Source organism: Pseudonaja textilis, chromosome 1 (genome assembly GCF_049901715.1).
Source record: "Pseudonaja textilis isolate UNSWEBS1 chromosome 1, rPseTex1.2, whole genome shotgun sequence".
In the NCBI taxonomy this organism is placed as follows: Eukaryota; Metazoa; Chordata; class Lepidosauria; order Squamata; family Elapidae; genus Pseudonaja; species Pseudonaja textilis.
Window position 1 is genome coordinate 327,832,255 of NC_141990.1, and position 288,358 is coordinate 328,120,612.

Here is a 288,358-nt window from a genome sequence, read left to right on the forward strand (position 1 = left end):
CTCCTCCCTCTGCTGTCTCTTCAGGTACAAACTTGGTGTATCATGATATTTAATTTAGTATTATGTTTCAACAAGCTTTTGAGGAAATGCCTCAAAATAATGTCCTCAATAACTTACCTTAGTTTGAGTACAGGTAGTCCTCAACTTACAACCTCAATTGGGACCATAATTTCTGTTGCTAAGCAAGGCAGTTGTTAAGTGAGTCATGCCTAATTTTAGGACTTTTTTGTCACTGTTGTTAAGCAAATCATTGCAGTTGTTAAGTGAATCATGTACTCATTAAGCGAACCCAGCTTTCCCTATTGGCTTTGCTTGTCGGAAGCCAGCTGGGAAGGTTGCAATTGCACTCTGGGACACTGCAATTGTCATAAGTACTTCCCTGTTGCCAAGTGCCCGAATTTTGGGCCAAGGGGACCCTGCAGTGGTCTCATGTGTGAAGGTAGGTCATGAGTCATTTTTTGCAGAGCTGTTTTATGAACAGTCACCAAATTAAAGGCTATAAGTCAAGGACTATCTATAGAGGTGTTTGATGTGTGACAATAGATGATATTTGCCGATTTATTCACCTAGCAAAATATTTGGTGGCCTCGTATTTATCTCCAATTCTTGCTCCATGAGGTTCTTTTCCACAACTTTTGCTTTAGTTTATGGATACAGGTAGTCTTCAACATACAACCACAATTGAGCCCAAAATTTCTGTTGCTAAGTGAGATAGCTGTTAAGTTAATTTTGGCCCTTTTTACGACCTTTCATGCAACAATCGTTAAGTGAATCTGACTTCCCTGTTGACTTTACTTGTCAGAAGGTTGCAAAAGAAGGTTGCATGACCCCGGGGACACTGCAATGTCATAAATATGAACCAGTTGCCAAGTATCCGAATTTTGATCATGTGACCGTGGGGAGGCTATAATACATAAGTGTGAAAAACAGTCATTTTTTTCACTGTCAGTGTAAATTCGAACAGTCATTAAATGAACTGTTGTAAGTGTATATTTTCAAAGGGGGGAGAGGAAGTAACATTGTAATGACACCATCTTGCAAATGTCAGAAATAACATAATTTTTGACATTTGTACAGTGGTCTCTTCTGGAACGGTCTATCATTTAGTCTCCTCATATGGAAACAAAACATACTATAAACAGATAACTCATGGGAAAAATGATAAAGAAGAAACAATTATTGAAGAGAAATTAGGATTTTATTAGGATGAGTAATGAATCATCCCGAGATGCTGAGGTGAACAAAAGCGAACGTCTTTTTTAGGGATGGGTGAATCTGTCAGTTTTAGTTTCTCTCAGTTTCTCATTTTTGAGACTATGTCAAATTCAGTTTATCCAACTTCAGAGGCTTTTGTGAAACCTGCACTATATTTTGTGTGCATTTTAATGCACATTTTTCCAAATATAGATATTTGTTTTCCTCTCAAACGCAGATGATCTTTTTTGCAAATACATTTCATGAAACTTTATAACTTATTTTTCAAGAAAGTGTGCATTTTAGGAAAGTCATTTCTGTAGAATTTTTTTTATTGCTGGCAAACTATGTTGCATATTTCCCGCCCATTTCTTAGAAACAGAAGTAAAAGGGACAAGAATTTCAAATTTGTGCATTTACACATGGAATACATCTAGATATCAGATGTTAACCCATCTACTCTACACCATCACATCCACCACATAAAACACCTACAGTTTATCCCTTTTATTTTAGCTACCAGCTATCCACTCCCCCATTCAATCACATGAAAATTCAACTAAGTGAAACAATTTATGAAAAAATAAAAAAGGTCTTTTGAGCTTCATCGGCCTTTTAAAGACAAAATATGTTACCCCAACTGCTGAAAAAGCATTTGAATGGGTTTCGTTCAACTACTACGGGGGCTATTATAGTTGTTGTTGTTTTTTAATCACATCTTTAAGCTGAATAAGAAGCATCTGGCTTTCAGATGAGTAGAAAATGGATCATGGATGAAGAGAGAATTGGAAGGTGAAGCAGAAATGTTGGCACAGGATGCTGCAGTGACTTTGATATAATAATTGCAGAGTGGGGCCTAGACTGCACTATGCAAGCACATCCTTGATTTTTCACCTACAAAATATCAGTGGTTGTTTAATAGCTTTGAACGTACCAGAAAAAAAGAAATAATCTGATAGAGCTGCTGCTTCAATGGGGAACCCCTCCCCCCTTTTTTCCCCTACATTCCTATCAATAAATATGTGCCTCGACCTGATGCTCCACTTTGATTTATCTCGGCACCAATCACATCCTTTTCCCGTTTGCTGAAGATCAGACGCTTGCACACACACCCCAACTCCCATGGCGTTTTATTTATTCATTTATTTGCATACCATCTTATAAAATCAAACTATACCCAAAGCAGCTTATAGAGGATTCTGAATTATTAAAAAGGCACGGCGATAGGAACAGAACAAGCTCTTCCCTTGATGCAATGTTTTAACAGGCTTGAACTGCAGAGCCAGGAGGATGGGTGGCAAGGAGCTTAGACGTCCTCAGAAGATTACGGACCCGTGCTTTATTCCCCCCTCCCCCGAACATTGCAAGCGGCTCAGGAGCGCTGGCCCGGATCTCCACCCTCACTCTGAGCCTGTAGTGCGGGAACCGGGAATGGTGGCGGGGACGGTGAAGGAAGCTCCTGTCAAAATTCATTAGGACCTCCTCGCCTGGCACAAAAGCATGGTGCCCCTTCTGCTTTGCTGAGCTGGTTGGAGGGAGGCGGAGGAGCACCCTTCCCCAGCCAGGACCGGTCAAAAGCAATCAGTTGATGGGAGGGAAAATCCAAAACCAAGCAAGGGCTGCCACCCACAGATCAGGGTGGAGAGCCATGAGTGGGCTTTTCCGCTTGGTCCTGGGTGGGGCCCAACAGGGGGAAAAAAGCAAGAAAGTAGAGAAAAGAAGATTGCTACCAAACCCCCTTTTTGGCAGAGCAAAAGGGAAATTTAGAGCAGAGAAATAAATCTCTGTGGGCAAAGGGGCGGTTGCTCAGCCACTATCCTGCCTGGCCCCACGTCCCTTGGTAAGTTCCCGGCAGCCATTTTCCATCAAAATCAGCAAAGGGAAGAAAGTAAGAAAAAAAAGGCCAGCTGAAAAATGGGGGAATCTGTCTGAAGGGATTTGTCTCCTGTGAACAGTCAGACATGAACAGCAGGGATGATGCAGAAGTTCAGATTAGGCCAGGATCTTTCGTCTAAACATGGTTAGCAGAGGGATCTCTGAAGATTCACTAGCCATCACCGTAGTTGTCTTCCCCCGCTGGTCATTGAAGGTTTACTGCTCCTAAAGATGCAGGCTCCATCCTACTGTCACATCTCGGATCTTTCCTTAAGAAGAAGACCTATTTATCCATGAAGCATATTTGGACTTTTAGCCTTAAAGATGTCACTGACAGGACAAAAAGAGGGCAAGATCCAGTTTGTTCCTGATGTCTGTGCCTTCAGAGAGGTAGACTGCCACTGAAGAGGGAGCTTCCCACAGGGAGAAAAACAAAACAACAACACAGGCATGTGTTGATTTATTCATTTGGCCTGACACACTTTCTACATGAAAGACATAAAACTTGCTCTACAAATTTAAAAAAGCACAACCACAGCATCTAATCCTTGGACCAATAAATGATGCTCTTTTTGTTCTGCACCCCAACACTGGTGCGACATTAAGAACCTGTTTTTCTTCTTCTCTGCAATCCACCCTCCTTCCCTGAAGTGGGAAGCGGGCCGCGGGGCCCTCATTCAGACCTCTATTATTTGGTTGCAAACTGCTTAATTTCCTGGACAACAACGACAAAATTATATTTTTGTTGCTGTTTCTGTTGTTGCTGATAGCCTCCCCCCCCATTTTTCTGTTGTGGTACAATCTGTGGTGGGGTGTGCCTGATTCTATTCATACATTGCCACGGCAACCAGACTCCATCAATGGCCATCAGTAACTGTGGACAATTAGAGAGTTGCTGTGGAAAAAGGAAGTGGGAGGTAGGAGATGAGCAGCCCCCTCACTCTGTGCCATCTTCAACAAATGACTTCAATTATCCACATTATTTCTTCTCTTCCCTCTCCTCCGATTGCATTCACTGGCACCCCAGCTGCTTTGCTACTCAATTTTGTTACATAAATGCCCAGCGGGAACAAACGCTGGTAGGCCAGGGCTTAACGGGACAATTGGGAGTGATCTTCAGCCCTAAGTGACTTCACAACCTTTCCTGCCCAGCTCAATTCCTCCAAAGCAGGTTACTGGAGCACCAGCAGGAATAGCCATGAAGAGAAGGAACAAGAGATGTTAGCTAGCTGCCATTGAGACCCCAATTTTCTCCCTCCCCATAGCCCTGTTTCCTGTTCGGCTGAATAAAAGCTTAAACATGCCCTTGGTTTGATCATCGCTCTTACTAGAATTCTCTGAGCAGCAGTATGGAATTGATTTATTAAACTGCTTTCCCGCCTTTATTTGATACAAATCAATGCCACCTGTATACAGGTAGTTCTCGAGTGACAACCACAATTGAGCCTGAAGCTTCCACTGTTAAGCAAGACAGTTGTTAAGTGAATTTTGCTCCATTTTAGAACTTTTCTTGCCACAGTTGTTAAGTGAATCACTGCAGTTGTTAAAATAGTAATGTGGTTGTTAAGTGAATCTGATTTCCCCATTGACTTTGCTTGTCAGAAGCTCACAAAAGGGACCACATGATCTGGGACAATGCAACTGTCATGAAAACATGAGGCCAAAGTGTGATCATGTAATCACAGAGAAGCGGCAATGGTTCTAAGTGTGACAAATGGTCATAAATCACTTTTTTAAAGTGCTGTCATAATTTTGGATGCTCAATACATAAATTGTTACAAGTCGAGAACTACCTGTAATATTCTCTTCTGTTTTTCCTGCAACAACCCTGCAAATTGTATTTTCTCTGCAACCTTTCAAGATGGGCTGAGCTGAGTGGGAGTAACCAGCTCAAAATCACTCAGCTTTATTCCTGATCCAGCACTTTAAACATTACATCACCACTGATTTGCCATTGCCATCTTCTGTGTCTTTTTAAAATTTCCTTGAATTAAAGGACATTTCTCAGGGCTTTAATGTCAGCCTTGACATTTCCTTGTGGTCTCTCATCCAATTATTAGGCATCATTTTTAAGGTCATCATTAGTCACCTATATGCTATCATCTTGTGCCAGGGTAGTTGTCTCTCTCAAAACTACGTCCTCCAAACTGGCAGCAAAGGCAAATACAGACTCTTTCAATAAGCAATATTTTGTGCCATAAGGAAAGAATAGAGAAATATTTTCTCTACTTCATCTATCACTACAACAAACTTTGATGTATATATGACAGTGAACTTATTTTGTGAATGTTTAATGCTGATAAAAGGGGAACCAAAAGTGGGAGAGGCAAAGTTGCAGGAAAGTAGACCAGGAAATGTATCCTTTCTTGTGATGATTACTTTTAGTAGATCATTTGCATTAATATGGTCAGTTTATTGTCCTTTACAAAGCCATTCTGTTCTGATTCTTTTTTTCTGTTTTTACATTGCAATTTTCTTTGCCTGAGAGTTCATGTAAGCACAAATAGTCCTGATCTTTCATATCTTGAATTGGCCAAGATCCATGCTTAATATGGGGTTTAGATTTTCCTTCTCTTGTCAGAGGGCTTTATTAAAAGTCCCATTTGTTGTTGATTATCGCCACCTGCTGGCCAAAAATAAATCCACTTTATCCTTATTTCCTAGGATTAAGAATGTGTATGTACAGTACTGTAACCCCATTTTTCTTAATTCCCCAATTTTCCATCCATATTATTTTCCTTGTGGCAATATTTAGATTGCCGTTTGCTTGTGTCAATGAATTTAAGATCTGTAGAAAACTTACAGCCCCAAGCATATTTAAATAGCATGAAAGAATTTCTTGGACCTCCAGTAATCATACTGTTAATCTGAATACATACATCACAAGATACACCATGAGACAAGAATAGAATAACAGAGTTGGAAGGGACCTTGGAGGTCTTCTAGTCCAGCTCCCTGCTTAGGCAGGAAGCCCTACACCACTTCAGACAAATGGTTATCCAATCTCTTCTTAAAAACTTCCAGTGTTGGAGCATTCACAGCTTCTGGAGACAAGCTGTTCCACTGATTAATTGTTCTTGCTGACAGGAAATTTCTTCTTAGTTCTAGGTTGCTTCTCTCCTTGATTAGTTTCCACCCATTGCTTCTTGTCCTACCCTCAGGTGCTTTGGAGAATAGCTTGACTCCCTGTTCTTTGTGGTAACCCCTGAGATATTGGAACACTGCTATTATGTCACCCCTAATCCTTCTTTTCATAAAAGACTAGATATATCCAGTTCCAGCAACTGTTCTTTATATGTTTAGCCTCCAGTCCCCTAATCATCTTTGTTGCATTCTCTGCACTCTTTCTAGAGTCTCAACATTTTTTTTATATCATGGTGACCAAAACTGAATGCAGTATTCCAAGTGTGGCCTTACCAAGGCATTATAAAGTGGTATTAACACTTCATGTGATCTTGATTCTATGCCTCTGTTAATGCAGCCTAGAACTGTTTTGGCTTTTTTGGCAGCTGCATCCCACTGCTGGCTCATATTTATGTGATTGTCCACTAGGACTCCAAGATCCTTCTCACAGTTACTACTATTGAGTCAGGTACCGTCTATACTATGCCTGTGTATTTTGTTTTTGTTGCCTAAATGTAGAACCTTACTTTTTTCACCATTGAATTTCATTTTGTTAGATAGCACCCAATGTTCAAAGTCTATCAAGATCCTTCTGTATCTTCTTAAGCTTATCTTCTGGAATGTTGGCTATTCCTGTTAGCTTGGTGTCATCTGCAAATTTGATGAGTTCCCCATCTATCCCCTTGTCAAATCATTGATAAAGATGTTGAAAAGTACTGGGCCTAAAACAGAGCCCTGAGGTAATCCACTGCAAGATAGAAAGACCTGCACATGTATTAGAGAACAAATGAAAGTATCTAATATCAGAGAGAGTAAAAGAATAAAAATAGAAATGGGCTGGTCACAAAGCAAGAAGAACTGATGGTAGGTGGACCATGGCAGTCATAGAATGGATCCCACATGATAAAAAGCATCCATGAAAGAGATCTAAAACAAAATGGATCGACGACAGCAGCAAGTATTGTGGGCTGAATTGACAAAAGAAAGCTCAGGACCGCATTGGTTGAAAATATGTGGAAGAGTGAAGGCCTGAAGTGGATAGACAATGGCTAAAATGCTGCTGGTGGTGCTACTGAATACATTTTTATTATTATTCCTGAAATAGTGTTTCAAACAGTTGATGCACTTAAGGCTAGCTGAATTTCCTTAGCTTCCAATTGATTCTCCAATCTAGTCCTTGTGTTGTTTTTGGCTTTGATTCTCCAGCATCTTCCAAAATTCCATCTGTATTAAGGTGGTGGGGGTATTCGCTGAGTACATAAAGTTGTAGTTTGCTTTTGTCACAATTTGAAAAAACAAAACAAAACAAAACTCTTTAATTATTTATGTGACTTTAAAAATTGTACTAAATTGCTTTATAAGCAGCTAAACAACTTCATTTGATTTAACTTGAGCTTAAAGTGGCAGACATTTTATTTTTCATTAAATGGACACTTCAGACCAGGGGTGTCAAACTCACGTTGTCATGGCAACATCACGTGACATAGAAGGGGACGACAGAGAATGAGATGGCTGGATGGAATCACTGAAGCAGTTGGCTTGAGCTTAATGGACTCTGGAGGATGGTAGAGGACAGGAAGGCCTGGAGGAACATTGTCCATGGAGTCGCGATGGGTCGGACACGACTTCGCAACTAAGAACAACAAATGATCATATGCCCACAATTTGTTTTTGTTAAAAAACAGCACTTACTACCAGTTTTCAGCCAAAACTCCCCTAGAGAACAATGGGTTTGCTTAACGACTGCAGCAAAAAAAAAAAAAAAAGGGATATAAAATTAGGTCAGTCACAGGGTGACTTGCTTTTGCCCATCATGCTATGTGATCGTAATGGGCCAGCTATGGTACACAAATTTTGTACAAACACCCACTTATGATATTATCACCTGCCATTTTATGTATGGTACGTCTTAACTATTGCACAAAGTCATTTTTTGGTTTGAGTGCCCTTGCGTCAGCTTTCATTCCTGTCAAGGCCTGCAGTTTTCTTGGCAAGGAGTTTTGGAAGTGGCTTGGGGTTAACTTCTTCCTAAAATGGAGAGTGATTGGCCCAAAGTCACTTAGCTGGTTTCATGCCTAAGACAAGACTAGAACGCACGGCCTCCAGTTACTAGCTTCATAACTTAACCACTATACCAAACTGACTACGGTGCCACATCATGGCTTCCTTTTATATCTACACTACATTTTAATTTGGTTTTATTCTGAGTTAGCTTTATTATCTCCTCAATGTTTTCTCTAAGCTCGTTTGTATTTTAGTTTGATAGAAAAGCAAAAAGATCTTCGAAAAAGCAAAACTAAGCACTAAATTAATCAATAATTTTATTTTTAGCTCTGTCAAGTGGGAGTGACATAGCAGGTTTCCTGAGTGAAAGTGGATTGGACAAAGGCTCTTCCTGATGTATGGTTCAAAAGCTCTGCATTTCTACCACATTCTTACATACAAGTAATTGAATCCTAGTCTACTAACCGTCTTTATAATATAATACACACATTTTAAACCATCCATTCCAGTTACAGCTACACAGTATAGGACTATGGTTGGTTCAACTAACCCCAGTTTATCCCAGCATATTGTGTGAACCTTCTTTAAGAGAGCCAACTAATTTGTGCATATAGCACACAATTTAGTACAGGTAGTCCTTGACTTAAAACCTTTCATTTAATGACCATTCAAAGTTACCACAACGCTGAAAAAAATGATTTATATGACCATTTTTCGCACGACCATTGCAGCATTCCCATGGTCACTTGATCAAAATTGGTGACTGGCATGTATTTATGACGGTTGCAATGTCCCGGGGGTGTGTGTGTCGGGGGTCACATGTTCACCTTTTGCAACCTTCTGACAAGCAAAGACAAAGGGGAAGCCAGATTCACTTAACAACTGTGTTACTAACTTAGCAGTGAGTCACTTAACAAGAAAGGTAATAAATGGGGCAAAACTCACTTAACTGTCTCACTTAGCAACAGAAAATGTTGGGCTTGGTTATGATCGTAAGTCAAGGACTACCTATAATTGAATTAACCCACTTTTAGCTTTACGTTATATAGAGAGATAGAGTTTCTGGTTCAAAGACATGAGCTTGTGCAGTTCATCTGTGGACAGAGAGAGGACTGTGCAGTCCCAGCACAGAGTCTAGCACAATGGGAGCACTGGAAATCCATTGTGGTAATAACTGTGAATGTTATTCTGTGACACCACTGACATGTTTCTCTCAGGTTTTGTCTTTGGATCCTGTAGAAGCTTTGTAGCATAGCTCTGTTGGCTAGATGTCAGAATGGTGTAGGATTTCCTTTACAGCACCTTGGTAGTGCTTGTGTGGATTACCTCAAGGGTCTCTTCCCCAGTCTCTGATATACCATAGAGCAGAGGTAGGACAACATGGCTGACTCAGGAATTCTGGGAGTTGAAGTCCACAAGTCATAAAAGGACCATCATGTCCCCACCCCTGCCATAGAGCAACTGGCAAGTCATCCATTCTGATGACATGTCCCACCCACCACATGATCAGGGACTCAATGCTGGTGAATTTCACGCAATCCAGGACCTCCAGATTGTGGGCATAGTCTTGCCAGTATATGTCAAGGATGGCGCTCCATCGTATAATGACATAATATACTAACCATAATAATAAAATCACATAATAATTTTTTAAAAAAAACATAACATATATCGTATTGTTCACTTAACACTTAGCATGTTGAGTTTGGAGAAGACAATGTTGGTTGTAGACTTCTGAACTCCCTTTCATATTTGGGAGAGGGATAGGATGGTGGTAGGAAGAATTATCCAGAGTTTCTCCAGGCTAATGTATGAAAAATGGTGAGTTTACCTTAGCAACCCAGCAGATTTCAAGTGGTCATCAAGAATAAATTCCTAATAGAAAAAACAAACCACCAGCTGTCCTGCTCTTGGCAGGTAACACCTACCAACAGCTGCCTGACAATAGAACAGCCTAACACTACAGATGGTAGATTTTCCAAATCTGAGGACAGGCTGGATGGCCATCTGTCAGAGATGCTGCCATAGGGACAGCGAGTTGGGACAAATGATAACTGAGGTCTCTTTCAAATCTTGTGTCCAAAATGTTGGAGTTTAGCTGTATGCTGTATCAGGGGTCTCCAACCTTGGCAACTTTAAGCCTGGTGGATTTCAATTCCCAGAATTCCTGAGCTAACATGACTGGAGGAGGAATTCTGGGAGCTGAAGTCCACAAGTCTTAATGCTGTTAAGTTTGAAGATCCCTGGTGTAAGTCAAGGACTACCGAATGTACATATGCATTAACAATTAGGTATCTTATAAGCTTGTCAGTTATGGCTTATTTGAGCAAACCATGGTTTATGACACGATATACTTAACCAGATCAGAAGTAAAGTTACTGACTGAATTTGCATAGCTAAGCTTAATATAGCTGTTCCCGGCCTGTTAGTTAGGATATTCTTTGAAAATTGTATAAATGAATGGTTTATATTTTATATTTGCATAGCACTAGTTGTGCAAATGCAGAGACTACAGAACACATTAATACCCAATTCTTTGAATTTTTGCTGTTAGTGCAAAACACAGCAGTCCAGTTTGGTGGGTGCTACCTACCAAGAGCATATAACACCTGTGCTTTGGTCTCCAAGTGGTTACCAGTTAGTTTCCAGGAATAATTCAGAAGTCTGGTTATTATTTATAAAACACTAATGATCTGGCACCCTGCCAATTGCAGGTCCACCTTACCTAACCTGGCTCATCCAGTATATATGGAACCACTCATTCCCCACCATTTGTGGAGATTAATTTCTCAGAAACAATTTTTCATTTGTCTTGTAGCCTTGTAGAATATTCTACCATGACAAATAAGATTTGCTGAACCCCTTTTAATGTTCAGGAAGCTACTTGCAATGGGACTTTTCCAACCAATGTTGGTTGAATTGATGGCAACCTCACTCCTTGATTTATTGCACTTTGCGTATCTTATTATAAATTTAATTGGTATTATTTAGTTTAGTTTTTTAAGATTGTTTCATTACCCTTTTATTGTTATAACCTTGATTCATTTTTTATTATGTCTGCTGTGGTTAATAGATTTTTTTTTTCCAGTGCTTTGTAAACAATTCTTTGCTTGGATCCAGTGGTATCCAAACTGAATGAACAAACTGATTGCCTTGTTCTCCAAAGGCAGAGAAGAATTGGACCCCAAAGTGGATATGAACATTCGTCTGATGTTGATACTCACCTTTTGTTCTCTCTGGCATATTTTTCTCAAGGAGGAAGCTGCAGAAGTATACCGATCAGCTCCCTTGCAATAGAACTGTATTACTTTAGGCCAAGAACTACATGTGGTCCTTGACACATCACCGATCTCTGGCTTATAGAAAATTTGTAGCAAATAGCAAGACAGCTTGCAGAAGCATTAGAGAAAGCATAAAATTAGGGTTGCAGGGTTGTATATCACTGCTGACAACACACAAAATAACAGTAGCATGATCCCTAATTAAGAGCTTGAGGACCTACTGAATATTGTTAAACAGCGCAAATCAAGTTTCTGGTCCCTGAGGTTGAAAGGATGTGTTTGAAAAAAAATGTTCAGTTACAAACTGGGTTAAGATGTTCAGGGGCCTCAGAAATGTGTCTAGTTCCTTGCTCCATGAATAAGAGAAAAGGTGATGGATCTCATCAGGGATCATAGACAATTAAGTGGAAATTTTCCTCCCTCCCTTCTAAATGGCAGAGAAACCCTAATGAAAGGATGAGCAAAAAGCTTTAGAACAGAGGTTTCAAAACTTGGCAAGTTTAAGACTTGTGGACTTCATAGCTGGCTGGAGAATTGTGGGAATTGAAGTCCACAAGTCTTAAAAGTTGCCAAGTTTGGGGACCCCTGCTTTAGAAGATGAGACAGGAAGAGGCCAGAGAATGTTCCAGGCTCCCTACCCAGGCCAATGTTCCCATCATCCCCTGCTGAAGTTAAATGAAATGGAACAGCCTGCTTCCTGAAGCTGTGGATGCTCCATCAATGGGATTCTTCAAATAAAGATTGGGAAGCCATTTGTCTGAGATGGTGTAAGTTTTTTTTTCACTGAGCAAGGAGTTGGATTAGAAGACCTCCACCGTTCCTAACAGCCTTAGGATTCTGGTATTTATACAAAGGAAAGAAGCCAGAATTTGCCAGTCAGGTGCAGTAAAAGCCAGCATTTGTTAAGTAAATCCCTTGTTTGCTATGGGCTGTTTTTTTGTGAAATCTGAAAGTAAACACAGCAAAAAATGGCATAAGCTGCAATCATGGGAGCATGGGGATGCTGCAAGCAGCTGTTAATGCAGACTGGTTGTCAAGGATCCAAAATGCAGTCACATGATGTGTGTGTGAGGAAGAATAGCCACTGGAACTTTGGGGAAGCCAGGTGGTCAGTTTTGATGGTCCCGTCTTAAATTTGAACGGTTGCTGAGCAACCAATTGTAAATTGAGGACTATCTGTCATGTGCTTATGGGAAGAAATCTTTAATGGGGGTCTCCAACCTTGGCAACTTTAAATCTGGAGGACTTCAACTCCCAGAATTCCCCAGCTGAGGAATTCTGGGAGTTGAAGTCCTCCAGGCTTAAAGTTGCCAAGGTTGGAGACCCCTATTCTGTAAATCAATATACTATTGAAACCGCCAGAAACCAGTGTGGTATAGTGGTTTCAGTGCTCGACTGAATCTGGGAAGACCCAGGTTCAGTTTCCTCCTCAGCCACAGGGACTCTCTGGACTGGAAGACATAAGGCCACACCCTCCCTCTCAACCTAACATCCAGGATAAATTCAATGATTAAGGTGATGGACTAAAGCAGGGATAGCCAGTCCCGCCTTCTCAGCCCATGAGCCAATGAGGTATGGTGAGGAAGGTGCTGGAGTAGGAGTGGGGAAACCAGGTTTAAGACCCTTTTCAGCCTCAGAAGCTTATTGGCTGACTTTGGGCTAGCCCCTCCCTCTTGTCGCAACCTACCTTGCCAAATTCTAGACAAGCTGTAAAGACAAATAAAACATGTGGATTATAATTCCCAAAAGTGACTTTACTAGATTACCAGGACAGATTTGTCAGATAGTAAAAAGTCTTTTATTATTATTATTATCATCATCATCAGCATTATCATTATTAAGAAGGCTTTGAAGTTTAAAAAAAAAATAAAACTCTGGATACAATTTTCATAACTGTCAAGTCAGATCAATATATATATATATATATATATATATATATATATATATATATATATATATATATATATATATATATATATATATATATATAAAATATATATTTATATGTATATATTTCAGAACTTTAGCCGTTGGATGGTTAAAGGTCTGGTCCTTGCCCCCACCCAATGCCAAGCCCCTTTTCTTAAAAAATAAAATATATTTTAGTTCTTAAAATTTATTCAATAAAGTAACTATTTTCCTAGAAATTCCCTACATATACACAGAGGTAAAAAATAAACTTTAAAAAGTCCAACATAAAAAAGAGACTTTTTTGCGTGTGCGTATTATGCTGATATTTATTTTTCCTTCTTTGCCCTCCCTAAGGGAGCCTGCCCGACTTCTCCCCTCCAGCTTATTGGTCCCCCTTGAGAGTTAATATCAATTTATATAATTTGGGGGACCAGCCAAATGCAGATAACACTTGTCTTGCCAACAACGAAAAATTATGTTCACGCTTTCTTTCTCTTCAGGACTGCATACAAAAAAAGTAAAGGAATAAAAGGAATAAAAGGAAGGAAGGAAGGAAGGAAGGAAGGAAGGAAGGAAGGAAGGAAGGAAGGAAGGAAGGAAGGAAGGAAGGAAGGAAGGAAGGAAGGAAGGAAAGGAAGGAAAAAAAGAAAAAGAAAGAAAAAAGAAAGAAAGAAAAAGAAATCTTAAAAGTGCACAATATGGACTTTTGCTTGATTTATCTTTGCAAAAAGAAATACTGTTTGGGGCAAAAGGGCATGAGGAACAGCAAACATTTAACCCAACCCAGCCTGTGCTTATGGGGTTGAGAGTTAAAGCTATTCTGTAAACAATATTTGAACAGATATATTTTTTTTTGCCCAGCTTTGAAAGCTGGCTCTTGCCAAGCACAAAATACAATTCAGCCCCCAGGCGCGTCTATTCAAATCCCGGAATTCTCAGCCATGGCCGTGACAGGGAATTCTGGGAGTTGACATTGACACCTCTGACAGCTGCCCTAAATGGTGAAGACTCCCGTCATCTTCCCCTCCCACCACCAATATTATTTTCCCTCGCTCTACCTCGACATATCTCCTTTCACCAGGCAAGATCCAAAAGGACATACTCCATTTCCCTTACCACCCCTCCAGGTTCTTTCGCATGTTCTGATTTCCCAAAAAAGGTTGATATAAACAATTAGATGCTTGAAAAAAGCCATGTTCTTTGTTGTTCTTGTGGGTTTGTTTTGGAGGGAAAGGAAGTGTGTGGTGGGGGGGCCAGGGGGGGCAGTAAATGCATGGTGAGTCCCACCCACTCAGTAGCTATGAGAAAATATGGATGGCTTGCGTGGCTGGTGCGTGGCAGGCAGGGCACTGGGGCTCAACCCGGCCACAGATGCGCATGGCACACTCCATGCAGAAGAGGTTATGGCCACAGGGCACGAGGGCAGCAATCACTTCGCTCTCAAAGCACACCATGCACTCGCGGGAATTCTTGTGAGCCCGTTCTGAACTGTTAGAATCAGTAGGCGAGCCAGAAGTGGCGGAGATGCTGCTTGGTAACGGGGAAGAGGATGAGTAGCCGGTGCTGTTGGAGAAGGATGACATGGAGCCCTGGGCCGGCAGCCAGGACAGGGCACTGACTGGATCGCTCTGGATGCGCCGGGCCAAAGGATGCTCCAGAGCCACGCCAGGGTCTGGAAGGGTGGGTGAATGCCGAGGTGTGGCGGAGGTGCTGAGCGTGCTGTTGCGTCTCTGAGCATTGCCGTTCACTGAGGAGGTGGAAGAACTGCTGAAGGCCTGGAGGGAATTGCTGGGAGCCTCGAAGGGGGACCAGATGGTGGTTGGCGTGGTGAGATCCAAGGCCAAGAAGTCAAACCCAAAATCACCGTCATCAGAGCCCAGTCCGGGAGCTGGAGGTTCGCTGAATGAGTAACTGCTGTTGTTGGAAACAAAGGAGCCTGTGGGGGGGCTTTCAACCACATGGCCCCCAAAGTAAGGCTCGGTGGCCGAGGTAGCACTACCCGAGGAACCGAGGTTATCGTTACGTAAACTGGGCACAGTCCGCCGGGTAGGGTGAGGTGCTTTTGACCACAGGCTGGACGGATTGCCACCCATCAGGTCGAGGCAAACGTCAGTGCCGTTGGAATGAAAGTCGTTGTTGATGTTGATGTCGATGAAGGAGCCCGTCCTCATGGTGATGTGAGCCTCGATCTCCTCACGCGCCCGGTCCACATTCTCTGGCATACCCGTCACTTCAAACACCGGCTCCTTGTCCCGACTTGGGGTCACAATGTAGGTGTGTGTCTGTTGCTGGATGCGCTTGATGGTCGCTCCCTTTGGGCCCACCACTAGCCCGACCACACGGTAAGGAACCCGTACTTGGATGGTAGTCTGGCCGGGGAGGTTCGGAGGCGCCAGGACTGAGCCAGCCATGCCGTTAACTTTGTTGCGAGTGGCCCGGATCACGGAGAAGTGCTCGGCAGCTGAAAGGATTTCTCGCTTGGCCATCTCCACATCTTCTTTCCGCCCCGTTACAATAAAAATGGGCTCCTCTCCTCTCACTGGTGTTTTGATATAAGTGTTAGTTTTCGCTCTCAGGGCTTTGATCTTGCATCCTGAAAGACAGAGACATCGAAGACGAGAAGAACAAAAGGGACATGTCAGCTAATGGAGAACTCTATTTATAAATTTTAGTCTTGGTTAGAAATGTATCGCTGCATAAGAAATTGCGCTGTCAAAAAACAGCTTTCCATAACAACAAATAGAATTTTTATGTCTATCCCAACCTGGGCCTTTCAGATGCAATGCACCCCACCTCCCAGAATTGCCTCCAAATCCTGGAGGCCACATTTTCCCCTGCCCCAAAGCACTCCATCTATAGTTCTCAACTTACAACCGTTTTTTTCACACTTAACGATTGTTGAAGCATTCCCGTGGTCACTTGATCAAAATCTGAATGCTTGGCAACTGGCATGTATTTATGAGGATTGCTCTGTGCCAGGGTCATGTAAATCACCTTTTGTACCTTCTGACAAGCAAAGTCAGTCGGGAAGTCACTTAGCAATTGTGTTATTAACAACTGCAGTGACTCATTTAAGAACTGTGGCAAGAAAGGTTATGAAGTGGGACAAAACTCACAACTATCTCGCTAAATAACATAAATTCTGGGCTTAATTGTGCTCATAAGTCAACGACTACCTGTACTGTAATCCTCTGGAAGAGGTGGAACTACCTTTTCTCCTCTTACTATTTTAAATAACTGGACAATTTAAGGGCAAAATGCAGATTTTAAAGCACCTCTTAAGAACCCCAAATTTCATCCCCTCCCTTTCTCCCCCCAACCCTTTCCATAGAGAGGGGAGAATCAAGAGGCAAAATGCTCCATTTCCTCTTATGGTAGTGCTTCCAATGTTGGCAAATTTGAGGCTTGTGGACCCCCAACTTCCAGAATTCCCCAGCCAACATGGGGATTTGTGACTTTGCTTGTCACAAGCCGGCTGGGAAAGTTGCAAATGGCAATTACAAGACCCTGGGATGCTACAACGATCGTAAATACATGCCTGTTGCCCAAACCCTACAGTTTGGTCATATGACTATAGGTATACTACAGTGGTCATAAGTGCGATCACTAGTTGTAAGTCACTTCTTTCAGCGCTGTCGTAACTTCAAATGGTCACTCAAGGAATGACTGTAAGTTGTGGACTACCTTTACTGGTATGGACTAGAAACTTGTTCTATTTTAATAGAAGAGGAGATCCTTAGGGAAGGGAAGCAAGGCTTACACACGATAGTTCAGCAGCGTGTAGAGATGTACGTGTTCCATCCCTAAAGAAAGTAGATTTTCGTTTGCTTTAAAGGTCATTTTTTTTTTAAAAAAAAACCTAGATGGTTCAAGAACGCATCTCAACTCCCTCTCTCCCTAGAATAAAGACATGGACTATTTTTATAGAATTTATCTTTTTTTGTTGTCGTCCTCCTCATATCTTTTCGGAGTTTTTTTAATCTTTAAATTCTTTTTGAGCATTTGGCATCCAAAAGGAACGGAGCTGGATTTTACAGCTGTACAACCCAGGCAAGTTGGAGGAGCTATTTCAAGAAAAACCCAGGGCTACTTCCCAGAGATCAGAACAAGTAGTTTGATGCCTCAGAAATTTTTGGAAGAGGTTAGAATAGAAAATAAGCCCTTCGCCCTGTTTTGCTGCTGGTCTTTGGGATCTGGTATAGAACAATCCATTTAGTGACGGATTGACATTGCAACAGCACTGAAAAAAGTGACTTACAGCCAGCTCTTGTACTTTATAACTGTTGCAGCATCCACAGAGTCGTATGATCAAAAATTGGGTGCCTGGCAACTGACCAGCATTTATAACAGTTGTAGCATCCTGAGTTCAGGTGATCATCCTTTGTGATTTTCCAAAGCTGGCTTCTGTCAGACAAAGTCAGTGGGGGATCCTGGATTCGCTTAACAACTGTTTGATTCACGTAACAACTGTGGCCAAAGTCTGTAAAATCGAGAGTGGCTCCCTTAACAGGCCATCTAGCTTAGCAACAGAAATTCTGTTTCCAAATGCGGTCGCAATTTGAGGACTACCTGTATTGCTCCTGTACACAGAAGCTCCATGTTAACCGTTAATATGATGAATATTTATTGCTCATAAATAACACGAAGGCCTCCACATAAAATGCTGAGCCTCCCAATGTTAATTTATTCTAAAAAGCACTGCTGACACAAAAGAGGATGCACAGAGGGCACTTTTCGGCCATTCAGATTGGGAAAAACACTTTTGCAATCACTAATGTGACCAAAAGCCTCTTTTATCCTCATGCTCTGCTTTCACAAAGCAAACTGGAACATTTCCCCATCCTGAGGGGTTAAGATTCTCCTGTGGAAAACAAAGATCATCAGATAGCACATGGACTAGCCACGGTTACTCAGAGAATTGGTCTGGCCTCCTCTTGATATTATCCAGGTTGGCAACCGCTGTGCCCTGTTGGGTCAAAGGAGTGCCAAACGTTATTGAAGAGAATTTATACACATAGTCCTCGACATTTTAGGCACAATGGAGCCTAAAACGTCCATCACTATGCAGTTGTTAAAATTTTATGGTCATTTTATGACATTTTTTGCCTCAGTTAAGTGAATCCTTGCCATTGTTAGGTGAATCATGAGGTCGTTAAGTGAATTTGGCTCCCCCCCCATTGACTTGGCTTATCGGAAACCAGCTGGGAAGGTTGCAAAAGTGACCCAGGACAGTGAAACTGTCGTAAACACAGGCCAGTTGTCAGGCGCCTGAAAGCGTGTGGCCATGGGGATGCTGTAATGGTCATAAGTGTAAAAAACGGTCTCAAGTCACTTTTTTCAGTACCGATGTAACTTTGAACGGTCACTAAATAAATGGTTGTAAATCGAGGACTACTGAGATGCTACCAAATTCACTTGCAGTGACTCCTGGCAGCTTACAAGGATTTACTCGCACTCTGCAAACTCCTCCATTTTATCTGCCCCTAATCCATTATTCCATTATTATAAGGTGCTTGATATATTTACTAATCTTATACCTAGTTTCTATTTATTTTCTTCTCTTCAGAATCAATGACCTAATATTTTATAGGGGTGAATCCACTGTGATCTTTGCTGTCTACATCCCAAAAAACTACACACACACAAAAAGGTATGCCTGAAAAAAAATGTGCGCAATACTAAATTTTTCGGGAGTCTGAGAAAATCGGACAGAGGAAGATTATGACTGAATATGTATAACGCTGATCAGGACAGGAAATTGCTGCCCTTCCTATCACTATTTTTAATAGATGATCCTGAGGACAATCTTATGAGAAAGGAAATTTGTTCTTACAAATGTTGCAGGAGGGAAAAGAAAAAAAAAACCTGGTTTTTTTTTAAAAAAGAACACAATTTATGGAAAGCATTGCTGCAAAACCTTTTCGCACATGGTGTCTTGAATTGCCATGTGCGAATAGGTGGCAATATAAATTTCCAAATAAACAAATAAATAGAACTTAATTGTCCAGTTTCCTTTCTTTTTTTTCAGTCTGAGGTACTCAAGCTCAAGTTCTGAGGAGGATTTCACAGGTACTTAACAGATAATCAGAGTTGGAAGGGACCTTGTAGGTCATCTAGTCCAGCTCCCTGCCCAGGTGGGAGACCCTACACCATTTCTGACAAATGGCAGTCCAATCTCTTCTTGAAGGTCTCAAGTGATGGCGCTCGCACAACTTCCAAAGGCAACTTCTGTTCCATTGGTTGATTGTTCCCACTGTCAGAAAGTTTCTCCTTATTTCCAGGTTGAATCTCTCCTTGTTCAGTTTCCATCCATTATTCCTTGTCTGGCCTTCGGGTGCTTTAGAAAATAGCTTCACCCCTTCCTCCTCTCTGTGGCAGCCCATCAAATATTGGAAGACTGCTATCATGTTTCCCCTGGTCCTTCTCTTCACTAGACCAGCCAGGCCCAGTTCCTGTAACCGTTGTTCATACATTTTAGTCTCCAGTCCCCTAATCATCCTGGTTGCTCTTCTCTGTACTTTTTCTAGAGTCTCAACATCTTTTTTATAATGTGACCAAAACTGGATGCAGGACTCCAGGTGTGGTCTTACTAAGGCTTTATAGAGTGGTATTAGTACCTCAATTGATCTTGATTGTACCCCTCTGTTAATACAATTTCCTATACCAGGCGTGTCAAACTACCTACCTACCGGGGCTCGGATCTGGCCCATGGGGTACTTAGATGGGGCCCATGGGACCGCCCTAGACACAGCAAAAGACTGGCCCATGGGGCCTCTGCCAGCAGAAATGGAGTTTGGGAGGGTGAGCTCTGTTTTTTGCTGCAACAGCCTCCTGTTACCCTCTACCAGAGAACATGGAGCTAGGGGAGGCCTCAGAGCACCCACAGCTCCGTTTTCACTGGCAAAGGGCAGCAGGAGGCCGTCACAGCTGAAAATGGAGCTCTGGAGCCCATTTTTGCTGGCAGAGCACTTGGGCCATCACAGATGCCCCCGACACAAGTGATGTCAAGGTGGCCACGCCCACCCCGGCCCCCTGAGGCCAAACAGAACTCTGATGTGGCCCTCAATGAAATCAAGTCTCACACCCCTATCCTATACCGGGGACATGGGTGGAAGGATTCTCTGTGCAGTGCCTTGACAGGCATGGAGATAGTCCTCAACTTACATACAGTGGCCATTCAAAGGTGAAACCAGGCTCAATAGCAGTAACTGTGAGAGGGATCTTGGAGTCTTAGTGGACAACCAGCTAAATATGAGCCAGCAGTGTGCAGCAGCAGCCCCAAAAGCTAATGCAATCCTAAGTTGTATTAACAGAGGGATACAATCAAGACCAAGGGAGGTACTAATGCCACTCTATAAAGCCTTAGTAAGACCACACCTAGAGTTCTGCATCCAGTTTTGGTCACCACATTATAAAAAAGATGTTGAGGCTCTAGAAAAAGTACAGAGAAGAGCAACCAGGATGATTAGGGGACTGGAGACTAAAACATATGAAGGACGGTTACAGGAACTGGGCCTGGCTAGTTTAGTGAAGACAAGGACCAGGGGAGACATGATAGCAGTCTTCCAATATTTGAGGGGCTGCCACAGAGAGGAAGGGGTCAATTTATTTTCCAAAGCACCTGAAGGCCAGACAAGGAATAATGGATGGAAACTGAACAAGGAGAGATTCAACCTGGAAATAAGGAAAAACTTTCTGACAGTGAGAACCATCAACCAATGGAACAGAAGTTGCCTTCAGAAGTTGTGGGAGCGCCGTCACTTGAGACTTTCAAGAAGAGATTGGACTCCCAACTGTCAAAAATGGTGTAGGGTCTCCTGCTTGGGCAGAGGGTTGGACTAGATGACTCATAAGGTTCCTTCCAATTCTGATTATTTGTTAGATTTGTAAAGCTACAACAGTGCTGAAAAAAGTGACTTATGATTTGTCCCTTCACTTATGACTGTCACAACATATGCAGTTACATGATCAAAATTCAGGGGCGTGGCAACTAGCACATATTTATGATAGCTGCAGCATCTGGGTGTGTGTGTGTGTCACATGATTGCCATTTGCGACTTTCCGGGCTGGCTTCTGACAAGGCAAGACAATGGGAGAAACCAGATTTACTTAACGACCGTGTGATTCAACTTAACAGCTTCAGTATTTCACTTAACCATGGCAAAAGAGCCATCAAAGTGGGTGTGACTCATTAACAACTGCCTTGTTTAGCATCAGAAATTCTGATCCCAATTGTGATCGTAAGTCAAGGACCACTTGTATGCTTCTAGAGCAGCTTGCATATGTGTGATTAAGAGCAAAGTATTCTTGGCTGGAATTTCCCTTCCCTTCTGTTCACAAACCACAGGATTAAGCTCTGAAGCAGATTGCTTAGACTCTGACTAGGCGGACTATTCCTGACCCTAGAATTACAATTCCTAGAAATGTGACTTGATTGGGTGGGTATAACCAACAAGTGGGCGAGAGACACAGCCTGGGAACTCATAGTTGAATAGCAAAGCCGTTGGGGGTTGGGTTGTAAAGGTCCTGGGTTCAATTTTTGGAATCTTTCAATAGGACCCCAAAGCGCCAAGATATACCACATTGTCCTGCAAAAACACTTTGGCCATTCTATCTTGCAAAGATCCAGGAATACCAAAAAAAGTCCAGGAAGACCTTGGAATGTGACATTTTAAAGCAGTGGTGGGGAACTATGGCCCTTCGTGGACTTTAGTTCCCAGAATTCCTGAGCCAGCCCTCTGTACAACAAAGGCTAAATCTTTTATTGACCCATTGACCATTTTGGTGTAATGGTGAAAATACTGGTCTAGAAATCAGGAGACTATGAAATTCTAGTTCTCTCTTAGGCATGAAAGCTGGCTGTGGGCCAATCCCCAGGAGACTGTGAGTTCTAGTCTCACCTTGAGGATGAAAGTTGGCTGGATAACTTTGGGCCAATCCCCAGGAGACTGAGTTCAACTCCTGCCTTAGGCATGAAAGTTAGTGGGGTGACATGGGCCAGTCCTGCTCTCTCAGTCCAACCCACCTCCCAGGATGGTTGTTGTGAGGAAAACAGGAGGAAAATAGGACTACTAGATATGTTTTCTGCCTTGAATTATTTATAACACTAATAAAGGCGGGATAAAAATCTAATACCCATCCGTTTCAATTCAGCCAATGGCTTTATGCAACCTTATGCAGTCCAGCAATGAATCTAAGCAAGGCTATTGACAGCTCAACTGGACTTAGGCCGCAAAGAGTTACAAGGATGAGGGCCACAACCTGTTGGCTGCACCTGGGCTGAAGGGCACGTTCAGATCTTTGACAGTGTTGTAGGCATTCTCACAGAATGATTTCCATAGTGGGAGAAGCAGTGGTGGGATTCAAATTTTTTTACTACCAGTTCTGTGGGCATGGCTTGGTGGGTGTGGTGTGGCTTGGTGAGCGTGTCATGGGAAAGATACCGCAAAATCTCCATTCCCACCCCACTCCTGCGGGGAGGTTACTGCAAAATCCCATTCCCTCCCCACCCCACTAACCTGCTTTCCAGCTCCGTTCTCCTGTGCAGGGCAACCAAAGAAGACCCGGCCAATCAGCTGGGACTCAGTGGGAGGCAGAGAATAGATGGGGGCGGGGCCAGTCAGAGGTAGTATTGGCTGGTTCTCCGAACTACTCAAAATTTCCGCTACCTGTTCTCCAGAACTGGTCAGAACCTGCTGAATACTACCTCTGGTGGGAGGGCATGGTTGATCCCAAAGCCCCACTTGGAATGGAGAGATTATTATTCATTATTCTTCCTGGCTTTGGGTAGAAGATACTTTCTACCATTTCTGCCTTATTTTTAGTCCGATGGACAAAAGAGCCCAATAAAGCTGGGGCTGCAACCACCCATCCTGTTTTATTTTCTAAGAATGCTTCTGTCCTTCATGGGGCCCAGTGATGGCTAAAGATCATGTCTGGTGTTTTGGTGTTTTGCTTTGCAGCCTTCCATTGTTAAGGTCTGAGGAAAAGACAAAATATCTAGGGAGGTGTCCCCATAACTGTGCTGCTTACAAGTGCTCTGTTACCTATGTGCAGAACACAGTAATGGCCATGGTATTGTCTAGTATTCCTCAGGTATCACTAGAAGTAGTCTTCCATTTACAATCATTCATTTATTTTATTTTTATTTATTTTATTTGGTTTGTCAACTGCTTACAAGATAATAGGTATAAGTAAAAACATAGTTATGAGTGTGTGTGTGTGTGTGTGTGTGTGTGTGTGTGTGTGTATGTATGTATGGCATTCGGCTTTGTTTGGGCATTTTCCCACGTCATTGTAGTTGTGCTTTTAAAGTTGTAGTAACGTTTCGGCAGAATCTCATCTGCCATCATCAGGCTTCTGTATCTATACTGCTGAAACGTTGCTACAACTTTAAAAGCACAACTACAATGATGTGGGAAAATACCCGAACAAAGCTGAATGCCATACATGTGAAGTACCGTGAAAACTATATATATATATATATATATATATATATATGTATATGTATATGTATATGTATATGTATATATATATATATATGAACAATAAAAGAAACAATAGGACAGGGGCGGTAGAGACTGTTCAAAATTACAGCAGCACTGGAAAAAAAAGACTTACGACTTTTTTCACAGTTATGACCGTTGCAGCATCCCCATGGTCATGTAATCGAAATTTGAACGCTTGGCAATGGGCATGTATTTATGACAGCCTGAGTATCCTAGTGTCACGTAATCACTTTTTGTGACCTGGACAATTAAACCCCGATAAACACTTCAAAGGCAAAGCAAAGCGCGTTTGTGGTTATTCTCAGTTTATTGACGCGGAACCTGACATAAAGTCAAAGGGGAAGCCAGGATTCACTTAATAACTATGTTACTACCTTAATAACTGCAGTGATTCACTTAATCACTGTGGGATGAAAGGCTGTAAAATGGGGCAAAACTCACTTAACACTTGTCTCATTTAGCAACAGAAATTTTGGGCTTAATTGTGATTATATGTCAAAGACTACTTGTATTTGGCCCTCAAAGGGGCTAAGGAAACAACTTCGCAAGGCAACATTCATTCTCCAAGACTCAGTTCCACCTGTCAAGAAGGACATCACAATCCACTGAAGTAAAAATCATCAAGGGATTCAGAAAGAAAAGCAGGATTTCGTACAAGATCCCAAGGGAGGAGCAAGGGAGACTGATCAAAAAGTCAATAAGAGTTGAAATACGAAAAAGGGCAAGAGATGACTTATTTTTATTTTTATTTATTGGAATTTGTCAAACAAAAATGAGAACAAGAATAAGAGAATAAATATACAATGACAGGGATGATAGGCATGTTAGTGCACATAATTATGCACGCCCCTTCTACTGACCACGTAAGTATGAAGTAAGGTCCACGGAAGACAATTTGTGACTGAAACTGTGAAAATTTGTAGCTGAGACAACCAAATCAGGTAGGGCATTCCAGACTTTGACCACTATATTGCAGAAATCATGTTGGTAGATAGATACAGAATACGTTTTAATATGGGATTTGTTTTAGTAAAGACTAAAAAATAGAGCTAGACATTAAAAATTGGAAAATGTTACTATGCATACTGTTATATGATAGAAGCTATTATAATTAATATGTATAAGCAAAATCAAGAAGTCAAGATTACTATTACGAAGGCTTAAAAAGTAAAAAATAAGATGATGAATAGATACATAATATCTCTTAATATGGGAATTGTTTTATTAGAGGCTAGTAATAACACATAGAAAGTAGAAATTGGAAAAACACTATTTTATATTCTTCCACAAAATAGAATTCATTATAATTACAATGTAAGCTGAAAGAATATTATGTATATTTAATATCATCATTGTTATCAAGATTTTGTATAAAGTAAATTGACCCAGACAATGTACTACGGATTTTGAAAGAAAATAAAATAAAATTAAAAATAATTTTAAAAAAAGGAATGGATCTATTTTTCCATGACACTCTTGAAGGAGATAATCTTTCAAAGTGAGAAAAATCACATTGCATGTCTATTATGTGCCTGATTTCACTGGGTTCAGATTTAATTTTGGAAGGTCTTTTCAACAACCTTGGACGAAAGTAATTAAAAATAAAAGTTCATTACATAGAAGATGCTACATTCTTTCGAACAGTGGTCTTTTCTGGACTGACATGAGATGTTTTTAGGCCCTTCAGAATAAAAAATAATGCAAGATGCCATCTTTAAAAATAAAAAGCAAACAGAGGAAAATGACCCTAAAATTGTTTTTGGCCCAATATCTATCCTGCAGGTGAAACTTTAGAAGGCATCAGCCTTTTTTTCCCCCTTCCTAATTACGGTACTTCATCTTTTAACAGCAAAGCATGATGGCTGAACAAACTTGGAGAATCTGGGTTCATACCTGAAGTGAAATTTGAATTTCAGGTCATAAAGGAAAAGGGATGGAAACTCTGTTTCTTGATGAGAGCTAAAAACTTGAAGCTGAATAGGGGATCTATGTGTGCGTTTTCAAGACTGAAGATTGTGCTAATCTACATAAAATTCAGATACCTAAGAAATCTTTTACCTAACAAAAATATACAAGGAAATGCAAAATCTATATTGTTTAAATTGTATATTTTGCACTACACAACTAAACTTTACTTACCAGATTAATTTCTTCTGTTAAATTTGTTGTTGGATGTATGCTAGCAATAACTTTTTTAAAAAAGAATTCCTCATGCATATTTTTCATGGAGTTACATAAAAACATCTAGTTTTTTTTAATCTTTTAAGGAGCAATACAACTGCAATCAAAATCTATTTGGTCAACATCACTATTTACAAGCAGGACCAGATTTTCTAAAAAAGGATACCTCTGAGCAAACACTGTGTTTTATCTGCCACTAACCAATCACACTTTATGTGCTAGAGATAGTGAGAAGATTTACCTGATTGGACAGTAAAAACCTCAGGCTGCCTTCTTGAGGAATTAAATCCTGACTTCTGCTAAGACAGGAAAAGCAGAAAAAAGTTGGAAGGCGAGCTGCATGGCCTAATATAAATTGGGCGTGGCCAAATAGGGGCGGGAGGGGAAGGGGGGGGTACTTCCAGAATTATCCAATAGGATACAAGGAGCGTGATGTCACCGCGCTCAACACAGCATGGTCTCAGCTAACAAAGCGAACAATAGGGCAGATATGTGCCCCATTGACAAGGGGAAAAGACTGATACAGACCCCAAAATTACGAACTTTAAAAATACAAAAATGTTACACAACTTAGGCTGGCTATAAACAAAGAGGTGGAGTAATTCTTATTTAGATACTTGGAGAATGTCTTAAAATGTTCCAGCTTTGGAAAAAAAAGGAAAGGTACATTTTTCTACAATATATTTTGGCATTTATTATGGTAGCTTTCAAATGCAAAACCAGCAAAGGAAGATAGAGGAGCATCAGTTCAAGATTTGGCCCACCATACGCTCATCTTTGCCCATTGAAACTTGCTCATTTTCTTTATACCTTTGCTGCTTAAGGAAAAAATTTATGGGTTTTATAAATCAAAATGTTAAAATGTATGGAAAGAAGGCAAGAATGTGAATAATCGGAATTATGCTGAGTGAGCAATTTGCAAAAGGAACAACATGGGTCCCAAAAGAAGCGGGACCTGAAAAATGGGGCACAGATGACACCAATTCCGCATGGATTCCAGAAGGTGGGTCGAGTTTGCCAACTTCTTATAGCCTCCTCGTCCAGAAAGAACAACAAGCATCCAAACCTCTGCTCAAATGTATCTCCTCAATGTGTGTAGCACCTTGTCTTTTTAAAACAAGGATTACCTACTTTAAATACAATTCGTAAAGATGCTCACTTGGTTCTCTCAAAACAAATGGAAAATAAGTGGAAATGGAATATTGTTATTTCTGGAATAATTTTTCCAACTGTAAATGTCGAAAGTTTTTTAGTTTCCTTCTTTCCTTCCTTCCTTCCTCTCCACATTTCTGTCACACGAAAGAACAAAGAAGCTTTTAAAGTCTCCCCAAAGCCAAATGGAACAGGCCCAGAAATTAGGCGTTCCTTGGTTTTCTAGATTTCAGTGAAGTTTGAATTAAGGAAGAGAAATACAAAGCCAAATATGGCTGGATTTAGCCACACAAAAGCTGGAAAAGTTGGTATTTGGGGCATAGAGAGAAAACTGAAGTCTGTCAGTTTTCACATTTAGAAAGCTACAATCTGGGGGGGGGTGGGGGGAATGCAGCATTTCTAAATGCTTACATAAAACAACCTTAAAGATTGGGGTGTGCACATACATCAGTTGCCTCAAGCAGGCTCACCTCCCCTTCCAAAGTTTTCCTTAAAAAAAAAAAACAGAAAACAAAATGACCAGCAGTTTGTTTTATTTCCTACAAAGATGGGATGGGTGCTATGGATGTTGCTTTAAAAATAAAATGAAATTTAAAAAAATGAAAGCTCTTTTCATCCCCAAATAAATCCGAGAGAAAGGGACAAACCCACCTAAAACGAAACCCTCCCAAGACTTTTGAAAAACTATGTAGGAGATTGCTGAGTAATTGGGGAGGGGGTGAGAGGAACTAGGGGCAGATGGGGGAGGCAGAAACTAAGGATGGGGGACCCGCCCTTTCCTACCGATGGGCTTAACTTTATGATGGGCACAACCAACCAACTCTTCTTGCATTCTTGGACGGTTTTTTGTTTTTTACCTTGACGGCCCACGATTTCTGCCACATGTTCCGAGCTGGGCACCGAGACGCATTCCGTCATGTTGACACTCTTCTTGCGGCTGCCGATGATGCCCAGCTGCCCGGCCAGCAGGGGGTGCTGTGGCGGAGGGGGGTGTCCCAGATGGGGCGGGAAGGCCCCCAGGATCTCCACGGGGGAGACGGAGTTGGAGGCTGGGGGGCTGCCCTCGGCCTCCAGCAGGACCAGGCCCCCACCTGCGGGCGGCGCTGCTGCCAGGGGAGGCAGCCCATGGTAGCCGAAGGGATCCAGCCCTCCTGGATCACCTGCCTCCATCAGGTCGTCCTCGGGTCGTGGTCCTCCTCCTCCTCTTCTTCTTCTTCTTCCATCCTCCTTGGCCGCCGCCTCCTCCTCCTCCGCTTCTTCTCTCCCGCCTTCTCCTTCCTCCTCTTCCTCCTCCTCTGCCGCCAGCCCTAAGATGGAAAGCTGCTCCAAGGCCAAGGAAAGCTCCGCCACGGAGTCTCGGAGGGGCGCCTCGGCTTCTTGCAGGAGAGGTGGGGAAGGCGGCTCCAGGCTGGGCTGCTCGGGGCCGGCAGGCAGGGCGAAGCTGCTGCCGGAACAAGCCGGCTGCTGCGCGATCTGGGGGGTCAGCAGCCCGCCCAAGCCAGACGGGGGGCAGCAGCGGGAGGCTTCTCCATCCAGCTGGTAGATGGCGCTGGGCATGGCTGCCTGCAGCTCCCCCTCCTCCGCCTCTTCCTCCTCCTCCTCCTCCTGCTGCTGCCCCCCCAGCCTGGGACGGGCTCCCTGCCTCCGGCTTCGGGGCGCTCTCTCGGGCTGCTGCCGCCGCCGCCGCACCGCCCCCAGATCGGCTCCGCTCGCCTAGGATCCCGCCCCCCTGCCTCCTCCTCCTCCTCCGCCGCCGCCGCCTTTGTTTGCTGGCCCTGCCGCCGCCTTCATCCAGCAGCCCGGCCCGGAGAAGGGGGGGAGGGAAGGAAGAAGGGAGGGAGGGAGGGAGGGAGGTTGGACGGGGCGGGGAGCCCGAGCGGAGGCTGCCGGCAGCGCACCCGCCCCTCCACCCGATGGCGCCTCGCCGCGCCTCTATCCCACCCAGAAAGAGGACGTCATCTCCAGCCCAACAATGAAAGACCGGGAGGGGGCAGAGAAAAAGGGAGAAAGCGCATGCGCGGGGAAAGCCTTTTTCCCACCCTTCAACCCCCAGGTAGCCCCGCCCCCTCCCACGCGCTGTAAAGGTTCGGGGTTAAAAGCGCGGCCACACCTTCCAACTTCTGGCGGGGGGGGAGAGGGAGAATAGGGCTGATTTGGGCCGGGAGGATGCTTTCCCCCCCCCAAAAGCCGACTTCCTGAGCTGTCTTTGTAATAAAAATATATATGTATATGAAGTCGCGTGGTGAAAAGGGGGGGGGGTGAGGAATGTTACTTTTTTAAAAAAAGGTGCGCTAAAAAAAAGGAACCCCCTTCCAAGCCAAGTTCTTGGGAGTATTTTGAGTGCAAAAGCCGTTTTCTTGCCCGCTTTTGGAGATTGATTTTCGTCTAGTTTGCAGCCTTGGAGTTTCCTCGTGGTCTACCGTCCCAGCCCAGTCCTCCTTAGCTGTCAGCTCCTGTAGACGTGGCATGTTTATTTCGGTCAGTAGGGAACATAATTGGTGACTTTTGCAGAAAACGCCATGCTTTGGCTAATGTTACCTTTCCCCGCCCTGCCCCTTTTGGTTTAATTATTGTCTGATATCAAAAAATGAGGTGATAAAGGAACTATATTGTGTGAGTGCAGTTCCTAAATATTATAACCTAGTGTTGCTTTGGGAGCCAGTGAGAACAGTCACATAACACTAACCTCATTCTATGGAGATTCTCAGTCATCCAGGCCATGGTTGTCCCCAAGGTGCTTTTTTCAAGAGGCAACTGCACTTTCTGGTTTTTCTTTGAAGACCTTTCCCTTCTTCAGCTCTGATGGTAGAGCTAAAGAAGCTTCTTGGATGGGAAGTGAAACATCTTCAAAGAAAACCCAGAAAGTCCAGTTGCCTTCTGAAAAAGCACCTTTCGGACTAACCTCATTCCAACATAGTTCCAAGTCCTGATCATCTTCTACCTTCTCTGCAGAATGAATCTCTTCTCGGTTCAGAGATAAACCTGCAGGCCTCTTTGAATTTCATGCTTCTCTGTCCCACTATTCCCACATTTTCCATACCCAGGAAGGTAGAATTATCAGTCTTAGCTTTGGTTGTCATTGATTCATGGCCATCAAGTTGACGTTAACTCTTGACCTGTCCCCAAGTTGCTCCTTCAATGGAGTCTTTTCTCCTTCCACTTTCTCCAGCTTTATGGACTTCTCCAGGAGCTGGATCTTTGCATTCAAAATTGAGCTTGGTCATTTGTGCATCAAAGTGGGAACTCTGGATTGATTTAATGATTCATTTTATATGTTCTTGGTTGTTCATATTTCTTCAACACCAAAGTGCAAAAGCATCTATACTCTTTTTCCAAGTCCAATTTTTATTTCCACAGAAAACCACTGTATGGCTAATTCTGATCTTTTGAGGCAAAATAGTTGAATGAATGAATGAAGCCATGTGCTTCTTCCTCAGTTGGGACCATTCATATCTCCAATGTAAATAACCCCAAAGGTTTTACTGCTTTTCATTCCTCTACCTACCTTTAAATCATTTGGATGTCACTTGATTGGTTAATGGTTAATTAAAGAAAAGGATTTAAAAAATATCTGTGACCAGTTGATAATACAAATGCAGACATTAAGACTTCAGAGGAAAAAAAACCAATATACTGAACAAATTGAAGTGCATTGTTCTGGTGTTTCATTTATAAAACTAGTAACTACAATAAAAAAATAAGCCTTTAGTAATATAATGAAGGGTGCACAAATGTAAAGAATGGAGTATGAATATCTGTCTTTATTTCCTTAACTCCCTTCTCCCTGTACATAGTAAAATGATTATTGTACTGTCTTGGGCCTTACAGTTACTAGTTAAAATGAATGCACCAAAACTTGTATTCTGTCTATGAAGCTACTGGTTTCTTTTCCCGATGGGGTATTTTCTTCTTGTGATTATTAGTGACCCAAACTAATAATTAAAGGAGATGCAAGAATTGACTTTTTAGCTGAGAACACCTCCCTTGGGAACTACTTTTGAATAGACATGGGTAGTGTTGAATTGTAAATATTGTATTGCTGTTGTTTATGAAATTTATACACTACCCAACTCAACAACTCTAAATTACAGCAAGCACAATGAAGTGAAGGTTCTCACTCTTCCTCAACACAGTCCTGAGTGAAGAATGGATCTTCTAAAAAAGCAGCGGGGGGTGGGATGGAGGAGGATATGCATCCAGACTTTGGGCAAAGCCTCATTCCAGAGGGCAGGTGCTGCCACAGATGTGTGCTTCTGAAGTCCCAATAAGATGTCAACCCTTTGACATCGAACTGGCTGGGCAGATACTACGAGAAATAGATGATGCCTCGAGTAACCAGGCCCAATGCTCTGTAGGTTTTTAGAAGTACTGAGACATGCCCATCATTGCTCACACCACTGCATCCTGGATCAGTTGAACCTTCTGGGTTGTCTTCAAGGGTAACCCCCACATAGATTTGCAGGAGCCAAGCCAACCATGAGATACACTTGCATGCCCTGTAGGTATACGTCATATTGGTAACAATTTACAAACCAAGTTGTAATACTATTTTGATATTCAGAGGAAAGATTTGACGGTATCATTTGAACATTTGGAAGAACATTTCCCCAATCAAAGGTAAGTCCATGACATTTTTTTCTCCCTTTTAGAATTAGTAAAGTGCTTAACTTTGGCTGGATCACGTGCATCTAGTAAGTATTTATTCCTTCTATTTTCAGTTGCACAAGAATGCAACAAGAATTTTTCTGGATTTGCCCTAAGATGTGTAATTGTGCAGAGAATTATTAAGTTTGTAAATGTTTCAGGACCAGGTAAGAATATATTTAATGTGAATTGAAATTGTGCAAGGGAGAATTCTCAACTCCAGACCCACTATAGCACACAGAAATGACTTTTTACAGAATTAAATACATCCCTTTTTTAAGTGTTTTTTTCCTTTTTCCTTTGGTAAGTTTACTTTTACTATAGGTAGTCCTCAATTTACAACCATTCATTTAGCAACTGTTTGAAGTTACAACGGCACTGAAAAGATGACATAGCTGGTCCTTGCACTTATGATCCCCATGGTCACATGATCAAAATTTGGCTCCTTGGCAACTGGCATGTATTTAACAAGAGGCAGTCAATGGGGGAGCCAGATTCCTTTGGCGACCACATCCACAATTTGCTCGCCAACTGCAGTGATTTGCTTTACAGCCATGGCAAAAAGGGTCATAAAATTTGGAGGTAACTTACTTAACCACCTTGCTTAGCAACAGAAATTCTGGTCCCACTTATGTTCATAAGTTGATGACTACCTGTATATTATTTTACACAATGGGTGTAATTTGTTCAATATTTTTGTCATCTTGATGCTTTGGAAGATGTTTACGAGATGAGTGATGTTCATATATTCTTTCAGTCCCGATAGCCAGACAGTAACTTGACACAAGTTAATTTACCTGTGGCAAGTTGCACCTTTTTACAATACTGACTGTACCCCCCCCATCCCAGTTCCTCTCCACCCACAGTATAGAACAAAACATGTACAGACTAAGTACAAACATCCCCTTATCACATCAGCCTGCTTTAAGTCCTATTTATAAGGAAGGCAGTTCAATCACTAAGTCATGTCTGACTCCTTGTGACCTCATGGACCATAGCCCGAGGCCCCCTGTCCTCCGTTGTCTTAAAATTCATGTTCCTTGTGTTGATGACACGATCTAACCATCCTCTGCAGTCCCCTTTTCCTTTTGCCTCCCATCTTATCCAGCATCAGGATCTTTCTAAGGAGTCTTTCCTTCTCGCTAGGTCGCCAAAGTATTTGAGCTTCAGCTTCAGTATCTGTCCTTCCAAATAGTCAGGGTTGGTTTCCTTTAGGATTAGGGTTATTGATCTCCCTGCAGTCCAAGGGACTCTCAAGTCTTCTCAGGCACCACAGTTTGAAAGCATAAATTCTTCGATGCTCTGCCTTTCTTATTGTCCAACTCTCACAACCATGCATCGCTGTAGCTTTGACTATACACTTGTCAACAAGATGATGTATTTGCCTTTTAATATACTGTCTAGCTTTCCCATAGCTTTCCTCCCAAGGAGCAAGTATCTTTTATTTTCTTAACCCCAGTTATCTTGGAGTCCAAGAAAATAAAATCTGTCATTCCTTCCATTTCTTGCAGCCTTCCTACTGCCCTCCTTTGTTGAAAGACAGAAACTGAAAGGCAGAACCACGGTCTGCAAATAAAAGGGTTAGTATCTTCTCTGCCTAAGATGTTGGAATAACTTTTTCTCGATGTCAGGTGGGGGCTTGTATTTTTAAAAGGGTGAAATGGATGCTATAAGCATTTGCCAGTCTTCAGACACTCATTTGCAAGGCCCATTTTCTCTGAAGAGGGCCTCAGTTATAACCCAACATTAATGGTTTAATACAAGCCAACCAAATATTGTCAGTGCTTGAAAGACTTTAACACAAGGTGTGGATTCTAACCTAAAGTAGACTTCTCCAACCTGGTGCTTCCTACAGGCTGATCTCCATATTTTCCAGTCAACAAAGGTCATTGTTTCTCAACTTTGGCAGCTTTAAGATATGTGGATTGCAATTCCCAAGTATGCTGGCTGGGGGAATTCTGAGAATGGGAAGTCCACATATCTCAAAGCTGCCAAGGTTGAGAAACATTGACATCTGGGAATTGAAATGCAGGATATCTCCAACACCAAGGTGAAGGAAGCAAATATGGTTTGCCAATTGCACAGTGGCAGATAGGAAAGCACCCCAGAGGGTTAATGTCATTGCCCAGAAGATCATTGGTTGCCCTCTCCCCTCTTTGGAAGAGCTTTACAGCTCCTGCTGCCTTAAGAAAGCTCAAAACATTCTCAAAGATCCATCTCATCCTGGAAACCCTTTTTTTAAACTATTACCATCTGGCAGAGGGTAAAGAATAATAAAAACAAGGACAAATAGGCTGAAAAACAGCTTCTATCCCAGGGCAGTAGCTTTTTTGAATTCTGCTGTATAGTGCAGTGTTGGTGTGGTGTTGGGGTTTTTTGGTTCAATGTGTAAAGAGTGAAGGATGTGCATTTGTGTTTGTATTCATGGTCATGGTCATGGTCATGATGTGCACTGAAGATGGTGTTTGATTTCGTTGTATGAGGTACAATGACAATAAAGTAAACTAAACCAAATCAATTATTTAACTGTTCAAAATCCTTTGGGACATGTACACATCTGCTCTGGGTTATACCGTGAGTGAATTTACACATCCCTAAAATATGGAACAATTTTGTGCATGGCAAGTATTGGCTGGTTAATATGAATGCTATTTCCTTACTTACTACATACTTTACTACTGGCAGCTTTTAAGAGATAAAATGTATCATCTAGAATCCACTTGAGCAAATGGGAAGTATGGCTGCTCAGCATTCAGGTGCTTTGAGATTGTGTCTAGGAATTATATAGGAAAGCAGGGTCTGGCACATGCATTTAGGTTAAGCAAACAGGAAGGTTTAGCGTGTCTGACTTTTGTGTATAGCTCAGTGGTGTGTGAACCCAACCAATGCAATTTTTTCAATGGGATTATGATCCAGATACTAATGCCATGCATGAACTAGGCCACGTATAGAGTTTTGGGATGAGAGATGTAACTCTTGCTTCCTGTCATATCCAATTTGATCAGTGGGGTTACCTAATCTAACTCTTGTCCACTGCTGCTTGACCAAGCCTGGAGTTGTCTACACTGTGTGTGTACAGTGATTATTTACGGAGATCTTAGATGGGCTACAGGGCTATGAGCTTGTCATTATGACTGATCTCCCTTGTTTAAACATTTCAGATACTAAAAAAAAAAAAAAAACAATTTTCCATTTTGTGATAATAGCTCTAAAAAAGTTGGCAAACAGATGGCACTACTAGTTATCAGGAAATGTTGATTCAAATCCAAGCCTGAATGTTACCAAAACTTGCTTGGTTAGGCCCTGTTAACAGGCAGAATGTATCAGCAATGAAGATTAGCCTCCTCCTCCTCCGTAAGTGAAGGAAGTTCTTTGAACCTGAGAATGCTTGTTACGAATAAGCATCGTCCTTTTTATTAATATTTTCGTGTGATTTCATATGGATATTTATAATCAGCATTCAAGCAGGAAAACCCATGTCACATATTAAATTTGCAGGATAGGAAAGCATCCCTTTAAGAAGTTACATCTTTTATCCCTGCTCTCCAACTTTTTCACTGGGCAAGAGACACAACTTCAATCCTGTGGCTTACAGCAGTTCTCATAAATGGGTTTTTTTTCTTGCACCTCAGCAATGCTGATCAGACTAGCAACCTATTAATTTCTAGTTACTTGACTATGAGAAACCCTTAAACAAAATATGGTAAAATGGCTTCGCCCAACTCAGGCTGCCCTGCAAATAATAGTAAATTTGTTGAGCCTGGAAATATATTTCTGTCACAACTGGTCTCCATCCTGTCTGAACAGAAGCTTATTGGCAAGCATTCATTTTATACATTAGCTATGCTTTTTTTGAATGATGATCCCTGGTAACTTGACAGGTCCCTACTATTTTCTTTGCCAGTTTTTGAAAGTAGTTTGCCAAGTTTTTAAAAGTCTTTTTCTAAAGGCTGAGAAAGGGACTGGCCCAGGGTCACCCAACTGGCTTTGTGACCATGGCAGGACTCTAGAACTCATGTTTTTCTGGTTTCTCGCCTTAACCACAGAATCAAAACTGGCTCTCTATTCTGTTTTTATTTTACTTTTCTTAAGCTAACCATAATTGTAATGTTGCTCTATAGGGAAGAATTTGCGGTTCTAAAATATTCCCAAGTAGGGAATGAAAACCAAACTTTCATTCTCCTGTTGTTTCCATGCAACTATTTAATGGACTTCCTTTACTCATGAAGACACAATATACTAGACCTCAACAGGTCATCTGATGTAATGGCTATCATTACCTAACCCAGGAATCCTTAAAACCCCTATAGCACTCTCTTGCCTGCTTTAACCTCTTTCATATGACTGCTACGTACATTTTTTTAACCTCACCCCTTTTCCAGGTCTATGATTGGGAGTAACATTTGAGAAGTTATGCTATTCATATTTCACTATATTTTCTTAACAAACATTAAATGCATGAAAAGTTAAATGTATGAAAAACATTTTATTACAAAACTAGTATTCCCCAACAAGACTGTACATTAAGATACTGTTACAATTAAAGTACATATCAGTGGTAAGGTGGCGACAGTTGTGATGAGTGTGTATTTGAAAGACAAAGGATTGAAGAATTTTCTAAATTCTTGTTAATGAACACCACACTATCAAATCATTGGTTAAAAAGAAAATAAATGCATAATCTGGCTAGGATATTGTGAAGACAGCCAGACTGCGTTTCCTTTCCAACAGGGCTTTACACATTTGCACACTAGTTGCAGCTTCATCCTAGCACGACTTAAGCACGCAACATGATTTTGCAGCATAAACAGCTTAAAGCAATAATTTATGACATTTCCTAGGAATTATATGCTGAGAGGTTGCTCCAAATAAGCAAAGAAAAGAAATCAAACAGGGACTAACTCTTATGTGCATGCAAGAGCAGAAGAGAAATATACATGATAGATTTCAACCAATACTCAAAAATCTGAAAACAATTAAATAGAGACTACTGGACCAAAATCCTGAATTTCTTTTGTAAGTCCAAAATGAAAAGAGCTATATTAGGCCCAAGATCACATTTCTAACTTTGGGGATTCAAAAATTAAGGTAACACCCCACATTTCCAAAATATCTAACCAGGATTCATGAAGATGGTTTCCATTAGCCCTGACTTTTCTTTTTAAAGAGATGTAGTACTGTCATCTAATCCTGAAATTTAAAATCCAGCACTGAAAATTCAGTATTGTGTTGATGACAGAGACAGTATGCATTCGGAAGCAAGCAAGAGCAAAGATGATATTATTTATGTTTCTAGTAACCAAATCCCAGCTGAAGTGGAATTCATTAAGGCAAATTCTGTGTAATTTACAACTGGCCTGCTTTATTTGCTTCTCCTCAACTATGTTAGCAATCTAATATTACTACTTCTGAAAAGCATTTAATTATATGAGACAAAGGCACCCCCCCCCCCAGCAACCACTTCAATTATAAAACAAGAGGAGTTCGATAGCGCTAAGTAATCCTTTCTTTCAAATAGTTGCAAAAAATTCACACAGCACCTTTTGGTTACTTTCTCTGATTGGGTAATTATGGTCATTATTTAATATTCTTCCCATAAAGGTTTGTGCTCATAAAGCCCTGCATGAATTATAGGTATATTCATGCAGAGGAAGGGGATTTTTTGATCAAAACGTGGATCTGTATAGCTTCAGGCGATCAGTTTCCCAGCCCACATGGAAAGGCACGTTCTATTGATGGGAGGTTTTTAAAAAGCAAATAAAACGAACCCAAATTAAATAATCAGGTCAGAAAATGAAGACCCCATGGCAAGATTTTACAAGTGGAATAGCTTACCTATATCACCAAAAATATGTTGTTATATGTGACTTCAATTATGTAGAGAAAACTTAGACAGAATTTCTTCCTGGCATCTCTGGGCTAAGCCAATTCGTTTAGGGCATGTTCAGACACTATTAGAAGAAACTTGGGAAACCTGTTTCAATTGCTAGTCTGGAAATGAGACAAAGGGATTATGTTCATAATTCGTGAATAACTTTTTTGATTCCTCTATTGCCCCATGATACTTTTTAAGAGAAAAATGAGGGGGCAGAGGAAAGAAAAAAAAAACTGAGCTCAGCAAATTCTTCTTCAAACTACTCAGTCTGACTGGTCCCTTCAGCTTCTTGTGAACTGAAGCCAAACACATTCACACACGCAGATATAGTTAGTGCACGGCATTTTGAAGATGCACTTGCCTCTGCATTGACCAAGTGCAGGCTAGTTCTTGGAAAAAACACCCTGAAGGAAAAGAGACACTTGATCAGCTACAAAGCATGGAAGATACGGCTCCAAAAGGTACCCGGGGATGGGGTGGAAGAGTGAATAATAAGATTCCTAGCTTGGGCAGGGGGTTGGGCTAGAAGACCTTCAAGGCCCCTTCCAACCCTATGATTCTATGATCAAAATGGTGAAGACTTTTCTACATGCCACGCAAGCATGTACCAAGATCAAGACCACTGCCTGTGACTATGGGGATGGGTGGGTTGCCAAATAACTTCTGTGTTCAAGAAATGTTTTCCTATTCTGAAGGTCCATGTGCTCTTGTTATTCAACATTCAGGAGAGATCAAGAGTATAGCCACTCCATTAAAAAAATAGGCCAAGCCAACTTGGCTTCAGGACCAAGGAACATATCAAGAATACCATGTAATCCCCACTTCAAGTCCTTTCTAGTTAAAATGGAAATGGAAGAAATGGTTGGAAAAGTATTTTCTTAAAATCTTGAAAAATGCTATCATTCATTGCAAATATTGAGCTTGGTAATAAATATAAATATAGGATAAAATCACTTTGAAACTCTTCAGGGGTTGGGAGGAACAGCACTGCAAACCTATGGGTGATGGGGAAAAAGTATTAATATGGAACTGTGCTACCTGGACTATACATTCTCCATTTCCTGTACACGATCACCATCTTCCTCCTCCTCCTCTTCTTCTTCTTCGTTACCCTTTACTGCAGGTGTCTCACCATCCCTGGCTATCTCTTCCACATGAGCAAGCATGTCAGCCATCAAGGCTTCCTCTAGTCTCTTCCTCACTTGCTGAACCAGCTCTTCTTGCTTCCTGGAGAGAAAAATAATTAAATAAATACCCCCAAGCGCACGTATCTATTCCTTTGTAGCATACAGCGGATATAACTGGAGAAACCCTGCTATTAGGGAAGAGGTAAATCGTCAAAGAATAACAGGACCACTTTTATATCCTATGTTTCATTTCAGTAATTTAAAGTTGAATAGGCAGTGCTTCCTTTTTTAATTTCTCCACAACCACCATCTTATATGAGATTGGAATGAGAGCGAACAGGCAAAAAAAAAAAAGAAGTAAGCCTACCGAATCTGTGCAGGTAATCAATCATCTAGCCCTGAAGACTTGTGAGATTCATTGAAAGTGGGCTGCTGATCTAAATAACTTCTGTAAGTTGTCAATAGTGCAGACTTTCTTCTCACCTCTGATGGGGGCTCTCTTTTCTATAAGGATGATACCCAGGTGTTGTGTTTGGGGATTCTCTTCCTTACCAGTCAAAATATCAGATCTGTCCATTCTGTTTCCTATTTGACTGGTGGGGGTAAAATCAGCAAGTCATCCAGTTATTACATATGATTCCCGGAGAACAACAATGTAGCTACAATGTAGGCTATTGCACTGTGGCTAGAAGCAGCTTTGTGGCTGCCATAGCACTCATCAGATTTCTTTCTGAGTTGTGCAGTACGTGGTCAGAGCATTGCTAAATGCTGGCATGCTTACTTGCCCTTGGCGCTTAAGAGAGTTCCTTCACTGTGTTCCAAATGCTGCTAGTGAGCTTGCTGGTCATGAATTCCCTACCAAAATTATGGGAGGGAAAAGATCACTAAGTACTTAGTTCGATATTTGACAGCTTCAAAATTCATCGAATTTAGTATTCAATGCATTTTGATACGAAAATGTTGTCCCAGTACTTGTTTGTTTGGTACTTGAGGAAATAGCTACAGAGAACGGACAAAAAGTCAGCCTGGCTGGGAAGGCTGCTGCGAAAGAAAAAGGGGGACGGTCATTGATGAGGGACAGACAGAAATCCTCCCTGGCCAAAACCGATGTATTTAGTCACATCCTTTGTTTGGCACTCCTCCTCCTCCTGGAACCAATTCACGATGAGTACTGAAGTACCCCTGTAGGAGAGATCTCAATTGACTGAACTGTGGTCAGGCTGAAGTTGCGGTAGTCTTGTGCGCTTTCTAGAACAGGGGGAGGACAGGAACTGGGCACAGGGATTATCTGCTCTTGCTGGAAATAACATCCAGTATTTGAAGCCTTGCCTATGAATTAGACTGAGGCAGATAGCATGCGTATTTTACAACAACTTATATTTTTTTGAGGACAACAGAATCATAGGTACTTTTAAAAGCATCCAACAAATTCTAGCACTATGTAAAACCCCAGGGGGAGAAATTCACCTCCTGCCCTGGGAGTCAGGTTTTACTACCTGATGTCTTCATCAGTCACCATGAAGGCTTTGCAGAGAGGCTGAGAAGTGTTCAGCCAGACCCCGGGGTTTTTCTCAACAGCAGCAGAAAGCTGTCCGGTGATGGGCATTGTGCTGGTATGCAAGGCACTGGCAATGGCTGAAAGGAGAGTCTCGTCAGTACATCCAGGTCCCACACCTAAAGAGGTACAGCATGATAACAGTTAATAAATGATGGTCTTTTTTTGCTAATACTATTACAAAATTCCTGCTGATCAGCATGATCGCGTTTAAGGCACAAATATATTCTATGATAGTCTGACAGCAGTATCAGGCACTAGGTAGAGTAGTGAGCTTAAATTCAAATTTAAATCTGTACTCCACAGCTAAAGCTTTCTCAAGACTCTTTTTGGGGGGGTAAACAATTCAACTTTTTAACCTCTTGGCCTAGAAATGCAACTAAGGGAGAAAGCCTTTCTTCTTTTACAGAAGGCAGAGCTAACAATAAGAGGGCAGTTTAAGCCCTGCGCCTTCTAGGAGGAGGGATAGAATTGAGCTCTTTCCCGTGGTCTCTCTTTTCATCAGCAGTCTGAAAATCAGCAAGCTTCCCGTCCCTTGCTTGGTTTTGTTTTCCCGAGGATAAGGGGGCACAAAATGAGAGTGTATTTCGTTTTATACACATCCCACCCAAATAGTGAGATTTTTTTTTAAAAAAAAATTAAGACGTATTTTGTATTTTTAACAAACAGTTCAAGCAGCTGGTTATGATGAGACATCTTAAGTGCAGAAAGAAAGGAAACTGGAATCTGAAAGGATTGGATCACTTTTCTGAAATGGAGCTTAGGAAACGGCAATTTATACAAAAGGAGGGGCAAAAGAGATTCTAGCCAGAAACTCTTCATGAGGTCTTCCTGGTGCTCTCTGAGCTTGGCTGTTTGTTTGCAGACATTTGGGTAATGAAAAGTCCTAAACAAAACAACCAAGCTCAGAAAGCAACAAGGACCCTCATTTAAATCCTGAGCTACAAATATTCTCCTTTATTAAAAACTCTTCAACACAATTCAAGGATTGTAAAGGAGTGAGCTTTAAAGTTTTGATTACTGAAATGCATATATGGACAGACATAAACATTAACTTCTATGTGACAGAATAATAGCTTAGGAAAAGATTTACTCTTGCAACTAGCATGTAAAGATATATTATGGCATTGTGCTAAGAAAGCTCTATTCATCTGATCTATCTGGATATTTGTTTTTATGATTGGATCATTTATTTGAAAAATCATTACTTTTAACATAACGGTCAGATGCTCTGAAGAATATTTGATAGTGAAGAAGTGGAATGTAAAATATTCCCAATGAAATAATCAGCTTCGTGATCCGAGGAACTTGGTCACTGCCATCAGCAGTTCAGCTCTTTACCAACAGCTGTTGAAAGTACCTTGCAAACCCTTTGGAAGGTCCATTGTTTTCACCAGCTCCTCTGCAATGTCAAAGGCATTTAAGCCACTTAGTTTCTTTTCCCAGAAGAGCTAAAAAGAGAAAAACAATGTATTTTTGTAAAAAAAGAAAAAAACCTGACACTGACTTTCCAGAAGATGATAGACCTATCTTCCCATCCAAAATATTTTTAAACCTCTAGATAGGTGCATGCAAAAATTGTCTGTTTGTGAATTCAGCATTCCAGACATTCAAGAATGCTGTGTTTCCCTCCAGACCATAATACTTCTGGGGGTGGGATGGGAGATTTCAGCAGTTTACAGAAGTAGCTTCTGAACTGGAAGCATCTAGGGATTTCTGACCGAATACCTATTTTGTCCAGAGCACCTTGAATCATTCACAATTTGGAGACAAGTGGGATTTTTCTTAGTTAACCAGAATGGCCCATCCCAAATTGATGAATTTTGCAACTCTCTATTGGGCAAGTATGTCAAGCATTTAATCTTCTGTGTGCAATGTATTTCCCCAAATATTTTAAACAAGATTGTATATTTTTATTGAAGACTGGGTGAAGCTAAAATCACATATATAACTTCACCCAATCATTCACTCACTCTCTCACACACACACACACACATACACACACACAGAGTTTTATTATTTTTACAAAGATCTCAAGGCAGTGACCATATCTAATACACCTTCCCTCTCCTATTTTCCTAACAGCAACAACCCTGTGACGTGAGTTGGGCTGTGACTGGCCCAAGGTCACCCAACTGACTTTCATGGTTAAGGCAGGACTTGAACTCACTGTCTCTTGTTTTCTAGCCTGGTGTCTTAACCACTAGACCAAGCTTGATAGAGGATATCAATGATTTCCCCCCTTTTAAACTCTACTCAAAATACCAAACTATGCAAAATGGCCCCATCCACCTGGGAGAAGATGCGATGTAAGTATGAACGAAAAGCTAGCAACTCGCATGCAGCTCCAAGGTCTACAAGTTTCAGATCTTACTTCAGATTAATCTGAAAAGGGAGAAAGAATCAGTCTGAGCAATCTTTTCCTGCCTCAGCTGGGTTCTTTCATGCAACCCATGATTATGGGATATACTTGGAAATAGCCTAAAGCTCATGAAGTGCTAGTAAGATGGAACTTCTCGGTATTCAGAAATGTTAATTTCAAGTTCAGACCTAGTCTAAAACTGCTAGATTGGGGGAGTAGGCTGGCAATTTATATTCCTTGCAAACATTCTTGCAACATCTGGCTAACCACTCCTGAAATAAGATGCTGATTAGGTGGATTTAACAGGAGTCTTTTTACACTATTACAATAACTTAGTGTGGTATAATGGAGAGCAGACTGACTTCAAAGCAGAGATCAAGGTTCATACTGCTGCTCAGCCTTGATTAGGCCTCTGCTTCTCAGTAGTGTTCTATGAGATCAATTGGAAAATACTTCAAAGTAAACCTCCCACCTCTCAATCACACCTCTTACCTGTCGGGGTTGGTCAACTGCTTTTTGGGGGTCAGTCTTCACTTTATTGCTGGGATGATTTGTGATCTTAGTGACTGGTTGCTTAAAAATTGAAGCTGTCTGCCTCACAGGAAGTGTGGTGTTTAGATCAGGTTTACCCTAAAGATTTGACAAGATAGGAAGTGAGCAATAAAAAAACCATTCTGAAATTAAACTAAGATCTCAGTATACAATATTATGGAGTTCAAGGTGATGCAAAAATGTTTTGAATAAAATTGTTTCTAATCTGAAATACCCTGTTTCAAATGAGAATCAGCTGGGAATAGGCTGTACATTTTTAGCCAGAAACAGCTATGTTCTAACTACAAAGATTTGATTTTGAATTGAAAGTTTCAAAATGGTCCAAAATGACAATTTTGCAAGTGGTTTGCTTCTTAACATTTTCAAGACTCCTAAAACTTAAGTCTACTGGAAATTAAATGTCTTTGTAAATTTCAGATTTTTTAAAAGATACATGACAAGGAAAATAACCCTTTCCTTATGTTGTGTTTCTGGAGAAATCACTCAACAAAAGAAACTTTTTTTTTTGGCTACAATGAATTTTCTCCATTGGCAGCAATACAGAATTTTCTCGTCAGGAATGTAACAGAAGAGTCGCTTTTCTTTCATATCTATCTTGATCATGACTATCAGTTTTTCTTCCCAAAACCATACAGCTTTTTAAGAGTATACAGAATGCTCTTTATCCCTAATTTAGTTCAAGTCTTAGATCAACAGCTTGTCTTCAAATAAGGCAACTTTAGGAATCCAAGTATGTATGTATAGTAACTCATATCAACATTCTTGAAAAAAAATTATTGGAAAATACAGTTTTCAAGGACTATAAATTCAGGGGACTTAGAGGTATAATCTTGGGACTGATTAAATCTATTGACAACTGGTTTCATTGCTATTTATAGAAAGTTGAGATACTGAAAATGTGGTTGAACACTGAGTGACAAATTGGGAAAATAGTACATCGATTGATACATAAAGTATATTATATAATTATAATGAGCACATTAAGGCTATAAGTTGGAAGATAAAAATTCTGTATAGGTAAATGTATTATTACTGTGAGCACTTATGTGAAAAATGTCAACCCAGTCATTACACTGTCCACAAAAAATGTTGGATGTTGAAGAAAAACTATAAATAAAACATATATAAAAAACAATTTTGATGTACTTTAGTGATAAAAAGCTACAAATTAGTACAGGTAGTTCCTCAACTGAAAACCATTTGTTTAGTAACTATTCAAAGTTTATAACAGTACTGAAAAAAGTGACTTATGTCCATCTTTTTCACTTTACAGCTGTTGCAGCAAATTCAGGTGCCTGGCAACCAAGACGTATTTAAGACGGTTACAGTGTCCTTGGGTCATGTGATCACTTTTTGCAGTCTTCTGATGAGCAAAGTCAATGAGAGAGCTAGTCATCAAACAACTGTGTTACTTTAGTGATTCACTTAACAACCGTGGCAAGAATTCTAAAATAAAGCCAAACTCTCTTAACAACTACCACGCTTAGCAACAGAAATATTGCTCTTAATTGTGACCGTAAATCAAAGACTACCTATATAGGTCTTTGAGTGTAAGGCTGGTGCGCTAATAGATCCTACACTGAGTAGAAGGTTGGAACAGATGACTTCTAAGATTCAATTCTGATTTTATAATTGGAGATCCAGTCAGCTGTAATCAGGAAGGCCTTAAAATAATTTTATTTCAGCAAGTTTTTGAGCTCTAGGGAGATTATAAGCAGTTATCTGTTTTTGTTACTGCCATTATGATGATGATATTCCCCTGCAATTTTAAAAATAATTTTAAGTGATCAGATGTTCTATATCACAGTTTGCTTCTATGCACCACGCAGAGGTGGGAGATCTATAGAAAGTGCTAAATAAACTTTAAAATAAATAATAGGAGCCTTAATTCATAATATCTGAAGTCAATAAAGTTTAGTGCCATTAAGTCTCCAAGTGGCACATTCACGTCTATGAAAAGCAACACAGTGTACGGACAATAGAGTTTGATTGATGATTAAGGGCAAAGTCTGCCCTCTTAGACAAGGAGGGAAAGGCCCTACCTTAGATGTGGCATTTCCTTACATATAGAGCAGTGATGGCGAACATTTTTGTTGTGGTGTGCTGAAACTGCACGCATGTGCCGGCACCCACAATGCAATGTGCCTCCCCCCGCGCACGTGTGAGTAACCTGCACTGGGCATGCACGCACCTCCCAGCTGATTTTCGGTCTGTTTGAGGCCATTTTCGCCTTCTCGGAGGCTCAAGGGAAGCCTCTGCAGCCTCAGGAGGCTGAAAAATACCAGAAGTGCCCATTTTCAGTCTCTGGAGGGCCTCTGGAGTCAGGGGGAGGCCGTTTTCGCCCTCCCAGAGGCTTGAGAGAAGCCTCTGGAGCCTCAGGAGGCTGAAAACGGACCCTTTTCGGCACTTCTGGTATTTCCGGAAGGCTTGTTTTTCAGCCTCCCGACCCTGCAGAGGCTTTCCCTCGAGCCTCCGGGAGGGCAAAGACGGCCTCTCCCAGGCTCCAGAGGTCCCCTGGAGGCTGAAAACGGGCACTTCCGGTATTTCTGGAAGGCCTGTTTTTTGGCCTCCCAAGGCTGCAGAGGCTTCCCTTGAGCCTCTGGGAAGGCGAAAACGGCCTCAAGCGGGCAGAAAATCAGTTGGGACGTGCGCGTATGTGCAGTGCAGGTAAGCTTGACTGGGGCTCGTGTGCCCGCAGAAATGGCTCTGCGTGCCACCTGTGGCACACATGCCATAGGTTCGCCATCACGCGTATAGAGGATTCTAGGTTCAATTTCCAATTTAACAGCTAATGTTCACTTTTATTCTGGGAATATACATTTCCCCTTTATGCTTTGTCATAAAATAGTAACTTGGCTAGGAATAGTAAACTACAGCAAAGATCTAAAAATGGAATTCCCCAATCCATCCCCTTTTTGTCCGTAGTTTGTTACGTTTTTAAGATCATTTAGTTCACTTCCAATGAGGATTCATGGCAAACTAGATGTCTTTGAACGAGCAGATAGCGAAATCAGCAGCCAGACATTTCTGACCAGCCAAGTCTCTCTGGATAAAGAAGCGTGCAAAATATTCCCATGTGTGATTCTGGACAGCCACTAATGGCTTGCAAGTTGAACAGTTGAGAATCAAGGGATTCCATCAAGCTCAGACCACAATGTAGTCGTATGGACACAAAGTTCTGCTGAGTCTCATTTCCTAATCATTTTTGGAAATACTATTATAGATAATCTTTCAAAGATGTTTTGGAAGAGGAATAAGTTTTATGAGACTGAGATGGATCTTAGATTTAAAAATGGCAGAGTATAAGAATATGGAAAAAATGTTGCACTAGGTATACAAATGAAACTGCTACCTTAACAATTAAAAGGGATATAGAAATGGCAAACCAAAAGAATGACCTTATGTTGGATTTACAAAAGAGACCTGTTCTTAAGAATTCAGTGAGAAGAGAAAAAGAAAAATGAAAAGTAAGCTCCAGGACACTATTTGAAGGGATTAAAGACCAAGATTGTTAAAAGTAAAAAGAGTATACAGTAGGTCTATTAGATCAAGGTTAAAAATAGATATGTGGTCATTTCGTTTTTCTGGTAACCCTTAATGGACTTTTGATGACTAGGACTGAATGATGAAGTTTTAAGGATTTTTTTTTATAGATAAAGAGTACTTTAATAGAAAGTGGTTGTTAAAATTGTTTATAATTGTTGTGACAAAGAGCAAACCATTTCTTTATAATCATTTTCTTTTTCTTTGCTTTATTCTTTCTGTTTATCTAATCTACCTACCTACGTTCTTAACTGCCCCCCTCCTTCATAGAGGGGCTCTGGGTGATATACAATTTAATCAGTATAATAAAACATTAGAAACTAAATAATTAAAAATAATTAAAAAGAGTTCCAAGATGGGGAAAGAAGTTGCTAATACAGGCGGGGCAGGGGTGGGTCCTCAAGTGGCCAACCAGCCCTATGGCTATGTGGGCTCCTAGGTCCACCCATGCAAGGCTACACAGCCAGGTTTTGACCTCTTTGCAGAAGGCCAAGAGATCGGGGGCTTTCTTCACCTCTGAGGCCACAGTAGAAAATACCTTCTTCCTTGACCCCGCCATTTTTTTCTCTCTGGTTTTTTTTTTTGCAATTTAATTTTTTTCTAGTTTGTATTAATTTTATGTATTTAACTGTAATGCTTAATAAAATGCACACATATATAAAATAAAATCATTTGGTTCAACCAGACATTTCATTTGGAATCAAGAATCTTGGATATGTTTTTGTCTCCCATTTGTTGAGGTGTTACTTTAGAATTTTTATGTGAAATCTATTTTAAGTGCTATCTGCTTCAAGTACAAGTTATTAAAGAAAGAGCATTAATGACAAAAGTAAATAGACTTAATAAGCCATATCACCATGAGCCTTTAGAGTTCAATTGTAATTCTCCCCCTGTAGCCAATAGGGTATTCAATTTTTTTTAAAAAAAGAGAGGAAAAAAAGACCGCCCTCACCTTGGTTTGGCTTGAGCAGTCATAGCGCATCCTTTGCCGGTTTTTGTTCACCTTGCTCATTAGCATCTTCCCTGTTCGGAAGTCAAACGAGCTCAGGTCCATGGAGTTACCCAAGTAACGGGCCAGCTGAGGTTTGCTGCGGAATTTCTTCCCACTTGGACTGAGAAACGGACAGAATTTGAACGGGGAGGGATGGAAAGAAGAACAAATTTAGCTTTTGAACTCTGGGCAGCATGTGTTAGAACTATAGCCGAAATGTAGCAATTAGTTTGGGGCTGTTTGCACTTATCCCTGCAAAACCATAATGGCTTTGTTCTGGCAGTTAACAGACCACCCCCCCTTGCAATTCAGTAACTACAGATACAACAAAGCTGGTTAGCAGCAAGTCACTTTCATCATTGCTGAGGACACTGTGGGCAATATAATGCACACAGAAGATCAATGGTGAAGTTAGACTTTATAAAGGGGAGGGATTAAGAGCTATAACTTAAAATTAAGGAAATACTGTACATGCTTTTCTACATATGAAACTTGTGCAACTGCTCAATACAAACAGAAACAATTCCAAAACTACCATTTTAGCAGCACGATACAAACACGCAAAGAAGTCCTCCTGATTTAAGGCCTGCAAGCCATTTGTGAGGAAAGTGTCCCATGTGGATTATTATGCTTTTTTACTAAAAAAAAAAAAGTGAATGTAGAAAGCATTTCTGATCCCCCATTGTTCAACCAAAGATAAAAAAGCAGCTGCAAAGCAATGGAACCAATTCTCCACGCTTGCCTGTCTTAAAGGTATGCTGGCATTGTGAAGTTTTCCATGGTATCCTTCAGACTGTTTACAAAAAAAAAGCTGTCTGCTTTTCTTTCACTCCTTTATTTAGAGTGTTACTTGAAATTCACAGACTTACGAGAACATACATGGGGCTTCAGGGGGGAAGAAAAGGGGAGAACTTAAAATGAATACATTGCAACCTATTCAAACTGGATTGAACAGCCTCCAGATGTCTACTCTGCACAGACAACCTGGACTCTTTGTTCTTTTACATTCTGATTTGCAAGGGAAAATGTATCTTTGTCCCAGTTACATGCAAATTCATTTCCATCACCAATTATCTAGCTTCAGGAAAGCACACACAGACATTTTACAGAACAGAGAGAAAAAAACAAGGGGTTTAATTAAAACAAAAGCAAAAGTGTAACAACAAGCAGTAATTTTTGAGCAAGTGAGTAAAATATAGCAGTTTTCAAACTGTCTCCTTTCAGGGATCACCCTTTCTCACTAAGTCTAGGTATCCAGAATACTTTCACAAGGTGATTTATGTCTATCAAGCCTTATTATTTGCAAACACACTCAGTTCTTGTGGTCACTAAAATCTTTACATAGCTGATTCCTACATCAGAACAATAGTGAGGATATTCTACTTCCCCCCACCCCCACAAATAAAGCTCATCATTCCTTATTTTTTCAAGGACAAATGTTGTATTAGAGAAAGATCAGAGAATACAAGCTGAAAGTCACAAGTATCAACAGTGCATCAATTTAATTATGATCATTTGTACAACACACTAAGTGAATGTGTGAGATTACCTAGACAGATCACTGATTTATTGGCTTAGTATTGTCCACTTCACCTGGCCATAAATGCCCAGCTCTCAGGCAGGCAGAAACAAGTCTTCATCACTCATACAATTCTTTTAACATCAGATCCCAGCATGCAAAGCTGAATCATCACTTGTACTGGTAAGTGTCTTGCCTGAGTCATATCATTAATATATTCTTTGCTCCAATTTCCTCTATTTCCAGAAGTCTTAAATGCAGATTTTGCTCATCTCTTGCTTTACCAAGATCCATTTACATAAATACAGCATCAAAATCTTACACTAAAACTATCGGGTACTTAAAGAATGCAAGCAGTGTGATGCAGAAAACCATCGTAACAACTGTTATTTAAGCATAATTACAAGAGCTTTACTGAACCAATCCAACTTCTATTCAAAACAGCTTGAACTAAACATCTGTAGGCTCCATTAGGAAGGTAGAATATTTAGACAGGACCCTCACAAAAAGCTTTATTTTTTTAATTAGCTAGTTGATCCATACATATATCTGTAGGTGGTATCTGTAGAGGGAAGTACTATACCTTAGCTCAGATTTAGAGCTTAATAGCAACATTTCAAATAGAGGCAGGAACTGAATAGGCTTTAAGATTGGATGAATGCACTCTTATTATTTAGCACCAGCAAGCATACAAGCAACCATCCTATAAGGCAAGTGTGTATATTTCATTTGGGGATCTTTAATGCTGAAAAGCAGGTGTTTTTATAAGGAAATAAAGTTAGGGTTAGGATTAGACACATCAATGAAAAAATGCATATAGTCTAGAATAGACAACTGGCAGCCCACCAGCATTTTCAGAAGTTTAATTTACTGATGCCATCCAAAGATACTAGCTACTATGTCACCAGTGCTGTCCTTCTGTTAGCCACCAAACTCATTGATCAGCACACCCGATATTATTTTGTAGTTCAGGATTCTTTTAATTTATTGATGTGGCCTTTTCTTCCTTTACATGTTGTTCATGACTAGTCTAGACCAATTCTCAGTATACAAATCCCAAGACACTCTATTATCATTATCAAAATATGGGTGTTACAAGTGTTTTCCCCACCTAAAACTAGTGTTAAAAATTATCAGGCATCCACTTAATTATATCTAGGGTTTACATGTCCTGCCTTTACTTCCCTCTCTTCTCAATTCATGTGAATTGGTATCTGAAGGGTGCAATTTATAAGCTTATAAACATGCAATCTTTTCCTCTGTACTGCAGTTCTAAATCCCACCTCTACTGCTTCCTGAATAAACAAGCACAAGATGCCATCTCACAGCCTTCTTCCATGAGGCTAGAAGTCAGGCGGAAGACTTTTCATGCATTGGCAGCCTGACATAATTTGATATATTATAATGCTACCAGCAGCATATTGAAAAGATTAGCAGCCACAATGCAATTTGTTTAGTTCTTGCTTAAGTGTGATTTGTAAACCCAGACTTATTTAACAAATCATGATTAGTGAAATATGTGAACATAAGTTACTAGTAAGGTATCTTTATGCAACAGACTATCTTCTCTTATTACTAGAAATACTGTGACTATATCGTAAGAGGTTGGGGGGGAAATTGTTTTGTATCAGACAAACTTACAGCTTCTACCAACTCATCTTCTGCAGTCTTTCTGCTCCACATACACCCACATGGAAGCATTGTGAGAGCACCTCATAGTTGTCTATGTAAGCAAGCTAAAGGAAACCAAAGTGGCAACAACAGTACCACCATACTTCGTTATTTTTTTGCCTACACACATCCTTAAATGGCTCTGTGTCTACCCTGCTCCCTCTATCTTTTCTTGATTAGCTTTCTACAATGTTTCTAGTTTAGTGGTATAGCTAAAAAAGAGCAGCTGGGTCATCTACTATTCTGCAGATTGGGGCTTCCCCTCATTTACAAAGAAACTCAGTTCTCTTATTTCCTCCCTAAAAACTCTCTTGCACTTAGGATAGCACTTCTGACAATTTAGTTATCATACACTGATTCCCATTGAATTTAGACTATCAACTGAATTTAAATGTATTTGAATCAAATTTAGATTATTAGGCCTGAAAGCTTGGCTGGCTGACTTTGGAAAGTTGCTCTCTCTCAGCCCAACTTACCTCACGAGATTGTTGTATGGAAAATAAGAAGAGGAAGGAGTATTAGGTATGTTCACCACTTTGAGTTATTTACAAACATTGGGGGGATGGGGGGGAATCTAAAAACAACTCATGCATTCTCCATGTGACTCCCACAAGGCATTTGATTTTTTTTGTATTTTAAAGCTTCGTGTTCTCTCTGCGCCACTCTTTCAAATTCTCAGCAAATCTGAACCATTTAATAAATATTAGAAAAACACAATGTCTTCATCTCTGAAAGCACTTTTGAACAAGTTATTACTGAATCTGTGTTATATTCTGATATACATACATCTCCATTCTAAGTTTTAAAGGCCCCTTGAGTTAAATGTTATACTAAAAATGAAATCTGAAATTAAGAATTTATTTACTGCTTGAAATGGTGGGTAGACTCCAACTGGTTAATGTGGGGATGTTGTGGCAGGCCAGCTGGCTTGTGCAGTTTGAGAACCACTGCTCTATTCAATATAAAAGTCTGTTTCTCTCCAGAGAATCCCACATTGATGTATCTCAAAACCCAGATGCAAAGTCACTGGAAAGGGGTGTAGTTCCGTAGCCCCAAAGACAACAAAAAGCAGATAGCAACTCAGCTCTTCCATTTTGAAATAACAGCGTAAACTTCCACAGAAGAACATCTTGCAATTGCAACAGGATTGTAATTTCTTAGCACATAGATACTAAGACTAACCTGCCCCAAATTTACTGGGGGAAATCACAATACTTCAACTCTGGTACAACAGTAGTAATCTAAAATCAGCTCTACTTGAGGATATACACCAAGTGACTGGACTTTTAAGATGTGAAATTGTCATTTGTAGTTTACTCCACTGCTGACTGAGAGAAAGCCATTGGCAACACTCCTTTCAAGCGATTCTTTAGCTAAATCCAGAACAAGGAATGTCTGTAGCTTATATCAAACCTTTCAAAAATGCTAAAGATGCCATTCTCAGCCCTGAAATCTCTAGCACAGCACACATGCAAAGGTTGGAAGTAACCATTAATTCCTGCCCCATTTGACATGCAGAAACCAGTTTCGCCCCCTCCCCGCAGAACTGGACTTTCCACAGTAGCTGCAAACAGGGGATAGGAAAGACCAGCTATATCTTCATCATGCAGAAAATGCAGAATGAGCAAACAGGCTCCCCCTTTGTATGCACATGTTTGCAATGAGTCTTACAGCAGCAAGCATGTAAAGATAAAGATAGGTGGCGGCGGCCACAGCAGCCTCATCACCCCCTCCATCTTCCTCCCTTCCCACCGCCAACCCTCCCTACCCAAGGCCCCTCCGCCGTGGCACATTCACCTATAATAATAGACATCACTCTTGCCAGCAGAGAGCCCCGATTTTCTGGTCACTTCTTCCCTTTTCCATCCCTGCGGGAGAGCTGAGCACTCCCACCTCTTCCGATCCATTGCTTCCACGATGCCTGGGTCTGGATCTGGATCGAGCCAGCCTCCTCCTCCTCCTCTGGTTCCTGCCTGCCTGCTTGCTCCAAGATCCCTCCCAGCCAGGACTGCGGTGGTTTGCTTGCTGCTACTTGCTGGCTAGCTACTATTGCAGCTGGTGGCGACTGCAACCTCCACTCTGGCTTCCAGGACCAAGCTCTTCCAGAGTGCCTCCCTCTGCTGGGACTGGAACGTTCACAGTGGCTGTTCCTTTCAGTAGCTGTCAATCGCACCTCCCACTCCTCACTTCACCCGCTGGATGGGGGCGCTGTTCCTTTTACCCGACCGCCGAGCTTCTTTGCTTGCATCATCAGCTCTTCTCAGGAGCTCCCTTCCCTCCCGCCGCTGTCTCCCTCATTCATTCCTTTTGCTTTTTTCCCTTACGACGCACGTGCGCCTCCCCTCCGCGGCTGTTCCATTCATTCATGTTCCTCCCGCCGTACGAAAGAATGAGGTAGAGCGAGCGCAGGCAGCCGCTGGTGAAAAGCCAAAAGAAAAAAAAGTCCACTTCCCATCCCGCCAAATTAAAAAGCTCCCACATGGTATCCCTCCGCTTTGGCAAGAATATAGTCCGCCTCCGAGATTTTTTTTTTTTAGCCACTTATTCGTGAACGGGCGCTAATAATAGGCACCTGCTGCCAAAAGCACTGACAGGGCTCGGGGTTTTCTTCCTAATAAAACAAATCCCGGCTCTACACTCACAATCTCATTTCTTCTCACGATCATGTGCTTCGTTCTGAACCCCGCAGCCAGACAGCTGCGTACGTGTGAACGCTGCCTCTCGTGTTCAACTCCGGACACTTTCCCAACCGCCACCCTTTCTCTAGGCTCCCATGAAGCTTCTCATGGAGCCCCGACTTTAGCCAAATCCCTGCGACCACTTCCCCAGAAGCAGCGCGGGCTCTGCAAACCGCCTGGAGTTCCTGCCCGAAAAGGCGGCATCCAAACCTACACGGGAGTTCATAATTCAAACGACTCCCGGCCGGCCGGCTTTTGCATTCTCCACCGCACATCCTGGCTCTTCGAGGGAAACTTCGCCCACCCCATACGCCAACGGTCTCCACTGCTCCCCATTGCTTGTCCTGGACCCCGCTTGCTTGGACAGGCCCCACGGGCCTCCCCTCCGCCCCCGAGGCTTCTCCCCAGTTCCTCGCTCCCCTTCCTTTCACACACGTGCCTTCAGCGCCTCCGCCCCCCAGATCCTCTCACAGGCTGCCTGCCTGCCTGCCCGGCCGCTCTCTCCTCCCTCCCACCCCGGCCGTTCGTAATTATCGACGGGCGTTTAATGGCATCTAGCGTCCCACCACGCCAAGACCGCCGTCTTCCCCGTCGGGGGAGCTCGCTGACCACCCCATCCCACCCCGGGACTCCCCAGCTCCGCCGCCGCCAGCAAGGCTCTTCCTCCTTCCCTCCCCGCCGGCAAACCGTCCCCTTACTCCACCCCACAGCTCAGCCCTCCCCGTTCTTCAAAACTCCCGCCCCATAGGGCGCGCGCGCGCCTGCCTCACCGGCCCGCTTTTCTTCGGCAGCTCCACGGGCGGCGCTCTGAGGACCTCCTGGGGGGATCCGAAGCCGCCTCCCGGGCCCCTTCCCCACGCTTCCGCTCCGTTGTGTCGCCCGAGGCTGGCGGAGCCCCCCCCCCTCTAAGGGCTCGAAGCGTCCATTTCCCGCATCGCCTCACCTAAGCACCCCTCCCCACCCGGCGTGCCCCCTCCTCAGCCCGCCCCAGGGCACTCCGCGCGCCCAGACTTTTTCACCAGAGCCCCTGCTCCGCGGCCGCTTCTAGCCTGCTGACCGGCTCGGCTCGTGCCCTGAACCTTGTCCGTGGTTTCAGTCCGCCACTCCCTACCACCACCACCACCACCATGTCGCGGGCACACCCCTTCCCCAGGCTCTCCTGTGCGCTCACCCCAAAGGAAGGCAGCGCGGGCTCCCTCTCGGACCCCCGGGTGCCCCCGGCGCCTTGGCCATCTTCCTCTTCCCCGGGCGGTGCAGCGGGCGCCACGTGGTCCCAAAGCCCAGGACCCCCCGCTCCTTTCGACCCCAGAAGCCCCGCCCCGCCGGGCCAGCCCGCAGGGGACGAAGGCGGGGTGTGTGTGTGGGGGGGGGGGTGACGGCCGCGAGCACGTGAAAGGCGCCTCCGCTTCACCCCCCGCGGCCTTTGGCGTCGAATTCCGGCTTCCTCCCTCGGCGCCTGTGGCTCGTGTGTGGGATCCGTTGCGCTCGTTTCCCCTTTTTAAATCAGGATGCGAGCTCAACAGGTGAGGCCTGCAACGCTTCCTCCGCAAACTGCTGCCCACGATCCTACTGTCTTTCTGCATCATCAACGGGGGCCCGGGGGTTCCTTTGAATCGTCTCCAGGACTTCAAGATCTTTGGGGCTTCCCAGTTTGTACATACTTTGAAATTATAAAAATTACGAATTGACGTGTGTGTAGCCTCAACGTTTTCAAGGGGTTTGAAAAACAACATCGTTCCTCGGTGGTTAACAGCCTTATGAACACAAAAGAGAAGAGCAAGTGCGAAAAGAACCAGCACTTTACCTTTACACTTTCTTTTGCTCATAGAAGCAGTCATGTTAGCTTACAATAAATATAATGCAACATGCCATGATTAAAATCACCTAACAATTGAAACCCTAGTGATAGTGACTCATCTTGCCATGTTGCTAAATTCTAGGAGAATGCCCCTCCCCCTAATGCTTCTCCCTGCGGAGAGCTATCCGTGTCTTTAAAAAGTGCACAAGCCACCATCACCAGTAGTTGAGCTGGCTGGGAGAATCTATTCAGAAGAACCTCTCCTAAAGATTTCCTTAATTAGGCAGCTTCATTGTGGGCAACAATACACTGAAACCAGCCTTGAGCTGAAAGCTGCAAATGCTCCAGGTGGGCCTTCATAAAAAAAAAAAAATCTGGTTATGATTTGTTAAACAACCAGTGGATGGACCATAAATTGGAGCAGGGTGACAAACAAATGTGCCAGAGAATGCATACCAAATAGGCTGAAAAACCCCTTCTATCCCAGGGCAGTAGCTCTGTTGAATTCTATTGAATGGTGCAGTGTTGGTGCGGTGTCGGGGTTTTCAATTCAATGTGCAGTGTGAAAGATATGTGTTGGTGTTTATTTTCATGGTCATGATGTGCACTGAAAAGGGTGTTTGATTTAGTTGTACGAGGTGCAATGACAAAGTAAATTAACTAAATGGAGTGACCAGAAGAGATCATCAGAATTTCAGAAAATTCCCAACTCCTTGCTGCCATCTGCAGGTTATTTAAACGATTGTACTCCATAGCCTGGAGTTCTAATACTTGGAAAACCAGTATTCCAAAAAACATTTCAGGTATCTCCTCAGCTGATTCCTCCAGCTGCTGTTTTTTTTTTTTTTGGTAAAAGCAGCCTGTCTGTACAAGCCCAAGCTCCAGAACAGATTTGCCCTCTCAAATTTAGCAGCTGCTAAGGTTAGGAAAGAAAGATCTGCTTGGAAACCTAGTGAGTTCTACTTCAGGTAGAGAAGCATTCCTTCATATATTCAGGCCTACAGTCTTAAGGCTTTAAATTATGCCTGGCAAGTGCAGCTCTTTCAATGTAGACATCATGTGGCCCTTGCACTTTGCACCAGTCAAAGTACAAGGCTGCTGCCTTTTGTGCCAGTTGTAGCTTCTGAATTATGTTTCAAGCATGACCTTCCATTGCAGTAGTCAAGGAAATCTAAGAAAATTCCTTAGCTCATATGGACAGGATGACATAGTACCCTTACCATTGGAAGCTCAGGTGAAAAGATGCAGACATTAGCCATCCTCTGAGATACAAATTTGATCACTATTGTGAATCCAAATTTTGTTTTCCTAATATTTGCATTGGCATGGAGTTCCCATTGCTTTATGATTACGTGCCATCAAGTTGATATCAACGCGTATTCTCCATGATGATTTGCTCAACTGATTCTTTTTAAGTTTTTCAAAGGTGCACTCATTGCTACCCTATATGAGCCCACCCACCTTGCTGCTGGTCATCTTTTTCTTTTTGTCCCCCTATCTCAGCATCAAAGCTGAGCCAGAGAGCTGAGCTTTCACTTAATGTTGTCTGATGTGAGATAATTTGGGACTGGTCAATTGTGCCTTTAGCAAGAACTGTAGGTTGATTTGTTCACTGATCCATTGGTTTGTTTTCTTGGCTGTCCACAGTATTCTCAGGAGTCTTAACACCAAAATTCAAAGTTGTCAATACGCTCCCATCATCTTTTGAAGTGAAATTGCTTTATAAGAATTAAAAAGAAATCTGTGGGAACACATCTGGCAAACAAATTACAAATTAACCATGTCAGTCTCGTATAAAGAAAACTTATATAAAATGGTTCATCGCTGGTACCTACCTCCTGTGAGACTGGCTGAGATGTTTCCTAACCTACCACCCAACTATTGGAAATGTAACTACGCACAAGGAACATATTTTCACATGTGGTGGACTTGCCCATGTGCTTAGAAGTTTTGGAGAAATATTAGAAATTGGATTTTAAATATAACAAAACAAAATTTAAAACTTGAACCTGAAATCTTTCTGCTAAGTATGATAGATTTAAACATGGAGAAAAAATATCAATATTTAATTTTGCACATCATAACTGCGGCCAGAATAACCTACGCACAAAACTGGAAACTCTTTCATTCCTTCAGAGGATATGGTAATTAAAAAAATACATGAATGTGCTGAGATGGATAGCCTAACCGAATTGTTAAAAAATAAACAAGATAAGTGACTATTATGAAATATGTAACATTTGGTATGATTGGTTAAAGAAAAGGTAATATTTGATATTTGGATAAGTTATGGAAATGACAGGTGTGCATTTAATTATAAACTATATAAATTAAAACATAAAAAGAACGAAGGAGTTATTGTAACAAGGCAGATCACGTCAATGATAAAGAAAAAAAAATTAACCATTGCTCAATATACGCTGTAAAATGTGTATATATATATATATATATATATATATATATATATATATATATATATATATATATGTATGTATGTATGTAATATATGTATGTATATATATGTTGATTTGTCTGTTTTAAATGTATGTCAAGTGTTTTTTCTAGTATAAAAAAAAAGAAATCTGATAATAGATTTAGCAGATCAATTGGGGAAGGAAGCAACTTTTAAGTTGCTTAGATGCTAATGAAGAATAGGATACAACCTAAAATATTTATGCCTTTACTATCCGTTGTCTTTTACCCTTATAACACTGTTTTAATGTTTTTGCAAATTTTTGTACATTTCAATGTACATTGCTCAAAAAAATAAAGGGAACACTTAAACAACACAATGTAACTCCAAGTCAATCACACTTCTGTGAAATCAAACTGTCCACTTAGGTAGCAGCACTGATTGACAATCAATTTCACATGCTGTTGTGCAACTGGAATAGACAACAGGTGGAAAACATAAGCAGTTAGCAAGACATCCCCAATAAAGGAGTGGTTCTGCAGGTGGTGACCACAGACCAGTTCTCAGTTCCTATGCTTTCTGGCTGATGGTTTGGTCACTTTTGAATGCTGGTAGTGCTTTCACCCTAGTGGTAGCATGAGACGGGGTCTACAACCCACACAAGTGGTTCAGGTAGTGCAGCTCATCCAGGATGGCACATCAATGCGAGCTGTGGCAAGAAGGTTTGCTGTGTCTGTCAGCGTAGTGTCCAGAGCATGGAGGTGCTACCAGGAGACAGGCCAGTACATCAGGAGACGTGGAGGAGGCCGTAGGAGGCAACAACCCAGCATCAGGACTGCCACCTCTGCCTTTGTGCAAGGAGGGACAGGAGAACTGCCAGAGCCCTGCAAAATGACCTCCAGCGAGCCACAAATGTGCATGTGGCTGCTCAAGCGGTCAGAAACAGACTCCATGAGGGTGGTATGAGAGCCCGATGTCCACAGGTGGGGGTTGTGCTTACAGCCCAACACCGTGCAGGACGTTTGACATTTGCCAGAGAACACCAAGATTGGCAAATTTGCCACTGGTGCCGTGCTCTTCACAGATGAAAGCAGGTTCACACTGAGCACATGTGACAGACGTGACAGGGTCTAGAGACGCCGTGGAGAACGTTCTGCTGCCTGCAACATCCTCCAGCACGACTGGTTTGGCAGTGGGTCAGTAATGGTGTGGGGTGGCATTTCTTTAGGGGGGCGCACAGCCCTCTATGTGCTCACCAGAGGTAGCCTGACTGCCATTAGGTCCTGAGATGAGATCCTCAGACCCCTTGTGAGATATGCTGGTGCGGTTGGCCCTGGGTTTCTCCAAATGCACGACAATGCTAGAACCTCATGTGGCTGGAGTGTGTCAGCAGTTCCTGCAAGACAAAGGCACTGATGCTATGGACTGGCCCGCCCATTCCCCAGACCTGAATCCAATTGAGCACATCTGGGACATCATGGCTCACTCCATCCACCAACGCCACATTGCACCAGAGACTGTCCAGGGGTTGGGGGATGCTTTAGTCCAGGTGTGGGAGATCCCTCAGGAGACCATCCGCCACCTCATCAGGAGCATGCCCAGGCATTGTAGGGAGGTCATACAGGCACGTGGAGGCCACACACACTACTGAGCCTCATTTTGACTTGTTTTAAGGACATTACATCAAAGTTGGATCAGCCTGTCGTGTTTTTTTCCACTTTGAGTGTAGCTCCAAATCCAGACCTCCATGGGTTGCTAAATTTGATTTCCATTGATAATTTTTGTGTGATTTTGTTGTCAGCACATTCAGCTATGTAATGAACAAAGTATTTAATAAGAATATTTCATTCATTCAGATCTAGGATGTCTTATTTTTGTGTTCCCTTTATTTTTTTGAGCAGTGTATTTTGTTAGTGTTTGGCCACTTTCATGCAGGTTTTATTTTTTACAAGCAGTGGTCAAAACAATAATTTGATACAAGTTAGCTGATAGTCATTTTCTTCAGTTATTAAGAATTTAGATAACAAAAAAATTAAACTGATGATTCCCCTTAGAAGTCTGATTTTTGCTGTCTTTTGTCAGTGAATAAAAATGTATTACTAAAGACATTACTTATTTCCCCCCAAATTTGCCTAGTAGCAGTGCTTGTGCCGATATTTATAATCGGTTACATATTGGCTTAGAAGTAAATGTCAGAGTAATTTTTCCTATTTAAAACCCATCTCTAAGAACATTTATAGTTTTGGGTACTGCAAGTTTTTAGAGGAAGTCAGCAGGCTGAACAGAAGCAGGCAACAGAAATTAGTTGCTTTCCAATTTGGATCACGAAACCAACCATTGCATATCATCATTAGACTACCATCACTGTCCCTTTCTTATCTTCCTTTTTACAGAACTCTAACGGTGAATTGTTGTGCCCTTGTATATTACAAGAACAGTTTGTATTGGTAAATTATTTACTTTCCATATAAAGTAAATAATTTAAGGGGGGGAGGGAGGGAGAAGGAGAGAGAACGAACTCATTTTTTTGTGTGTTCACTTGAGATGGCATTTTCCCAAACCTTTTTGAAAACATACAAGTTAAAAGAGTTATGCATGCAGAGATGCTACAGGGAATTGCCTGTAGGTATATTAGGAGCCCTGGAGGTGCTTGATTATGATAGAGGTGTATTGTGACAGGATTCAAGCCCCCCTGGTGGCACATTGGTTAAGTGCAGTATTGCAGGCAAACTCTGCCCACAACCTGGAGTTCGATCCGGATGGGTCTCAAATTGACCGAGCCTTCCATCCTGAGATTGGTAATATGAAGACTCAAATTGTTGGGGTCAATATACAAATAATGCTTCTATATTGTAAACCGCCAAGATAGCACAGGGGGGCAGTATATATGCTTAAATGCTATTGCTATATTTGTTGGGCTTCCAAGGAAGGTTCACGTTAATGTTCTCTTAGTATCTTACAATCTGAGCTTACAATCTGGAAGCTGCCATATCCAAACATTTTGTAGAAATATTTGTCAGAAGATGTTTCAACATCCAGCCCTAAGCAAGGTCTCTACAGTTCTTAAAAGGGAACATGGAAGTTATAGTCTAACATGGGAGGAGGAAGCACTGAGTAGGGACGTAATGTTGACAGGAAAACAAAACTGAAATGCTGTTACATGGGAAGTGCAATAATGTACAACAGTTATTTTTTTTCAACAATTATGCTAGAAGAAAAATCAGGCATGCCTTTTTTGGGGGGATTCAAACTCATAAACCTAATTTTCTACAAAACAACCAAGATAGGTAAAGTGAACATTCACATACACAGGTATCTGTTCAATATTAAAGCAAATTTTAAAATCTATATATATTTGATTGCATTGATTCATACAATAAATACCCAGAGAGGGGAAAAGAAAATACATTGCTGAGTAGACCCCATGAGCTAAGACATTTATTGGTTAGGACAAGACATCATGTGGCAACTGCTTGTTGAGGATAAAATGAAGTTGTTGTGCACTTTCACAGAAGGTGACATCAGAGATTCAGACCAGGGACATCAGAGAAGCAGCTTCCCCAAATCAAGGTAGGCTGGCCTGCAGGAGAAGAAGAAGGGAGGAGGGAGTAGAAGTAGTAGAAAGGTAGTGAGTGCTGGATAAATGCAAACTGATGAAAAAAAAAAAAGAAATATAGAATGCCAATGTTAAACAGCTATGAATGAATGAATGTAAAGAGAATGAGAACTGAATGATAAAACAAATAGGCGAAACTAAATGAGTTGAGAGGAAGGTGGACATTGAGAAAGTCTTTGGAGGGAACGAAAGATCCTCAAAAAAGAGATAATTACCTATAATTTAACAAAAGACAACGTACAAGGCAATATATCTGGCAGTGAGGTATCAATATATAGAAGATAGAAGTAAGGATAGTTAGCCAAGACAGAAAGGTATTGAAGTACAGTGAATAGTACTGATGCAAACTGGATTTGCCTTTCTTTTTCTAAGTTCAGACTTTATTTTGCATACCACAAGTGGTCGTTAATTTATGGTCATAATTGAGTCCCACAATTATAAATCATAATGGTTGTAAAGCAATCATGTGACCAGATGTGATTTACAACTTTTTTTGCAGTGGTCATAAAGTGAATACCAGAGTCACTAAACGAATGCTGCAATCATTAAACAAACCCATTTTCACTATGGAATTGTTTTTGCCAGAAATAAATGCTGGTTTCCAGCCAAAATGTCATAAATTGCAGTCATATGATCATGGGGCACTGCAAATGACCATAAATGCAAGTCAGTTCCAAGTGCCCAAAATGTGGTCATGTGACTGTGGAAGGGGAGGCAGATGGAGGAATTTTGAACCTGGTTTGTAAGTAACTTTTTCAGGGTTTCTCATAATTTCAAATGGCAACTAATTGATGCTTGAAGTTATGGCGGACCCTGAAAAAGCTACTTACGATCCTTCTGCATAAGTCTTTCCTTTTCTGAGTTCTGCATAATCTTGCTTCACCTTTAGGTAATAAGAGTAATGAACCCATGTATTTGTATGTTCTTATAATAAAAGTTAAAAAACGTCTTGCTTTGTTTTATCTTGATACTCCACAGGAAGAAATCTTTTCTGGGATGGGAGTGCCATGTAATGATCCAAGCACTTTCTTTGTTTGCAGAAGATCAATTTCTGGTGGCTGCCAGTTTTAAAAAGAGCAATCTAGCAAGCAATGAATAATATCCAATATTCTTGAAAGACTGGCAGAATTGCTGCAATTCAAAGCAAAAATTATGGATCAAAATGGATGAACTGCTGCCTGAGAAAGGCTTCTTTTTAAAAAATATGTTCATAATATGTCCTTTACCTCATTCCATTCCATTCCTAAGGTAAATTTATTTACGGATATCAATCAACCACCCTCCTCCCAAAACACTGGGTGGTTTACAGGAAAAAAACAAAAATATAAATAAATATACTCTGTGTTTTGATAATCAACACGTACAAAAAAATCCCAGCAGCCTTAGCATATCTCATATAACCAATAATAGGAATCAAACGCCCCTAAACTCTTCACAGCCCTGCACAAGATCAACAAGGTGAGCCACTGGATGCAGCATGGTGGAGGCCATTAAACCAGACTGCCTTTGGACTCATGTCCACTTAATTTTTCATAAGGATGGGATTCTACATTCACCACATAACTCAAATGTTTATCTTGACAGATTGTGGATTCTCAAATATAGAAGTGCTTTGAAAAGGAACTTGGGCAACATCATGTCTAACCTGCTTCATATTACTTATCCAGACTTTAGTCCTGTCAACAGACATCAAAAGCACAACTCCTGCAAGTGGCTTAGACAAAAGCCAGTATCTCAATCAGCATCTTGATCTTTCTCATCACTTGGCTCCTAACTCAGGTGTTCCCCAACCCCTGGGTTGTGTTCCATTTCTGGGCCATGGCCTGTTTGGAACCGGGCCCTGCAAGTGGTTATCTGGCACATGCAAGCTCAACTTGCGTGAGCAGTAGGCTGTCATGCATGCGTGTGCAGAGCTCAACTTGCGTGAGTGGTGGGCTGGTATGCATGCCAGCCCACAACTTGTGTTGGCCGATTTCCTCTCCCCCCCGCCCTCCCCCAAGACCACCAAGCTATAAAGATTGGGGATCTTTGTAACTGTCCTAACTGGCTATGATAAAGATTGAATATGCTTCCGTTCTATAAAAATGGAAAAGCATGGAACACAAATAGCTGGAAGTGGGATTACGATGCAGAAATCTGAGGGATTAAAAGTCTGTTTCAAAAGGAAATTAGTAACAAGGATGAGAAGCATTCAAATAAAGCCTAGAGAAAAGAGAGTGTGAGGTTAATACATTTGTGATATGGGGGAGAAGGAAGCCCACAAGATACATAGAGGAACACAGAGAAGGAAAGAAAGAGCTGAGAGAGCTAAGCCGTTACATATGAAATATTTTGTGTATTAATTCAAGGAAGTTATTAATGTTTCTGGTTGCAGGATTTCATAGCAATATTCATTAAGTTTAGTGATTAAGGATTTAAAAAAAACATCTTGATGGCCTTCCTGCCAAGACAAAAAATTATACTTGCCAAGAGATGTGATTTTTCAACTACTGGATCTTGGAGCTCTTCTTCACGTCACAATTTGAAGCTGGGAGGGGTACAGGTAATCCTTGATTTGCAGCCTTTCATTTAGTGGCCACTCAACTTTACGATGACACTGAAAAAAGTGACACCTTTTGCAAATTTCTGACAAACAAAGTCAGTGGGGAAGCCAGATTCATTTAACAACCATGTTACTAACTTAAAAAGTGCAGTGATTCACTTAACAATCGTGGCAAGAAAGGTCGCAAAATGGGGCAAAATCACTATCTTGCTCAGCAATGAAAATGTTGGGCTCCATTGTGGTTGTAAGTCGAGGATTACCTGCATACAGTAATTTTGGGGGAAGAAAGAAGGAAGCCAAATCAAGGTTGGCACTGCCAGAAGGGCATATTTGGAAGAACGGAAGCCTCACACATTGCAAGTCTTACCTAATAGTACAAGTTTTGCTCACTCATCTTCCTTAAATTTGCCGCTGATCCATGGGACATAACCAAGGATCACCTTCCAGTCTGTGAGCCACACACCTCCTATGACAGCACTGGTGGCCCAGACCACATATGTACTCTTCCTGCAATATGGAGAAAATGAGTAACTTGAACAGCAGTATTTTAAGTTCTAGAATACTACTTGTTATGAAAACTTTCACATTGGATGGGTCCTTTCTGCAGACAGCTTTCAATCACTTGTAATTGCAAAGAACCTTTAAAGATCAGCTAAAGACACACTTCTCGAAACTGCAAACAGGCCATTTTGAAACACTGTTTTCTTCTTCTCACGTTAGATGTGCTTAATTGAAGCATATTTTTAAAAATAAAATTTACACCAGCTGCTTAGGAATGAAGATGGGTGGTTTTTGTCTGGAAGACACGTACCAGCGTTTCATTGTTTTCATATGAAATCCTATATACAGACCAGGAAAACTTGTTAGAAAGGACATACACTTTAGGCTGACAAAGTCATGAGAAAAGGTTGCATACGCTCCCTTTATTTACTAACCTACATGTCGAATACTAATTAAGCCAAGCTGAATTGGAAAAAGTTGAACACGATTTTAAAACCGGAGAAACAAACAGGAAGGTCTATGGAGATTCTCACACATCCAGGTCATGGTTGTCCCAAAGGTGCTTTTTCAAAAGGCATCTGGTTTTTCTTTGAAGACTTCTCCTCAAATAAGCCTCCTCAGCTCAGAAAAACCAGAAAGTCCAGTTGCCTCTTGAATTTGGACATGGAATAAATTATATGAACAGATAGAGAAAAGAGATAGATATTAGAGAAAGTAAGATTATGAAGGTTAAATATTATATATAGTGAAAGTAAAGAGGTAGATAAATATAAATGCAGTAATTGATAAAAGTGTAATTAACTTCAGAAGAAACCTAGATCAATTCTCTTGGTTATACTATTAGTGCTGTTATACCATTACTATTGCTATTATTTTGTATGTTGCGATTTATTACCAACATATGTTGGTCATGTTTTATTTGTAAATAATGATCTGCCAATGCACGGTTATTCAAAAATGTTTATGAATGTTTATGAATGTTATTCAAAAATCTTTTATGAATGAAAATTTATAAAAATAAATTAAAAAAACAAAAAGCACCTTTGGGACAAACAAGGCAGTCCTTTATAATTCTGCAAGCTTACAGCATTATAAACTTGTCCTTTATTATTTTGAAATAAAGGAATGTCAATAAAGAGTGTGCCTTTATTTCAGAAAGCTGTCCTTTATTAGAATATGCGTTTTTCTAAAATTATCCTTGGTTTTTGCTGGCGGTTTTTATAACGAAGGAGATATTGTCATTGTAGTTTTATCAGGCCGTTCTTAATTTTTCAGGGATCTCGGTTTTGTTCTTAGGATTCTCCAAATGAAACGATGTAGGGGTTAAATTGGGAGGATATTGTTTTAGCGTTGTTTTACTTTTGCATTCTTAAAACATTAATTTATGGCTTTGGAGGTGAGCGCTGAAGCCACCCTTCCTCAACTTGTTACCCCACGCCCATGTTCTCATATCCCAGTTCTCATAAACTAGGATAACGTGGCCAAAGTGGCTTGAAATGCTGGGATATGTAGTCCTCGCAAGCCCGCAGGGCAAAACAAGGACAACCGCTTGGAAATAGAGGGGTAGTGGTGGGATTTACCGCAGGGGCAACGAGCGTACTTCCTAAAGGAACCCCATTTCCTAGCACACGGAACTGCAGAGCCGCACCCCAGCCCAACTCACTGCTTGCGTAGATGCTCCAACAGGCTGGGCTTCAGCCCCAAAAGCGACAGGACGCCCGCCATGAAGGTCGCTCACCCGAGCCCAGCACCGGTCCTCTCGACCCGCGGGGCGCATGCGCGGCGCCTTTACCGCTACTCACCGGTCTATAGATCTAGGATAAACTATAGAATGCAGCGCTCCTTTTTCAGCAGTAATGTGGAAAAACATTGTTCTCTAGACTGAGTAACAAAGTAATAAGAGTTGGAAGGTACCTTAGAGGTCTTCTAGTCCAACCCCCTCCTCAAGCAGGAAACCCTATAAAATGGCTGTTTAATCTGTTCTTAAAAACTTCCAGTGTTGGAGCACCCACAGCTTCTGGAGGCAAGTTGTTCCATTCGTTAATTGTCCTCACTGTTAGGAAGTTTCTCCTTAATTCCAGGTTGTTTCTCTCCTTCAATATTTCCATCCATTGCTTCTTGTCCTGCCTTCAGTGCTTGGGAAAAGAGCTTGGCCCCTTCCTCTCTGTGGCAGCCCCTCAAATATTGGAAGACTGCTATCATGTCACCTCACCCCTTCTTTTCATTGAACTAGATTACTAGACTTATCCAATTCCAGCATATGTTTTAGCCTCCAGCCCCCTAATCACCTTCATTTCTCTTCTCTCAGCCATAATTCATAGATTCCAGCCATAAGGCCCAGCCTGACTCACAAATTCTCACACTCCTCCTTTTACAATGCTAGTTTTTTTTTTAAAGGAAAACTCGATGAAATAGCAGAAGATACAGATGAAACATACCAGAAAGCTACAATAGGCAAGTGTGTGCGGGGAGTCCTCCACTTACAACAGTTCATTTAGTGACTGTTCAATGTTACAGTGGCACTGAAAAAAGGGACTTATGATAGTTTTAGAATAGAATAGAATAGAATAGAATAGAATAGAATAGAATAGAATAGAATAGAATAGAATAATTTATTGGCCAAGTGTGATTGGACACACAGGGAATTTGTCTTGGTGCAAATACTCTCAGTATACATAAAAGAAAAGATACATTCATCAAGGGTCAATAATCATAAGGTACAACACTTAATGGTAGTCATAGATAGAGTACAATAAGTAATCAAATCATACTAGGAAACAGTCAATATAAATTGTGAGGATACAAGCAACAAGGTTACAGTCATACAGTCACAGGTGGGAGAGGATGGTGATAAGGAGTCATGAAAAGATTAATAGTAATAGTGCAGACTTTGTAAATAGTTGGACAGTGTTGAGGGAATGATTTGTTTAGCAGAGTGATGGCATTTGGGAAAATACTGTGCTTGTGTCTAGTTCTGGTATGCGGTGCTCTATAGCGTTGTTTTGAGGGAAGGAGTTGAAACAGTTTATGTCCAGGATGTGAGGGGTCTGTAGGTATTTTCACAGCCCTCTTTTTGACTTGTGCAGTATACAGGTCCTCAATGGAAGGCAGGTTGGGAGTAATTGTTTTTTCTGCAGTCCTAATTATCCTCTGAAGTCTGTGTCTGTCCTGTTGGGTTGCTGAACCAAAGCAGACAATTATAGAGGTGCAGATGACAGACTCAACCATTCCTCTGTAGAACTGTATGAGCAACTCCTTGGGCAGTTTGAGCTTTCTGACTTGGCACAGAAAGAACATTCTTTGTTGTGCTTTTTTGATGTTTTCCCACACTTATGACCACTGCAGCCTCTCCATGGTCATGTGATCAAGAGGTAGATGCTTGATAACAAACTCACATTTATGCAGCGTCTCTGGGTCATGTGATTGCCCTTTTGTGACCTTCTGACAAGCAGAATCAATGGGGAAGCCAGATTCAGTGAACCACCACGTTACTGCAGTGTTTCACTTAATAATTGTGGCAAGAAAGGTCATAAATTGGGGCACAAATCACTCAAACAACTGTCTCATTGAGCAACAGAAATTTTGGACTCAATTGTGGTCATAAGTTGAGTGTTACCTGTAGCTTGTTCTTGTTGATTTTTGATTGGTTGTTTCCAAAACTTCCTTCTGTGGTCCGTGAAGTGATCCTGCAAATGAAATAGTGCGGGTGTTAAGATCAGTTGGGATTCCTACAGAACAAAACAATCCCCTTGCTGAAAGTAGCCGCCCTTTAAAGAAGCTCACTTTTCATGCTCTGCTCGGTTGCAAGCAAATACTTAAACTACCTTCTCAACCTTGGCAGCTTGAAGATATCTGCACCCCAGAATTCCCCAGCCAGCTTTACTGGAAATTCTGGAATTTACTGGAATTGAAGTCCACACATCTTCAGGTCCCTGAAGTTGAGAAACATTACTTTCTAATCATCCATTGTTAGAAAAAAATGCGTCTTGTAAATTCTACACATACACAACAAAGCCCACACAGCTCCACAAGTATGAAGCGGTGGAGTCGTAAAGGCATAAACTCTCTGGGCTGGGGGTCTCCAACTTTGGCAACTTTAAGATCTGTGGACTTCAACTCCAAGAATTCTGGGAGGTGAAGTCCAGAAATCTTAAAGTTACCAGGGTTGGAGACCCCTGCTCTGAGCTATTTTACCTTGGCAGACACAATAGCTCGTTTAACTCTGAATAGACTTAGCTGACAGTCTATACAAAAGTCTATGTTCAACGTTATCATGCTTTCCCCGTCTTCTTTGTGACGCAATGCAATGCGCGGCGCTCGCGAAGTACCCTCTCCCGGAAGGACCCTACAAGGTTATCCTGCATTTAGTGGGAAGAGAACATTAGGAGTCTCTCGCAGTGCCTTGTAAACATGTGCTTTCGAAATAAATACTGCAAAGGGTTCCGTTCAGAAATCCAGTCTCTTGCAGCCCAGAGACGTTTTAGTCACAATTGCAAATATGATCACACTTAACAGATAGGGACTGGACTGAACTATTTGTTTAAATGCATTCAAACCTTGCAAAAAAATAGAAAACAAAAATACAAACTCTGCTTAGGGTTCAAATTGGGTCACCATAATGAAAATCTTAGCACGGGCTTTTTTTTTTTTTTTAAAGGGAAGGTGGATGACTACACATCCTTTGGGCAAGCCAACCTTTTCTGTTTTGAAGATGATTGGACAATAATGTATAACTGGATAGAAGCATTCCTGTCAAACAGACAACAAATGGTCAAAATTGGGAGCATCCTATCAAATTCTGTACCTGTCAACAGTGGTGTCCTCCAAGGCAGTGTTCTAGGACCAACCCTCTTCATACTCCACATAAATGACCTCTGTGATCATATTAAGAGCCAACTGCGTTCTCTTCGCTGATGATGTAAAGCTGTTCAATACCATAGACAATACTACTCTTCAAAAAGACCCCGACTATGTATCAGAATGGTCAAACAAATGGCAACTTCAAATCTCAACAAATAAATGCTCTGTCTTTCATATTGGCAAAAAAAAAATCAGAAAATAAAATACAAGCTGAATAGTCAAGACTTCGTTGATGATCCAGACTCTGTCAAGGACCTTGGAATTCTCATCTCTAATGCTAGAGTCCAGTGTAACTACATAGCCAAAAAGGCATTAAGAGTTGTTAACCTAATCCTACGTAGCTTTTTCTCTGGTAATATCACACTACTAACTAGAGCATACAAAACATTTGCTAGACCCATACTCGAATACAGCTCATCAGTCTGGAACCCATATCATGTATCTAATATTAACACATTTGAGAAAGTCCAGAAATATTTCACAAGAAGAGTTCTCCACTCCTTTACTCGTTGCAGAATACCTTATGCCACCAGACTCGAAATTCTAGACCTAGAAAATCTAGAACTACGCCGCCTTCGGTCCAATCTAAGTATAGTATGTAAAATCATACATTGCAATGTTCTACCTGTCAATGAATACTTCAGCTTCAACCATAACAATACAAGAGCACACAATAGATACAAACTCAAGGTTAACCGTACCAAACTTGATTGCAGGAAATACGACTTCAGCAACAGAGTGGTCAATGTCTGGAACACTCTACCTGACTTTGTGGTTTCTTCCCCAAACCCCCAAAACTTTAACCTTATACTGTCTATTATTGACCTCACCCCTTTCCTAAGAGGTCTGTAGGGGGCGTGCATAAGCACACCAAGGTGCCTACCGTCCCTGTCCTATTGGTTCTTTTATTTTTCTTATACGTATCCATTTCATGTATTCATAACTATGTTTATTCTTATACCTATTATCTTGTAAGTGATTGACAAATCAAATCAAATCAATCAATCAATAAATAAAGTCTCATTCTTAACTGAGCATGCTACTAAGCTGGCTGGACAGGTTGCTCTACTGCTTTTGGAGAATATCTTTCTCCTTCTATCCTGGCCACTTTACAGAGGCACAATTGAGAGCATTTTAACAAACTGCATCACTGTTTGGTTTGGTCGCAGCAGCGCATCTGATAGAAAGTCCATTCAGAGAGTGATAAGGACAGCCGAGAAGATTATAGGAAGCTCACTTCCTGTCATTCAAGATACTGCTTATATGTGCTATGTGCTTAGAGCTCAAAGCATTGTTACACAACCACTTCACGATCTATTTCTGTTGCTCCCCTCTGGGAGGAGGTTTCAAAGTATTTCTAGCATGACTACCAAATTATGTAAAAGCTTTGTTCCCTATGCCATCCATCTGGTAAACTCGCAAGATTCGTTTGTCTCGCCACGCACATGTATACATCCGAATTAGACTGTGTTGTTTCTCCATGTCATATAATCTATGTGGGTATGTGCATATTAATTTGATTTAATATTTTATTTTATTTTATTTTTATTTATTTATTTTGTCATGTTTATATATGTATATTATGTATATTAGAGGTGGAGACCTTTGAGAGCTGTATGCAATGAAATTTCATTTTAATGGATGCCGATTAGTGTACATTCAAAGTGACAATAAAGTTATTCTAAGTCTAACTTTGGAGTTACTCAGGAGGCTTGAGCTTGGAATGTACCAATAAAGTAAAAAAAAAAAGTAGCTCAGGGTTGAAATAACAGATAACAGATAATCAGAGTTGGAAGGGACATTGTAGGTTATCTAGTCCAACCCCCTGCCCAAGCAAGACATCATTTCGGACAGATATGGGTCCAATCTCTTCTTGAAAGTCTCAAGTGATGGTGCTCCCATAACTTCCAAGGGCAATGTATGTAACTGGTATGCATGTATGTAACTGATAATAGCAAATGGCATGAGACGAGGATGCATATTGTTTCTCAATCCATTATATTCTCTATATAAGTTAGATATATGTATTTTGAATACAATTGGAGCAGGATGGAACAGACAATGGGATTAAAAATTGGAAGTTGAAAATTTAATACTTTGAAAGAAGCAGGTGATACATCGGTATTATGAAAAAAAAAGAACATAGAAGAGCCCATTACGAAAGAAAAAGTGGAAAGTAAAAACTCTAGATTAATGCTGATTACCAGGAAGAAAAAAGAATAGCAACTTACATGCTTTATGAACTTCCACATGCAATTGACAGTAAAAAAAGATGAAAAATATCTCTCTGTTCTTGGAGTCCAGACAGTAGACAGTGCGTTGAAGTTAATGCTAGGGAATAAGACAGTGACCAACATAGACAAGATAGTGAAGAATAAGATCATTTCTATGACAATCAAGATCATATTGGTCGTTAAAACAACAATCTTTCTAGTGAAAACAAGATCCTGAGAAAGTGCAAGGGAAATGTAATAGATATCTCTGAACTATGTTTCTGGAGAATTATATGGCATACAGCAATGCATTCCCTGTGATACTCTAAGGAAGTAGAAATTGGACTTTGAAACACCAAGAATATTGAAGCTTTAGAAGCGTGGACACATTTCTAAAGTTTGGTGTTAGAGAAAATTCCTGAGAATCTCATGATCAGCCCCAAAAAACAAAGCAATAGATCAGGGTGTCAAACTGGCGGCCCACGGGTGCATTATGTGCAGGCCACGCCAGTGGTGGGATTCTAATTTTTTTTTTTTACTACCGGTTCTGTGGCCGTGACTTGGTGGACATGGCAGGGGAAGGTTACTGTAAAATCTCCAGTCAGATGTGGTATTTGCCAGTTCTCTGAACCAATCAAAATTTCCGCTACTGATTCTCCAGAACTGGTCAGAACCTGCTGAATGCCACCTCTGGGCCATGTCCACCCCAGCTCCATGAAGGGGAAAGAGTCGTGGTATGTATGTGATGGCGGTGCGACTTTTAACACCTGTGCACTACAGATCGTCAAACAAATCAACCCAGAGTTCTCACTTGAGACCCAAACGGACCAGGTTCAAATTATCCTACCTCAGAAACATGATACAAAGACCAACCTCTAATGCTGGGAAAGGTTGCACCTTGAAGAGCTCTGAAAGCTTCCGTTGGTACAAAATGCCCAGTGAAGGCAATTTTGTGTACCCCTAGAATGCACAGATCATAGCACTGCTCCATAAGCTGCATTGCCAGCCTGCTTCTTGGTTCACTTCATGGTGCTAATTATGACCTTTGATGGCCTACGTGGCAAGGGGCTAAGTTATTCATTTAATCCCTCATTAGATCCAACCAAAATGGCATATTATGGATTCCATCAACCAAGGAGTTTGATCTGTCAGGATTCAGGAGACCATTATTTGTGGTGGCACCTGCTGTTTGGAACATCATTCCCTCCTATCAAGGTGAGGTTGGCTGGGACCCTTATGACTTTCCAGAAATAATTTAAAATGTGGCTTTTGCAGCAAGCTTGGGAATCCTATAGGACAGAATTTGTGAAGAAGTTGCATTGTTCGTATGCTTTGGAATACAATCTTCTGTGCTTTTTGTTATAGTTGGAAACTAAAAAAACCCTTGTATTTTAATGTTTTTAAAATATTTTGTTATTTTTGTCTGCGCCACCCAGTCACATATGTGAGATGGTTGGCTCCACAAATTTAATAAATACACAATTTAAAAGTGCCAAGTTTAACAGCAATCTGATTTTTGTCTTGATGCAGAGACGTAATCGGATTTTTGTCTCGATGCAGAAAATCTAGTTTCAGATTTTATTTTTTACAATAACAACATGGATGTCAGTGCAGTCTTGGTCATTTTCCTTCCATGATTAATGTTTTTCTCCTATAAAAATGCACCTTCATTTTGGTCTGGGCTATGACTTGAGAAGCATGGTTTATAGGGAAAAGAAAAAGCAGGAATAATGTTCCAGTTGCAACATCAAAAATCTCAAAATTCAATCTAGCAACTGAAGGAAACAAAAAGACCAGCAGAAGCAGTTTTAGTACAAGGTAAAACCTTTATTACAACTTTTTTTTTCATTGATAGGTATACAACATCTGAAAGACAGATCTGGGGAGAGGGGGAAAGGTAATATTGTTATAAAATGTCACATTTATTGCTACATTACTGTTATATACAGGACAGTTCTCAAAATTCTACTTTTAAAAAAGTTAAGGATTATTTAAAAATTCCAAATAATCCAGCCAGCTGTTTTTTTTCTTGACACTTGTATAAAATTATTATATATATATTTTTAAAAAATGAACACAATCCATATCTTGAGGCACTCAGAAACACAACTTTAACCCCGTGCTCCCCTTCCCAGTAATTCTGAATCAGTCCAAAAAATTATTTTTTTAAACTATCTTGCCCTTTTCCCTCCCCCCGATACTTTTCTTCCTTTTTCTCTTTTTTTTATTGGTGTTAGGCATATATATATATATTTTATTTATTTATACTATATATATATATATATCTTTAAAAACTATAATGTGTATCTGATTTAATAACAAGGATCTCAGCCAGTTAAGTACAGCTGGATTTTTACACACAGGCAGCAAACACCAAGACTCCAACCCACATACAGTTAGATAAAACTTAAGTCCACCGAAAGACTTAAGTTAGTCCATTCATTTCCATAAGACATTGCCATGATTAAACTGTATCTGGCTTGAGGCAGCCCTCCCAAAGCAAAACAAATAATTTTTTTTAATATAAAAAAGCCGTAATAACAAAAAAACAAAAACAAAACCTTAAAACACTCTACAAGGACTGAAAGTTACACAGCCTTCCCCACCCCTTCTAGAAAAATATATCTTAAATGGGAATCAAGTTACATTTTGTTCTCTGCATTGCTTGAACCCCTATTTTTGTTAACAAAAAACATGTTACATTTTCCCATGACAACTTGATTTTTTTTTCCACTTGTCCCTTTTTGTCTCCTAAAACCTACATCCCGCCCCCACCCCACCCCCCCCATTCCCAGAAAAATAAATATCCCAAGAGACTTTGGGACACATCTATATTACAAACCTAAACTGGTTTCAAACCCGTTTCTGGATACAGCAGCTCCCAAACCCAGGAGATCTGCAAAATGTAGTCTTAAGAGGGTCCCATTGGGAATGCGCAGACATTCATGAACCAACAGCTCTTAACATCATTATCAACCTGAAGGATTCCTCAGGGTTTCTCAACCTTGGCAACTTTAAGATGGGTGGACTTCAACTCCCAGAATCCCCCAGCCAGCTGTCTGAGGAATTCTGGGAGTTGAAGTCCACCTGTCTTAAAAAAAAATTCTAAGGTGGAGCAACACTGCTCCAGACAGTTAAAACTGATCTGAAACTAGCTTAGCGCTTGTAGTGTAGACATACCTTGGAAAGGTGCTTCCCTTTCAACAGAAATACTTTTAAGCAATCCAAACGAAACAAAACCATAACTGAAGGAGAAGCTGGTTTCATGCTGGTGGACTAGAAAGAGATTTGGGGAGATCTGGCACTAGAAGGAACCTGGCCACTCTTTCTGCTTTGCAGAATCACATCTCTACGGTGGTGGTAGGAAACGTGGTTTGGATTGCACACATGCCATTCTGCTCCCTCACCCCACGCAAAAGCCGTGCGAACCCAGCGACAACCCGATCCTTTGCTCATGGAACAGAGAGAAGGAAGAGAGGGAAAGCCAGAGCTCTCTGGAGGACCTAGGCCACATTTTTTTTTTCTCCTATGTTCTTGAGAGCTTTCCTCCTATGTCCACTTTTGTGCAGAAGGGCTGCACCCCTGTAATCAGAAAAAACAGGGATCCTGCAATTCAGTCAAAAGCAAGTGACAAAATGGAAGAGACTGTGCCAATTTGACTTGGCTGGCATGTCCTTTGTCATCAAAAGATAGTGTCTGATCTTTTCTCTTCTTTGCAGAGAGGTCAAGGCAGACATTTAGTAGAAAAGCCCATCCCCACAGACCCCTTTACGATAAAACCTCTCTCAACGGCATTAGAGCACTACTCCTCAACCTCAGCAACTCAAAGATAGGTGGACTTCAACTCCCAGAACCCCCCAGCCAGCATTGCTGGGGGATTCTGGGAGTTGAAGTCCACCTATCTTTGAGTTGTTGAGATTGAGTACTACTGCATTTAGAAGGGAAGTGGTTGCGGGGTTACCACAAACTATCCAGCAAATGCTACATAACTTTTCTCCAACCATAAAAAGGGACATGCGGCGAGAACGTCGCAGGTCACATTTTGAGACTGCCACACGCCCTTCAGCTGGCTCCAAATTACCGAGTAACCCAAGACAATGTTTAGTTACAGTTGGCTGTCCTACAGAAGAATGCAAAATCTTCTGCAGCTTTTCAAAGATATTTGGCCAGTTGGCCACGGGCTACTTTTCTTCCTCCCCGGGAGCAAAGCAACCTTAGAAGGGATTTCTCTGGATCAGGGAGACATCAATATTCTCCTTTTCTGTCCATGAAAAAAAAAAGCGGGAGGATCTCCCACGAGAACACACAGGGATCAGGGGAAAAGTTAGGAGCCACCCCCACCAGCATTTTCTGCAGAAATGCAACAGTGATGGCAGCATGTTCTTAGACATGTGGAGCATTGCCAAGCTGGGTAGGAGATGTGTCTTCTTTGGTGTGTGCATTTGTTTCACAACAGCGATTTGGACTCTGCATGTCACCCTCTCTCTTTCTCTCTCTGGCGCTATATGTATATAGATTTCCATTTGTTTATTTTTTTGCTGGGTGAGTCTTTCTTGTTCCTTTTCTCCTAATGAGCTCTTTGTTCTGACTGCAACCTGTTAGGATCTTTCGCTTCCTTTTGTTCCACGTCAATTTGCACCAGTGCTTTTAAAAAAAAAAAGAGGCAAGTGGTTTTCCATCTCCTATGTGCCTTTGAAGAATACTTCTGCAAGCTCCCAGAATGTAGAAGTGCAGGCAGAGCTGGAGGGGGCAGAGTTAAACGCATCATCAGCTTAGAGTCGTTAAGTTCCCATAAACAGTCCAAGTCCAGCCCCCCCATGAATTCTGTTGACCCCTTATCTGGTGCCGGTTCAGATCTGAACTTTAGTCCACGAGATTCTTGTGTATAGGCTCAAGCAAGGAATCCTTCTGAATTGCGACTTAACGTACGGTCCTGATTCTTTGCGCTTGATACAGAGGCTGCCACCCAACTCAAAGCCGTGTTTTCCAACCAATGTTCAGAAATGCCATGTGTCATTCTTTGTCTTTTTTTGTGTGTTAGAAGGGATTGGAAATACTTTTGAGTGGCAGGGAAGATAGGAGAGGGCCAGACCAAACAGAAAGCTTCCAAGAATTGCAACTGGTTGCATCATTTGGGTGAAAGACATAAGACACAAAGACTGGCAGCTGATGGATTCATTCCCACTCCAACCCTCCAATATTTCAAGCAACAAAAAGGAACTGAGGAGATTACCAGTATTTTCTCCCCCCTCTTTCTCTCTTAATTATAAAAGCTACTAGCCTTAGGGAAGATTTTATTAACCCGACTTTCTCAGAGCCAAAATGCAAATCTCTCTTGTACCAATCTCTTCTTTTGTTTTTCTTTTTTTTTCTTTTTAAAAAACATCCAGTCTCTTAATACAAACTTTTAATATTTCTGGTTGATCTTATTTAAAAAATAATATGCAACATTAACTATAGAAACAGCAGCAGAAAAAGGCATGGGGAATCATCAAATCTTTCTCTCTCTTTCTCTCTCTCTTTTTACATTTTTTTTTGTTGTTGCTTACAAAACAGAGATGCAAAAGAAGCTTTAAAAAACAAAAAAGGCATTACTATGTTTGTTCTACACTTAAAAAATTATTGTAACTAATGTTCTTTTTTTAAAAAAAAAGAAAAAAAAAAGAAACAAACGCATAGGCACAATTTCTTTTGCTGGCCTTTTGTGAACACAAGCCACTTAAATGTGTCCCCCCACCTCCCTCCGAAGGATATGCATTAAGAGTTCCAGAATATACAGTTAAGGCAATCTTTGCTGTTGGGTTTTTTTGTGTTTTGTGGGTTTTTTTCTCTTTTTTTTTTTGGATAAAGTTGTTGCTTTTCCTTTCTGGTGGAGGGAAATAAAAGTTCCTTCTAGCACACTGAATTTCCATTGCCATGTCAGTATTTCAACAAGACTGCAGTTTCTGGCGTGGACACCCAGCAGGGGTGTGAAAATGATCCAGTCCTCACTTCTTCCTACAGACATCTGCTTCCAGGTCACCTGTAAAGAAATCAGAGGAAAAAGTATAGAAAACTTGATGTTCTACACAGATCACATTTGTAAGAACCAGCAGAACCAGCTAGGTAATAGCAATAGCAATAGTACTTGGACTTATATAATGCTTTATAGTGCTTTACAGCCCTCTCTAAGTGGTTTTACAGAGTCAGGATGTTTTCTCCCCACAATCTAGGCCCTCATTTGACCCACCTTGGAAGGATGGAAGGCTGAGTCCACCTTGAGCCTGGTGGGATTTAAACTGCCAAATTGCAGGCAGCCAGCAGTCAGCAGAAGTAGCCTGAAGTACTGCACTCTAACCACTGCGCCACCTAGGCTCCTCAAGTTATGACTACAATTGAGCTCAAATTATTTGTTGCTAAGTGAAACATCTGTTAAGTCAATTTTGTCCTATTTTATGACCTTTCTTGCCACAGTTGTTAAGTGAATCACTGTAGCTGTCAAGTTAGTAACATGGTTGTTAAGTGAATCCATTGACTTTGCTTGTAATCAAGTCACGAGAGGATCACATGACCCTGGGACACTGCGAATGTCATAAATATGAGTCAATTGCCAAACATCCAAATTTTGATCATGTGACTGTGGGGATGCTGCAACAGTCCTAAGTGAAAAATGGTCATAAGTCACTTTTTTTCAGCGCCGTTGTAGCTTTGAACATTCACTAAATGAACTGTTGTAAGTCAAGGACTACCTGTAATTTAATTTTTATTTTACTTATTTGTGTCCTGTCTTTTTATTTTTACAAATTACTCAAGGCAGCAAATGCTCATGCCTATTTTCCCCATGACAACAATCTTGTGAGGTCTGTTGGGCTGAGAGAGAATGACTGGCCCCAAATCACCTAGCTGGCTTTCATACCTCAAGTGGGACTAGAACCCACAATCTCCAGGCCCTAAGTCACCCAGATGGCTTTCATGCTTAAGGCGGGACTAGAATTCAGAGACTTGGCCCAAGTCTCCGCGCTGGCTTTTGCACCTAAGATAAGACTTGAACGCACATTCTCCTGCTTTATGATCTTGTGCCTTAACCACTCTAGCAAACTGGCTCTCTTTTTAATTCCTAGAGAAGAAGTTTTAATTTAAACCAGCGTTTCCCAACCGTGGCAACTTTAAGGTGCATGGACATCCCTTTTCAAAAACTTCCTTACAGAAGAGCAGACTGTAAAATTTTCAAAGGTAAGTAAAGCTTTCCAATGCTGTGAGGCAACTATGGCTAGGAGAATGCAGTAAGGTCATCCCGTGGACTTTCTGGTCCTGCTGGGCTTAGATTTCTGTAGTTCCACCCTCCCGGGAGGAAATCCTCCGTTGATTGAAATGAGGTCCAATAGCAGAAATTCCTGGTGGGCTTTAGCCTCGCCTTCCTCCTCCTCCTCCCTCAATTAGGGATCAGGCCATGAGCAACGAGCATGTGAAAGGAAGGCACACATGCATTCCCCCTGTATGGCAGGGATCCAGGTTATCTGAGGAACCCTCTTAGCCAGAGGTGGACTTCCAAAAATGTAGCAACTGGTTCTCTGCCCGGTGGCTGGGTGGGCGTGGCCATGGTGGCCGTGACCTAGCCGGCCTCCACCATGGCAGATGGCGGGCGGGGGAACGTTTTCACCTCCCCGGGCTCTGGAGGCTTTCCTTGTGCCTCTGGGAGGGCAAAAACAGCCTCCTCAGGTTCTGGAAGCCCTCTGGAGGCCGGAAAAGGGCCCCTTTCTGGCCTTTCGGAGCCTCCGGGAGGCCCCTTTCCCCCCTCCCTGGGCTCCAGAGGCTCTCTGGAGGCTGGAAACAGGCCTGTTTCCGGCCTTCCCGTTTTCCACCCTCCCTGAGCCTCCATGTGGGCCCCGCAGTTACCTGGAATCCAAAACGGGCCATGTGGAAACTCCTAGGAGGGGTAGGTGGGCCCAGCCAGTCACTGCAACTACTAGTTCGGTGAACCAGAGGTGAAATTAACATCTGGTTTGCTCGTACCGGTGCAAACTGGTAGCAGTCCACCCCTGGTCTTATCCCAATGGGACTGGCCTGCCCCAACTGTACGGGCAGAGGAGGCAGGCTACGGACCCCATCGGTCAAGGAATTGTAGCTGGCAGGGTCTAGGAGAGGAACCTTCTCTGCCGTGGCTCCTGCCGCCCTCTGTAACATCTTGCCTCCTGGGGCGAGGTCTGCTCCCACCCTCCTGGCTTTCTTTAAAAGCCTGAAGACCTGGCTCTGACAGTTCGCTTGGACCCGTGGGGGAGTATCACACTGGAAGTAGCTGGTGGGCCAATGGAAGATCTCACTCCCCCGCGCATCTTGCCTCCTTCCCCAGGGGTGGGGTTTAAATTTTTTAACAACCGGTTCTGTGGGCGTGGCTTAGTTGGTGGGCGCGGCTTGGTGGTCATGTGACTGGCTGGGTGTGGCCAACTTAACATTGCTCACATCGAAGCACGCATCTCCTCGCCTGGCCTCTCGTGATTGTGGGGATGCTGCAACAGTCGTAAGTGTGAAAAATGGTCATAAGTCACTTTTTTCAGGGCCATTGTAACTTTGATTGGTCACTCCACACAAGCAAAGTACCAGCAAAGGAGGGGAAAAAAAACTCCAGAGAAGTTCCTGAGACAGGCAGTCTAGTCCTGCCAAGAATGTAATAAGGGTTAACGGAGAGGCAGTTTCTGTAAGCAACACCAGAATGTTTCCTTCCTGCCTTCCTTACAGGATTAGGCCAGTAATTTCTTCTAACAACCGGTTATCCGAACTGCTTAGAACATTAACAACCAGTTCTAGCAAATAGGTGCGAACCTGTAAAATCCCATCCCTGCTCTTTCCACCCCATCTTTGATTACAATTTGTTATTTGTACTGTTATTAGTAATATTTCTTTCTCGTCGTTTTATTGTTTTTAATGTTATAGAGTCACCTGTAGCAAGATGGGTGGCAAATAAATATTCATTCATTCACATCATGTGAAAGAGCTATATATTCCATTTTCAGTAAAAGTCCCATCCCAGTCCCAGCAGAAAGTACCTTTACATATGTCCCACGGGGTTGTGCCCATCTCCTAATCCTGCATGAGATGCTGAAAGTGCCATCTGGGGATCACCCACCACGCCAGACACTTTCTCCTCTTCACGACGTTTCAAGCAAGCTGCTTTAGGGTTCAGATTGCGTTCTGGGAGAAAGAGAAAAAAAACAAACACGCGCCATGGGAAGGAGGAGAAAACCTAGATGGGGGTAAAATATCTTGCAATGACCACAGTCTTTCTGCTGTCCTCCCCAAGAAGCATGAGAGTAGAAAAACAGGCTGAATATACATGCTGCTCAAGTGAGAGAAAGTAACCCAGCAAGGGAAACAGCAGGGTTTGTGGGAGCTGCAAGTAAGGCTGCCACTATTAGATTTGGGCTGCTATCAAGGCAAGTGGCCACTAGATGGCAGCAAAGAGAAACCAGACAATTCTCACGCTTTGCTGCCACCTAGTGATCAGCCTGTCTGTAAGCAGGCAACAGTGAGCTCTGGATAGCAAGTTGGACCGGATATGCTTAAGACGCTGCAATACTCCCACCTCTGAAAAGTCACGGGCTGTTTTTAGCCTTCATTTTAGACGCAGAATGATCTTCAATCCTTTGAACATCATTTCCGCAGTGGTCCACATGCAGCCGAAAGAGCAGTAAAGCAAAGCAAAACCTAAGAAGACGTTGTAATCAAAACCGCTCTGCTTAGCGCCCCGAGCAAAGGATGGAAGGGACAGGCATAGAAGAAGACACTCATGCGAAGAAGGGCATGTGGGGGACATCCCGGAAAGAGACAGCCTCCCACCCATGCAAGAGAATGACCTCAGGGTGGTGGGGCACCCCTAGCGCCGTACCTCGTACTTGCTGTTCCAAGCCTAGAATGACTTGTACTGCTTGCTGAAGGATGATGAGTTTGGTCTGTGCTTTGTCTGTTTTTAAGTGCATCTGGCACATGCGTCCCAGCTCTTTAAAGGCCTCGTTAATGTCCCGTACGCGCACCCTCTCCCTTGCATTATTGGCCATCCGCCTCTCCCGGTCCCTCAGATCTTTGTCCTCCAGGGATAGCGCCTCATCCGTACTGCTGGGTTCACACAGCACCACAGGGGTTAGTCAGGGAGCAAAATGTGACTTGGGAATTGGGGTGGGGGAGAGAGTGGGGGACAGTGCCAAGGTGTGGTGGAAAAATGTCCACAGGAGGCCCCTACAAGCCAAGATTTTGGGCCAGGCCAATTGGTCGCAGGGAAACCCTTGAATTGCACCATAGAGATAAGAAGCTGCCAAGGACCCTGGGGCAGGATTAAGGTTCCTGTGCCCTCTATTTCCTAGACGGTCTATTTAAAGAAACAGAAGCATTTGACATGAAACCAATTCCTTCCTTCATCAGACGACACCAGTAATGCTTGATGCTAAAGGGAAGACTCTCCTTTGCAAGTCGAGGGAATCCTGGTTTGCAAACAACAAAGCAATCAATAATGCAAAAGCGGGAACTTCGTTTCCTCCCCCCACCCAAAGATTGGCTGAACAATAGATTCTCCACTGCTATAATAAAGATTTAAGCCTTAAATAGTAGGAATCTGTATTGTCCATGCATTTGTTTTTATTTTCCCTTAGGGAATTAAAAATCAGACTTGCAATGCCTTTCTCTCTGTGTTTTAGAAAGGAACGGAGGGGGAATCCAAGTTAAGCATTAAAAATAATGGGCTGTAACACCTGGAGCCCCCAAACCATTTTATGGCTTCTGGAGCCCCCCTCAGATTGTGCTTTGTACAGCTGCATATTTAAGCACAAAATGAGTATAGGATTTGTAAAAAAAAACCTATCACCAAAAATAAAACAAGTAGTCTGTGATCCCACTTGACCACCAGCCATGAGCCCTCAAAGGCAAAAAAAGAAAAAGAAAAAAGAAAATAAATTCCAAAAAACGGTGCACAAAAGTTGCCTAGCCCGTCCAAAATGTCCTCAGGAAATTGATCCTTACACAGGTAGTCCTTGACTTATGACTGATCAAAGTTAACAACCAACCCGAAAAAAGGGGACTTACGACCTAAATTTGACATTCCAACAGTCAGGCCTCCTCTATGGTCACAGGACCAAATTTGGGGTGCTCGGCACCATGGCCACATATATAGCCATTTGCAGGGTCCTGTGGTCACATGACTACGTTTTATGATGGTTCCTCTCCCCAATGGCTACTTACGACTGGTTTTCAGGGACCAACCATGCCCATAGCCAACCACTGGTTTGCTTAACAATTGAATCAACCACTACAATAAAGTCAAATTCAGGCTGGTCATGTGATCAATCCATTTTATAACCATTTATGCGTCAGATGCCAGGATAAGAGTTCAAAAACACTACAAGTTTATTCCGTTCAACCTCTGTGCAATAATCTGTTCTACTAACGGACAAGGCAAACTGGCACCAAATAAGAGTCAATGGACTTCAAGGAGGGCTGGACATAGGTCTCTTTTGGAGGGGTAGTAACTCCAAATTGATGATGTGCTTGACCACACCCTTGGGCTGAGTGTGGTCATCTCCTAACTCATGACCGTAGCAGGCAAGCTGTTCAACTTTTACTGAGCTGCTCTAACCGGTGGGAAGGCTCAGAGAGAAACATCTGGTCCGTGTTCTTCAAAATGCTCTTCATTAGGTCAAGATTCTCCAGCACTGTTGCCTAATGTGTGCTTGAACGTGGCCCCTCTTCTGAAATATGAACCCTATCATTATAAACTTAAAACTTCATCGATCGAGTGCCTTCAGTGATTCCTGGTTTCTTCAGTTAATGGGGAAAACATTGCGCTGACATGGACGTAAAAGGAGAATGAGAAAGGAAGTGTCAGGCAGGAAAGACCAGGATCACAGGTTACGTTTTAATTTAAAGTGATTTATTGCTCATGGAATCGAACTAACAGTTTGGCACTATTTTGGTGCCAGGTAAGAGTTAACGTAATTCAAGAGCAGTTAGACTTAACCTATTTGTGGCTACTTAGAGACTCTAGGCTGAGTCCACTTTTCATTTTCAATTTCATTGAGGCAGTGGTGGGATTCTAAATTTTTTACTATGGTTCTGTGGGCGTGGCTTGGTGGGCGTGGCTTGGTGGGCGTGACAGGGGAAAGATACAGTAAACCTCCATTGCCACCCCACTCCTGGGGGAAGGTTACCACCAGTTCTCCGAACTACTGAAAATTTCCGCTACCGGTTCTCTAGAACTGGTCAGAACCTGCTGAATACCACCTCTGCGTTGAGGGTTGCATCAGGGTTGCTTTTGACCTTGGGGGGCTGGGGTGGGTATGGCCAAGCTCGACATCACTCGTGTCAGGGGAGCCTGTAGTGGCCTGAGCGGTCTGCCAGCGAAAACAGGTTCCCGATCTCTGTTTTGGCTGCAACGGCCTCCTGCAACCCTCCGCTAGTGAAAACGGAGCTTGGGAGTACCACCTGGGGCCTGTGAAACCTCCATTTTTGGCTGCAATGGCCTTCTGCAATCCTCTGCCAGTGAAAATGGAGGCCGAGAAGGCCGCAACACAGCCCTCCCGAACTCCATGTTCCCTGGCAGAGGCACCGTGGGCCGGTCAATTGCTGTTTGCAGGGCGGCCCCGCGGGCCAGATCTAAGCACCCTGTGGGCTGAATCCGGCTTCCGGGCCTTGAGTTTGACACCCCTGTCTTAAAGGAAGAGGGTCACTTGAGAATAGAAAATAGAAGCTGCAACTTGCAACTGGCTCTGTAAAGCGGCTTCCTAACACTTGCCACGAATAGAGTCTACGCAGCAGAAATAAGCAAAGCCACTCGTTAAATGAGTCACATCCAATTTTATGACCGTTCCAGCTCATTAAATGAATGACCACAGTTGTTCAGCGAACTCAAGTTCCCCTACTGATTTTGCTTGTCAGAATCTCCCTGCAGAGGTTGCAAATGGTGACCACATGACCCTAGGATGCCGTTTGTAAATACGTATGGGTTGCCAAGGGCTCAAATTTAGATCACATGACACACTGATGGTCGTAAGGGGGAGAACTGGTCATAAGTCACTTTTTTCAGCACCGTCATAACTTTGAACAGTTGCTAAAATAATGGTTTTATAATTCGAGGACTACCTGTACCAGATCTGGAAAGATCTCCATCTAAAAAAGAACAGCTTGCTTCCTCTGAAACATTGCCCATCTTCCCCCAAACCACCCAAACAGGCAAAATTCTGTAGTTTCCGGGTATAATCAAACACAGCATCAAAATTGATCCTGCCTAAAATAATGATGAGCATTGGCAGCACCTTAAACTCTTGGCAGATTGAACCTAGGAAATCCGTTTCCTTCCCATCATGCCCCGTCACGTCCTCTATTTTTCTACAGGGACAGCCTTTTTCCCCAGAGCAAAAAAAGAAAAATTCCTGAAAAAAGGTAGATATAATTGCCTTCTTTTGACAAGGGCTAGTGGATGACTCCAATGAATTAAGAACACGAGGCAACCATTTTCCACTGGAAATGATTTCCTACTGAAATAGTGTGCGAAGGCACAATTCTAGGGACTTCCGTAGCTTTGAATTAAGCAACCCTTTTCTTAGCCAACTAACAAGACGAAGTAAGATGTATTTTTGTGTGCTCTTCATTTCCAACCTCCTATACCAGGGTTTCTTAAACTTAGCCACTTTAAGAGGTCAGTACCAACTTCAATTAATGAGTTGAAGTCCAGACCTCTTAAAATGGCCAAGATTGAGAAACACTGTCCTAAATTACAAAGGCAAGCCAGAATAATATCCAATCCCAGTAACTGTTACCTCTTGATTTTTCATCTCCAGAACCACCCAAGACAGACTTCTCAATTACTTTTATCTTTTCAGTGATTCACTTACTACTTGGGAAACTTCATTCTGAAAACGACTCTTTTGTGTAAGCTTCACTGTCAAAGGTCAGTCTGGATTCTCCTACGATCTTGTCTGGGAATTCAGCCTAAATCCAAAATGAATTTTTGATCTCATAGTTTTTAAAATGGTGGCTAAAAATGTTGGGCTCACTTAAGCGCCATCTCTTCCTGGTATGTCTTCAAAATTCAAGCCAGGTATGGATTCACACAGTTTACTTATCTGAGCTACAGAATTAAAGCCATTGTCCCAGAATTAACACCTTACACACTGAAGTACAAGTTATCCAAGCAAAATCTAGCCACAACAAACTAAGCCAACAATAGACGTAACCAAATTTGAAATTAAACAAGTTGACTGTTATTTTTCCAATAATAACCATGGTTAAGTGGAAGCCAAGCTACTTTGCTACACCTGTGTGGGAGTTATAATACTGCTTAGAAGCAAGCCTCACTAAATGTACCAGGACATATTTCCAAGCCAAGTTCACATTTTTAATTCATAATTATTTAAAGAATTGTAATATTCAGTGTAAAACTAAGCCTACATACCCACAACCAACAGGAACTGTAATAGCTAACTATGAATTAAAGAAATGTAAATTGAGTATTACAGCAAACAAAATTGAAGCTGTATCCAAACTCTTGGGGATGCATTTAGCCCATTTAGCTCAGTGGCTCCTGTCACAGAGGAAATCCAGTCCTTTCATGAGGTATAATAATCCTGTGCAAGCTTGCTCTTATCCCAAAACAAATTTAAACTTTAGCAGGGTATTGAAAATAGCTATCAGTTGTAGTGCTGCCCGATTAACACCAGCTAGATGTTCCACAGCATTTTGGCTTTTATAAAATAAAAGTAGCACACTCTCAAAAAGATAGCAACGTTTCTTAAATAAATTCATAATTGGTGGGATTGAAAGGGGAGAAGAGAAAGCCCTATAGAAAATTCATCCAAAATACTGTAAGAAGTAGAAGTTTGCATTTAGCGAGGGTCCCGCTGTTTTAACTTCAATTTTCACTGCATTTTTGCTGGAAAAAATGTTATGGGCTGCCTTTTCTAGGATGACAGATGTCAACTCTCAGAAATATGAAGCTCATCTGATGGCGTATGAATATGAAGCTCATCTCTTCTTAAGCTCTCTGATAAAAAATCTCCAAGGGATCAAAAATATCCATACAAGAGAATATTTGTAGTTCAGGGTTGAACTGCGGGATCTTTGGTGTTCTCTGAGTTCAGTTGTTTTCTTGCTGACATTTGAAAATATTTACAGACCCCTCACATCCCGGACATAAACTGTTTCAACTTCTACCCTCAAAACAACGTTATAGAGCAGGGGTCTTCAACCTTGGCAACTTTAAGACTTGTGGAATTCAACTCCCGGAGTTCCTCAGCCAGCAAAGCTTAAAGTCTTAAAGTTGCCAAGGTTGGAGACCCCTGTTATAGAGCACTAGACACAAGGACAGTTTTTTTCCGAACGCCATCACTCTGCTAAACAAATAAGTCCCTCAACACTGTCCAACTATTTACAAAGTCTGCACTACTATTACTGTTAATCTTGTCATCACTCCTTATCACCCATCGCCTCCTACTTGTGACTGTATGGCTGTAACTTTGTCGCTTGTATCCTTACGATTTATATTGACTGTTCCTTAGTATGATTTAGTGATTATTATTAAGTGTTATACCTTATGATTCTGGACTCTTGACAAATGTATCTTTTCTTTTATGTACACTGAGAGCATTTGTGCGTCCAATCACACTTGGCCAATAAAGAATTCTATTCTATCCTATTTCATTACCCAAGTAGGTAACAACATCAGTGCTAGGGAAGTGCTAGAACTGATGTTATCTAGTTGGTTAATGGAATATCTGCAAGAAAATAAGCCAGTTCAGAAAGAAACAAGGATCTCACAAAGATATCCAATTGGAAAAAGAACAATTTTTTTTCAGGGGGATTAAATGTAGGAATGCCAACTGCTCACCAGTCAAGGCAAAACTTCGCTCATCTTCAACCTCAGGTAAAATGCTATGTATTCTTTTGAAATCGAAAACCAAGAGCCTGAACTCCAGACGAGAGGACCATGCGCCAACTCTTCCACTCACAGATTGTTCTTTTCCTGTTCCCTGTGCCAACCCACCTCCCCATTCCTGGTTTCTCTCTCTCTCTCTCTCTCTCTCTCTGAGCAAGCAGCAAGTACAAGGTAGAGGGTGGGAACCACCGAGAGGTCACGGCTGGGGACTGTCTGTAGGAAAGCAGGTAAAAGGATTGGGGGAGAAGTGGAGAAGAACAAGAAAACATTGGACAAGGAAATCAAAGTTATACATGTTATGACAGGCAAATAAAAGGGAAATGAAAAGTGAGAGAGAGAAAAAGAGAGAGAGAAAAGCATAAATGAATTCCAGCATTGCAACATGACAGCAGAGTACAAAACAGGCTGTGGATCTGGATTGTAAATGCAGCCGCCTCTCTTGAGGAAAAGAGTCAAATCTGCCAAGGTAACCCTACGGGATGGGTTTCCAAAGAAAGGAAGGTGGTTAGATGCTCACATGCACAGCCAAGCACTTGCAGCATTCCCAGAAAAAAAATTAGCACAAGTACATTTGGTTGGGAGTCCATCTTTCCGCTAGGGGAACCGCTGAGACCCATTTAAAATTTCCTTTCCCCTCCCTCCCTCCAGGACATTCTGCATCCTACAATCCTGACAGGGATGGTTTCTGAGGTTTAAATTGGGATCTGGGACCACGGTGGGATTGGAGGACTTGGGTTATAGACAGAAAAATGACCTTTTTTTACAACCTCACACATTTCAATGTAGGTAAAATCCCAGCTCCTCTGAGAATGTTTCACGGCTTCAAGTTGCAGGTCCCAGATCTTAAAACTACCCGATCTTAAAACTAGCCCAAGCTCAGACACAAATGTGTCTCCCAGGTGTATATTCCCTATTCTCCTTGTATACCTCCTTATCAAGGTATCACTCCTGGTCCCAATTCAGTCATTGCTGGTGATGGGCAGAGAGAGAGAGACAGCCTAAAGAGCTACACCACAGACTATACCACATGGTCTTGAGACTACTCTAGGCAGAGGGATTTACGGTAATGTATTTTCCACAGGGAACTTTCCTCACAGGACGAGAAATGCTCCTACCAAGACAAGATCTCGCCTGGGGAAGCAGAGATAGTAACTTTGAACACACGGTAACCATTTCTTTTCAGCGTTGAGGATTTCCCAAACCCTAAATCTACACGTTACTACAGGTACTCTTTGACTTACGACCACAGTTGGGCCCAAAACCTACATTGCTAACATTTGTTAAGTGAACTTTGCCCCGTTTTATGACTTTCCTCAGCACACTTGTTAAGGGGATGACGGCAGTTGTTAAGTGAATCTGACTTCCCCAATGACTTTGCTCGTCCGAAGGTCGCAAAAGGGGATTCCATGACCCCCGGGGCCATCATAAATACATGCCCCTGGCCAATCGGCTGGATTTTGATTGTGTGACCATGGGGATAGGCTGCAACAGTTGTAAATGGGAAACATGGCCATACGGCGCTTTTTTCAGCGCCGTTGTAATGGTCGCTAAACGAATACCTGTAAGTTGAGGACTACCTGCACTTAAAAGGCGTATACAAAAGTGTTCTAGGAGGCTGGGGCTGGAAAGGACTTTCCAATCGATAAGAAGGACAGGGTATATATGGTTTTTGCTGTGAATTCATCCTCGGTATCCATGAGGAACTTGACCTTTGCGGACCCTGCCCTTTTCCCCATATTTAGCAACAAAGCGCTTAGGTTCCCGGTGGGCCGCCCTCTACAGCGCTAAGTAGCAGAGAAGGAAGGAGGGAGAGAGAAGCAGAGTCCCCGTACAGGCACGAGGCTGGCTGGCATGCAGAAAGTGCAGCTTCTTTCTTTATTCCAAATGCAACACAGGAATTACAGGGGATGCAAAACAAAACGAAAACAAAACCAAACCAAAATGGAACAGAGAAGTCAAACACAAAACCAAACTTGAGGCATCATCGTTAAAAATAAATGAATAAAAGGATGCAGGAAAAACGTCAGCAGGGTGGAGAGTGTCGGGCAGGCCTGCCCAGCACGGTGGGCCGGGGCAAGGTTGAAAGGATCAGACAGACAGCCCCATGCCGTTCCGAAACGTCACCACGTCGGAAGCCTCCACTGACCTCTAACTTGTTGTTCCAGATTCAGAATAACCGACACGGCCTGATGTAGGATTAGCAGTTTGGTCTGTGGTTTTTCGCTGTTAAGGTGTAGCTGGCACATGCGCCCAAGCTCTTTAAAGGCCTCGTTGATGTCGCGGACCCTCAGGCGCTCCCGAGCGTTATTGGCCACCCGCCTCTCTTTCTCGCGCTCGGCTTTTTGCTCTGGGGGAAGAAGGTCGTCCTCCTCATCCTCATCTTGACTGATAATTTGAAATAAGAATGAAACAAGGAGAAGGGGGACATTTTTCGTGTGTGCACACCTCGGCACCGGAATATGTTCACAAAAAAAAAAAAAAAAGGAAAACTGTAATACATATAATACACACATGTGCGCACCCCTACATGCACACACGACAGAAACAAACACATCACAATGGTTTTGTTTTTTTAAAAAAAGATAATTGAAAAGGAAAGGTAGACATTAATCTATTTTGCCATCTTTGGTCAATATTTACTACATGCATGTCTGACAGGCCTCCCCCCTCTGTCCCCCAATATTCTGTTGGTAAATAAAATTTGGGTCGACTGTCCTAGAGCACATTTTACATTTGTGTGAGATAAAAGAGAGGGTCAAGGAAGTAAGCCATGCCTTTCTCCTCTACTTAGGACCTTCACAGGAAAATGGCAGCCGGCGGGGGGACGGGGGACAAAGGATCAGGGGAGATAAATAGAACCAAAAGTTACTAAGTCAAATTGTCTCGGTAATTCGGTCCTGCTTCTCCACAATTTCTCAGGGAAAAGTAGCAAAATTTGAAAATATGCCTGCACCGAATAAAAATAAAACTGATCTGAAAAAATAAAAAATAAACAATGCCAATATCTTTTATGTTCTTTCAATTAGCCAGCCAAAGGAATTGCCTGAACTGGAAAATTCCTCCTCTGTGAGGGAGATGGATGACTTCTTAATTTGATAAATAAAACGGGGGGTGGGGGGGGAATAGAGGTTCTTCCTGATCCGTTTCTCCAACAAGACAACCTGCCCCAATTTTGCGAAGACATTGGTCCATTAATAATCATAGTAGGTTCCTAGAGGTTTGAAAACTGTGGGTGGATTCTCCCTAAGACTGAAAGATTTTGAAAGAGGCTGTTTTGCCTTAAGCTTTCTTTACAGGGTCAGGATTTTGTCCTGCCCGGTTAGCCTCCAAAGGGAACAGAGAAAGGTTGAGACCTGTTCAGTGAGCACCTTGTTCTGGTTCGAGATGGCTTCAGTTCCTTTTTCTCCTCTTCCGAATTGTCAGCCACTGATGTGTTTTCGTCATCCTCCTTGTCCTCCCGCTTAATCTCGCTGGTGCCGGATGAGACGCTGGCCCTTCCCAGGCCCCCAGTCAAGCCTGCAATGGGACCAAACCAAGTAGAACGTTGACCCAAAGGGTAAAATGATAAATGTAGGAAAATCACCCTTTCTCCTCACCTGAATCAACCTGAGGAAAGTTGAAATCTTCAGCATAATTGTACTTAAAGCATCAGACTGGAAACCAGAAAGTTGTGAGGTCTACTGGGTGATTTTGGGCCAATCCCCAGGAGACACTGAGTTCTAGTCCTGCCTTAGGCATAAAAGCCGGCTGGGTGACTTTGGGTCAAACCTCAGGAGACTGTGAGTTCTAGTCCTGCCTCAGGCATGAAAGCCGGCTGGGTGACTTTGGACTCTCTCTCAGCCTAAATCTCCTCACACGGTTGTTGTGGGGAAAATAGGAGGAATAAATATTCCACATGTTCACTGCCTTGAGTTATTTACAACAATAATACAGGCAGGATAAAAAAATATATAAAAATAAAACATCTAAAATAAATAATTAATGAGATATTTTTTTGATTCTGAGTTGCAGATTCACATGAAGAGAGAGATCCCAAAAGTTTTTTGTTTTGGTCAAAAGGTAACTGGGCATCCTTAGTTTTTTCTTGAAAAGGCGTTTTGCTTCTCATTCAAGAAAAAAACACCCTTTGGGACAAAACCATGATCTGGATGACTGAGAATCTCCATAGACACGAAGAGGAAGCATTAGTTTCATAGAGAGGAGTCCATGGTTCCTTTCCTTGAATTATAAAAGGAAAATATCGACTGTAATTTTGCCAAGAGGTTAATATGCCACTTGTCCGGCACCCTACCTTGCACCAGCCAAGAGATTGGGGTTCGAATTGTGCAACTCAGCCTTACCGCTAAAGGCATCTGAAGACTGTCCTCTGCTGAGGTCAGGAAGCGAGCTGGTCTGGGCAGGGAGAGCAACATGGTTGTGGAGAAGACCAGGATTGTTAGAGAGGCTGTCTTCGGGGTGACCTCCCCCCACCTGCCAAAAAGAACAACAACAAGGTCCAGAGAGGCCAGTAGGTCAGTGACGCTGAACTGGGGAATTCTGGGAGTTGAAGTCCACACATTTCAAAGACCCCAAGGTTGAGAAATGCTGCCTTAGGCAGTGCTAGTGAGCAAATGTAGAAATTTGAAAAGGGGCGTATCAGACCCTGTTTTAAAGCCTCTGTTTTTATTCGTAAACTACAGCAAAAGCCACAGGAGCAAATGGTTTAATAATATGCCAGGACTGTTTTAAGTACTGGTTGTTAATCAAACAATACAATTCAGGTTTGAACATAATGCTAAGCCATTAGTCCAGTATGGCCTTAGATGGGGAGTCTTTGTGGATTTTATCTGCAGAATATAGAGGGCAGCATTCATCTCCTTTTTAAGTCCAAAGATATTTCCATAGTCATGTGGCCAGCATGATGTCATGTAGCGCTGTTATCTTCCCACTGAAGTGGTACCTATTTATCTACTCACACTTGCATGCTTTCAAACTGCTAGGTTGGCAGGAGCTGGGGCAAGGACGGGGAGCTCACCCCATCGTGTGGTGCTTGTGGCTCGAACAGGGGCTGGTAGCTTTCCAGCTGACAAGCCCAGTGTCTTAACTGTTGAACCATCGTGCTACCCAGTACACCTATATTACGACTTAATCTGATGTGTGAACAAGGTCTATAGTTAGGAATTTTAGACCTAGCAGCCCTCTCATAGAATCCTGAAGTTGCATTCTGACTATCAAATGCTATGTCAAAAGCAAGCGCCTGCAGGGCATGGTTAGGAAAGGGCAGGACGATCGCCACAGCGATGTTACTGGAGCTTTCAACTGGTTTTGGGCGAGTCATGAAGCATGTAAAAACAGGCATGGAAAAATAAAAATAAATCAAGTTCTACAATATTGTGGGGTCCTTGGTGCTCTCTGAGCATGGTGGTTTTCTTGCAGTTTTGGTCTCATTACCAAATTAGTAACAATGTAAGTGCAAAGCTGATGATTTGACTGATGAAATTGGGGTTGGGGGGAACCATTTTACCCAGGCTTTATATTAGACAGTTTCCTACAACCAAGCCCTGAATAACCACCTTCACCTTTTGTAGGATGCAGAAAAAAAATCCCACTCAGCTGTGAAACTCTAAAGCTGTCAGAGAAAAGTGGGATAGAATTATGTTGCTGAACGTAGGGACCATTGAAAACTTCCTTTTGATACCCTGACTTCTGTCCCTCAGCCATGACCTTATATCATAGAATATTCTCTTTTCTGCCTCGACTGGTACAACAAAGTCCCAGCCCACAATGAAAGGGTGTAAGTTTGGTAGGACTTTTGAATATGAAGAATGTTACACAGCCTGCAAGATGCATTTTTAACCTGGACAGCCCAGTGGAAGACACGAGAGATTAACCTCAATCTCCAGTATCTACAAAGAAAAGGTGGTAAGAAAACTTTTGATTGCTAGTTATACTAAGCTAGATTAGTCATGGAGAACTCTCCTGATGCTTTGGACCAACCAAGTCCCACCAACCTGCCACAAAGAAGACGGGGGTCAGGCTATTGTCCAAAGCTCCTGAGGGCAGGATAAGAAGCAATGGGTGGAAACTAATCAAGGAGAGAAGCGACTTGGAACCAAGGGGAAATTTCCTGACAGTTAGAACAATTGATCAGTGGAACAACTTGCCACCAGAAGCCGTGAATGCTCCAATACTGGAAGTTTTTTAAAAATATGTTGGAAACCATTTGTCTGAAGTGGTGTAGGGTTTCCTGCCTAGGCAGGGGGAAGGACTAGAAGACCTCCCAGGTCCCTTCCAACTCTGTTATTCTATTCTATTCTATTCTATTCTATTCTATTCTATTCTATTCTATTCTATTCTATTCTATTCTATTCTATTCTATTCTATTCTTATTCCTATTCCTATTCTCTAGCTGTATGTCTAAAGTCAATGCATTCTAGGAACTGCGGACCAATAGTCAAGTTATGCAAATAGGCTTCTTTACAGAGCTTCTTGAAAGGAGAAGCCATAAAGCTTTAAACGATACAGCATGTCTGAAATACACCCCACTCCCCCCCCAATTCCTATCTTACCAAGTTCGTATGCCGACTAGCAATTGGCAAGACAGAGGCCGGGGAGAAAGACTGGCTAAGGCTGCCCACAGAAGTGCTGTGCGCAGAAGCGGATGCCAATAAGTCGTGAATGTCCCTGTGGTTGGTCTGGCCCACTGCGTGGCTCCTCAGCACATGGATGGCTTCGTCCAAGTGGTCTTCCATTTTGTTTTGCTTGAAGGGTGGAAGAGAGGGAAAGACTGTGAAACAGGAGTTCACCACAGACCCTGCGGGAAGGTGGTGGGGTGCGGGCCAACAGTTGAGATTCAGGCACCAAACCAAGCATGAAGTTAAAAAGCAAACACAGACAACATTTGAAGATTGGGCACAAGGCTTTGTTTACATTCCTCATCAGGTAGGCCAATGATGGCTAACCAGGTTTGGTCTCCCGTGCCAAAAATTGTGCGCACATTAGCGTGCGCGCACTTGCGTGCCAGCACCCAGAATGCAATGCGCCCACCTCCTGTGCATGTGCATGCAATCCCCCCCCCCCCATTTCCTTACCTGCACTGTGCCTTACAGGTGATTTTTCGGCTGGTTTGAGGCCTTTTTTGGCCTCCCAGAGGCTTGGAAAAAATCTCTGCAAGGCTTTTCAGGACGAATAATATGCCCATTTTGTCACTTCCGGTATTACAGGAAGAAACGGGCCTATTTGTCCTGAAAAGCCTTGCAGAGGCTTTTTCCAAGCCTCTGGGAGGCTAAAAAAGGCCTGAAACCAGCAGAAAAATCACCTGTGTGGCACGTGCATGTGCAGTGAGGTAAATTTGCCTGAGGCTCGTGTGCCGGCACAAATGGCTCTGCTTCGCCATCATGGAGGTAGGCCATTGCTAGGCTGATTTTTCAGGCACAAGAACCAAGGCTAAATAGATGGCCGCTTTGGGGATATTATCAAGAATAGGCTGGTGGACTATGCTACTGCTAAGGTTGCTAGGTCCACTGCTATCTGCTAGAAATTTATAGGTGATCCTTAAGTTACGAGCACAATTGGGAATGGAAAATTCTTTGTTAAGCAATGAAGTTATTAAATGGTTAAAGGATCATGACTTGTGACCTTTCTTGACAGCTTCTCCATTGACCTGTCAGCTGGGAAGGCTGCAAATGGCGATCACATGACCCTGGGATGCTCTAATTTTTGTAAAGGTGAGGTGGTTGCCAAGCACCCAAAGTCCGATGTTGTGACCACAGAGAGGCTGCTTTTTCCAGTGCCGTCATAACTTTGAATGACCGGTAAACGAATGGTTGTGAATCAACGACTGCCTGTAATTATTTACTGCAAAAACCAATGGGAAGTATGAGGTTGAGGGATACTTACCAAAGTATGGAGGGTGCCTTCGTAGCTTGGAGATAAGGCACCCTGTCCACTTGCTCGGGGCCACTGCGAAGAACCTGAGTAGAGGACAGACAGTAGGGGACATTTCGGCCATTAGCAAATACATTTGATAGACAGACAGCAAAGACATCCTTTCTTTTCACAACTGCCAGGATGATAGATGTAGCTCAGGGATGAACTGTGTAGTTTTTGGTGCTCTCAGAGCTGGACTGTTTTTGCAGACATTTCATTACCCAGCTAAGCAACATCATCAGTGCTTTGCAAGCAAACAACCAAACAAACTCTGGGAGCATTAATTACTCCACACTTCCAGGATACATCAAAAGCCAGGTGGAACTTCGGGAGTTCCATCAGGATCAATCGCTCTTCACAGCCAGTTTTATTCAAACTCAGGAACTTTGAAATGTGTGGACTTTCAACTCCCAGAATTCCTCAAACCAGCATGTTGGCTGGGTAAGTTTGGAAGCTGAAGTCCACAAATCTTAAAGGTGCTGAGCTTGAGAACCGGCGTTATAGACTTTTCTTTCCATTGGAAATGCGCACGCTTCCCTGTCACAGAAATGTCACAAGGAAGCATCAACCACATCTTGGAAACGCATGTCATGTTTTAACGATGGCTTTTTCCATCTACCTAGAACAGGGCTGTCAAACTCAAGGCCCGGGGGCCAGATGGGCCCGTAAAGTGCTTAGATCTGGACCGTGGGGCCACCCTTGAAACAGCGAAGGATCGGCCTGCAATGCCTCTGCCAGCGAAAACAGGCTCCCGAGCTCCATTTTTTGGCTGGATGGTCTCCTGCAATCCTCGAAAACAGGGTGTTTTTGGAGGCTACCACAACCGAAAATGGAGCTCAGGAGCCCATTTTCGTTTGCATAGTACTCAGGCCACCACAGGCACCTCCGACAAGAGTTGGAGCTGGCCACGCCCACCATGGCCACCCCCCCCCCCAAGGTCAAACACAACCCTTACGCGGCTCTCAAGGAAATCGAGCTTGATAACCCTCTGACTTAGAAGATAGAAGTTGCACTGTAGTCTTCTTTTGATGTATCATTTAAAAAGTCCCGACAAAATGAATCGGGCAGGGAAGAAGATAAAGAAGATGGAGTACAGGTCAGTTTTTACAAGCCACAGTGCTTAGTGAAGATGATTGTTTATGAAAACCGACTTGCCAAGAGTTGCATGCAGTTCTTCCATGTGACAGCAGGTGGCGCCAACAACCCACAAACTTCAGATCTGTTGATTCACACATATACCCTGAAGCTATAACTGTGCAGCTAAGCCTTAATAAATCTCAGACTAAGGCTGTCTCAGTCTCAGGTTAACAGGACATGTTGTGGTCAAAGGGTTACCTTTAGCTAGTAGTCTTAAGGAAAATTCACTTGCGTTTCTTTCTGTTGTAGTTATTACACATCCCCTTAGGTCTTTGGAAGTAGGCAAACCAACAGTATAGTAAACCGTATTTCCACACCACACTTTTCAGTCCAGTACAAAACCAAGATAACAGCGCTCAGTGATGTCATGCTGGCCAGATGACTGTGGAAATGTCTTCAGACAGCGCTGGCTCAATGAGCTTGAAACAGATACGAGGACCACCCCCTAGAGTAAGTAATGACTAGTGGAGTAAAATCCACAGGGACCCCTCTTTACCTTTAACTTTACAAAACCAAGAATTTTAAATCACTTTCAGCAAAACCTCCTATTAGCATTAGTTAAACCTACAAGTACTTATCTGTATTATTCCCCTACCTCATCAGAGTTCTATTCACATGCAAAAAAAAAATTAAAGGACATGTTTTCACCATGTCTTAAGAAGAGGGAAGAAAGAACTCCACAGGCAACCAATTTGAGTGGGTATAGAAGTTTGATTGAGTGAGTCTATACTAGTGTCCTTTAAACTTGGCAGTCTGAAGATATGTGGCCTTCCAATCCCAGAATTCCCCAGCCAGTCATGCTGGCTGGGGGATTCTGGGAGCTGAAGTCCTTACATCTTCAAGATGCGAAGTTTGAAAAACACTGATGTAGACCTTGCTCAATTGCCTGCCAAGGGGTGAGCTTAAAAAAACTGAATACTCTGCTCATTTTGCTGAATCCAGACATCTGATACAGATGGAGGTCCTAAACTGTTTGCACGGATACCCCGAATTTTGCATGTTACCCCAGATTGGTTAATGGGGCTAACACTGGATCAGTTTCAGAATAATCAGGATTTTATCTTGAAACACTCATTGATGAAATGCCAATCCCAGCTTCTCCTCTGAGATTTCCGCGCACTGTTGCTTGTTCTAGAGTTATACTGCTTTTCCATAGGCAAAATTTTACAGCTTACCTGTTATTCCCTGAGGGGAGCCCACCGGAGTGGATGGGTTCGAAGAGAAATTATTGCTAGAGTGATCTGGAGAGTAGATCTGGGGAGGAAGGAAAAAGAAAAGTGTTTGGAAGAAAGAATGGAGGGAAAAATATAATGCTTAAAGGTCTATGGAGATTCTCAGTCATCCAGGTCATGGTTGTCCCAAAGGTGATTTTTTTTCAAGAGGCAGCTGGACTTTCTGATTTTTCTGTGAAGACATTTTGTTTCTCATCCAAGAAGATCAGAGCTGAAGAAGCTTCTTGGTTGAGAAGCGAAACGTCTTCAAAGAAAAACCAGAAAGTCCAGCTGCCTCTTGAAAAAAAAGCACCTTTGGGATAATGCTTACATCCTTCTGAAAAACCAACTCCTCTTTTTTGCTTGAGGCTGGACAAAATTGGGAACCAGAATTTCCATTGCTAAGCAAGGCAGTTCTTAAGGGAGTCATGCCCAATTTTACCACGATTGTTAAGCAAATCACTGCAGTTGTTAAATGAATCACATGGTCATTAAACAAATCCAGCTTCTCCCATGGATTTTGCTTGTAGGAAGCCGGCTCGGAAGGTTGCAAATGGCGATCACATAACTCTTGGATGCCTTTGTAAATACATGCCGGCTGCCAAGTGCCCGAATTCTGATCTTGTGACTAAGGGCGAGGACGGACCATGAGTCAATTTATTTTCAGTGCAGTTGTGACTTTGAATGGTCACTAAAGAAATGGTTGTAAGCTGAGGTCAGTTTGTAATAAACAAACAATTCTTATAGTTGTAGTTCCAACAGTTCTACATTGTGCTAGTTTTGGAAGTCTTCCATATACAATGTACAAAGCGTCTGCAGATAAAAATAAAAAGTTATTAGAATGAGAAATCATAATGAGACTTACTGAAGCTAATGCTTTTCCAAGTGCATCTCCTGAACTGCCAGCGGTGGTTCCTCGATTACCTGAAGGAAGAGAAGATTAAAATCAGGAAGGACCAGGGGTGGGATTCAATTTTTTTTAACAACCGGTTCTGTGGGCGTGGCTTAGTTGGTGGCATGGCTTGGTGGTCATGTTATTGGCTGGGCGTGACCAACTTAATATCACTCACATCGAGGCATGCATCTCCTCGCTTTGGCCTCTTATGACTGTGGGGATGCTGCAACAGTCGTAAGTGTGAAAAATGGTCATAAGTCACTTTTTTCAGTGCCATTGTAACTTTGAATGGTCCCTCCACGCAAGCAAAGTACCAGAAAGGAGGGGGAAAAAACTCCAGAGAAGTTCCAGAGACAGGAAGTCTAGTCCTGCCAAGAATGTAACAAGGGTTAATGGAGAGGCAGTTTCCGTAAGCAACACCAGAATGTTTCCTTTCTGCTTTCCTTACAGGATTAGTCCAGTAATTTCTTCTAACAACCGGTTCTTTGAACTGCTTAGAATGTTAACAACCGGTTCTAGCGAATAGGTGCGAACTGGTAGAACCCCACCCCTGGGAAGGACAAATAAACAAATGGAATATCAAGCCCAGAAATTTTAGTGCTATGAATGAACCAACCACAAGAAATTCTGAGTTTGGACATCCCTGCTGGAAAGTATCTGTAAAAACTTCTTGAATATGTTTGCTTTGTTGGTCCTAGAAACATATTGAGTATTCTGCACGTAGAAACCCCTTGATCACCCATTCTGTATACTGTATATAAAAGCCAAATACCACTCCCGCATCATCACAAAATCTCCAGAACTGTAAAGCCTACAAACTTGAAATTTGGCATGTATGTTCCTCTTGGTTTCTAGGTGCTCACTAAGAAAGAATTTTTCGAAATGACCATTATCAGCACATTAGTATTTCCTATATTATTATTAACACGCTCTGATGCTAAGGAGTTCTACTCCCCCTCCCCACCTGAAAAGAAATCTGTTCCAAATGCAAAACACAAGCAGAGGAGAGTTTTTCAGTTTCAGTTTCAGTCTCAGAGCAGCAAGCAGCTTTAGTACAGAACAGTTGAGCTAAGCCACGCCTAGGCTCCTTGCTGTCTCCTTCTTGCTCACACAGCAAATACTGTTTCAGTTTTCAACTCTCACACACTTACAGGACACTAGCCAGATGAATACCGATGGATGCTGGTAGGCAGAGGCAGAATTTTCTTTTCCTTGTTTTCCACCTCAAAAACTAAGCCCGATCACATAGTTTCGTAGCGAAGCATGGGTACAGAGCTGGTTGGAGATATGCCAACATACATGGTTGTCCATGGTATGTGCTACTTATCATCCAATTTATAGAAAAACCAATTACCAAAAGAATTATTTTTAATTTATCAAGGATAGAACCAATTAGAACCAGGGAGAAATTTCCTGCTAGTGAGAACAACTGATCAGTGGAACAACTTGCCTCCAGAAGTTGCGTGTGCTCCAACACTGGAGGTTTTTAAAAACAGATTGGGCAACATTTTTCTGAAATGGTATAAGGTTTCCTGTTTGAGCAGGGCGTTGGACTAGAAGACCTCCAAGGACCCTTCCAACTCTGTTATGCTGTTATTATTAAAGTAGGATACAAAAAAAAAATGCATTTTGTTGCTCCTTTAGGGAATTTTAACTTTAAAAAATATTACTGTATTCCAATTGTTTTTAGGTTGGGTGTTATGTAGCTTTGACTACCACCTCCCAAACATTATGACTATAGGAAATAAAGCTAAGAGCCAAAGCATGTTCCAAGTTCCCATTTTTATGTAAGAAAAAACACTCAAATGTCTCATGTTATCCAAAACTTGGGACAAAGTGTTAGAACATGGAAACACTTTGTTCAAACCTAGAAAATTCACATTTTATTTATTTCATGCAATATAGTTACAATGCACTCAGGCCAACCAGGCTCAAAGTGACTAATAACAGGAGGGGGAAAAAAATCACATTAAAATAGAATCCATTATAAATCAAACAGAACACAAAGCAATGGTACCCAAAGGAAAAGCTACGACATTAAATCCATAGAATGTCCGTTCCTCCATCTGTCTTTGGGGATGGGATGAATGCAAATGCTTAGGAAAACCTGAGAGAGATGTGTTTTTTTCCTGTTCCTTGGCTAAAATACCTATTTCCTCTACATGGAGATGGGATCTAAGGCTCTAACTGGCCCTTTTACACTCAGATTTTGTGATGAGCGGGCAGGATGTGTCCATGAAGGGGGGCCGATGATGTTTGGTGACTTAACACTCGGGGCCAAATCTCTTTTCTGGGGAAACTAATCAGTCACCTCCCAGTAACTTTCCATCACCAACCACTTTCCCCAAATCTATAGAAGGAGCTAGAGATCCTTTCAAAGGGATTGCAGGTCTTTTATTTAATCTCTTAATTGCTGGGAAATTATTTATTTGTATCCCGCCTTTATTATATTTACAAATAACTCAAGGCAGCGAACATATCCAATAAACCTTCCTCCCCTTATTTTTCAACCCTGGGAAGAAATGGGTTGGACAGAGAGCGAGTGACTGGCCCAAAGCCACCCAGCCAGCCAGCTTTCATGGGTAAGGTGGAACTCGAACTCACGGCCTGCCATTTTTATGAACTGTTAATAAAATAATTGTTTGTTTTATTAAATTAAAAACACTAAGGGAAAAGGTTTGTAACATGAGAATGATATGACTAGAAGGCCGGATTCCGCGTCAGCCAACAGCATTTTCCCAGTGGATCTAAACCACCCCGTCTCTTCTTCCCTGATCCGCATTATCTCCCCTCCTTTCTAATCCTTGTTTATAACAGCCACTCCCGGGGACTGCTGTATTTGTCCCACTTGGGTGCCTCTAGGATTTGTCGGGCCTCTATGACTGAAGTTGATTAAATTAAAAATGGGCACGTCCTTAAGTAAGTAAAGGCAACCTTCACTTCCAACAATTTTGAGGGATCTTGCAGATGAATTGAGGTGACATCTAGTCTCTTTCCTCCCCTCCCCAAGCAGCAGTGTGAGAGGAGGGCAGGAGGATTAAAAACAGGTCTTCAAGTCTCTATGTAATAAACAGTGTGAGGGATGAAGATTCTATGTCTGGCTGTCAAAAAGGGGAGACATTACTAAGTACGTCCCCCAGACAGGGGCTTAAAGCTAAATAGATCTATTTCCGTCTGCTGGGCTCCCCTGGCCCAAAGCCACTCTCGAGGGATTAACCTTCATGTGCCAGGAAGACACGAGAAGGGGAGGAATTTGCATTAGAAGAGTGGCAGTGCACCCAAAGCAGGTTATGTGGGTGTATGATTAGGAAGCAGACACATCCAGAGTTATTTCTGCCCCATTCTTCTCCCTCCCACCATAGTTGGTGCTCCATTGCATGCTTCTAAGTCTAAAATCCACCCAAGCGCTTGAAATTTCTTTGGCAGTCTCAGAGTGGTGCCTAAGGATATTTCAGAATATCTAAGGGACTGTCACAAAGAAGAGGGAGTCAAGCTATTCTCCAAAGCGCCTGAAGGTAGAACAAGAAGCAACAGATGGAAATTAATCGAGGAGAGGACTAACCTAGAATTAAGGAGAAAATTCCAGACAGAACAATTAATCAGTGGAACGACTTGTCTCTCGAAGTTGTGGAGGTTTTTAAGAAGAGATTGGATATCCATTTGTCTGAAATGTTATAGGGTTTCTTGTCTGAGCAGGGGGTTGGACAAGAAGACCTCCAAGGTCCCTTCCAACTCTGTTATTTTATTATTTTAATCTTATTGGAACTACTGCTCTCAGTCATAAGTCTTGCGACCACATGTTCACAACGTCAAGATGTTGGGTTTCCATCGCTTCGTTGTGGCTGCTATTTTGACCCCCCTCTCTCTCTGTGTGACATGAAATTAAACAGAATCAAGGAATGTTTTATTAATCACTCTTGACTTAAATCAGAGAAATGGGGAGGAAGGATTTTTAGGGGGCAAGCTATTTGATCTTGAAAATATCCTAGTCCCTCCAATTTGGATTCTCAAACTTTGTAAGTTCCTATGGCAGCTCAAGCCTTAAAATGAAAAAAGCAAAGAAAAAGAAAAGCAACTAAACGTGTTTCCATGGCTCTGGAAAAAAAAGACCAAATAATTACCCATGACATTTTCTGTCCCACCAATCGGGGGAGTGTGGCTGGACACTCCATACTGAGTGGAGGCTGAAGAAAATCCAGGGACGGATGGGAGCCCACCGTTGACTTCGCCCGAATGCATCTGATAATTCTAGAAGAGAACAAAGAAAGGCATTTAGAAAGGGAAGAAGGGGGGGATACACAGTGGGGATCTTCCATTAATATTTCTCCTTTCAGACTCAATTTTAGAATTTTAGGAGATAAAACTTCAGGATTTACTCTTTCTACTCTCATCGTGGACCTCAGGAAAAGAAGTAGTACAAGTAGTCCTTGGCTTACGACCACAACTGAGCCCAACATTTCTGTTGTTAAACAAGGCAGTTGTTATGAGAGTTTTGCCCAGTGGTGGGATTCATTTTTTTTTTTTTAACTAGCAGTGAGTGTGGTTTGGTGGGCCTGGCAGAGGAAGGAGACTGTAAAATCTCCAGTCAGAGATGATATTTGCCAGTTCTCCGAACTACTCAAAATTTCCACCACTGGTTCTCCAGAACTAGTCAGAATTTGCTGAATACCACCTCTGGTTTTGTGCCATTTTGTGACTTTTTTTTCCCACCCCCACCCCCAAAAGCCCTGAATTCTAAGATGAATGGAGATTTTCAATCATTCCAATCATGATTGTCCCACAAATGCTTTTCACAAAAGGCAACAGACTTTCTTGTTTCATTTTTTTCCTTGAAAACATTTCACTCCTCATCCAGGACCTTTTTTTCAATTCTAACTCAGTTCAGTTAGAACTAAAGAAGCTTCTTGGATGAAAAGCGAAATGTTTGCAAATGAAAGAAACCAAGGCAGTCCAGTTGCCTTTTGGAAAAAGCACCTTGGGGACTAACAAGAGGACGTTCTTGTTTGTAGAGAAATAATTTGCTCCGCTTGACTCCGGATGACATGGCATTCCCCCTGAAGGAGAAGGTTTATACATTGGGAGTAATCTGGAGCTCACAACTATGATGGTAGATTTTAAGATTAATACCCGGCAGATGAAAGGTAAATAAAAAATATGAAAATAGAGGATCAAACAGAACTGATAGAGAAAACTGGTTTAAAAGTTGAGAAATAAAATATTTGGGTGTCATTATGACAAATAAGAATTATGTTACTTCAAAGCAATTATATGAAGGCATGGAATGAAATTTAAAAAGACAAGCTAAGATGGTAGAAATGACACTGTTGGGAAGAATTTCTGTGATAAAGATGAATACCTTGTCTAGAATGATGTATCTGTTTCAGACAATACTTGTCTTGACAATTGACATCTCATTTAAACAACGGCCGAAAGATATATTTAAGTTTGTATGCCAAAGGAAAAAGCCAAGAGTTAAATGTAAGATTTTATCAAGATGTAAAGGAAAGACGAGGACAGGGTTGACCTGATCTGAAATCACAATTTGCAGTTTATTTTTTGCTTTGGATGAAAAAATGGATGTAACTGAGAAATAAAAAGAGTTTTAGAGTTAAAAGAACATTACCTGACATATATGGTGGCATGGATATTTGTGGTACAGTGGAGTCAAAGTTAGCGTAGACTTCAAAAATTGTTATGTGAGACGTGCCACACGAAGACTACCGAACAAATACCTAATCAGGCTCTGCCTGAAAACACTATTCGGGCTCCCAGAACAAAGAAGCATTTTATAAACAAGAAGTAACAGGCAAAGAAAGATGGATAACCTACAGTCAGATGTTAGAATTTTATCAAGGGGAAGAAATATAAAATCAAGAGTACAACTGATGATAAAGTCAATGGTTTTCTTGATTTAAAAAATAATTCAAAGTACAGTAGATAAAAGAATTCATGGTACCGAACAATGCAAGACAGAATTTGACACGGGGCAGCAGAGAGATTACGGAAAGTGGTGCATAAAATGAATGGTTAAGTTGAGGACTACCTGTATAGAATCTACCAATCTCTTACACGTGCTGATAGCACACCAGAGGCCTGGGTTTTATTACCATGCGTTCATGCTGGTGAAGATTGCTGAAGTTGCTAGACTGGGGAAGCGGGGAGGAAGAAGCGCCCAAGATGGCCCCATAATTCGACTGGCTCATGCTGCTGGAGGAACTCCACAGATCTGCCGAATTGTGAAGCCCATCTGCAAAACAGAAAGAGAAGAATCAGGAACAGCTGGGTGGAAGAGCTGGCTACCCATTCCGCTTCACACCCTCCTCACGAGTAGGAGAAGGTTTCGTAAATGTGGAAATGTGCAAGTCTTCATTTGGATAGGCAGGCCCTAGAGACCTCCAAGCCCAAGGTAAGGTTTTCAAACGCCAGGAAGCCAAAAGAATTGCTGAAGAGGGTTCAGCTAAGGATTATGCAGCTGAACCTTCACTCCAACATCCTTTTTCCCACCACGAAGCCCTTAAGATAGACTTCCCCAATCTGAAACAGTCATATGCTGGACTGTAAACTCTAAGAAATTCGCCTGCAGTCATTTTAATTATTTATTTTCAAGTACAGTATCTGTAATACTATGAGATATTGCATATAAGGTAGTCCTAGGCTAATAACCATTCTTTTATCCCGAAGGCGCTTTTTCAGGACTTTTTTGTTTTTTTCTCTGAAGATGTTTCACTTCTCATCCAAGAATCTTCTTCAGCTCTGATAGGAAGACCCTTGGTGGTACAGTGGCTAGAGTGCAGTACTGCAGGCCACTTCTGCTGACTGCCGGCTGACTGCAATTTGGCAGTTCGAATCTCACCAGGCTCCAGGTTGACTCATCCTTCCATCCTTCCGAGGTGGGTCAAATGAGGACCCAGATTGTTGGAGGCAATATGCTGCTTAGAGAGGGCTGTAAAGCACCGTGAAGCAGTATATAAGTCCAAGTGCTATTGCTATGGTGGGGAATGGAAGGCTTTATATTCCTTGCAGACAGCTGGTAATTGTCTGAGAGGAACAATTCAACAAGGAGTATAAATCCTTCCATCCCCCACCACCATTCTGTGAGAGCTGAAGAAGCTTCTTGGATGAGAAGCGAAATGTCTTCAAAGAAAAAACAAGAAAGTCCACTCTTGAAAAAAAAAAAGCACATTTGGGACAACTATGACCTGAATATGACTGAAAATCTCTATAAACAATTCTTTTAGTGACCGGTGGCAAAACAGCACTAAAAAAAAGTGACTTATTACTGTTTTATAAGGTTATGACTCCGTTGCAGCAACCTCTGTAGTCACATGATCAAAATTTGGATGCTTGGCATCTGGCATGTACTTATGACAGTTGCAGTGTCCCAGGGTCATGTGATCACCTTTTGTGACCTTCTGACAAGCAAAGTCAAAGGGGAAGCCAGAATCATGTAACAATCGTGTCAGTAACTTAATAACTGCAGTGATTCACTTAACAACTGTGGCAAGAAAAGTTGTAAAATGGGTGCAAAACTCTTTTAACAACTGTCTAGCTTAGCAATGGAAATTTGGGGCTCAATTGTGGTCATAAGTCAAGGACTACCTGTAATGGCAATAACTGCTGACATATTACAAAAAACTTTCACCCCACCCCACCCCCCTCAAAGTCCAGCTTTCTCCAACCAACACTCCCCAGAGCTACCAATTGCAAGTCCCAGAATTCCTCAGTCAACATGGCCATTGCAGAGAATTCTGGGAGTTGGTCAAACCCTGCACTCCCCTCCCCCAAACATACCTTAAGTTGGGGGTGGTTATTAAAGTTGAGTTCTTTAGGTTACCTACCTGGCATGTAGAAGGCTCCAGGGTAGACAGTGCTGGGAGGCTTGGAAGGTGCGTAGTTGGCTGAGTCCCTGCTGTATTCATCACCTGAGTTGGGTGGATACACCTGGGAGGAAAACAGGTAGAATTTAACTTTTTCCAAGTTATGTTTCCAGTGGCTAGCTGGGGAATTCTGGGAGTTGAGGTCCACATGAAGTCACAAAAGTTGGGAAACCTTGATTTAAAGTGCATTATATTCCATCATTCTTTTTTCATGAAAGTTGAACAATGAGACGGTTATAAATTCAAGAGATCCATTCCCTATGCTGAATAATGAGCATCACATTTTAAAAAGTGTGTTGGGATGTATGCACCATGTTCATTGTTTTCAAATGTTTTTCTTTCTGTTGTTTCATTAATAAAATTTATTAAAGAAATGAAAAGAGATCTTCCTTACATATGAAAGCATATTTTTTTTAAAAAGAAATCGTGTTAGGACTGATTAGCAGATTTATAGCCAACTGCTTGTTGATCCAGCCTGACAGATTAAGCTTCCTGCAGGTATTTTAAAACTCTTGCTTTCCATCATCTCCATCCATCAGCCATGAAGTCTCAACAAACCTAGAAGAATTCCCAGTTGAGAAAGGTGGCTTAAGCTGACAGATCACTTGGTAAACACAGAACTGTATATTTGCTCTCTGCTCCCTGTTATCAACTGATCCACTGAAAAGAAAATACTCTCTCCCAAACATATGGATCATTCATTCGTCAGAAGTCCCTCAGAGTGAAACACTCACTACCTGTGGGTTAAGCAATGAGAACGATGCAGCTTGGTTCTACCTTTACTCAAGGCACAATATAGGTAGCCCTTGACTTACGACCACAGCGGAGCTCCACATTTCCATTGCTGAGCAAGATAGTTGTCAAATGAGTCCCCATTTTACGATCTTTCTTGGCACAGTTGTTAAGAGAAGCACCGCAGTTGAAAAATTAGTAACGTGATGGTTATGCAAATCTGGCTTCCCCAGATTTGTCAGAAGGTGACAGAAAGTGATGCCACAACCCCTGGGACTCTGCAACCATCATAAATGCATGCCAGGTGCCATACGTCCCGATTTTGATCATGTCACCTTGGGGACGTCCGCAATGGGCATGTGGAAAAAAAAATTCATGTCATTTTTTTTTCAGTGCCGTTGTAACTTTGAACGGTCGTTAAATGAATGATCGTAAGTCAAGGACTTCCTGCACATAATGTGTGGTGGTTTTTTTTTTTTTTTGGCTTTACAAGCTACTGGAAACACAGAGAGCTGTGTGAACCCAGCCAGTTGTGAATTATTCAATAAAGTCCAATGGAAGCAATCTATTAGCTTTTATGAGGATGGGCTTTCCGATGAGAACTTAAGTCATCTCCATCATTGCAACCCCATGTTGAGTTGACACTTGGGCAACACTCAAAACATTTCCATAAAACTTCACCAAGGCCTAGTGGGAGATCTTGCTGACTCTTAACGACACAACACAGCGTAGGTTACTCCCAACAAGCTACTGGGGCATAATTTACCAACCCAACAACAGTGGAGAAATACAAGCTTCACCACTTTTATTGCCACAGTAGAGACTCAAGCATGAGTTCATACATGTTTCCTTCTGATTTTCCTCCAACAATGCTTCATGTTTCTTTTTGCTGGTTCATCTCCAGGGGTTCCTCGGGATCGGGAAACAGAACACCTTAAAAGCACTGTGGTCACTTCCATATTCCAGAGCTGGACCAGGTGCTTAGACCTCTCTCCCAAATTGCTAGGAACTCCCCAGCACCTGTGGGGATCTACTCAGATCCATCCACCCAGAGGCAAGCCAACTTTCAATGGATCCTTCTATCCTGCTGGAGTTGGGGATAGCGACTAATCTTAGGTGAACCAGAAAGGGATCCAGCCAACGCAAGACTCCCTGAAATGCCCTCAAAATTCAGATCATACACCAACTGCTCTGAGGAGAAGACAATATCCAAAGTATGACCAAAGATAACTTACCTGCGATAAGTTCATGGCTGTTATGGAGACCATTTCCTACGTTTTCTCAGGATCTCACCTAAAGGCATGGGATTAAGCCCCCTCCCCAACACTTTAAACCAGGAAACTCCAAACCCAGCCTTGAATTAAGGCTCAGGAGTTGAGGAAAGGTGGATGTTATCCTCTACAGCAGGGGTGTCCAACCTTGGCAATTTAAAGAGTGGACTTCAACTCCCAGAACTGGCTGAGGAATTCTGGGAGTTGAAGTCCACCAGTCTTACTTACAGATGCCAAGGTTGGACACCCCTGTTCTATAGGCAGAATCTCTACAGCACAGGGGTGTCAAACTGGCAGCCCGTGGGCCGGATGTGTCATGTGCAAGCCACGCCCACCCCAGAAACATCACATGATGGCAACATGACACAGTGAGTTTGACACCTGTGCCCTAAGCAGGTCTCTCCAGTCCACATTTGGGCAATCACAACCCACCCCCTCCAAAGAAGTCAACAAACTTATTTTGAAGATTATCACCACTCTTCCACCCCACTTTGGGATTATAGCTGATGCAAGACCCAAACGCAAAGTGGCTAAAACTTTGAGAGTGCTGTTGCCCTCATCCAATCAGGTTTGAGTAATGATCTCTCAACTCAACTCTCTTTTTGACCCCATTGGCAGGAGTGAGTCTATCAGCGGTTCCCATCAACGCCGCTCTGAGGATCACTGGAGCTCGAGTCCTCCCACCACGTCAAGGTAATTGCCGTCGGTGCAGCTGGTATCGGTTCTACTAATAGCTTCCCATCCAGCTTTAACTACCAAAATATACAAATGCCTAAAGCAGAGGTCTTCAAACTTGGCAACTTTAAGACTTGTGGACTTCAATTCCCAGAATTCCTCAGCCAGCAAATCTGGCTGAGGAATTCTGGGAGTTGAAGTCCACAAGTCTTAAAGTTGCCAAGTTAGGGGACCCTTGGCCTAATGACAAAGCTGAGGACACCAACATAATTAGTGGGAAATGCTGTTTCCTGTTTCATAGTTCAACTTTCTAGTCCTCAAGGATAGAGAGAGGCTTGCAAGTTCCCAGCTGATGGGAAACTACATTTCTGTATCTTCCTGCCGAAGGGGGAAAAAACTCACAGCACCCTCCTTGGATACTGGATGTCAGGTCAAAACAAACATTATCTCCCTTCCGCATCAAAATTTTGCAAGATGATGTTCTTTGTTTAATCTCTTGGTTCTGGATGGTTTAAGGAGTGGCACACCTCTGTAACAGGGTGTCTCCCCTGTTTTGGGTGCTGCTGGATCTATGGGTTTGGGAGAGATTTTATCAACGTTGAGCTACAATTACAATTTTTAAACTCTGAATGGTAAAAAGCTGAAGACATTTTAAAAGTATGTTTCATTTGCACATGCAGGCAAATATAAGGGGGCAAATGGCAAAGTCTAACTTTTCTTGGTGTAAATGCTGGAATTCCCCTTTTCAGAGGAGAGGGCAGGAGCAGCCCCACGGACAAGGAATAGTACTACACATGGTACAGCTGGCTACGATCTGTGCAAGAGGTGGGTTATGGTGGCTAGAAGCCAATCAACATTTTTTGGGAAGGCAAGGGCTGTGAGTGGGCAGGACCAGTGATGCAAGAGAGGCAGGTCAAAACTTTGTGCTGTTTTTTCCCCGCTGGGTTCTCTCCCTCTGTGTGTGTGTGTGTGTGTGTGTGTGTGTGCACGCGTGTGTGCGCGCATGAGTCTTTGTTTAGCTGGGTTCAATCTATTTTAAGCTTTTGTGCTTTGAACAATTCAAAATGGAAGGAACTCAGGATGTCAATTTTTGGCAGTGCAGGTTGCAGCCGACCTCAGCAAAGGCAGAAAAAGAAACAAGAGGGGTTACAGGTAGTCCTCAACTTAAAGCCTTTCGTTTAGTGACTATTTAAAGGTACAACGGCTCTAAAAAAAAAAACTATTGCAGCATCCCTGTGTGATAAAAATGTGGGCACTTGGCAACCGGCATGTAATAATGATGGACTGCCGTATCTTGCAGCCACGTGATCACCGTTTGTGACTCTCCCAGCCAGCTTCCTTTCAACGGGGAAAGCCGGATTTACTTAATGACCGTGTATTCACATAACTGCAGTGATTCACTTAACAACCACGGCAAAAGGGTCATAAAAATTAGGTGTGACTTACTTAACAGCCACCTTGTTTAGCAATAGAAATTCTGGTTCCAACTGTTGGTCATAAGTCAAAGGTAGGTGTTACACACAAACTTAGCTCTAATTGCCAGGTAAGAGCTGGCAATTGTGGTCTTCACAAAAAGATTGGCAAAGGAGCACTTTTTGTGTGAGGGGTGGGGGGGGGAAAGGAGGAACAAAGATTAGATTAGTTTTAGTTCTGATTCTGGAAACAACAAAGACGGCTTTGTGATGGCTTTTTGTGTGTGTGGAGGTGGTTTTAAAAAAAATTAGACCTCTGAAGATCTCCACCACACCATTATGAGGAACTAGTAACCATCAACACTCAAGCTTAGCAGGAGTACCTACTTGATTCCTTCTTTCCCCGAAGGATTTAAAATGGCAGCTAAAAAAACCAAAAACCTTGAAAATTCAGAAGAGACATTCTTGCCTGGATGAAATGGCCAAGCAGTTAAGCAAGATCCAAATCGCATCGTTTAAAACAAATACTGTAACTTGTCTTCTCAGAACAGAGTAAGTCTGTGCTGAAATGGCAAGTGAAAGGCAAAGGCTTTGGTTGGCTGGGAGGCACAGTCAAAAATACTCAGCATCAAGAGATTTGGGGGGTGGGGGGGTGGAGATGAAGAGACTGAGCAGCAGGCAACGTGACTTGCCAGCAGAAATTGGTGGATTTCTTGCAGAATTGCTTCTAGGTAGAGCAAAACCTGCTCTTTGGGCTGGAATGTTAATTGCAAAAGGCTCATCTGCTTTGTACAGGAGTTTTTTGCATCTGTCTATGCATTTCCAGGGCAGTGGAAAAGATCTCTCTCTGCTTTAAATCCTAGAGTGTCTCCCCACCCTCCAGCTAAGGTTGAATGACACTTCCTGTCCTTCCTGCCCACCAGCCACACATTTCTTTTACTGTCTGTGTATTTCTAGTCCACCAATTAACTGAACATCTCTGGACAGATCTTGATTAGAATAGCAGAATAACAGTAGGAAGGGTCCTTGGAGGTCCATCTAGTCAAGCAGGAAATCTTATATCATCTCAAACAAATGGTTGTCCAATCTCTTCTTAAAAACTTCCAATGTTGGAGCATTCACAACTTCTGGTGGCAAGTTGTTCCACTGATCAATTGTTCTAACTGTCAGGAAATTTCTCCTTAGTTCTAAGTTGCTTCTCTCCTTGATTAGTTTCCACCCATGGCTTCTTGTCCTGCCCTCAGGAGCTTTGGAGAATAGCTTGACTCCTTCTTCTCTGCGGCAGCCCCCGAGTTGTCAGAACACTCCTAAACTGAGGGCAAGCTTACCACCCTCCTCCTGTGGAGACAGTAACACATAAAAAGTCCCCAGCCACCAGGAGTCACTTAGGTGAGATCGGCAGTGTAGAAATGGGATAAATAAACAAAATTCCAGCATATCTGGAGGGCATCTCATTGGAGAAGTTGCTCACATTACAGAGGGATGCTAATCTCTCAATATCTGGTCCTCTTCGGATATGCTGGCTTGTTTTTTTACAACATCCTCAACCAGCATAGTGGAGAAGGATGGTGGGTGCTCCCATCCATCCAATCCCATGACATCAAGTATACAGGTACTCCTCAACTTACGACCATTCATTTAGTTGACCATTTGAGGTTACAACGGCACTGAAAAAGTGACAATGACCATTTAACGACCGTTGCAGCATCCCCATGGTCACAAGTTCAAAATTCGGACACTGGGCAACTGGTTCACATTTAGATGGTTGCAGTGTCCCAAGGTCCTGGGACCCCCCTTTTGCGACCTTCTGGCAAGCAAACCGAATGGGGGACGGGGGCTGATACACTTAATAGCCGTGTTACTAACTTAGTAACTGCAGAGATTCACATTTAATAACTGTGGCAAGAAAGGTCGTAAAATGGGGCAAAACTCACTTAACAAATGTCTCCGTTCGCAATGGAAATTTGGGGCTCCGTTGTGGTTGTAAGTCGAGGACTACCTATAATATCACATTATGCCATTTTAAGACTTAAGGCCAACCCTCAGCTTAAATATGACTAATCAAAGACATGAAAAAAAAAATACCAGTCATGCCCTCTTTTGATACCGATTGAGGGAGTTTCAGAATGAAAAACTGCTTGTAAAATTAGGCCTCTCGAAAGATTCTCAGGCATTAAAAACAATGAGGTGGATTTCTGCTTCATTTGTATATCACGGGGGTGGTGTGTTTGGGCTGCATCCTCCTCCTCTTCCTCATTATTATTATTATTTAAGGATTTTTCTCCCTGCGTGTAACATCTTAATAGCCCCTTGGATTGGCCTCCTTAGAGAAGGCCCAACCTACTATGTGTCAAGGTGGAAGGATCGAATCCAAGAAACCAACTTCCCAGACAATTGCAAATCTTTACCTTCTGCACTCTGTGTGTATGTGTGTGTGTGTGTGTGTGTGTGTGTGTTCAGGGGGGTGGAAAAGAGGGAGAAAGAGACATATACTACTAAAGCAAAGAGGTGGGGGAAGGAAACAAAGCGGGGGGGGGGTGGGGGGAAAGAGAAGGAGAGCACTGAAGAGACTGAGGGAGGCAGTGCGGGGGAATGAAACTCTCTGCAAAGAATAAGAAATCCAGTAAATTGCCTTTTCCTATAATTTGATTAAATAGCAGGAGCTGGGACTGGGACTCGAGCGAAGGAGGAGGAATAATAGCCGTGCGCCATCTGCCAGTGCCTGGCACCTGGCCAGTTCTCCAGGCAGCTGTGTGGTGCTGGGTTGGGAGGAGGGGAGGAAAGAGACAAAAAGGAAAAAAAAAAAAGAGAGAGAAAGAAAGAAAGAAAAAGAAGGGGGGGAGCGGGGAAGGGGGAAATGCAGCTTAAAATTCAAGGCATTTCCAACTTCTTATATTGGAAGACAGGGAGGATGGGTGGAAAATTCCTTACTTTCCCTTTAACAACCATCTTCTGAGGGGGAAGGAAGAGGGGCTGAAACTCAGGGTTAGTCTGAGATTCGTAAAGTTTGCAGGTTAAATTAAACATTCTCCCCACCACCGCTCTCTTCCCTCATAAACATTCAAGCCTTTCCTTTATGGAGGCGGCTATGCTCCCGTCTCTAGCACCAATCCACCCAAACAGAGTAGTTTCCTGCCGCCACCATATTTCCATCAAGGCTTTATTTGCAAAGCAAGGGAGGAGCAGAAGGGGGAATGATTTTAAATAGCAATTAAAAAAAGAGAAAAGGAAAACGGAAAGAGAAAGAAAGAGAACAAACGCATGCATCAAAATGATACTTGGCCAGTGTGCCACACTTATGGTTATTGGGTTTTTTTTTTTTAAAGTTGGGTATGAAAAATAGGAAAAAAAAGCAGACCGCATATGTGTTTTCAGGTAAAGTTATCAAATGCGACAGGAAGAAGTAAGAAATCTTGATTCTCGTCTGTGGGCTCTCTCTATCATACAATTTTTTCTAATTCCTGATAGGATTTTCAAGGGCTGAAAAATATCTGATTTGCGGAGCTGCAGAGAAAGACTACAAACTTCATTAATTAACAATGGTTGAGGCCCTCAGAAGAGCAAAAACGAGAACTTTCTATCTCCCTCAACACTTGAAAGGGTAAAAGAGGAGGAGGAGAAGGAGGAGTAGAGGAGAGGAAAGGAAGAGGAAGAAGCGGAAGGGAACAGGAGGAAGAGGATGAAGAGGAGGGAAGAAGGAAGAAGAGAAGGAGGAAGAGAAGGAGAGGGGGAGAAGATGGGAAGAGCAGAAGGAAAGAAGGAAAAAGGGGCAAGAGGAAGAGGAGGAGGAGAAGGAGGACTGGAATCAGTGTGAAAGATGTTGTATTTCCCCAATACACATTCCTATCTATGAATGAGACCTCCACTGGGTCAGCCTGAGATGAGAAGAAGAGATGGGTACGGCAAATAAAACATGGAATTTGCACAGCTACAAAACTGTGACGAGAAAGACTGACTGCGGAAAAGAGGGAACTCCAGGCGAATTCAGGCCATGATCATCTTCTTCTCTCTGAGGGAAGCCAAGAAATGGGCCCCCCAGAATGAACCCCAGATGTAAAGGCTGGTGCAGAATGCAAATGTTTCTCTAGCCAGATCCACTTCGGAAAAGGGGCAAGGAGAGACTCTTACCAAACAGGAAACGCTAAATCAAAGTTTATCTCCCCTGTGTGTGTGTTATTCAACCCCACCCCTACTATTTCCCCTCATCCCACCCCACAGACCCTCCCCATCTTCTCCAACTCAGGTTTTATGCTGCTATCAGCGAGGAGGAGGAGGAGGAGGAGGAGGGAGGAGGAGGAGGAGGACCTCCAGGTTCTATAAACAAGATTCCTTCCTCCCTTTAAAATTCTCATTTCGAGAGCAGAGAACAATTGTCCCACTTTGCCAACTTCATCCCCATCCAATAATGAAAATAATTTTAAAACACCATTTTGCACCTAAACCAAACAAGAGCCTTGGTGGCGCAGTGGTTAGAGTGCAGTACTTCAGGCTGCTTCTGCTGACTGCCGGCTGCCTGCAATTTGTCAGTTCGAATCTCACAAGGCTAAAGGTTGACTCAGCCTTCCATCCTTCCAAAGATGGTAAAATGAGGACCCAGATTGTTTGGGGGCAATAGGCTGACTCTGTAAACCGCTTTAGAGAGGGGTGTAAAGCACTGTGAAGCGGTATGTAAGTCTCAATGCTACTGCTAAACTTTTGCATCTCTCCTATTTGGCTGCATCTGTCATTGGTGTAAATGCACAACCCTCACTGGGGAAATGTGAAAAGGGATCAAGTAAGAGCAATAGTTCACGTCTAGGGAGGGAATAAGAGCTTGCAGCAAAAGGCAGGATATTTGGAGCCATAGAATAGTGCTGGAAGACAGGTGGAAAAGAACATAGAAAATAGAATAACAGAGTTGGAAGGGACTTTGGAGATGTTCTAGTCCAACCCCCTACTGATACCCATATCATGTATCTGATATTCACACAATTGAAAAAGTCCAGAAATATTTCACAAGAAGAGTTCTCCAATCCTCTACTCATCGCAGAATACCTTATGCCACCAGACTTGAAACTTAGACCTAGAAAACCTAGAACTACGCCGTCTCGGTCCGATCTAAATATAGTATATAAAATCATACATTGCAATGTCCTACCTGTCAATGAATACTTCAGCTTCAACCATAACAATACAAGAGCACACAATAGATACAAACTCAAGGTTAACCGCACCAAACTTGACTGCAGGAAAGAGTGGTGAATGTCTGGAATACTCTACCTGACTGTGGTTTCTTCCCCAAACCCAAAAACCTTTAACCTTAGACTGTCTACTATTGACCTCACCCCCTTCATAAGAGGCCTATAGGGGGCGTGCATAAGTGCACCAATCATGCCTACTGTCCCTGTCCTATTGTTTTTTATTTTTCTTATAAGTATCTATCTCATGTATTCAAAACTATTCAAAACTATATTTATTCTTATACCTGTATCTTGAAAGCGATTGACAAATCAAATAAATACTAAAATACTAAATAATGAAGCAGGAGACTCTATACCAGGGGTCCCCAAACAGCTGGCTGAGGAATTCTGGGAGTTGAAGTCCACAAGTCTTAAAGTTGCCAAGTTTGGGGACCTCTGCCCTATACCATTCCAGACAAATGGTTGCCCAGTCTCTTCTTGAAAACCTCCAGTGATGGAGCACGCACAACTTCTGAAGCAAGTTGTTCCACTGGTTAGTTGTTTTCACTCTCAGGAAATCCCTCCTTAATTCTAGGTTGCTTTTCTCTTTGATAAGTTTCTATCCATTGCTTCAGATGCTTGGCAACTGGTTCATATTTATGACTGTTGCAGTGTCCTGGAGTGATAGGAACACCTTTTGTGACCTTCTCCTGAGAAGCAAACTGGAAGAGGAAGCCAGAGTCACTTAAGAAACGTGCTATTAACTTCACAACTGCAGTGATTCACTTAACAGCTGTGGCAAGAAAGGTCGCAAAATGGGGCAAAATTCACAAGAGCTGTCTGGCTTAGCAACAGAAATGCTGGGCTCAAATGTGGGAGTGAACGAAGGACTATCTGTTGGAGATACCAAAACAGACAGGTTGGAAATGGTTAGTTCACTTTAATAAAAATAATAATAATCCCATGTTCCTTCTTAAAAGTAAATAACCAAAAGAACTTGCGTCAAAAGGATGCGTAACACAACACTGCAACAATAAAAAATGACAAGCCTTTGATTTGCTTAGGAGTGAGAAAGCAGTGGTTCATATCTTAATGGAACACAACTTCTCTTATTCCAGCTTTTTTTTACAAGCATCGGCACATAAATTCACAGGCGGTATTAAAAGGGGTTTTCCAAAGCTCCTTTCTCTAACAGTCTTTTGGATATATTGGTATGCACCCCCATCGTCAGAAAAGTTGAGGTGTTCTACCACTCAGCTTTGTCGCCACTAATTTGTAATTGAAACAAAGGTACAATGCGCAAAGTATCATACATATATGGACTGCCAGAGTGATGCAAAGTATGGTTACACATATAGAAGTACCCCCCCAAAATCTGACCCGGTTAGATCAAAAATACAATTGAAATTATTATAATATCTTTTACAGCAGTGTTTCCTTGACAACTTTTAAAATATGTGGACTTCAACTTCCAGAATTCCCCAGCCAGCCAGTAATTTGTATTCAGGATCTTGGCCTTCACCTCTTTCTAACACTTGGTATAAATGCTCCCTGTTTGTTTAAACAGGGATCAAATAGACACCTAATCAGTATTTTGTAGTATTAGTAGACTTTCTAGCCTGATAAAGGGTTGAGCTAGATGATCTTTAAGATGCCCTCCACTTCTCTGATTCTGTCTACTGTCCTCTACTTCCACTCTCTATCTCATTATTGCTGAGTTTATTTATTCCCCTTCTTACCCTGACTTCTACCCCTTTTTTTCCGACCTGTCCACACCCAATTGTGGTCCCTTCCTCGCCAATACCACAAGCTTCTTCCCACTGACCTAAAATTGTTCATGGGCTTGTCTGAAATCAAGCAGCCTCTCACAATTAAACTGCCCTGGGCTCTGCTTTATTCTAGTTAGAAACCATTTTGGCACTCTGCCAGTGGCCTTCTCTCTCTGTCTCTCTCAACCAGTGGCTCTCTGACATCACAGCAGTTCCACCAATCAGAAAGAAGGAAAGATCAGGAACTGCCTTCAATGCACTAACGCAGAGGTCTCCAAACATGGCAACTTTAAGACTATGCTGGCTGAGGAATTCTGGAGTTGAAGTCCACAAGTCTTAAAGTTGCCAAGTTTAGGGACCCCTGCACTAACAACTGGATTCTTGATAGATAGGTAGAGAAAATCGTAACTTACTGAAGACGGGAGTCCTGGAGGCACCTTTCGGACTTTCTTCGGTTGTCCATCTGAATGTGAAGTAGAAGGAAACAAAGAGAGAAATAAAAACAAAGCCAGTTAGAGTCAAAGCTTTGGAGAAGCACTATAGAATAGGAAGATTTGGATCCAGATTTCAAAATTTTCATTTTACAGATGGGTTACCTTGATTTTCCCAGAGCTTAACAATAACAACTTAAATTTAAATATTTGTAGAGTACCCTGCTCTTCTAAATGGATGTTTGGAGACTGAGATTTTTTTAAAAAAAAAATCCACCTCAAAAGATGCAACTGAAGGTATTTGAAATGACTGCAGGTAAAAACCCTCCAGCTTTAAAACAAAACTCAGCTAAAACAGTGTAATGAAATGGCCTTGCATCAACATAAATTTCAGTTTCGTGTTTATTTTTCACCTTCTTCCATAAAGCTGAGGACAGCAAATATACCCCCCCCCACCCCCAAAAATACACAAAGCCTCCTTGCAACAATCTCCTACAATAAGTTAAAATGAGAAATAGTAGCAGCTCATTCTAGGTCACTCAGCAAAAGGATTAGACATCTTCTCTACTTGACTTCAATACAAAAGATTAACCCCATGCCTGGTCGGAGCCTGGTCTGCACTGATGGACGTCGCAGTCAAAAAGGAAGTAGAAGGTGGAGTCCCCTGTCCATCCCCCCCTCCCGGCCCATGAAATCCAAGAAAATTGGGAACAAAGGAAGAACTTCATCCCAGTCGCTTAGCGACCGTTTGCATTTTTGACAGACCCTGAACACGGGATTTACAACCCAGATTCAAAGGTCCAAGGAATGCCCCATCATGATGTCATGTAATTTCATTCTGGGTGCTCAAGCAATTGGCCGGTATTTACGACAATTTGCAGCACCCCATGCTCACGTGACTACAATTTATGTCATTTGGGCTGGTAACCGAGTGTTCACGTCTGGATTCTGGCTAAAAACACCCCATGTTGGACAATGGGTTCACTGAATGACTTTGGCATTCACTTTACGACCATTGCATTTGCTTAACAACCACCACATAAAAGGTCGTAAAATCACATGGGTCACAACGATAGCCCACTTTATGACCGTAGTGACTTGCAACCAAAATTGTAGACTCAATTACAGTTGTAAGCCACGGTGTACCAGTAATGTTACGCCACAGATAGTGATGGCTCTAAAAAGGGACAAGACAAACTTATCAAGGACAAATGGAGTATCTGTTAGAATTCATCAGCCAGTGGCAGCTAAGTAAGGCCCTGTCCCTAAGGTGCTTTTTCAAGAGGCAACTGGACTTTCTTTGTTTTTCCTGGAAGAGGTTTCACTTCTCATCCAAGAAGCTTCTTCTCAGAACTGAAGAAGCTTCTTGGATGAGAAGCGAAATGTCTTCCAGGAAAAACCCAAAGAAAGTCCAGTTGCCTCTTGAAAAATCACCTTTGGAGCAACCATGAACTGGATGACGCAGAATCTCCACAGACCAGCAAGGCCCATTTTTAAATCTTGGAGGGAAAAACAAAATAACAAGGGTGTGATTGAATCTACTGCTTCATATCCTGCTTAGCTATCCTTTATTAAGGACAGAATAATTGGGCTCTGCTTATGACTGTTAAGCAATGTTTTGAGATAAAGGCAGCGTGTATTTTTGGCATTCACAGTTTCACACCGTTTTGTCTTCCTTTCGTTCTTGTTAATTATATCCCATTATTAGTGAAGCTTGCACTTCCAGTGACATTTGTTAAATTTTCCAAAGCCACCCGACACCATAATGACTCTGAGACATGTACAATATTAAGAACAGCACATTATAGCCAGGAAAAAAGAATCAAAAGACATCCGGGTACAGCATAAAACTGTAACCCTTATCTCCGCACAGTCCCAAGGGTTAGGGAGGGATTGATGTACTCCCTAACCCATGGATTGGGGGAAGAGCCAGATCTTCAAAACTTGCTTAAATAAGGTCAGATTGGGGGTCATCTGAACCACTGGGGAACCTGTGTTGGAGAGCAGATGCTATGACAGAGAAGGTGGGGCCCACTGTAGCTCTGTTCAATCAATGGGACTCAAAGCATGCCAACTCTGCAAGAGACAGATGGCCCCTTAAATATTCATCAAATATGAACTGCCTTCGCACTCATGATACATTCTTCAGGCCCCATCTTCCTCTACCCAGCACACCCCCAAATCTGCTGGACTACACACCTTTGTAACTCTCTAAGGATGACAGCTTTTGTAATTCAAGGTACCCAGAGAGTACTGAGCTGGACAGAACTTCTGAATGATCACGGAGGGTGCTTTCTTCTGGAGAACATTTTTGACATGCAAATGAGGGGAACGAATTGAATCACTGAAGGAAGGAAGCATCTTTTTGGGGGCAGGATTTTCATAAAAGAAGGGGAAAGAAGAATTGGTTCAGGAAAAACTGCTAGGGCTTAACTAACTTTTGTGAAGCTATTCTCCCCTCCCGCGAACTCAAAAAAGAAGGACAAAGGTGAGCATTATGAACTCTTTTTAGGATTAAAACATGGTTTGGGTTTTTTTCTTGGAAGTAAGAAAACGATTGTTTTAAATGAGCTATTTTGCAGAAAGGGGGAAAAGGAGAAAAATAGACAGACAGACATTGTCTAGTTGTTTAACAACTGGTCAAAATTATAATGGACTGAACAAAAGCTATTTACAACCCACTGTCATGGTTGTGACTTGTTGCAACCGTTCAACCACATGATTTACTTAATGAGTCTGGTCATGTGGTGTGTCGTTTGTGCCTATTTTGGACCCTTGGCAACTAGCCCACATTTACAACTGGTTGCAAGGTCCTGCAGTCAGTCACACAACCACAATGTGCACCTTTCTTGCTGGTTTCCACCCAAAAATGCTGTAATTTGATTCAACCACAGGATTTACTTCATGACCACACTGACTTGCTTTATGATTGCTGTAAAACAGACGTAAAATCGAGTCTGGTCATGTGGTGCCTCAACTTACAGCTGCAACAACTTACAACTAAAATTCCGAGCTCCACTGTGGTTGGAAGTCAAGGACTACCTGCAGTAGTAGTGAGTTAATGGCTAATTTAACCACTGCAGTGGTTTCCTTAACAACTGTGGCAAGAGAGGCTGTAAAATGGGGCAAAACTCACTTAAGAACTGTCTTGCTTAGTGATGGAAATTTTGGGCTCAACTGTGGTCATAAATTGAGGACTACCTGCATACTCCCCAAAGGAGGCAAGTGTAAGATTTCAAAGGCTGACTAGCAACCTCCCGAAAGGCCGAGGCTGAAGCGAAATTTGGACTAGATGTATTATTTTTTTAAAATATGCAATGTTCAAACCTAAAGCAGCAAAGGTGGCTAAAATGGCTGCCCTTGTTTATCATGCTCATGCCAGATCTGAAAACATCGCTCCCGCTGTGGGTCAGGTTCCTGCACATGTCTAATTATTAATTGTTATTGTTATGGTGATTAAGAAGGCATGGCGTGTTTTACCCCACCAGTCCATCCTTCTCCTAGTATGGCCTTGCACTCTGCTGCTGCCTACTTCTGTTCCTCCTTTTTCTATCTCTCTTCCCTGGGTCTGTTTTAAATTCTAAGGCCAGGGAAAGGGGGTCAGGACTTGCACACCTGCTCTTTGCAAAACACAACCTACTCAGACAGCATTATATACATTAATAATGATTGCAAATGGCTGGTTTCTCCCCCCCCCCCACCCTTTGGTCCTGGCCGCCGAGTGGCAGAGAAAAAGCGCACGGCTACTTTCACTCAAAGGACTCCATTCCTGAGATTCTTTTCCACCGATGAATGCCAGATGTTCAGGTTCTCCTCAAGGCAAAACCTAGCAACTACCTCCATTCCACCTCATAAAGAGTATGTGTGTGCGTGTTGGGGGGAAGGTTCGCTTGGAAAGATCTGGGAAATTGGCTTTTTAAAGGAAGATCTCCCAGCATCCTCCCTCTGCTCCTCTGAATTGGACAAGGTGCCCATCGAGCAGGTGGGGGAGGATAAAGGGAATATTTACATACAGTTTGGATTTGGCTGGCAAAGTTGCTTGGAAGGAAGGATGTGCTGGAAGCGATCTCAAAACATCCTTATGAGATTCCGATTCATTTTTGAAGCTTCTCTAGCTGTTGATGCTTGCAGCTTTCTGGGGAACTGACTTCAAAGCAATGGGATGCAGGATACCTGGCAGCTGTCTGAACTCCCCAAAGCACAGAGCACCTGAAGATGCTTCGCGCAGGAAGTGGGTCCCACCCAGAGTTCACTGATCTTCTGGCTTTCTGTTTGTTTCACACCCCCACATGACAAGGTGACTGGAGGGGTATAAGGAGATCTGGATTCAAATCCCATCTTTACTGAAATTCTATGGTCTGCCTTTACAATAAATAGATCCATTCAATGTCAGAGGAATCTGCCTTGCATAGTCTATAGATGAATGAAAGTGGAAGGAGAGAGCCAGTTTGGTTTAAGACAGTGGTCGCCAACCAGTGGGCTGGGGACCACTGGTGGTCTGCGAAAAAATTTGGTGGTCCACAGAGAAATATCCCTCCCAAAGCACTCCCCCCAAAGCAACTAATCCAAGCTGTGTGGGAACACAAGCTGTCCACATGGCCCCCACTCTTCGGCCGAGTGCAAACCGTGAGTAGAGCTACGCGGTTGGAACTGGAAGGTAAGACAAATGGCGGGGGGAGGGAAATCCGCCCCCGGGTGGCTTGCTGACGTTGGTGGGAAAGTCGGTCCCATATTCCAGAGCTGCAGTAGTCACAAGATTGGCCCTTTGGTCATCCAGGAGCAGCTCATCCAGTCCATGGCAGGCCGGTGCACCCAGGTGGAGGAGCAGCTGCTCCGGGATGACCAAAGGGCCAGTCCTGTGACTACTGCAGCTCTGGAATATGGGACCAACTTTCCCACCAACGTCAGCAAGCCACCGCCAGTCAAAATTCATATTAGTGAACTGCGGGATTTAAAATTATGAGTTTGGTGGTCCCTGAGGTCCAAAAGGTTGGCGACCCCTGGTTTAAGACACCAGGCTAGAAACTAGGAGACTGTGAATTCTAGTTCTTACTGTAGCCATGAAAGCCAGCCAGGTGACCTGGGCCAATCATTCTCTCTCAGCCCAACTCTCCTCTTGGGGTTGTTGTGGGGAAAATAGGAGGAGCAGGAAGGTGTAGTTTGCCACCTTGAGTTATTTGTAAAATTAATAAGGGCAGGAAATGAATGAATGAATGAATGAATGCAAAAATTCAGGCAAGCTTCAGCTCCTTGAGGGGAGAGATTTGATATAGTAATAATGATATTTTGTCTATTTTCATTGTAGTAAACTTTGTTAAAATGACAACAATATTATTACTAGGGCAAAGGTTTCTTGGACTCATGGATTCCACAGAAGACTTTACAGCATGGATTGCTAAACCTTTTGCCATCACACCTCCCTTTAGTGCAATCTTAATATACACACCTTCCCTAAAAAATCCAAACACCAAAAGAAATACAATTCGACAATGGAAATAATAAATTGAAAGTATGGGAAAGCTGGTTTTAGTCTAATTGTACACTAAAAAGTTCTTCACGCTTCCCTGGGATTCTTCACACTTCCCCTTGATTCTATCTGTACCTCCTCAAAGGAGATACACCTCACAGTTTGGGAAACACTTGGGAAAGTGTCACAAAAAGATGATTTACAACAGAAACCATTCTGTTGTAACAAGTGTACATGGCCCTCTGTAAAATGAATTGCTGTTATTATATTACATTATTGACAAACTATGCATCAGTGGTAGATCAATACCCAGTACCAATAATTGGTAGAATCCTTGGACAGGAAAGGACACTTTGTAAGGTTTCCGACACAGTTTTTACTATATAGTATTGCCAAACTGGTTAAAGCAATGCTTCTCAACCTGGGCATCTTTCAGACATATGACTTCAATTCCCAGAACTCCCCAGCTGGCCATGCCAGCTTGGGAATTCTGGGAGTTGAAGTTCTCACAGCTTAAAGAGTTGCCAAGCTTGCGAAACACTGAATTAGAACTTCTATCTCTAAACTGGTGCATCTCCAGTTACATTGGGATCAAAATTCCCCAAATTATCTTTGTAAGACACCCAGAGTCATTGAGACTGAGGTGGGCCACCATATAAAATTTCTTAAATAAAAAAGTACATTTTAAAAAAAAAATCCAAAACCTTCAGTTTCTTAGAATTGTTGTCATAGCACATCTAGAGCGGCACTAATTTGAGGGCAGCTGATCCACAGTGTTAAGACATTTTTCTCTCTTTGTCTCTAAATATTATATTCTTGGGTCATCCAAAGGCAGGAAAATAATTAATTGAAGACAACAAATTCATACTTAGGTCTATTTCAAGCTACTGGTAATGATGATTCAAAGGAGGCTGATTATCTGGAATTAATCTAGCCCTGAATAAAAGTTGTGAGAAGCACATCTAGCCCTCTCTATAGCAGGAATCTCCAACCTTGTCAACTTGCTCTGGGAGTTGAAGTGCACAAGTCTTAAGGCTGACAAGGTTGGAGACCCCTGCTTTGTAGTATTCAGTTAGGGCCGGGGAAAGACATTGAAACCTTCCCTCCAATTTCTGGCATATGGTTTAAAAATAAGTCAGAGATGATTATTGCCTTCATAATCAATTCTTGAGTTTCTTAGAAGCCCTTGTTTGTCCCCTGTTTCAGCAAGAAGGGTGATTTGGATAAGTGTTTTTCAACCTTGGCAATTAAAATGTGTCCTGTTCAATTCCCAGCATTCCCCTGCCAGCATGCTGCACAAGGAATTCTGGGAATTGAAGTCCACACATCTTAAAATTGCTAAGGTTGAACAACAGTGGTTTAGATCAGTGGTTGCCAACCTGTGGGCTGGGGACCACTGGTGGTCTGTGAAAAAAATTTAGTGGTCTGCAGAGAAATATCCCTCCCAAAACACTCCCCCTAAAGCAATTAATCCAGGCTGTGTGGAAACACAAGGCTGCACTGCCCACATGGCCCGCCCACCTGTGGGCCCCCACCTTTTCTAACCTTGAGTAGAGCCACGCAAGCTGGAACTGGAAGGTAAGACCAATGGCAGGGGAGGGAAATCCGCCCCAGGGTGGCTTGCTGACGTTGGTTGGAAAGTCAGTCCCATATTCCAGAGCTGCAGTAGTCACAGGACTGGCCCTTTGGTCATCCTAGAGCAGCTCCTCCAGTCCATGGCAGGCCGGTGCACCCGGGTGGAGGAGCAGCTGCTCTGGGATGACCAAAGGGCCAGTCCTGTGACTACTGCACCTCTGAAATATGGGACTGACTTTCCCACCAACGTCAACAAGCCACTGTCAGTCAAAATTCATATTAGTGTTCTGTGGCATTTAAAATTATGAATTTGGTGGTCCCTGAGGTCCAAAGGTTGGCAACCCCCTGGTTTAGATGAATCTGAGATACTCCCAAAACAAAAGGAAAGGGACTTTCTGTAATGGAAGGACTGCAGTGAGACCCTGACAGGAAATGTCTTTTGGTCTTCCTCCTTTGCAATCGAGAATTTTTGCTATGCACAACCCTCATCAAGGCAACTGCTCCAGCCAACACCCTCACCAAGGCCACCTACCTATGTTGCTGTCTGCGACTCTCCTGCGAGGGTTGTTGGCGTATGGGTAGTACTGCGAGCTTCCCTTCACTCCCGTTGGGGAGAGCGTGCTGGGACTCGAAATCCCTATTTCGCTAGGCAGAAAGCCAGGCTGCAGAAAACAAGAAAAACAAGAGTGCACCATCACAACCTGAACAAATCCCAAATCTCTTGCCAAACATGGTTTTCCAATGAGCACCAGGTGTGGATGCCTGTGAGTGATAGTGCCAGGTTTATATTCCAGTTTGGCTAGTCTAACTCTTTCACACTTTTGCCAACTTGGCAGAAATCCATAGCAACCCTTCCTCAATGATAACCTCCGGGTAGGATGGACTTCAACCTCTGCAATAGAACAGGGATTGTAGTCCAAGACACACAGTCCTATCCAACATGTCCAACAGGAAAGGAATGCTGGTAGTTGTAGTTTTGCTGGTAATTGTAGTTTAGCAACTTCTGGTAGACCATAGGTCCTTCATCTTTAACCAAATGGTACTCTTCAGTTTAGGGACTAATGTCTACACAACATACAAATAGTCCTCGACTTACAACCATTTGTTTAAGGATTGTTCAAAATTAAGACGCTAAAAAACTAGCTGTCACATTTACAACCATTGTAAGCATCCCCAATGGTCACAAGATCAACATTTGGCCATTAGCACGCATTTATCATGTTTGCAGCATGCTGGGATCACGTGATCACCATTTGCGGGCTTCCAAGCTGGCTTCCAATGAAGACAATGGGGGAAAGCAGGCTTTGCTTAACGCCTCATGATTCACTTAACAACCATGATAAAAAAAGGTTGTAAAATCAGATGCAACTCACTTAACAAACAGCTTACTTAGCAATGGAAATTGTGGTCACAATAATGTTTGTAAGATGAAGATTTTACTTCCTGGAGATGGATGGATGGATGGATGGATGGATGGATGGATGGATGGAAGGAAGGAAGGAAGGAAGGAAGGAAGGAAGGAAGGAAGGATAATTTGAGGAGGAATTAAATATTTGGAGGGTTCCCATCATTTTAGCCTTCCAGATGCAGTGAAGACCTGGCTCAAGCATTGGGCTAGAATAGAAATGAGCCCAGTCAATGTAGATTTAATGAGATGTTGTGGAGTGTCGGTTTTGTGGGTTTGTCTACACCTTTGTTTTTATGAAATGCTGATGTAAGCAACCTAGGATTAAAATATCTAAGATAGGGGTTCGTATAAGTTTTCCAAATACGGTAAATACGTAAGCAAGCAAGCAAGCAAGAGGGATGATTTCCATTTTTAATTCATTTAGTGACTGTTCAAAATTACAACAGCACTGAAAAATGTGACTTATGACTGTTTTTCCCCACTTATGACCATGGCAACATCCCATGGTCACATGAGCAACATTCAGATGCTTGACAAAATGGGTTCGTATTTATGACCTTTGCTGTGTCCAGGATCATGTGATCCCCTTTTGAGACCTTCTGGCAAGCAAAGTCAATGGAGGAAGCCAGATCCACTTAACAACTGTGTCACTAATTTATCAACTGCAATCATTCACTTAACAACTGTGTGAAGAAAAGTCATAAAATGGGGATAAAATTCACTCAACAAACGTCTCACTTAGCAACAGAAATTTTGGGCTCGATTGTGGTCATAAATTGAGGTCTACCTGTATTGGGAAGGCAGGGGAGAAATGAAAACTCCTTGTTCAAAAGCATTCTACCACGGAGGAGTTGTTGCTGGAAATGTTTAGACTGCGTCTCACCAATAATGTTGGATTTGGCAGACCACTTGCCTAAGCAACTTACAGGCTATGCTTTCTTTCCCTTGATTTATGGTCTGCACAGCAAGAGCCTTGCTCTTCCCACTGACTCTTCCATTCATGACGTCACCCCTTTCAATTATGCCTCTCTCCTCCTCCTACCAGAAAGCAAATTAAAACAACAACAACACAAGCAAACTCCAAACCCATACTATTTAAACACATGGCCGGCTGGCAAGTCTCCTGTTCTGTTTTTAAAATTACATCTATTTTGGCACCCATCGCAGTCCTCACACATCTGCTCTGAAATTCAGCAGGAAATCTATACACACACACACACACACACACACGTATGTATGTGTGTGTGTGTGTGTGAATATATGGTATTCGGCTTTGTTCGGGTATTTTCCCACGTCATTATAGTTGTGCTTTTAAAGTTGTAGCAACGTTTCGGCAGAATCTAATCTGCCATCATCAGGCTTCTATATTGTGTTCGTCTGTGAGTCAGACTTTTACAGTTGTTTCAGTTTTAAATTTGGGGCTAGCCTACTGCTGTGCCAGAATGGTTTTTTCTTCATCCTGATTGGTTGGGAGTCTTGGTCTGTGTTTATTGGTCTTGGAATTTGCTGTGTTCTGCTTGATTGGTGTTTCTAATATCTTCTGTTTGTTTTGTGGCTTTTTTGGTGTCTTGATTGGCTGGCAACATTGTGTTCCTGTATTGGAGGCTTTTAGTGCAGCTTGGCTCTGAGTAAATGGACGGCTATCATTTGTTAGGAAGCTAGGATTCATCTGGGTGCCTGGTTGGGGTGTGTTTGAGCTGGAGGTATCAGGGGCGATCTGTCTGTGCCCAGGTGTTTGCCTGGCTAGTGGTGTGGAAATTTTTTTGTTTGTGAGTGCAGGCTTCCAAATAATTGACAGTCTGGTGGAATCATCTCTTCTATTCATGCTTTCAGGTCTTTTTTCAATCTCTAAGGCTTCTCTGATAATTCTGTGGCTGGGGTTTTCTATAGTGGCTAGGGTTTGGGTGCCATTGAAGTTGATGCTATGAGCTGTGGCTTTCATGTGTTGGACTAGTGAGGAAGTGTGTTCCAGCTTTTTTACTGCATTTTTAGCTCTGTTCAAACAGGCACAGGTGGGGATGGGATGGGAGAGAAAATATATATATATATATCTTCCCCAACCTAGCACCCTCCAAATATGTTGGTTGGGAATAACATCTATAATTCCCAGCTGACATATCCATTAGGAATAATGAAAGTTATAATCCAAAATATTTAGAGAACATCAGCCCGACCTTGTAGATCATCTAGTCCAACCCCCTGCCCAAGCAGGAATGACTAGTGTAACTGTCAAACTGAGAGGATTTCTCATTCGTGTGATGATGGATTCCTTCAAAGAATCATCTATACCAGAGGTCTCTAAACTTAGCAATTTTAATAATTGTGGACTTCAACTCCCAGAATTCCTCAGCCAGCCACGCTGTTGAAATCCGCAAGTTTTAAACTTGCCAGGTTTAGAGACCCCTGGTCTAAACCTCATCTCTGTGTCCACAGATGGTTAACACAAAGCATGAAGGATGAATCTCCAAGTCCGTTTAGCCCAGCATTCTGTACAGACTGCAAGAAACTCACAAGGAGAGTCAGGGGTTACTTACAATGTTCAGAGACAGGCAGTTTTTACACTACTGAAAAAAAGACTCTTTTTGTATTGGAGGGGGAGGGAAAGACAAGGAGGTGAAGGTATTTGAACATGGGGATGTAATGCAAACTCCATTTGCAAGGAGAGAATAAACAAGGAGCAGATCTCAAGACAGTCAAAATGACGGTTGTTCCTTTCAAACGTCCTGCACAGCTCTAATTATGATAATAGATGACAGATAATCAGAGTTGGAAGGGAACTTGTAGGTCATCTAGTCCAACCCCCTGCCCAAGCAGGAGACCCTACACCATTTCTGACAGATGGCAGTCCAGTCTCTTCTTGAAAGCCTTCAGTGATGGCACTCCCACAACTTCCAAAGGCAAGCTGTTCCACTGGTTGATTGTTCTCACTGTCAGAAAATTTCTCCTTATTTCCAAGTTAAATCTCTCCTTGTTCAGTTTCCATCCATTATTCCTTGTCTGGCCTAAAGGGCTTTAGAAAATAGCTTGACCCCTTCCTCCCTGTGGCAGCCCCTCAAATATTGGAAGACTGCTATCATGTCTCCCCTGGTCCTTCTCTTCACTAGACTAGCCAGGCCCAGTTCCTGCAACCGTTCATCGTATGTTTTAGTTTCCAGTCCCCTAATCATCCTGGTTGCTCTTCTCTGCACTTTTTCTAGAGTCTCAACATCTTTTTTATAGTGTGATGACCAAAACTGGATGCAGATAGATAGATGCAGATAGATGGTAGATAGCTAGATAGATAATAAATAGCTAGATAGATAGCTAGACAAATAGACAGCTAACTGGATAGCTAGCTAGATGATAGAGGCAAATGATAGTTAGCTAGATAGACTCTACTTGTGAAGCTACCCAGATCCTGATCAGAATTGGAAAAAATGAACGCTAGATTAGCAGAACTTGGTCTAGTCTGGCACATCTCTTTTGGATAAACAGTGTGGATGGGCAGTCTTAAGACTTGAAGCTAGACTTGAAAGCCAGAGAGCTTCAGCAGTGAATTGTGGATTCCCCCTGGGAGGTTAGATGATGGTTCTCTCTTGTGGACTTTTTCAAATGGGGGTTCAATAGTCCCCCTCCCACTGTTAGAGAATGATTTAGTGGTTTCCTGAAATGAGCAGGAGTTTTGGACTAGATCAGGGGTTTCCAACCTTGGCAACTTTAAGTCTGGTGGACTTCAACTCCCAGAATTCCCCAGCCAGCTTTGCTGGATGGGGAATTCTGGGAGTTGAAGTCCATCAGGCTTAAAGTTGCCAAGGTTGGAGACCCCTAGACTAGATGACCTGTAAGATCCCTTCGAATTCATATGTTCTGTAATGCACCCTAGAGGAAAAGTGAAATTTCCTTATTCTGCCTGTGTGAAAGAAAACATACATCTCTTTGTTCTACGACAGGAATCCCCAAACTTGGCAACATCAAGACTTGCGGACTTCAACTCCCAGTATTCCCCAGGCAGCCATGCTGGCTGGGGAATTCTGGGAGTTGTAGTCTACAAATCTTAAAGTTACCGAGTTTGGAGATCCCTGTTCCTAAGAGATCAAGACTTGGCTGAACAAATCTTTTTGATTAAAACACACTTCAAATTAATTAATTAACTAAAATAAAAGAGCAGCGCTGCTTACCTGGTTGATAGCTGGCATGCCTGCATCTCTTCCAAATGGGTAGTTGCTTCTTTCTGTACCTTTTCCTAGAGATCAAGAATCAAAGAGAGAAAAGTCTGTCTGGGGAAATATTAGGATAGTTGAAAGCAGGTCAGCATCCTGGTGGTAGGGATTAATACTCCCGTTCTATTCATCTTCCATTTCTGTTGCATTGTTTTATTGGATGCTCTCAAAACTCAATTCAACCTTCTAAAAGTTAAATCAGGGTTAAAAATAAGACACAGTTCAATGATATCTCAAGGCAGCCTGTTTATGTACACCAGGGTTCCCCAACAGTGCCCCAAGAGCTGATGATAAAGAGAATTTTACATCTAGTCTCACCTCCAATCGGCTGGGAGCAAATCGGAAGTGTTGGAAAACTACCCTAAATGGAGATATGTCAGAATACAGGCAGAAAACAAAGATTTCCCTCATCTATTGGAGCTTTGTTGGAAATCCAACATCTTGAAATGTACAACATTTCGGATCTGAAGCAGAGGTGGTATTCTGCAGGTTCTGACCAGTTCTGGAGAACCGGTAGAGGAAATTTTGAGTAGTTCGGAGAACCGGCAAATCCCACCTCTGACTGGCCCCACCCCCATCTATTCTCTGCCTCCCGAGTCCCAGCTGATTGGCTGGGTCTTCTTTGGTTGCCCTGCACAGGAGAACGGAGCTGGAAAGCAGGTTAGTGGGATGGGGAGGGAATGGGATTCTGCAATAACCTTCCCCTGGAGTGGGGTGGGAATGGAGATTTTAAGTATCCTTCCCCTGCCATGCCAACCAAGCCACAGAACCGGTAGTAAATTTTTTTGAATCCTACCACTGATGAAGCCAGAAAGTTACTTTGCAACAGTGGGCGCATCCTTTAAAAAGTGCATGTTTTCCTGGCCTTGCATTGTTGCTGCAGGATTGCGGGAACAGCTTGATGCATATCTGGATAACTCAAAAGGATATTTTCCTGGCGGCTTCATGAGCTCCCAAAAAAGACACAGCTTCTCAGAGGAAGCGCTGATGGGTGTTGCAGCCGTATTTGTGGCACCTCTTCAATTCTGGATTCGAATCACTGCACTTCCCTACCAACTGCCAATATCCCACATCTTCTCCAACCAATATTATTATTATTTTTAATAGCTGCCCATCTCAATGATTCTCAGCAGCTTACAATTCAGAAACATAATTAAAACACTGAGAGCATTTTAAAACAATAAAAAACATCCAACATAAATATATGTAGCAACTTGAGATACTTGGCCAGTTGGCAATAAAATTAAAATAAAACAAAAACAAAAACGAGTGGGATTTTTTCCGGAATTGAAAGAAGTAACCCTCCACCACTTAATTCCTGCATTGCAAATTGCTAACTGAGAAGACCTCTCCATACTTCAGTTGAAAAGACTCCAATCTTCTCCACAGGCTAGCTGGGAAGACCCCATCCTCTCCATTTTCTGGGTGAGAAGACCCGCACATTCTCCATATTCTAGCTAAGAGGACCTAATCTTCTCCATACTCTAGGTCAGGGATCTGCAACCTTGGCAACTTTAAGACTTGTGGGCTTCAACTCTCAGAATTCCTCAGCCAGCCATTCTGGGAGTCGAAGTCCACAAGTCTTAAAGTTGCCAAGGTTGGAGATCCCTGCTCTAGGCCAGGGTGTCAAACTCGATTTCACTGAGGGTCACATCAGGGTTGTGATTGACCTTGGAGGGGCGGGGGCAGCATGTCATTCATGTTAGGGGGGGCGCATGTGGTGGCCCAAGTGCTCAGCCGGTGAAAGCGGGGCTCCCATTTGTTTCGGCTGGGACAGCCTCCTGCAACCCTCTGCCAGTGTAAATGGAGCTCCATTTTCACTGGCATAAGCACCGTGGACCAGTTCTTTGCTATTTCCAGGGCGGTTTCACGGGCCAGATCTAAACACCCTGCAGACTGGATCTGGCCCCCGGGCCTTGAGTTTGACACCCCTATTCTAGGTGAAAAAAATTCATCTTTCCATATTCTAGCTAAGAAGACCCCATTTCATATGAGACTCTTCTATACTTCTCATATTGCATCAATAAAGCTTTATAATTTCTGTGGCTTTGGGCAAAAAGTCTAGATCTTATCTGAGACATGGATGAAGCATCTTGTAACCATACTTATTCCCTCTACTAAAAAAAAAAACCTTCTATGCCAAATCTTATAAGGAAATGAAATAAAACATTTTTCAGTGGGGCCCCTTTATTCCAGAAACAACGTTTTATACACAGACAGGATGTTTATGGGGCCGTATGGACATAGCATTAGACGTACATTTTACACCCATGGGAAAGAATGCACACCAAAGTCACCCTGTCCCTGATGTATACACTCTCCTACAAACCTCAGATTGCATTTATGGAGATAAGAATAAAACTGTTTAGTGTTAATTATCATTTTTTTAAAGGCCAGAAAGCCAGGATAACGCAGATCACTTTGCTTTCACCAGTTTTCTGAATCTCCCCAGTATCTTTTCTTTTATGTACACTGAGACCATTTGCACCAAGACAAATTCCTTGTGTGTCCAATCACACTTGGCCAATAAAGAATTCTATTCTATTCTATTCTATTCTCTTCTATTCTGTTCTGTTCTGTTCTGTTCTGTTCTGACTTCTTTTTTTCCTTTCTTAGGCTTCCCCTTCCTCTCTCCAAATTAACTTGCAGTCATTGATATTTCTCCCTACTTTTGAGAATTTCATCCTCCAAGCAATGTAATCGGGGTAAAATGGCGTGCCAGTTAAAAAATACCATAAGGATTCAAACCCAGCTTTTTCCTTGTCCAATGATCCTGCCAGGACTGTACATTGCAATCGCCTAACTGTTTGCTGGCTGAACCCCCTTCATTCCATCTAATTCAAAGTTTGTTTTGGGTAGCAGTCAGCTAGTCTTGGTGGAGAGAGGGGGCTCAGAAGCAAGATCAGCCTTCGCTCTTGCCAGAACTTCTAACTCTCCAGCTGCCTTCCTATAGGAGGTTCCTCTGAATTATCCAAATTTCCCGTCCTCTTTTCTGCACCTTCCCCCAGCTCCACGGCATTTGTTTCAAACCCCAAAGTTGTTTCCCGCCTGCAAAAGGCAACTGGGCTTCGTTTTTCCTTGCAGACATTTAACTTCGCATTCAAGAATGAGAGAACTGAAGAAGCTTCTTGGATGAGAAGCAAAACATCTTCAAGGGGAAAAAAAAAGTCCATTTGCTTTTTGATAAGGCACCTTTGGGACAATCATGTCCTGGATGACTAAGTATCTCCACAGACATTTGTTTCAAGACTATTAGAGGCTGTTAGACTTTAGATATACATATGTCTCAGAGCTCAAATTATCTCAAGCTACTGTTGGAGAAGGGATGGCAGAACCTGGAATGGGATGAAAAGAAGGATCAGCCTAGAATCCCTACGTAGCCATAAGAGAACGGAGTCCAGCCCCTTTTAAGTGCCACTGACTCTTATCTAACTCTAAGCAGGTGTCCACTGTTAGTTGAGAAAATTCCTGCGTGTAGGCTTTTACCAATAAAAGATTCCTGCACACAGGCTTTTAGCAAAAAAAAAACCCCAGTGTATTGAAACTTCCTGTGTGAACCTGGTCTTTCACACCTGACAACTGCTTCTCCCATGTTGAAAACTCAAACTGAAATAAATGACGTTCACATGAACGCAAACAGCTGGCTCGGACCCCCTGGTCCCATCTGGTCCAGCTGCCTGTTCTCACCATGGTGTACCACCTGCACCAGAAAGTCCACCAGTCTCCCAGCAGATGTCCTTCAGAGGCAGTGCTTCGGCCATCCAGGCCGATCCTGACTTTTCTCAAATGTGCACCAGTTGGCAAACCCGGTGCTGATAAAACATTTTTTTTGAACAGCAAACAGGCATTATGCCATGCACATTCCCATTCATTTGAGAGGCTTAGCATTAAGTAAACAGGAGGTCAAAAGGTTGTAGGGCGAAATCTTTTAACTGACCTAATTTTTTAAAAGCGGTTTAGGAACTAATTTTGCCACATGACTGCCCTGGTTCAACTCTCCGTCCGCCTCCCACCGCACAAAAATAGCCCTGGTGGGGTTTTTTTTTGCCACAGTGCTGACTCGGGTTAAACCACAAAAAGAGAAGTTCAGGAGCATTCGAAAAGCAAAATGGCAAGATCTTTCCTTCTAGGTTGGAGCTTCTGTAGCTGCGCCCAGGAATTAATCTTGATAAGATCAGGATGAGAGGGGAGGTAAATGAGCGGGAGGGAGAAAATTTTCCTCTTTCTCATATCTCTTGGGGGGTGGGGGGGGGTGGAGAAGCACTTTAGAAATTATTTCCTGGCTTAGAGTGAGTCGGTGTTATTTCCTTTTAACAGATAATAACAGATAATCAGAGTTGGAATGGACCTTATAGGTCATCTAGTCCAACCTCCCCCCCTAAGCAGGAGACCCTACACCATTTCTGACAGATGGGAGTCCAATCTCTTCTTGAAGGTCTCAAGTGATAATGCTCCCACAACTTCTGAGGGCAACTTCTGTTCTATGGGTTGATTGTTCCCACTGTCTGAAAGTTTCTTATTTCCAGGTTAAATCTCTCCTTGATCAGTTTCCATCCATTGTTCCTTGTCTGCCCTACGGGTGCTTTAGAAAATAGCTTGACCCCTTCCTCTCTGTGGCAGCCCCTCAAATATTGGAAGACTGCTATATTTTAATCAGTTGCCATGTATTTGCTAGTAAGTCCAAGTTAATATTATTTTTTGTGGCTAGGCATTTGTATATTAATTTTCAATTTAATGTTAATTATTTCCCCCCTGGGTTCTGAGTGATGCAAGGGACATAAGATCTTGATGATGTCTCTGCAACGAGTGAAACCTTGTTTGGGTGAGACAACACAGACGCACCAAGCGCTTCCAATGCAATAATCCCACCCACCTCCGCCCTTGTATTTTAGCAAAAAGGAATAAAGGAGAGGGTAGACCTCCACTTACAATCACAGCTGAACCCAGAATGTTGGTTGTAAGTCGTTGCGGATGTTAAGCAGGTTAACCATGTGACCAAATTCAATTTTATGACCATTTTTACAATAGTGGTAAAGTGAAGTCATTGCGGTCGGTAAGCAAACCAAGCAAATCGAGTGCATCCAATAGGAGGGTTTTTTTAAACCATTTTCTGCTATAAAATGGCAAAAAATATCGTAAATTGCAGCCATACGACAATGATATGCTGCAACTGGACATAAACGAGAGCCGGTTGTCAAGTGCCTGAAATGGAATAATGTAACTGGGGGTGTGGAGGAGGCAGTTGTAACTTTGAGGATGGGTCGTAAGTAGCTTTTTTGAAATCCATCATAACTTTGAACACTTGTTAAATAACTAGTAAGTCGAGGACCACCGGTATCCTTAACAATAGCAATAGCATTTAGACTTATATACCTCTTCACAGTGCTTTACAGCCCTCTATAAGGGGTTTACAGAACCAACATACTGCTCCCAACAATCTGGATCCTCATTTTACCAACCTCAGAAGAATAAAAGAATAGAATAACAGAGTTGGAAGGGACCTTGGAGGTCTTCTAGTCCAGGGGTCGCCAATCTTTTGGACCTCAGGGACCCACCAAATTCATAATTTTAAATCCCATGGACCAGAGACCCTGGGAAAATCCCCAAAAAAGTCTGCAGGAAAATTTCCCACCCCATTTTCCTACCGATCGATCATTCTTTATTTGGGATCGCAGGATACCGTCTCCAGCTCCGTTCTCAGGGGGAGAGAGAGAGACTTTTGGCTTCGTGCAAGGAAAGCAGCAGAAGTCTTTCTTTCTCTCCCTCAAACTCCTCCAGAAATGACTCTTTGTGAGACTTGTCGCGCCGACGCGGCCTCTTGGAGCAGGATGCCTTGCAGGGTCCCAAAGACTCATTTCTGGCAGAGTTTGAGGGAGAGAAAGAAAGACTTTTGCCGCTTTCCTAATACTGTGCAGTATTAGGAAAAAGTTGACAAAATTCATGCAAATTTTTATGCAGACTTTCTTGAAAATTCATAAACAGGGAAGGAGACCAGGCAAAATAACCTTACGACTGGGGAGATAAACAGCTAAGCTAAATGGAAGTTGTCAGATCCTCTCATTATGACTCTATAACTCTTTTTCAAAGCCTTTGGGAGTAAATTAAAATACAAACTTATTTTTCAAATACGAATGAAATGGAAATAACAAAGGTCTAGCACACCAACCAAATCATGGTTAAATAAGAAATCTGAACCACGTGAAGGCCATTAATGTACAAATTGCAGGTCATGGATGGGTTATCATTGCAAAGAGATGGTCAAGATGGAAATTCCATGAGGCTCTGCCTGCAAGGATTTCTTGATTTTGGCACACAACCATCTTGAATCATTAGTACAATGCGCTTGAGATAATGGCCCTAGCAGCACGCACGCATGCATATATAGGCACACATACACAAAGAACATTCAGAGCAGCAACCAATGAATCAAATTAAAGCAAAGCTGCAGAGTAAGGGAGACACACCAGTGACTTTAAAGTATCTTTCTCCATTTGACAATGGATTTCATCAGGGAAGAACAGGTGTGTTCCACACAGGCAATTTGTTCAGCCTACTGGGAGTTTTTACACACGGATGCCTTCAAATCAGGGCTGCTGCTTAGACATGACGTGAGGCTGGTGGGGAGAAGAGAAGTGCAGCCATCTTTCCTTCCTTGCCCCCTGCAATCACCTCATTTTGTAATATAGGTAGTCCTCGACTTACAACCATTCGTTTAGGAATTGTTTGAAGTTACTATGGCAATGAAAAAAGAGACCTATGGCCATTTTCCCACACTCACGACCGTTGCAGTGTCCCCATGGTCACGTGATCAAAATCCAAAGGCTTGGCATTTTGAATTTTCACCTTCTGAACAGGCAAAATCAACAGGGAAGCCAGATTCACGTACCAACCGTGTTACTAACTGAACAACTGCAGTGATTCCCTTTACACAGGGCTGTCAAACTCCCGGCTTTCGGGGCGGATGCATCACGCGCTGGCCACACCAACACCCAGTTTAGCAAAGGGGGGGGGAATCCCAATATGTCACATGACGCTGCCATGATGACATGAGTTTGACACCCCTGCCTTAACTATGGCAAGAGAGATCGTAAAATAGGGCAAAACTCAAGTAGCTACTTTGCAATTTCCATTGCTTAGTAATGGAAATTTTGGGGGTCAATGATGGTCATAAGTTGAGGACTGCTTGTATATTAAAAGCTGGTATGTTCTCAAGTGCCTGCTATTATAATAGCAATCGTGTATCTTTTATTGCTTGATTTCAAGTAAGATGGTTAATACTATCAAAATGCCCGAAGAGATAATGGCTTCAGTCCAAGGAGCTCCTACCCTATCGGATAACTGGTACAATCCCAGGACCTTTCTCCCTCTCCCTCCCCCTTAACTCTTAGATCTGCCCATTTAATTTTAAAATCATCACTGCTGCTTCAGGAAAGTATGATGAAATCTACACTGCTATAAGGGTGGTCAGTAGAAGCACACATGAAACAGAACGCATGTCTGGTTCTATGCACAGAACTAATATATTCTGCCTTGGAAAGCAGGTTGCCTGAGCAGGAAGGAGGTGATGTTGAATTTTGATTGCATCTCTAAAGGACGCCTGCTTCCGAAAGGGTTAAGAATTGCTAATAAGGAGACAGATTGCCTGGAGGGGGCGGGGAGGAGAGAAGGCAATTAATCCAATTAGTAGGTTGGAGAAATTCAGAATTTCACATTTACTCGTCATATAGGCCTCGTGCAGATATACAGTTGTGAACTTTTTGACGATTGTGAACTTTGGGGCTTAACTCCAGCAGAAGTAGAATCACAATCCAAACAAGCTTAATTTGGCTTAGCAGTAACTATGGTTTTGTTGCCTTCACTTTCAATGTATCATGGAAACGATGGTTAGCTTGCTTTGCCTAGTTTGTCACTCGCTGCTCTGCCTAGTTTGTTGCTCACACGACAGGATGAATATGCAAAGATACAGATTTGTTAGCTCTTAGTCAGAGAGGGAGAGAAGCTACAGTACCTTACCTGTGGGGATTTTTTTTTAAAAAAGTATGTTTAACTATGGTTGGCATTCATTGGCATATCTGCACAAAATGATATTTGGTTGGAAGTTGACTTTCCAAGATCAATGAACCTATCTATTGTTGTTTTTCACATGCTGTGTAAATGAACACTCTCTGGATGTTTCAACACACAATGGTTTTAACAAATCCTGGCTTAGCATTGTCAGGACACAGCCAATGTAATCAGTGATGGGATTCAATATATTTTTTTTACTAAAGGTTCTGTGGGTGTGGCTTGGTGGACGTGGCAGGGGAAGGTTACTGCAAAATCCCCCTTCCCGTCCCACTCTGGGGGAAGCTTATTGCAAAATCCCCATTCCCTCCACACCTCACTAACCTGCTTTCCAGCTCCGTTCTCCTGTGCAGGGCAACCAAAGAGACCCAGCTGATCAGCTGGGACTTGGGAGGCAGAGAATAGATGGAGGCGGGGCCAGTCAGAGGTGGCATTTGCCGGTTCTCCAAATTACTCAAAATTTCTGCTACCGGTTCTCCAGAATTGATCAGAACCTGCTGAATACCACCTCTGAATGTAATCCTAGGCACGAGCAAAACCCAACATTTCAGGAACCTTGGCCAGAACACCCTAACAGCTCCTGGTTCAGAGGATTAAGTTCCACCCCAGGGCAGCGAGATTGGCATTCAGGAGAAAGGTGCCATGTTAATTTGTGTACCCCCCTACCCTCCAAATGGCCAACATGTCTCAGCTGGTGGCCAAACACGAATATGTGGATATTTCAGAGTCTGGTTCAAGGAACACAAAGGGTTTCCCCTCCTCACTATGGCATTTGGAAGAAAAATGGGATTTTCAAAACCAATCATTCTATTAAGTATATAATTCCTAGCAAGGGAACAGAGGAGGAAAGATAACATGTTGAGATTAAAGGCAGTTGGGAGGGCGGAGCGGAAGACTGTGAACCGATTAAAAACCATTGTCCAGGATGCACACCAGTTACAATGCTGGCTAGATTAGCAAGCTTAGCCCTGAAAAGGAGTTAATTGCTAGAAATAATTACCTGAAAGAGATCTACTCAGGCGGTTTGGTTTCCTTCCTAACAGTTAAATAATTCCCATCAACCTTTCTGCTTTTCTCCCTTACTGTTGATTAATTCACAAAATACTCTCAGGAGGTGTGGGGGAGGGGGATCTGTTAAGAGTACCTCAAAAATGTGAGCCATGTGGCCTTACATGTACAAACACCCCTTCCCAAGGAGAATATTTCTAGCCCAGGGTTGAAATGAAGGATCCTTGGTGGTGTATGAACTTGATTATTTTCCTGCAGACGTTTCATTACCTAAACTTGGTACAGGTAATCCTCTACTTGCAACCGTTTGTTTAGTGACTGTTCGAAGTTACAGCAGCACTGAAAAACATGACTTATGACCATTTTTCATGGTTACGACCATTGCAGCATTACAACGGTTGCAGTGTCCTAGGGCAGTGGTGGCTAACCTTTTGGGGCTCCCTGTGCCAAAAATTGTGCACGCGCTTGCATGCTCACACTTGCGTGCCAGCACCCAGAAGGCAATGTGCCCCCCATACCCCCTACACATGTGTGTGTAATCCCCACACATCCTGACACCCCCTTACCTGCACTGCACCTCACAGCTGATTTTCAGCGGGTTTGAGGCCTTTTTCAGCCTCCCAAAGGCTTGAGGAAGGCTTCTGCAGGCTTTGCAGGCGAAAACTAGCCCCATTTCACCACTTCCGGTATTTTTGAAAAACGGGAAGTGACAAAATGCGGCTAGTTTTCGGCCTGCAAAGCCTGCAGAAGCTTTCCTCAAGCCTTTGGGAGGCCGAAAAGGACTCAAACCCGCCGAAAATCAGCTATGAGGCAAGTTTGTCTGCAGCTCGCATGCTGGCACAAATGGCTCTGCATGCCACCTGTGGCACGCGTGCCATAGGTTCACCATCACAGTCCTAGGGTCATGCGATCCCATTTTGCGACCTTCTGAGGAGCAAAGTCAACGGGGAAGCCGGATTCACTTAACAACCACCTTACTAACTAAACACTTGCAATGATTCATTTAATAACTTTGGCAAGAAAATTCGTAAAATGGGGCAAAACTCACAACAAATGTCTCACTTAGCAGCAGAAATGTTGGGCTCAATTGGGATCCCAATTCGAGGACTATCTGTAACATCATCACTGTTGATGATACCTAGTCTGGGTAATGAAGCATTTTCAAGAAAACAACCAGATAGCATCAGGGACCCCTCACCTTCAGAAATGGCCTTGCAAGAAAAGCGATGCTGCTGGTTCCATTGAAACTGGGGGCAGCCAGGAAAATTCACTGTTGTTAAATAGCCCTTCAATAATTCCTATGAGCGTAAGGATTCTGTTGATTCACAGCAAGATCGACTTTTCCCATTTTCCCCCATACACGACGCAAGGGAATCAGGAAATGGTGATGGCCGAGGGACAAGCCAAACAAAGACTAACAACCAAGATGGTCAGGAAAGTCTCATCAGAAGGCTGATGAGATGACCAGGAAAAAAGCAGGGTAAATTCTGCTCTCATCCATCTTTCTAACTAAAATCAAACAGGACCAGTCCCATCAGATACAGCATTCATCTTGCAGGTGGCGAGGGCTCCAGAACGAGCCAAATTTTACAAGGTCAAGACTTGCTCCAAGCAAGGACACTTACCTACTATTCCAGACCCCAGGAATGATGACGAAGATATGCTGTTATGGGATGGCAGGTCCCTGTGTTCACTGTAGTGTGAACCTTCGCCATAACCCTGCTATAAGGAGAAAAAAAAAGTAGTATCCATATGCACAAAGTCATGAAGCACATAGCTACCCACACCTTTCTCAATCAACAAGACTAAGGGCATCCCAAAATCATTTCCAAATCAAAATACACCTTTCAAATTCAATTTAATTGGCTCTTATAAAGGCCAGCTATCTTGGGATGGATTAAACCGACTCAAAATAACTATCGAACTGTTTCTATATGCTCTCATTTTCCAAGCTTTTTTCTTCTTCTGTTCAATCATACCCGATTCTCAAAGACTGCCTGGACAAGTCCCTGAAGTTTTATTGGCAAGGTTTTTCCAGAAGTGTTTTGCCATTGCCTCTTTCCTAGGCTGAGAGAGAATGACTAGCCCAAGGTCAACTGGTTGGCTTCTTGCCCAAGTTGCAGGAGTAGGATTCACGGTCTCCCGGTTTCTATCCTGATGCCTTAAGCACTATACCAGACTGGGTTTTGGCTGAAGTGGTACAGAAGTTAAATAAGTAAACATACTTCCTAAGGAAAGGGAAGTGGGGAAATCACAAACTTCAGCACATACAAAAAGTCTCCATCATAAAAGATGGAATCCACCTTAGAGTTAGATGGGTGGCTTCTAAATTCCACAACTAAATAAATATGGTACTCTCCGGAACAGGGAAGGTTCTGGAGAAACAATTACCTTCACCATCGTGGGAAAGAAAATAAATCAAATGTAGTTTTAAAAAAAGGATGATTAATATTGGAAGGAAGACAGATCAGACTCAAAAACAAGATGACCAAACAATTAACTCAGATAGGTAAACAGAACCTTAATCTCATGGACAATCTCTTGGTGTATATCAGCCATTCCATTAGGCTCCATGGAATAAACCGCAACTTTGTTAAAATACCAATTCCTTCAGGCTCTCAACTACTTTCTATTCCAGCAGATCATTTTATGATCTGAACTTAAGTTGAACTGCGATAGAACTTTAAGAATTGATTCTTAAGCCTGTCATTTCCTCTTCTTTCTTCATCCCTTTTTCTTTCTGAATTAGACTGTAAGCTGAATAAGCAGCACTGATTTTACATTATTGTATGCAAGCAGGTCTGGGAGCTTTAGGAGCTAAAGAGTAAGGTAAAAATTATCTTTCAAACATGATCCGGCTAAGCATATACAAGCAAAAAAAGTTGTTGCTTTCACCTCCTGCTTATGTATTGGTTTTCTATAGGACACGTGACAGGATGCTCTCAGAAAATAATTCCTTAAAATTACAGATCTGTTTCCTCAAAATTAAATAGCTCAGGAAGAATTAAGGTGAGAGGAAAATTACTTTTCAGAAAAAAGGGAATTAGAGTAGTTCACTTTCCCATCTCAAAAGACACATGTGTGGACAAACCCCCAAATATCCATTTGGATCTTGCAGTGATCCTTACCCTGACTTGGTCAAACGTGGAGTTGTTCTGATCTCCTGTTGCCCAAGAACCTGAGGTCGGTCGCTCATCCAAACCTTCCGGGGAAAGAGGGGGAGAAAAAAAAACAAAGATTACTTTGATCTACAGGTTCTTCAAAAGACAGGCTCTCTCAAAGTTAACTCTTCCTTTCACAAACATAAAAATATGTGGATGAAAATACCAAACCAACACTGACTTTTCCTGTTTTGCAAATTTTCCACACAGATTCAGCTTCAAAGGAGCCTCAGTTGATATGTTTGGCAAAATTGTGAGAGGGCAAATTTTATTTAATATGTGTAACACCTCAAGGGAGTTGTAATACACATAACTTACCTTCCCCAAAGCTGCTTTGGCCAGAGGAACATTACAGGAAAGGAGGTGGGAAAATTCAGTATGCTCAAATTATGAAGGGGGGTGAGTGGGAAGGAGACAGTTAATGGAATCAATTTTTTTTCTTTCTTTCTAATTGGTCCACCGTTTATGTTCTAGAACAGGGGTCTCCAAACTTGGCAACTTTAAGACCTGTGGACTTCAACTCCCAGAATTCCCCAGACAACATGGCTGTCTGAGGAATTCTGGAAGTTGAAGTCCACAAGTCCTAAAGCTGCCAAATTTGGAGACCCCATTCTAGAAGAAGCTGTAAGTGGTCCAGAATGCCACCTTGCCACTGCCATGTCACCACAGCTATCTCAGCATGGCCACCTTGGTGCCACCATCTCAGCACGGGACAAATCACCATGGGAAACTCTCCATGAGACAACTTGATGTGGCCTTACATGGCACCCCCCCTTAGTCCACCACAATGTTTTTAACTGGCCACTTCCAGCAGGCTGGCAATTTGTCCTGCAGAGATGGTAGCACCGAGGTAGCCATGCTGAGTGGCCATTGCGACATGGCCGCGGCAAGATGGCTGCACTGAGGTGGCCGTGCTGAGATGTCATAGATTCGTTATCATCAAGAAGCACTTTCCTCTTTTGTTGACATCTCCATCCCATTTCAGGACTGACTGAACTTTACCTGCTCCCAGATATGGAATGAGGACCCCCAAAAAGCAAACTGCCTTTTCCAGAAGTCTGAAGAAATGTTGCAGCAAAATAGACCTCTTTATTTCTCAACTACATAGAAATTTAATTCCTGGTGTTTGTTATGGAAGTAGCAGCACAGCTGCAGATTACAGACTCTGGGAAATGGTTATGGACATCTGCTTGGGAGAAGCTTGCTAGATCTCACTGTAGTATTATATACATTCATGAACACTATGAATTGTCCATTCCAACTGAAAATTCTGGGAATGTTAGCCCCGATGCATCTTGAGGCTGCCAAGTTGGGGAAGGTCCAACTCAAATACTGACAAAATACAAGAAGAATCAAGAATGTACTCCTGGCTTCCCTGCAAAGGAAGATGGCTTAAGATGAGCTAACCTCCTTTTGAAGAAGCTATTCCACTATTATTACTCTCAGACTAGAGCAGCCCCTCCTTTCTCAAGCTGCCAAGTGTTTTTGTATGGGAGCAGGGTGAATTCTGCAGATAAATAAATATATATAAGCAAAGTACCTACAAAATAGGATGGCAGTTCTATGCTGGTCTCCTACCACTGAACAGCTTCAGGCATTTTTAATAGATCACAAGACTATTTTAGTCCTATTGTAGGAGATGACCAGGCTGAGCCCCAGGGAGGGGGGCAAACGTGTTATCAGTCTCAAATCCCTTCATGCTCACAAGAGATCTAAGTCCAGCCCTCCTTGGATTCCACTGACTCTTATCTACCACCAATTTGCTTTAGTAGTTCAGATTCTTGTATAAAGCTTTAGCGCACAATAAACCTGTATATTCATTTGAACTGCCAGGATTTATTGATTTCCTGCACGTCACCTCTGCTTTGATATGATTGCAAATCAAACCATGTCTGGAACAAGACCGTCCCCTTCCACGTCCAAAATATTACGAGCAGGGAATGTTTTGTGGGTACAATGGGTATTTTTTGTTTCCAATAGGATCTTTCCACTCCTTGACTAATGCTGGAGTGAGAGATCTGGAAATCAGCCAAGACCAAGATGGCAAACCAGCTTCATTTGGAGACGGTGACCCTCTTAGAACGATTCCTTTAATTTCATCTTATGCTCAGATAGTAACTACAGCTCCATCATCACAAGGAGGCTTTGAAGTCCAACTCTACTATGTTTGTATACGTGTATTTTTTAAAAGCATATTATTATGGGAAACACACCATCTTTTTCTCTCCTTCCCTCTCCCTACTGTTCATTTAACCAGAAATTTCTTTCAAAATTACATGCTTCCATTCCGAAGCCTTTTGTGTTAATCATTTCCCCGGAGAATTGGTGTTTAATTGCTGTCTAATTTGCATAATTATGCATATTAATCTCCACTCCTAATGAATATTCATAACTCTCATTTAGAGTTTGTTTTCTAATAAAAAATATTCCAATGTGATTACGTTGCAGGATTGAGGCTGGCGGTGGAAGTAAGATGCTTAACGCAACTACGAAAAACACTAAAGTGCTACCTATTCTTTTCAAGGCTGGCAATGCTGCAAATTTTGCTCCACTAATGCTTTACTTCTTCCTTTCCATCCGGCTCTTTCAGAATAATATCAGCTGTGTTTTCTGGAACTGGTGGGGGTGATTAAACTGAAGTATGTTTCAGGCAGATACACACAGAATTAAAAAGGTAGAAAAGGTGATAAGTGTTCAAAGACTGTTTGCAAAATTAACAGAATAAACAAGTTGGAAGAGACCTTGAAGGTCTTCTAGTCCAACCCCGCTATTCAAGAAAAAGACACAATTAATCAATGGAACAACTTGCCTTCAGAAGTTGTGGATGCTCCAATTGGAGGTTTTTAAGAAGAGATTGGACAATAGAATGGCTTGCCTCCAGAAGTTGTGGAGGGTTTTAAGAAGAGATTATCTGAAATGGTATAGGGCTTCCTGGCTGGGCAGGGGGTTGGACTAGAAGACCTCCAAGGTCCCTTCCAACTCTTACCAGAAGAACAATTCTGCCATTCTAACCCTATACCATTCCAGATAATCTCTTCTTAAAACCCTCCACAACTTCTGGAGGCAAGCCATTCTATTGATTAATTGTTCTGTCAAGAAATTTCTCTTTATTTCTAGGTTGGTTTTCTTCTTGATTAGTTTCTATCCGTTGCTTCTGGTTCTGCCTTCAGGTGCTTTGGAGAATAAGCAGACCCCCACTTCTTTGTAGCAGCCCCTCAAATAGCACTTAGACATATACCGCTTCATAATGCTTTTACAGCCTCTCTAAGTGGTTCACAGAGTCAGCATATTGCTGCCAACAATCTGGGTCCTCATTTTACCCACCTCAGAAGGATGGAAGGCTGAGTCAACCTTGAGCCAGTGAGAATCGAACTGCCAAACTGCTGGCAATCAGAAGTCAGTAGAACTAGCTTGCAATAGTGTATTCTAACCACTGCATCACCACATTTCTAAATATTGGAAGACAGTTTTTGTGCTTTCCTTAGTCTTTTTCATTGAACTAGACGTTACCCAATTTCTTATTTTTCCACCTGCCCAGGTCTTCTGTTAGCAAAAGAACCTCATCTCAAGGAGTTGCAAACCTCATAGCACAGAGTAAAATACAGAAATAATTGTAATAAGAAAGGAAGAAGGAGTTGGGATCCATGTCCCTTTCTGGAAGGGACCAATAATCAGCGACCGGGTTCAAATGAAGTACCCAAGTTTAAAAACAATGTAATTTAAAATATGTAAGGAAACATAAGAGGCAATGTTTAAAAAGAATACAAAAACCCACTTTTATATTCATTTAATGCTTTTTTAAAGTGAGAAGTACTTAGAAGCAATCTAGGGTTCAGTAAAGAGAAGGGGCTGATTCTTGTTTTTGAATCAGGGAGATGCTTTATATGAATCCAAGTCAAGGTGATATGATTGACTTTCCCACCTTGGAAATGTGTGTTTGTAAAATATATATGCTTCCCATCTCAATATCCAAATATCAACCTCTGCAAGTTAATTGAAAATAGACCAATGACGAGGTAATATGGGGGCATATCTAGTAAAGGCCAAGGTTTCCACACTCCCACTGAATTTTCCACAATTTTCTTTTTGTTTGACTAATATAAATCAGGGGTGTCACACTGAAGGCCCCTGGGCTGGATCCGGCTTAGATCTGGCCTGCACGACTGCCTTGGAAACAGCAAAGGACCAGCCCACGGTGCCTCTGCCAGCGAAAACAGAGCTCAGGAGGGCCGCCCACGGCCTTCCCAGACTCTGTTTTCAGCCACTGTTCTGACCCAAACCTTGTTCCAAGTAAACAAACACCAAACAGAGATAAAAGCAAAACCTTTTAATGCTTCTCTACAAATTCCATTAATTCACGGTTAAAATGCTATTAAAAACTAATTGTCTCTGATAAGAACGAGCCTTGCCAAGGTTGTGCAAGGCTGCCAAAAGCACTAGATTAAATTGCCAAGAAATATTCCAAGCAAAAAGTCTTCAAACACAAACCAAGATAGTCCGAACTTCCACAAGGCTTGAAGTGCAAGAACTTCTTGGCTTCCTGCAAAGAATACCGGTCTCTCAGGCTGGCTTTTATCTCTTAAGGGAGAGGCCATTATCTTGCAGCCTTACTCCTGAGTCGCCCATGCTGCTGTAGCTGCTCTTTCCTACAAGCAGCCCTGCACTCATCTGCATTGGGCACAGGCTCCTCGGGGGCGTCTTCATCACTGCTGCCAGCCTCCACAATCTCCGAAGGCATCACTCCACTCCCTGTTGGTCCTGGTCCCATCCCTACATCACACACAGGTCCCTCATCTGAGTTCTCACTCTCCCAGACCTCAGCCATCTGCACCTGCTGCCGGCAAACCACAACAGCCGCAACGGCCTCCTGCTGCAGCCCTCTGCCAGTGAAAATGGAGTGTGGGGTGGGATGTGAGCTGGCCACGCCCACCCCAGCCCCCGAAGTCAAACAGAACCCTGATGCGGCCCTCAATGAAATCCAGTTTGACACCCTCTCTATAAATCATTCTTCCTGAAGCCACTTGAAGGTCTTAGGAAGCCACAAATAACATGGATGTACCAAGTTGGCACAGCCAAATCTAAAAGGTCATCTCAAATCAATTCAGAGCTACTTGGCTGTTTCCCCTTATAATAAATACATTATACATTAAATCTTTGACCTATGAATAGAGGATGCCTATCATAGTTGTAAATCATGATGGTCACAAAACAATTTTACAGCCTTTTTGGCAGCAGTCATAAGAGAATCCACAATCATTACATGAACACCAAAATCGTTAAGCAAACCAAAGGTTCACTATGGGCACAAATTAGAAGTGCCGACATGATAGCGTGGTGTGGTGGTCCCATTTTCTGGGTGCATTGTGACTTCAAACGATCACTAAGAAACTGGTCGTAAGTCCAGAACTACCTGAAAGTTTCCTTAAGATAAAATCTTTAGTTTTGCCTTAAATGGTGTCATTTCCATTCCTTAAGATAGCTACCAATCTTGAAAGTGTAAAATATTTAAATATCTGAAATATTCAAATTTCACATTTCATAAGGTGTTTACCAGCTGAAGGAGATGGGTTTGTCCAATGGGGAAATGTTCACAAAGAGCCCTCCAAACTCCAAAATAAGACTAAAAACATATACACTGCTAGCTACGCTCTATGCAGCTACATATATAATATGCACATTGTATCTTCATGCAATTCAATATTTAATGCAATAATGCAACACACACAATGTCTTAATGCATTTTTGCAGTTACAGAAGCTTTCCCCAGCCTCTAGGTTTATTTTACTATATTTTCCATCATCCTTAGCCAACACAGACATGTTTAACATATCTGAAACACATCAAGATGGAGGACAGATTAGAGTACTAGATTAAAAACAAGAGATTTACATTCAAATTCTCATTTAATCACAAAGCTCATAAACAATTGGGGACAACCCTATATGAGGGCTCTCTGGAGGAAAAGGAGAGCATTAACTGGAATAAAAATAAAAGGAACAGGAAAATAAACAGCAGATAATGCTTTCAGCTTGCCAAAACTTCCTAACATTGCATGTTATTTCCCAGACTGGAAGGGATAAGAAAACACTCATTCTCTCTCTCCCTCTCCCTCCCCATGGCTTCACCCCCCCACTTCCATTAATAGAGTTATTAAAATGCGGGGTGGAGATAGAATGTCTATAGATTAATTATGCATTTTAATAACCCCACTCATGAATATTCATGAAGCATTCTGTGCTCATGTTCTAATTAAAATATACTAATAGTATAAGATGTAACTGTCAGAAAGAGAGAACATTCACTCTCCCTGCCCCCCCTTTCACTTTTTTACACTGGAGTAGATGTAGGTAGGTACAGACTGACTTCACCCAGGGACCCACTGCACAGATAAAAATATCTCACTGAAGTTCAACATTAACGACATATTTAGCCAGGGTAAAAGCGGAGCTGTAGGTAGTAGGCAAATACACACAGTCAGACACACACACACATGCAGACTACAGTGGTATTTATTTATTTTTTTGAAAAAAAAGGAATAACAGCTGCATGTGATCTTGCTGAAGGAAAGAGTTAAGAATAGGTTTAAGTGCTTGTCACTATTTGCATGCACAGAGAAAACCTACTTCACGTGATACGGAGTCTGCTAAAATTTGCAACGGAATGAGAATGAATTGTACGAAGTCCGGTTTGATGACTCGGAAGAGAGAACATCAATCAATCAATCAATCAGAATAGAGTTGGAAGGGACCTTGAAGGTCTTCCAGTCCAACCCGCTGCTCAAACAGGAGACCCTATACCATTTCAGAGAGGTGGCTGTCCAATCTTTTCTTAAAAACTTCCAGCGATGAAGCACCCACAACTTCTGATGGCAAGCTATTCTACTGTGGACCGTCTTCACTGTTAGGAAGTTTCTCCTTAATTCCTGTTGCTTCTCTCCTTGGTTAATTTCCATCATTTATTTCTTGTCCTGCCCTCTGGTGCTTTGGAAAATAAGATCTCCGCCCTCAATTTTTCAAAGTTCAGGTCTTGGATTGGTTCAACCAGTCTATTTGCATGGCACTGAAGAAATGGTGCCCAACTGCACAGAGAGGCAGAGATGATGCAGGCTGGCTACTTATCCATGTAAGGAAGTAGCTAGGTACAGTAATCCAGTACAGTCAATCAGTAAATATCACGCCCCACTGCCCGCCATCCCAAATTGTGAGCCATCATAAACTACAGAGTGATCCAGAAAGCTATTGACCTGAAGCCCCACAACTTTAAATGCCCCAAATCTCTCAAGAACCCGTACTGATTGAACACTTGGGGTAAGGCTTTCTTGCCCTGGGCAAAGAAAATGCACATAATTTGCTGAATAATAGGAATAGGAATAGCACTTAGACTTATATACCACTGTACAGTGTTTTACAGCCCTTTCTAAGCGGTTTACAGAGTCAACAATCTGGGTCCTCATTTTACCCACCCTGGAAGGATGGAAGGCTGAGTCGACCTTGAGCCTGGTGAGATTCGAACTGCCAAATTGCAGGCAGCTGGCAGGTAGCAGAAGCAGCTTGCAATACTGCACTCTAACCACTGTGCCACTACGGCTCATAATAACCCACAAAGGAGTATTTTTAATTGATATTTTTAATTAATCCATAACAGAAATTTGAGGGGGGAAAACAAAGGGAGAAGAAGAGGAGGAAAAAGAGAAGCAGGAGGGGGAGGAAGAAGGAAGAACTCCATCTCCTCCTCCTCTTCCTCCTCCTCCTCCGCTCTTCTGGCTATTTGCTCCCATTCCATCCCACCTGAGCAAAACAATCCACAAAACCTTTTACCAGTTGGGGAGAGGAAGGAAGTATAATTTTTCACTAATTTTCCCTACGCATACACACCCAAACTCCAGCATGCAGAACACAATGTTCTTGGATGTCATAAAACTAGAAGCCACAACTTAAAAGGTCATGGAAGGGAGGTGGTGAGACCCAATGTTAGAATCCTTTCGGTGTAAAGATGCACCATCTAGCTCCTTCGTGGAGGAGGGGAGTAAGGGATGCGGTAATTTGATTTGAAAAAGAGGTGACAGACGGCTGCCATGATAAACACTTTCATAATAAGCCGCTTTTGCTGCCTAATCAGCCTGAGAATCAGCCTGGGACAAGCAGACTGCTGAGTGAGATTTGGAAAAATCAATGAAATTAGTTGGCTGATAATTAGCTTTAATACTCATAGCAAAATTGTTTTCCCACTAGCTACCCACAACAGGAATGCTATTCTCCCACAGACAGACATGGATACCCATTCCTCTGGACTATGCTTTGCAAAAGAGGAAAATACATTTGATTGCATGGACCCTGGAGAGTCAATTCCCACGTGCTTTTAAACTTCTTGAAAGATGTATTTTTGTCCAGCTTTTCTGACAACCATCAAGGCAGCGTGCAGAAATTCCAAAGTAGTAAAATCAGAATCGCAGTCTAAGCTGCAAGATTTTTCTTTGCCTGAATGGTGATGTATCAGAACTTACCTTGCTATTGATTCTAATTTAAATTTTATGAAGTTAAAGGCAGTCCTCAACTTACGACCACAATTGGGATATAGAATTTCTGCTGCTAGGCAAGATGGTTAAGTGAGACATGCCCAATTTTATGACCCCTTTTTTTGCCACTGTTAAGTAAATCACTGCAGTTGTTAAGTGAATCATGAGGTCCTTAAGTGAACTAATTGACTTTGTTTGTGGCAAGCTGGCTGGAAAAGTCACAAATTCCGGGACACTGTATCTATTGTTAATACATGCTGGTTACCAAGCACTCAAATTTCGATCACATGACCATCCAATGGTCGTAAGCATGAGGACTGGTTGTAAGTTACGTTTTTCAAAACGGTTGCAACTTTGAACGATCACTAAATGAATGGTTGGTGAGTCAAGGACTATTAGTAATTATAATCTGCCTGGAATTCTTGGGAATCAAGTGGCATATATGATGAAATAATATATAAATACATACTAGACATTTATAGAACACTGGGAAAAAAGAACTTTTCAAATCAAAGTTGCAAGTGAGAGGAAGTAAGACTTGTAGCCAAGAGGTTCAAACTACCCTTGTCCATGCTGTGAATATTCCTGCCTGTTTCCATTGTAGGGAAATTAATTTGGAGACCTGGCAGAGACAGCATCTGTGCATGCTAACACACTACTACAGTATCTGCCACTAATCCACACCTGAAAAGCAAACACAGATGTACATGTCTGTATACATACATACATACAAACCCTTTTCCCATTGGTTCTGTACCCTAAAGCAAAGTTTTTCTTTCAATCTGTTGGGAAGGGCAGGGACACCACAGAGATACCCTCCGCAGAGGAAGAATTTAGAGGTGAGAGGCTACTGCTGGTTTTAATTCCTCTGATCTGGAAATTACGCTTTTAATGGAGCATAAGCTTTATGGCAGCTGCTTCATGCGGTTTGCTCACATTTATTCAGTTTAAATCTGTTTATCTCACTTTTCTATTTAAAAAAAGGATTCCTAGCGGTCAACAAAATAACCATGAACAGAAGTAGAAGGATAGTCTACGTTGAAAGCATTTAAATATGTACATTATATGTATTTATACCCTATAATCAATGAATAGTAGTATTTCTGTATCTGGGCTCATTTGATCACCTTTTCTGATATACAAAGTCAATAGGGAAGCCAGATTCACTTAACAACCATTTTACTAATTTACTAAATGCAGTGATTCACTGAACAGTTGTGGCAAGAGAAGTTGTAAAATGGCGGAAAACTCCACTAATAAATCTTTGGATCAACTGTGGTTGTAAGTTGGAGATTACCTGTATTTTGATGGGGCAGACATTGAGGGTGTTTTAAGAAAGCAAACTAAGATTGCTCTTTAAAATTCCAAAATGTTTTGAAAATCATTGGGAGGGTTTTGTTTTGTTTTTAAGGGTGAAATGTGTCACTTAAGCCTCGATAACACTTCACTCTTTTGCCTTTTCAAAACACTCCCCAAATGTTGGTCTCAACCAATCTGCAGGATGCCCACCTGGGTTAACTCAGAAAGCTCTGACTTATGGCTTATTTATTATGACTTTATTTACTGATGTTTGCCTTCTCCATGGGAGCTCAACGGGTTTCTTATTTTATTTCCGTGAGAGCCTTATGAGACGGTTTGGGCAGAGTACAGAGACATACGTGAGTGTTCGGCATATTTTTTATTTATTTTTTTAAAATCAAGACTGATAAATTTTCCAGGGACTGTGTAGCAGTGTGAAATCTTAAAGCACTGATAGGATATCGGTGAAGAGGTTGGAATACGAATCCCCTTATCAGAGCCAAGAGCCATCCCTTTCCAGCCAAACTTTCCTCTCACGACAGTTGCTGGGGGCGGGGGGCGGGGGGGGACTATTTATGACAATTGGGGCTCCTGAAAAAAGAAGCAGGACTTTAAGTGCATAAATATCATGAGGTTAATTGCATTCTCATCCATGGATCTTGAGCAAATTCATGTGAAAATACTGAAATATCACATTTTTATTTTATTTTTTTCATTTTAAAAGGCTTTTGAGAACTTTTAACCCTTTAAGAACATTTTTATAACCCTTAGAATAATATATAGTATTTCTCAAAAAAAATGTCTGTCTGTCTTTCACCTGCCTATCTGTCTAATGCAGATATGCCTACCAATAAAGGAGAATATTTATAGCTCAGGGTTAAAATGAGGGGTCGTTGGTGCTCTCTGAGCTTGCTTTGTTTTGTTGCAGACGTTTCATTACCCAAACTAGGTAACATCATCAGTGCTGATGATGTTATCTAATTTGGGTAATTAAATATCTGAAAGGAAACAAGCAAGCTCAGACAGCACCAACCTGCAGATATTTCTCCCTAACTCAAACGAGATTCTGAACAGGCTCACAGATCCAAATAAACTGATCAGGACTTCATACAGAGCCAAACAATTTACATTTGTTACTGTCTTGTTTCAGAACATGGAAGGACTCGCATAGGTCTGAGTCTTTCCTCATGGTAAAATTCTTGCATGTAAGAAACAAGCACATTTGTTTTTATACAACGGGGTGTTTAAATATAATAGCAGAGAAGCAATCCATCCATTCCTACCATCTGCAGTAGCACAGCCTCGACAGAGATATAGTGCCTTGCTATGGAATAAGCCAGAATGAGCAGCCTTTAAGGAAACATTTCCTCTGTTTTTTGATTTATCACACTGAGGAATTGCTGAGGCTAAGATATCTGAGGAAACCCCTTGGGAGAAACATAGTCCAGAAGGATTGGTTGACTGTATAGGGTGATGGGCAGGGGGCAGAATATCTACCAGCTGTGGGTGCCTCTTCAAGACATTAAGGGCAGCAAATCTATTTTCTGTCACATCTCCCAAGATATAATTTCTGGAGGGGAAATAAAAAAAGACCCCAAACTAGAGTTCTTTCCTTTGGCTGTGGCTCATCTGTTCTCTGCCAAAGTCTTGCCTAGGATACTTTTATGTGCACCTCACCCAAGTGAGAAAAAAAAAAATTAAAGGGGAAATGTAGTGACAAGAGTAAATATAAAAGAAAAAGAAAAAAGAGAGGAGAAAACCCACAAATCCAGATGGATTGAATTACCAAGCGTTTCACTTGCCTGCTAAATATTGCTGCCTCCAGTCTGGAATTAAATAAACTGTGTATCTGCTGCTAGGTGTGTGCAAGCAGGAGAGTCAAGAAAGGTAATTTTTTGCTGACCCTGCCCTCTGTGTACCAAATTCATCCCTCCGACCGACATTTACAGTCATCTGCTGCAAACTGGATCCCTTCCTATAAGCAATAGCACTTAAGACTTCTACAGTATACCACTTCACAGCCCTCTCTAAGCGGTTTATAGAGTCAGCATATTGCCCCCAAACAATCTGGGTCCTCATTTTACCGACCTCAGAAGGATGAAAGGCTCAGTCAATGAGCCGGTGAGAATCGAACTGCTGAACAGCTGGCAATCAGGAGTCAGAAGAATTAGCCTGAAAAACTGCATTCTAACCACTGCACCACCATGGCTCTTGCCTTTAGCTTCTTATACAAGCCATTTTTGTTGTTTCTTTTCAAATTCAAGTCACCATCCCTGGCTGAACAACATAGAAAACGGATAGAGGTTTTTAAGAAGAGATTCCAGCCATGTGTCTGGAATAGTAGAGAATCTCCTGCCTGGGCATGGGGTTCGACTAGAAGGCCTCGGAGGTCCCTTCCAACTCTGATATTCTGTTAATTCTGTAAACATTCTGAGGGAGTCTAATGTAATCTGCAATATGAGGATGTCACTAAAATGGACATTTTTTTGCAACCAGCCCCCATGGATAGGAAAATCCCAGGTTCAAATTTCATCTGTGTGGCAAATGCCAAAGAAGCCATTTTCTTGTCTAAATTACTGAGGCAACAGGACACATTTTACATGCAGATAGGAAAACTCCATGTAACTTTAACAGGCTACTTATTAACTGAGGCAAAAACACCACCTTTTTTTCTGTAGAACATCCGAAGAGACATTCAGATCTCTCGTGGGAAGAAGACTGTATGCTGTGTGTGTGTGTGTGTGTGTGTGTGTGTGTGTGTGTGTGTGTGTGTGTGTGTGTGTGTGTAGGGGTGGGGGGGCAAACTGACTTTTAAAGTACATCAGATACTTCCATAGGCATGACCAAAGGACACACTTCTTGGAGAAATAAAATGGAAGGTTAAACGTTTCCATGTCATTTACAGAGGCAATAGAGTGATGCTATTTCCCCCTAATTATATCTCAATAAATATTAGGGCACATCAATTTGGCCAAACTTTGCCAAAGACTGACTTCCATAGACCTACTCTCTTCTGTTCTCTATATCTGTGTTTCTCAACCGTGCAACTTGAAGATGTGTGAACTTCAATTCCCAGAATTCCCCAGCCAGCAATGACTGGCTAGGGACTTCTGGGAGTTGAAGTCCACACATCTTCAAGTCGCCAAGGTTGAGAAACACTGCTTGATATTCTCTACCATGATGCCCAAGAAGCAGAAGCTGGACTGTAGAGTATACTTAATGTTATGCATATTGCATGCACGCACTGCCACGTGGCCAACACATCCTGGCTCACAGTTGTGTGAAAATATCATGTGAGGCTGGCACTGGGGATTTGTGAGCAGAGGAAGTAATCTTTCAAGCTTCAGGGGGTAGTTTCCCCCATGTAGGCCCAATACTGTTTGGGAGAGGGGAGAATGAAAGGGGATTTCCCACCAAATGTCAGTGTTCCAACTAACAAACTTGTGGGACCAGTTTATGCAAAGGACAAGTGTAGAGACCCTCTCCCACAGAACCCCCTCCCTTTCTCACCATTTGCTTATTTAGCACTCAACACCAATGTGCTGTTGGGCCCATGCAACACACTCATCGTTTATTCTTTCATTAAATCTCTGGCTGTGCTCATTTTGTTAATATTGTCCAGCAACGATGGCAAATTACAAGGGTTTCATTCCAGTCAGCATCCTCCTTCAATGAAAAGATAGTCCTGGAGGTCCTTGCCTCAAGTAAACAGTATGCTATATAGCAAAAGACCTTATTTATTTATTAGAGGGTTTTTTTTTATCCCGCCTTTATTTCTTTATGATTAATTCAATGTGGCAAGCATATATAACTCTTCTCCCTAATACAATTTTATCCACAACAACAACCCTGTGAGGTGGATTGGGTTGAGAGAGAGAGAGAGACCGGCCCAAAGTCACCCAGCCGGCTCTCATGGCTAAGGCAGGACTAGAACTCACAGCCTCCTAGACCTAGTGATTGGCCCAAAGTCACCTAACCAGCTTTCCTTACCTAAGGCAGGACTAGAACTCTCAGCTTCCTGCTTTACAGACTTAACTGCTACGTCCAGTTGGTCTGAAGTACCAAAGTATATATTTTAGAACAGGACTTTTTGTCAAGGCTAATAGCATTCGTCAGAACAGTGACTGCTATTTCCTGCTAAAAGCAAAGGAATCAGAATTGCACACGGAACCACAGCCATCTTTCTGTCCATCCAGAGAAGATGGCTGCAAGTTACTGCTGAGTTTTCATACTTGTGACAGGCAGCTGTTAAAGCCAACAAACATTGCTGTCCAGCTGCAAACTCCTTTTAGAGCAGGAGTATCCAACTTTGGCAACTTTAAGACCTGTGGACTTCAATTCCCATGGATGGCTGGGGAATTCTGGGAGTTGAAGTCCACAGGTCTTAAACTTGCGAGGGTTGGACACCCTTATGTTTTAGAGCCTTTCCTGGATGGGGTTGGAACAACAGGCATTTTTGGAGCAGTTCCTCCCAGTCTGGTGCCCTTGTCCAGATGTAGTAGAGAATGGATTTCATCACTCTCAAACAATCCGGGCAGCATGGCAGGGAACAACGAGGTCAGTGGGATGACATGCTAGAGAAGGTAGTTTTCAGGGATACCTGCAGGGAGCAGTTTGTGGAGGCGAGCAGTTGATTCAACTAGGGAGTGGGGGGAGGAGAGAAGAGTGGCACCTGGGGAGAATGGAGAAGTAAATCAGTGCCCTAAACACTTCCCGGCAGCTGTAAAAACAATTGTGCAAACAAAGGACTCCAAAAGGAGCAGCACTGAGTGGAAAAAAATATGTGTGTGTGAGGGAGGGGGCGAGTTCAAAGTCTTACAATAAAATCAAATTTAAAACACACACACAGATACATATCAAAACACACCCACCCATACTTGTGGGGAGACAGTTTGGTCTACTGGTTAAGGCAGCAGGCTAGAAAGTGGGAGATTGTGAATTTTAGGCCTGTTTTAGGCATGAAAGTTGCCTGGGTAACTTTGGGCCAATCACCAAGAGACTGAGAGTTCTAGTCCCGCCTTAGGCATGAAAGCCTGCTGGGTGACTTTGGGCCAATCACTCTTTTTCTGCCCAGCCCACCTCATAGAGTTGCTGTGGGGAAATTAGGAAAAGGAAGGTGTGTTGGATATGTTTGCTGCCTTGAGTTATTTGTAAAAATATTAACCCCCCCTCCCAAATGAACAAACAAATGAATGAATAAACCTAAGAAATGTCAGTGGGCAGCAGGTCAACAATTATAGAATTTGTTGTACCATTTTCTGCAACCTGCATGTTGAAGATAATCAGAATGCCCAAACTTCCCAACTCCTGCCTTGTTTTATTAGCCTCTCTTTGGATCCAATGTCTTCACTATTTCAAAAGGAAAGATTTTTGTTACGAGAGATGGAGATGCAGAAATGGATCGTTTATTATTAGATTTATGCAAATTCATGCCAGTATACATGGCTGTTCACTTGCCCTACTGTAATCCAGCTATTAAGACTGTATGGCATTAGCCCATATCTTGAGAGCAGCCAATACTCTGATATTGAATTCACACAACATGCTAAACCAAAAGGGGGATGAATAACGGAGTGTATGAATCAGATTTCCTATTATGCCAGAATGCAGTTTATTTGTTCAGGCACAACAAATTATACAAACATAGGAACTGTATTTGGTTCAACCAGGTTTAACATGCTGTGTTAATCCAGGCCAGGAGAAATTTAAGTGTTCTATTAAGCAATAACTTTTTTATTTGTTTACATCTCTATAGCATTTTCTGGAAATGAGCATTCCATCCCATTTCGCTAATTCATTAGTGTGCCACAGCAGCAAAAAATAATGAAAAATATATTGTTCAGAAAGGAGCTATTAATGTTTAGGAGTGAGATGTCAGATTTTAAGGTATTATGTTTCCATCCTGGGTTCAAATCCTTGCTCAGCAGTGAAAAACTTAAAAGTAACCAATGAATAGTCACTTTCTCTAAACATCTTAAACAAACAGGAAAAGGGTAACTCAGATGTTTTAAGGGGTTGGAGCAGCTTCCTTGGGAAGAGAGATTGTGAGACTTGGGTCTACTTTGTCTGGAGAAAGAGGGACATGACTGAGATGTACAGATAGTCCTCAACTTACAACCATTTATTTAGTGACTATTTTAAGTTACAAAGCCATTGAAAAAGTGACTTACAGTCGTTTCCACACTTAACGACCATTGCAGCATCCCCATGGCCACATAATCAAAATTTGCACACTTGGCAACTGGCTAATATTTATGGAAGTTGCCGTTTTCCAGGGTCATGTGATCACTTTTTACGACCTTCTGACAAACAAAGACAAAAGGGGAGCCAGGTTCATTTAACAACCATGTTACTAACTTAACAACTGCAGTGCTTCACTTAACAACTGTGGGAAGAAAGGTGGTAAAGTGGGGCAAAACTCACTTAACAACTGTCTCATTTAGCAATGGAGTTTTAGGCTCAGTTGTGGTCATAAGTCGAGGACTATCTGTAAAAAATATATGCCCGGCAACGATAAAGAGGAGGAGAAACTCCATTCTATAAATGTGAGAACTAGAAGACACCCAATGAAACTCCATTGTGGAAGCATCAGGACAGAAAGCACTATTTTAACTAATCCATTTTGGATTGGCTACCATGAGATGTGGTGCTAGCTACCAGCTTGGCTAGCTTCAGAAATGTTAATGGAAATTGTGGGCATAAATGGATAATACCTCTGACGGCAGTGAATTTGCCCTTTAAAGGTTATCTGCTGGGAGATTAGCAGGCTTTCTTGGGCAGTTGATGGGCCACAGTGAGAAGAGACTGCAGGATGAGAAGACCTAGGGGTCTAATCCAAGGGTCCCCCAAACTTGGCAACTTTAAGCCTTGTGGACTTCAACTCCCAGAATTCTCCAGCCAGCTGGCTGGAGAATTCTGGGAATTGAAGTCCACAAGGCTTAAAGTTGCCAAGTTTGGAGGCCTCTAATCCAACAAGACAAGGTTTCAAGTTTTATGTTTTTACCTTGCAAGAATAAATTGAATAGTGCTTTCTTGTGCTATCTCAGATTCTTTGAAGGAAAATTAGGATAAATGCCTAGCTAACAACTGCAATAAAAATTTAACTCTTCCTTAAAAAAAAAAATCCCTTTCCACTCCAAACCAAAATAACTTAAAGGGACAGTGATAATAAAGCAGTTAAATAGCAAACAAACGTTGTAGGCAGATACTCTTAGGCAAAGAACCTGGATGCAAGAAAATGTGTAACACGTGGCCAATCCATCTTATTTTTAAGCACTAGAGAGCAAGTAAGGCGCTCAGGAAATATAAGAAGGAGTCATGATCCAAGGGTCGCTTCCGGTAAATAAATTGCTCACAAGCCAGACGGTGACTCACAGCAGCGGAAAGAGATAAGAAGAATTGTTCAGCGCAAGGCAGGACAATTCCTTGTGTTCCAAAAAAACAAGCAACTGTGTTCCCCCCTTCTTCCTTAAAACAAAGTGTTCCTCCGCCATCACCTGCCTCTTTAAAAACTGGCGGAAACTCCTTCTGCTGGCAGCCTTTTGTTAGACGCTGTTGTTTCAACTCCAGTTGCCACAACAAAGGGAACGATTACTTTCTTTTCTTGGGGACAACCCTGGTGTTGTTTTTTTAAAAAACCCCTTATGTGTAAAAGTCTACTCACTGATGCCTGGAAACAAGCCTGTCCATCCCTGGAACTGATGGACGCTGGTTTAACATACAATCATTTCCTTTATCAGCAGGAAAAACTTAATGCTTTGTTTTTATTACAAATATTCCTTATTTATTTCTGAGCTTTAGAGGCGGCCCATCTTAAAAACAATTTTGGGAAGTTTGCATCGGAATAAAGAATACAAGAAAGAAGGAAGCAAGAAAAGAGGCCTAAGTACTTTGCAGGTGTCACTGGGAGAATTCACAACAAGAAAATCAGCAATACCTTAAGAGCTTTCATTCCTGGTTGAAGTGGATCAAATCTCCAAAACAGGATGCTCAACTTTGTTGCAGCATCAGCTTGTATCAAACAATGGCAAAATCTTTCCGAATAGGACAAATCTTTCAAAAAAAATTATAATCTAGAAATATACTCCCAAATATCTTGCTGATGAAAGTAAAACCAGTTTGTGCATTGCACAATGTGGTTTGTTTGAATTTGAATTTTTGTGATCTGCAAACCCAGCAATTGTGTAGGATGTAAAATCGTGGTTCTTAGCTTAGTGAAATGTATGAATTAACAAACCATGGATAAAACTGACCAATATGTAAATTCAGTCAAGAGAGAACCCAGCTTTCATAAATAATAAGCCAAATTAACCCTTCAGCTCCAGAACATTTCTATTTTAGCTCTACTTGAGTAAGCCCTGTTGCATCCTGTGATTCCAGCTGAGTGGTAGCTATGATACCACCACTACTACTTCAAATGGAGATGAAAACTTGGAAAATGAGAGTTCAGCACCCTTTGCATTTTAAAGGTAACAGGCATGAGCCCTAAGTTCATTCTCTTTTCTTTTTAATATATTTTTATTAAAAATTTTAAACAAAAAATAAAACCTAACACAAGCAAATGGCACCAAGAAAGAGAAAAGAAGAAAATCAAAGAAGCAAAAAAAGAGAGGAAAAGTTCCATAAAAAAGTATAAAGCTTCAATATTCTTCACAGTTGTTATAAATATATATATTGACCCCTCTCTCTATAGTTTGCTAGCATAATTAAATTTAGGAACAGTAAAGTGTATAATGGGCCAGAACACACAATTGTAATTGATTGGTTGGAGAGTGCTGGCTCCTGCGTGAGGCAATCTATGCTATGATTGGTTGCTTGGGATTTAAAGGGGGAGTTTTCCCCGCCTTTTTCGTGTGTGTATATGTTCTGTGTGCTCCCTGATAACCTCATGCTGTTAGTGTATACCTGACTATCTTATCTGTTGTAAATATAAATGTTAAATATATTTATATTTATAGATATTATTTTTTATTTAGATAAAACTACTAGTTTGTAAAGAAGTGACTTCTGATATTCTTCACAGCAGTTTTATGTTTTGACCTCTCTCTCTCTCTCTCTCTCTCTCTCTCTCTCTCTCTCCAGTTACATCATCTTATCTTCTTTCAATAATCTGTCCTGTTTAATCATCATAATCATATGCTCTAAATTCATTCCTGATAACTTGAATGCAGTAAGTAAATCTCAGGATAATGCAAGCCTAGTAAACGGGACACAGGAACTCAAAACAGCCGTGGCCCAGACCACAAACGCAACCAAATGCAAAGGTAAGATTCAGAAATGCGTCAACATTCTGCATACCAGCACATATAAACACAGATCTAAATCAGAGGGTGTACAACAATTTAGAAAAGTTTTCATTCTTCTCATTCTTATAAAACAAATCCCAACAAATGACAAATGAAAACAAATGACAGTGTGTTTATTATGCATGTGCAGACACACAAAGCAGGGTGGATAAAAATCAATGATTTTTTTTAAAAAATAAAATTGGATTTAAAAAAAAATTAAATCAGATTTTTTAAATTTAAATTGGGTTTTTTTTTAATCAAATTTATTTTTATAAAATGCTTTTGGAGTAAAAAATCTATCTAAAGATAGTTTTCTATTTAAGATACATTAACAATTTAGTTTATTCAGCATGAAATGGAGCTTAATTATGTAGCATGAGGCTGTATATTCTGCAATATTGGGACTGTCGGTGAGTCAACAGTGGGTCAGAAGAGGAGCTGCTGCAGGACAGAGGTGACAGTTGCTTAAAAAAATTATGTTTTAAATCAATTTGATTTAAATGAAGCCTTTTTACTAGTGATTTAAATCAGGGGTCTCCAACCTTGGCAACTTTAAGACTTGTGGACTTCAACTTCCAGAATTCCTCAGCCAGCTTTGCTGAGGAATTCTGGGAGTTGAAGTCCACAAGTCTTAAAGTTGCCAAGGTTTAAATCATGATTTAAATCGACTTGATTTAAATCAAATCCACCCTGACACAAAGTATAAAATGTAGGTGTTAATGCCATAGGAAACAGCAATGGGAAACTGCATAAAAGAGCTTCTAAGTGGAATTAGATTCCAAATTACGTTGGAAGGTTTAATCTGACGGTCCAGGGGCCATTATAGCTAACAGCTTTCATTTCAGTGGCAGCATATCTCTGAGCAACAAGCTAACAGTAAACCAGGATTTTCCAACCATGGCAACTTTAAGATGGGTGGACTCTAATTCCCAAATTTCTGGGCGCTGAAGTCCGTATGTCTTAGAATTGTCAAGAGTGGAAGGGTGAGGCTTTTCTGCTCCTCTGGCCAGAAACTATCCTGTGATTTCAAATATGGTTTGTTGAACTACAAAAGTGTTAAAAGACTTATTCAAACATGGCCCAATCGGGCAAGATCTCACACTCGCAGCTCATCAATGAGGGTCTAAGTGGGAATATTCCTTCTGTTTAAGCTAAAGGCTCAATTTTACTCTCCTAGGGGAAATATTATGGCTTCACGAAAGTAACCATAATCCAGGAACCAGGATGAAGGGAAAGAGAGCTGAAGGCAGAAGAAATTCCCAAGGCAATTTAAAATAGCCAGTCCAATGGAGTTAAAATTAGTTTTTCAGGCCCAGATCTGGAATTGTCATCAGGGATATAAAAGACCTGGCATGCTAACTATGCAAGCCTTCCACTTTGGCAAAGTTATGCAAGTCTTTCGTTTCACTCTTGGCCTCTCCTGGGGAAGAGAATGTTGTGCAGAGTTAGGGAAGAAAGTGATCTCCAAGGTTAGGAAAGAGATCCTACAAGATCTAGATCCCTTCTTGGAAGAATGAATTATCTTCTCAAGCTTCTTGAAGACTAGAAGTAGTCCTCAACCTACAACAGTTTTAGTGACTGTTCAAAGTTATCACGGTTCTGAAAAAAGTTACTTATGAGCATTTTTCACACTTACAACTGTTGTAGCATCCCCATGGCCACGTGACCAAATTCAGGCGCTTGGCAACTGATTCATATTTATGACGGTTGCAGTTTCCCAGGGTCATGTGATCACCTTTTGTGATCTTCTGACCTGCAAAGTCAGTGGGGAAGCCAGATTCACTTAACAAGTGTTACTAATTGAATAACTATAGTGATTCACTTAATAACTACGGCAAAAGGGGTCATAAAACAAGGCAAAACCCCTTTAATAACTTGTCTTAGCCACAGAAATTTTGGGCTCAATTGTTGAGGATTGCCTATATTCTTAAAATGGAGGACACACCCAGCAGGGACTGCCACAGAGAGGAAGGGGGTCAAGCTGTTTTCCAAAGCACCTGAAGGCCAGACAAGGAATAATGGATGGAAACTGAACAAGGAGAGATTCAACCTGGAAATAAGGAGAAACTTTCTGACAGTGAGAACAATCAACCCATGGAACAGAAGTTGACCTTGAAAGTTGTAGGAGCGCCATCACTTGAGACTTTCCAGAAGAAATTGGACTGCAATCTGTCAGAAATGGTGTAGGGTCTCCTGCTTGGGCGGGGGGTTGGACTAGATGACCTACAAAGTCCCTTCCAACTTTGATTATCTGTTATCAGCAGTGGAGAGGTTTCATTTGCTTTAGGGGTAAAATGACAGGTGTCAAATGCATACGCTTGGTTTTGTCAATCCACAGCTTTCAATGACCTATTAGTCAGCTGGGGAAGACCTACGTGGTCAGCAAATCTAAGCCACACCGAATTAATGGCCAAAGGAGTTGCCAGCTTTAACCCGGGCTGGAGGCACCGTCACCTTCCAGATGTTTTTAGACTCCATTTTATATCTACCCCAACACCCTGGCTGGTGGGATTTGAGTCCAGTTGCATCTGGAGAGCTTCAGATGCTTCACACCCATGTTATAAACAACAACAACAACAACAATAATAATTGGCCTATCTCGGGTCCTTGGGAAGGACTTGATAGGGAGATAAAAATGCCAAATCAAGCCAAAACATCTGGCTGACTATGCGATGAACCATATTTACAAAAGACCACACTGCTTCGAAAAACACATATGCTATGTCGATACATTACGACATCCTAGGTTCTTAGAAAGACCTTGATGTGTATGAAGGCCAACACCAGCTAAAGAACTGGCAGCTGTGATTTCACATTGTTGTGTGTATAATAATAAAGTATCATCCTGTCTTTAACAGGACACCCTATGCCTTATTAGGTTGGGCCCCAAATCACCCACGAATGTCCATGGCGGGGCGGGTTAGAAGCCAAGTCTCCCTGTCCTAGCCCAGCATCTTTCCCTCTGCAGCTTAAAAACAGAATGGCAGAGTTGGGAGGGACCTTAGAGATCTTCTAGTCCAGCCCTCTGCTCAAGCAGGAGACGCTATACCATTTCAGACAAATGATTGTCCAATCTTTTCTTTAAAACCTCCTGTGTTGTAGCACCCACAGCTTCTGGAGGCAAGTCATTCCACTGGTTAATTGTTCTTATTGTCAGGAAATTTCTCTTCAGTTCTAAGTTGGTTGTCTTCTTGATTAATTTCCTTCCACTGCTTCTTGTTCTGCCTTCAGGTGTTTTGGAGAATAGATTGACCCTCCCCGCTTCTCTCTGGCAGCCCCTTAGATATTGGAACACTGCTGTCCTGTCACCCTTAGTCCTTCTTTTCATTAAACTAGGCATACCCAATAACAGAAAGCTCTTTAATTTTTAAAGGCAAATTATCAGGACAATTTGCGCAGAGAATGAGAATGGCTGTATATGTATATGCATCTGCAAATAAATATTCCTTCAACAGGTCCATGTGTGTGGTAAGAGCTTCCTTGCACAAAAACATATGCCAAAAGCCCAATCTTTGCTGATAATTTGCAAAAGATATCATCATCTTCAATTAAAAAAAACCCCTTCACCTCTTAAAAAAAGGAAAACGCACTCCGGAAAAATAAACAGATTTCAATTCCATCAGGAAAGTACACTGAATTTCCTCTCCCTCACCCCCCTTCCAGTCTTCCCCCATAGCAACCCAAACGTGGAGGCTGCTCATATGGCGAAAATCCCAGCTCTGCATCTGAAATGCAGTTGGACTTTCAAATGCAAATACCAACAGAAGCATAACATATGGTGGAGGTTAGCTCTTATTTTTCCTAATTAAATGGTGTACTGCTGTTTCGTATAACAATGTTAATAGGGTATTTGCAAGCTTTTGGAAAGGAGACCACTGTGATTGTTAAGGGAAAAAGAGGAAATTGATTGGGCAAGAGCTGGAGAAAACGGGGAGCTCTAATCCCCCCACGACACCATCTTTTGTCATTAGCATGCTCCCAGTAGTATGGGGGGGTGGGGGGGAGGCAGGAAGAAGACGAAAAAAGAAGAGATCGCTGAAATACAGAGGGAGTCTTTCCACACAGTGCTCTTTGCTCCAGTCCTGGTTGTCCAATTTGTAGTTTTTGGATTTTCCAAAAGCATAGGGGTTAATTTACAGTTGCAATGGCAAATATGTCCTCCTTCAGCACACACACACCCCACTTCCCAGGGGACTTGGTGCAAAAGGAAAGAACCCAGAGGTAAACGAAGGGTTAAGCTTGCCAGGCAAATTCAGAGATGGGTAGCAGCAATTTCATACTTCAGTTGCCAACTGCTTTTCTGTTGCCTGTGTCTTGCACAGACTGGCACAAATATGGTGTTCAATTCGCTCTCTTTCACACGCGCAAACCAACGCTGGCCACAAAATGAATTGCAGGATCCAATCTGGGTCATTCACCGGGACCGGAGGATTAAGTCTTCCAAGCTTTCGGACTCGTGCAGGGAATGTCACACATTCTGGGTAAGAGAGAAGCTCTTGGAGGGTGGGCTGCAGCCCAAGTCCAAATTGCTCGGAAGACTAAACCTCTGGTCCCAGTGAAGTGACCTAAATTGGGCCCTGCAACATTATCCTGGGATGTGTGTGTATCTGCCTTCATTTGTAACAAAATGAATTGCCCACCACTAACATGGGATGCTTACAGAGCACTGCCCCTAATTCACATCTGGTTTTCCAACTATACCAAAACTATAATCAGAAGCTGTGATCTTGACTGTGGCTGCAAACAGACATCATGCTAACCCATGCTTTAATTCTGGTTTTGTGGAATGAACGAAAGTAGCCTGATTCACGTATAATGATACTATATCCTCATATGTGCTTTATAACAGGGGTCTCCAACCTCGGCCACTTTAAGCCTGGAGGACTTCAACTCCCAGAATTCCCCAGCCAGCTTTGCTTATATAGCTTTGCTGGCTGGGGAATTCTGGGAGTTGAAGTCCTCCAGGCTTAAAGTGGCCGAGGTTAGAGACCCCTGCTTTATAAAATTGCAGTGGTAAGTTGCACTAAGTAGAATGTCAAAAATAAACTTTACGAAGGTGTACAGTATATAAATCAGGAATATACAAAGCCTATGTAGACTTTGTACAGACAACATAATAAAAGATGTGACTCATTTATGAGGAATATAGTAGGTTTAAAAATGATAGTGGTATAAATGTATTAGAAATATATACATACTTGTAGGATGAACCTGGGGCCAGAGTTAAAAGAGGGATCTGCCTAGAATTCCTACTAGCCACAAGCTAAGTAAGTCCAACCTCCCTGGAATTCCATTGATTCTTATCTAACTCCAAGTAGATGCTAACCTTTAATTTGAGAAGATTCCTATTTGTAAGCTTTTTAGCAATAAATCAATTTGATTGGACATTCACATGTGTAGACCTGGTCTTTCCAGCCTGACATTATTTGAATAATACATTATTTGCATTAGATAAGTATATATGGAACTGTAATTGTTTACTGTTATGATATATCACATTTTCTTTGTTGTATTTCTTTCGTTTTTGTTGGAATACTTTTATGTGTTCTTTGTCCCACTCCCTTTTCACAATGTATGTATCTTGATCATTATCACTGTGTTTTGTTCTTTTTACTTACTCTTTTTTGTTATTAAAAAACAGTAAAAAATAAAAAACAGGAATATGGGGGGGGGGAAAGGTTATAAAGGGCTTTGAGCCATGTGTTGGGGGTTACACACCACAATGTAATATGTGCAGCAAAATCTAATTGAGTTTAATCTCAATGACATGTTAGTTTCATTAATGTTACATAGTTATAATGCGATTACTCTCTAGTCATGTCATTATAATTTCCCCCTTAGGTCATGTTTAAAATTACAATTTGATAACAGCTTTTGGAAGTCTAGAGCTGCATTCAAAGTTTATAAAGGAGGTGAGCCATGTGGTCTTGTGCGTCTTTAGTGTATAATTTTTAATACCCTGTCTTGCAAACACAGAAAGAAATACGCACCTCTTCTTTTCCTTATTCCTATTTAACAGACTTTAAGGTTCTGGTTTTAGAAAGCAAGCTGGAATTTTCCCACTTTGGGTACAAAGCACAGGGATAAACCTGGAGAAATAGGACCCGTCCATGGTGCAGAATTCAGGGTTTGACCCAAGATTGATCCTTTGATACATACAGGTAGTCCTCAACTTATGACCACAATTGAACCCAACATTTATTGCTAAGCAAGGTGATTATAAAGTGAGTTTTGTCCTATTTTACAATCTTTCTTGTCACAGTTGTTAAGTGAATAACAAGGTTGTTAAGTGAATCTGGCTTCCCCACTGACTTTGCAGGTCAGAAGATCACAAAAGGTGATCACATGACCCTGGGAAACTGCAACCGTCATAAATATGAGTCAGTTGCCAAGCGCCCAAATTTTGATCACATGACCACGGAAACGCTACAACAGCCATACGTGTGAAAAATGATCATAAGTCACTTCTTTTAGTGCCATTGTAACTTCGAACCATAAGTTGAGGACTACTTCTAAGAAGATAGCTATGTGGTCCCAAAACCAGGAGTCTGATAGCACTTTTGAAAAATTAATTTTTGAAAAATTAACATTTTATATCAAAAGCAATAGCAATTAGATTTATATACTGCTTCACAGAGCTTTACAGTCCTCTCTCAGCGGTTTACAGAGTCAGCATATTGCCCCACAAAATCTGGGTCCTCAGTTTACCCACCTCAGAAGGATGGAAGGCTGAGTCAAACTTGAGTCAGTCAGGATCGAACTGCCAAGAGTGTAATTAGCCTGCAATCCTGCATTCTAACCACTGTGCCACCACGGCTATTTTCACTGTTATAAAAGTGAGTTACGCCTTTTAATAAAATTTGTTGATCTGAAAGGTGCTATTGGATTCCTTCTGATTTTCTGACATCCATACAATACGCCGCTGACAATACGCCTCTCAAAAAGTTTTTGTCCCAGCTACTGGATTTAATCTTTACTGGAGACCACATCCAGGCTATAATAATAATAATAAAATAATTTGAGGGAAAAGAAACTCGGGAATCCAAAGAACATTTTGTTTTCCATTGGTCTTTGGATATTACAGTTCAGAATTCTTTGCTATTTCCACTAGAGCAGATGTCAGAATGGGAAATAAATCTAAAAGTCATTGCTGTAAAACTAAAGATCTGGAAAATTGTGTGAAGTGTGATGCCACCATAATGCCTTTAATGCCAAGGCAGGGGCCAAGAACATTTGATTTGGTATTGTTTTAAAATGTGATTCTTTTTGGCCTGTTTGTTTTCTGTTGGACCTATGTGATGTGCACAATATTTCACTACAGCCTAGTTAGAACCACAAGCAAATATTTTTGATGGTACCAACTGCCGCAGCGATAACACCAAGAGCAGGATTCAAAGGCCTGGTCAGAATATCTGAGCAGGTTTGTGAGGTCTGCAACTATTAAGACAGAAATTGGTATTTAAATTTTATGTGTGCACAAGGGATAGAGCAACCTGGAGTATCTCCAGACACCTTGCATAACTCAAGTTTAGAAAAAAAAAAAAAAACCACACACACGACTTGCTTGTTTTCTTCCAGTTAATATTATTGGGCCAAAATGGGCAGGGGAGGGTGTCACACTCTTCGCAACAGTCTCTGAAATCCAAACTGGGTGCCCACTCAAGCCAGGAACAAGGCATTGCAGATCTTGTTACTGAAGGCCATCGCATTGCAAATTGATCAGCCAGTTAGGACCAATTTGGGGGGAACACCTTATTTTGCCTTGCATTATTGAGCTTGGAAAAGGAGAATGAGAAGATTCATAGGCCTCAAAAACGGTTCTTCTGTCTTGAGCCAGGGGTTTGTTAGGCTGGCATCTTGTTTCTGAGACAACTAGTCACCTTGTTTTAGAAAGGCTGCCAGAAGGGTTGGAAAAGATGGATATAATGGTAATTACAGTTTTATTAAAACTTTCTTTTCGAATTTGCGTAGCTCTTTATAAAATCTTGCACAGAGACATGAACTTCCTTAAGCCCCAAATGGATAGCTCTACAAAATGCCATTGCCAATTTTTTTATTATTATTATTATTTTAAGCAGGTGAACAGAAAGGCTGCTCTCATCCACGGCTCTACAATAAAAGGTGGAGAGTTTTCTTCTTCTATCCAGGTTAGCAGTTTAATTCTTTGTTTGGGAGATGAAGAGGGAGAAACGCTTGTTGCAGGGACCGCTGGAGCTCTCAGAAGCCTTGCCAACACATTTCTTTCTCTCTCTTTTGGAAAGAGATCAAAGTGTGCCAGGTTAACAATTAAAAAGAAAATTCAGAGCCGGGGAAAAGAACTCTAAAGCTTTCCCCAATACATTTTTTTTTTTTGCCAAAAAGGTAGCAAGGGGATTACTGGGTCAAGAGATGGGTGATTGGTTGGGTGGGCCTAGGGAGATCTGAGCAGCACAAAAATCACACAGCGCAGGCATGAACAATACGTCAACCCATGGATGGATGTAACTTTATTTTTAAAAAATCTGTATTCTATTTCATCCCTCAAAACTAAGTTTTCCCAGGGCAGCCCACACAGCCTCAAATGCAGTGCCCAAAACTGTTAGAAGCTCAGCCAATTTTGTCAATCTTCTTTCATTCTGCCCTTGCTATTTTGTGTGGCAGGTGTTATGGGACACAGGGAAGGCCCAAGGAGGAACAAGACGCATTGTCAACTCCCCAGCCTTTAGACCGCTTTCTCAGACTTCCCTCAATTTCAGCTCTTCGTTTTTTAAAGATACGGTCTCCCATCTTGAGGACTAGGAATTTAAAAAGGACTGGCGGAAACTGAGCCCTGGATCTCACAGCTCTTTCTCTGACACTGCAGAATTATGTGTGGCTGTGTACCCAAGTTTCATCTTTTTTCTAGGCCAGCAATGTATAGTCTGAAGTTCCAGAAACTGCAAAAGCGGCTTCTCCTGTGTAATTTTCAAGAGAGGTAGCCATGCAGACCACACTCAGTTTATTTTTAATTAAATTGATGTGCACAAGAAAGCCAGTCAGGGTTTGTTTTCCCAGCCCTGCTTACTCTTATTTATGTATTTATTTGTTAAATTTATTTGCTGCCGATCTCACCGTGGTGCTCCACTCTCTGGCAGCAGCTTTCTACATGCTTTTAAGCTTTTTACCAAGACAGGAAAGGTGAGTGCATATTGATTTATATGCCGCCTTCCCTCCAGCAGCTCAAGGCAGTGCATAATATCACTCCTCCAATTTTTCCACATGCCAACCTTTTGAGATAGGCTGAGTTGGATTCTAAGTCTCCTAATTCAGCATCTTTGCAAATTGGACTGTATTGGTTATGGGGCTGAAAGGGAGGGACTGGGCCAGTCAGCCAATGAATTTCCACGGTTGAAAGGGGGACAAGGACCTGGATCTCCCTCCTCCTAGTCCAGCCCTTTTGATGCTCTTGATTGGTCCTGGGGCTCAGAGGGAGGGACCAGCCCAAAGCCAGCCAATGAATTTCCACGGTTGAAAGGGGGACAAGAATCTGGATCTCCCTCCTCCTAGTCCAGCCCTTTTGATGCTCTTGATTGGTCCTGGGGCTCAGAGGGAGGGACCAGCCCAAAGCCAGCCAATGAATTTCCACGGTTGAAAGGGGGACAAGAACTTGGATCTCCCTCCTCCTAGTCCAGCCCTTTTGATGCTCTTGATTGGTCCTGGGGCTCAGAGGGAGGGACCAGCCCAAAACCAGCCAATGAATATTCATGGCCGAAGTGGGGACCAGAACCTGGATCTCCCTTCTCCTAGTCCAAGCCCTTCACTGCTCTTGGGTTGGCTCTGTGGTTGAGAGGGAAGGACTGGCCCCAAACCAACCAATGGTTTTCACAGGTGTGAGACAGGGAAGTGGGGAAGAGCACTAAACCCTAGGTCTCCGCACAGTCCAGTTTCTTAACCCCTATATGTCATTGGCACTGATTGGTTTATTTTTAAGAGAGGAAGGATGCTGGCATTTACCAGGATATCCTCTTAATTTTCTGTTTAACATTAGGCACAAATATAGGAAGCTAATTTACTTTAGGAAGCCATTTATGTATCCATTTCAGTTCTGTACTGTCTGTTCTAACTGCAAGTAGCTGTGCTCAACACAAGACACTTAACCAGTTCATTTAAAGGCCAAGCGGCTACACTGGAGTAATGTGTTCAAGGCTGGCTAAGTGTTCAAACCGGTCACTTTTTCCTGCCCTAGCGTGAACGAATGACTCTGACCCGTTGGGTTGGTCAAAACTGCAATGTATTATGTAAGCCCAGAAAATGAGTTCATTTAGTAGTAAAGATAAATCAATAAAGGTTTTTTTTTCTGATTCTTGTTAATTTTAATAATTATTCTTCTATTGTAAGCCACGCAAAAGTCACTTTGGACAGCGAGATGGGTGGCACATCTCCCAGGATTTTCTCCCAGGATTTGGTTAGAATGTGGGGTGTGGCTCCTTAACAATTGTGATTGTGCAAAGAGAATATGGGGCATCCCCTCTGGATTAATTATTGGCTCTGATGTGAATTGGCATACTTTATACCTCTATGATATCCAGGGTTGTCTGGAGTCAGGTGGTTTTATGACAGACAGGCAGACATATCATTCCTAATAGTCACTAGTCTTATTTAACAGATTACATACACACTTTGACACAGACTTAGGACTTTATTTTTTAATGAAAGGTTGAATTCTGACTCACTTTTCTCATGTTCTTGCGCCCTATCAGCAAATATTCTAACTGCTACAGATGCTCCAGAAGGCTGTAAGAGTTGAGCCTGCTATTGCTGAAGACGCTCCAGATCGGGCTGTGCTCAAATCCAAACAAAGTGGGAGAATGCAAAGACAAGAACCACAGCAAGACACCCCCAGATTGAGGTGTGGTGACCCAGCACGCTGACAACACACCCATGGGAAAAAGAGCCGATTCCCAACTTTCCAAAGAAGCAACAAAAACATGAGGGCATAAAAGCAGCTGGCAGATCGGTTGAAGGTATAAACTTTTTCTGTGCAAACAGCAGGGAAGGTACCGCATTTTCCCCTGTTCCTCCCTAATGATATTAGCACAGCTTTGCTCAACCTGATACTCTGCAGATGTGGTGAGAAAAACATCTGGAGGCTCCAAGATTAGGGACTTCTGCATGAGGGGAGAATGGGGGAGTTACCCCCAAAAATGTTTTTTGAAGAATGGGACAAAAAGGGAAGCACAACTTGACAAATCACTGCCAGATGAGATAAAGACCAGATGGCCTTTCAAAAAAAAAAAAGGATTTATAAGTTCACAAAAGTTCAAGGAACTTAGGAGAACGCTGGTACCAGATGAGTCTCCTTAGACCCCAACCTTGGTCTGGCTCATTGGACTGAGCCATGTTTCTTGGCTGGGTTATGACTTTCGCTAATCATCAACTGTAGCTCACAAACTATGATGGATTCTCACAACTCTCCAAAAAGCCACATTATGGCTTAGCACGTTGGAGGACCAAGCCAGAGCTTTTTTTTTTCTGACTACTAACTCGCCCCAAGCTTTTTCCCAGTGTTTGCCAATATTAAACTCTTAAAGGGAAATGAGAACTATATCTCAGGTAAAAAAAAAAAGGGCAACCGGTATGCTATTGGTTTGGACCAGTTTGGCCCAACAGGTAAGTTAAAAAAAAAAGCCTCCAATGATCAGCTGAGATAATGTGGGGGAGGGGGGGAAGCCTCATCAGCTGAAAGGAGAAAGAAGAGAAAAACCAGGATTGGTCCTCCCAGCTGCCCCTGCACTTTTCTCTTCTTTATCCTCTCAGCTGATTGGCGCTGTCAGCTCATTGTCTCAGCTGTTGTGTGGAAAGTTGCGCGCACGCGTTAGGTGCACACACAATCACCGAACCAGTAGTAGAACAGGTAGGATCCCATTGCTGGGCCATAAGATAAGTTTTAATTTTTAGACAAAACATTGGGGAAAAAATTAATATATACAATGCTTGGCATCATATTTTGGGGGCCAATAGGCTGATATATCCCCCACCCCTCAAAAACCAAAAGCCAAACTTAAATGAGTTAAGCCAGGAGAAATAATACAGTTGTCATTTGATTACATAAATTAAATGCAGGTTAATTTAATTCCCATGCATTCATTCTTTTTGCCCCTTCTCACTTTAAAATATCACAATCTACGGGCAACTTGTGGAAGGTTTAGAGCGGACATGTCAAACATGTAGCCTGCGAGCTGGATCCAGCCCGCAAGAGGCCCAGAGTTGTCCTGCAGGGTCGTCCCAGAATAGCGAGGGACCGGCCCATGCCACCCTGGCCACGCACACCCAGTCGGCCATGACCAGGCCACGCCCACCCTGGCCCCTCAAAGGTGTCCCAGCCAGCATGAGAAAAATTCTTATGGCAAAATGGAGGCTGTGACTGACAGACAGACAGACAGACACACAGCTGATGATATGTGGTGGAACTACATCCTTTCTATCCAGGGAAGAGAACACTGTTTTTCAACCTTGGCAAATTTAAGACTTCAACTCCCATGATTCCCCACAGCCAGCATTGCTTGGTTCACATGTCTTAAAACTACCAAGGTTGAGAAACATTAGAATAGACCATGCACTTTACAGTATGTTATCTACAAGCTGGGATTCTCCAGGTTAAATCACATGCTTTTCTGCTATCCTCTGGGACCTGTGCCAAAATTCTATCCTTGCAGCCCATTTACCCACAAATGTCACACTTCTATCCCCATCTCCTCAAACTAAGGTTAAAAACACAGTAAGAAACTTCTTTGCTGTACTATGAGCAATTTATATTGAAGTTTCCCTCCCTCCCTCCTTCCAGCTTCTCAAAAAGGTCAGGTCTGCTGTATTGATATTGCTACAAGCTGCCTCAAAAACACAGAGGAAATACTTAAAAAAAAAAAGGTTAAGAGCTAGTTTGCAAAATTCCCCCCTACACACACACACACACACACACATGCACAAAGAAACCCCATTCTTTTTTAGATGATTTGGGAGGCTGATTCAGGTCATTCTAGAAGGAAAGCTGTAGGGAAAATTTTTAGCATGAAGATCTTCAATTGTATTTATTTATTAATACACAGCTTTTTATAGAGAGCAGCATACATCGTGTACCTTCTTCCTAGTTTTCCCTACATGAACCCTGCAAGGTTGGGCTTTGAGGCAGATGTTGGTTCGTGTTTTCCCTACACAAACCCTGCAAGGTTGGGCTTTGAGGCAGACGCTGGTTCGTGTTTTCCCTACACGAACCCTGCAAGGTTGGGCTTTGAGGCAGACGCTGGTTCGTGTTTTCCCTACACGAACCCTGCAAGGTTGGGCTTTGAGGCAGACGCTGGTTCGTGTTTTCCCTACACGAACCCTGCAAGGTTGGGCTTTGAGGCAGACGCTGGTTCGAAGTCAACCAATTAGCTTCCATGGCTGAGAGGGAACTAGAATCTGTAGGTCTCATCACTCCTAGTCCAGCCCCTTCCCCACAAGACCTGATAGGCTGAGAGGGAAGGACTGGCCCAAAATCAGCCAATGAGTTTCCATGGCTGAGAGCAGAATAGAAACCAGTTCTCACCACTCCTAGTCCAGTCCCTTCCCCACAAGACCTGATTGGCTCCTGGGCTGAAAAGGGAACTGGCCCAAAGTCAGCCAATGAGCTTCCGTGGCTGAAAGGGAGACTGAACCTGGCTTTCCCCACTCCTAGTCCAGCGCTATTCATATTAGGCCATGCTGCCTTGGAGCCTAAGCCCTCTCTCCAGGTCAGCACACATGCATACAAAAAGGGAGAGGTTCTGATTTTGCAGCGGCATCCATCATTGTGACTTATTGCCTCCCCCTCCAATGATCTCTCTTCTCTATTTATCTATACACAGCTTATATATACATAGCCTAGTCATTGCATGCTCTTAGAAAAGGTTTGTGTGTATATAAACTCTTAAAGCAGCAGTGGCAGCAGCTCAAAACTACCCCATAACACTGGCATGAAATCAAATTAAACTGAGATAATTTATCCATTGCCCCATCAGTGCATTAGAGAAAGGAAAAATCTGGCAGGAAGCTGAGTTTCGCTAACTTATTCTAGGACATCTGGCTTCATAGTGAAATTTGGTAAAAACTACAACTCCATTAACAACAGGTTTCTGAGTGGTTGGATTAAACTCCTAGTAATCCTTACTAGGTTGGGAGGGCATGATGGGAGGATCCAGGAGGGCAGTGCATTGAATCAATAAGTCCTGGGAAAATAGGTATTTTTGCAAATTTATTTTTCTGTACCTAAACAAGGTGTCCATATTATGGGTGGTTAATTGCAGCCACTCTGAAGCCGCATCTAAAGAGCTCAGAAAGAAATACATGAGGCAGATTGTGTGAACACTCAGACACGGTTCCTAGTATATTAATTGTAAGGGTATTGGTTTGGGTTTTTTTGTGATATGTGCATCCAGCAGACCAAAGCTACTCTTGTTCTGCCAACCTATAGGTATGGCTTGTTCAATAAAGTATGGTTAAAAAGACCACAGTTTTGCACAATGTATGAACAAAATGTTAGCCTGGTTGCTTAAGAGAGAAAAACATACTTCCAAGTCTGTAATGTGTTGTTCTCTCCAGAATGGCAGATCCCGTAGTTGCTGTTGGCATTTCTTGCATCCGCAAAGGTGTAGCTGGTGGGTGTGGCAGGAGGAGGATGGAGAAAACACCATAATAATTGGTGAATTAAAACCGCCGAATAATGGGGCAGAGCTGGCCTGGGCCAATTTACAGGCCGTACAACTGATCTGAGTGGCTGATTGACGCTTCTGGTCTCTGGAATTCACACACAGACCTGATAGGAAATCCTGGGAACATTTTTGGATGGGTGGAAGTGTTGGGCGTATCACTCAGAGATAAATCAGAAAGACGGTTGCTCTGAGTTGGAATAGCAAGTCTGGGTGCAGAATTTCCTAAGTTTAAGACTTTGGCACTTCCAGTTCATAAAGGTGAGAAAATAACAGGAAACAAGAAAGGGTCTCTGTTTGAGGAAGTATAGAAGGGTTTTGCTTAACCTCTTCAGCAGCTTTAAGATGCCTGGACTTCAAGAATTCCCCCAGCCAACATGAGGTTGAGAAACACTGGCCTAGAAAGACTGCTCATCACTGTGGCAATATGGGGTTAAGTTGACCCAGGCCCTGCCCTCTTCTTTAAATGTGTTCATGCCATTTTATCTAGCTCGTCTTTTAATTACAAAGCCGGCAGCCTGAGTCAAAAGGAGCTGACACAAAAGTGGTGGATTTTCTTCCAGCCGTAGAGAACAAAAGTCAGGCAGAGCTGGAGTGTAAACCGATGGATCCAAATCCCAAGCATGATTCCTCAAATATGGAACCAAAGAACAATAATACCCCTCAAGCAAATATATCCCAATATATCCCATAAGGGTTGACTGTGGTAAGTATCTTCATTTTGAAACATTTGGGGGGGGGGGGGTGTATGAAAAAGAGCATCAAAGGGGAAAACACAGACACGACAACCTTCAGGCACAGAACATGTGGCGGGGAATTTGGCTTTGTTCTCACCGCCTGTAGCTTCAACATTCAACACTTGCACAAACTTGTATTGCCCGCTGGCAGAAAAAGAGTTTTCTCGAACACACGCCCCAAATCAAAGTGATCCCCAGTGACAATAGAGTTCAGTTCTTTACTTTCATGCTGAAGGACCAGCCCGAGAAGAAAAGGGAGCGCTCTGTAGCTTTATACCATTAATAAATAAAAAGGGTGGGAATTTCCCTTCATTTTCAACTTTGTTTGGCTCTTCATTCACCATAGGGGACCTTCCAGGTGTTTGGGACTATGGCTCTTCCATATCTTGCCCGTGGCTAGGAGGCCAGGGTCGAAAGGTGTGGCACTCTCGTTTCTTGAAGGTACTAACCTGACAGTTAGGTACTAACCTTGCTTTAATTGCTTAAATCAATGTGCCATACACAACACCGAGAGATAGTTGCTTTAATTGCTTAAATCAATGTTTTTCTATCTTGGCAACTTTGTGTGGACTTCAATTCCCAATGTTCTCCTGCAGAATGCTAAAGTTGCTAAGATTGAAAAGCACTTCTTTTAAAAAGAAAAAAAAAACATTAGCTTATAAAATAGGAACACTTCACTAAATAAGTAAATGCCAATAAAGAAGAATAGCTCAGGGTTGAAATGAGGGGTCCGTGATGCTCTCTGAGCTTGGTTGTTTTTCTTGCAGATGTTTCATTGCCCAAACTAGGTAACATCATCAGTGCACAAAGAAGTGCATTTTCAAAAAAGCTCACATTAAAAAAAAACCCATAGCACAATCAAAATAGCGAGATGTCATTTTATTGCTTAGATCCCTGTCCCAGATAATCTTTTCTGTGGACAGCCCTGCAGATAAGATTGAGGCAAAAATAAATAAATAAATAAATAAAATTGTGGTGTTTAACTGGGAAAAGGAAGCCTTAGGTCCCTGGGCAGATTTTTAACCAGAGTCTCAATAATAGAAAACATGTTACATCTATATCAGAGAGATTGGGCCTTTTCTCCCCAAAAGGAAGAGAAAGTTAAGCAATACCTGATCCACCAAACTGCGTGCTACCAAGAGTCGTGGGTCTGTTTTTTCCATTAGTCACTGGCAAGGGAAACATCTAGAAAAAAGAAAGCAAACAATAACAAGATTAAACATCGGAGAACATGGGTGTGGGGAGAAAGGGAAATAATTCAGCAATTAAAAACATTATGAGAGGTAACGCCACAGATTTTAGCTATCTAGCCAAAATCTAAAATGAAACAAAGCTGTCGTATTTCATCAGTGAGCTCTTCAAACTGTTTGCAAAGACTGTTGGCTTTTTTTTTGTTTTGTTTTTTTGCAATTGCTGGATAGACAATAAATATTCTGCAGGGTTAAATTATTGGGCTGCCTATCTTGGGTCTGTTTGCTATTTAAAAACCACTATGCAAACAATAGGAAAACCCACCCAGAGAGCAGTTGCAATGATAAGATAAAAATCAGAAACGGTAATAATCAAGGCAATAAATTAAAGCATAAAAATCAGAATAAAGCAGCAAAGAAGCCCTAACATTCTAGTATTCTGAAATAAATCTTCAAATTCCTAGCAAATGAAAACATCTTCAACTGGATATCAGCAATTTCACAACACAAGGGTATCTCTAGAGATTGCATTTCACAGATGAAGCCTGATCCCGTAAGAATCAAAGAAGTAGATTCTTAAAATGTAGAGGATCAGTTAGAAATGCATTTCTATTTCCTTAAAACTGCATTTCTAAAAGATCTGTTATGTTCACTTAGAAATCCTTCCAAAAAGTACAAGGTAGATTTTGTCCTTCCCCAAAGGACAGGTAGAAGCACAGCTGTTACCAAAGCTTTCCCCAACCTGCTATCAGTGGTGTTATCTAAATGAAGCAATAACCAGTTCCTGAGCAGGTAAGCGGCAGATTAATCTGAGCAGTGGGAGGAAGGAGGAAGGACCAACACACTCTAACTTCCAGCAGAGTGTGTGTGATTTCACCTCGTTTCCCACACAGCCTTGGGAGCTGCTATACTGCCTCACATCGGTCCTTCTGTATGGACATATCTGATGCCTCTTTCCCCTTCTAAGTGTGCTGCCCACAAAGACTGAACAGAGAAGTCCCCATCCTAAAAATAATTGAACAGTCCCCACAAACCAGAGTTGATAGACAAACAATCTTGCCTGATATCCTCCAGATGCGTCAGGATGAGACCCAGAACATCTGGAAGGCTTCAAACTGGGGAAGGCTGATGAACCTGAGAGCCACTCCAAGGTCTTGGCTAAATGAAGAATGCTCCTGATGGACATATGCCCATCTAGTGAGGAGTCAGGCCATTGACTTATCTCGGTTCGGCATTCTGGGTCTTTCCAACTGTAATTTCCATTCCTCTATTTTGAGCCAATCTGCCCAATGATCACAGGTAGTATGAGCTGCAGTCCAGAAACATCTGGAAGGACCACAGACTGGATTCACATAACATATTTAACTAGGCTACAAAGAGGGTGAGTAGTCTCTGGCTGTTCCTCATGTTCAAGCCAGGATATCACTTTTAGCCCATATTTGGCTTTTTATTTCCAACATAATTTGTTATGGAAACATACCCTGTTCCCCCCAAAATACAACCTACCTTGAAAGTAAGTCCTACCTTGATTTTTACATCTGTGCCCAATATAAGCCCTACCCCCCAAAATAAGCCCTCATTAAGATCCCACCTACCTGTGTGCATGGGTAAAGATTAAGCTAGGGTGGGGATGGGGTGGTGGTGGAGCTGCCCTACTATTTACCTTTGGACAGTTGAGGCCAGGCCTCGCACACCCCGACACCTGCCTTGCCAGCCCATTTCTTCTGCAGCCAGCAAGGCTGGCAAGGCTTTCCTGTAGCTGATAACAAACACTGGATCGATCTGGAGCTCTCTTATTGGCTGCAGAGGCCTTCAGTTCATGAAGGCCTCGGACAGCAAAAAATGAGGCCGGGGCGATGCATGCAAGTGAGGTTAGTCAGTGGATGATATCCCCTGAAAATAAGACCTGGTGCCTTTTTTTGGTGGCAAAAAAAATATAAGACAAGGTCTTATTTTGTGGGCAACACAGTAGAAATAGCACATTGTTTTGTTAACATGGGTTAGAGGATAGGATGTTGTGTGAACCCACTCTGTCTTCTCTATAAGACAGCTAAAGGTCAATATCCTGCCAGAGGAAAATGCCTTTGGCAATTCTAACATTTTTACATGGAGATGCCAGGAACATAACATATGTAGGTATATTGTAATTTTGTAATTTATTTTGTCATGTTCATGGCGAGTATATTAGAGGTGGTGACCCTTTGAGAGCTGTATGCAATGAAATTTCATTTTAATGTATGCCAATTAGTGTACATCCAAAATGACAATAAAGTTATTATTCTATTCTATTCTATTCTGAACTAAAGATAATTAGCAGAGTAACAGCGTTGGATGGGACCTTGGAGATCTTCTAGACGAATCCCTTGGTCAAGCAGGAGACCATTTCAGACAAATGGTTGTCCAATCCCTTCTTTAAAAGTTCCAGTGTTGGAGCATCCACAACTTCTGGAGATGCAAGTTGTCCCACTGATCCAATTGTTCTAACTGTCAGGAAATTTCTCCTTAGTTCTAAGTTGCTTCTCTCCTTGATTAGTTTCCATCCATTGCTTCTTGTTCTGCCTTCAGATGCTTTGGAAAATAGCTTGGGACCCTCTTCTTTGTGGCAACCCCTTAGATATTGGAAGACTGCTATCACGACATCTCCAGTCCTTCTTTTCATTAAACTTGACATACCAAATTCTTGCAATTGTTCTTCATATGCTGTAATTATAATTTTGAAGACTGCATGTTTTCTACCACCTGATATTAAACTAGCAACTCTGGGGATTAACTTAGATCCAGTCGACTGCTAAAGACAAAAATAAGACCACTGTTGTTTAAACAACTGATTCCAGTTAAAAATACTTATCGGTATTCATCGACTTACACTTACAATTGAGACTAGAATTTCCAACACTAAGCGGTTGTTGTGAATTGCACCGAATTTTACGAACTTTTTTGCTACTGTTGTTAAGTGACTCACTGCAGTTGTTAAGTAAATCACCTGGTCATTAAGTGAATTTGGCTTCCTGCATTGACTTTGTCAGAAGTCAGGTGGGAAAGTCACAAATAGTAATTGCACGGGCCTGGAACACTGCAACTGTTATAAATACATGCTGGTTGATAAGCACCCAAATTCTGATCACATGACCGTAAGGATGATGTAACGGTTATTAAGTGTGAGGACTGATTCTAAATTTCTTTTATCAGTGCTGTTGAAACTTTCAACGTTGCTAAACAAATGGTTATAAGTTATAAGTTGAGGACTACCTATAATTTATTCAAATTAGGCTGCAAAGCATTTTTCTAATTTTCAACTGGAGTATTACCAGTGAATTGCAAGTTGTCAGGCCCTCTATTAATAGGCATTCCTGCCCTGGTCCAGCAACGCATCACAGAAAATGTGGAGTCCTTTGGTGCTCTGAGAGCTCGGTTGGTTTTTTTGCAGACATTTCATTGCCCAGATAAGTAACATCAGCAGCACTGAAGACATTACCTAGTTGGGTCATGAAATGTCTCTTAAGAAAACAACTAAGCTCAGAGAGCATCAAGGACTCCTCCTCATTTCAACCCTAAGCCACAACTATTCTCCTCTGTTGGTCCCATAGATAACGCCTCCTCTGCTCCTTTCTCCCTTTTCCGCGTCTCAAAAAATGGAAGTCTTCTTTTGTGGAAAGGTATTTCCACTTATTCTAAGGCAGGGTCCCCAAACTTGGTAACTTTAAGACTTGTGGACTTCAACTCACAGAGTCCACAAGTGTTATAGTTGCCAAGTTTGGAGACCTCTGTTCTAAGGAATGGGGAATATGACCAACGGGGGTGTGGGGGGGAGTCCTTGGTGCTCTCTGAGCTGGCTTGGTTTCTTGTAGACATTTCATTACCCAAAGTAGGTAACATCGGCACTGATGATGTTTGGGTAATGAAACGTCTGCAAGAAACCAAGCCAGTTCAGAGAGCACCAAGGACCCCACATGTCAATCCTGAGCTCCAAATATTCTCCTTTATTAACACGAGCAATTTTTTTTTATTTAGAAAAGTTATATTGCTACCTACTCGCACATGGAGACTCAAGGCGGCTTACAAGGATATAAAAACTACCATATAAAAGAAAAACAAATAAAATAATAACGCCCCACCCCCTCATTTTTTTCTTGTGGAACAAGTGAGAATGCTGTTTTTAGAGAGTGAAGTCTGCAATATATACCTTCTGCGTGTATAAAACAAAGGAAATGTTTCTCTCTCTCTTTTTAATAGTCTATCAAGTGAAGTGGTTGACTAAAGCCTTTAACTAAGCTATTATTTAAGAACAGAAGACAAGAGTTCTTCATTCAACAGCCGGGCACAAACTAGAAACAACTGGCGCTAACAAATACTATATTATTCCATTTTAATTCAAAAGTAGTATTTTTTTAAAAATCATCTTGCTTTTAAAAAAAAAAACTTTTTAAAAAATTTCAACATTTTAACACTAAACACGTGTATTATTTTTTTTAAAAAAAAAAACCCAAATATCCACCTCGACCTTATTTGCATAGCTCCACCCCCACCAGATCCTTGGGAATTCTACTTCCTGCTCACCCTCAAAATGTGACAGGCTGCATAAGAGAACAAAGGCCAACTCTTAAGAACAATAGCAAAACAGTAAAACAGGCAGCACTTGCAGTGACCTGCCGAACATGACAAAATTAATCCCATCTGTCTGGGAAATGTTCTCTTTCGGGCCAAGGGAGAAAGGAAGGAAGGAAGGCAGATTAAACCTCAGACCAGTTCAAAAACATTTGCACGATGCAAAAAAATAATAATAATTATAAAAGTGGAAAGATCTCCCACATTTATCACTCCAACAGCTTATTTTACTCTTGCTCAATACACATTCGCAGTATCAGTCCAGCTGGAAGTTTCCTTCCAAATAAAAAAAAATCTTCCTGCTTTTACCCCACAGGAAGGCCTGTGAAAATATCTATCAATCCAGCACTGGGGAGGCTTCAAGTGAGACCTGTTTATAAAATCACAGATACAAAATTGCATCCAACTGATAACATATATTAAAAGCTAATATGTTTTCAAGTGCCAGCTATTATCATAGCAATCATGTATCTGCTACTGCTTGCTTTCAAGTAAGATGGTTAACACTATCAAAATGAACTCCTTAAGATATATCTGTTTATCCAATTACTGGTTTCCCAGTTCTACTGTGTTACATGCTATCAATTTATGACTTTTGATTCAGCTCCAATAAAGTCTGTATTCATCGCTGGGCCTCCATCATTCACACAGACTGCTTTTCAACCTCCTACGTCAGTGATGGTGAACCTTTTTGTCACGGTGTGCCAAAAGTGCGTGTGTGTGCCGGCACCCACGATGCAATGTGCCCCGCCCCCCCTGTGCATGCACACACACCACCCCTTGCCTGCACTGTGCATGCACGCATCTCCCAGCTGATTTTCAGCCCGTTTGAAGCTGTTTTCGCCTTCCTGGAGGCTCGGAGGAAGCCTCTGCAGCCTTTGGAGGCCGAAAAACGGGCCCATTTCAGCACTTCAGGATTTCCACCTCCAAAGGCTGCAAAGGCTTCCCTCGAGCCCCCAGGAGGGTAAAAACGGCCTCCCCCGGGCTTCAGAGGCCCTCCAGAGGCTGAAAATGGGCACTTCTGGTATTTCCAGAAGCCCCGTTTTTCAGCCTCCCGAGGCTGCAGAGGCTTCCCATGAGACTCTGGGAGGGCAAAAATGGCCTCAAATGGGTTGAAAATCAGCTGGGAGGCGTGCGCATGTGCATTGTAGGTAAGTTTGGCTAGGGCTCGTGTGCCCGCACAAATGGCTCTGAGAGCCACTTGTGGCACATGTGCCATAGGTTCGCCATCACAGTCCTATGCGCCCCTCTGTCAGAAAAAATGTCTGCTTTGAAGCTTCTGTCAAAAAATCCTACCCCTTGTAAAGAACGCATCCTATTCTGAGATGTAGCCTCAATCCAGAGAAGGGATTGGCTAAGGCTTTGGAAAAACCTTGTGGGAATCGAGGTTAGTTCCTGCAGACACTAGCCAAAATCTAACTGGAGTGAACCAAATATCTCACAGAGCTGAATGCTCTTTCAGTTGAAAAAATAAAAATCCTAGAAAGATACATCAAGCCAACCAAATTCGTCTGTCAGTAACAGATTCTTCAAGGCAAGATTCTGTTTCCAGCCCTGAAAATAGCAAGAGATGTGACTGTATTCAGAGCAAACCGTGATATGCGATGTTGAGATACTTGCATGCAGAAAATTAACCAAGCCAGGTGGCTTTCTCTGTGGCACATTACTTTTAGAGTAGATCCCCTCTGCTCACTCTAAATTGTCTTCAGTCCAGGATAGCTAGTGTGAGGGGCCAAAGGACGCTAATTAGGCCATTTTGTGTAATACAGGTAGGTCTTGACTTATAGCACTTCATTTAGTGACTATTCAAAGTTATACTGGAAAAAGTGACTTATGATCGTTTTTCACACTTATAACCGTAGCAACCTCTCCAGGGTCACATGATTTACATTCAGATGCTTAGCAACTGGTTCAAATTTATGACAGCTACTAGTGTCCCAGGGTCATGCGATCAACTTTTGTGACCTTTTCACAAAGTCAATGGGGAAGCCAGATTCACTTAACAACCGGGTTACTAATTTGACAACTGCAGTGATTCACTTAACAACTGCCAGCAAGAAAGGTTGTAAAACAGGGCAAAACCCATTTAATAACTGTCTTAACAACAGACATTTGGGGCTCAGTTGTGATCATAAGTCGAGAACTACTATATGTATGTATGTATATGTATATGTACATGTACATACATACACACACACACACACACACACAAGTAGTCCACAGCATATGACAATTGAGCCCCAAATTTCAGTTATTAAGACAGTTATTAAATGGGTTTTGCCCTAACAACAGAAATTTGAGGCTCAATGGTGGTCATACGCTGAGGACTACCTGCATGTATATATAGTAGTTCTTGACTTATGACTGCAACTGAGCCCAAAATTTCTGTTGTTAAGTGAGACATTTGTTAAGTGTCTTTCACCCCATTTTACAACTTTTCTCACATCTGTTAAGTGAATCACTGCAGTTATTTAGTTAATAACACGAATGTTAAGTGAATCTGGCTCCCCTATTGACGTTGCTTGCCAAAAGGTCGTAAAAGGCGATCACATGATCCCAGGACACTGCAAGAGTCTTAAATATGAGTCAGTTTTATCAAGCATCTGAATCTTGATCGCATGACCATGGCAATGCTGCAATGGTCGTAAGTGTGAAAAATGGTCCTAAGTCACATTTTTCAGTGTCATAACTTTGAGCGGTCACTAAATAAACTGTTGTAAGTTGAGGACTACCTGTATCTTCAAATCAGTCTTGACTCCTGGTGACTACATGGACAAGTTCTTGTAGTTTTCTGGCAAGATTTCAGAAGTGGTTTGCCACTGCCTGTTTCCTAGGGCTGAGAGAAACCTGGCTGGCATCAGACCTCTCAGCTATGCCTAAGGCAAGATTAGAACTCACAGTCTCTCAGCTTCTAGTTTTTAACTATAACACCACACTGAATCTCTAAGGTAATGTAGGAAATACATAGTTAATTAAAAAGAGCCTGAAAATATGTACTCCCACTACCACATTAAGGGGCGTGAAATTCATTTGCAAAGTGTAAGAATTTAGTTTGGTCTAGTGGTTAAGGCACGAGGTTAGAAAGCAGGAGACTATGAGTTCAAGTCCCACCTTAGCCATCAAAGCTGGCTGGATGACTTTGGACTTATCACTTAGAGGAGGGACTGCCAACCTTTTGGACCTCAGGGACCACCAAACTCATAATTTTATATCCCGTGGACCAGAAACCCTGGGAAAATCCCCCAAAAGGCTGCAGGAAAATACCCCACCCCATTTTCCTACTAATCGATCATTCTTTATTTGGGATCTCCAACTTCATTCTCAAGGAGTGGGGGGAGAGAGGGAGAGGGACAGAGAGAGAGAGAGAGAGAGAGAGAGAGAGAGAGAGAGAGAGAGTGAGTGAGTTTTGGCTTCATGTAAAGAAAGCAGCAGAAGCCTTTTTTCTCTCCCCCAAACTCCACTCAGAAATGAGTCTTTGTGAGACTTGCAGTGCTGGCGCAGCCTCTTGGAGCAGGATGCCTTGCAGGGTCCTAAAGACTCATTTCTGGCGGAGTTTGGGGGAGAGAAAGAAAGACTTTTGTTGCTTTCCTTGCGTGTAGCCAAAAGCAGGAGAAAGAAGCGAAAAGTAGCAGCCCGGTAGCCAGCCCAGGTTCGTGGGACGAGTAGGACAAGTTCCCCCCCTCCACCCTTTCCCCCTCCCCTCACTACCTTGTGTTCACAATGCAAGCAACACAAGCCTTGTGTTCCTGTGGGCGGCGCAGCCTTGTGTTCCCGCGCAGCCTGGATTAATTGTTTCGGGGGTGACATTTCTCTATGGACCACCAAAATTTTCTCGCGGACCACCAGTGTGTCCCTGGCCCACTGGTTGGCAGCCACTGACCTACAGACTGTGACTTCTGATCCTGCCTTAGACATGAAAATTGGCTGGGTCACTCTCCCTCTCTCAGCCCAATCCACCTCACAGGGTTGTTGTTTTTGTGGGAAAAATAGGAGGAGAAAGGTGTGTTGACTATGTTCATTCCCTTGAGTTATTTATAAAAATAATAAAGGCAGGATATAAATAATAAATAAAACATTAAAAAATAGGGGAAGAGAAACCTGGGGGAAGAGAACGGTCCACAAAGAAGATGGCAGCTCCTTTTAAGCAGAAACCTTTTCCTGCCAATGTGGAACAATCAATCAATCAAAAAAACCAAAACACCACCCTATTCTTTCCATCAACCCTCGATGATCACCGCTTGACGCCCCCAAACATTCATGACCAGGAGAAAATACTAACCAATCATTAACAGAGCAAAGGGAACTAACCAGAACAGAAGAAACACCATCTGCCCACTTCTTCTCCCACGGGTCACAAAATATTGGGGAACAAACCACATAACATGGGCAGAAGGGACCCTGCTGCAGAACCAGGATGCCCCCCATTTAAACAAGCCAGAAACAAGCCACGAAAAGAGCAAAGGATCCACCATGGATCGTCCCTAGTCATCCTTTGCTCTGCAGTTATCTCTTTATCTCCCTCCACAGTGTGGCGAGTCTCTGCCAGCTTCCTTCCAAAGAGCCTCTTATCTTAAAGAAGGCTCTTATCTTAAAAAGGCAAGGTCTCCCTCCCTTTGAAGTACAATTTGAATGACAGTTTTCCAGCTGCATCTACTCCTGTCAGAGAAGGTTCAAAGAAGCACTGAGAAGAAAGGGAAAGAGATGGTGGACATACTGGGAGGCACTGGTGAAACATCCAGTAAAATATTGAGCCAATGGCCAGCCATGAGGATCTAATGCCCTGTTCATTAAACTTCAACTATAAGACGTGTGGACTTCCATCTCGCCAGAATTCTTGCTGGGAAAGATGTGTGGATTTCAACTCCCAGCATAGCTGGCTGGGGAATGCTGGGAGTTGAAGTCCACAGATCTTAAACTTGCCAAGTTTTGAAAAACACGGATCCAGGACAAAGAAAAGTACCTCGATATTTTCTCAGGTCCTTGGCACTTAGTCTGGGACATTTGGGGTTAATACAGCTATAGAAAGATGCAACGGAGAAGCCAACCCAATCAACTAATACCCCTTCTGGAAGAATTTAAAAGCATTGGGGTAGGAGGGGACCCCCGAACAGCACTCATTTCTCAGCTTTGCCTGTTTTGTGACACATCCCTCTAAATTCCTTTTCCAGGCAAGCATACCTACTCAACAAGCCAACGTTGCTTTCCTTGTCCATTTCAGAGATTGTTTGCAAGAAATTCAGCCAGCAGGACTTATTTCCCCAGTATAATAAACACAAATTAAAATTCTGGGCTTGGCCAGAAAACAGACTGAGAGAGAGGGGCGGGCTGAAGACGAAACCAGGATTAATGGTAGCATTTTACACAGTTAGGAGATCCTTGCCCTTTTATCTGTTTGGGGGGGTGGGATTTTAAAGGGTGGAAGAAGACATCCGACTGATTACCTGCTTTGTTTTCTTCCCATCAGGCCAACTACTGTACCTCCTTAAGGCTTCACAACAAGGAGACTATGCAATTACTGGTCCCCCTTGACACTCTTAAGTACAGAGAACAAACAAGTTGAAGCTTGCAGTTTTTGACTCCCAGTTAACCCCCCCACTCCCTTCTGCCAGGGATATCCTCCAACCCCTCCCCTTGCAGCCCAGAGCATGCTGGGTACAAAATGGAGCTGCTGCTCTTTTAGACATCTCCCTCCCCCCTTCACATACAAAAACAACCCCCAATTCAGGGGAATCTACTGAGCCTCCATTGCCCCCAGCGTCTCACTTACCATACTGAAATCTAGGAGATCGCTTAATTCCTTGTCGGTTCCTGCTGCAGCCATTCTTTGTTGCTGGTTCATATTCCCACAGATTGAAATGGTGTCTGTCTTTTTTAGAAAAAGGACAGTGGGGGCGAGGGAGGGAGGGAGGGGGAGATACGAAGGAGAAAGGAAGCAGGATAGGAGTGGAGAAAAGAAAAGATTATCATTTCTTTAATGGAATGGAAGCGCTTCAAAATAAGCTCATGTTGTTCAATACTAGATACAATATGCAACTATTTCTCAGAATTATAAATCCTCCCGGGCAAAAATTCTCTAGCAAGCAACAACTGAGTAATTAAAACTCTTTCTCTCTTGCACACACACACACAAACAGTATCTAAGTGCCAATTTCTTGACTGGGGCCACTTCAAAACCAATAAAAAAATTTTTTTTAAAAAAAATCATAAATAACTACAGGAACAGGGAGACAGCAAAAATCTAAATGTTATGGTCTTTTCTATTCCAGATCACCTGTTGCTCCAGTTAGCGATCTAACACTTGGAAAAGTTGCTGACCTTTGATTTTAAGGTTCCCAAAGTAATTCTGCAGTTAATACTAAGGCTGCATCTATTTACAAATCCCATCAGTCACTATCTCCCCCCTTCTCTTTTTTTTTCTTTGATACGGACTAGAGGAGTTCTTGCAAATAATAAGCAAGGGTTTCATTTCCTGCACCCTTAAAAGACACAATAGGAAATACTTAACATTTGAATTTTGAATACAGTCTCTAAAAACTAAAAACCAATATGTGACCCAACCCCCCACAAGGCAAATACACTGCAATCTTACACTAACCTGGGAATAAGTTCTGTTGATCTGCCTGAACTTTTGAGCAGAAATGCAAAAAAAAAAAGCATGTCTTATGTGCCAAAATTCAGGTCAACAGTGAATACAAAAATTCCATCTTTTGCACATACAGAGAGAGTTTGCTTTATCTGTGGAAGAGCCAGTTGTGTTGATGAGGAACAATTTTCTCTAATCAACTGCTTCATTTGATCACCACCTCACTTTCAATCCTTCCCAGCCTCATCCTCCCCACATTAAAAAAAACAAAACTATATAAAAAAAATAAGACTGAAGTGTCCTTGGGGCAGGGAGCCTTTGTTTAATTTTGCCTGTCCCATGCTGCTGACTGTGTGGTTTTTAACGTCTGTCTTCTTGCAAGCTGCCCAGAATCAATTGGGAGTGGGTGGCATGCAAATATGTAAAATAAACAATAATTACTAACAGCTCCTTGGCTTGAAAGAGACCACAGAGGTCATCAAATCCAGCCCTGCTCAGCACAGGAATTACAAAATAAAGACCCCAATTACTTGCCAGATTGTAAGAGCCTAGCTATATACTCACAGCGTGAGGACACTGATAGTTTATTGTACTTGTGAGTAAACACTACAGAACTCTGTGGAATCTACTGCAGAGTAAACCTTGCCCAGTTTTAAGCAACCCTTTTAAGCGCAGAACAATTTTGTTTTGCATCTGGGGACCTCCAGATGCAACAACAATATCCACAATCCTCAGTCAACAAGGAAAGGCTGCTGTAAAATATGGATGGGGGGTGGGAGTTGTCCTGGTTGTGTGAATCTGATCAATGGGGATGCAGCCTAGGAAAGCAGCCAGATAACAGCTTTAAATTTGCAGTCTTCAGGAAAAAAAAAAATTTTTTTTTTAACTTCACACCGTGATGTGAAATGTCCTCACATTTAATCTTGCTTGTTGGTAAAAGCTGCGGATCACAGAAACTTCAAGGCTCAGGAATTGCAACATATAATTATTATTACCATAAATAATATTTTATTTAACCCCCCACCCATAAGTCTTTAGAGCTTATGGTCACCCATCAACGACAGGAACAAACAAAAGGATGTATATTACTCTCTGCCACAAGATATGGTACAAGCCATTCATTATAAAAAAAAAGAAAGGAGTTCAAACTAGACAAGAAGAGAAATGAAAGATTTTCGTACTTCTTAAGCATGAAAGTGGGATTTAATTTCCACACAGGCCTTTGATCCCAAATGGGACATGTCGGGGCACAAAACAAATACTAGAATCCTTAATTTCTTTGAGGCATATGAACAGAAAGATACTTGTGCACTTACGCTCACAGACTTGGAAAGAAAGATACACCCAATTATTTATTGATATCCTTCCCTTATTATATTTACAAATAACACAAGGCGGCTAACATACCTAATACCCCTTCCTCCTCCTATTTCCCTCACAATAACAACCCTGTGAAATGGGTTGAGCTGAAAGAGAGGGACTAATCCAGAGTCACCCAGCCAGATTTCATGCCTAAGGCAGGACTAGAACTCACAGCCTCCTGCTTTCCAGGCTGGTGCCTTCACCACTAGATCTGCTCAATGCTCCTTCACCACTAGATCTGCTCAATGCTCCTATTTCTGCTAGATGAAAATGGGAGACAACTCCCCCCCAAAAAAAAGAAATGCACAAGTGGGGTTTGCCCCAAATTGCCAGAGCACACCCCTTCTTCAATATATGCCAATCTGGGGTTGACAGCTCAACAAATTTCATTACTCTGTTTTCCTGAGATTCCTTTACTGGTTTATCTTCCTCTTCTGCATGTCCCCAGGCCCCATTGCCCCTTGTAAATCAAAAACTCTATGTACTCTAACTATGCCTTATATATTCATTGTCGATCTTATGTAACAGACACATTGGGAATAGCAATCTTTATCTTTGCTGATAGATAGATAAATGTGTGTTGCTGGAGTAGGTGGGTAGAAACTCCAGGATCCTAGACATTTCTACTTGAGAGTAAGCTTCATGATTGCCAAGGGGCCTTACTCCACACAAAGCACAATTAGGATTGTAATCCAGACTTTTCAGGCTACGCCATGTAATGGGCAGAGAGGCCCACTGAATACTATGAGGTTACACGACAGTGCAGCAAATCCAGTTTACTCTATAATTTAGAAGGGAAAAGAAAGACTCACACCCACTCACTTTCTCTGTGAACTTAGTGAAGGCAATTGAGTAATGGTGCAATAGAGCCTTTAATTTCAGCAAACTATCTGGCAATTACTTTTTATCTGAAAGTTGCTAAGCGTGTTTCCAGAAACTCCTTGTAATAAGGGCTAAATTCGAAGGTGGAAAACAAAACTTTTGATCGTTCGCCCAGAAGGCCAGATTGCACTCCCGAAGACCTGGATTCAACTCGCTGTGGAAAACTCACCAGGCTTGTCTCTCCTTCTCAGTTCAGCCTAACCCATACGAAAATAATCTGGGAAAAAGCAGATTGCTACATGGGAGGAATGGTGGCCATGAAGTAAAAATAACCCCCAAAATGTGGGGTATCCCTCAAATTTATCCTCATTTTGGGGTGAGGAGCAGAGAAGGATGGTAGAAAGCATTGGTACCCACCAATCTACCTCATCAAGGGTTGTGTTGTTTTTTTTACAAAAATAAATCTCCCCCTGCTCCATTCACACACGTGTGTGTATTGGGGGGATGGGGTGGAAAAAGCACCCCCTTAAACTGCATTTTAGCCCTCCTCCGCTGAGGGCATTTGCCAGACTTAAGCCGAGGCACGGCAGAATCCCAGACACGTGCTCTCGGCATGAGCAATCGCCTGGATCCGGCCGATGAACCCGGTCTCACTCCAGACACGGATATTCTAGGAGAGCCCGGGGTTCAACCCTGCAAACTGGCAGGTGCCCTCTCTGCCACAGATCCACACAAGAACACAAGGGCAAACTGAAGGCGGCTGGACTTCGGGCAGGAAACGGCGGTGGCGTCGAATTTACCTCTCCCCAAAATATTTCTTCAAATCTCTCCCTTCCTCGCCCTTGCAGGAGAAAGTGGCTGTCCCCCCAGCTGATGGGCGTCCCCCAACCTGCTCCCCCATTCCAAGCGGTTGTCCTCCCTCCCGGCTACCCTTCAACCTGACTCATTTGGGGTTCCTTTCACTAGAAGCTGAACACTTTTTTTTCCCCCTTCAGGACAAAGACTCCAAACCAGCTCCCCCGGACCCTCCCCCCATCCCCAGGCCCCTCCTCCTCCCCCTCCCCTATTACCATACTTTTAAAGAAATTTTTTTTTAAAAAAACAAAACTCCGGGACAGGTTTATGGATATTTGCTAGAACTCTTCTGCTTTCGAAGTGTTCCATCTTTAGGCAACTTCATGTAGTCACAAACAGATTAAAATACGGAGTTGGGGGGGGGGGATGGTGGAGAGCCAGGGGAAAACAAATCTAACACAAAGCAAAGTGTGTGCGTGTACATGAGGGGGAGGGAGGTCTTGCCTGTGCATTAAAAAGAAAAGTTTGTAATACACTCAAAGGCTCCCGATATCGACTTCCAACACAGCACAGCACAGAGCTTTTTAGAATTTCTTTTTAAATTACTTGGGGGGGGGGGGGGAGAATTCACATTGGGTTTTTTCCCCCCTCTTTCCAGTTTGGTTTAATGCAGCAGACAAGGAATCTCTTATATGCAAGCAGCTGCCATCTGGGGCCTCACCCCCCTCCTCAAATGCAGCAGCAGCACCCATATTACTGGACGATAAATGCTGTATTTGAGGACCGGCCTGGGGTCTCCCTTTTCTCTTTCAGTAATTGAGGCCTAACTTATTTTACAGCCATCAATAACTTGCTCACAATAAAGCAGCCAATTAGCAGATTCATTAATACATTGTGTTACTTCAAGAACACTACACACAGGTATATAGAATGATTTCACACAGATAAACCTATAAATTTTAGACATGTAATATATAGGTACAGGAACAAGTGATTGAAGAAAACATTATCTAGGCACATAAGTAAAAGATCAACTCGGCATAAACAATGACCTGTTTTTTAAGGTCTGGGGAACAGTTTCACTCAGAATTTGAAGCATTATTTCAAATTACACAAGAACTTTGTGGCTATTTGTCATCTTTCTCAAAAACTAAAAAGCAGTGGTTTGTGCCCATTTGATTGGCAAACAGCAATAACAAATATTTCAACCAGAGACAATTGTTTTATACACATGGACATTGAAGTCAGAGAAACAGTTTTGCCCACAGACTAAGTTCTCAGAAAGAATTCTCCCCAGAGTTCCAAAAATTTAGTGGTTGCCCTTAAATTCTGAGATGTTCTAAAAGAAGGCCTAGATTGCTGCCATACAAACTTCCCAAGGAAATTGCCGAAAGGAAAAGAGGGAAGGGGTGGTGAACTCTTTCTTAAATAAAGTCAAAAGGCTGAGATAGATAGATAGATAGATAGATAGATAGACAGACAGACAGACAGACAGACAGACACAATAAATCAGGCATTTAATTCCAGGCTTTGCTTAATATCATCCATGGCCTAAACCTTGTATTTTCCCAATTTCCTTTGTGCAGAAGATCTAATAATTGTGGGGAGGAGTGTGGCATAGGTTGTGTTTGGTACATCAAACCTGCTGTAGAAATATTAGTGTTACAAAAGGAATGGATGTTTGTGGTGGGGCAGGAGGAGAGGGAATTTGTAAATAGAAGCTGGAGAAGAATAATCCAGCTAAGCAGTGACATCAATATGATATGTTCCCATTTTAAATGTTTGTCACTTTCATTAGCATGTGTCCGGTTTTGTTTTTAAGCAGGGGAGGGTCGTATACTAGTAAAATATAGAGTGGGTGTCTGTGGGATGAAATAAAGAACTGGCAAACTGGGATTTAAAAGAGAGACGATACTATAATCATAGACATCAAACTGGTGTGGGCTCTCCTCTCAAGAGTGAGTGTGTGAAGAAAGAACATTAAAAACTTTTTAGAAAGGGCGTCTTTGCAAAAGTGGGACAATCGGGAATACAATTGCCCTTCTCTGCCCTCTTTAATCCATACTGTTTGATAATTGCACACTAAATAATAATAGCCAACACACCACATTTTGGTGCTGGACAAAGTATAATAAAACTTCTCTTAGACAAGAGGGAGATGTATGTTGGGGGGGGGGAACTCTTGTGCATGTGTGTATCTACTATGAGTGAATTCTGGATCCCTTCATTAAAATGAACAAACTACTGGAACTGAAAAGCATCTGTATTCATTGCAGGGAAATTTAAGACATCACTTCCCAGTGTTTCTTTTTTTAAGGACAATAAACTTCACAGGCAAGAAAATGGGGGGAAGTCAGCCCCCTTCTGCTTTAGGTTATTACTCCCCCTCCCCCCCCCCAAAAAGCTGAACTCCCCCGCAGGCCTAAAGGAAAGCTCAACAGGGTAAAAAGCTTGTTGCCTTTCTCCCCGACCCTCAAAAGGAGTTAAGAAGCCCTCCTTCATCGACTCCCACCACCCCGCCCCGCGTTTGCTTCAGCTAGCTTCCCGCCCCATGAAGTTTAATGCCACTTCCGGGGGGGGGGGAGAGAAAGAGAGAAAGAAAGGACAAGTGTGCGTGCGTGTGCGGGAAGAATAGGAAAAAATACACCTAAATAATAAGCATAACAGAGAGAGAGAGAGAGAGAGTAACAGTAATGACTAAGTAAGGGACAGAGCCGAGGAAAGTAGCAAAGTTAAATCTATAGACCCTCAGGAAAGAGAAAGAAAAGACTCCCGACTTAAGTCAACTCTGCCCCCTCCGAAAAATAAAATAGTTCCGTGGAGGGGGAGGAGTCACAAACGAACCCCCCAAATTAAAAGCAGAGGCCCTCCCCTACTTGCTTAACCCACCCGTCCCCCCCCTTCCTCAGGCTTACCTGCTCAGCTTTGTGGTGGGGGGAGGGTTACATCCACAAGTATGGCTGAAGATTCCCGGGGCGCAGCCGGGGTGGGCGCCCCGGTCGCCCCTCCTGCCTTCCTATTGTTCTCCCGGAGGCGACTGGAGACGGTGGAGGCAGCTTTTAACAATGTCCAAGCAAACGGAAATGTAGTCAAAACGAGGGAGGGAGGCTTTTTTTAAAAAGAAAAGAAAAAGGAAAGAAGAAAAAAGAAAAAAAAAGGGAGAAGAGGGGGGAAAAAAAGCGAGAGTGGGAAAATAAATTAAGAGAGGACCGGGGGAGGAGAAAGGCGCTCCCCCGAAGGTTCAGCCTGTCTGCGCCCCTCGGGCTGCGAGTTCGGCCGCGCCGACGTTCGATCGAATGTTTGTCCCAACGTTCGATCGGGTGTTTTTGCCCCCCGCCAGGAGCTTTTGCTGTGGCCTCTTCAACGTTCCATCCGCGCTTGGGAAGATAAAAAGTGCTTCCGATCCTCCGGCCGGGGACCCCGCTTAGCGCTGGCTTCGCTGGCTCATGATCGCCGAGCTTCTTTCTCTTTGCGTTTTTTTTTTTCCAACCCCCTCGCTCGCTGGGGCAGCGGACGGGCGCCCCCTTCTCCTTCGCCGCCTTCTCCTCCTCCTCCTCCTTTGCTTCCACACATCCACACACACACATGCACACACGCACAGACTCTCGCATCAAGACCTTCCCCCTCCTTCTCTGGCGTATCCTTCCGCCGCGGCAGCCACCATCACTACCAACTGCACGAGCCCCCCAAAAAGCGGGGTGAGGGGGAGGAGAAGTGAAGGAGGGAGGGAGGGACACGGCTGATTTTTGCCTAAAGGGTTCTTTTCGGAGCTCCCAAGTAGTTGGGGGGGTGGGGGAAGGGAAAGAATGGGAAACTGAATTCTTCCCAATGGGATTTTCTTTTTATTTTACTTAACAACCGGCCGACAATAAAACTCCGCACGCTCAAATATTTCCGGGGAAAGTGGAAAAGAAGAACGAGGGGTTTGAATGGATATTGCCTAGGTCTGGACTAGTAGTCTTGGCTGCAAAACTCTCAGCAAACTTCAAATAGGAATAGAGAGATTAAAGATACACTCCCCAACCCCCAAACAGCATTCTGCTGCCCTTTTTGGTAGTCTTGGGGTTTTCCTTTTTTTTATTTCTTTTTTTGCAATGAGATCCAATAGCCACGTAGTTTTCATAGATTTGTACAAGTACTCCCCAACTTGCATTCATTATGTTTTGTGACAGGTCGAAGTTACAAGGGTGCTGAAAAAAGAGACTTATAATCGGCCCTTGTACTTTATGGACTGTTGCAGCCTCCCCACAGCTCAGATTCGGATGCTTGGCAACTGGCATGTATTTTACAACAGTTGCAATGTCCCAGGGTCATGGGGTCACATTTTGTGACCTCCCCAGGCAGCTTCCAACAAGCAAAGTCAAGGGGGGAAGCTACCTTTGCTTAATGACCGCATGATTCACTTAACAACTGCAGTGCTTCACTTAAGAACCTTGGCGCGAAAGGTCATAAAACTGGGCACCACACACTTAACAACCACCTTGCTTGGCAACAGAAATTCTGATCCCAACTGTGGTCGTAAGTCAAGGACTGCTTGTAAAGAGTCAAGGAATTACATAGCCACTACTCTCAATTCTCTTGAGTGTGGAAGAGAGAGGAAGGCAGTGGCCAAATGATTGTCCTCATTGGTTTGTAGGGCTCCAATAATGTTAAGACCCATCCCAATGTAATTATGTGTTTGTTCCTCTAAGCCAGGGGTCCTCAAACTTGGCAACTTTAAGACTTGTGGACTTCAACTCCCAGAACTCTCCAGCCAGCTATGTTATTCTCCAGTTATTCTCCACACTGGGAGTTGAAGTTCACAAGTCTTAAAGTTGCCACATTTGGAGACCTGTGCTCTATCTAACCCAGCAGTATCAAACTGGCGGCCCACGGGCCAGATGCATCATGCGCAGGCCATGCCCACCCCAGCTCTGTGAATGGGGAAAACGTCGCGAAACATCACGTGAGGGCCACGTGACGTGGCGAGTTTTGTGCTCTAACCTGAAAGAACGACTGGTTTTCCTCAACATTTTGGGATAAATAGGTAGCTAGTTTCTGAATGAATAGGTTATTAGGAACCCAGCTATTCTTGTAAAGATGTTGTGTGAACGCCAGCATCATGTTATGCCATGATTTGATTTTATTGGGGGACACGCCATATCTTATGAACACATTATTCCACATTTTTCCAGATTTTGTTCTATTGTACTTTATTAATTTATTTGATTCTTTTTGTTAGTTTTTATGGTTTTTTATTTTTATTTTTTGTTTTAAATATGGTTTTACATTGTGTAAGCCGCTTTGAGTCGCCATGGGTGAATAAGTGGTGATATAAATTAATTAATTAATAAAATAAAATAAATAAATAAACACTGCCCAATATCTGGAGCACATCTTTCCATTTCCACCCCAATTCGCTTACCTTTTTTTTTTTTTAATAAGAGACAACCTCTTCGCACAGCTGTCCAATTCAATTAAAATCCCATGCAAAACACATTAGTGATCCAGCAAATATGCAGTCCACAGCATCTGTCCCTTCCCCATCAAAAATATAGAACCATCTTAAGTTTGAGGAATTTGACTGATCTTAAGAAGAGGGCTTTAGCCATCTGATAGGGTCCTTGCCTGAGATCTGATGCTAAGTAGAATTGTACGTTGCTCATTGTTGGAAAGGGAGGCTGCCAGAGCTGAGGGCTCGGCTGTAAAATTGTAAAAACAGTCTGTAGGAAAATGCTGGCAAAGCTCTTCCACGCTGTTACAAAGAAAGCTGCCCAGATGCGTGTCCATAGATCATCAGGAATCAATTTTATTTTTGGTTTACTCCATCTTATTATTTTTTTATAAATAACTCAAGGCGACGAACATAGTTAATCCTCCCTCCTCCTCCAGTTTTCCCCACCCTGTCAGGTGGTTTGGGAGATGTTAGGATATTATTAAAACAACAATAAACAAATATTTTCCCACTCCCCCAAGCAATCCACCTGCCCAATTTTAAGAGATTTGATGATTTTTGAGTGGACCTCCCACTAAAATACTGCCCAGGAAAACACATACTGTTTCTCTGTGCAATTGCTCTTTCTGTTGCAGGATCATACATTCTCATTCAAAAGCTCCCAGAGCAGAGGTGGAGAACTAGGGCCCCTTTATGACTTGTGGACTTCAACTCCCAGAATTCCTGAGCCATGCTGGCTCAGGAATTCTGGGAGCTGTAGTTCACAGGTCATAGGGTCATAGTTCCCCACCCATCCTAGACAATGGCCATTCATATATTGCACCGAAACATAATGGGGTGTATTTGGTATTGGCTTAGCATGTTATGTGAGCCCATCCATGATGGTGTGTGAATCATGGTTTACATCTCTTGATGCATGGTTGAAACTAATTGGAATTGAGACCTTGAATCAGACATCCTCAACCTGCAGATTTCCAGAAATGGTTAACTAAGCTCTAGAACGGGGCTGTCAAGCTCGCGTTGTCATGGCATCTTCATGTGACGTAGCATAACTTTTTCTCACTTTGCTAAACCGGGCATGGGTGTGGCCAGCGCATGATGCATCAAGCTGCGGCCCGTCAGTTTGACATCCCTGCTCTAGAATGACTAGCTAGTGTGCTAGCTGGAGATTGGGAGAATTAGACTAACATCATGGTAGGGCACGACATTTGAGAAGACTGCATTAAAACTATGGGTAGGTAGATAGTGACCTAGCACACAATATGTGGAGCCATTTGTTTTGTGCGATTTCTTAAATGGAGCCTAGAGGTATCTGCAGGGTGGGTGGTTGGAAAGCATCAAAATGGCGTCCGCAATCTACACAATGGAAGCCTGGTCCAAAGCTGCCATCTTAATATTTTTAAATCCCCTACCACCATTCCAATCCTAAACAACAACATAAATATCAAGTATTAATCACAATGACACGTGATGATGTCACAGTGTTTTGCAGAATGACATCAAAAGGGACATCACACCCAGCACTTCCTCACTATAGGCTGCAGTCCTCCAATAGAAGCCTACTGAGATGAAATGAGGATGTAAGGATTGGATTCTGAATGGATTTAAATGGCATTCTACAATGGTTTGAGAATGCCCACAAAAGAGGATAAAGTCCTTTTAGTTGCTCTCAGCAGTTATATTAATCTGCTCTGTAACTAACACCTAAGTTTCAGAGGTTCAACCTTCCCCTATTGCAATATTTCTCAACCTTGCAACTTTAACATTTATGGACTTCAGCTCCCAGAATTCCCCAGCCAACATGGTAGATGTCCTCATGTAGGCCAAATACAATACCAAATACTCTTTGGGAGAGGAGTGAGTGAAAGGGGATTTCAAAGTGGAGAATATAAAGCAAAGTTTCTGAAGCTCAGCAACTTTTAGATGCATAGACGTCAACTCCCAGAATTCCCTAGCCACCCTGGCTGTTGGTAATTCTGAAGTGAGAGCCCACATTTCTTAAAGTTGCTTGAGAAACACAGATCTACTACTTAATCCTTGCACCTAGTTCCTAAATAATAGTCTGTATCTAACAATGGATGTTCTCTTTGGTTAAGAAGGCATAAGAAGATCTAAGATGAGTCAGAGCAAAGGCTCAAATACTGTAATGGAAAAGTCTTTATTTTTAAAAACTGCCAGGCAAGATCCTCCACACTGCATTAAACTTTTCCACCATCCCTTGGTGGCCGGTCCACAGTATTTTACTTTCAAAGCTGAGCGGTCTCTAAACACGAAGGTTTCCTTTGCTTGCTTACAATGAACCCTTTCTTCTCTGTGATTTTGTCTGGTTAAAAAAAAAAAAAAACTCCAATCTTGATTATTTTTACCTTGTAGCAAGGAATTCCATAAGCTGACAACCCTTAATCTTAGAGGCTGCGAAGACTATTGAGATGGTAGGTAAGCTGCATAAATAAATAAAACTAAAAAAAAGGACAAATTCGACCCCTTGATGGGTGTGTATGTCCATGTGACCTCAGTGATGTTGTGGCTCACAAGACAAACGTTTTTTTTTTTTCACTGAAAAAGCTCCAAACCAGTGATGTCAAACTGGTGGGCCAGATACATACAGGTCATGCCCATCTCAGCTCCTCGAAGGGGGAAAATGTTGTGCTACATCACATTATGGCAACATGCCGCGGCGAGTTTGACACTTGTGCTCTAAATTATTGACCTGGTTTACCTTAATTTGAATATGTGTAGTCTCTGCTTATGAGATTTTTATTGTAACATATGTATAAACACTTCACAGAAGTAGGTTTCCCCAAGTGAAGCTTGAAGACTGGCTTTTTTTTTTTCATTTCCCCTTGTTCTATCTTTTGTCCTAGGATTCCTCTGAGGGGTCTTTGGTGTGTGGTCTCTGAGTTTGGTTATTTTCTTGCAGATGAGCACTAGCAAGTTGTCCTAGGATGATGTTATCTAGTTTGGGTAATGAAACGTCTGCAAGAAAATAAAAATGCTCTCACAGAGCAAAGACCACCCCTCATTTCAACCCTGAGCTACAAATGTTCTCCTTCCTTTCTTCTGCCAGATAAAAAAAATTCTGGAGACCTAAAAAAAAACAGGTTTTTTGAAGAAAAGTTCTGAGCTGGTCAAATCAAGAGTGTGCATGGATACAAATTTTGGAATTTTCTGCTTTCCTACAATCAACATTGCTTTGCTATACTTAGCATTATTTTTCCTGCCATAACTTTCTTTGACCAAAGTATAGTTCTTTCAGATGTATACATTTATGCATGTATTTTTTTTATTATTATTCTTACTCGTCTGTGGAAACAATTGCACTTGTCGAAAACAGATCGATGAAAAGGTAGGGTGGGAGGATTTTCCGTGGAATGGGTGGAACTGGGAGGAGCCATGCCGAGAGGTGGAGGAATACGAACTATTTTTCAGAGCGGAGTGACACAAAAAATTGTTGTAGGGAAAAACCGAGAGCAGCAGCAGCAGCAGCAGCAGCAGCAGCACCAGCGTGACGAAATGGGAGCACCGAAGAGATGGAATGATAAGGCCGCGGGGTAGGATCCAATGGAACGGCACGATGTCGTGGAGTAGCAAGAAGGTTGACCAATCAGAGCCAGCCTCCGTTCTCTTTCCTCCCCATCCCTCCATCTGACTGTCTGCCTAACCCTGCGAGCCCTTATTTCGCCCACTGAGCAAGGGGGAGGCCGTGCAGGCAGCTGCCGCGATCTTTTGTTTAACGGGCCTCGGCCGAGTTATATTTGTGAATTGTTTTTGTTTAGCAGTTTTGCTGATTTAAAAAAAGAATTGGGAGGAGAAATTGAAAAGAAATGAATGTAACACAAGTGCTGGACTGAGAGTGATATTTTTTTTAAAAAAACAGTTTAAAACAGATGGTCATTATTTTGCTTTTATTTTATTGTTTGCTTATTAAGACAAGTGATAGAGAAAAACAGTCAATACATACGATTTATCTCTTTAGAACGGGAGTGTTTTACACTTTTTAAAAAGGTTTTTTTTAAAGCTTTACATTCTTCAGAAAGTGCTTAAAACGTGCAAAAGCTGTGAATATGACTATTCAAAATATCTAACTGGGAATATGACCTCAGAAGGAAGGTGCATTGAATTCAGTGAGAATTCTGATAAGGGAGCATATAATTGCCACGGTAGAGTATGTTGAATTCAACCAGATTCTCTGACTAGGCTTCTGTATGCTTATTTACTAATAGCATTTATATAAAGTGCCTTTATAGAGCTATATGATCTATTTTTTATGGCTGGCAATTCCTGGCATGTATTTTGTAATAATAAAAATTCCAACAGCTTGAACCGCTGGTACATTTCTGTAATTGGCTTGGAATTGCATGTGCAAAGTAAGGTACGATAGGCAATTTAAAAAAAGCTGTTTTTGCACTATTAAATCACATCTGATGCCAGGATGGAACACAATTTTAAGAGTCCAGTCCCAAAATGTATTGTGACTTGGTCTAGGGATTACATTCTTAATGTACTTTCCCCAAAGTTATGTACTCTTGTAAATTGGTGGAATAGATATTATATGGAAGCAGCAGACAGAACACTCCCATTTTATGTGTGTTTTCTCAGAAGTAAACCCATCTGAGTGTAATGTTATTTTGGGGGCAAACTAAACATTGAAGAGGCTTAAAAGTTCTGATTCTTACGCTTTTGCCCTACCCCTTCTTTCTTTACAAGGTTCATAGTAGCAAACAAGAAATCAATCTGTCTGGGCTGATTCATAGACCAGTGGTGGAGCTAAAAGAAAGAAAGAATGAAAGAAAAAAAAAGTGGGGGGAGGAGAAATAGGATCACTTTGGAGAAAAATAGGGTGGGGGAGGGGAAGCTCAGTTGATTAAAGTTGTAGTCGCATTTCCCACTCGTCAGTTTTCCCCCAAAATCCCCAAACAGCACTTTGAATATATTCTCGAACTGAGTGTTAATAATAGTTCCACAATATTATTGATGGAGATTGTATGCTGCAAAAAAACACAAAAGTGCTGGCCGTGGTTATACTGTAGAGAAAAATGCACATTAGTCCTTCAAAGCTAAAAGAGATTTTCTCTGTTTTCTCCCAAATATCTAAGTGCTGAGGCACGTTTACAAGTAGGGCTGCTTCACTTCTAGAGAGACACAGACACGGGGACAAACTTAATTTCTAGAATCAATTTGAAAAAGAATTTGTGTGCCCTCCACATTCTTGTTTATAGATAGTCCTCAACAACCATTTGTTTAGTGACTGAAGTTATAATAAGCACAGAAAAAAGTGACTTATGACCATTTTTCACAGGACCCTTTGCAACATCCTCATAGGTACATGATCAAAATTTGGGCATTTGGCAACCAACATGTATTTACAATAGTAGCAGCATCCAAGAGCCATGTGATCACCATTTGTATCCTTCCCAGATGGCTTCCAACAAGCAAAGTCAATGGAGGAAGCCAGATTCATTTAACAACTGCATGATTCACTTAACAATGGCAATGAATTGCTTAACTGGTAAAAAGGTTGTAAAATGAAACATCTCACTTAACTGCCTTGCTTAGCAACAGAAATTTTGGGCTCAACTATGGACATAGGTCAAGGACTACTTGTATTTGTAAACTATAAACGTTTTCCAAATAAAAATTCGAAAAAGAATCAAACAGGGTGACCACAAAAATTCTTTTTAAGGGTTGATAATCCTGGCATATCCTCTGATCTGGAGCACCTGAATTAATGGAGTCACACCTAATGCACGCAAAGGACATCAGACATCTTCGACTCAACCAGAGCCCCAGTAGACAGCCTCCTGTTGGAACTAGAGAAGTTTTCTGATGCTCTAAAATAGCAAATAGAGGGGCCTGAACTGAATTGCCTCTCTGTCCTTATCAGAAACAGGTCAAAATATCCAGCTATCCAGCTAACTTTTCTTATGCTTTCTATTTATTCCTTACATTTGTTTCACACAGAACTTGGAACAATACATTTCCTTCTGGATTACTTCCCCGTAAAAGGGGAAGAGGGGAGAGCTGATTTTTCTTTTTAAGTACTGAAGGCAAAAAGACTTTTCTTGAATTCTGATAAATTAATGGGATAGCTTGTCCCCTTGTCTGTCTTTAGCTTTGTTATAGATTTAACCATATTTTAATTTTAACTTCGTTATAGTTCTATTTCTCTGGCACAGAACAGGGGGAGAGAGAATATCTCCATTTCTGAACGCCAGATGAGCACTGCCTGAGAAATATTTAAAGTGCTTTCACTCACACCCATGACAAACCCTTCTGAAACTGTAGGATATGATTAGAAACATGGTCATTTAGTAAGTATCTTCCTGAGCTAAATGCACAGTTTATGGTATTCCCCTATTCATGTCCTGTTCCCATTAGAGATAACATGTCATCAGCCCTCTAACTGTGGGTCAAAGAAGATTCTCAACTTTTTTTGCCCGATTTTTCCAATGTAGGCCATAAAATATTCCACTTTCTCCATATCCCTAGCTAAACAATGAGCCTAAGGATAAAAATAAATAAATGGATCCATTTCTGGAAATCCCTAGTCTTTACTGATCAGATAGACTGTTCCTGCTCAGAAGGCTCGCAGCAAGCTAGCAAGATTTCTATAGTATACTTCACAATTTTGTCTTTCCTGTTTTTTCCTCCACACTATTAAAAGTGGAGGATGGGGGCAAATGACTGAATGAGATTTTCCCCAAACCTTAATAAGCAGAGAAATTAGATTGATAATTTTGGGGGATTTCAATGTCACATATGACTTTTTACTACCATAGATTTACGAGATTATTTTTCAACACTGCCAGAGCAAGGAGAACTTTTCCAATTATTTCTCAAGAATGGGACTCTCTTTAGCAATAGCAAGATCATCAATGTTCAAAACATTCCAACATATTCAAAATGTTTTGGTTGCCACAATATAAAAAAGATGTTGAGACTCTAGAAAGAGTTCATGGAAGAGCAACAAAGATTATTAGGGGACTGGATGCTAAAACATATGAAGAACAGTTGCGGGAATTGGTTATATTTAGCTTAATGAAAATAAGAATTAGAGGTGAGGATATGATAGCAGTGTTCCAATATTTGAGAGCCTGTCACAAAGAAGGGGTGTGTCAATGTGTCAATCTATTTTCAAAAGCGCCTGAAGATAGGACAAGAAGCAATGGATGGAAACTAACCAAAGAGAGAAGCAACCTAGAGCTGAGGAGAAATTTCTTGACAGTGAGAACAATTAACCAGTGGAACAGCTTGCCTTCAGAAATTGTGGGTGCTTCAACACTGGAGGATTTTAAGAAGAGACTGGACAGTCACTTGTCTGAAATGGTATAGGGGCTCCTGCTTGAGCAGCGGGCTGGACTAGAAGACCTCCAAGGTCCCTTCCAACTGTTATTCTGTTATTCATCCCAAAATAAAAGTTTTCTGCCCCAGGTCATAATCAAAGTGAAAGAAACCATGGAGTCAGCAAGTTGACAGACCCTTCTGCATTGATTTTTATACACACCCCTAATTGGGCTATCTTACAATCAAATAAGTTAACGAATAGCATATTTCCCTCAAACCTTTCTCCAAAATTACCTTTCCCTTTGAAAGTACTGCATTTTGATACTCCTTTTATCAAATGCAGATAGTCTTGTAATTATCCCTCCCTCAGTGACTGTTCAATGTTACGACAGTGCTGAAAAAAGCTATTTACAACCCCTGTCCTCAAATTTGCCGCTGTTGCAGTGTCTCCCTGGTCATGTGATTGCCATTTGCGGCCTACACATCTGGCTTTTGGGAAGCAAAATCAACGGGGAAATCAGTGGAAGGTTGCAAGTTTTGAGCATGTGATGCCTCGCTTAATGACTGTTTGATTCACTTAGTGCCTGCAATCAGAACTACCCTCCTAAGTTGTCATGGTCATGTGATTTTTGGCTTTATGACTCCCTCGCTTAGTGACATAATTGTTGTTTCCAGTTACAATACTTAACTAAGGACTACTTATAGAATGAGAACTGGCAGGGGAGGAGAGGTAGAAATGGAGAATATTTTCTCTTGTGTTTGAGTTTACAATAGTAGTCTTTGACTTACGACCACAATTGAGCCCAAAATTACTATTGCTAAAAGAGACAGTGTTTAAGTGAGTTTAGCCCCATTTTATGACTTTTCTTGCCATTGTTAAATGAATCGCTGCAAGTTATTAAGTTAGTTGTGAAGTGAATCTGGCTTCCTCATTGACTTGCTTGTCAGAAGGCTGCAAAAGGGGATCGATCATATGACTCCGGAACACTACGACCGTTGTAAATATGAACCAGTTGCCAAACATCTGAATTTTGATCACATGACCATGGCATGCGGCAACAGTTGTATTTGTCAAAAACGGTCCTTTTACAGTGCTATTGTAACTTTGAATGGCCACTGAACGAATGGGTGTAAGTTGAGGATTATCTGTACATCAGAATGCAAACCCGCGCCCCCAGCGATGGGATTAAAAAAATTTTTACTACCAGTTCTGTGGGTGTGGCTTGGTGGGTGTGGCAGGGGAAGGATACTGTAAAATATCCATTCCCACCCCACTCTTGGGGGAAGGATATTACAAAGTCCCCATTCCCTCCCCATCCCACTAACCTGCTTTCCACCTCCGTTCTCCTGTGCAGGGCAACCAAAGAAGACCCAACTGATCAGCTGGACTCGGGAGGCAGAGAATAGATGGGTGCGGGGCCATGATCAGAGATGGGATTTGCCAATTCTCCCAACTACTCAAAATGTCCACTCCCAGTTCTCCAGAACTGGTCAGAACCTGCTGAATACCACCTCTGTGGCCTCACCCAAAAAACCATTTTAGGATATTAATTCCTAGCCAGCTGCCCCTACTAAGCCTTTTGAAGAAGTTCCCACCAGGTTGGCCTGCTACTATTTTAAAAAGAGGCTGACTTATTCCGGTCTGTGAAAAGAAGGCCTAGCAAAACTGAAGCATTTGTTTCAATGACAATCCCATGCATGGAGCTTCTGGGACCCCCCGAGCTGCCATTGGTTAACCTGCAGTGATCTCAAGGGCCGTTACCATCCATGGGAGGAGTTGAGATTTCAACTTGATTCCCCTACAAACATCCCCAAGTAATACTGTGCTAAGAGAGAGCTTCAGGCGATGAGCCCTGACTGATATTTCACGAATGCAAACCCCATCTTCCGGCAAGGCATTTTTGTTGCTTGCTGTGGAGAGGGAGCAGTGTAATTCAATCCTGTGATTCACAGCACTGGCAGGCAGCAATAAACCATGATAAAGCTATTGTAAATGAAAGTCCAGTGGGAATGGCAGGAATAAGATGATGACTGAGGACCTAGCCTCATCTCTATATTTGAACAGGCGTTTTATTGCTGAGACTCCCAATTACAGGATTACTTAGAAATCTGAATTGCATATACTAGTGCATGAGGCTAGTTTCCTTTCCCTCCCCAATATTAAGTAAACGGACTTACTTGTTAATAATTTAATTGTATAACTGATACAAATATTTATATAAGACTAATTTCACTCAACAACCCTCAAATCCTGTTTTGCTGCCTTGTTGAGGCTGTGTGTGTGTGTTTGTGTGTGTCTGTGCATGCATTTCTGGGTGAAGAACATTGGGAGTATATAAATACAGGTAGTCCTCACTTAATGACTAACTGCTTAGTGGTCATTCAAAGTTACAATGCACCTTCCCAGAGCTACTTAGGACCTCATTTTGAAGTTCCCATGGCTACACACATGGTCACATGATCATATTTCAGGCTCGCTTTTACGGTGGTTTGCAGTGTCCTGCAGTCACCTGACTACAATTGATAGTGGGTTTTTTTGCTGGTTTCTGGCATTTACTTCTGGTTTCCAGCAAAAATATGCCCATTGGTTAACCTGCAGTGATCCCAATGGGTTGAAAGTCAAGGATTATCTGTACTGTGCAGGAGAGGTCAGTGATAAACCACTCCTGTATTTTTACTAAGAAAAATCAAAAATATAAAATGATTGACAATATAGTTCTGGATGATGATCCCTTCAGATTAGACGGCACTCAACGTGCTAGTGAAGATGGGCTGAGGATGTTCCTGGAGTATAAATGGTGTGTGACATCTAAACCTCTATGGAGATTCTCAGTCATCCAGGTCATGGATGTCCCAAAGATGCTTTTTCAAAAAGCAACTGTTTTTTTGAAAACAGTTTTTCCTTGAAGACATTTCGCTTCTCATCCAGGAAGCTTCTTCAGTTCTGACTGAATGATGAAGGATGGAAGAATTTATATTTCTTGCAGTCATCTGGTCGTTAGCACTCTTTCTGAGAGCTGTTGAGGCCACTTGAAGGTTTATCTATGCCGTCAAGATCACCTGAATAGTGCAAATGGGTGTGTGGGACCTTCTTGGAACCAATGAAAGGACTGTGTTGCAAATAGGAGATGTGGTGTTGTATCCTTCCTCCTCTGTTGAGAGAGGACTGTTCAATCTTAATGTAGATGGCTTCTTTGACCCCTGTTTCAAACCAGCAGTCCTTGAAGTCCACATTCTGGACATCACCTCCAGTTGCCTTTTGAAAAAGCATTTTTGGGGTGGGACATCTAGTTGCTGATGTTGCAGGGGTGTCAAACACAATTTTATTGAGGGCTGCATCAGGGTTGTGTTTGACCTCGGAGGGCATAGGGTGAGCATGGCCAGCTTGATGTCACTCGTGTTGGGGCGCCTGTGGCGGCCCGTGTGTTTGCCAGCGAAAACAGGCTCCCAATCTCCGTTTTTGGCTGGGACAACCTCCTGAATCCCTCTGCTAGTGAAAACGGAACTCAGGAGGGCCTCATGCATTTTTGCTGGCAGAGGGTTGCAGGAGGCTGTCCCAGCCGAAAACGGAGATTGGGAGCCCGTTTTCGCTGACAGAGGCATTCCTTCACTGTTCCCAGGGTGGCCCGTGGGCCAGATCTGAGCACCCCGCATGCTGGATCCAGCCCATAGGCCTTGAGTTTGACATCCCTGCCATAGAGGAAAAGAACTTCCAAAGCTGCACAGTAGGAACTTGGAAAGTAAGAAGCACAAATATAGGAAAGCTTAACACACTGAAAGATCAAGCAAACAACTACAAACCAACATCTCAGGCACCAGCAAATTGAGATCGGGCACTTTCCATCAGAAGATTGCATTGCTTATGACTCAGGACATGAAAAACAAAAAAGAAATGGCATTGCTTTTATAATTAGAAGGAGGATAGCAAGAACCGTACTTGACTACAATGCAATCAGTGACCAAATAATATCGATTAGACTTCGTGGACAACACTTTAATGTGATGATCATTCAGGTTTGTGCTGCAGCCACCAATATAGAAGAAGAAGAGGAAGTTGATAAGTTTGAGGCTTAAGGTCAATTTGTAATCGACAGAACATTCAAGCAAGATGTGCTTTTTTATGATCAAAGAGTGCCAAAGTTGGAAAGATGAAGAAGGAAAATGAAGTTGGATTGTGTGGCTTAGGACATTGGAATGAAGCCCAAGACAGATTTATCAATTTCTGCCACTCCAGTGATTTCTTCATAGCTAACACTGTCTTCAAACAGTAGGGATGGAAAGATTCCCCTTGTTGCAATTGTGGTGTTGATATCCAAACTATTAAATATATTGTGAAAGAATGGCCACAATGTGCATTTCCTGGTTCACTAGAAGACTTGCACAAAGTAACACCAGGGGCGGTCAATTGGACATCCAGTTATGAGGCCACTGTGATACCCCCATAGAGGTTTTGCTTATAATTACACAGACTGTGTATATATCTTTACTTGTCTTCTGTTATGTTCTCATCATATGCTAAATGATAATAATAAACTGTCTTTAAATAACCAAAATGGTGCTTCTACCCTGTTTCCCTGAAAATGCAACCTACCCTGAAAATAAGTCTTAGCTTGATTTGTACACGTGTGCCCAAAATAAACCCTACCCCCAAAATAAGCTCTAATTAAGATTCCGCCCACTCCAGGGTGCACAGGTAAAAATTAAGCTAGGGGAGAGTGGGGTGGGTGTGGGTGGAGCTACCCTACTATTTATCTTTGGACTGTTGTAGCCAGGCCTCGCACACCCCAACACCTGCCTTTCCAGCCCATTTCTACTGCAGCTGGCAAGGCTGGCAAGGCTTTTCCTGAAGGCCTCTGTAGCTGATAACAAAGCTCCGGATCGATCTGGAGCTCTGTTATTGGCTGCAGAGGCCTTCAAGAAAGCTTTGCCGGCCACAGAAGAAGAGGTTCCTGAAGGCTTCTGACAGTGAAAAAGAGGTCAGGGGTGACGCACGAAAGTGAAGTTAGTCAGTGAATGACATCCCTGAAAATAAGACCTGGTGCCTTTTTTGGTGGCAAAAAAAAAATAAGACAAGGTCTTATTTTGGGGGAAACACAGTATGCACAACTGTCACCAGATGGAATACAGGTAGTCCTAGACTTACAAGATCTTATTTAGTGACCAAAGTTACAATGACACTGAAAAAGTGGCTTATGACCGTTTTCCAACACTTACAACTTTTGCAACATTCTTATCGTTATGTGATCAAAATTTGGATGCTTGGCAACTGGCATGTATTCATGAGAGTTGCAGATTTCCCAGGGGTCATGTGCTCACGTTTTGCAACTAAGCGAAGAATCCTGTAACCATACTGGACTTCTGCTGTTAAGTAAATCACTGTGGTTATTAAGCAAGATAGCAACTGACTTGTTTTTTCAATTCCACATTCTCCATTTAGATTGCTTGTTGAAAGCTGTCTATGAAGTTCACAAACAGTGATCACAGGACTGTGGGATACAGCAATGGTCGTAAATGAGTGCCACTGGTGAATTACCTGGTGTTCACATGACGATGGGATGCTACGCCAGCTATAAATGCAAAGATTGGTTGCAAACCCGATATTTTCAACTGTTGTAGCTTTGAATTGTCATTAAAACTGCAGTTAGTAAACAAGAAGTCTTGTGCAACATATAATGACTGCAACAGCTACTACATAGGACAAACAGGCAGAAGACTGGCAGAGCGCATTCATGAACACCAACTAGCAGTCAGAAGATGTGATAAATACTCTTCCATAACATGTGGACAGACTTAACCATAGTTTCAACTGGGAAACTATGACCGTCCTAGACCAAGCCAAGTCCAAAAACACTAGGGAATTTCTAGAAGCCTGGCATTCTGATAAATTAACCATCAATAGACACGTAGACACAAACAAAATCTACATATTTGTGCCAAAGTGACAGTCAACAAGTCAAAAAGGGAACAAAAGAAGACCAAAAGACCTCCCCATCAGCAATCAATACCCAGATCAGAGGTGGTATTCAGCAGGTTCTGACCAGTTCTGGAGAACCAGTAGTGGAAATTTTGAGTAATTTGGAGAACCGGCAAATACCACCTCTGACTGGCCCCGCCCCCATCTATTTTCTGCCTCCCATTGAGTCCCAGCTGATTGGCTGGGTCTTCTTTTGTTGCCCTGTACAGGAGAATGGAGCCGGAAAGCAGGTTAGTGGGGTGGGGAGGGAATGGGATTTTTGCAGTAACCTTCCCCTGCCACGACCACCAAGCCACGCCACTGCCCACAGAACCAGTAGTAAAAAATTTTTGAATCCCACCACTGACCCAGATGAGCATAGTTTAACTTCAAGAATAACATCAGATCAACAATCAAAATGTAAACAATACCCCAATCAAGGAACTGCCAAACAAGCTAACAATAAACAGCCCAATCAACAAACCTCCAAGACTATTCCCACCAACACTTGACAGAGCAAGCCATTAGAATAGGAACTGGGAGCAAACCTCACTCCTTACTAACACTGATCATGTTATCTAGTTTGGGTAATGAAATGTCTGCAGGAAAACAACTGAGCTCAGAGAGCACCAAGGGCCCCTCAAGGAATTCCTGTATTATTCCTAAAAGGAGATGGAAAAGCTCATTTATAGCATTTACACTTACAGCCCGCCTTCAGAAGTTGTGGGAGCTTCATCACTTGAGACTTTCAAGAAGAGATTGGACTGCCATTTGTCAGAAATGGTACAGGGCCATGATGGTGCATCTATGGCATGCGTGCCACAGGAGGCACGCAAAGACCTCTCTGTGGGCACACGAGCCATCGCCCCAGCCTGGCTCTGCTGCGCATGCATGCATGCCTCCTGCTGGACAACTGGTCTTCAGGTCTCTGTTGCATATGCGCAAGGGGTGCATGTGTGCGGAGTGGCGCATGCACAGGGCGCATGTGCGGGAGGTTGCGTGCATACATGGGAGATGCACGCGTATGTGCAGGGGTGAGGCGCATGCATAGGAGTGAGGTGCATGAGCAGGGGATGCATGCGCATTGCATTTTGGGGATGTGCACATGCGCTTTGGGCACTTGGTGCCAAAAAGGTTAGCCATCACTGGTGTAGGGTCTCCTGCTTGGGCGGGGATGGTGGACTAGATGACCTACAAGGTCCCCTCCAATTCTGTTAATCTGTATCTGCATGACAGACATGGCTAGGTGTTGACTGTAGAACAGTTCATCAACTGCTCATGTGCAAGCTCCGAGTTAAGCTAAGAGGGTGTGGCTTGGTGGGCGTGGCATGGCGTGGTTTGGTGGGCATGGCAGGGGAAGTTTACTGTAAAATCCCCATTCCCTCCCCACTCCTGGGGGAAGGATACTGCAAAATCCCCATTCCCTCCCCGTCCCACTAACCTGCTTTCCAGCTCCATTCTCCTGCGCAGGGCAACAAAAGAAGACCCAGCCGATCAGCTGGGACTTGGGAGGCAGAGAATAGATGGGGGCAGGGCCAGTCAGAGGTGGGATTTGCCAGTTCTCCCAACTACTCACAATGTCCGCTACCGGTTCTCCAGAACTGGTTAGAACCTGATGAATACCACCTCTGGTTTCCATGATATGGAGAAGACACATTAGCCGTGAGAATAGCCAAGAAATCAGATCAGTGGATCATCGAACAAATGAACTCGCAGTTCTCTCTTGAGGCACAAATGATCAGTCTCAGATGATCCTGCCTCACCCAGCTCTCTGGAGAAGGAAAGGAAGAAGGAAAGGAAGAAGGAAAAGAAGAGGATGAAGAGTGGTAAGATAAAGGGACTTATTTATAGAAGGAATGGGTGCCCCATTGGGAAACTTGAAAAACTGTTTAGGCAGAGATAATCACGGGGAAAAAATCTATGTGGTTACTAAGAGATAACAATGATTTGATGTCGTGTAATCAATCAGTTTTATTATGTTCGTATCTGACATTTGGGGGGGGGTTTCCTCCCTCCCTCCCTCTCTTCCTTCCTTCCTAACTACCTAACTTCCATTTTAACTGAAAACTGAAAAGAACCATCACAACTACAAGAGAAATTCACTATTGAAAAACTGAGCAACAATCCAAATGGGTTTCACATTCCTACATCAGCATGGAATCATTCTTCTAATACTCAGAAGCTCCAGCAAGCAGCCATGACGTTTTCCAAAAATAGAGCAAAATTAGTTCAACAGATTTTCCACCAGGAAGGGGTGAAAGAGGTGGAAATGTCTGTCTGCCCACCTCCTTATCTGGCTGTTAGTTACCCATTTAGTACACGTAGCAGCTGATCTCTGATAAAAAAAATATTTGCAAGAATATTTGAATGCCCAAATCATAGCATTTGATGTTTATTTTGTTTGAAAGAAACAGGAGTCTATAGCTGAGACTTAGTGTTTCTGCCAGTGCCTAAATCTGCTGGCTGATTTAATGTGATGCCTTAGCATAATGCAGTTGGGGGGGCACTCTGGGAAAGTCATGAATATTAGGAATGACACCTTATTTATGCTACAGGTACAGATCAGAGGTGGTATTCAGCGGGTTCTGGAGAACTGGTAGCAGAAATTTTGAGTAGTTTGGAGAACCACCAAATGCCACCTCTGACTGACCCTGCCTCCATCTATTCTCTGCCTCCCGAGTCCCAGCTGATCGACTGGGTCTTCTTTGGTTGCCCTGCACAGGAGAACGGAGCTGGAAAGCAGGTTAGTGGGGTGGGGAGGGAATGGGGATTTTGCAGTACCCTTCCCCTGCCACGCCCACCAAGCCACATCTACCAAGCCATGCCATGCTCACCAAGCCACACCCACAGAACCGGTAGTAAAAAATTTTGAATCCCACCACTGGTACAGATGGTTGGAATTACAGGGGAGTCCTTGACTTATGACCACAACAGAGCCACACATTTCTGTGGCTAAGAAGACACCTGTTAAGTATGTTTTGCCCTGTTTTATGACCTTTCTTGCCGCAGTTGTTAAGGGAATCACTGCAGTTGTTAAGTTAGGAGCACCCTTGTTAAGTGAATAGGGCTCCCCCATTAAATATGCTTGTCCAAAGGTTTTGAAAGGTGATCACATGACCCCAGGACACTGTAACCATCATAAATACATGCCAGTTGCCAAGTGTCTGTATTTTGATCATGTGACCATGGGGACACTGCAACAGTCGTAAAAAGACTCATAATTCACTTTTCTGTAACTTCGAACAGTCGCGGAACAAATGGTTCTTATTCGAGGACCACCTATATTAAAGCAGATCTCCCCACAGGAAATCATTGTTAACACAAAGGAAAAGAGAACCTAAAAATCTGAGGTCTTCCTCCCAGTGGTGGTATTCAAATTTTTTTACTAGTGGTTCTGTGGGCGTGGCTTGGTAGGCGTGGCTTGGGTAGGATACTGTAAAATTCCCATTTCCACCCCATTCCAGGAGAAGGTTATTGTAAAACCCCCATTCCCTCCCCACCCCACTAATCTGCTTTCCAGCTCCATTCTCCTGTGCAGGGCAACCAAAGAAGACCCTGCTGATCCCCTGGGACTCGGGAGGCGGAAAATAGATGCGGGCGGAGCCAGTCAGAGGAGGTATTTGCCGGTTCTCCAAACTACTCATAATTTCCTCTATGGGTTCTCCAGAACCTGTCAGAACTGGCTGAATACCACCTCTGCTTCCTGCCATAAAGCAAACTCACATTCATCATAGGCAGCTGACCGCTTTGAAACCATGGCTGATGCAAGAGGGTTATTCCCTGTCCGGTTTTTGCAGGTCAGGTTTCCTTTCCAGAAGCTTCACAGAATAGCAAAGCATTGATTATACAATGAACCAGGCATCCCAAAACTTCTGTGGCCAAAACGTCTCTGAAGGGACTTCTCTCTTCTTGACACAGGTGGCCTCTCTTTCTGTTCCCCTCCTTCATCAGAATCACTCCACGCCCCCACCCCCCCAAAGCAAATATTCGTCCTTCCCCCATCTTCTCCAAATTCACTTTCTTTAGTCTAGATACTGTATGCTGGAACTGCAAAATCCCAGAATCCTTTTGGGGCCTGCTAGTTGGACGTTCTTGGAATTGTGGTTCAGAGATATCTGGAAGGAGGAGCCGGGCAAATTACATGAGAACACAGAATTTCGGGATCACCAGGCCTTAAACTCTGTTCCTTTGTCCAACATCTTATAAAGTAATCTAAGGCTGATGGAGCTGAATATCCTAAGGTATCATTTACGGTGAGAAGAAACTGCCTTGAGTGATGTGTGTTGAATTCTTCTTGGGGTTGAGGTCCTCGACTTAACAACGGCAAGTGAGCCCAACATTTCTGTGGCTAAGTGAGACCTTTGTTAAATGAGTTTTGTCCCATTTTGCAACCTTTCTCACAAAAAGTATTACTGTATTTATTGCACTATAAGACATACCTCCCCCCACCTCCCAAAAGTGGCTGGAAATATGTGGGTGTCTTATGGAGCAAATATTGCGTTGCAGACCGGGCCGTGGTGGCAGCAGGGGGTCGGGGGTTGGTGCAGTAATGATGACAGGCAGCGGCAGCAAACGGCCTATTGCCACCACTGCCTGTTGCCACTGCTGCATGTTGCTACTGCTGCCTGTCGCTGCCCCGCCTATTGCTGCTGCCATTCGCCACCATCGCCTATCAGCGCTTGGATTGGCCTCCATGAATACCACCAATCAGCTGTTCCAGGCGGCAGTAATCGCCGCCACTTCTTGCTGCCACCACTGTTCGCCGCAAATGGCAGCAGCGGCAACAGGCAGCTGCGATAGCTGGCCACGATCCCTGCTGCCTGGAACAGCTGATCGGCGGTATTCTGGGAGGCTGATCCAACTGCCGATAGGCAGTGAGCAGCAGCAATAGGCGGAGGTGATAGGCCGTGGCAGCAACAGAATAGACCCAGGTCCAAGGAGAAAAAAATCCATTGTGGGGACAGCCTTACCTATGGGAAATTTCTTCTGTACCTTCAAGAGCTTTTGGCTGAAATGATATAGGGTTTCCTGTGTGAACAGGGGGTTGGACTAGAAGATCTTCCAGGTCCCTTCCAGCTCTGTTCTTCTGTATAACAGCATGTTACAAGAGGCAACCAAAGATAAGTCTTAAAAGGTTTAGACAAAGCCATGCAAAATTTTTGTGGCCGAAACAAAACAATTTTTGTTTTCTTGTTTTTCTCCCCAAAAGCTAGGTGTGTTCTGTATTCTGTACAGTGGTAGATTTTGTCTTCTGTACAGATGCAGATAGATAAACTCAACAAAACATTCTTACAAAGTCTTTATTACTGGTTCATCAGGTATCCTCATAACTCACATTTGTGATGAAGTTCTTCTTTAATGACCAATCCTTTGCAATCCTTTGTCTTGTGGGTAAAAAGATGGTTATCTCCTATCCCTTTTCTCCCATCTCCTAGTGATAGAAGTAGAACAGTTACCACGAGTCCGTGAGTTCAGCCAAGAGTGAGGTAAGCTCCTCCAACCCATCGAGGGTCAATTTAGTGACCAATCAGGCTTACAGATGTGGTCACGTGATATGGACTACATTCCCCAGGATACCTTAACTACATTTACCATGATGCATTCCCTTAAGGGTTCAGCTCACAATTGCTAACTAACTATCCAATTCTCATACACTGGCTGGACAGCACACTCCCCGCCTGGAATTGTAAATTCCACTAACTAAGTAAAGAGCAATTAATTAATAAAAACAGTAAAAGTAATACTAACTGAATAGCAGATAATTATATAACTAAAATAAACAGTTAGCTATATAACTAAAGGAAACAGTAAATAGCAATAAAGCATCAAACAATGCAAAGCATGCAAAGCTTGAGGTTCAATCTTCAACTTCAGCCTCTTGGTGCAAGTCTGCTGGTCACATCTGGTGGCCTTTTAGGGTGTATAGGTACTCTTGGTGGCAATGGTGAAAGTCTGGTGTCACTTCTGGTGGCATTTTATGGTTGGAATGGTACTCTTACTTCCACGGTGTCAAAGGGTGGCTGGAAGCTGTTGGAAAGGCTGTTGTGGAGGCATATGCCCGTGTAGAGAGTCTTACTAGACGCCTGGTGGTTTCTGGCGGCCATTTAGGGTGTCCTAGCGAAAGTGTGCATGCACATGATGGAACCCGGAAGAGCAGCTGGCCGATGGCGGGTGTGTCCACAGAGAGGGCTCTGAGTGCCACCTCTGGCACGCGTGCCATAGATTCGCCATCACGGGTATAGGGGTTGGACTTGAAGACCGCCAAAGTCCCTTCCAACTCTGTTATGCTATTTTATTCTAAAACCTTGCAACTCGGGAAGTTTCTTGCCCGATCCGTATTTCTGCTGTGGGCTCAGCTGCCTTTTATCTGATCATTCCCTCCACTGTGTCTCTCTGCCTTGTCTTCCAAGGCCTGCCTACATACCATTACAGGAATACTGAATATTCAGCACAACAAACTAGACACAAAGACAGTTTTTTACCGAACGCCATCACTCTGCTAAACAAATAATTGCCTGAACACTGTCCAACTATTTACAAAGTCTGCACTACTATTACTATTAATCTTCTCATCACTCCTTATTGCCCATCCCCTCCCACCTGTGACTGTATGACTGCAACTTTGTTGCTTGTATCCTTACCATTTATATTGACTGTTTCCTAGTATGATTTGATTGCTTATTGTACTCTATGACTATTATTAAGTGTTGTACCTTATGATTCTTGACAAATGTATCTTTTCTTTTATGTACACTGAGAGCATTTGCACCAAAGACAAATACCTTGTGTGTCCAATCACACTTGGCCAATAAAGAATCCTATTCTTTTCTTTTCAAATGTGCTTTCCTCAGAAAGCCGGGGTGTTTCAGTGATAAAGGGGCTAGACGAGTGGCCCCCAACTTTTTGGGCACCAGGGACCACTTCCATGAAGAGAGGGTTTTTTTTTGCAGATTGGAAGGGGCGTGGTTTCATATGCTACCTGTGTCCTGTGAATGGGACTTCACTTGTTTGCGTGGCCCGGTTGCTGCCATGCCGTCAACCAGTGCTGGTGCACAGATTGGGAATTGGGGACCCCTGTGCTAGACTAAGGAAGTAAAGAGCCAGTTCTAGTCCTCCCTTAGGCATGGAAACCACTAGGTGATCTCGGGCCAGTCATTCCCTCTCTCATCCCTAATCAAGCTCTGTAACAAGTCAGCTGATCAAATTCTCTTATCCCATCAGGCATTGGGAGCCTCGGTGTTAGGCTAATGCAGAGCCAACACAGATTCTGCAGCCATGCAGGACAAACTTTAAAGAAAGTCATAAGGAGACTTTTAAGAATCTCAAGTTCAGCTGGACCCATTCTTTCTTTTCCTTTTGTTTTCTTTGTGAAGAGGGCCACAACCTATTTTCCAAACAAGACAAGAAGTAATAGATGGAAACTTATCAAAGAGAGATCCAGTCTAGAACTAAGAAGAACTTTCCTGACAGCAAGAACAATTAATCGTCGGAATAGTTTGTTTTCAGAAATTGTGGGTGCTGTAACACTTGACGTTTTTAGGGAGAGATTGGACAGCCATTTGTCCGGAATGGTATAGGTATAGGGTGTCCTGCTTGGGCAGGGGGTTGGACTAAAAGACCTACAAGGTCACTTCCAACTCTGCTATTCCATGTTCTGGTCCAAACCTCTGCCCAGGGTATGACTCTTCAGATAGGCAAGAAGTTGGACTAGAAGGACTCCAAATCCTCTTTCAATCCTATGTTTTTATGATTTATGGCTTAGTACAATTCATGGGTTAATATTAGACGTGAATCCAGCTGTAATGTGATCAATTCAGAATCATATTATGGACAGATTCACATATAATACAAAGCCATTATCCCCTTTCCCTGTTATTGACATGTTCGTCATGGCTTAGCATTATACAGTTTAGGAATCACAGCATTAGGGTTTATTTTACAAACCATGAATAAGTGTGGGCTTAGTATAACATGCTGTGTGAAGAAATGCCTTTTCTTGTCCATCCTCAATCTATAGTCAGCTCCATTTCTCTGGCAGTCTCTGGTCCAAAAAACCAACAAACCCCACCCTGTGCATTATTTCACAAATCATCTTCCCAGAAAAAAATTATGGGTATAAGAACACAGAATCTCTGAAGAAGATCTAGAATCATTTGAAAACATCTCACTTGTCACTTGCTCCTTGCTGTTCATCATTTTATAAATCTCACCTCTTGCTAGAAGCCCCTCTTTTAGGAAAGGTGAAATAACAGTTAGATTATTTGATGTAGTTATTTCCTGCACTTTTCTCAGTTCTACTTTTTTTTAAAAAAAAGAAGATGAAAATAATAATGTGGGCATCTGGAATCCTTTGTGGTATGTTGAAAGGTGACCTCACCATAGTTTTTTTTAAAAAATAGAGGCATTATAACAATGGATGCTTTATTTTCAAATCCCTTTTCTAATGAATCCTTACATGAAATCTGCTGTCTTCCCCACAGCAGTGGCCTTGACAGGGTGTTGACATATCAGGGAAACGATGGTCCAACTGGTGGAAAGTAATAAGTTCAAACATCAAGTAGAACACCTCTCCTACAAAAACTTCCCCTCTCTCTTAACACCAACATTTAGCTAATAAAGCTCCACCTGGATTCTTTAAAAAAAAAAATATTTGAATTAGTTCTTAAATGGATATTTAAAAAATATCAAGGTTCTTCCATCTTGTGGTCTTTAAAAGCCAAAAGTTGTACAGTAGCTGTTTCCAGAAGCCAAAGCTGAAAATAAAATAATACCCAAACTCCGGTTAAGTTTGCACAGCATTGTTTCCGTGTGGCATCTCTGCATGAGTCAGTTTCAGTGTTCTGAAACATAGGTAGCTCTCGACATAACAACCTTTCGTTTAGTGACTGTTTGAAGTTACCAGGATATTGAAAGAAGTGTTTTATGACAATTTTTCACCTGACAGCTTATTTTTTATTTCTCCCAAAATACTCTTGCGCCCAGGTAACAAGTAGCCACCTAGAGTTATCCTGTGGTAAAATGGGAAGCCAATAAACTAGATAGATAGATAGATAGATAGATAGATAGATAGATAGATAGATAGATAGATAGATAGATAGATAGATAGATAGATGATAGATAGATAATGGATGAAACACAAACTTTTTCACCTCTTTCAACATTTAATCCTCATAAAAATGGTGTGCTTCCTATTACCTTTCTACAAGTCTTCATTCATTTTTTCATCCATCTTTACTAAGAATTCTGCCACAAACTTACCTACGATATTTGCTCTAAATGTTCACTCTTTATATTGAAATTGATCATTCATTTTCAATTTCTAACACAACAACCTTGGTCCTTGAGAAATACTTGATGTGGACAAAGGCACTAGTCTACAATGCAATTATATATTTTGTAATTCAGTGTCTTGTGAGAATAAGCCCTTGTTTTCCAAAATCTCATGAGGTGTGATACCAGCAGAGGTGATGTTCAGCCAGTTCTGACCAGTTCTGGAGAACCGGTAGCGGAAATGTTTAGTAGTTCGGAGAACCGGCAAATACCACCTCTGACTGGACCCGCCCCCTTCTATTCTCTGCCTCCCAAGGCCCAGCTGATTGGGTGGGACTTCTTTTGTTGCCCTGCACAGGAGAATGGAGCTGGAAAGCAGGTTAGTGGGGTGGGGAGGGAATGGGGATTTTGCAGTATCCTTCCCCTGCCACGCCCACCAAACCACACCCACAGAACCAGTAGTAAAAAAAATTGAATCCCACCAGTGGGTACCAGGCTATCCTGTTCCACCATAATCCACTAAATCCATGCTCTTTCAAGTGGGGCAAAGGGATGCAGCACACACAGAAGGGGTCAGGAATTTGAATTTGATTCATGTGGTTGCAGCTGCCATCTTGACTTTTTTGACTCTGGATGCCTCTGGCGATCCCCTGTTCTATGAGCGTTATGACATACAACCTTAATGGACGGGCTCCCTTGTGATTATGTGTCCAGGACTACATGTTATTCTATACATTTGTGAATTCCGATCCTTGTTTAGTAATCTGTCCTTATGGATATAAAGGTAATCCTCAATTTACGAATAGAATAGAATAGAATTCTTTATTGTCCAAGTGTGGTTGGACACACAAGGAATTTGTCTTGGTGCAAATGCTCTCAGTGTACATAAAAGAAAAGATACATTTGTCAAGAGTCAAGAATCATCAGGTACAACACTTAATGATAGTTATAGAGTACAATAAGCAATCAAACCATACTAGGAAACAGTCAATATAAATCGTAAGGATACAAGCAACAAAGTTACAGTCATACAATCACAAGTGGGAGGGGATGGGTGATAGGAGTGATGAGAAGATTAACAGAAATAGTAGTGCAGACTTTGTAAATAGTTTGACAATGCTGAGGGAATCATTTGTTTAGCAGAGTGATGTCATTTGGGGAAAAAACTGTCCTTGTGTCTAATTGTTCTGGTGTGCAGTGCTCTATAGCGTCGTTTTGAGGGTAGGAGTTGAAACAGTTTATGTTCGGGATGTGAGAGGTCTGTAAATTATGACCACAGTAGAGCCCAAAATTTCAGTTAATAATCAAGACATTTGTTAAGTGAGTTTTGCCCCACTTTACCACCTTTCTTGCCACATCTGTTAAGTGAATCATAGCAGTTGTTAAGTGAATTTAAGTTGATTTTGCCTGTCAGAAGGTTGCAAAAGGTGATCACATGACCCTGGGACATTGCAACCATTATAAATATGAGTCGGTTGCCAAACGTCTGAATTTTTGTTTAAGTGACCATGGGGATGCTGCAATGGTCGTAAGTGTGGAATACAGTCATAAATTGCTTTTTTCAGTGCCGTTGTAACTTTGAACAATCGCTAAATGAACTGTTGTAAGTTGAGGACTACCCGTAATCATGATTTGGAACATAGAAAAGCAGAATTGGAAGGGACCTTAGAGGTCTTCTAGTCTTCAGTCATCAAAATTTTGGTGGGCCGCAGAGAAATCTCGCCCCCAGAGCACCCCCACAAAGCAATTAATCCAGGCTGCGCAGAAACACAAGGCTGCGCCACCCTCATGGCTCACGGGAACCCTCCCTGCCCACTCACTCCTTACCCGGCAAACTTGCCTGCTAAATTGCTATTTTTACAACCACCACTGTTCTGCTGTGCCGGGAGATTTAGATTAGCTAGGAAGCAGGAAATGGATGGATTTCTTGCTTTCTAGCTAATCTTTAGATCTTCGGCTCTGCTTTTAAGCACAGCCGAACCTCCCTTAGGATTGAAGGTTTGCTTGCAAGCAAATTCAGTGCAGATTCAAGGCAAGCAAATTTGAGAGACTGAGCTAACTGATGGCAGACAGATAGATCACTGAATGATTCTGTGAGCAACTCAATCTGCCTGCCTGCTTTGCCTGATTTTGGGTAAAAGTTGCACTTTTTAAAATAAAAAAATCAATATTTACATACATGGTGTGTTGTGAGTAAATTTTATGAGTTTGCTTGCAAGCAAATTTTATGAGTTTGCTTGCAAGCAAATTTTATGTGACAGACTGAGCTAGCCGATGGCAGATAGATAGATCTCTGAATGAATCTGTGATTCTGGGAGCAACTCAATCTACCTGCCTGCTTTGCCTGATTTTAGGTAAAAGTCAGTGGTGGTATTTGACCAGTTCTGCCCGGTTCTGGAGAGCCGGTAGCGGCGATGAGCAGTGGAGACCGAACCAGTTCTCTTCGCTGCTCTGTGATTGGCCCACCTGCCCACCCGGGTTCCCATACTCACTTTTATGGCCAGAATTCAAAGCACAGCTGCTTTGCGCGGCGCAGAAGAATGCCGCGCGGCAGCTGCTGCAGCAACCACCATCGTGCAGGCTTGCAGGAGGCAAGTTGGAAAGCCTCTGCGCCTGCGCAAAGTGCGTGTTTGGCGCACGCGTGCATGCAAAGTGTGTGCATGCGCACAAAGCGTGGCCACCAAGCCACGCCCACTGAACCGGTCGCAACTTTATTTGAATACAACCACTGGTAAAAGTTGCTCTTTTTAATAAAAAAATTCAATATTAATATACATATTTATAATATTTACATACAAGCCATGCCCTGCCAGTCACATGACCACCAAGCCATACCCCCAAATTAGGCCACACCCACAGAACCAGTTAGTGGTCCCTGGGATTTAAAATTATGAGTTTGGTGGTCCCTGAGGTCCAAAAGGTTGGCGACCCCTGGTCTAGTCGAACCCTGTGCTCAAGCACCCTATACCATTCCAGACAAGAGGCTGTTCAATCTCTTCTTAAAAGCCCTCAGTGATGCAGCATCCACAACTTCTGAAGGCAAGCCGTTCCACTGGTTGATTTTTCTCACTGTTGGGACATTTCTCCTGACTTCTGGGTTGTTTCTCTCCTTGATTAGTTCCCGATCCATCCATTATTTCTTCTCTTGCCTTCGAGTTGTCTGTGGAGATTCTTCAGTCATCCAGGTCACGGCTGTCCCAAAGGTGCTTTTTTCAAGAGGCAACTGGATTTTCTGTTTTTTCTTTGAAAATGTTTCACTTCTCATCCAAGAAGCTTCTTCAGCTCTGAAGAAGAAGGGAGTTGAAGAAGCTTCTTGGATGAAAAGCAAAATCTCTTCAAAGAAAAACCAGAAAGTCCAGTTGCCTCTTGAAAAAAGCACCTTTGGGATTTGCCTTCTAGTGTTTTGGAAAACAGGTTGTGCTCCTCTTCTTGGTGGCAGCTGCTCAAATATTAAAACATTACTATCATGTCTCCCATAGACTACATGATGCCCAGGGGTGGGATTCAAATTTTTAACAACCGGTTCTGTGGGCGTGGCTTAGGTGATGGGCATGGCTTGGTGGTCATGTTATTGGCTGGGTGTGGCCAACTCAATATCACTCACATCAAGGCACGCATCTCCTCGCCTGGCCTTTCATGACTGTGGGGATGCTGCAACAGTCGTAAGTGTGAAAAATGGTCCTAAGTCACTTTTTTCAGTGTCATCGTAACTTTGAATGGTCATGGCACACAAGCAAAGTACCAGCAAAGGAGGGAAAAAAAACTCCAGAGAAGTTCCTGAGACAGGAAGTCCAGTTCTGCCAAGAATGTAATAGGGGTTAACGGAGAGGCAGTTTCTGTAAGCAACACCAGAATGTTTCCTTCCTGCCTTGCTTACAGGATTAGGCCAGTAATTTCTTCTAACAATCGGTTCTCTGAACTGCTTAGAATGTTAGCAACCGGTTCTAGCAAATAGGTGCAAACTGGTAGAATCCCACCTCTGGTGATGCCTACTAGCTTAGTGAAAGATGGCAGGGCCCAAACCTTTCCCTAGGAAGCACAGTTCTCCCTTTCCCGTGGTCCTTCTTTGACACTAAAATGTCTCTCAACCTCTCTCTTTTCTAGCCTCTGTCCTCCACCAACTTCCAGAGAGCCTCTCTTCCCATTTTGATTGCTCTGCTGGCAGACGGCACGCATCTTAATTTTTCAAGAACGATGCTGGCGATCGTTCTTTGACACACATCCCGGCAGAGCCAAGCACAACCGGACTCTCTTTGGATCAATAGCTGTGGTTTCCCCCATCCTCTCCTTTCCCCTCGGGGAGATATTTACTGTCATAATTCAGCTGATAGAATTATAATCATGCCGAGGCTGCTTCAAAACGTTCCCAGAGCCTGTCAGCGTCTGTCGTTGATAATGAATAGCCCCCAAAGGAAACATCCACCCAGCAAAATTAATGATCCTTTGGAAAGAGAAACTGGCAGAATGATGGCCCTTGCAATCGAAAGTGAGAGGTTATAAAGTGATTTTAAGAGAGATGTCAGAATGATTCCAGGGGGGTTCTCCAGGCTACAGTCAGGGCTGGTGGGGAAAGTTCCTAAGAGGATGGAGTTGCAGCAGCGGTGGTATTCAGCCGGTTCTGACCAGTTCTGGAGAACCGGTGGCGGACATTTTGAGTAGTTTGGAGAACTGGCAAATCCCATCTCTGACTGGCCCCGCCCCCATCTATTCTCTGCCTCCCACTGAGTCCCAGCTGATTGGCTGGGCCTTCTTTGGTTTTCCTGCACAGGAGAACGGAGCTGGAAAGCAGGCTAGTGGGGTGGGGAGGGAATGGGGATTTCGCAGTAACCTTCCCCTGCCATGCCCACCAAGCCATGCCTGCCACCCCACACCCATTAAGCCTCGCCCACAAAACCGGGCGTGTAAAAATGTTTGAATCCCATCACTGTCACCAAGCCACGCCCAACAAGCCATGCCACACCCACCAAGCCACGCCCACAGAACCGGTAGTAAAAAATGGTTGAATCCCACCACTGAGTTGCAGGCCTGTAATCTGGGGGAGGGGGCTTCCTGGATTCTATAAACCACCCTTCATGTCCAGGGTAGATGAGGTCTCAAATGGTCATTGATAAGCAAGGAGGGTGTTCAGTGAGTCATTCTGGATTTTACAGCACTTTTTGTCATGATTATTAAACTAATCACTGCAGCGGTTAAATGAATAGCAATAGCACTTATATACTGCTTCATACAGATAGTTTTCAACTTAGGACCACAACTGAGCCGAAAATTGATGTTGCTAAGTGAGAAATTTTATTAAGTGAGTTTTGCCCCCTTTTATGACTGTTCTTGTTGTGGTTCGCCAGCAGCAGGTGCGGACGGCTGAGGTCTCGGAGAGCGAGGACTCAGATGAGGGGCCTGCGTGTGAGGCAGGGATGGGGCCAGGACCATCAGGGAGTGGAGTGCTACCTTAGGAGATTGTGGAGGTTGGCAGCAGTGATGCAGAGGTCCCTGAGGTGCCTGTGCCCAGTGCGTGTGCGTGCAAGGCTGCTCGAAGGAAAGAGCAGCTGCAGCAGCATGGGCGACTCGGGAGTAAGGCTGCAAGGTCCCCTCCCTTAAGAGATAAAAGCCAGCTGAGAAACCGGAGTTCTTTGCAGGAAGCAAAGAAGTTTTTTCACTCAAGCCTTGTGGACGTCCAGAATATCTTGGTTGGTGTTTGGAGACTCTTCATGTTTGAAATATTTGTTAGTAACGTTATCTTGTGTTCTTGGCAGCCTTGCACAACCTTGGCAAGGCTTGTTCTTATCAGAGACAATTAGTTTGAAACAGTCTTTTAACTGTAAAGGAACGGAATTCGTAAAGAATTCTTAAAAGGTTTTGCTGTTAGTTCTGTTTCGTGTTTGTTTCCTTGGAACAAGGTTTGGGTCAGAACAGTTCTTGCTACATTCGTTCAGTGAATTGCTGCAGTTGTTAAATTAATAATTTGGTTGTTAAGTGAATCTGGCTTCTCCATTGACTTTGCTTGTCAGAAGGTCGCAAAAGGGGATCACGTGATCCCAAGGTACTGCAACCATTATAAATGTGAGCCAGTCGTCCAAAACATCTGAAGGTCATAAGCATGAAAAATGGTCACAAGTCACTTTTTTCAATGCTGTTGTAACTTCGGACAGTTACTAAGTAAACTGTTGTAAGTCGAAGACTACCTGTAGTGCTTTATAGCCTTCTAAGCAGTTTACAGAGTTAGCATATTGCCCCAAAACAATCTGGGTCCTCATTTTACTGACCTTGGAAGGATGGAAACATTGAGCCGGTCCGGATCGAACTGTCGTCAGCCAGCAGAGTTAGCCTGCAATACTGCATTCTAATCACTGCACCACCATGGCTCACAAATCACACAGTCATGAAGTGAACCCAACTTCTGTCATGCCCCTGGTGGAGACTGACTCTGAGGGAGAGGAGGAACAGCCGGCAGGGAGTGGAGGTGTGGCTCCGGAGGTTGTGAAGGAGGCTGGGGAAGGGCAGAGGCCGGCTGAGCAGTCAGAGGAGGACCCAGGCCCATCCCCTATCCATCCTAGGGCACACAGGGAAGAGAGGATAAGAGAGAGACGTGGTCTACTCGGGAGGAGAGGGCCTTGATCCTCTTCATGGGCTGCAGCTGTGACAACTGAATAAGAGGACGGACGTGCATAAGGGCGAACGCTGGAAACAAAGCATGGAAATATCTCTAGTTTATGGTTCCTTCCCAGTGTGTGTTCTGTTATCTGTGGATGTCCTCTAGCCCTTATCTTGCCTGGTTTGTGTTGTTTTTTCCATCCTTCTTGTAACTGCTTGTGTGGGAGTTTTTTTGTCTTCCATCAAGGATATTTGGAGCTTGGAAGCAAAGTGAAGGAATAAAAGGAGCTTCACCGGGTTTTTGTGACTGTGTTTATTTTGTATTCCCCATCCCCCCAGTCATCACAATTTCCTTCATTGACTTTCTTTGTTGGAAGCCAGCTAGGAAGGTTCGAAATGGGGATCCTATGACCCCAGGATGCTGCAACCGTTGTAAATGCGGGCTGGTTGCCAAGTGCCCAAATTTTGATTATGTGACTGTGGGGATGCTATGATAATCATAAATGTGTGGACTGGCCATCAGTAACTCTTTTCAGTACCATTGTAACTTCGAACTGTCACTAAACAGATGGTTGTAAGTCGAGGACCATCTAATAGCGGTAAAAAGATTTGACGAGCGGTGGGGACAGGCAGATTTGAGTCCTTCTCAGCTAAGGAAGCTTCCAGGGAGATTTTGGGTCAGAATAACAGAGTTGGAAGGGACCTTGGAGGTCCTCTAGTCCAACCCTCTTTTCAAGCAGGAGGCAAATGGTTGTCCTACTTCTTCTAAATGCCTCCAGTGAGGGAACGCCTACAACTTCTGAAGGCAAGCTGTTCCACTGGTTAATTGTTCTCACTGTTAGGAAATTTCCTTTTATTTCTAGGTTGGTTCTCTCCTGGCGGTAGTTTCCATTCATTGTTTCTTGTTTTGTCTTTTGGTGCTTTGGAAAATAAGTTGAGCCCCTCTTCTTTGTGTGGCAGCCTATCCTGTCTCCCCCGGTCCTTCTTTTCACTAGACTAGGCATCCCAGCCTTGAAGTCAGGAGAGTGCGGTGGTGAAGGTAGTGGACTAGGTGCAGGAAAACCCATGTTCCACTCCCCCTCAGTCAGATAAATCCCCTGGAGGACTTTAAGCTAACTAGCAAAACAGGCTGGGTTCATATAACACACCCACACCGAAATCAGTCCAAAAACGTTAGTCAGTTGCTAGGTTTTTAGCCAAACCGGTTAAGCATCGCGTGGGTACGTTGTTACTGCCTTTCTTCCCATGGCCCTTTCAATTTTTCTCTCTCTTAAATTTGGCATTCTGGAATTAAACTAGACATAGAAGCCAATGAGCTATAGCAGCCAACGTTAAACAGTGAGCTCCGACCTTATTCCTTCTGGCAATATAACTTCCCTTGGGTTTTAGCCATAACTGGAGATGTTCGTTAAATAAGCCAGTTTAGTCTAGTGGTGAAGGAGCCAGGTTAGAAACCAGGAGGCTGTGAGTTCTAGTCTCTCCTTAGGCATGAAGGCAGGTTGGTGACTTTGGACCAATCACCAGGGAAACTCTGGGTTCTAGTCCCGCCTTCAGCCTTCAGCCAACCACAGGCTTTTCTACTACACCTTTGGCTACAAATCAACAGAGCTGCTTTCTCTTGATTGGCTTCCTTTGAACTATACCCTCACAAGGAGAGGGAGAGAGAGAGAGAGAGAAGGAGGGGAAGGGGGAGGCAGGGAGGAAGAAAGAAAGGGAGGAGGAAAGGAGAAGGAAGAAGGAGGGAGGGAGGAAAGAAGGAGGAGGAAAGGGGAGGAAGGAAAGAAGGAAGGAAGGGAAAAAGAAAGAAAGAAAGAAGGAGGAAAGGGGAGGGAGGAAGGAAGGAGGGAAGAAGGAAGGAGGGAGGGAGGGACTCACGCCTGTTAAATGGGTGCAGAAAAAAGGAGCAGAGAAGTTGGGTTCAGTTCACAGCATATACTAAGCTCTAAAGCCAGGTGAATAAAAAAGTCAATTGTTCTGTTTGCATAAACATGCAATATCCAACTGACATCAGAGTATAGATTTTAAAATGTGACAGGCTCCCACTGGGGAAGACAGACACAGAGATCCAAGAAAATGACATAGGAGGGAACGAGAGAAAGGAGGGAAGAATTGAAAAGGGGGAGCAAAGAAATGGGGGATGGGGGTGATGTTCAAAAAAGTCTAAGGCTGGTACACTAATTCCTCAGCCTCTGCCTTCATCTAGAATATGGTTCCCAAATAATAGTATGGCTGAGCCTGATAACCCACCTCAGGGTGCTCTGCAAGGAAGGTTAAAAAAAGAAAAGAAAAACAGCATGGTAGCTCTGCCCCCTTTTAATGCACATTTTCAAAATGTGGCTCTGATCACATGACTGAGGCCATCATGATGAGTTTCTTTTTCTAACCACTCCTGCGGTGTTCCTCTAAGCCAGTTTCTTCAGCCAAAGACAATGACAATATCTCCGCCGCATAGAAACCCACAGCTACAGGTAGTCCTCAACTTACAACAGTTCATTGAGCAGTGTTCCAATATCTGAGGGGCTGCCGTAAAGAAGAGGGAATCAAGCTATATTCTCCAAAGCTCCTGAGGGCAGGACAAGAAGCAATGGGTGGAAACCATAACAACACGAGAGCAAACAATAGATACAAACTCAAGGTTAACTGCACCAAACTTGATTGTAGGAAATACGACTTCAGCAACAGAGTGGTCAGTGTCTGGAATACTCTACCTGACTCTGTGGTTTCTTCCCCAAACCCCAAAAACTTTAACCTTAGACTGTCTGCTATTGACCTCACTCCTTTCCTAAGAGGTCTGTAGGGGGCATGCATGAGCGCACCAATCGTGCCTACTGTCCCTGTCCTATTGTTTCTTTTATATATTTTTTATTTTTCTTATATGTATCCTGGTATTCATAATTATGTTTTTACTTATACCTATTATCTTGTAAGCAATTGACAAAAGTAAATAAATAAAATAAAATAAATAATCAAGGAGAGAAGCAACCTAGAATTAAGGAGGAATTCCCTTTCAGTAAGAACAATCAATCAGTGGAACAACTTGCATCCCCAGAAGTTGTGAATGCTCCAACACCAACAAGTTTTAAAGAAGAGATTGGATAGCCATTTGTCTGAAGTGGTGTAGGGTTTCCTGCCTAGGCAGGGGGTTGGACTAGAAGACCTCCAAGGTCCCTTCCAACTTTGTTATTCCATTCCATTCCATTCTATTCTATTCCTATTTACATTCCATTCCATTCCATTTAATGATCGTTCAAAGGTGCCATGGTACTATAAAAAGTGACTTATGACCATTTATTAACTTTTTTAATTTATCATTTTTATTTCTATTATATAAAATACAAAGAAAAAAAAGAAAAAAGGAAATTAAGAGAGGGAAGCGGAGTGGGGAAAAGCAGGTGTGTGATACAAGGGGGAAGAGAAAAAGAAAGAAAAGGGGGCATTGACTTCCAACTCTTCTTAGCACACTACAGGATGAACACACTTATGACCATTTTTCAGTGTTACGACCTTTACAGCATCCCCACGATCATGTGATCAAAATTCAGATGCTTGGCAACTGGTTCATACTTATGACCGTGGTGATAGCCCAAAGTCATGTGGTCACCTTGTGTGACCTTCTGACAACCAAACTCAATGAGGAAGCCGGATTCACTTAACAACCGGGTTACTAACTTATCAACTGCAGCAATTCTCTTAACAACTGCGGCAAGAAAGGTTGTAAAATGGGATGAAACTCACTTAACAAATGTCTCACTTAACTGCAGAAATTTTGGGCTCAATTGTGGTCGTAAGTCGAGGACTGCCTGTATTCAACCTGCTTTTAGTCTACAGGTAGTCCTGAATTTACAACCATAATTGAGACCAGAATTTTAGTTGCTAAGCAAGGCATTCAAGTGAGTCATGCCTGATTTTATGATCTTTTTTTGCAATGGTTGTGAAGGAAATCACTGTAGTTACTAAGTGAATCATGCTGCTGTTAAGTGAATCTGGCTTCCTCCATTGTCTTTGCTTGTCTGAAGTCAGCTGGGATGGTGGCAAATAGCAATAGCACTTAGATTTATATACGGCTTTACAGTACTTTACAGCCCTCTCTAATCCAGCGGTCAACAACTGGTGGGCCGTGAGAAAATTTTGGAGGGCCGCAGAGAAATCTCACCCCCAGAGCACCCCCACAAAGCAATTAATCCAGGCTGCACAGAAACACAAAGCTGTGCAGCCCACATGGCCCACGGGAACCCTCCCCCGCCCACTCACTCCTTACCCGGTAAACTTGCCTGCTAAATTGCTATTTTTCCTTTTTCCGACCATCATCTGTTCTGCTGTGCCAGGAGATTTAGATTAGCTAAAGAAGTAGGAAATGGTTGGATTTCTTGCTTTCTAGCTAGTCTTTAGATCTTCGGCTCAGCACAGCCGAACCTCCCTTCGGACTGTTTGCTTGCAAGCAAATTTAGTGCAGACTCAAGGCAAGCAAATTTGAGAGACTGAGCTAGTTGGTGGCAGATAAATAGATCACTGAATGATTCTGTGAGCAACTCAATCTGCCTGCTTTGCCTGGTTTTGGGTAAAAGTTGCTCTTTTTTTGAATAAAAAATTCAATATTTACATGCATGGTGTGTTGTGAGTTAATTTTGTGAGTTTGCTTGCTAGTAAATTTTATGAGTTTGCTTGCAAGCAAATTTTATGTGACAGACTGAGCTAGCCAATGGCAGATAGATAGATTCTCTGCATGAATCTATGATTCTGTGAGCAACTCAATCTGCCTGGCCGCTTTGCCTGATTTTGGGTAAAAGTTGCTATTTTTTAATAAAAAATTCAATATTTACATAAATATTTATAATATTTATACACAAGCCATGCCCAGCCAGTCACATGACCACCAAGTCACACCCACAAATTAGGCCCTGCCCACAGAACCGGTTAGTGGTTCCTGGGATTTAAAATTACGAGTTTGGTGGTCCCTTAGGTCCAAAAGGTTGGCAACCCCTGCTCTAAGTGGTTTTACAGAGCCAGCCTGTTTCCCCCAACAATCTGGGTCTTCATTTTATGCCCTTGGAAGGATGGAAGGCCGAGTCCTCCTTGAACCTGGTGAGATTCGAACTGCCAAATTGCAGGCAACTGGCAGGCAGCAGAAGCGGCCTGCAGTACTGCATTCTAACTACTGCGTCACCGCAGCTCATAGTAATCACATGACCCCGAGACACTGCAACTGTCATAAATACATGCCAATTGTGGAGCATCCAAATTCTGATCACGTGACCACTGGGAATGCTGTCATGGCTATTAAGTGTGAGGATTAGTTGTAAGTCACATTTTAGTGCCATTGCAAGTTCAAACAGTTGCAGAGCAAATGGTTGTGAGTCACTGTATAATTTTCTGTTTTGTGCAAATGCAGAAAATGATTGATAATTAAACACTTTGTGGTGCCAGATTAAAAAGCAAAAACGAAATATATCCCCTCGCGTCAAGCTTGACGCCTGGTGACTACATATCCATATTTATGTACAGGTGGTCCATGACTTATGACCACGACTGAGCTCAAAATTTCTGTTTCTTGCCACTGTTGTTAAATGAATTACCACAATTGTTAAGTTAGTAACATGGTTGTTAAGTGAATGTCCCATTGACTTTGCTTGTCAGAAGATTACAAAAAGATCATTGCACGACGTGGGACATGGCAGCCGTCATAAGCATGAGTCATTGCCAAGCATCCGAATTTTGATTAGGTGATCATGCTACAATGGTCGTAAGTGCGAAGTCAGTTTTTTCAGTGCTGTTGTAACTTTAAGCGGTCACTAAATGAACTATTAAGTCGAGGACTACCTGTAGTTTTCTTGGACAAACTGAGAAGTCGTCTTGTTTATTTTTGACTTTCCAATCCAGGGCTGTCAAGCTCGATTTCATTGAGGGCTGCATCAGGGATGTGTTTGACCTGGGGGGTGGGGGGCTGGTGGGCGTGGCCAGCTCAACACCACCCATGTCGGGAGTGCCTGTGGCGGCCCGAGCACTCTGCCAGTAAAAACAGAGCTCAGGAGGATGGCCCTCCCAAGCTCCATTTTCACTGGCAGAGGGTTGCAGGAGGCCATCGCAGCCAAAAACGAAGCTGGGGGGGCTGTGCATGACCCTCCTGAGCTCCATTTTTGCTGGCAGAGGGCTGCAGCTGAAAATGGAACTGAAAATGGAGCTCAGCTAGGCCACTCATGGTACTCCTGAGCTCCATTTTCACTGGCAGAGGCACCATGGGCCCAGTGGTGGGTTTCAAATTTTTTTACTACTGGTTCTGTGGGTGTGGCTTGGTGGGCATGGCTTGATGGGTGTGTCAGGGAAAGGATACCGGAAAAACCCCCTTCCCTTCCCTCCCCACCCCACTAACCTTCTTTCCAGCTCTGTTCTCCTGTGCAGGGCAACCAAAGAAGATCCAGCCAATCAGCTGGGACTCGGGAGGCAGAGAAGCGATGGGGGTGGGGCCAGTCAGAGGTGATATTTGCTGGTTCTCCGAACTACTCAAAATGTCTGCTACCGGTTCTCCAGAACTGGCTGAATACCACCTCTGCGTGGGCCGGTCCCGTAGGCCAGATCTAAGCACCCTGTGGACCTGATCCAGCCTGTGGGCCTTGAGTTTGACACTCCTTTACCAATCTAATTTCACAGCCCTGGATTTCCTGAATATTTCCCAAGTACTAGCTAGATCTAACCCTGTTTAGTTTGTCATCAGCCAAGAGTGACTTTCTCTTGTATTTTTTTATTCTGGATCAGTATCCAAACTGATATTAACATTAATTGTAAACAAAGCCTGTTCCAACTGTAGAAAAAAAGGCTCCTAAATGAACCAGTGCAGACACTTAGCCTGCATTATTTGTTTAAATGGCAGCTGCTTTCTGCCATCTCAGTCAGAGCTTTTTCCATCTCTTGTTACAAAAAAAAATCTCCTGTAGCTTAAGATGCAACAGAATTTAACTTCAGACCTCTTGATTGAAGGAAAACCTTGACACTTAAACACGGTTCCCGGTTATTTGAAGCAAAGTAAGTAAAGTCTATTTGTATTGCAATTATGTAAATAGCACAATAGTCCATATAAAATGTGCCTGTTAGCCAATGGAGACAAGACTAATTAACTGGGAAGAAATCCACAAAGAAATGCGGATGGCAACAATTTCATAATTCTCTCTGGAGTCTCAGGGAAACAGGATAGCAGTGCTCTAATATTTGAGGGGGGGCAAGCTATTTTTTTAAAGCACCTGAAGGCCAGACAAGGAATAATGGGTGGAAACTGATCAAGGAGAGATCCAACCTGGAAATAAGGAGAAACTTCCTGACATTTAGAACAATTAATCAGTGAAACAATTTACCCTTCAAAGTTGTGGGAGCTTCATCACTGGAGGCTTTCAAGAAGAGACTGAATTGCCATCTATCAAAAACGGTTCAAGTCTGCTTGGGCAGGAGGTTGGACTAAATGACCTACAAGGTCCCTTTCAATTCTATTAATCTGTATCTAAGATTATAAGAAGTGTTAGTACCCCTTTGTAATGTCTTGGTATGATTACACTTGGGATATTGCATCCGGTTTTGGTCACCACGTTATAAAAAAAAGATGTTGAGACTCTGGAAAGAGTGCACAAAAGAGCAACAAAGATGATCAAGGGACTGGAGGCAAAAAAAAATAGGAAGAAAGGTTGTGGGAATTAGGTTTGTCCAGTCTAGTGAAAAGAAGGACAAGGACATGATAGCAGTGTTCCAATATTTAAATGGCTGCCACAAAGAACAGGGGTTTTTCCAAAGCACCAAAAGGCGAAACAAGAAACAATGGATGGAAACCAGTCAAGGAGAGAAACAGCCTAAAACTAAGGAGAAATTTCCTGAGTGGAAGGGCTTGACTCCAGAAATTGTGGGTGCTCCATCACTGAAGGCTTTTAAGAAGAAATTGGATAACCATTTGTCTGAAATAGGATAGGGTCTCTTGCTTGAGTGGAGGGTTGGACTAGAGCAGTGGTGGTTAACCTTTTCAACACCGAGTGCTGAAACAGGCGCATGCGTGCGCCAAAAAGATACCGAGTGCTGAAACACGTGCACCAGCCGGCTGGTCTTCGCACGCACATGCATGTTAGAAACCAGAAGACCAGCAGGCATGCGTGCTCCGGGAGCTGCTGTTTCTGTTACGGCGCTCCCGTGCATGCAAAGACCAGCTGGTTGGCATGCACTGGAAACCGAAAGAGCAATGGGTGATGGCTGGCATGCCTGGAGATATGGCTCCGCATGCCACTTCTGGCACACATGCCATAGGTTTGCCATCACGGGACTAGAAGAACCTCTAAGGCCCTTTCCAACTCTGTTATTCTTTTATTCATTCCAAAATAAAAGGTTTCTGCCTTGGGTCGTAACCAAAGTGAAAGAAACCACGGAGTGGCAAGTTGACAGATACTTCTGCACTGACGTTTATACACACCCATAGCTGGGCTACCTTACGATCAAAGAATAGCATGTTTTTCCCCAAACCTTCCTCCAAAATTACCTTTCCCTTTGAAAGTACTGCATTTGGGTGCTTCTTTTGGTACCTAAGGGTGAGCGTAGAAAACCTCAACGATGTTTGGAGGCAATGGGGAAGCCTCACCCTTGTCTGGTTGGAAAGTTTCTCTCTCTTTAAAAGAACAGGGAAGGGAACCCTTCAGCGTTAGTTTCAGGTGGCGCTCCCCTTTCTGCTGGGAGGCTGAATATAGCATCCGCCTACAGACCCAGGAAACCTTTTGTACTTTGCTGTATGATCGTAGCGAGTGGGGGATTGCCCTCTCAATGGAAAATTGAAAAAAGAAAAAGAAAAGAGAGAGAAACCCTTAAGATTGTTATCACACAACAGAAATACACCCTGCCCCTTCAAACTTGGCCTTGCCGGGAGAGTTGGCTCTGGTTGCCTGCTTTTGCAAAAAAAAAAAAAAAAAATCCTTCTTCTTTAACTTCACAAGCATTGTGATGGATCTGCGCTTGGTCCTGTGGTGATGGTTGCCCCTTGGATACATGAGCTTTGGATTGATGCCCATCACAGTTGTCAGTCATGACGGTATGTGGCCATTTTTCTGGCAGTCAAATGACATAGTTGTTAAGCATACCAGTGGTTCACTACGGGGATGGTTTTGCTGAAAACCGGAAGCAAATGCTGGTTTTTGGCAAAAACCACCATCAAAGACAGTCACCATGAGAAACATCTGTAAATGCAAACTGGTTGCCCAAAATTTGGTCATATGACCATGGGGTGTGTGTGCCCAACCATTGAAATTTCAAATCTGTTCATTAGTTTCCAGGTAAGTCCGTTGTTAACTTCACACAGTCATTAAGCCAACCAGTTGCAAATCAAGGACTATCTGTATTGCAAAATCTAACATGGCTAACTACAATTCCACATCCCTTACATCCTTGGTGTGGATTTCAATAATGCACTACATGATGTCTGGTGAGGTGTAAAAACCAAACTTTTATTATTATTTGTTTATATCCCGGTTTTATTTTTTTTTAAAAATAACACAGATGGCAAACATTTCTAATATTCCTCCCTCCTCCTATTTTCCCCCAAATAACAACCCTATGAGGTGAGTTAGGCTAAGAGAAAATGGCTGGCGAAAGCCACCCAGCAGTTGTTACATAACCACAAGGTGAAATAAATTCATTTTTTCTTATTCTAATGTTTAGCTGGTGACATTAATTGTACAGGGTGGGAACATGGCACCACCTGCACACAAGAAAAGGGTGGCCACAGCCTTGGGAGAGTCCCCAAATTTACATATATACAAAAGCATTTTTAGGGGGGGGGGGAAATCAGTGGGTGCAAAATCTCCCCAAATTGCTAGAAGAACTTTGAACTTCCTTTGTACTGGTTGCTACTGTTTGATAGGTAAGAATTCTAGATGGGCCACATACAACCCAACTTCATTTTAGTCCAATCCATTGTTTCCCAACCTTGTGAATTTTAAGATGTGTGAACTTCAACTCCCAGAATTTTGCCAGAATACATACTGGCTTGGGAATTCTGGGAATTGAAATTCATACTTGTTAAAGTTCCCAAGATGGGGAAACACAGATCTAATATTAAAATGGGTGGATGGTGGCAATCCATTTGGAGGCCACTGTGCTGGACAAAACTGTTCCTAAGAGACAGGACCTCTCTGTGTGTGTGTGAGAGAGAGAGTGGGTGGTGGTGGTATTCAGGTTCTGACCAGTTCTGCAGAACCAGTAGCATAAATTTTGAGTAATTCGGAGAACCAGTGGTAACCTTCCCCCAGGAATGGGGTGGGAATGGAGATTTTACAATATCCTTTCCCTGCCACGTCCATCAAGCCATGCCACGCCCACCAAGCCAGGCCCACAGAACCGGTAGTAAAAAACTCTGAATCCCACCACTGGTGTGTGTGTGTGTGTGTGCGTGTGTGTGTGTGTTGGTATATGCATAATGGCAGGGCTATCTTAATGCATGGGCCTGATGGGCACTTGTCTGTGGGCCCCACAAGCGTACGGGCCCCATACTAATCCGTGTATATTAACCCTTCAATGCACCTTGTATCATGTATTATACATATATTATGTAAATAATGTTTAATTTTATTGACCATTTACATTTTTATTCCTGTCAGTAGTTGTCGTAAGGGCCCCAATGCACTGCTTTGCCTGGGGCCCATAATGCTGTTAAGATGGCCCTCCATAATGGTTATCTTTTGAGAGCTGAATCCAACATTTCATTTTAATGTATGCTGATTAGCTTACATTTAAAGTGACAATAAAATTCTATTCTATTCTAACAACAAACCAAAACTTTTTTTAAAAAAATTCTATTCTATTCTATTCTGTTCTGTTCTGTTCTGTTCTGTTCCATTCCATTTGTTATCTTTCCCCCAGGAGTGAGATTGGCCCTCACTTTCCTGACCTTCTGCATGAGCCTGGAGAACTGGCTCTGTCAGGTAGCTTGGGGACCCAATTGGGGAGCTTCATTCTGGAGGTGGTTGGCTAATTGAGTTCAGTGCCACTTCCCCCCCTCCCCCACCCACATCCAGTTCCCTTCTTTACCATCTTGTCTCTATGATAGTTAATGTTTTATCTCTTGTTTTATAATGGATGTTTTGAAAACCACCCAGAGTCATGCTTTATGCGTATAGACATTTGAGTCCCTTAAATAACCTGTTCTGTGTCTTGACTTCCCCTACTTTCTTACCACCCGTTTGATTAGGGCATACGGTATGGTGCACGCTATCAAAAGCTTCATTTTCCTTGACAGCAAGGTTGATAGTCGTGCCCGCACAAACATCTACTGTATGTTACAAGTACTGACAATCCTATTAGGTTCAGATTGCTGGGGACAGGAATGTTCTGTATTAATTAATTCTCTGTCCCCATTGTTTAACTTTAAATGTTTCTCCAGAAAAATCCCTGAATTTAACGCCAAGTAACTCGGTCCCTTTCTTTGATGGAGGCGTTCCATCTCTTTTGTACAGCTTTTGTACAGAATCATTGGGTGTTAGCTGAGTGGAAAATAAATTAAATAAACAAACAAACAGTTAAATTAAAAAAAATATTGGAGAGCTCAAGGCAGTTTAGAAGTAGGCACCTTCCTCCATAGCAAACAAGGCTGGTCAAGCTGAAAAAGACTATACTAATCCTAAATCCCCCGCACACAACTGTGTGAAGATTGGTACCTGAATCTCACAAGCCTTCTTCCTGACATTGATGGATTTGTGAAGGAACATCCACCAAAGCAAATTCATCCTTTCTATGTCCTGCTAGAAAGTCAGGCTGAAATAGTCAGTAGAATGTCCAGCCCTGGCAATGCCCCTATTTTCCTAATTCCCTTGGCCAAGGATGACCCATTTGAATCTGACCCAAATTTGCACTGATCACTGTGGAATGCTGCCCTGCACAAAGGCAGCTGTGACTTATAGTCAAAGGTTTTGGAAACCTGGACAAGCCCAGCTGCCTAATTCCAGACCTGTAGTTTTGGCAGAGAGGAAAGCGGCCTGTACATATGCTTGAGGGGAAAATATTTTGCAAGTCCATGTTGACTTTCAGAGTGACTTTTTCCTTCCTTCCTTCCTTCCTTCCTTCCTTCCTTCCTTCCTTCCTTCCTTCCTTCCTTCCCTACTGTTCAAAATGTAACTCATCCTCCACCCCCAAGTCCAACGTAGGCCCTTTTGGTCTCAGGAGACAAGAGGTGCACGTTTGCAGGCTTTGTATTTCAAAGAGCCGGGGTGGTGGTGGTAGGAGAACTCGTACTCTGCTGAAGGCAAAGAGCAGAGAGGTAATGTTGTGGTTAGCCCAGAATGGAAACAACATTCTCCTTGCGGGCAAAGATGGGCCAGCTGTAATTAGAAATCCCACAGCCCTTTGCAGGTGGCAAAGACAACTTCTACCGCCCCCCCACCCCAAACTGTTTCGCTTCTCTGTGTTTCAGGGAATCATGGGGAGGTGGGTGAGGACTATCTCTAAATTTAGGTGTGGCTAGCCCATTTTGCAGTAGGTTCTTTTTCACCCGAAAAGAAAGAAGAAGCAGGTTCAGGATGTTGCTGGAGAAAAGGGCCAGACCTTCCTCCTTGTCTTGCTCACTAATTGGGAGTTGTATCTCAACTGAACTGAAACAAATGCAGGTAGTCCTCAAATTAGGACCACAATTGGAGCCAGAACTCCTGTCGCTAAACAAGGTGGCGGTTAAGTGAACGGTGCCTGAATTTATAATCTTTTGGGTTTTTTTGCTGCACTTGTTAAGTAAATCACGAAGTTGTTAAGTGAGTCTAGGTACCCGCCTATTGACTTTGCTTGTTGGAAGCCATCTGGGAAGGTTGCAAAGGATGATCACATGACTCCAGGGATCACATGACAGTTGGTGTTCTGTACAGACATCTGCATACTCGAAATCCGGCAGCCCGGATTGGCTAAAGCGCACGGCCACGGATTGGCTGAGTGCGCGGCACTGATTGGTCGTTCGGAATCGACCGCGATTGGCTGAACCGATCGCGGGCGATTCAAAACGACCAGATTACCGCAGCACTCAGCAGAAAGCCTTTTAAGCCGCGCTTTTCCCCCTCTCCCCACTTGTGTTTTTACCCCAATAAATGAGCTGAACCAAGTCACTGACTCGCGTCCTTTGTTAAGTATGAGATATCGACACTGGCGGCGAGGATGGGATTCTAACAAAATTCCACATCGCATCGTGGCCCACGGAACCGCAACCGGCAACATGGCCAGCGACAACGTGCCACCCGCTCCTTTCAACGCGGCTACCGAGGACTGGGAATCTTACATCGACAGATTCCTCATGTTCTTAGAGAGTAGCAATCTCAAGGGCGCAAATGGGCAGAGGAAGCAGCCGTTTTTCTCACACACTGCGGCCCGCGGTCTTCAAAATGGCAAAAGCCCTTGCCAAGCCGATCGATGTGAAGATCATGGACTGGGCGATCTTGAACCTCTGCTGAGGAACCACTACGCGCCCGCTGTGCCCACCCTCATTCGGCGACACGAATTCTATCGCCGCGACCAGAAGCCGGGTGAGAGCGTCAGCAAATTTGTGGCTGAACTCAGGGACCTCGGAGGGCTGTGCGGGTTTACCGACTTAGAGCGAGGCTCTACGGGACGCGTCGTCCTCGGCCTCCGGGACACCGTCCTGCAAAGCCGGATCATGGCGGCGACATCGCCTCGCCGATGCCCTCGCAGAAGCCACAGCGGCGAAGCTTAACCCGGAGATCAGCGGCCCAGCTGAAGCAAACCGGCACCGCGAGCGGGCCGCCGCAGCGCGACACCCGAAAACCGGACCGGCGACAACTACCGGGCGGCCACATCCACGCACCACGGCGACCTCGAGTCCCCCTCCGGATCGGAAGGCGACGAGGAAGGCGTCCATCGCCTGCAGACGGGACGAGACAGGCGCGAACCACGGAACCGAAAATCGAAGTTCCAGTGTGCCGGCTGCGGGGGAGCACCCAAGGTCAGAATGCCGTTTTTCGGCGCGATCTGCCGCCATTGCGACAAACGGGGACACATCGCAAGGTCTGCCGTTTCAAGAGGAACCACAGCCCCCGCCACCGAGACACCACCCCCGGAGGCGCGAAAGTGCCAGGCGCAACAACACCCGCCGAGGAACCGCGATCGGGACGGTGAGAGCCGCTGGAGCCGGGAATCGAGGAGCCGCCGTTTCCACGAAGGCCGCCAGCGCGAGAAACCCACCAAGCGGTCATCGTCGGCCATTCCTCCAACTGGGACGGCGGAAAGTCACGTGGAGGTCGAAATCGAGGACCGCCCCTGCAAAATGGAGGTCGACTCCGGATCGTACCTGTCCATGGTCGCGTGGCGGGAAATTAAGCGACTGGTACCTTCCATGAAGCGGCACGAGCTGGAGAACCAGACGCTCATCCTTAAAGATTACCAGGGAATCGCATTCCCGTGGTAGGGACCGGGCACTTCAAGGTTACCTTCAAAGGGCGCACCGAGATACTTCCGCTAACCGTCGTCGAGCGAGACCGCCCCAGCCTCTTGGGACTGCAATGGTTTGCGCCGCTGGGACTAGAAGTGACCGGCACCAACCACGTCGCCGAGGCGGACTGGGAGGAACAGCTCGTGCGCGAGTTCCAGGAGGTCTTCGGCGGAAATCTAGGCAAGTACCGGGGCCCCCAATATCCTTCAGCCTAGACCCCACCATTGCTCCCATCCGCCTCAAACCCGGCGAGTGCCTTTCGCTCTCCGGCCCAAAATCGATGAACAATTAAACAAGCTCATCGAACAAGGAGTCCTCGAAGCCACAGACCATGCCCGATGGGAGACCCCTATAGTCACCCGATAAAGCCAGACGGGTCTGTGAGAATCTGCGGGGACTATAAGGCAACCCTGAACCGCGCGCTACAACAAAGCGCCTACCCGTCCCAGTAGTACAACACCTCTTGCACTCGCTGGGAGGGCAGGGTTCGCCAAACTCGACCTGGCCCAAGCCTATCAGCAATTGCCGGTCGACGAGGAAACCGCCGGCGCAGACAATAGTTACCCACCGGGGCTTTCCGTTGCAAGAGGCTCCAATTCGGAGTCAGCGTAGCCCAGGGAGTATTTCAAAGCCTCATGGAAAGACTCCTCCGGGGCATAAAAGGGTAGTGCCTTACTTGACGATGTGTTGGTAGCGGGGCTGACCAGAAACAATTAGAGGACCGCCTACGGGAAGTACTGAGGAGATTCCAAAGTGCGGGGCTCAAGGTTAAGAGAGAGAAGTGCCAACTGCACACGGCACGGGTCGAGTTCCTGGGGTACTTACTAGATCGGCATGGAATCCACCCGACCGAGGGCAAAATAAAAGCCGTTAAAGAAGCCCCGAAGCCCCGAAACAAACGGAATTACAAGCGTTCCTGGGGTTGATTAATTTCTACAATGTTTTCCTGCCCCAAAAGCGACCGTGGCGGAGCAGTTGCATAGGCTGCTCGACAAGGCAGCCACCTGGACGATGGGGGAGACGAGAAGGGCGCCTTCAACAGAACCAAGGACCTTCTCACATCAGGCGCTGTCCTCATCCAGTACAGCGAGACACTCCCCATCACGGTAACGTGCGACGCATCCCCTTTCGGAGTAGGAGCTGTCCTCAGCCATACCCTCGCCGACAGAAAAGAAGCACCCATCGCCTTTTTCTCGAGGACCCTTTCAAAACCCGAACGAAACTACAGCCAATTGGATAAAGAGGCTCTAGCCATCGTCGCGGCTGTAAAGAAATTCCACGAATACCTTTACGGCAGGACCTTCACCATAATCACGGACCACAAACCGCTGCTGGGAATACTGGCAGGAGACCGGGCCACCCCAATCATCCTCTCTCCAAGGATGACAAGGTGGTCAATTTCTCGCCGCCTATAATTACCGGCTAATCCACCGCCCGTAAGACAATTCCGCACGCAGACGCCCTCAGCCGCACACCGCTGCCAACCCTGGACGCTGACCCAGCACCAACCACGTCAACTCTGAGCATCGAGACCTTACCCAACCTACCCCTGACCGCGTCAGACATTGCCCTAGCAACCAATAAAGACAAGCGTCTGGCGCAGGTCCTGAGATGGGTGGGGAAGGCTGGCGAGAAAAAGGCGGGGACAGCGAGTTCAAAGCTTACCGAACCGACAAACAGAACTGTCAATACAAAAGGTTGTTTACTGTGGGGGACAGGGTCGTAATTCCGGAAAAGTTACAAAAAAGAGTCCTGAGCATGCTGCACGAAGGGCACCCGGCATCGTCAGGACAAAAGCCCTGGCCAGAAGCCACGCCTGGTGGCCAGGGATGGACAAGGAGATCGAAGCCTGGGTAGCCTCCTGCAAGCAGTGCCAGGAATCAAGACCAAACCCCCAGCCGCCCCAATCCGGGAGTGGGAAACCCCCAGGGGCCATGGTCCCGAATCCACGTAGACTTCGGGGACCAACCAGAGGACACACCTTCCTGGTAACCGTGACGCTTACTCCAACTGGCTGGAGGTAAGCAACATGAAGACGACCACCACAGACTCCGTCATCAGACAACTCAGCAAACTCTTCGCAACCCACGGCCTCCCAGATGTCATCGTATCAGACAATGGGCCCCAGTTCACCGCACTACCGTTCCGAGAAATTCTTAGCAGAGCAGGGATCCGGCACGCACTAACGGCACCGGCGCACCCGGCGAGCGGTAGAAGCGGAGAAAATGGTTCAATTTACAAAAAGACCATTCAAAAGATCGAAACCGGGACATACAGGACAAGATTAATCGGATGCTCCTAATTCAACACATAACCCGAGTACCACAACGAACAAAAGCCCAGCGGAGCTACTAATGGGAAGAAAACTGCGATCCCGCTCGACCGCCTGCACCCACATACAACCGGAAAGACCCCTGACTCTACCAGCAAATACAGAACATTCTCACCAGGAGACAAGGTCTACGCAAGAAATCTCACGGAGACCCCCTCTGGGTACCGCGACGATCACCCAAGCAACAGGCCCACTCTCGTACCGCCTCCAAACAGCTGACGGACGGCGTGGAAACGCCACATCGACCAACTGAGATCAAGAGCCACCGCAAACACAACTGACACGCAGACACCAGGTACAGAAGGGAACTGGCAAGACACCAACCAAGAGGGGGGAAGCCCCCAAAGAACAAAAGAACAAACCCACCCAAAAGGAACCAGCAGTACTCACCATCTGAAGAACCGGAGAGCGACCCACTCGAAGCCTCACCTGGAAGGAGCAGCCGAGCCAGCTCAACCGACCCGGAAGCCGGCGGGAGCAGCCAAGCCAGCTCAACCAGCCCGGAAAAGCCGAGCGGGAGCAGCGAAGCCAGCAGCTCGACCGACCGGGAAGACCAGGAGGGAGCCGCGGCGAGAGGCCTGACTCACCCTTCCAGGCGGTTCCATCAACGAGGCGGAGAGCGACAGGAGTCCCACCGAACCGGCCGACAACCAGGAGACAACTGACCAGCGCAAGTCAAGTCGGAAAATCACGGGCCCGCCTACTTACGGGACTCGTCACGTGGGACCAAACCAAGAGGAGGGGTGTTCTGTACAGACATCTGCATACTCGAAATCCGGCAGCCCGGATTGGCTAAAGCGCACGGCCACCGGATTGGCTGAGTGCGCGGCACTGATTGGTCGTTCGGAATCGACCGCGATTGGCTGAACCGATCGCGGGCGATTCAAAACGCATTCGATTAACCGCAGCACTCAGCAGAAAGCCTTTTAAGCCGGCGCTTTTTCCCCACTCTCCCACTTGTGTTTTTACCCCAATAAATGAGCTGAACCAAGTCACTGACTCGCGTCCTTTGTTCGTATGAGATATACGACAGTTGCCAAGCACCCAAATTTTGGTCACGTGACAGTGGGGAGCTGCGATGGTTGTAAGCGCGAGGACTGGTTGTAAGTGTGTTTTTTCAGTGGTTTCGTAACTTTGAAATGGTCCCTAAAGAAATAGTTGTACGTGGAGGACTACCGGTACTGAGAAAGGAAAGGTGAAATCTCTACTTTGAAATCTATGTAGGTCCTTTTTCACATTTATTTTAAAAGCCTTGCTAAAATGTGATCGCGTGGCTTGGTCATTTGTATTATCAGGTCCTGCAAACTGACAAATATGGAAGTTCATTTCCTTTGTACCTTATGTAAGGTGATTTGATAGTTCTTCGCCTGATGATTTTTAACGTATTTTTATTCCTGTTTCTGTAATGCTAATACTGGAGGCTGTTGTTGTGTGTCACCGTGTGTTCCTGTTAATTGCTACATTGAAGAATATCACATGTCAGTGATCAAATGCTGTCTGAACCAAATGCTGAAATTAAGCCTCATGAGAAAGAAATGATGTCTACCCATGATTGATCGGCAAAAGAATGAGAGAATAATCTGCCTCGGAATAAGGACAGATTCAGAGGTGGTATTCAGCAGGTTCTGACCAGTTCTGGAGAACCGGTAGCGGGAATTTTGAGTAGTTTGGAATACCACCTCTGACTGGCCCCAACCCCATTTCTTCTTTGCCTCCTGAGTCCCAGATGATCCGCTGGGTCTTCTTTTGTTGCCCTGCACAGGAGAACGGAGCTGCAAAGCATATTAGTAGGGTGGGGAGGGAATGGAGATTTTGCAGGATCCTTCCCCTGCCACGCCCACCAAGCCATGCCCACAGAACCAATAGTAAAAATGTTTGAATCCCACCACTGGACAGAGTCATTCATTATGGGGCCGAAAAATGTTTTCACCCACAGTTCTAATGCCATTTCTGCTCTGTAGGGATCCAGCTCTTCTTCAAAGGCTTTTTTGGCTACTGATGCGTCATTTCACCCATTTTAAATAAACAGTCCTCTTCATCGGGACTATCACCCCGCACAAGGGACATCCGCTGTGACTTTCTTCTGTAGCTGCAGTTGGAGACCAGGGCAGATCCAGGACAACTCGCTATGGCCAACAAGCCACGGCCAACTCGCTGCAGGACAACTCGCCATGGCCAACTGGCCGCGGGACAAATCTCTGCAGGATAAGAGGTATACTAATTTTGGGGGGCGGAAATGGTAGAATAGAATCATTAAACAAAGGATGCAAAAGGAGGGACAAAATGAAATGTGAATGACAAAAAATAAAATCATTTTTTAGTTATGTTAAATAATCAAATTGAATTGTTGAGTTGTCCCATGGTGAAGTTCATTTGAGGGCAGTCTCTCTCTCTCTCTCTCTGGCTCTCTCTCTCTGGCTCTGGCTCTGTTGTCACTTTCTGTCTCTCTCTCTCTCTCTGTCTCTCTTTATCTCTGTCTCTGTCTCTGTCTCTCTGTCTCTCTCTCGGTCTCTGTCTCTCTCTCCCCCTAACCTACTTCAAATGGGGGGAAATGGGAAGACAAGCAAATGCAGGCCAGGGCTACCAACTTGATGAGAAGCCTGAAAGGTTTTCCCAAACCTTTCCCCTTGCTTCGTCTGTGGGCTAAACATACCAGTTCCTTTAATGTTCCTTTTAGGTAAGAGTGAGCAACTACTTCCACTTTACGGCCTGTGGACCAATTCCCAGAATTCCTGGGATGTTCCAGCATGGCCAGCTCAGGAATTCTTGGAGCTGAAGTCCACAGATCCTAAAGTGGCAGTAGTTGCTCACCCTTACCTAAAAGGAACATTAAAGGAATTGGTAGGTTTAGCCCACAGAGGAGGCAAGGGAAAAGGTTTGGGAAAAGATCTCAGTAGACACAGAAGACGTTTGTCAGCCCTTTCAGACAGATCAGGTCAGAAAACAGATGCCAGATGAATATCTGGAGCTTTATTGTCCTAGGGCTGTTCTTCTTGACCTTGGAAACTTTAAGATATGCGGCTTCAGTTCCCAAAATTATCTGACTAGAGTTGAAGGCTGTACATCTTAAAATTAGGGAGCTTAAAATTTAGAAATACTGATACAGGTAGTCCTCGATTTACAGCCATTCATTTGGTGACTGTTCAGAGTTCAATGATACTGAAAAAATTAGTGTCCTCACACTTATGACATGCAACTGATGCTGCAACGCATCCCTGTGGCCACATGATCAAAATTCAGGCACTTGGCAATCAGCCTGTATTTATGACTCCGGTAGTCATGTGATTTCCATTTTTGACCTTCCCATCCAGCTTCTGACAAGCAAAGTCCATGGGGAAATTCAGATTTGCTTAATGACTGTTGATTCACTTAATGGCTACACTTAACAAGCATGGCAAAAAGGGTTGTAAAACCAAGCATTAACAACTACCTAACTTAGCAATGGCAATTCTAATCTGAATCAGGGTCGTAAGTCAAGGATTACCCGTATAGAGTATATTTTCAATATTTTGAAAGCCTGAGAAAGTTCTTGCTTTCTCTCTTTATCTCTCCTTCCATCCCTTTTGTACGAAAGAAAGGCAAGATGGGGCAATCTTGAGTTTCTCTCTTACCTTGTGTCTTTTTTTCTGGGCTACAGTCATATTTTCCAAACCTCCTTCAAGGCTATCTCCAAACTAATTTACATAATTCCATCAGAAAAGGAAGAATTTGGACAATAGTAAAAGAAGTTTTACACGAAACAGGAGGAGCCTCAGGACAGGAAATTCTCTCTTTACATGTGCCGCTACCACTAGTGATGGATTTTTCTGATTTTACTGGCTATTGTTTAGGCCTAGTTTTCTCCTCCTTTATTCCTCTGCTTGTTGTGTACATATCCTTTAATATTTCATGCACAAAAATAGGGGCAGACCCAGGGGTGGGATTCAATTTTTTTAACAACTGGTTCTGTGGGCGTGGCTTAGTTGGTGGGTGTGGCTTGGTGGTCATGTGACTGGTTGGACGTGGCTTGGTGGTCATGTTATTGGCTGGGCGTGGCCAACTCAATATCACTCACATCGAGGCATGCATCTCTTCACCTGGCCTTTTATGACTGTGGGGATGCTGCAACAGTCATAAGTGTGAAAAATGGTCCTAAGTCGCTTTTTTCAGTGCCATTGTAACTTTGAGTGGTAACTCCACACAAGCAAAGTACCAGCAAAGGAGGGGAAAAAAAACTCCAGAGACGTTTCTGAGACAGAAAGTCTAGTCCTGCCAAGAATGTAATAAGGTTTAATGGAGAGGCAGTTTCTGTAAGCAACACCAGAATGTTTCCTTCTTGCCTTCCTTACAGGATTAGGCCAGTAATTTCTTCTAACAACCGGTTCTCTGAACTGCTTAGAATGCTAACAACTGGTTCTAGCGAATAGGTGCGAACTGGTAGAATCCCACCCCTGGGCAGACCTAGGAATTGGGACACTGCTGGAGTTTCCCCACCTGTTGTTTAACATCGGCTTCTGAAGCAAGGAAAGTGTTACGAAACAGAGCAAGAAGGGTTTCCTAAAAGACAATTTTAGTATTCAAATTCTCACTAAAAAGCAAAGAATCCCAGGGTCTACCAAATTCAAACAGAAAATGTGTAGATCATCTTAATGCAGTCAGCTTCAGTTCACTACAAATGAAGGCAAATATACATGTCCCGGGATAATGTTGCAGGATCAATGGTGGGATTCAATTTTTTTTTACTACCGGTTCTGTGGCATGGCTTGGTAGGCGTGGCAGGGGAAGGATACTGTAAAATCCCCATTCCCCACCCGACTAACCTGCTTTCCAGCTCTGTTCTCCTGTGCAGGGCAACAGAAGAAGACCCAGCCAATCAGCTGGGACTTGGGAGGCAGAGAATAGATGGGGGCGGGGCCAGTCAGAGGTGGTATTTGCTGGTTCTCTGAACGACTCAAAATATCCGCTACCGGTTCTCCAGAACTGGTCAGAACCTGCTGAATACGATTTGTGTGCAGGATCCAATCTGGGTTGGTCACTGGGACCAGAGCTTTAGTCTTCCGATTGATGTGGAGTCCATTCTCCACTTCGCTCTCACCCGTCTTGCGACCCAGATTGGACCTCTCTCAGTTCAATTGCCTCCGTTGGCAATTGGCACGTTTATTACATTTTATTCTGCTTGTGGGAAAGTTATAACTTGGCGCTAGAGCACTTTCCATTTTCTCTTGCTATGTCTTAGACTTGAAACTCGCACCCGAAATGCGGTGCAGCGTCTTCCATTTCTACCTTCCGGACACCCACAATCTCTACCTCAACCTCTTCTGCTTTCTTGCCTCTCCCCGATTCTTCTGGAGGGCAGCCTGCTCTTGAAACGCAACCCCCCCTCCCCGCCCCCCCCATTTTTTCCCCCGCTCTCTTTTTTGCTCCATCAAGAGATAAGACGTCGATTCGCACCCAACACCCACCCCCCCTCCGCCGAGGTGCTAGAGATTTGCAGGAGTAGATGCAAATGTTAGGCCACCTCGCCTGCATCTTTTTGTGGTGGTGGTTGCTTTCGAAGGCACTGCCCTCAAGAAAAATAAGGGCAGAGTTTGAACAGGGACGAATTCCACAAAAGAAGGGGCTGCCCCACTTGTATTGGGACAGCTGGAACACGTGCTGGGTGAGATCAAGCGTGGTTGCAGAACTACAGAGGGGTGGGAGGAGGAGAAGAAACCGTAGGAGCAACTGTTTAGCTCTTCCATCTCCAGTTCTACCCTTGCTTAATGACCACAAGAGTGCTGAGAAGATGGAGGGAGCCCTCGCCGCTCACTGACACTTCCCTCAACCCTCACCGTCCCCGCCCTTGCCACCTCTGCTGGTAACAGCTGCAGCCTCATGGAGTCCCCCCTCCACCTCCTCACCACACCATTTCCCTCCTCTGCCCCCCTTCTCTTCCTCCCTCAAGTGTGATTTTTCATCTCTCCCCCCACCTCACCTCCTCCTCCTCCTCTCCGCCCCATCCTAGGGCTGAGGCACCCTCACAAACCTTCGCCTGGGTTTTCTGGCTGGCTGACATTTGAAAAACGACAGGCTTAAGATGCGAGACACCAGCTGCAAGATGGCACCAAGCCAACCCCCGTTCATTTTGAGTCAGGCTTTGCTTTTCGGCAGAGATGGAAGGAAAGGAAGAAAGGAAGAAAGGAAGAAAGGAAGAAAGAAAGAAAGAAAGAAAGAAAGAAAGAAAGAAAGAAAGAAAGAAAGAAAGAAAGAAAGAAAGAAAGAAAGAAGGGAGATGTTAAACTGAGGCCAAAGCCAGGAACCGCCGTGCAACTTAAATCCGGGAGCAATAAAGTTGCTAGTCCCTTGGCCTTTCAAAAGAAGAAACCCCAGCCAACTTAGTGGTTCTCTCTTAATTTTTTTTTTCTCCAGTCTGCTTCCTCACTTCCGTGCACATCACGAAGAGATCTTTGTGTGCATGTAAGCACCCATATAAATGTCAGAATCGATTATGTACTGGATCAGTTCGGTTCTAAGACAGCTACCTTGTCAAACACAGCAACATTCGTGTATATATGACAATCTATTTCTGCAGTATCATGTTATTTCCAACCAAATTGGAATGCTATTAAGGATCCCCAATATGGCACCCCGGGGCCTCAGTAAGGTTGTCTTGGCATCCATCAGATTCCTTTCCCTCTCTGACTTTTAAGAAAATACAGGTAGTCCTTGCTTAACAACCCTAATTGGGACAGGAAACTTCATCAACTAAGCAAAGCGGTCATTAAGCAAAACAGCACGTCTGCCCTGTTTAAACAGATAACAGATAATCAGAGCTGGAAGGGCGCTTGTAGGTCATCTAGTCCTACCCCCACCTAAGCAAGAGACCCTACACCATTTCTGACAGATGGGAGTCCAATCTCTTCTTGAAAGTCTCAAGTGATGGCTCTCCCACAACTTCCAAGGGCAACTTCTGTTCCATTGGTTGATTGTTCTCACTGTTTATTGATAGCAGAGGCGGCAATCCCATTGCAATGGGTAAGTGAATCACCTGTGCTTCTTAAGTGAAACATCCCAGGATCCTGACTAATGATCTCCTGCCAGCTACCTTATTAACTTGTTAGAAGCTGGCTGGGGACTTTGCAAATGGTGATCACGTGACCATTGGATGCTGTGAGATCATCAATGTGCAACGTTTACCAAGCCTGGACCGTCATCATATGTCCATGAGGACAATGCAATGATTGTAAGTACAAGGACTGGTCATAAATCACTCACTGTAACTTTGAACGATCTAAATAAATGGCTGTTAAGTGAGAACTATCTGCATTCCTTTGGTGACTTCTTTGCTACCAAGCCTTAAAAGCCATACCTTGGAATTTAAATGGGTTTGTTCCTATTTATCTGACAAAATGTTCTGTCGTCTTGCCCAGATCTCCCTAAATACAGGTAGTCCTCAACTTACGACCACAATTGAACCCAAATGTTCTGTTGCTAAGCGAGACAGTGAGTTTTTGTCCTATATTACGAGCTTTCCTGCCACAGTTGTTAAGTGAATCACTGCAGTTGTTAAATTAGTAACATGGTTGTAAAGTGAATCTGGCTTCCCTATTGCTTTTGCTTGTCAGAAGGTCGTAAAAGGTGATCACATGACCCCAGGACACTGCAACCATCATAAATATGAGCCAGTTGCTGTCCAAATTTTGATAACATGACCATTTGGGATACTGCAGTGGTCATGTTTTCTCAGTAATGTAACTTCATCCCTAAATAGCAATAGCACTTAGACTTATTTACCGCTTTATAGTGCTTTATAGCCCTCTCTAAGCGGTTTACAGAGTCAGCCTATTGCCCCCAACAACTGGGATCCTCATTTGACCCATCTCGGAAGGATGGAAGGATGAGTCAACCTTGAGCCTAGTGAGGATTGAACTGCCAAACTGCAGGCAGCTGGCTGCAGCAGAAGTAGCTTGCAGTCTTAACTACACTCTTAACTACTGAGGCTCATATGTATGGTTCTAAGTCGAAGACTATCTGTAGAGCTTACTCTATGGTTCCAAGCATTCTCCACTCAATAGCTTTGACTTAGTATTCTGAAGTTCATTCATCCTCACTCCAATTCACTCCTTTCCTTGCAATCTTAACCTTTGTCATCAATGTTCTTGCTTCTTTCAGTAGGACACAGTCTGGCTGAGCGTCTTATTTCTAACCAGTGTTTTTCAACCTCAGCTGTTTGAAGATGTGTGAATTTCAACTCCCAGAATTGAAGTTCACACTTTTTCGATATACTGAAGTTGAAAAACACTGTTCCATACTCATACCTTCTTTGTTAGAGGCCATCAAGAACCCTAAAAGAGCATATTTAATATCCCATTAAGTAAAAATTATGCCACTTAAAAAAAAAAGTTAACTTCACCTGCACACTTCTTTTTCTCTGCAACTTTCCTCCTTCCCTTCTCTTTCTCTCTTTCCCAAATAAACCCATTGGTGCTGAGTTACCTGTTGAAAATCATTGTTTTGATGGGATTGTTTTGGTAATCAGAAGGTGCAAAAAAAAATTGCAATGATAAGAAGTTGCACGCATGAAAGAAGGAGTTGAAAGGTTGTGGACAAGAGAGAAAGATAGAACATGGGTCTTGTAGGATGGGCTCCACCATAAGAGCAAGCAACAGAAGGAAGGAAAAAGTCATAGAATGAAGATTTGTGAAGGATCTGTCACAATAAGGGGATGGGTGAGAGGGAAAGACTTTTAGAAAAAATGGGATACAGGTAATCCTCAACATACAAATATTTGTTTAGTGACCATTTGAAGTTACAATGGCACTGCAAAACGTGACTTACAACCAATCCTTGCACTTACATCATAACATTCCCTATTGTCACATGATCAAAATTCAAGCCCTTGGCAACTGGAATGTATTTCCAATGGTTGCAGCATCCCAGGTTCACATGATTGCCGTTTGCGACTTTCCCAGCTAGTTTCCAACAAGCAAAGTGGGAAGCCAGATTCACTTAACAAATGCATGATTCACTTAACAACTGCAGTTCCTCGCAACCGTGGCATAAAGAGTGTAAAATCAGATGTCTCACTTGTCAACTGCCTAACTTAGCAATGGAAATTCTGGTCGCAATCGTGGTCGTAACCCAAGGACTACCTGTGCTGTAAGATGTTGGTAGAAGTTTTGGGTACAAGGGCCAGCATGGAGGGAGGGTAAATTATTTAAATCAGTGTTTTTCAGCCTCAGCAACTTTAAGATGGATGGACTTCAACTCCCAGAATTCCCCAGCCAGCTGATTTTTTTTAAAACACTGATTTAAAAGACTGGGAATGTTGGAGGACTTGGGAAGAATCTAGATTTTAAGGTTAAGGGATAGGAGAGTAGAAAATGAAGTGCATGCAAACAGGAACTTTCTCATTTGAAACCACGGGGAGATGTCATTTAAGTTCTGATGGTGCCTCCATCATATTTAAATACCTCTATTCCTCTTGGGGATGGGTGGGCAAATTAAGTATCTCATATATACAGCGAGAAAAATTCTTGGAAAAATAGCAATAATATAGCCAGAGGCTTTATACTGGATATGGCAGAAATCCAAGAAGAAATGGAGATGGGGGCATCATAGAGGAACATCTACTTACTAATCTCAACACACACAGACATACACATATGGCCTGTTGCCACACACCTGTCATTTCCTTTCTCCACACATCATATATGTTACCCTCCCTCTGTCCCTATTGACACAGCTGCTAAAAAATTTGAGGGCTGTCAAAGCCACGAAACATCCCCCCAAAGTGGTTTAAAATGAATTCATAACTTCCCAGAATTGCCTGCCCTGGGAATGATGAACTCATCATCCCCTCCTCACAGCAGTGTTTTTCAACCTTGGCAGCTTGAAGATGAGTTCAACTCCCAGAATTCCTCATGCTGGCTTCAAGTTGCCAAGCTTGAAAAACACAGCCTTAATGTGTACAACTTTGTTGTTGTATCTTGTATCTTCAGGAACTCTTAACCATAGAGAGGTTGGGTGGAGTTCCAATACCCACCATCTCCAAGTTAGCTGGGGAATTCTGGGACTTGAAGTCCACACATCTTCAAGTTATCAAGGTTGAGAAACAGCGTTTTAGCGTGTGAAACTTTATTTTCTGCATCTTTATGAATTCTAACCTTCAACTGGATTACTGGGTAGAATCCACCATCTTTAGAAGTCATTCAGCTGATTCATTCTCTACTTCTTCCTCCAGGCAATCAATTAATTAATGGGGGGGAAAAAGAAAAGAGCATATTGACAAAATATCAGCAGAAGACTCCTTTTAAAAAGATGTGAGAGGAAGCTTGAAATGAAGCAAAAATTAATCATATTATGCCTTTTCCCCTCTCAACCCTGATTCTTCCCCTTACATACTTAATGGTAAAGTGAGGGTAAAGCCCCCCAATACTAAGCATGCCACTCCCAATATGGGGCAGATCAGTTCCATTTTAACTGGCTTTTTGAGGGGAAATTTCTAATCCACCAATATTTTCCTAACCTCTAAGAAAATTTGGAAGATATTTGGGATATTGAAAGCATGGTGGAAAAATGAGTAATTTTTAAAATATTAAATATAAGACAGGGGATAATACATGATGAAAAGAAAAGAATGTTGAAAAGAAATGTTATTTATGTTTAAATGAACTGATGGGAAAAATAAGAAAGAATAGAAATAGGAATAAGAGGAGAACAACAATATACATATTTTAATATAACAAGATATATGTAATAATAAGAGGGAGATTTAGAAATTGAATGGCAGTAGTATTAGATATGTTTAAACAACATGAAACAATGAAAATAATATGTAATAACTATGAGTAACAACATTATGTTTATCTGTACTAAAATGTATGATACCCAGGTTTCACACTGTTTCCACATTGATATGTATAAGCAATATAAAATAAAAATACTTGACAAAAAAGAAAATTTTTGAAGAATGAACTAGAGCAGGACAGATATTTTAAAACCTGAAAATTGTCATGAACAGCCTTTTTTATCTTTTTTAAAGAAAAGCAACTGCAAAAAATGGCAGAGTTTTGCATGATCACGGAACCAACCCTGGAACTGTCAGAGAGGAAATCTTTATGCTTGAAAGAATTTAGGACTGTTTTAAGTGCATTGGGGCTTATAAAAGTTTTTTTTTTTTTAAAGAAAAGAAACATTTCAACACCTAATGTTTAAAATGTGTTCCTTACAGAATAACAGAGTTAGAAGGGACCTTGGAGGTCTTCTAGTCTAACTCCTTGCTCAAGCAGGAGACAAATGGCTGTCCAAAGAGATGAATTCTGGGAGTTGAAGTCCACAGGTCATAAAGGGCCATAGTTGCTCACCCCTGGTCCGTATAATACATTTGATTCAAGACCTTCTGCAGCTTTGCGCCAACCGCCTTCTCAACCACCTTCCCTTAAAAATGGGGAGGTTGACATTTGGACAGAGGTTCTCCAACACTGTGGAATCCAAAGATGACCTCTCAAGAAGGAAGCGTGCCCTCTCGTTTTTCTAGTGGTTCCCTTCAACCGACATCAAAGATCTCCAGGAAATATGAAGGAGTGCCTTTGATTTACACTGTTTTGTTGAACTTTTGAACCAGTGCTCCCTTTGTGTAGATTCAGCCCTGGCTTCAGTGATTGAAAAGCTGGAAGGACACCAGAGGCAACCAAGCATCCTGCGACGTTCATCCTGAGCATGTTAGCCGAAAGATTCCAGATTTTCTCATATGTTGCTACGCCCTAAAAACGGGCACCTCCTTGGCATGCTGGTGATTTGTGCATGCCAGGAGGAAGATGTTCCCCATATATGAGTTTTCTTGTATATGAGCTGGCACAGACATGGCGCCTAGCTGCAGGGAGGGTGCAAACAGCTTTGTTTTCCTCCTTCTCTGCTTTAGGAGCACCCCCAAACTCTCTTGCTTCCACCTCCTCCCCAATCCAGGGAACAAACCATCCCTTGCAGTAGGGAAGGAAACGGTGGTGTGCCTCCAGAGTCTTGGCCCCTCATCCCAGCTTTTAGCCCACTTCCAAAAATGGGGATCGAGGGCACCCTGTTTTGATCGATCTTGGTAATTGATATTCCTTTAAGCTACCATCAATGATCTTGGTAGTTGATATTCCTTTAAGCTACCATCAATGCGCCTGGCTGCTTTTCCCTGACAATAGAATTCATTATGATGGAAATATCCTCCTGAGGACTGTGGCTTAATTACCTCCTCATTTGCATTTTTGCATATTAATGATTGCAGTGCTGCTAATATTTTTTTTTTTTTTGCTGCAGTGTTTTTCCAAGGCGGAGGGGGAGATGGAAGAAAGAAAGAAGAGGTAGACAATGAAGAAGAGAGCCTTTTGCTCTGTTCTTGTCTTGATGTCCTCCATTTTCCTTCCCTTCTTTCTCCATACATGAGCCCACCTCCCTCATCCCTTGAACCATCCCAATCACAAAAATGTAGAATGAATGAATGGATATACGCACAAGGACTGGTTTGGGAGTGTTAGAATAAATTTGTCCTGAAGTTCCTGGTTTTTACCTCTCCAACATTATGATACTCAAATCTCTTATTTGCTGAAAGTTATTGTTCCTTTTGTCTTTGTTGCCTGATATAGCTGTTCAGTTGTTTATTTATTTTATAGATTTATTTGATTCTTATCCTGCCTTTATTACTTTATAAGTGACTCAAGGTAGTGAATATATCTAATACTCCTTTCTTCTCCTATTTTCCTCACAACAATAACCTTGTGAGGTGGTAGCTTAGCTGAGAGAGAATGTGATAGACCCAAAGTTACCCAGCCAGCTTTCACATTTAATGTGGGACTAGAACTCACAGTCTCCTGGTGATTGGCCCAAATTCACCCAGCTGGCTTTCATGCCTAAGGTGGGACAAGGTTAGCACCTCAATTACTACACCAAACTGATTCTACCAGAGGCCTTTCCGCTAATTCTTGCAAACACTTGTACTCTCCGATGATCCTTACCCCTCAAACTTCTTGTTCTGCATGAGCCAGAAATTTGGCCCGTGGGGAATTCTGGGAGTTGAAGTCCACACACCTTAAAGTGACCAATGTTGAGAAACAATGGTGTCCAGTATATGTTCTTTTTATGGTTCAGTGCATTTTGCAACTACGGAAGATGGGATAATTCCAGGAGCATCCGCAGGAGCAGGAGTCCAAAAGTTAAGATGTCAGATGCACATTTTTAAAGCGTGTTGTCCATGCAACAGATGTAAAAAAACGAGATAGAGTTTGATAGTACAATTGTAACCCCTCTCCACCCGCCTTTCCCCCCTCTCTCCCTACTTAATTACCTTTCTAGTTCACTGATTGTGAACCTTTTGGGCTCGGTGTGTCAAAAATACTAAAAATGCCTGCCTTGATTTTGTTGGCATGTCACCTTCCCACAAACAAAAGAACAACTATTTACATATTTATTTACTTGAAAAAATATAGGCCAATCATGTGTGATGGTTATTATATAAAGAAACACCAAGACTTTGTCATACAAAAAATTCTAGAATGCACCAAAATGGATAAGCTTACATTGGAAAAAAAAACACCAAATAATTACAAAGATGAAATACAGGTAAAACAAACTCCATTTCCCATAGTCTGGAGGCTGTAGGAGAACAGATCCCATTCACACACAGCCTCTGAAAATCACACAACAGGATGTGCTTTTGAGAAAAGAGATAGTCCTTGACTTACAACCATTTGGTTAGTAACCATTTGAAGTTAGAACAGCATGGAAAAAAATGGCTAATGACCATATAGAACATAGAAAAATATGGAAGGGGCCTCAAAGGTCTTCTAGTCCAACCCCGCTACTCAAGGAAAAGATCCTATATCATTTCAGACAAATGGTTGTCCAGTCTCTTTTTGAAAACCATCCTGTGAAGGAGCAGCCACAACTTACTCCATTGGTTAATTACTCTCATTTTTCACACTTGCAGCATCCCTGTGGTCATGTGATCAAAATTCAGATGCTTGGTAATTGGCTTATATTTATGACAGTGGCAGTGTCCTGGGGTCACATGATCACCTTTTGATAAGCAAAGCCAATGGGGAAGCCAGATCCATTAACTGTGTTAGTAACCATACTAACTTAACAACTACAGAGCCGTGGTTGCACAGTGGTTAGAATCAGTGGTGAGATTCAAGATTTTTTTACTACTGGTTCTGTGGGTGTGGCTTGGTGGGCATGGCAGGGGAAGGAGGATACTGCAAAATCCCCATTCCTCCCCACCCCACTAACCTGCTTTCTAGCTCTGTTCTCCTGTGCAGGGCAACCAAAGAAGACCCAGCCAATCAGCTGGGACTTGGGAGGCAGAGAATAGATGGGGGCGGGGCCAGTCAGAGGTGGGATTTGCCAGTTCTCTGAACTACTCAAAATTTCCACTACCGGTTCTCCAGAACCTGTCAGAACTGGCTGAATACTGAACCTGCTGAACTGGTCAGAACCACCTCTGGTTAGAATGCAGTATTGCAGGCTGACTGCCCATTGCCAGGAGTTCGATTCTTGCTGGCTCAAGGTTGACTCAGCCGTATATCCTTCTGAGGTCGGTAAAACGAGGACCCAGATTGTTGGCGGCAGTGGGATGACACTGTAAACCGAGTAGAGAGGACTGAAAAGTCTAAAGGTCTAAGTCAGGGGTGTCCAACCTTGGCAACTTTAAGACTTGTGGACTTCAACTCCCAGAATTCCTCAGCCAGCAAAGCTGAGGAATTCTGGGAGTTGAAGTCCACAAGTCTTAAAGTTGCCAAGGTTGGACATCCCTGGTCTAAGTGCTATTGTTATTGCTATTCACTCAATAAGTATGGCAAGAAAGGGGGTAAAACAAGGCAGAACTCACTTAACAACTGTCTTGCTTAACAATGGAAATTTTGGGCTCAATTGTAGTTGTAAGTTGAAAACTACCTGCAGTTGTTGTTGGGTGTTGCTGAATGCTGGTGGTGTGTCACCCAAAACATAGTAGCGTGTCACCTTTGATAGGTGTCATAAGTTCACTATCAGTGATCTAATGCAGAGGTCTCCAACCTTGGCAGCTTAAGACTTGTGGACTTCAACTTCCAGAATTCCTCAGGCAACTCCTCAGAATTCTGGGAACTGAAGTCTACAAGTCTTAAAGTCGCCAAGGTTGGAGACCCCTGATCAAGTGCGTTCATGGTTAGAGGCCATTTGTGTTTCATACTGCACAATGGGGTTATTGAAAACAGAACCCTGAAAAAAAACCTTCTCTACTTTTTTTCTTCTGCCAGTACTCAGAGTTTGCTTTTGAGGATATCCTTCAAAAGGGGGAAAACGAGCGTGGAATAAATTTTGTGGATTTAATCTAGGACAGTGGTCTGTGAAAAAATGTTGGTGGTCTGCAGAGAAATGCACCCCCCCCCAAAGCAATTAACCCAGGCTGTGCAGGAACACAAGGCTGCACCGCCCACATGGCCTGCCCACCCACTAGCCTCCATCCTTTGGCCGAGCGCAAACCTTACATTGAGTAGAGCCACACGAACTGAAACTGGAAGGTAAGACCAACGGCAGAATAGGGAAAACCACCCCGGGGTGGCTTGCTGATGTTGGTGGGAAAGTCGGTCCCATATTCCAGAGCTGCAGTAGTCACAGGACTGGCCCTTTGGTCATCCTGGAGCAGCTCCTCCAGTCCATGGCAGGCTGGTGCACCCGGGTGGAGGAGCAGCTGCTCCAGGATGACCAAAGGGCCAGTCCTGTGACTACTGCAGCTCTGGAATATGGGACTGACTTTCCCACTAACATCAGCAAGCCACCGTCAGTCAAAATACATATTAGTGGTCCGCGGGATTTAAAATTATGAGTTTGGTGGTCCCTGAGGTCCAAAAAGTTGGCGACCCCTGATTTAGGAAACTTCTGAAACTTCCTGAGCTAAGAGCTGGTGCCCATCTGTGCATCCTGTCACTTCTTGTAACCCACTTCTTCTCAGTAGCCTTCAGTCTTCTTGGCTTCTCATGCTGCCACTAAATTCCAAAGGAAAACACCAGGAGGACATTTCCCCAGGAGAGGGCTCCGTTTGGGAGGTGTGACTGCCCAGAGAGGCCCCTTAAGAAGGGAAAGGTGTGTAGCAGAAAACAAAACAGGTAAAGTAGCACCCTCTGGTGTCAGCAACAATAAAGTCAACTCAAAGATACAGGTAGCCCCTCAAATTCATTTAGTGAATGTTCAAAGTTAGGCAAAGGGACTTATGCCCTTTCCCCACACTTAAAAACATTGCAGCATCCCCATGGATACATGATCTAAATTCAGATGCTCGGTAACTGACATGTATTTTGTTTTTTTAGAAAAGAATAAGAATAAGAATAGAATTCTTTATTGGCCAAGTGTGATTGGACACACAAGGAATTTATCTTGATGCAAATGCTGTCAGTGTACATAAAGGAAAAAAATAAAATACATTCATCAAGAATCATAAGATACAACACTTAAGGATAGTCATAGGTTACTAATAAGCAATCAAATCATACTAAGAAACAAACAAAACAACATAAATTGTAAAGATACAAGCAACATGGTTATAGTTAGAAGTGGGAAGAGATAGGTACTAGGAAGTGTTATTATAATCTAGTAGTAGAGGCATAATAGTAATACAGTCTTAGTAAATAAGTTGACAGTGTTGTGGGAATTAGTTGTTTAGCAGAGTGATGGCATTCAGGGAAAAACTGTCCTTGTGTCTAGTTGTTCTAGCAGTGCTCTATAGCAGGGGTCTCCAACCTTAGAAACTTTAAGACTTGCGGACCTCAACTCCCAGAATTCCTCAGCCAGCAAAGCTGAGGAATTCTGGGAGTTGAGGTCCACAAGTCTTAAAGTTGCCAAGGTTGGAGACCCTTGCCCTATAGCATTTATGATAGTTGCATTATCCTGGAGTCATGTGATCATCTTTTGCGACCTTCTGACAAGCAAAGTCAGTGGAGTAGCCAGATTCACTTAACAGCTCTATTAATAATAATAACAGATAATCAGAGTTGGAAGGGACCTTATAGGTCATCTAGTCCACCACCCCCCCACCCAAGAGGGAGACCCTACACCATTTCTGACAGATGGGAGTGCAATCTCTTCTTGAAGGATTATTCAATAACTGAAGTTCTTCACTTAACAACTATTGCCAGAAAGGTCATCAAATGAGGACTTAGCCACTGCCTTGCATAGCAAGGGAAATTTGGGTTCAGTTATGGTTGTAACTTGAGGGCTACCTGTATCATTCAGAAAAGTTCAGAAGAAACTCCCAAAGGCTCCAAGAGTGGGGTTTTAATAGAGGGACACCCCACTTTTCTTTCTTTTTTTGCAAAGGAAAAGGTTTTCAAGAAGTTGGAGGACAGATCTTGTTGCAGCATGAATTGGAAGACGGATCTTGAATCGAAACCTTCTCAAACCTGGGTAAATGATCCAAACAGGGTAAAAGTGTCCCCACCCTTCCTTTGGGTAATGATAAATAAACTCAATACCCAATCACAACAGGGATATTTAAATAAGGACTTTCGTATAGGTGGTTTGGGGCAATGAAGGAAACATTTGGGTAGCATTGTCTTATTGGAAGTGGATTGATAGCAGAATAACAGATTAATAGAGTTGGGAGGGACCTTCTAGGTCATCTAGTCCAACCCCCTGCCCAAGCAGGAGACCCTACACTATTTCTGACAGATGGCAGTCCAGTCTCTTCTTGAAAGCCTCCAATGATTAAGCTCCCACAACTTCCAAGGGCAACTTCTGTTCCATTGGTTGATTGCTCTCACTGTCAGAAAATTTTCCTTATTTCTAGGGTGAATTTCTTCTTGATCAGTTTCTACCCATTATTCCTTGTCTGGCTTACAGGTGCTTTGGAGCAAGGGTCACCAACCTTTTGGACCTCAGGGACCACCAAACTCATAATTTTAGATCCCAGGGACCACTAACCGGTTGTGTGGGTGTGGCCTAATTTGTGGCTAATTTGTCATGTGACTGGCTGGGCACAGCTTGTATGTAAACATTATAAATATTTATATAAATATCGAATTTTTTATAAAAAAGAGCAACTTTTACCCAAAATCAGGCAAAGCAGGCAGATTGAGTTGCTCACAGAATCACAGATTCATTCAGAGATCTATCTATCTGCCATTGCCTAGCTCAGTCTGTCACATAAAATTTGCTTGTAAGCAAACTCATAAAATTAACTCACAACACACTATGCATGTAAATAGCCACCCCGGGGCGGATTTCCCTATTCTGCAGTTGGTCTTACCTTCCAGTTCCAGTTCATTTTTATAAGAAAGAGCAACTTTTACCCAAAATCAGCAAAGCAGGAAGATTGAGTTGCTCACAGAATTATTCAGTGATCTATTTATCTTCCATCGGCTAGCTCAGCCTCTCAAATTTGCTTGCTGTACGTCTGCACTGAATTTGCTTGCAAGCAAACCTTCAGTCCTAAGGGAAGTTCGGCTGTGCTGAGCCGAAGATCTAAAGACTAGCTAGAAAGCCAGAAATCCAACCATTTCCTGCTTCCTAGCTAATCTAAATCTCCCAGCACAGCAGAACAGATGATGGTCGGAAAAAGGAAAAATAGCAATTTAGCAGGCAAGTTTACTGGGTAAGGAGTGAGTGGGCAGGGGGGGTTCCCACAGGCCATGTGGGCGGTGCAGCCTTGTGTTTCTGTGCAGCCTGGATTAATTGCTTTGTGAGGGTGCTCTGGGGGTGAGATTTCTCTGCGGCCCACCAAAATTTTCTCAAGGCCCACTTGGCCGCGGCCCACATGTTGGCGACCACTGCTTTGGAGAATAGCTTGACCCCCTCCTCTCTGCGGCAGCCCTTCATAGCTGTAAGCAGCATTGTGGAGGAGAGCTGTGTTAGTCCAGTGTTTCTCAACCTTGGCCACCTTAAGTTGTATGGATTTCAACATGCTGACTGGGGAATTCTGGGAGTTGGTGCACACATCTTAAAATAGCCAAGTTTGAGGAACAAAGATCTATGGTGGCAACTCCAGCTTGCTGGCTGCGGAATTGATGTCCACATTTTTTAAAAAAATAAACTTTATTGATCTTTTATATCTTTAAAAATCAAACAAAAAATATATATGTGACATCTATCTCATATACTTCTATTTTGGACTTGTTTACAAATATATACAATTTGTGTGAAAATAAGCTTTTAATCTATAAATTGCTTATCATTAATTCTTCCATCATCCATCTGTCTTAATTCAATCCAATCATACAATTTTTCCCAAATTCTATAATATTCAGAGTCATCTTTCTCTTGTAGCATCAGGGTTAATTTATTCATCTCGGCACACATTATTTTTTGAATAATCAATTTGTCTGATGGTATACAATTATGTTTCCAACATTGAGCATAGGCAATTCTAGCAGCCGTTAAGGATGTGTAATATTATATATTTTATATTTTTCCCACATTTCTTTTTAAATATCCCTAACAAAAATAATTCTGGTTCCAAATCTATTTGTTCCTTGAGGATCTCTTGCAACCATTTTTTAATTTTAAGCCAATACTTCTGGGCTTCTTAACAAGATCACCACATGTGATAAAAAGTATTCTCTTTCTTCTTGCCCTTCCAACTTGCCGGGTTCATGTTAGGATATATCTTTGGGTAGGTACCATCTATAAAACATCTTATAGATGTTCTCTTATATGAGGCCGATTTTGTTAATTTATAATTTAGGTTGCAAATGCTCTCCCACTCTATCAAGCTTATAATATGTCCAATGTTTTGAGCCCAGGCTATCATATATCCCTTAACCATCTCTTCTTCCAATTCTACATCTAATAGATATTTATAGATTCTTGTAATATTTTTTTTATCTGGGCCTGTTAGGATTTTATCCAAGTGTTGTAATTCTAAATATATTCCAAAATCTTCTATATCTTTTTTGTACCTATTTTGTAGCTGAAAATATGCCCACCAGTCGATGTGTATCCCTTGTTTTTGGAGGTCCTGGATCGATTCTAAGTTTCCTTGTATATCTAAAACATCTTTATATTTTGTCATTTTACATAGGTCTAAATTGTTTGGATGTATCATAGCTTCCATCGTCGATAACTAAATTGGAATTTTAATATAATGTTTCTTTCTAATTTTGATGATGTCCACATCTTAAAGTGGTCAAAGTTGAGAATTCAGGAGAAATTTAGTAGTATCTTTTCTGTCTGACTAATTTTATTAAAGGCTGTCAGGTTCTGTAAGCTGCCGCTCCTTTCATCAGATGTATACAGTAATGCAGAGCGTGATGTCATAGATCCGATCCATAGTCCCACTTCCCAAGATGGAGGCTGCCGATGAAATGAGCTGATGTCTTTGAGTAACATTGGTCAGTCAGAAAATGTGCTGACAGACTCCTCCTGATTTTTCTTTTTTTTTGTTACAAGGAGTAGGAGAGCAACCAATGCAACCCTCCCTGGTTCTTTTGCCATCCGGTTTTCTGTTCTTATGTCAAACTTGGTTAAAGTTTCTCCTCCCCTTCACCCACCTCATAGCATCTGTCTCTCTGAGGATTGCAGTTGGGGTTGGTGTAGTGGAAATAACGCAGTGTGACAAACCACCTGAAAAGATGGCTTGCTAAACAATGAGTCCCCAAGCGGAGGACGCGACGGCTGCCTTCCCCACTCTGGGGGTCTCCTTTGACCCATCTCTTCCCTCAGCCCTCCTCCCCCTTATTCCGCCTAGGACTGTATCAACAACGCTGAGAGTGAACATTGCAGCCCCCTCAGACTCTTGACTCCCTAATCCGATGCATATACTGTAATTCATTTTACAGTTGCAGCCTCAGGGGATATAGCAAGCCAAGCCACAGTCTTGATCAATCCAGCCCAATACTCCAGAGACTGATCTGCAACCGTCTTTTTGATCTTTTTGAGATATGAAAGCACATATTTCTTCTCTCCCATTGAAGGTTGCACCTGGGAACATCTGAGATGCATGGGTTTATTTACTGGGGTGGGGTGGGGACACAATTGTGGGTGCTTTTGATGTGTCATGAGCATTTGCTTTTCTTAAAAAGAGCAAGCAAAGGACACCTTTGACTTTAGATGAACAACACTATCTAGCCCAGCTTTCTGTGTCCTGCAGAGACCAGCAGGGTGGATTTGGGAAATTTATAAACTGATCAGATTAATACAAGGTAGTCCTCAACTAAGGACCAGAATTTCCATTGCTAAGAAAGGCAGTTGCTAAGTGAGTTGTGACTGATTTTATGACTAGGTTTTTTTGGTCATGGTTGTTAAGGGAATCACTGCAGTTCTTATCCCAAAGGTGCTTTTTTAAAAAGCAACCAGACTTTGTTTTTCCTTTAAGACGTTTCACTTCTCATCCAAGAAGCTTCTTCAGTTCTGACTGAATGGTCGAGGATGGAAGGATTTATATTCCTTTCAGCCCTCTGGTCCTTAGCACTCTTTCTGAGAGTTGTTGAGGCCACCTGTGCCCTAACCTTCAAGTGGCCTCAATGACTCTCAGAGAGAGTGCTAATGACCAGAGGACTGAAAGAAATATAAATCCTTCCATCCTCCATCATTCAGTCAGAACTGAAGAAGCTTCTTGAATGAGAAGTGAAACGTTTTCAAGGGAAAAAAGCCAAGAAAATCCAGTTGCCTTTTGAAAAAACACCCATTGGGACAACCATGACCTGGATGACTGAGAATCTACATACATATACTACAGTTCTTAATTGAATCATGCAGTCAAATAGCTGCCAAACAGTCTCATGCTTGTTTTATTGAACGAGATGGAGGGAACCAGGGTCCGTTATTCACAAGTGTCCAGTAAATCAGAGAGAATGTTACAACAAAGATTTAGATCAGTGTATGCCATTTGTGTCAATTTTTATTATTACACAAACGATGTAAACCACAATGGAAATATGGTGTGTTGCCTATGAGTTCCAGGATATCAAGATTTCTCTTGCATATATGTTATATAAAGAAACAGCTTCTAAATCTCTCCCCATTTAATCTGCATGGATGAAAAAGTTATAACATCAGCTGGAAGAAAGAACAATATTTTTTGTCTGTATTTTCCCTGACATATTTAATTTTGTATACCTCTATCATGTTCCCCCCTCACAAGCATTTTAATTTTGCCTCTCAAGAAATATGTTCCAGGCTCGTAGTAATTTTGGCTGCCTAGCGACCACACAGAAACAAGGGGAGGAGGGATAGAATGAGAAAAGTAGGATTACACCATTCTGAATTAAACTTGCACCTTTTGTATGCACAATTGTGCTATGCGTGTATGTACAAAAGGGATGAAGCTTGCTTAATCATGGGGAGAAGCTCCTTTGCAAGATTCTGTGGATGCTTATGTCACAACCCTTGCATGTCTTCCAATTTTGACTCTGCTTGTCAGAAGGTTGCAAATGGTGATCAGGTGACACTGGGACCCTGCAGCCATCATAAATGTGAACCCATTGCCAAATGCTTAGATCTTGATGATCTGCATGATCCTAGGGATGCTGCAACTGTCATAAGCATAAGGACTGGTTATAAGTCACTTTTTCAACACGGTCATAACTTCAAACAGTTGCTGAATTATTGATCATACACTGAGGACTGCTTGTACTTTCTAAAGTTCCTGCCAACCTAGCTGTTTTAAAGCATGCACATGCAAGTAGATAAATAGGTACCACTTTGGTGGGAAGGTAACATCATTCCATGTGCCTCGGCGTATACCTAGTGATGCTGGCCACATGACCACAGAAGTGTCTTTGGACAGCACTAGCTCCCTTGCCTAAGAAATGGAGATGAGCATCACCTCCATAGTTGAACAAGACTGGACAGGGGAAATCTTCACCTTTTTTTTTTGTACTTTCTAAAGTTCTACATAATATAATATCATGTTCTTCTTGTGCCATATCTGTCATGGGACTTTGGTGATCATGTTGGCAATCTGTTATTATGGTTGTCTAATATGAGTTGTCAGCATTGATCTACATTGTATTGTATTAGATTTCAAGTGAATTATAGTCTACATTGGCCTTTCCATCTTCCTTCATATTAAAGGTAAAGGTTCCCCTTGCACATATGCGCTAGTCATTTCCGTCTCTAGGGGGTGGTGCTAATCTTCGTTACAAAGCCAAAGAGCCAGCGCTGTCCGAAGACGTCTCTGTGGTCATGTGGCCTTATTTTTCTACTTGCATTTTTTTTACATGTTTTTGAACTGATAGGTTGGCAGAAGCTGTGAACAAGTAATGGGAGCTCACTCCGTTACACGGCGGTAGGGATTCGAACCACTGACCCGCCAACCTTTCTGATTGACAAACTCAGTGTCTTAGCCACTGAGCGACCGCGTCCCTAATTCTTTCATGCTAGATATCATTAATTGAGATTAGTTTCTCTGTCTTGCTGCCATCCAGGTTGGTTCAAGGTGTCTAGGTCCCATTACAGATGGAGGATATAGGTAGTCCCCACAATCACAATTGAGCCCAAAATTTATGTTGTTAAAGTGAGATATTTGTTAAGTGAGTTTTGCCCCATTTTACGACTTTTCTTGCCCCATTTGTCCAGTTAATCACTGCAGTTCTTAAATACGTAACACAGTTGTTTAAGTGAATCTGGTTTCCCCATTGACTTTACTTGTCAGAAAGTCACAGAAGGGGATCACATGCCCCCCTAGGACACTGCAACCATCATAAATATGAGTCGGTTGTCAACCATCCGAATGTAAATCATGTGACCATGAGGATGCTGCAATGGTCGTAAGTGTGAAAAATAGTTATATCACTTTTTTCAGTGCCGTTGTAATGTCAAATGGTCACTAAATGAACTGTGTAAGTTGAGGACTACCTGTATAGAATTGGTCTGATCCTGCTGGTCTTCATTGAAGCCAGAGGTGGTATTCAGCAGGTTCTGACCAGTTCTGGACAACCGGTAGCGGAAATTTCAAGTAGTTCAGAGAACCGGCAAATACCGTCTCTGACTGGCTCTGCCTCCCGAGTCCCAGCTGATGGCCTGGGTCTCCTTTTGTTGCCCTGCACAGGAGAACGGAGCTGGAAAGCAGATTAGTGGGGTGGGAAGGGAATGGGGATTTTACAATATCCTTCCCCTGCCCTGCCCACCAAGCCACGCCCACAGAACCAGTGGTAAAAAAAAAATTGAATCCCACCACTGATTGGAACCAGTTTTATTGGAGTTGCCACCTGCAGAGTTGTAATACAATTTTAGATTCCAACTGCCTGTTAATTTTGGTTGTTATTTTTAACTATTGTTTTTTACAGTAGCTTTTATTGCTAAAAATAGTACAGCTGTTTACAATGGTTCAATTTGGGCAACTGTATAAATCCAAGAAAGGGAAGGAAAGAAGGAAGGAAGGTGGAAAAGCCAACATATACTATAAATCACTTAAAATCTAATACAAAACAATGCAGTTCAGTGCTAACAATTCATATTTGTTAGATAACCATGATAACAGAGCAGATAAAAGTGTGAAGCAGATTGAAGGATTCTATCAGAACTTGGTAACGTGGCAACTGCTGAGAACTATATGGCTACCAAAATTAAATGAAAAAAGAAAAGAAAAGAAATATCCGATAGTCAAATCATGAGAGAGATTTTAGCACTCTCTCATGCAAGCTTGTGAGATTACGGACGAAGACACTAAACCTTTGATAGATTGTAGGAAGTTAGCACCCACCCCACTCCTAGAAAAATGAAATATCCTAGGAAATATTAAAAAGGCAGAATATTTCCCCTAAAAAGAGTAGAAACTCAGAAGCAGAAACTCACCTCAGAGAGGCAGAAACTCAGCCCCACCACCTTTGCTAATGGGCCATTAAGGCCTAGGCCAGAGTATTTTACATAATAAAGGCCTCTACCCATGTCACCACCTGGCCTGGGAAGATTGTATCAGTCAACACTCAGGTGAAACCATGTGGTCCAGGCAAAGCCTACAAGTTAGTAAGACCCCGCCCCTGGGAGTTTGCACAGGAACAGGAAACACTAAGGTGGGACCCAACAGAGGGTATATAAGGGTCTCTCAGCATCTTCATTCTCTTTTCCTTCACCTTGAAGCATGTGGTCATCTTTTTCACTTTGGAGCTCCAAGCCATGTGGTCCTGTTCGTCCTTAAACCATCTTTCCAAACAGCTTCCGTGTTTCCAGTGTCTTTTTCCCCACTTGGAACTGAACCCAGAAGGATAATTCTTCTAACAATTTACCATGTGAATTTGATGTTCTGAATCCAAAATCTCCAAGAAGACATCATTTTGGGATTTTCACATGTTTCAAAGGAAGTCAGACCATAATGCAGAGAGTTTGAAGAGACTGCTAACTGAATCCTGAGGCTGAGAATAAATCTTCTCAGGTTGAATGAAGGAAAAGTAAGTTTCTAAAAAGAGAAAAGACAACCATGACAAGCAAACTGTACTAGTGATGCAAAAATATGGCAATACAGGCCAGTACGAGTAATGAAGGCCATTGTGGCTGAAAGCAACTAACACCGCCAAGCCAGAACAGAATCAGCAATACAAAAATAATAATAAAAAATAATCAGAAGTTTGACCATGCAAATTTCTTGATTCGCATAAGCCAGTAATTCTCAACCTTGGCCGATTGAAGATGTGTGGACTTCAATTCCCAAAATTCCCCAGCCAACTACAGCTCTGAGTTCTAGTCTCACTTTAGGCTACTGACTTTGGTTGGGCCAGTTACTTTCTTTCAAACCCAGGAAGGAGGCAATGGCACATCACATCTGAAAAACCTTGCTAAAATCCCTGCAGTGACTTGTCTGAGGAGAATATTTGTAGCTCAGGATTGAAATCGGGAGCCTTGGTGCTCTCTGAGCTTGGTTACGCACGGTGTAATGATGATGGTAGCTAGTTTGGGTAATGAAACGACTGCAAGAAAACAATCAAAGCTCAGACAGCACTTGTCCGAGAATTGGAAACAATTGTACAGCAGGGAAAAAAAGATTGGGGGGGCTGGGGGTGGGGGTGGAGGGGGAATCTTAAGCTTGGTCTGACCCCTGCTGGTCCTGCTGGGAACTGATCAAAAACCATCACAGCTGTCCACGACAGAGAGAGAGAAATCTAAAATCGACAGGGGAGCCTAATGTATAACAACTCAAAACAGCACAAAAGAGAGGCGCAGTTTCTCAGTTATTGTCACCAAAACACATGAAAAAAACTAACCAGGGATGGGAGAAATGTCTTTTTTTCTATGTTGCTGAATGTTAGGAGGAATCCGATACCGGCACAGTTAATTCTAACTTTGCATTCAGTTCACTATCGCCAATTATCTTGGGACTGGTGTCTATCTGCAGACCTTATGGCCAAAACATCTGGTCTAGATTTAAACTTGCTGCTTCAGGAGCATTCATAGGAAAGGTATCTAAAAACTCAGCATCACAACTCATAAGGAAGGAAGGAGGGAGGGAGGGAAGGAAGGAAAGAAGGAAGGAAAGGAGGGAGGGACGAGGGAGGGAGGGAGAGAGAACAGATTGCACAGTCCAGAAACAACTTTTAAGATGCATGGAATCCAATTCCCAAAATTGCTTAGCTAGTATATTGGCTGAGGAATTCTGGGAATTAAAGCCCACATATTTTAAAATTGTCAAAGTTAAGAAACACTGATCCAGAGATTGAACTAATTGTAAGACAAAGACTCAAATAACCCCACCTTGAATATGTTAGGTATATGATGGGACAGACTTCCAAGATTCTTGTATTCTATTCTATAAGGAAGAAGTAGCATTCCTCGAATTGTTCCCATGTGTGTTTCTTGACTGGCCTATCTCACAGGGCTGATAAGAAACTCCTTCCTGTTCTTAGGGTCCACATGCCAGATTAATGTCCAAGTGTCATTCTCACACAAACCATACAATTATGTGCTTGCATCACAATGTTTGATACAATCTCAAAGCGACATCATTTGCATATGGTTCATGTGTTATCGTTTGCCGTCCTGTCCTAGTGCCCAAGCTAACAACATCTAGAAGAAAACAACCCATCCGACACTGCCAAAAAAAGCAGAAAGATGTAAACAGGACTAAAGGGGAACTTTATGTCGTTTAAATAAAGTTATTAGCTATCTACGGATGTTAGCTGGTAGAATTTCCCGCTGGGTACAGCAGATGGCTGCATTAAAGTACAATCCTCCAGTCCTTGAGCTGGCAGAAAAATGTGCTATCTAGTTTGATTTATTTATTTATTTATTTGTTTTTTTGTTTTTTTGTTTGTCAAATTTTAAATACAGGCCATCCCTGCTCACAGAGGGACTCTGGGTGATATACTATGAAAAATATAAAAGCCTAAAACATCAGATATAAAAAAATACAATGCAACAATCAAAAGAGCCAGATAAAAACAAGAATAGAATAAGTCAAAAGTTAGAAAGCAGAGGATGGTCGCTTAAGGCTCTGGACCTGCCCAAGGTTATGTTCCATTCAACGGGCTCCATACAATTGGCAGAACTAAATCTTTAAACTTCAAGGGCCAGGAGAGTGAGGGCCCATCTCATTTGGATGGCGGGGTAGCGGGGTGGGGAGAGGATATTCCCAAGGGTGAGGGCAACAGCAGAGAAGGCCTTCTTCCTGGATCCTGTCTGTCAAAATTCTTTGATAGTCCTTAGCAATAGCAATAGCACTTAGACTTACCAGTCTATACCACTTTATAGTGCTTTACAGCCCTCTCTAAGCATTAGTCTAGTGCCTCCAACAATCTGGGTCCTTATTTTACCAAAGATGGAAGGCTGAGTCAACCCTGAGCCGGCGAGAATTGAACTCCTCTCAGTGAGCAGTGAGTTAGCCTGCAATACTGCATTCTAACCACTGTGCCACCATGGCTCCTTAAGATATCTTCCTTACCTGAACAGTTGGATTAGAGCCAGACTGTTAAGAGTCTGACTGATGGCAATAAGAGAGTTGGCTGATCTCTGGTCTGATAAGTAACTAGGATAGTGAGTGCTCCAGTCTTTGCAATTCCAGAGTGAGGCAAATTAAGACAAAGTGATTGGTACATTCCCCTGGCTTCATTTCTCCTTCCCTGAACGACCACCCAACAGTGCAAGTAGTCCCCACTTAGTGACCCCAGTTGGGTACAGCAACTCCATTGCCAAGCGAAACATCTAATGACCGTGATGGGCTTATAACATGTCCTTCTTAGCTTTCTCCAAAATTGTTCATTAGCAACTTTTCGTGCATTTTCCTCTGGCCCAACTAAAATGAACCCCAAAGGATTTCTGTTTTTGAACATTTTTTTATTTTATATTCCACCTACATTATTTTTATAAACTCACGGTGGTAAACATACTTAATACTACTTCCTCCTCTTCTTTGTCCCACAACACCAACCCCATGAGGTGAGCTGGGCTGAGAGAGAGTGACTGGCTCAAAGTCCTCCAGCCAGCTTTCATGCCTAGGTCAGGACTAGAACTCACTGTTTCCAGATTTCCAGTCTGAGGCCTTAACCAGTAGATCAAACTGGCTCTTACGGTTGGGGGCTCAGAGGCTTAGCTAAAGCCTCATTCATTAGGTTGATGGAACGCAAGATAAAAAAATGTTCTTATTCAACGGTGGAATATTTTGACAGTGGAGTGTTTAGAATAGAATAGAATAGAATAGAATAGAATAGAATAGAATAGAATAGAATAGAATAGAATAGAATAGAATAGAATTATTTATTGGCCAAGTGTGATTGGACATACAACTTGGAATGCTATATGATTAGCATGGGCAGAATAATCTGCCATTTCCACCCAGGCTTTTCCCAATCATTTCTTATTCCTTGGATGCCAGCACTTCCTATTGGAGGCCACCATTTCCCACCCTTCCATTCATTCCACTACTTTCCATCTTCCTTTTCAGTAAAAAGTTTCTGCGGGATTGATTATGATTTTATTTACAAGTAGTCCTCAACTTATAACCACAACTGAGCCCCAAATTTCTGTTGCTAAAAGAAACAATTATTAAGTGGATGTCGCCCCATATTACAACCTTTCTTGCCACAGTTATTAAGTGAATCACTGCAATTGTTAGGTTAGTAACACGGTTGCTAAGTGAATCTGTTTTCCCCATGCTTGTCAGACGGTCGCAAAAGGGGATCACATGACCTGGGACACTGCAACCGTCATAAATATGAGTCAGCTGCCAAGGTTTCTGAATTTTAATCACATGACCATGGGGATGCTGCAACAGTCATAAGTCTAAACAGGGGTCATAAGTCCCCCCTTTTTTTAGTGCCATTGTAATTTCGAACAGTCACTGAACAAATGGTTATAAGTCAAGGACTGTATTTCTAAGTGAGTGTTAACTATTTTATATTGGCTGTGTTCACATCACATGCTTTATCTAGGACAGGTAAGAATGTAGAAGATGGATTTACCCAAATGCTAAGGAGGATTAGTTAGCATAATAAAATGTTTGGCAAGTCCTTATTTTGAATTAACTGAACTCCTTACCTCAGTGGTGGGATTCAATTTTTTTTTACTACCGGTTCTGTGGGTGTGGCTTGGTGGGTGTGGCAGGGGAAGGATACTGCAAAATCTCCATTCCCTCCCCACTCCAGGGAGAAGGTTACCACTGGTTCTCCAAACTACTCAAAATTTCAGCTACTGGTTCTCCAGAACTGGTCAGAACCTGCTGAATAACACCTCTGCCTTACCCACTGACTTGATTCCCGCAAGTTATTTATATATTTATATTTCCAACTTATTAACTGCCCATCTCCCTCATAGAGGGGCTAACTCCGAAACCCAAGTTAACAAAGCACACTTCCTGTGTTCATTTGAGGTTCTACGCCCAAATAAAGAGATCATATCATAACTTGAGGCGCTGGCCTGATTTACACAATTTGCTAAAGCAAAGGATGGAATTATTCCAAGTTACAAAATGTGTAATGCTATTCAGCCTAGATCAGTATTTCTCATCCTTGACAACTTCAGGTTGTGTGGACTTCAATTCCCAGAATTCCTCAGCCAACGGTGGCTGAGGAATTCTGGGACTTGCAGCCCACACATCTTTAAGCTGCCAAGGTTGAGAAATACTGGCCTAAGGCCAAACTGCCTTAGGTCCAAGCAGTCCAAGCAGTTGCCAAGGGTCAACCTTGGTTGAAAAGCAAGCACAAATGCAGAAGAATATTATATTATTTGGTTTCCCTTCAAAGGATCAATAGAACTTAGTTCTGAGTAAATATAGTTTGCACAGTTTTCAAAAATAAATTTTGCTGGTCATCTAAGAAAACTTTGGTCAGACCATGTTTTTAATTGATGAAAAATGTTTAAACTGCAGTTTTCTGATTATCCACTCAGAAGAAATTTCAGCTGCATTACTCTCAGTTCTGAAAGTCTGGATCCTAGCATTAAAAACTTGATCAATAAATTAAAATTTGCAGCTGGCTAATGACTGCAAAAAATAGCCTACCTTTTAAAAAGTATCTTCCTTTTCAGGCTGTGGCTTCTGCAACCACCCAATCTGAAATCAGGTTTTAGAAATATTTATTTATTAATTATTAATCTATCTGTTGTTAAGGAGCTCATGGCATTATACATAATACTTCTCCCCTTCCCACCACTCCACAACAATAGCTCTGTGAGGTAGATTGGACTGAGAGAGAAGGACTTGTTCATTGCACAATGAGTTTGTTTGGTTTTTATCCCCCCGTGAGAAGAGATGCGATTCAATACAGTAACTTGTGTCTTGGAGTTTATTTATTTAGCCTATGGCATATCATACATGGAGTAGCAATATATATATATATTTCACTTAGATCAGTGAAACATAATAAAATATAAATGTTAAAAAGATCCAAGTTCAAAAACCAATGTCTAGGCCATCTAAACTTTTATGTGGAAAAAAAATCAGATAGTGGACCGGTATATGCTTTCAGCTTACAGTCAGTCATGATGTGATATATGGTTTGACATGGGATTCTGAGGGGAGGGTACTATGCCCCATTTATACAGAGAATCCTGGTAGACAAGTGCAAATCCTGTTCAGGATTGCTAATGTGGTTGTTCAAAGCCTGCCCCTTTTTTTGTGGGGCCATTTATATGTCTCCCTATGTCTGGATGTCCAGCGACCCATTTGGCTTTCTATTAGGAATCGATGTTAAAAGTTGTTGGGTAGATGTTGAATTGAGTCTTCCTAGCTGATAAATGAGGAAGGTGCCCGGGAGTAAAATTGTGGAAAATAAAGTGCATAGCTGTGCCACAAGGTGGCGATAGCCCCCAAGAAATTTAAGAAAGTATGAAGGTTAAGAGACCTGAAAGAAAAGTTAGGGATAGATAGATCTTCATGGAGAAAAATCCATCTGCAGATAATCCTTGAATTATGACCACAATTGGGACCAGAATTTTCATTGCTAAACTATGTTGTTGTTGATCATTGTTAAGGAATCTTGGTAACCTTGGTTATTATGTGAGTCATGTCTGATTTTACAACCTTTTTTGCTGTGGTTGTTAGGAATGGAAGTCACCTTACAGTTATTTGGGTTGGAAATATATAAATTAGGATAGACATTTTAATACTATGTCTTTAAGAGAATGCTAAACTGTAATTGGGTGTGGTTCTGCAAATGGCCATAAGATGGAGCCAGAAACCTGGGTTGTTTAGTCTCAGAAGAGAGTGTGAGTGAGTCTCTGTTTCCTTCTGTTGGAGAGAGTTGTTGTTCCTCCTAATGACTGTTACTGATCATTGATGTAAGTCTGTTACTGAACTGTTTTTGATACTGGACTTTGATATTTGGATTATCCCTGAACTGACTGCTTTACCTGTGAATGACTTGGACTCCTTATCTTGGACTATGCTTAAACATTTATTGGAAGTAAAAACCTACATTAACTGTACAGTGTATCTGTGTGCTGTGTGTGTATTATTCTTCACCACTCTCAATACATCTCCCTGTATGTGCTCATTCTCCTAATGGGGAATTACCTCAACACTGGTTATGGGCCCAGGCCATATCAGGCTCAGATAAGTGAGGGTTGGTGTGAATACACAGTACTGTATACAGACAGCTATTTACTGTTTAATTGTGGTTTACTATCCTGGTAAAGATGGCACAAGACACATCAACAAGTCTATCACTGATAACCCGGTTGGATGGAACAAACTATGTTTCCTGGTCTATGAAGTGCAGTCTACTTCTGCATAGAGAAGGGTTATGGAATGTAGTTCAAGATCCACCGGATATAAATGCTTGGGATCCAGAAAATGAGGACGATGCCAAGAAGCTTGCTGACTTTAAACATAACAACGAACGAGCTCTTTGTATAATTGGACTAACACTGAGTGACCAGCAGCTTGTCCATATTCATGAAGAAGAGTCTGCTGCTAGGTGTTGGGAGAATTTGAATAGGATTTATGTTCGTGACAGTGTAGGTGCACACATACATCTTACACATAAACTGTTTAGAGCAAGTCTTCTGTAGGTGGAGATATGTTAGTTCATTTGAACTTCATGAAAAGTACTTTTCAAGAGCTACATGAAAAAGAACCGATATTTTCAGAGCCTGCATCAAGTTTACATCATTCTTTCCTCATTGGATGAAAGTTATGATGATTACGTATCTTTACTGGAAGTCCTTCCCAGAGATAAACTGACATTGACTGACATAACCGGAAGATTGTTAGAAGAAGCAAGAAGACAGCTGGATAGGGACCAACTGAGGAAAGAACAACCACAAGAAGAGGATTTGTCTTCAACTGCCTATACTGTTAGGAAATGTTTTTCTTGTAGGGCAAGGGGACATATAGCTAGATTCTGTAAGAAAGGAAAAAGACAGAATACTAGTAATCACCAGAAGACCAAAAAGAATATTAGTTTAGCTATGTCTAGCAATTCAACTGAAAACCATGATTTGTGGGTTGTTGATAGTGGAGCATCGCAGTGCATTACTAAAGATAAAAAAAGGTTTGTAAAGATGTCCACGAGTAAGCAACATGTATCATTGGCAAATGGATGGAAGATGAAGGCTTCAGGTAAAGGTACTGCATATTGTTCTTGTATAAATGAACATTTAACTATGTTATATGTACCTAAACTAAAATTTAATTTATTATCAGTAAGGGCTTTAGTTAATCTTGGTTATGTAGTAACCTTTAGGGGAGATAACTGTATAATAGAGAAAGAGGGTAAAAGTGTTACTGCTACATTAGAGAATGATTTATATGTGATACATGATGACCAGTTGAAGATGGCTAACTCAGTTTATAACAATGTTAAGCCACATGATGAATGTATACATTTACTGCATAGATGTCTAGGGCACATTAATTTCAAAATGCTCAAACAAACTGTTGAATTGTCAGAGGGAATAAAATTGAAACCCTGTAGCAAGTATTTAAACTGTAATGCTTGTAGCCAAGATAAAAGTAAGGTTACTCCAGGAAACAGATTTAATGGGTTTAAGACCAAAGAACCTTTAGAGGTTGTTTTTGCTGACATAATTGGTCCTAAGAAACCTAGTTTAGGAGGTGCCTGTTATATTTTGAGTATTATGGACCATTACTCACAATACGGTTTCTGCTATCTTATGAAAAACAAAACAGAAACATTCCAACATTTCTTTAATTGGCTAAGATTTGCTGAGAGAAAAATGAGGAGTAAAATAATTACTTTAGTTACTGATAACGGGACTGAGTTTGTTAACGAGAGATTCCAAACAATGTTGAAATTGGCTGGTGTTGAGCATAAACGTTCTGCACCTTACAGACCACAACATAACTCGTTTGTAGAACGAAGAGGGCAAACATTAGAAGCCATGGCTCGCACTATGTTATCTGACTCAGGTTTTCCTGAAACACTGTGGGGTGAAGCCATAATGTGTAGTAACCATGTGTTAAACAATGTAGTTAACACAACAACTGGTGAATTGCCATTCACTCATTGGCATGGCAGAAAACCAAATTTAAGTTACCTACATGCATTTGGAGCTCCAGCATGGGTCATATTCCCTCACAAGTAAGACTGAAAGGGCAACATAGGGCTAAGAAGTAATTTTTTGTAGATTACTAGGCCAACCATAGATCGTTTAGATTCTGGGATCAAGGCACAGCTCATGTTTATTGTAGTGCTACTGCAAAATTTCTTGAACATGTTGGGTGGAATAAACTGGAACAGGAATCCAGCAATGATATTATTATTGACACCCAAATAGTCCTTAAAGATGAAATAAGTAAAACACGAATAGCCATTAAAGAGGAAGAACAGGAGGAAGTAGGAGAACAGACACAGGAGGAGGTAGAAGAACAGGAGCAGGTGGCACAGGTGAGTCCACCAGTAAGCCCTGTATTACCAAGATGTTCTACCCGAGTAACACCTGATAGATATCAGGCTAGTGTTGTATGCCAAGTGAATACAGTTCCAAGTAACTATAGTGAACTAAAACTGTATCCTGCTAAGGATCAGGCTGCTTGGCAGGAAGCAATGGATAAGGAACTGGAATCATTAAAAAAACTGGAAGTATATGAAAATGTTAAGTTACCATCTGGTAAACATGCATAGGATGTAAATGGGTTTATAAACTGAAGACAGGTGTAGATGGGACTGTTACCCATAAAGCCGGGTTAGTAGCACAAGGGTTCAATCAGACAGCAAATGATTACGATGAGGTGTTTACACCTGGTCTGAAGGCTACTACAGCATTAGTGTGGGGAGCTAAGGAGAAATACATTATGAATCATTTGGATGTAAAAACGGCATATCTGCATGCACCATTGCAACACACTATATATTTAAAGAAACCTTCAAGTATAAAAATGATAATACAACTGATTGCTGGAGATTGAAAAAGAGTCTTTATGGCTTGAACAATCAGGATATGAGTGGAACCAGTGTATAGTTAAGGAATTAACTAAGATAGGTTTTGTAGCTGGTATGGCTGATCCATGTTTGTTTAAAAGGGAAAATGATGGTGTAATTTCATTGTTGCTATTGTTTACTGATGACATAGCATTAATCACCAAAACTGAACAAGAAGCAATTAAAATAATCTCACTGTTAGAAAAGAAAATTAAGATAAAACAGGAGAAATTAAACAATATCTTGGTTTAAAGATAGATAGAACTAGGGGAGGATACAAAATCTCTCAGGCAGATAAAATTAACCAATTACTAAAAAGTTTTAAAATGGAACTTTGTAAACTGGCTAAAACACCTATGAGCCAGGAGTTTAGCCACAAAGTCCTGTTTTTGATAAGAACATTTATCAGTCCTTGATTTATCTTACTATCTTATCTTAGTTTATCTTATCTCAGTAATTGGTCAAGGCCAGATATAGCATACTGTGTTAACCAATTAGCTAGCTTTAACACTGAGCTGACTGAAAGGCACTGGCAAGCTGCTAAACATGTGTTCAGATATCTGAACACATGTTCAGATAACACATGCATAATGCATTGTATTTGGAGCCTAAAGATGAACTGAATTTAACTGCATATCTGATGCAAGTTTTGCTACATGCATAAATACACGAAAATCTACATTGGGTACTGTAGTATTATTGGGGAAAGTGTTGATTGGATGGAGGTCTATTAGACAGAAACATCTAAGTTTGTCAATAATGGAGGCTGAATTCTCATGTTTGTCTTTATTATGTACATATTTAGTTTGTTATAAGCAATTATTGATTGATATGGGAATTGATGTAACAGATTCTATTGTTTATGAAGATAACCAATCAGCAATACAGATGGCTTCAAATATTGCTGTTAGGACAAGAACAAAACACACAGATTTAAGATATTTAAATGTGAGACAATGTGTGCAAAGGAAGATGATTAAGCTAGAATACTGTATGTCAGAAAACAATATAGCAGATCATTTTACAAAGGCCCAAGGCTCATAAGGCTTGCTGCAAGTATTATGGACTTAGAATGTAAGGTTGTATATATTGTCCTACCCAAAAGGGGAGAATGTTAGGAATGTAAGTCACCTAACAGTTATTTGGGTTGGAAATATATAAATTAGGATAGACATTTTAATACTATGTCTTTAAAAGAATGCTAAACTGTAATTGGGTGTGGTTCTGCAAATGGCCATAAGATGGAGCCAGAAACCTAGGTTGTTTAATCTCAGAAGAGAGTGTGAGTGAGTCTCTGTTTCCTTCTGTTGGAGAGAGTTGCTGTTCCTCCTAATGACTGTTACTGATCATTGATATAAGTCTGTTACTGAACTGTTTTTGATACTGGACTTTGATATTTGGATTATCCCTGAACTGAACACTGACTGCTTTACCTGTGAATGACTTGGACTCGTTATCTTGGACTGTGCTTAAACGTTTATTGGAAGTAAAAACCTACATTAACTGTACAGTGTATCTGTGTGCTGTCTGTGTATTATTCTTCACCACTCTCAATCTGTCTCCCTGTATGCGCTCATTCTCCTAATGGGGAATTACCTCAACAGTGGTCATTAGTGAATCACTGCTAAGTTGTTAAATGGATCATACTGTCACTAAGTGAATCTAGTTTCCCCCATTGACTTTGCTCATCTGAAGTTGGCAGGGAAGGTCACAAATGATGATCACATGATCCTGGGATACTGCAACTATTGTAAAATATATGCTGGTTGCAAAGCACTTGAATTTTAATCCATGTGACTATGGGCATGCTGTGAGGGTTGTAAGCATGAGGAATGATTGTAAATCACTTTCTCCAGTGTTTTTGAATGGTCCCTAAATGAATGGTGATAATTCCTATGTGCTCCATAGGAGTTGAGTTGAAAAAAAAACCTTGATGTCACAGAATCAATCAATTAGAATTAAAACTAATAAATGTTGGAGGGATTTCTCTTAGTTCCTTGCTGCTCCACATATATTGGGGGGGACACAACTAAAGACCCCAAAGCAGTGGTGGGATTCATTTTTTTTTTATTAGTGCTTCTGTGAGCATGGCTTGGTGGGCGTGGCAGGGGAAGGATACTGTAAAATCTCCAGTCAGAGGTGGGATTTGCCGGTTCTCTGCACTACTCAAAATTTCCACTACCAGTTCTTCAGAACTGGTCAGAATCTGCTGAATACCACCTCTGCCCCAAAACATAAATTCTTGTGTCAAAGTCAGAATGTATATCTTAAGAGAAGATACACATTCCTCCACGCCAAAGAAAAATGACCCAGCGGTGTCATTTTTTACAAGGCCTGGTCTAAGAGGTCATCATTACTGTCATCCATTCAGTTGTGTCCAACTGCCACTCTATGGATCAGCCATCTCCATGCCCCTCTGTCTTGCACAACTCAGTCAGACCTCCCATGGTCATCTTCCTTTATAGCAAGGGTCTCCAACCTTAGCAACTTTAAGACTTGTGGACTTCAACTCCCAGAATTCTGGGAGTTGAAGTCCTCAAGTCTTAAAGTTGCCAAGGTTGGAGACCCCTGCTTTATAGTGTCCAGCCTATGAGTACTAGGGCGGCCTCTTCTCCTTTTTCCACTAACCAGTTCTAGCACGACTGACTTTTCAAGCGAGTTAGTTCTCATGGCATAGCCAAAGTATAACAGCTTTTGTTTGGTGATCTGGGCTTCAATTTTTTGGTGAGGTTTGGTCAAGGATTTCTTTGTTTGTGATTGTTGCAGGCCCCATGGGATGTGTAATAGTCATCTCCAGCACCACAATTTGAAGGTGTCCACCCTTCTCTTATCTGCTTTTTTCAGAGTCCAAGTTTCACAGCCATAAATAGAAGCTTTAAGAGAAGGAAGAAGCAATTTACTCTGATTATGCTATTCACACAAACTTGCTAGTCAGCAATATCATTTTCACTTTGAATGCCTCCTGGTTTGTTTCAGGCTAAAAGGCTCTTTGGGTTCTGGATCTCTGCTTCAGCTCCCACGGTTTAGGTATTAGGATGGCACATGAAGCCCTCTCTATGATTCTGTTAAGCCCATCTCTATGATTCTGTTAAGCCCTTCTCTGTGATGCAGTTAAGTGTGGTCTGCAAACAGGGCTAAACAGCAGGTTTCCAACCAAAATTGCAGGGTCATTCTTTTCTGGCACTGGCTGAGAAGTGTGCATCTTTTCTCAAGACACACATTCTGAATCTGACACAAGAGTTTATGCTTTACACATCTTGTGCAAACTGAGAAAAGAGGGTAACTCAGCAAAGATAGGAAGGATGTAATGAGAATACAGCTTTAGTGGGAATGCAGCTGTCATTTGCAGATAGTCCTTGACTTATAACCATGCATTTAGTGACCAGCTTTAGTGGGAATGCAGCTGTCATTTGCAGATAGTCCTGGACTTATAACCATGCATTTAGTGACCATTCGAACTTACGGCCCTGAAAACATAACTTACAGCCGATCCTCACACTTACAACCACTGCAGTATCAGAATTCGGGCACTTGGCAACGTGTATTTACGATGGTTGCAGTGTACCAGGGTCATGTCATCGCCATGTGTGACCTTCCCAGCCAGTTTCTGGCAAACCAAGTCAATGGGAGAATTGCTTAACAACTGTGTGATTCCCTTAACAACTGCAGCAGTGGTGGGATTCAATTTTTTTTACTACCGGTTCTGTGAGCGTGGCTTGGTGGGTGTGGCTGGGGAAGGATACTGTAAAATCTCCAGTCAGAGGTAGTATTTGCTGGTTCTCTGAACTACTCAAGATTACCACTACCGGTTCTCCAGAACTGGTCAGAACCTGCTGAATAGAACCTGCTGAGTACCACCTCTGAACTGCAGGAATTCACATAACAATCGTGCCAAAAAAAATTGGCTCATAAAATTGGATGCAACTCGCTTAACAACTGCCTTGCTTAACTACATAAATTCTGCTTCTAATTGTGATTGTAAGTTGAGGACAACCTGTACTTTGTGTAGCAATGTTTCCCATCTAAAGATTGACCCCTCATCCTGGAAATAAGCTGTTTCAACTCCTTCCCTCAAAACGACACTATAGAGCACTGCACACCAGAACTAGACACAAGGACAGTTTTCCCCCAAAAGCCATCACTCTAATAGACAAATAATTCCCTCAACACTGTCCAACTATTTACAAAGTCTGTACTACTATTACTATTAATCTTCTCATCATTCCTTATCACCCATCCCCTCCCACTTGTGACTGTATGACTGTAACTTAGTAGCTTGTATCTTTACGGTTTATATTGACTATTTCTTAGTATTATTTGATTGCTTATTGTACCCTATGACTATTATTCAGTATTGTACCTGATTATTCTTGACTCTTGATGAATGTATCTTTTCTTTTATGTACACTGAGAGCATTTGCACCGAGACAAATTGCTTATGTGTCCAATCAAAATAAAAATTCTATTCTATTCTATTCTATTCTATTCTATTCTATTCTATTCTATTCTATTCTATTCTATTCTATGCAGAGGACCTTGAATGGGAAAAAAAGAGCTTGGTTATGAATAATTTCTTTCTTCCCGCTGCAAAGTGACTTAAAGACAGGGATATGGGACATCACTTACTGTGGGTAAGATGGCTCAGTCTAGAACTAGAGGTTTAACAGAAAGAAAGAAAGATCCTGCCTTTTGCTTGGCTAGGTGGCACTGTGACTCAAGGAGACACCACACAATTTCATCGATGTCTGGGACCCTCCTCAGGCCTGTATTTCAGCCATTTCCAAGCCCTTTTCTCTCCTCTCCCTCCCTCCTTCCCACCTCCCCAACACCCTCCAGGCAAACGTGGCCTCGTGCCTGCAAACGGTGGCTGAATTGCTTCCTTCTAAATGACCCCCTTGGACCATCTGATTTCCGACAGGAGCCGGGGTCTGAGTGGCAAGGTCACAAGGGAGGTCAGGCTGAAAGGCCAGAGGTGGTGACCTGGTGGGAGGACGCCAGATGCCAGCAAGTCGTTGGGGGGTAAGAGTGTGTGTGTGTATGTGTGTGTGTGTGTGTGAAGAAGCAATGCGGGGAGCGTGTACAAGCGCCTGCATACTCTGCATGGATGCATTGGGGACAAGATGGGTCTGCTTTGTTGGGAAGCAGGTATGGGTTTCAAGCCGTAGGACTCCAGAGGTGGTGCTTCTGGGGCCTGTGACCCCTACCCAAAGTTTCTTTCAGGCCAGAGATCGATGGACCCTCATGATATTCATGGGAACCCCCCCCTTCCACATTTAAGCTTCTAGACTGTGAGTACCTGCAACTCGTAAACACAATTTCTTAAAAAAGGATCTCATTCTTAAAAATCACCTGTAGGATATATCTGGGAAAGCTTTCCATGGAACGAAAGAAAGGGACCTTGCTTACAGGTCTGAAATGTAAAAAGTGTGAGTGTGTGGATGGGCCAAATGGCTTGATAGTAATCAAGGTCTGGCCTTGAATGTGCAAACGGCTCGTTCCAGAGATGTTTAGAGCTGGTGTTGATAAATGCTGGCAGGATGCAGAGTCAAGCTTTCCATCTGGCTTCATCTCTTTCAATTCGTTTTATTTCCAAGAAAAGCTGGTGGGAAGGATAGGAGAAGAAATTTTGTGCATTACTAAGTAGTACCAATAGAAGAGAATATTGGTACCTCAGAATTGAACTGCAAGTGCTCTCTGAGCTTGGTTATATTTTGAAGACATTTCATTACCCAACTGATAATAGCACCAGTGCTAGGTAACATGACTTCTAGCACAGATGCTGTTACCTAGTTGGATAATGAAATGTCTGGAAAAAAACAAAATCCAGAGAGCACCAAAGACTCCAAATTCCTAAGTAATCCTTAGCAGATGACACTCTGGTGGCATGATAGTTAGTGGAAGTTGATAGCCCAATGGATCTTTCATGTTTGGTGACAAATCTGATTGTAGACTACTATAAACAAGCAAAGGAGCTGCATTCAGGCCTCCTTTACAAACATCCTAAGGGCATCTGTTGAGATGCTCTTGAGAAAAAGACGCTGGATGACATAAATGAATATTTGGATCATTGCTTCATTGAAGTATTAGTATGTTAAGGGATAATACATCCCTTCAACACCAGAGGGCAGAACAGGGTAGGTTCCTACATCCTGTTGAAAATGTAAAAAAAATAATCCTTCATTATTTTGAGAAATAGGTTTGAGGTGTGTGGGGATATCTAAAAAGGAAGCTCAGGAAAGGCATTTCCATTCTAAGGAGTCCATAGATGCAGATGGTCACACAACTCAACTGGCTCCTTTCCCCCTCAATAGTATTAGATTTATTTTTTCTTTTTAACTTTTGGATTAGCCATGTCTGCTCCATTTACTTCAGTGATTTAAAAATCAGCAGGCACAGCTGCTGCAAAATCAGTCTCTTGTCCCCGCTTTTGGCAACTCTCAGAAGGAATGCCTGCTGATGAGGTAGTTCTGCTTATGAAATTCAGAAAATTAAAATATCCATATTTTTAAAGGATCTGCAACAGAATTGATTCAAACATGTGGAATACAAATCAAAACCTAACTTTAACCAGAAATTAAGTGGCTTTAGATTACTTTGGCTAAACTCTTTTCAGCCTCAGTTTTCTTCCTCATCTGTAAAATAAGACCAAGCAGTCCAAGTTACAGAAATGCTGGTGTAGGTGTGTGAGAGAGTTGAAATACTTGCAATATGAATCCAGATGTTTGCAACTGTAGGGCCATTGGACATGAGAACACATTTTTGCTATTGTGACTGATACCTATCAGTAGATCTAGTCTCTAACATCTAGTCTCTTTTCCGGTCTTGCTTTAGGAGCATCCATTTCATCCTGTGACAGTGAGTTCCACAGATTAATCCAGTGTGTGGTAAGGAACTGCTTTCCTTTGTTATTGTTCTGCAAATATTTTCACTATTGACTCGGCATTCAAAAGGATGTTTATAATCATCTCTCTGTCTCTCTTCACCCATGTTTTCCATTACAGTCATATCACATCTTTCTTCCAGGCAGTACATATATGTAATTTTGCCCTTGCCTGCATGAGGCAAGAGAGATTAGAAGGAATTGGTTGTCCTGGTAAATCCAGAGAACTTCCTTGGTAAAAACAAACAAACACCTGATCTAATCTGACACTTAACATAAAAATCCTTACCATCATTTTACAAACCTCTGTCGTTCATCCCTCCTAAGCTTTAGGTGCAATAATCAAAAGTGGAAATGGAAGAGACTTCATCTAATCTGCCCCTGCTGGTGCTTAAAATGGCTACCTATGCTCATCTTAATCGACAAAGAAGAGAGACTTTATTTTTTATATAATTTTGCAACCAGTCCTTACATTTATGATCTTCTTAGGCCCACAGAGTCCTTGACTTACAACCATTCATTTAATGCCAATTCAAAGTTAAAATGGGGTCAAAAAAAGGTGACTTATGATCTGTTCTCAAAGTTATGACTGTCACATCACCCCAAGGTTACATGATTGGAATATTTGGGCACTGGCAATTGGCTCCCATATATGACTATTGCAACATCTTGCAGTTGCTGATTGCGTATTGCAACCTTCCCAACCAGCTCCGACAAGCAAAATCAATCGGGGAAATCAGATTTGCTTAATGACAGCATGATTTATTTAATAACCACGTGAACGGTGAAGGACCAGGATAAAGGACCAGGGTTGTAAAACTGTGGAGAAGTCATCTGGTTACATGATGACTTACCAACTGCATCACTTAGCAACAGAAATTTCCATCCCAATTGTGGTTCTAATTTGAAGACTATTGGTAGAAGCAAATGAAAGCTGAACCCACATTGTAAGCACAGTCTAAGTTTCATTTAGCAACTGCTTTGCTTAATGACCGAGGTATTTGTCCCAACGGTGGTCACTAAACAAGGACTACCTGTATTGATTTTATTTTATTTATTTTAATTTGTTTATATGCCACTCCCAGAGTTGTCCAGTGGCATATAAGTTTAATCTTCTCTCCTCACCTCCTTAGTGGAGAATATTACTTCTTAATTTTCATGGTCCCTGCACCTGACTTTGTTCCTTTTAGATAGAGAAACAGAAACAGAAATTGATCTGAATCATTTTGGTGGGAAAGCTGTAAACCTGCACCAGTCAGGAATCGGATAGTTGTAAGAAATTGGGGTGCTTCTTTTGTTCTTCCCAATTTCGAGGGAGAAGAAATGTTTTCACATCTGGCCTGGCATGGCTTCCAAAGCTGGAAGGGCCCATTGGAGAACTTCTAAAACAGCTTTTTTCAACTTCAGCAAAATGTTGGCTGTGGAATTCTGGGAGTTGAAGTCCACACATCTTCAAGTTGTCAAGGTTGAGAAACACCGCTTTTAGAAAATTGACTTTCCAGTTGCATTTGCCCTCTTCTGGATCTTCTCAGAGAAGATGATCTTCTCAAGAACCTGATTCTTCACCCCACCCCTGCTGGAGCACCATTAGTGGGAGAAAGCAGGAGCTTTCCATAAACAGATCTCCCTTGATCTCTTCTCAAATATCCAATGAACTCCCATTTCGTTTGTGCTAAGACTCATGGATTCAATCATCAAAACTCATCACAACACATTGAACCATTCTGTTTATTTGGTCTCCTGAAGGTTTTCTTCACTAGCAGGAAAAAACAAATCAGAAACAGTGTGAAAGAAGCTGGGGAGGTAACAAATAGATCACAACTTAATTGAGAGCCCAAGATAAGATATATTACAGGGCAGGGATGCACACACAAAATGGCTGCCACATTTTGTCTTCTCACAAAATGGCTGCTCTGGTGGGCAAGGTCCTTTACTGAAATATTTGTTTCCCCAGAAAGCAAACTTAGGGTGAATGGTGGTCCCTATTTCCTTTCTCTTGCAATGCTTTCTACCAACTTTGGTTTGTTACATTTTCTTTTCTCGGTAGGCAGGCACACTTCCAAACAGAATATTGATCTATAGCAATTTAGTATTTTCCTTCCCCCATCCCCCCCACCCCCTGTGGATGTGAAGTCTGTGGGATCTGCGTGGGGTCTGGAGATATGCTTGGAAAATAAAGTGAAGTTAGTGACTAGTGTTCTGCTTTGCAGCATGGCAGCTTTTGACAGCATTTAAAAAAATTAAACGTATCTACAATTTAAGGAAACACTTCGACGATATCATGCAGGAACCAGCAATTCTGTGAATGGTAAGGGAGAATGCACAGTCAAAGCTTCATCCAGAAGACTCTATTAATGAGGAAAAATGTGTTTAATTAGCGGCACCTTGCTTCTCTAATTAATTGGGTTGCCTTTCTTTGCACTTTTCCCAGCTCTGTAGTATCTTTTGGGAGATGGGACAATCAAATCGGTGCATGCTGTTTTCAAACAGTTTCATGCACCGTTCTGCAGAATTGTATTCAGTTTTTTTTTTTAAATGTCAAAATGGGGTCTTCATCCAGGCTTTTCTGTGCAAGGATAGTTTAGGTGGGTGGAAGGTTCCTTTGCTTCAGAACTTGGTTGATCTTAGTTATGAAGGAGGGAATCTAAAAAAACA

At 42.5% G+C, this 288,358-nt stretch overlaps 3 protein-coding genes and 1 long non-coding RNA gene across 23 annotated transcripts; all 4 read right to left on the bottom strand.

The window, feature by feature from the left end:
* Nucleotides 1-14,244: 14,244 nt before the first annotated feature.
* Nucleotides 14,245-28,920, bottom strand: MEX3D (mex-3 RNA binding family member D). The gene is made up of 2 exons (XM_026698967.2): nt 28,087-28,920; nt 14,245-15,981 (listed from the first exon to the last, which is right to left on the bottom strand). Exons 1-2 carry the CDS (start codon nt 28,784-28,786, stop codon nt 14,687-14,689), a joined length of 1,995 nt encoding a protein of 664 aa, XP_026554752.2. The 5' UTR covers nt 28,787-28,920; the 3' UTR covers nt 14,245-14,686.
* A 7,419-nt stretch (nt 28,921-36,339) lies between these two features.
* MBD3 (methyl-CpG binding domain protein 3) lies at nt 36,340-55,048 on the bottom strand. Of its 8 annotated transcripts, none has more exons than XM_026698965.2 (7): nt 54,918-55,048; nt 47,840-47,999; nt 43,285-43,422; nt 41,791-41,881; nt 40,372-40,549; nt 38,787-38,975; nt 36,340-38,152 (listed from the first exon to the last, which is right to left on the bottom strand). In XM_026698965.2, the coding sequence occupies exons 1-6, from the start codon at nt 54,977-54,979 to the stop codon at nt 38,792-38,794; spliced, it is 813 nt and encodes a 270-aa protein (XP_026554750.1). In that variant the 5' UTR covers nt 54,980-55,048; the 3' UTR covers nt 36,340-38,152; nt 38,787-38,791. The 8 variants fall into 8 exon arrangements, with proteins under 8 accessions (XP_026554750.1, XP_087778879.1, XP_087778878.1 ...); XM_087922753.1 differs by having other exon boundaries at nt 36,340-37,864; nt 54,918-55,036; XM_087922752.1 differs by lacking the exon at nt 54,918-55,048 and adding an exon at nt 52,866-53,405 and having other exon boundaries at nt 36,340-37,864.
* A 6,334-nt stretch (nt 55,049-61,382) lies between these two features.
* On the bottom strand, nt 61,383-66,427 carry LOC148128397 (uncharacterized). The gene is made up of 3 exons (XR_015741317.1): nt 66,280-66,427; nt 64,483-64,622; nt 61,383-61,537 (listed from the first exon to the last, which is right to left on the bottom strand). It is a non-coding gene; the product is annotated as an uncharacterized LOC148128397 (long non-coding RNA).
* An 11,125-nt stretch (nt 66,428-77,552) lies between these two features.
* On the bottom strand, nt 77,553-196,434 carry TCF3 (transcription factor 3). 13 transcript variants are annotated; one of them, XM_087922769.1, is made up of 20 exons: nt 195,732-196,434; nt 189,022-189,120; nt 178,572-178,644; nt 142,908-142,981; nt 141,405-141,501; nt 130,666-130,730; nt 125,633-125,762; nt 118,041-118,090; nt 106,571-106,673; nt 104,840-104,979; nt 102,854-102,980; nt 98,703-98,761; nt 97,802-97,880; nt 95,460-95,533; nt 94,130-94,321; nt 91,922-92,051; nt 90,950-91,097; nt 81,552-81,775; nt 80,713-80,857; nt 77,553-77,711 (listed from the first exon to the last, which is right to left on the bottom strand). In XM_087922769.1, the coding sequence occupies exons 2-19, from the start codon at nt 189,091-189,093 to the stop codon at nt 80,715-80,717; spliced, it is 1,980 nt and encodes a 659-aa protein (XP_087778895.1). In that variant the 5' UTR covers nt 189,094-189,120; nt 195,732-196,434; the 3' UTR covers nt 77,553-77,711; nt 80,713-80,714. The 13 variants fall into 13 exon arrangements, with proteins under 13 accessions (XP_087778895.1, XP_087778894.1, XP_087778892.1 ...); XM_087922768.1 differs by having other exon boundaries at nt 77,553-77,713; nt 80,697-80,857; XM_087922766.1 differs by having other exon boundaries at nt 81,552-81,778.
* Nucleotides 196,435-288,358: the final 91,924 nt, after the last annotated feature.

What these genes read in the sequence shown, in the direction of transcription:
- TCF3 (XM_087922759.1), bottom strand. Translation starts at nt 189,093, where the DNA reads ATGAACCAGCAACAAAGAATGGCTGCAGCAGGAACCGACAAGGAATTA. An exon ending in ATCTCCTAGATTTCAGTATG is followed by an intron (nt 178,645 to 189,021) that starts GTAAGTGAGACG and finishes TCTTTTTTCTAG; the next exon opens with ATGTTTCCCTTGCCAGTGAC. An exon ending in CCTGGGGTCTGGAATAGTAG is followed by an intron (nt 130,731 to 141,404) that starts GTAAGTGTCCTT and finishes CTTGATCTCTAG; the next exon opens with GAAAAGGTACAGAAAGAAGC.
- MBD3 (XM_087922752.1), bottom strand. Translation starts at nt 52,975, where the DNA reads ATGGATCGGAAGAGGTGGGAGTGCTCAGCTCTCCCGCAGGGATGGAAA. An exon ending in ACTGCTCAAGCCAAACCAAG is followed by an intron (nt 43,423 to 47,839) that starts GTGAGGGCGGTC and finishes TCAAATCTTTAG; the next exon opens with GGTAAACCTGATCTAAACAC. An exon ending in GTGACTGATGAAGACATCAG is followed by an intron (nt 38,976 to 40,371) that starts GTAGTAAAACCT and finishes TTTTCTCTCCAG; the next exon opens with GAAGCAAGAAGAGCTGGTTC.
- MEX3D (XM_026698967.2), bottom strand. Translation starts at nt 28,786, where the DNA reads ATGCCCAGCGCCATCTACCAGCTGGATGGAGAAGCCTCCCGCTGCTGC. An exon ending in AGAAATCGTGGGCCGTCAAG is followed by an intron (nt 15,982 to 28,086) that starts GTAAAAAACAAA and finishes TCTGTCTTTCAG; the next exon opens with GATGCAAGATCAAAGCCCTG.